Source organism: Chrysemys picta, chromosome 22, assembly GCF_011386835.1.
Source record: "Chrysemys picta bellii isolate R12L10 chromosome 22, ASM1138683v2, whole genome shotgun sequence".
Classification (NCBI taxonomy): Eukaryota; Metazoa; Chordata; order Testudines; family Emydidae; genus Chrysemys; species Chrysemys picta.
In genome coordinates this window covers 5,173,591-5,459,610 of record NC_088812.1, presented here as the reverse complement: position 1 = coordinate 5,459,610, position 286,020 = coordinate 5,173,591, and the positions used below count along the sequence as shown (strand labels likewise).

At 47.4% G+C, this 286,020-nt stretch overlaps 6 protein-coding genes and 3 long non-coding RNA genes across 32 annotated transcripts in view; 5 read left to right on the top strand and 4 right to left on the bottom strand.

Moving 5' to 3' along the window:
- The window catches only part of LOC135977088 (CD209 antigen-like protein C), a 10,351-nt gene extending 2,240 nt beyond the window's left edge, over window positions 1–8,111 (top strand). The window contains exons 4-9 of one of the 2 annotated variants that reach the window (XM_065576136.1): window positions 1,322–1,372; window positions 1,784–1,873; window positions 3,004–3,117; window positions 5,010–5,161; window positions 6,728–6,837; window positions 7,613–8,111. In XM_065576136.1, coding sequence (XP_065432208.1) covers window positions 1,322–1,372; window positions 1,784–1,873; window positions 3,004–3,117; window positions 5,010–5,161; window positions 6,728–6,837; window positions 7,613–7,745 — 650 coding nt within the window. In that variant the 3' untranslated portion in view covers window positions 7,746–8,111. The remainder of the gene's footprint in view (window positions 1–1,321; window positions 1,373–1,783; window positions 1,874–3,003; window positions 3,118–5,009; window positions 5,162–6,727; window positions 6,838–7,612) is intronic. The other variant, XM_065576137.1, reaches the window with a different exon arrangement.
- Window positions 8,112–58,237: 50,126 nt separating this feature from the next.
- LOC101944732 (CD209 antigen-like protein C) lies at window positions 58,238–88,740 on the top strand. Of its 9 annotated transcripts, XM_065576121.1 has the most exons (11): window positions 58,303–58,392; window positions 74,023–74,074; window positions 74,762–74,872; window positions 75,879–75,968; window positions 78,055–78,105; window positions 78,864–78,953; window positions 80,616–80,666; window positions 83,069–83,158; window positions 84,319–84,432; window positions 85,210–85,361; window positions 86,910–88,740. In XM_065576121.1, exons 1-11 carry the CDS (start codon window positions 58,348–58,350, stop codon window positions 87,171–87,173), a joined length of 1,110 nt encoding a protein of 369 aa, XP_065432193.1. In that variant the 5' UTR covers window positions 58,303–58,347; the 3' UTR covers window positions 87,174–88,740. The 9 variants fall into 9 exon arrangements, with proteins under 9 accessions (XP_065432199.1, XP_065432198.1, XP_065432197.1 ...); XM_065576120.1 differs by lacking the exon at window positions 58,303–58,392 and having other exon boundaries at window positions 73,897–74,074; XM_065576123.1 differs by lacking the exons at window positions 58,303–58,392; window positions 74,762–74,872 and having other exon boundaries at window positions 73,902–74,074.
- Window positions 88,741–89,295: 555 nt separating this feature from the next.
- LOC135977090 (uncharacterized) lies at window positions 89,296–120,567 on the bottom strand. Its single transcript, XR_010594444.1, has 3 exons — window positions 120,433–120,567; window positions 108,256–108,400; window positions 89,296–102,772 (listed from the first exon to the last, which is right to left on the bottom strand). It is a non-coding gene; the product is annotated as an uncharacterized LOC135977090 (long non-coding RNA).
- Window positions 108,297–155,916, top strand: LOC101946298 (CD209 antigen-like protein C). 6 transcript variants are annotated; one of them, XM_065576129.1, is made up of 13 exons: window positions 108,297–108,436; window positions 108,752–108,893; window positions 111,498–111,801; window positions 141,938–142,048; window positions 143,054–143,143; window positions 145,234–145,284; window positions 146,043–146,132; window positions 147,795–147,845; window positions 150,248–150,337; window positions 151,498–151,611; window positions 152,389–152,540; window positions 154,089–154,198; window positions 155,416–155,916. In XM_065576129.1, the coding sequence occupies exons 3-13, from the start codon at window positions 111,705–111,707 to the stop codon at window positions 155,546–155,548; spliced, it is 1,089 nt and encodes a 362-aa protein (XP_065432201.1). In that variant the 5' UTR covers window positions 108,297–108,436; window positions 108,752–108,893; window positions 111,498–111,704; the 3' UTR covers window positions 155,549–155,916. The 6 variants fall into 6 exon arrangements, with proteins under 6 accessions (XP_065432201.1, XP_065432205.1, XP_065432203.1 ...); XM_065576133.1 differs by lacking the exons at window positions 141,938–142,048; window positions 143,054–143,143; window positions 145,234–145,284; window positions 146,043–146,132 and adding exons at window positions 113,475–113,585; window positions 114,592–114,681; XM_065576131.1 differs by lacking the exons at window positions 108,297–108,436; window positions 108,752–108,893; window positions 111,498–111,801; ... (2 more) ...; window positions 145,234–145,284; window positions 146,043–146,132 and adding exons at window positions 133,558–133,707; window positions 134,404–134,514; window positions 135,522–135,611; window positions 137,705–137,755; window positions 138,514–138,603.
- A 555-nt stretch (window positions 155,917–156,471) lies between these two features.
- Window positions 156,472–167,310, bottom strand: LOC135977091 (uncharacterized). 2 transcript variants are annotated; one of them, XR_010594445.1, is made up of 2 exons: window positions 165,373–167,310; window positions 156,472–160,180 (listed from the first exon to the last, which is right to left on the bottom strand). It is a non-coding gene; the product is annotated as an uncharacterized LOC135977091 (long non-coding RNA). The 2 variants fall into 2 exon arrangements; XR_010594446.1 differs by lacking the exon at window positions 165,373–167,310 and adding an exon at window positions 163,159–165,366.
- A 175-nt stretch (window positions 167,311–167,485) lies between these two features.
- LOC101942095 (CD209 antigen-like protein C) lies at window positions 167,486–197,663 on the top strand. 8 transcript variants are annotated; one of them, XR_010594443.1, is made up of 16 exons: window positions 167,487–177,664; window positions 179,338–179,448; window positions 180,453–180,542; window positions 183,310–183,360; window positions 184,128–184,217; window positions 185,634–185,684; window positions 186,453–186,542; window positions 187,961–188,011; window positions 188,781–188,870; window positions 190,507–190,557; window positions 191,327–191,416; window positions 193,073–193,168; window positions 194,213–194,364; window positions 195,868–195,977; window positions 196,733–197,271; window positions 197,547–197,663. XR_010594443.1 is itself a non-coding variant. In XM_065576091.1 (16 exons), exons 2-16 carry the CDS (start codon window positions 177,568–177,570, stop codon window positions 196,854–196,856), a joined length of 1,344 nt encoding a protein of 447 aa, XP_065432163.1. In that variant the 5' UTR covers window positions 167,487–174,297; window positions 174,613–177,567; the 3' UTR covers window positions 196,857–197,663. The 8 variants fall into 8 exon arrangements, 7 of the variants coding, with proteins under 7 accessions (XP_065432167.1, XP_065432163.1, XP_065432162.1 ...); XM_065576091.1 differs by having other exon boundaries at window positions 167,487–174,297; window positions 174,613–177,664; window positions 196,733–197,663; XM_065576090.1 differs by having other exon boundaries at window positions 167,487–174,754; window positions 177,361–177,664; window positions 196,733–197,663.
- Window positions 197,664–200,594: 2,931 nt separating this feature from the next.
- LOC135977127 (C-type lectin domain family 17, member A-like) lies at window positions 200,595–223,355 on the top strand. The gene is made up of 10 exons (XM_065576273.1): window positions 200,595–200,779; window positions 205,853–205,903; window positions 206,852–206,989; window positions 207,196–207,246; window positions 208,023–208,148; window positions 209,890–209,952; window positions 210,983–211,072; window positions 211,502–211,671; window positions 212,359–212,468; window positions 221,705–223,355. The coding sequence occupies exons 1-10, from the start codon at window positions 200,704–200,706 to the stop codon at window positions 221,838–221,840; spliced, it is 1,011 nt and encodes a 336-aa protein (XP_065432345.1). The 5' UTR covers window positions 200,595–200,703; the 3' UTR covers window positions 221,841–223,355.
- A 19,074-nt stretch (window positions 223,356–242,429) lies between these two features.
- LOC101942349 (adhesion G protein-coupled receptor E3-like) lies at window positions 242,430–272,601 on the bottom strand. Its single transcript, XM_065576287.1, has 19 exons — window positions 272,463–272,601; window positions 269,856–269,999; window positions 268,678–268,821; window positions 266,528–266,671; window positions 263,878–264,021; window positions 261,281–261,424; window positions 260,159–260,235; window positions 259,713–259,811; window positions 259,010–259,187; window positions 258,393–258,512; window positions 257,561–257,754; window positions 256,481–256,642; window positions 255,557–255,751; window positions 253,286–253,521; window positions 252,612–252,678; window positions 251,586–251,677; window positions 246,744–246,912; window positions 244,418–244,522; window positions 242,430–242,735 (listed from the first exon to the last, which is right to left on the bottom strand). Exons 7-19 carry the CDS (start codon window positions 260,168–260,170, stop codon window positions 242,715–242,717), a joined length of 1,650 nt encoding a protein of 549 aa, XP_065432359.1. The 5' UTR covers window positions 260,171–260,235; window positions 261,281–261,424; window positions 263,878–264,021; window positions 266,528–266,671; window positions 268,678–268,821; window positions 269,856–269,999; window positions 272,463–272,601; the 3' UTR covers window positions 242,430–242,714.
- An 855-nt stretch (window positions 272,602–273,456) lies between these two features.
- Window positions 273,457–282,144, bottom strand: LOC112061008 (uncharacterized). Of its 2 annotated transcripts, none has more exons than XR_002890062.3 (3): window positions 281,789–282,144; window positions 277,461–277,511; window positions 273,457–273,600 (listed from the first exon to the last, which is right to left on the bottom strand). It is a non-coding gene; the product is annotated as an uncharacterized LOC112061008 (long non-coding RNA). The 2 variants fall into 2 exon arrangements; XR_010594480.1 differs by lacking the exon at window positions 273,457–273,600 and adding an exon at window positions 274,862–274,991.
- Between the last annotated feature and the right edge of the window lie 3,876 nt (window positions 282,145–286,020).

The window sequence follows — 286,020 nt, the reverse complement described above, 5'->3', positions numbered from 1 at the left end:
TCCCTACACCTCAAGGGAGGGGAGAGTTGGGCCCACGGGGTCAGTTGCAGGGATGGTGAAGATGATGTAGCTCCTTGGACTTCAGTGGAGCTGAGCAGACATACATCAGCTGGAGATCTGACCACAGCTAAGACAGGACTGTAGATTATTGTGAGGAGTGGGACAACCACAGGAAGTGGAAGCAGCCCTTAGAAGTTGTTGGACAACGTTGTCCTGCTCCTAGGATCACTGATTGTTCAGTGAGATTTTCTTCTGATGAAGTCATGTTTCTACCAGTGTCTCTTAGGCTGAGAGTGTTGTCCTGCTGGGGAAGCCCTGACGTAGATGGAATTGGTCTGTTCCAGGAGTAGGCATGTGCCTGGGACTTCCATAAACAGTCACTGCTTGGGTGAGTGGGAACAGAGACCTGTGTCCCCCAGGAAAGATCCCAGTTTAAAGGAAGTAAGGAAGCAATAATCTGGACGGGGGAGAAGTGTTGTGGTGGGTCCCCAATCATCCAGCAGATGGTCCCTGAAAACCCACCTACAGTTGGAACCATTCTAGAGAGGCAGGGCCAATGGGAACCACCACACTGGGTGTCCCTGATACCCCTGGATTATCTCAAGGCAGTCCTGGGTCTGACCTGTTCTTTCTACCACAGTCCCCCTGCACGGGTCATTGATTTCCTAATTTTCCTTTGGGACACTAACACTGTAACCAGCCTGCACCCACCTGGACAGGATGGGTGTCACTGTGCTGCACGTCACGGGCACTGAGAACATCCCAGTAACAGTGGGTTAGTGCTCAGATCCTGCTGCTCCAAAAAGGGTCTGAGCCCCAGATGAGCAAAGGTTGGCTGCTGTTGTGGCTAAGGCATGGGCTAGAACTCACAAGATCTGGCTTCAGTCCCCAGTTTTGCCACTGACTCCCTGTGTGACCTTGAAAGAGTCACTTCATTCCTTTGTATCTCCGTTTCACTATCTGTGAAATGGGTAACATTTCTTGTCTATTTGTATTGGAACCATCTCTCGTTCTGTGTCTATGCAGTGCCCAGAGCAACAGTGCCCAATCTCAGTTTGGGTTTGTGCAGCACCTGGCACAAAGGGGCCCTAATCTCAGTTGGGGCCTCTAGGCAGCACTGTAATATAAATCATTAAGAGCTATAAGTGAAACCCATTTACATCCTTGCAAACGACTGCGCTTGCTCTATAAATTTCACACACTCCTGGATGAATGGTCCTTACCCAGCACTCCTCAGGGGTGGAGCATGTGAGTGGGGCAGCATGAGGTCCTGTGTTGTTATTTAAAATGGAAAATCCCTCTTCTCTCATCTTCCTTTTAGAGTTGAAGATGTCCAAAGAATTCAACGTGTTTAACAGTCGACTTCTTAATGGTATGTTCTGCTGATGTTTCTCAAGAGGTTGGGCATAAACAGTTCCATTGTACTGCCAACCCCAGCATTCAAAAATCATGAGTGAAGCCCATGAGACTGGCTTAAAAATCATTAATTTTTTAGAAATTCAGTAAATGTTGGGCTTGATTCTGTTCTGGTTTCTGAACCTTTCGGGTCACGCTTGGGTCACGTTATTAAGCTGTTCTCCGCTACCACGAAGGGTAGAAATTATTTTTTTCTAATGAAAGCTGAGATTCTCTCCTAACTGCATAAATCCAGGAGCTGGGGCTGAAGAAACGTATCATGTGTCACAAAACGTGCAATAAAATCGTGGAGGTTGCGCATGGGTGGAGTCTCTCCCTTCGACACGCCCAAGTACAGCAGTTGTTTCCTGCTCCCTGTTGTCTGCAGTGTCCAAGGAGCTGGCTGGGGTTAGGCTGGGGATCAAGGAGATCCAAGCTGATCATGTGAAAGACCCATCACATCTCCAGGACGCCAAACGTGAGAAACATCCTTTTCCTTCCTTTACCTGATCACTGCTACTTCCATGTAGAGGGACTCCTGGGTCTGATCTTCCCGTGTGAAGGGCAAGCTGCAATGGAAGGAGAGAAGGAGGATGAGAAAGGGGAAGTATGAGGATGGAGCAGGTAACCCTGTATGGATAATCCCATTTTAGTTTGGGATCAGCTGTATCCTGCTTCCATGGACCTCCCCAGGTTTTATTCTGAGCCCAGTTCATGCTGCAGCAGAACTTTGCTGTATGGGGTCTGAGATCCAAAGGCACTTATGCATGTGTAACCCACTGGTGAGCACATGTGACAGGTTCCCCACTGTGCTGATCTAGGAGATGATTGGGTAGCTTTGTCTCAAGCTGTAGTATTTCCTGCTTTTAGCCCTGGAGGACCCCAGTTCAATCCCCAAGTTGTTACCCATGATAGCAGCTGTCAGTCTACTCTAGGCTCCCGATTACTGTGTGGGATGATACCTGCTCAGAGCAGTCGTTTTCGACCTGTGGTCCGTAGACCTGTGTGGGTCCGCACACTATGCCTAAGATTTCAATAGGGGTCCACACCACCATTGAAAAGCTCAGGGGGTTGCAAATGAAAACAGGTTGAACATCACTGGCTTTGTGTTTAAGTGCTTTGCTGCATTGTGGTCTCAGTACCCTGTAAATACATTGGAGTGAGGGGCCGGGGGTTGTGGGGGGACTCTGGTTCGCTCAGCGCTGCTGAGAATTCACAGGGCCTGCAGAAGGAATTCGGGAATGCTCAGCCTTTCTGGTATCCGGCCCATCCAGTGCTAACATGAGCCGGATTCTGTGATGCAGAAGTGGAGTGTGGGCTACCTGATCGTGAGCCTGCTGACATAAAAATTCACTCACTGAATCCAACAGTTGGCTTGAAGGAAAATCAATGAGCCCAGGATAGCAGAGGTGCTCAGGTAATACAATGGTGGACTCCAGTATCAGAGCATAGATAGGTCGAAGGCTGTGAATGGGGACAGAGAGTGTGTTTGCGGCTGGATGGACACATAGAAATTTCCAGCTGCTGTGAAGGAAGGTCTGAGCCAGGCCAGAAATATCAACCTGTTGATTCCGGTGGCATTTTTCTACCCCCTGCCTGCCCTGACAGAGATAAGGAACCTAACGCACACTATGTCGAAGGAGCTGGCTGAGGTGAGAAGGGACCATGACAGACTCCAGGAAGTCTTGAGCAGGGTGCAGGACGAGTTACAGAATCTCACAGGTAAATAGTCGCCGGGTAGGGCTGTGACGCCTGTGACAGCGTTATCTGAAAGGCTCAGTGTCAGTAAAAGGGAACAGCACTTTCGACTGTCATGTTCCCAATAGGCCTATGGCCTGCGCAGCTCCCCCTGCACTGAAACTGACCACATCTCCCAGCTGGGAGTCCCCAGTGGCTGTAGAGCCAGCACAGATGTCTCCGATGCCACCCTCCTGTCTGGCCCAATTCTCTCATTGGTTCTATGCCTTGGGCACCGGATTTGGCATCCGGAGACTCAGGGAACCATAAACCATTCCCTGATACCTGCCCTTCACCCAATGAAAATGGACACAGCTGATAATCTTGGCCCTAGTTGGCTAAATACATAAAGAAGACTAACACGGGATGGATACAATACTGTACGGCAGAAGCCACCAGATGGTGCTGTTGTACATCAGCTTGCAAGTTCTCTTTCCAAGCATGTCAGCGGTATTCAGTCTTTGAAGACATGATATGTTGTTGTTTGCAGGCTGTGATATTTTTGGGGGGGCAGCTATTTTTTGTTTATGGGCACCTATTTTCAAGGACTAGTGCACGGAGCGAAAATCAACAAGTTATACTAGGAAAATATTAACTCACTGATTTATTTTTCAATGGGAAACCGACCTACCAGGCCCTGCCATCTGCTACCACATGTCAGAGGAGTGACACTGCCATGTAACTTAGAGTTACCATATTTCAATCCTGCGAAAAGAGGACACTCCACGGGGCTCTGGGCCTGCCCTAACTCCGCCCCTTCCCCGTCCTGGCCCTGCCCTAACTCCGCCCCTTCCCCAACGTCCCCGCCCCAACTCCGCCCCCAGGGTGACCAGAGCAAAAACAAAAAAAACCAACCCCCCTGTTCCCCTCCCCCCCACCATTCCTCCTTCCTCCGCAAGCGCTGGAGGGAGGCCTGGGAGACGCAGGGGAGTGTGTGTCCGGCCTGGCACCAAGCAGGCAGAACTCTGGCGCAGTACCTGGAGGGAGAGTAGGAGGGCAGCCCGCGGGGCCAGGCGGCGGCTGTTCGTTCTCCCCACCTGGGCAGCGGGACTCGGGAGCAGCCGCTGGTGCAGCTCCCACTGCCTCAGGGGGAGGAAGCGGCCAAGCACATGGCGCTCGGCGGCTGCAGCTCTGGCGCCCGGGCCGAACCCTCCGAGCCCGGGCCTGCTGCGGGGACCCAGCGCGCACGCTGAGCCCAGCCCCTGGCCAGTCACGTCTGTGCTGGCTGCCCAGCTGGTGCAATCCCGCGGGTGGCCCCGTTCGTTCCCCGGCAGGACCCGAGCGGGACGGGGGGGGCTGGGGCCTGCTGCCCCCACTCCGGGGCCGCCCGCAGGATTGCACCAGCTGGGTCCCCGCAGCAGGCCCGGGCTCAGGGGTTCACACCCCGGGCGCCAGAGCTGCAGCCGCCAAGCGCCACATGCTTGGCCGCTTCCTCCCGTGGCAGTGGGAGCTGCAGCAGGGCTGTTCCCGAGTCTAGCTGCCCAGGTGGGGAGAAGGAACAGCCACCGCCTGGCCCCGGAAAGTTGGAGCCCGGGGAGGAGGCGGTCCCCTTACCGTGCCTCTCTATTTTCCCAGACATGTCCTGCTTTTTGGAAATTCCTCCCGGACGGGGATTTGAGGACCAAAAAGCCGGACATGTCCGGGAAAATCCGGACGTATGGTAACCCTAATGTAACTTATAAAACCACCCCACAGAGGATGAATATCAAAGTATGAATATTTGTAACAAACTATTTAGCAAGCTTTTCAGGAGGGTGAAATTCATGCTTAAGTCCAAATACTGAATAAATTCTTGAATTCCTTTAACTGCTTGTGAGCAGTGAAACTGCATTTTCATTCTCTAATCCAGGCTTGTCCCATAATTTGACTTCTCACAGAATTCACCTGCATGAAATGTCCACCTGGCTGGCAGCGTTTTGAGAAAAGTTGCTACTTCTTTTCAACATCGACTAAATCCTGGCCGGACGCTAAGCAGTTCTGTATGGATCAAAAATCTGGCCTGGTTATTGTTAACACCAAAGAGGAACAGGTAAGCCAGCCACTCAGATTCCTATTGTGTATCATGCAGAATGGAAGGAATTAAGCTCAAGGGGCCATATTCTGTGCTGTTACACCAGGGTGAATCTGGAGTTTCTCTAGATTTACCCCAGCATAACTGAGATCACAGTCTGGCTCAAGTTCTCCAGGAATTTAGAAATATTTTTGGATGTAGCTTGCTGTTCAAGGGGGATTGAGGGGAACTCGATACTTAGTCATTTGAAAAATGTCGAGTGAGCTCTGTGATAAGAAATCTCAGTGTCAGATGTGGATGGTTTGATGTGAAACAAAATTTCATGCGTGTGTGTGTTGGGGGGGGCAGTTATACTCCCGTGTGAATCCAAATCACGGTTTCATGGGGACCTAAAAATTATATTTGATTGCTACTGACCTGGGCAGAATTTCAGCTGCTGACCCAGAGGTAAAATGCTTTTCACAGGCGCTCACTTCTACACTATGAAAGGCCTTTTGATATCCTAGGGAAGACTCCACTCCAGATTCCTCATCAAGACATTGCAGAAGGAATCCTGCCCTGAGGGAGAATCCACCTTAAGTTTTACATTGAGCCCAGTGCCTGCTGGGAACAGGACTTTGGGAGACTAGTTGGTGCTGGGAGGATGCCCATGTAGTGCAGAGGTGGGCAAGGTACTGCTGTGAATCTGGAGTCACCAGAACCTAAATCTGACTCACGAGCACTACAGCTCATAGCGTGTGTATTTCACTATCCCATCTTCAGTTCTGGATTTAAGGCTCCCACAGTAACCAGGGTGCAGAATGGGACTTAACAGGGACTGTAAGATGATTCCTTGGTCCCCCTGCCTGGAGGAGACCTATGGCCATGAGATTCACAGTCCCCAGAGGCAGACCCTCAGCAGCTGTAGAAGGATTGAAAATTATCTGCAGTCCTCAGGGAACAGCAGCGTAATATTCAGCCTTATTATTATCACTTACCTGTATTGTGGTAGCACCTAGAAGTACCAATCAGAGCCCTGTTGTGCTAGGTGCTGTACACACATCACAAAAGGACAGTTCCTGCCCAAAACAGGCCAATGTTCATCTCCCATTCTGAAGGGGAGAATTGCAGGGCAAAGGGCAGAGATGAGACATTTGAAGTACAGCTGGTCAGAAAATGAGCTTTTTTTTCCCTGTGGAAAATTTCATTTTTGGGGGCAAACATTTATATATTGCAATTATTTGACTGAAAATCGAAACATTTCAATTTGGAAATGCTGCTGTAGTGCCTCATGGGAGCTGTAGTTTGGATGCCTCAGGCCCCCATTCTTTAGAGGTCAGACTACATCTCCCATGATGCACAATGGTCACTCCTCTTGAAGAGAGGAAGCAATGCATCATGGGAGTGCCTGGTGCATCATGGGAATGTAGGGTGGCCAGCCCTCATGTAAAGGGTTGGAAAAACAGAGGGAGGGATGAGAATCTACAGCGACAGACTCTGCTGGCCACAAACACAGGCCCCACAGGCCCCATGAAACCTCCTCACCTCCCTCCTCACCTTCTGCCTGGGATCATGATTGTCTCCTTCACCTGTTTTCCCACATAGACGTTTTTGTCAAACCACATCACTCAGCCCCATGTGTACTGGCTGGGCCTCAGCGACTCAGCGAAGGAAGGAGAGTGGCGCTGGCTGGACGGCAGCCCCCTGTCTGTTAGGCAAGTTCCTCTTTCTTCAGCCTCTTTGGAGAGAGAACTGTCCCTTACACTCAGCTGTTTCTGCTTTATCTCCTGTCCCGCTAAAGAGCCAGACGGAGCATTGATACCAATGCAATTGATAGTAAAGGGGTCTCTGGTCCCCTTTAGTGGCTAAACCACGTAAAGAAGGTTATGAGTCTGCAACTGCCTCCATGCTAATGTCATCCAGGGTCAGCACAGAGCCGGGACTGGACCTGGGATGTTCCTGGGGAGCAGAAAGCTGCTTGACCATGGGGCATTCTGAATGTCCTGCTAAGGAACGGTGCTGGGGAGAACAGCAACATGGCCCAGGGGACAGGGCCATGGAGAAGGAGGCAGCACTCCTGGGTTCTAGTCCCAGCCCCATGAGTGTGCTCTGCTGGCCGACTGTGAGGCACGTCTCTCCCTGCTCTATGCCTCAGTTTCCTCACCTGTAAAATGCACTGAAAACTGATGTCATCCAAGCTGAGAACAGCTCTGGCTTGAGCAGTGGCTGAGCCAGCTTCCCCCTATTCAGTGGCTAGCACCAACCTGCCATGGCCCTGACCTGCAGACACCACCTCAAGGAGTGAGTAGGCAGATCAGTCCATGCCCACCTGGACTCTCTCTGCTAAAACTATCAGACCAGTCAGTGCCCATTGGCATTGGTGATGTGGAGACCTGTCCCCTAGGAGCTGGCTCATTTCATAGCACCTGCAAGGAGGATGTTTTCAAACCAGAGACCTCCAATTTCATGTGGCTTCGGTTTCCTTCTCAGGTTCTGGGGGCCGGGGGAACCCAACAATTCTGGGGCAGACGGGGAACACTGTGGCACCCTGCTCTTTGACAGGAACTGGAACGATGCCATCTGCTCCTTGACTCATTACTGGATCTGCGAACGGCAGTGCTAGATGAGTCCCTGAATCCGCAGCAGTGAAGGGGAGGTGTCACACAGGCTGCCCCACGTGGGACTGCTCCGGAGCTATCGTCTCTCTAAGTCAGTGATTCTCAGTCTGCCGCTTGTGAGCTGCAAGAGGTTTTAATGTGTCTCCTTTGGCTCTTTGCAGCACACGATATTACAACACTGTGATTTAATTATTAACCGATCTAAGTTATTAACCAATCTGGATGCTTTTTCTATGTTATTAACCCATTGAGTTATCAACCTGCACTAAACTACTAACTTATTTGCTGTGAGATTAATATAGATAGATATAAAACTAAATATTTCCCATCACACTGTTTAAATATGAATAGTAATAAAGTAAATGAAACAATGAATTCACCTACTGTGGCTCTTTTGCGTAACAGAGATGGGTAATTTGACTCCTGATTTACTGAGGCCCGAGTATCACTGCTCTACACGCTGGGCGGCTATTGCAGCGAGTGGAGCTGTGGGACAGGATCATGGGAAGCAGAGGTGGAGAAGGTGACTGGCATTGGACCGTCTAATCCATTTCCCTCCTATACTGGGGCCCAGGGCAGGGTTGTTCTTTTCAGGGCTCTAGTATTATTGGTATAGAAGCAATTCAAGAATTCCTTCTCTTCATGTCCTTTGGTTCCATGATTAATTTTGTTCTCAGCCTCTTGATTTTGTGCTGTGCTCATATCTTCCCTCTTTTTACCCTCCCCTTTTGGTGCTGTGCTCATATCTTCCCTCTTTTTACCCTCCCCTTTTGCTATTGGTTTAGCCCTTTAAATGGGCACTAACCTCTTGAGCGCCTCTGAGCGGTGGGGTGTGGTACCACTGTCCTTTTTCTTGCTCTTGGTGCCCCCTGCGGGCTGCTGACTGACCTTGGCTGACCTTCAGTGAGTTGCCCCCCCCAGCCAAGTCAGGAAGTCCAAATGAACCCCTTCCAGGGTATTAAAGAGACCAACAAATAACCAGTCTCCTTGCCCTTGCTAGGGTCTTCAGCCCAGCTCTGGGCCTTTTAAATTCAGCCCTTTTTTTGGGCTCCCAAATATGCCCAATCCCATTCTTGGGGTTTATGCCACTTTATCTGAGTCCGGTAGGGGAACCCAGGCCCGCCCACTACTCTGGGTTCCAACGCAGTGACCCTGTGCACAGCAGCCACACACTGCTCACTTCAATTCTTCACTGCTATATTCCCTGGATCTCTTTCTACTGGGCCCTTTTATCTCCAGCCCTGTCTCAGGGCCAGCGTCCTCAGGTTCTACGCTCTCTGCAATCCCAATGATGTAAGGTTAGCTAAACATAAACTCTGTCTGATTGCCAGGCTCCTTTGGCCAGAGAGGAGCCCCCTTCTGCATTCCTCTGGTCTTAGCCGGGAACAGAACCGCAAAGGCCAGGAACTTAATTTATCTGGGCCAGCAGGTTTCTGACTGGTTGTTGCTTACCTTTCTAGCCCTTGAAGGACCAGGTCTCTGTGGTTTCCAAAATGGCTGCTCCAGAGACTCCTCTCTAGGCAGTCTTCGAGGACTCACCTTTGCTGTTCTTCTCTTCTCAGCCTGCTGTTTTTGGGACTGGGGAGCAGTAGGTTGCAGGAGGGCTACGGGGCCCCCAGCAGGCCAAATATATCCTGTCTCAAACCAGCCCTAGACAGCCTGTCACTGAGGTGGAAGCCATCCACAATATACAGCCCCCTCTCCTCACAGAAGGTGGACCATTGTTCTACAAAACCATAACCCTCCATCACTTACTTAGCCAGCAGTTCACTTCCATAATCTTCTGTTTTCTGTCTTCCTTTACTCGTGGGACAGGAAGGATTTTTTCAAACATGGCTTGGACATTCTTCTTCTTCAGCACACTTCCAAGAGCCCAGAAATCATCAACTATCTGTGCAGTGACATTAATTTTGATATGAACCCTCACCAATGGTTACCTGTCAACTTCCGAAGCCTGTCCAATCTCAGAGTGATATCTGGTGTCTTGGCTCTGCAAGTGCAACTCACTCACTTCTTGTTTTCCTATTCCTTGCAAAACGTTCTTTCAATTCTTTGGAGTATTGAATCTCTAGCAATGATCATCTGTCTTCCTTGGATAGTTGGAGAACTCTGTTCAACCAAGCTTGATTTTCTTACAAGTTGGGCCAAGCTATGGTGGCTACTCACGTTCCTGGAATACCAAACATCAAGGCACTTCTAGGAATGCATGAGCCCACCCTTGCCTGCATTACCTCACCCCTGCCAGCGTGATGTCATCCACATGGTATGTCCAAGGTCACACTGCATGGGGGATGCCATGTTTGAGAGCATCCCACTCCCACTGGCCTGACCTTGGATGTAGCAGGTGTACAAAGTCATATGGGTGGGGCAGAGAAGTGCACTCTCCAAAATGGGGTCTCCCATCTGATACTGGAAAAAACACCCCCAATTTTTACCACTACCGGATGGGAGAGAAGCCACACAAAAAGAAGACTGTCTGGTGTGAAACCACACAAGTGGCCTCCCTACGCCAAACTGCCATTCAAAAATGTTCTGTATATATCTCTCCATTCTCTTACACCTGCTGGATCTTGTGAGGAATCTTCCAAAGTTTCCACATTCACGAACTGGCACATCATGCGTCCATCTTCTATTCAGAAAACAGTGCACACGCTCATGGGCTTTGGCCAGTGAATTCCCCTTTCTCCGATGTTTCCTGGTGGCTGTTCTGTCTGGATTGAGCAGTAGTGAGTTGTTCAAGAGGAGGAGGAGGAGGAAATAATGCAAATGCTGGAGGAGGAAATAATGCAAATGAACAACACATTCCCAGTGATTACAAATATTTCTTTGACTTTCCGTTTGCCGGGAGCCGGTGGAGTGATGCTGGCATTGAGTATTGGGGTGGCATTAATCAGGGGGGGCAATTATATTGTCCTACCAAAAAAGTCTTTGTTCTCTTAACACTATATTGGATCCAGACCTTCCTCATTTGTCATGTGCCAGTGTATTTATGCCTGTATCTGTAAATTTCACTCCATGCATCTGAAGAAGTGAGGTTTTTTACTCACAAAAGCTTGTGCCCAAATAAATAAGTCTTCAAGGTGCCATTGGACTCTTCATTGTTTTTGTGGATACAGACTAACACGGTTACCCCTCTGATACATCCTCATTTGAGTGGCTGCTTGGAGACAAGTATAAAAGAGCTGGCAAAGCTATTCTGAGCAGATGTCATGAAGGTTCAAGGGGGTTAGGTTCATGATCACAAATTATCAGTGTAGAAATACAATTATTCCCTTCCCCATATGTTCTCATAGCCAGTAAAAATCAGAGGCTTGGTCCTCAACTGCTATATATCCATTGAGCTCCATGAAAGTATATGGAGTTACACAGCTTTATACCCGCTACGTTTCTGGCCCTTCATCCTCAAGATATAGACATGTATGTATCCCTTCCCTCCCCCAGCACTGCCCCCAGCCATGCAAAATACACCCTGCAGGACACAGTGAAACTCTCCACCCAAACAAACAAAGACATCTGTGGGGAGTATGACCGAGGCTGGGAGTTGGTTGAAGAAGAAACTGTAGATGAGCCACTGACTAAAGGCTTGTCTATATGGGAAAGTGTTACCACTTATGCCAATGCAGCGATACAACTCTTGTTATCCCCATCTAACCCCACATGTGGACAAACTTATTCTGTTTAACCTAAACCCCTTCCAAATTGACATAAAATAAACTGAACAAAGGTCACTCTTCTGCTGGACTGAGAGAATCCACACGAGGGGGTAACCTAGGATAAGAAAATCAAGTTAAATTCACAGTTTAGTTCATAATGTAGAAAAGGCGGAAGAGTGACCACAAGGGGGCCAGAGCTCCCACTGACATAAAACAGCATCTTTCCATTGAAGTCAATGGGGCCAGATTCCCAGCTGTGAAAATCAGCATCACTCCATTGGGGTCAATACACCCATTTACACCAGCTAAGGATCTGGCCCTATGTAATAACGTTCCACACACTGAAGAATGGAACTGTGCCCAGAACTAGCTCTGGGACTAGGAAGAGGGAAATTAATTAGAATGAGGAAGCTCATCAGAAATTAGCTTCATGTTTACTTTGAGGAAACTCTGTGCAGAGGCGACTGGAACCAAACCATGGAGCCCCACAGGAGGCAAAGCCCAGACACCCAGGCACAGTGAGGCTCCCTGCTTATCCCCAGCTGAGCTTCATAACCTCCGGTCGCCACAGCCCCTGTGCCGTCCATGACTCTTTTGTTTGCCCTCGGACAATCATCCATGCCCCTCACCCCACCCATGTCCCCGGCCTTGTCTGCCCTTGTCCAATAACTCCGCCCCTCCTTCTATGTCCCAGACTAATCTCCCCCTCGTACAGTCATCTGCACCCAGAACCTCACCCATGTCCTCAGTCTTATCTGCCCCTTGTACAATTGCCCCGGGCCTCCTTCCCGGCCCATGTCCCAGCTTTGACTGCAGCTGGTACAGCCACCGCTGTGCCCCCTTCCAGGCAGGCGCCTATGCATGGTACGACCTCCCATAGCCAATCCCACAGGCTCCAACCCTGTGCACACTTCAGTCCCTCTCTGCTGGGCTGTCTCTAGTGAATCTGCTGATCGGCATTTGGCTGTTTGGCTGTTCCCCTTCCCTGACCCCTCCCTGTCTCTCTGTCCATCCTTAGCCTGTGAGTTCCTCAGGGCAACGACTGTCCCTTCTTGCATCTCTGGAAAGCACCTGGCACATTGCAGGCACTGCCACAAACGTGTCACCAAAATGTACACAGCACAGAATTAGTCAGGGGAACTCACTGCCTCTGGATGTCAGTGAGGCTGAGGGTGAAGGGCCTAATTATGATTTCCAAATGGACCCCTCTTACACCTTCCTCTGAAGAGGTGATAGTGGCTACTGTCTGAGATAGGATACCAGGCATGGGTGGTGGGGGAACCAAGGACTTGAGAGGATAGTCCCCATGTTGGCCCACTACTTCTTACTGAGGGCCAGCCCCTCTTTTCCCACCGAAGCCCAGAGGACCCCCTCACGTCTGCCAGCTCTCCTGGCCCCCATCCCCAGGCCGCCGGAGCGCCTTCAGCTCCAGTTCCCCAGCCCCGAAGCACCGGGCGGGTAGGCAGCGCATGATCTCCCGCTCCGGAGCACTGGGTGAGCACCCCTCAACCCCAGAGTGCTGGGCGGCTTGACCCCCAGCACCATGAGTCCCGGAGCTCCAGGCACTGCGGACCCAGATCCAGCCCCCCAGCTCCCCCTCCCAGCACAGGGCGGGCAGCCCCGGCACCTCAAGCAGTGGAGTGCCTGGCACTGTGGCCCCAATGCCCTGGGGCCCCCCAACACTGGGTGGCCCTAGCCACCCCAAGTCCTGGCCACCCTAACCCAAGCTCCTGCCCCACCGGGTCTCAGCTCCCCCGCTGTAAAGCGGGGCTGAAAGCTCTTCCTTAATGCACATAGAGGTCGGAAGCCTAAACAGGTTCAAGTCAGGGAGGCCTAATATATATAATGCACCCTGCTCTTCACCAGCAGATCTCAAAATGCTTCATAAAGGAAGACAATGGCATTATGTCCATTTTATCGATGGGGACACCAATGAACGGTCACCATGCAATGGAGCCAGGACTGAAGCTCACACCTCCTGACCTGAGTCCAACCCTGCTGCCACCAAACCCCACTGTCTTGCCTCCAGCATAACCTTCAAGGTGATTTTTTTTTTAAAATACAATTGGCCTCAGAATTGTTACCTTCCAAAAATCTCATGACTGGGGCCTTACCAAATGTATGGTGTGTTTTGGTCAACTTCACGGTCAGAGGATTTTAAAAAGTGTAAATTTCATGGTTTCAGATATTTAAATCTGAAATTTCACCATGATGAAACCAGAAGGGGATCCTGCAGGATTGCAAGGCTATTGTACGGGGGTTGTGATATTGCCACCATTACTTCTGCACTGCTGCTGGTGGCGGCATTGCCTTCAGAGCTGGGTGGCCAGAGAGTGGCAGCTGCTGGCTGGGAGCCCAACTCTGAAGGCAGCGTTGCCACCAGCATCAGTGCAGAAGTGAGGGTGACATGGTATGGGTGGGGTCATCACTTTTTCGGGGGGGAAGAGCTGGCCTTATGCAGGCGGAGTCCGCCTAGGGTACTGTGGTCAATGGGAGAGGGGGTAGGCATGGTCACCCTCTCTCCCACCCACACTCACATACTCACAGCCAGACAAGGCATCTTAGGCCACTGTGGGTTTTTTTCATATTGTGGTTCACCCTCCATATTGGTCTCTCTCCTACTTGCCCTTTTCCTTAAATCTACCTAGTAACAGGGCCAGTGGTGGGAAATTTAAGGAGGGAAGGGTCATCTGACCCCAGGTAGGCTGCCTAGCAACACTAGGGTATACAAGGGCTCTGAGCCCTACACATGGTGTTTAAAGAAGTGTTTATGCAAGAGCTTTCAACTACATTAAAGGCGACTTTAGGAGCAGTCAATCTAAGGACAATAACTATTGGAGAACTGGAAGACAAGTTGAGAAGCTTTTGAGCTGCAGAGAGAGGCATTCCCAGGCCACTGGCAGAGGAAAAAGATAGCTACTGTGAAGAAAAACAACAACAAGCCTGGTGGACACAAAGGAAGAAGTGGCAGTAATTACGTGCAGAAGCCGGAGGGAACGGATGTTTCCAGTCATGCCAATCCAGTAAGACACCAAGATTTCAACCAAAACTCAACTAAGATCAAAAGCTTCTGCAATCGGAACTCAGCTGAGATGAAGAGTTTTAGGGAAGTGTTATGGAAACGCCTACTGTTATATGAGCGAGGGGATCAAATTGATAGATCACCAATAGAGGAAATTCAGAAAATGGGAATGGATATTTGCGTCGTTGACGATAGTTGTTTTTACAACCAAGGCCAACCTTGTGCTGAATATGCGTCTTTGCAGCTAAGCACTAACACAATACCTCAGGGTACAGTGACACTGTACTTGGCACAAGCAGCAGAAGTGATAGCTGGTTCAGCCACTTTAGATGCAGCTCATTCGGAACTTGACCTACTAGTGTGCTTGGATTTACACTGGGTATTTTCTGCACTTGCTGATTGGGCCAAACGAATCTGATGAGGTTCAACAAGGATATAATGCAGAGTCCTGCACTTAAGAAGGAAGAATCCCATACACCGCTACAGGCTGGGGACTGACCGGCTAAGCAGCAGTTCTGCAGAAAAGGACCTGGGGATTACAGTGGACGAGACGCTGGATATGAGTCAGCAGTGTGCCCTTGTTGCCAAGAAGGCCAACGGCATATTGGGCTGTATTAGTAGGAGATTGCCAGCAGATCGAGGAAAGTGATGATTCCCCTCTATTCGGCACTGGTGAGGCCACACCTGGAGTATTGCTTCCAGTTTTGGCCCCCCCACTACAGAAGGGATGTGGACGAATTGGAGAGAGTCCAGCAGAGGGCAATGAAAATGATTAGGGGGCTGGGGCACATGACTTATGAGGGGAGGCTGAAGGAACTGGGGTTGTTTAGTCTGCAGAAGAGAATAATGAGGGGGGATTTGATAGCTGCTTTCAACTACCTGAAAGGGGGTTCCAAAGAGGATGGATCTAGACTGTTCTCAGTGGTACCAGATGACAGAACAAGGAGCAATGGTCTCAAGTTGCAGTGGGGGAGATTTAGGTTGGATATTAGGAAAAACTATTTCACTAGGAGGGTGGCGAAGCTCTGGAATGGGTTACCTAGGGAGGTGGTGGAATCTCCTTTGTTAGGGGTTTTTAAGGTCAGGCTTGACAAAGCCCTGGCTGGGATGATTTAGTTGGGGATTGGTCCTGCTTTGAGCAGGGGGTTGGACTAGATGACCTCCTGAGGTCCCTTCCAATCCTGATATTCTATGATTCTCATGTTCCCTTTAAGGCAGGGGCTTCAATCTGGAGGTCACACTCACCCTGCCCTTCCCATATTGCCAAAAGGGAGAGGGATTCCCAACATGGAAAATGGAACAGAGGGAAGGCTGAAAACGACCTCAAGGTATTTACCCTGTTGTGAATCCCTCCCCTCCCTTTGTCCAGTCATCTTCTCTTGCAGGGAACCATGCTCAGTGCCTGGAGTCTCTCCCCAAAGGGAATGTTAGGAGCAGTTGATCCCACATTGAGAGATCTAACCAGTGTTGCTCCCCACAGCTTTTTGACGCTCCAACTCTGCCCAAGGGAAGGCCATTGCGATTCTGTATCTCCTGCTGGCGATTTGCATTGCAGTGGCCACAGCTCTCATCGTGGTGAACCGTGGGAAATGTAAGTCTCCTGTTCATTTCTACCTCGGCCTCAGATCTCACCTGCCAAGAGTGAGGCTGCTCTGACTAGTTTTGGGTGGATTTTAGCAGTGGGGCAAAAAATTGGGCTGAGACTGGAGGCTCAGTTGCGACCTTAATTATGGAGCAGTTGCCATTGCTAAGTAACTTTCACTCACCTCTGAGTTAATGTGACCGGATTTTCAAAGGGGTGGGATTTGTCCTTATAATGGGGCGGCTGCCCCACTCCAGAAGAGCAGGGGTTAAAAGCAGACCTTGGAGAGGGCTGTGGCTGGGACCCAGTTAGAAAAGGGATTAAAAGCAGCCACAGCTGTAGCCACACCCAGTCCGGCTACAGCTGGGCCTGATATAAGGGCTGAGGAAGGACCTGGGTCAGTCTCACTCCAACCTTGGAGGGGGAAGGACCTAGCTGCTTGGGAGCACTGGGTACCCTAAGCAGAACAGTGCTGGGAAAGGGCAGGCAGAGCTGGGGAGCTCTGGCCTGGGGAGTCCCCAGGCTGAGGCCTTGCTGAAGGCCAAATGAGGTACTGGGGCTGCAGGGAAACAGCTAGGCCAAGAAAGGCAGCAGGCCCAACCCCTTTGCCAATGATGAGTGGCCATTAAAGACTGCAGTTTGCCCCAGTGAGAGGGAGCTAGATGATGACTGGCAGTAGCCACTGAGGTAAGATGGGCATAGAAGGTTAGGGGTTCCCCTGGGAGGGGAGACCCAGAGTGTGGGGACTGCCGTGGGGCAGAACTCCTAGGTAAGGGGCACCAGAGTCTGGGAGGGACACAGGGCCTGAGGCAGGTGAGACACGGGCCAGCAGGAGGTGCTTCGAGTGCTGGAATTGAGCTAATTCCCCAACGACCAGCAGGAGGCGCCACAGCAGTGAGTGCTCGACTTGCTACAGTCCTTAGCATAACTCCCGCTAGCTTTCCATGGGACTTGTGCTCTTAAATCTCGGAAAACTCCCACCCAAAATCAATAACCGGGCCATGTTTGTGGTGACATTTTCAAGGTTGTGAAATAGTCATACAAAAAAGTGCTTTTTTTCAATGGTGTGCTGGGGCCTGTGCAAAGGGCTGGCTGCGGATCCCACTAGCAGAGAGGGAATGTCTGGGAGTGACCACATTGCGAGGGGAGCACGACACAATGCGCTGCTACAATTGCCTCTTCCACGTTAACACAAGGAGAGCTTGAGCCTGACAAATGCATTTCTTTCCTTTTTAACTTTGCAACCAGCTAACCACACACAAACCAAGGCCGGCTCCCCGCGGCAGCAGGCGGCTTTCTGCTCTGCACAGCAGTCAGAATCCTGCATTGCTCTGCAGACTTCAAGCCATAAAGATTACAGGTACTTTCTTGTCCTGTTTCAGAGTAGAAGCCGTGTTAGTCTGTATCCGCAAAAAGAACAGGAGTACTTGTGGCACCTTAGAGACTAACAAATTTATTAGAGCATAAGCTTTCGTGGACTACAGCCCACTTCTTGCATATGCATCCGAAGAAGTGGGCTGTAGTCCACGAAAGCTTATGCTCTAATAAATTTGTTAGTCTCTAAGGTGCCACAAGTACTCCTGTTCTTTTTTCTTGTCCTGGTCTTTCCCAGAACTGGTGAGAATTTTCCATAATGCTGTTTTGATAGTTCGATTTGTCCACTCAACCAGAACCAAACTCTTCTGATGTTCAGCGATATGAAACTTTTGTTTCGTATTAAACGCCTGGCATAGCCATTTAAGCATTCTCCTATGAAATGCGGACTGTGGTCTGAGTCTATTGTATATGGCAACCTGAACCTAGAGAATGTCTATTTCAGAAGAGTTTTTGCAGTTGTGGCTGCCTGATTATTCTTAGTAGGGTTGTATGGGGAGACTTTGGCAAACCAGTAAAGTGCCTGAAAGCCCTATGGCTTATTGTTAAAAGGCGACCTAGTCAGCAAGCTATAGATTGGCCATTCAGCATTCTCAGCTTGACCCGGGCGGGGGGAGGGGGGAGTTTTGGGTGCCTCAGAAAGGACAGCTTGACCCTGCCTCTTTCCTGATAAGAATTGTGTTGAAGTTGCTTATACATGCATTTTAAAAGAGTAAGATGTGCCCAAGGAATGTCTATTGGGGTCTCAAGGCTGCAAACTCTGGAAAAACCCACACCTAGTTAATCAATAATCAGAAAGAACCTCTTGCTTGATCATTGAAACTGTTTACTTAACAAGGTTTCTTTAAGGAACGTGTCATTCTATTACTAATGTATAAATAAGGGGGGAAAGCTTGAGATAGTTGGACTCGTTTGGGGACTCGTTTGGACTCTCCCTCTGGATACATCTTGCTGTCCCCACCGGAAGACGGAAGATTTGGCCACCGGAAGCCTGCTGCTGTGTCACTCGAAAGCCACACTCAGCTTTGGTAATTATCAAGGGTTGGGGGTGTTTTACCAATCTTGTTGCAGACGTGTGTAAGTGCTTGAGACTAGTAAAGTTTAGCTTTAAGTGAAAGCAGTCTTGTGTTGTCCTGTTTGTGCCAGCCAGCTATCGGTCGGATGGCCGTGTCTCCCCTGATTTACTTCCTGACACCACCTCGCACAGAGTAAACGTTACCAAGAACTTTGGATTGAAAGAACCCCGGGTAACAGGGTAAGCTTCAACCCATTTGGAGAAATAGTCTATGACTACTAAACAGTATTTTTTCCCATAACTGTCATCAGACTTTACCCATGTGGTGCTCTTCTGTCTAATGTTGGTAACAGTCGGCTGTGTGCGTGTGTTCCCTCTATGTGCTGGCCCAGCTCTGCACAGATAGCTGGCACAGCAGACCCCAAGAGAAACCCCAATGACCAGACTCTGATAAGGTACGAAGGCACTCGGCCAGGTTTATTGCCAAACAAAACACAGTCTCTAGCTCCCCAGATCAGATGTCTACAGTTCTGCTAGTACATATTTGCTCCTAGACAATAGACCGGCTCAGTAAGTGGCGGGACATACCACTGCCAGATTCTGAGAGCAGGACCTGCATCATGCTCAGCAAAATCTTGACCATTACTTTAGCTCAGGCCTCATACCAGGCCTCTGATAAAAGGACTTATGTTTCAGGACCTCATCTTACTACAAAGGAGGGAGGGATAGCTCAGTGGTTTGAGCATTGGCCTGCTAAACCCAGGGTTGTGAGTTCAATCCTTGAGGGGGCCACCTAGGGATCTGGGGCAAAATCAGTACTTGGTCCTGCTCATGAAGGCAGGGGGCTGGAGTCAATGACCTTTCAAGGTACCTTCCAGCTCTAGGAGATAGGATATCTCCATTTATTTATTTACATTCCCCCACTTTTGTCTTTTTATGGGGAAGATGTTTACCCATTGTCCCGGAAAATCATAATGCATGGACTAAAGATAACACAGTCTGCTAAACACTGTTATGTGGTTACCTTATTTACCATCCATACACTCATGCCCCATCTGTCCCTTAGTCTGCACATTCCCTCGTACGATTATTTTTAGTCCTTTATGGTGGGCCTGGGAATATTAGTCCCGGGACCTCGACTGAGGTGTGGGGTCTGTGCTTGTGTGTTGTTAACTTCACTGAATGGTATGAGACGGCCTTTGCCGGTATTTGTTAGTCCACACTTGGGGCATTGATAAGGAAAAAAACATATCTAAATTTTATAAATAACATGAATATATGGATATATATAAATGAATATATGTTGTGATTACTATGTGGCTGATAAAGGATGTGATATATGAGGGGGCTTATATGCTGTATATGTTAGAAGTATTTGCTTTAACACCTCACTCCTTAAAATGATTATTCATTTTATTCACAGCAGTATTGACATTTCCATCCCCTTCTTCACTCGGCACTGTAGCTTAGCTTTCTTGGTTTGACATAATATGAAAAAGCACATTCCCATGAGAACAACAATTGTTAGGGCCTGGATTAACATTAGGATTACGCTAAGGCTTCGGACCACTGGATGTAAAGTCACATCCTCCAGACTTGCCCACCAGGGTCTTTCCACTTCTCTTTGTATATTTTCTGTTTCATTCATTTGCTGATGGATCAATTGAGTTATTGGTATTAGAGATTCCTTGGTTCTCGCCACCAAATCATGTATATCCAACTGCAAGTATTCCACTGGGGGGAACAGTTCAATCAGTAAATCTTGTATGTGTTCATGTGGGATGATCGTTTCAGTGACAGTACTGCCTTTGCTTGTTGGCCACAAGGCCTGGGCTCCTAGTTGGATGGTGCTGGTAACAGGTACGCAAAATACAACATCACTTGTAGGGGAAATTTTGCCAGCTATGGAAAAAAATTGTGATAACCTATAGCACAGACCACGTCTTGAATTTGTACTACTTCATTAACAAGTTCTTTTGTCCTAGTCGAGCCCAGCCCTTTCTTCTGTTATTAATATCAAATGTCGTAGCACTCACACAGCCACCATCCATTATGTTTTACGCAATACACTTGATTAATTTCCAAGCCAATTTCAGTTACTAGGCGCACAGTGTGGTAATGCTGTACATACGTCCTGTTTACAAGCGTCCCCACACTATTTGCGTAATATACCTTAACTGGCTCCTGCAACCATCTAGGGACTGCCATCATGAGATATACGCTTTTGCCATCCTTCTGGTCCAATCTTGGAACCCTATCATATTTAGCAAATTGTAGAAAGACAGGTGTAATATGGGTTATGCCTCATTGCTGTATTCATTTCAAGATGTCTGTGGGGTTTAATATCCATGGCCAATTCTGAAGTTGCAACTGCAACAAACTTTGCTTTACTATTTCAATTACTCTATTGCCATAGGCCGTGCAAGCAACTGCCAATGAAACATCATTATTTTTATGCTGTTGATGAGGGACAGAATGATAGTATTCAGGTGGTTAAACCTTGAGCAATCAAATGCATATTATCAATAGTGATTGCATGCTGGTCCAGTAATACACTGCTAATACCGCCTGCTGTTTTAACTGCTTTGCCTATTCCATTCACAACGGTGTTTAATTTTAAATTAAGATTTTCAATATCTCTGGTGTTCCATATGGACATGCCAAGACCAGAGCCTCCCAACACTGTTCCTAGTAAATCCCTCCTTTCTCTATCATGTTGTAGGGCAATTTGGGATCCCTTCCAGAATTGTAATTGCATCTCTATTTCTGAATTAAACCAATCCTTATAGTGTCTGGGGCACTGCCTTGGCATGGTCATACTGGCAAAATCGAGTTTTAGTGGCACGTAGATCCATCCTCCATTTTCTACCATATATTCTGCAGTATGATGCAGGGATAATCCTGAGGTAGGCCATGGTTGTACAGTGGGACACTCCCTCCTTGGGGTAACGTTGGAACGTGGAGGAGTGGAAGGAGGCGAAGTTGAGGCTGTTGTTGGGCAGGCGTCTTCACATACCTGCACATGGTAGATGCATTTACTGACCCTTGGGGTTATAGACCAAGTTCCTGCGTATGTTCCTGTATCTTTCAGCTAAATGTTACTAATGCAAATAGATGCACTCCATCTATCCTGCAAGTCAGTAAACTCCTCCCGGCTTGTCCAATCTCTATGTTTTTACAATTCCATTTAAATAACCAATCACTGTTTCCCTGCTCAAAACCAGTCCAAGGATACTGTATCGGCCTTGAGTTTGTGTGCTTGGACAACACATACCCTCCCCCACCACAACTGTGAAATATTGCTCCACTACTTGATTTGGTGCCACTGGTGCGAGCTCCATTTCCAGAGTGACTCATTTTCTTTCCTTACTTTTTATATGTTCATGTTCACTTCATGTCTTAATGTCAGGAGTGTTAATGGTATCTGGATGAGGAAGTGCAGTAAGAACAATAACTTGATCCCAATTAACAACCATATCAACCTTGCAATAACATGCATACTCTTTCTTGGTGTCTTTACTCAAAGTCAGTTCCTTTCCAATCCGCTGTCAGGCATTATCAACCTCTTGGACAGGAACACATTGAGTCTCACTACCATTTCCAACAGTCCATCCCCAAGCCATCTTAATAGCAAAGGGTGACACCCTGAGAATGTGCTCCATTTGTCGCTTTCCTTCTGTGATAAATGAAGGGGGTGGGGGTGGTAGCTGCCTTTTATGGACACCCAGTCAGCCAGTTAGCTGTAAAATCTCTCTTGGTAGCTGTTCTCTGCTTGCTTTACCTGTAAAGGGTTAAAAAGCCTCCCTGCATAGGTACAAAAAAAAAAAAAAAAAGGAGTGGGCACCTGACCAAAAGAGCCAATGGGAGGGCTCGAACTTTTTAAAATTGCCAAAAAAACTTCCCTTTGTTGTCTGTTGTTCTCTCTGGGCTGCAGGGACATGGAGCAGCAATGTTATAAGCAGGAATGCTGTGTAAGGTTTGAACCAGGGATAAAAAGATATCTTCCATACTGTCATAAACATACAGCTACGGGTAGCACAAAACCCATCCTTTACCTTTAAAGGGTTAAGAAAGCTCAAATAACCTGGTTGGCACCTGACCAAAAGGACCAATGAGGGGAGAAGATACTTTCAAATCTGTGGGGAAAGGTTTTTGTTTTGTCTCTCTTTGTGTGTTCTTTCCAGGTCAGCGAGGAACCAGGGCAGGGAAAATACATCTCCTAAAGCCATATCTGAACTAAACATCTAAGATTACAAATTGTAAGTAACAGGAAGGAAATGTATTAGGTTATTTTTTGTTTTAGCTTGAGAATTTTTCCGAGGTTAAGAGGGACGTTTATTCCTTTTTTTTTTCTTTGGTAACTTTAAAGTTTTGCCTAGAGGGGAATACTCTGTGTTTTGAATCTGATTACCCTGTAAAATTACCTTCCATCCTGATTTTCAGAACTGGATTGTTTTTTAGTGTCCTAAAAACCCAAGGGCTGGTCTGTGCCCACTTTGTTAACCTATTTGGTTGGTATATTATTCTCGAGCCTCCCTAGGAAAAGGGGTGAAGGGGCTTGAGGGGATTTGGGGGGAACAGGAACTCCAAGTGGTTCTTTTACTTGAATCTTTGTCTAACTCACTTGGTGGTGGCAGCTATACCGTTCCAAGGACAAGGAAGAATTTGTACCTTGGGGGAGTTTTTAATCTAAGCTTGTAGAGATAAGCTTACGGGGGCTTTCCTGCGGGTCCCAACATCTGTACCCTAGAGTTCAGAGTGGGGAGGGAACCCTGACACATACCTAGAAGAAATCATTGGGACAGGGAATGTTTAGATAGATGTGATGAGATTTATTTCTTTATTTTGGCTTGTAGATCTCCTCTGTGCTAACCCCAGATGCTTTTGTTTGTTTGTAATCTTTAAGCTGAACCCATAAGAAAGCTATTTTGGGTGCTTAATTTTTGGAATTAAAATCTAGCAAAAGCCTAAGTTCCAGAGGTATTTTCTTCCTTTTTGTTTTTAATTAAATTTACATTTTTTAAGAACAGGATTGAATTTTTGGGGTCCTAAGAGGTTGGCACATATGTTGTTTAATTAACAGGTGGCAACAGCTAATTTATTTTGATTTCTTTCTCAGCTCTTCCCCCGAGGGGTGTGAAAGGGCTTGAGGGTTCCCCACAGGGTGGAATTGCCAAGTGCGCCTTCCTGGGTTCAAGGGTTTTTTTCCCATTTGGGTGGTGGCAGTGTTTACCAAGCCACAGTCAGAGAAAAGCTGTAACCTTGGGAGTGTAATACAAGCCTGGAGTGGCCAGTATTAACTTTTAAAATCCTTGTGGGTGCCCACCTTCTGCACTCGAAGTGCCAGAGTTGGGATTCAGCCTTGACATCTTTAGTTTCACACCCTAATTACAAGACAGTTCTGATAGGGTGCACTTGACTTGCTGCATCCCATACAGTGGAGTTATTAACTGTTTCTGTACAAAGAGTTCTGGTCACTGAATGTGGTTCGTTAATCTTTTTGACATTGACCCTTCCCTTTGCCCTTTGGGCCACTACCAGGATGCCCAACAGGTTCCATATCCAGGTTGGCATCATAACCTATTAAAATATAAACAACACTTGCTTCTCTCTCATGGGTAAATGTGTATAATGTAAGGTTATGGTAGCAGTAGTATTATTAGCAGCAGTAATGTCAAACTGTTAATGTCATGGGAGCTATGACTCCAGTCATTTATGATTTTGCTGGCCTGCTCCATGGAAAAATAATGCCAGAGTTGTTTGATCACTTAGGGGGTTCAGGATCAGGAATATTGTTCCCAAGGAAAAGATAGGTGTAAATCCTTTTTACTCTGTATAAAGCTTATACAGGGTAAATTCATAAATTGTCCACCCTCTATAACACAGAGAGAGAGATGCTCCACTGTTTGTTCCCACAGGTATTAATCTCTTACTCTGGGTTAATTAATAAACAAAAGTGATTTCATTAAATATAAAAAGTAGGATTTAAGTGGTTTCAAGTAATAACAGACAGAAAAAAGTAAGTTACCAAGCAAAATAAAACAAAACACATAAGTCTAAGCCTAATACATTAAGAAACTGAATACAGGTAAATCTCACCCCCAGAGATGTTCCAATAAGCTTCTTTCACAGACTAGACTACTTCCTAGTCTGGGCCCAATCCTTTACCCTAATACAGTTCTCATTAGCTCCATCTCAGGGGGTAACTCCAGGGATTTCTCATGACTGGCAGCCCCCTTTAGTCTGTTCTTCCCCCTTATATATCTTTGGCAGAAGGTGGGAATCCTTTGTGTCTCTCTGGGTTCTCCCCCCCCCCCCCCCACCTTCTAAATGGAAAAGCACCAGGTTAAAGATAGATTTCAGTTCAGGTGACATAATCACATGTCACTGTAAGACTTCATTACTCACTTAATGGCACACACGTATATAGGAAGGCTTACAAGTAAAGAGAGCCATTTACAACCAGTTGTACTGGTTAATGGCAGCCATCAAGATTCCAAACCACCATTAGTGGCCCACACTTTGAATAATTACAATAGGACCTCAGAGTTAAATTTCATATTTCTCGATTCAGATACAAGAAAGATAGATTTATACAAATAGGATGACCACACAGTAGATTATAAGCTTTCTAATAATATCTTACAAGAGACCTTTTGCGCAAAGCATATTTCCATGAAATATATGGAGTGCAACCTCACAGAGGTGTTTGAAGGATTGGACAGAAATTTATTAGCAATTTCTACTAATTTGGTGAACCAAGCAGCCCAGGATGAGGGGTTAACTGTCATGGATGCACTGGAGCACTAGATAGCATGCCAACAAATGATGAAAGGGGGTAGCCAGTTAGAAGGATTGAAACCCAGAGTACCTTTTGTTGAAGCAACAACATTCAAATGAGAGTGTTTATAGATCAGGATACTATGTGCAGTAAGATGAGTCCTTGTATCAGAGGCCTGGTATGATGTCAAAGGCCTGAGCTAAAGTAATGGTCAAGACTTTGCTGATAGAAAACAAAGTTAAGCTATGAGAAAGAGGCAGGCCCTGCTCACAGAATCTGGCATGAAGAGGGCTGATGCTGTGAAAACACACATACCTAAAAGGTACTGGGCACAAATGATGTGCCAGAATGATACCAGAACACTCCAGCACAAGCATATTGCCCCTCAGACAAGAGGAACATGCTGACCCTGTGACGGGTTGAATCACAGAACCCCCCCTTGGGAGATGCCACCTGATGTGCCAAGACTACCTCTGCTCCTGCTTTCCCTGCCAGCTCGGGACCCCAGCAGCCTGTCTTGCTGAGCCAGACATGCCTGTCGGCTCCAACACAGACCCAGGGTCTGAATTACTTGCCCCAAAGCTTCAGACTTAACTGAAAGCAGCTTACAGAAGGGTTCTTGTCTTGAACACTCAGATGCCCAACTCCCAATGGGGTCTAAACCCAAATAAATCCGTTTTACCCTGTATAAAGCTTATACAGGATAAACTGATAATTTTTTCACCCTCTATAACACTGATAGAGAGATATGCACAGCTGTTTGCCCCCCACCCCGTTAGAGAGCTTATTTCTTTACTCTCAGAGAGCTTATTTCTTCACTTTCACACTTCCCTGGTCCTTCTCGCATGAACAGAGCAACAATACCCGAAGTCCGAAGGTGCAAACAATGTGATGTTTATTGGGGTGAACTTTTAGCAAGCTGAAATCCAAGTTTCTTTTTCCTTATTTTCGAATCCCAACTTACTTCCTGTTTGCCCCTAATTTATATAGTAATATTTCTAGCTATACCTTAACCAATCATTCTACTAAAATTGACCTAACCAATCCTAACATATTGTAACATGATTAGGTAACCAATTATATCCCACCACCTTAATTAGTTTACACCCAGCAAAATTAATTATACAGCATTATTAATTATACAGCAAAATTAATTATACAGAAACAATTACAGAACCAGACAGAGACCATGCAAATAAACATACAAAACAATACAGAAGTGAGGATTTTACAACTACATCTATTCAGACATAAGTGTTTTTTAGCTATGTTTATTGATAAGCGAGTTCTTACCAAACAGAAAACTATTAACCTACGTTTTCTTTTATATCTTCTAGGCTCTTTCCTTTTTTTGAAGGTGATAGGAATATTAAAACAGGATTGTTTTTCTAACAGCCCAATAGCACCTTATTTCAATGTGACTAGTTTGGAATGTGAGGATGTGACCGTTCACTTCCCAGTTTATGGCTGGCCTCTGCTGCTTAACCGAAGGCCTTAGCCTAAGAACCAGGCCTCAGACGGTCACAGCAAGAGAAGGCCCTTACACAGACAGACGGTGATTTTAATTCTTTCTTTTATACCTCTATAACTAGCTAAGTGATAAGAATACACCTAAATTCTTAAAGTATAGGCCATTACAGACAGGCCTGAATAGCTATATCCTAATACTTGTCTCCACCAGTCCTTTTAGCTTGTTTTTCTGATTCTAATTGATACGCTGGTAACCTCTTCTCAGCTGAACCTGATTGACCTGTAGTTACCACCCCTCAGTTGATAGGGAGGAGGGCCTTTTAACCCTTTGAGACTGATTTCTTCCCCCGCCCCCTTGCAGCTGTCTGTCCTGAGTTTATCACAAGGGTTAAACCAATAGCAAAAGAGGAAGGTAAAAAGAGGGAAGATATGAGCACAGCACAAAATCAAGAGGTTGAGAACAAAATTAATCATGGAACCAAAGGCCATGAAGAGAAGGAATTCTTGAATTGCCTTTATACCAATGCTAGGAGCCTAGGTAACAAAGGAGGGATTGGAATGGCTCGTTTATTAGCATAAATTGGATCTAGTTGGTATTACTGAAACCAGGTGGGATGATTCCCATGATTGGAATGTTCAAATCAATTGTTATAACCTCTTTAGGAAGGATCTTGAATGCTTGTGGATCAATGTCCTAACAGATATGCACAGACCATCAGATAACAGTAGGGAATAGGATGACCATCTTCTTATGCCCCTATCTGTAATGAGTAGGAAAAAATGTCGCGTGGTCATAGGGGACTTCAGTTTGAGTGACAGATGCTGGAAATCTCATGCTGCCCGTACTAAAACATCCTTGGCATTTCTAAACCCTTTATAGGCAGGCCTGAATATCTATATCCTATCACCCCCAAGTATTAATACATACTCTGGGTTAATTAATAAGTAAAAAGTGATTTTATTAAATACAGAAAGTAGGATTTAAATAGTTCCAAGTAGTAACAGACAGAACAAAGTGAATTACCAAGTAAAATAAAATAAAACATGCAATCTATGTCTAATACACTAAGAAACTGAATACAGATAAAATCTCACCAGTTCCAATAAGCTTCCTTTTACAGACTAGTCTCTTGCAAGTCTGGGTCCAGCAATCACTCACACCCCCTTTACTGCCCTTTGTTTCAGTTTCTTTCAGCTATCCTGGGGGGTGGAGAGGCTATCTCTTTAGCCAGCTGAAGACAAAATGGAGGGGTCTCCCACAGCTTTAAATAGACTTTCTTTTGTGGGTGGAAACCCCCTCCTCTCTCTTATGCATGTCCAGCTCCAAGATGGAGTTCTGGAGTCACCTGGGCAAGTCACGTGTCCATGCATGACTCACGGTTTTTACAGGCAGAAGCCATTGCCCACATGGTATCTTGAATGTCTCCAGGAAGACTTCTTATGTGGATTGGAGCATTCCAAGATGCATAATGCATTGTTCCTTAAGTGCTTCCTAATTGGGCACTTAACTTTGTGAATTCCTTTCTCCAGGAACTGACCAAACGCTCCACTAAGGTTATTTAGAAATCAAGCCAGTACATGGCCAATATTCATAACTTTGAGTACAAAAATGATACCTGCATACAAATAGGATGAATAGATTCAGTAGATCATAACCTTTACATAGATATGTTACATGGCATATGTAGCACAGAACATATTCCAGTTATGTCATATATATTCATAAGCATATTTCCATAAAGCCTTATGGGGGGTGCCGTCACAGATCCATCCTAAAGACAGGATTAAAAGGATAATATGATGGATAGAGTTGGTTTTCTCGAACCAACATGTACAAGGTAATAGGTGGCACCTTGACACATAAAGGGGTTATACCTCAATACGTCAGGAGTGATGTGTAACTTGTTTGTACCTGTGTATAAAAATGGACCTCTGAGGGGTTGTCTTTGTCTGGCGTGGGGGACAGTGGTAAGTCCCGCCACTGATTAAGCCGGTCCATTGTCAGGGAGCACATATGTACTAGCAGAACTGTAGACATGTGATCCGGGGAGCTAGAGACTGTTTCATTTGTCAATAAACCTGGCCGGGTGCCTTCATACCTTATCAGAGTCTATCATTGGGGTTTCTCTTGGGGTCTGCTGTGCCAGCTATCTGCGCAGAGAGGGACAGCACACAGTGGGAACACACACACTCAGCTGACTGTTATCAACATTGGACAGAGCAGAGTATCACACCAGTGACATCTGATGACATTGGTGATCCCAACCGCTGATCTGGTGAGTAAGCGAGCTATCTGCTGTAGGAAATGCGATCTAAAATGACAGAAAACCATGAGCTAAGGAACCCCCTTATACTCTCCCTTCAAATACCCACCGAGTTTGATAACTTGTGGACCCACTGGATTGCCAGAAAAGGGGGTCCATATGAATTTTAAAAAGAAAGTGGGGAAACATGGACTGGCGTATGTAAAGCAATGGTAGAAACAGAATATTTAAAACATAATAAGTAAAAAACCTATGATTTTGCAATTAATGTCTATGGCAGTAAGAAGAGCTTTCGTGGACTACAGCCCACTTCTTCGGATGTGGGCTGTAGTCCAATAAAGCTTATGCTCTAATAAATTTGTTAGTCTCTAAGGTGCCACAAGTACTCCTGTTCTTTTTGCGGATACAGACTAACACGGCTGCTACTCTGAAATATGGCAGTAAGATGGCTTAAACAACACGCCGACATACTGGCCATGCAAGTAATGGAGAAAACCAGGGAAGTAGAAAAGATAACTAAAACCTTGGCGGAGGCAACCCAGGCAGTCGAGCACTGGAAAGCCCAAGCTCTTTTAACAGGGCAAGAGGAGGTCCAGACTCACGATATACTCGAACAGATAAAGGAGGAAAACAAAAAAATTGGAGACAGCTGTGGAAAACCTGCAGAAGAAAAAGGTACCATCCCCTGTTGCTCAACAAGGTTCTAGTGCTTTTACGGTACCTGAAGAATGGGGGCAAAAATGGAAACAGGTGGCCCTGGCTAAATTAAAAGATGGAACATGGGACAACTGGAGTGGATGCTGCACTGGGAACATATGGAATGAAGCATCCGAGTTGGGGATGGGCTTGCAGATTTTCTATTGGACATGGGGGCTGGAATTCCTATAGTAAAAGATTATTTAATGTATATCCAGTTGTGGAGGCTGTACAAATACAGGGCATATCAGGAATTAAGCAAACATATGATGTTAAAACCCTCCCTCTCCAGTTTGTACATAACAACCAGGAGAAGTGTGCTATTGCAGGGAGAGAAAATCTAATTGGGGCAGAAACTATCAAACAATTGGGAATAATCCTGGACATCCTAAATATGTGTATCAGACAACTCTCACTGTAATGGGAGAAACAATTAATGGTAACCTGATCCCAAGGGGACTTGCTACTCAGACGGTAAAAGCAATAAAGCCTGAACAGCCACCTCCTGCTGGGAAGGCTGGTGGGCTGAGATTCAAACCGTCTGGGCAGTGGACTTCCTAGATACGGGGAAAATACAAACCTCCGTTACAATAGAAGGAGACACACCCCCATACATAAAACACTACCCAATACCTCAGGGAGCAAAAGAATCTTTAAGTTCAGTTATAGAAGTATTGGAAAAATGAAAATTAATTAAAGTTGTTCAGTGCCTAACGTGGCACCAATCTTGCCAGTTAAAAAACCTGCCGGAACATGGAGATTAACTATTGACTGTCGGGGGTTAAACAGAACTGCCAAACGGGGAGCACCAGTAGTGACTGCTTACCCAGAACTGTTGGAGGTAGTAACCCCTGACATGAAGTGGGTCTCAGTACTTGATGTGGCAAATGGCTTTTGGAGTTTACCTTTAAACCAAGTGTCTCAATACAGAACATCCTTTGTAGTCCAGGGTATGCAATACTGCTGGAGTATTTGGCCTATAGGGTACTGTGAGGCACCCACAATATTTCATACTGTAGTGAGAAATATGCTAGAGAAGGAGGGACTGTTACAAACGGGAAGGATAGTCCAGTATGTAGATGACATTTTAATAGTCAGTGAAACAGAACAAGAACATGAAGCGTCAATGCAGCAGTTACTGACTTAACCCCTCTAAATCCCAGATTAAACAGAAAGAAGTGCAATATCTTGGAATTTGACTCATTACAGGGGGAAGGTCTGTGGATAAGGACAGGGTGAAGTGTATTATTTGCCTCCCTATGCTGGTAGATACTAAATCTTTGCAATCTTTTTAAGTTAAAGAAGTATGGGTTGGATGAATGGACTATAAAGTGGATAGAAAGCTGGCTAGATTGTCGGGCTCAATGGGTAGTGATCAATGGCTCCATGTCTAGTTGGCAGCCGGTTTCAAGCAGAGTGCCCCAAGGGTCGGTCCTGGGGCCAGTTTTGTTCAATATCTTCATTAATGATCTGGAGGATGGTCTGGACTGCACTCTCAGCAAGTTTTGCAGATGACACTAAACTGGGAGGAGTGGTAGATACGCTGGAGGGTAGGGATAGGATACAGAGGGACCTAGACAAATTATAGGATTGGGCCAAAACTAACCTGATGAGGTTCAACAAGGACAAGTGCAAAGTCCTGCACTTAGGGCGGAAGAATCCCATTTGCTGTTACAGACTAGGGACCGAATGGCTAGGAAGCAGTTCTGCAGAAAAGGACCTAGGGGTCACAGTGGACGTAAAGCTGGATATGAGTCAACAGTGTGCCCTTGTTGCCAAGAAGGCTAACGGCATTTTGGGCTGTTTTAGTAGGGGCATTGCTAGCAGATCGAGGGACGTGATCATTCCCCTCTATTCGACATTGGTGAGGCCTCATCTGGAGTACTGTGTCCAGTTTTGGGCCCCACACTACAAGAAGGATGTGGAAAAATTGGAAAGAGTCCAGCGGAGGGCAACAAAAATAATTAGGGGGCTGGAGCACATGACTTATGAGGAGAGGCAGAGGAAACTGGGATTGTTTAGTCTGCAGAATTGAAGAATGAGGGGGGATTTGATAGCTGCTTTCAACTACCTGAAAGGGGGTTCCAAAGAGGATGGATCTAGACTGTTCTCAGTGGTACCAGATGACAGAACAAGGACTAATGGTCTCAAGTTGCAGTGGGGGAGGTTTAGGTTGGATATTAGGGAAAAAAAATTCACTAGGAGGGTGGTGAAGCACTGGAATGGGTTACCTAGGGAAGTGGTGGAATCTCCTTCCTTAGAGGTCAGGCTTGACAAAGCGCTGGCTGGGATGATTTAGTTGGGAATTGGTCCTGCTTTGAGCAGGGGGTTGGACTAGATGACCTCTTGAGGTCCCTTCCAACCCTGATATTCTATGATTCTATGATGATTCTATGTGTCCCATTGAGAAAGAAGGGAGACCTAATTCTGGTAAAACCAGAAAATGAATAGGTTCTGGTAATCGCTCAGCAGATGCAGTACCTCCTTTTAGGATGGGTACATGGTTCAATTGTGGGAGGCCACCAAAAACAGGAAGAGGCATTAGAAAAACTTAAAAAACTGGGATGATGGCCTGGAATGAAAGAGAATTTAAACCTGCATATTCATAGCTGTTTAATGTGTGCTAAGGAAGACCCTGCTAGAAGAAAAAGACATGGAGAGTTAATGCATCAACTATTAAAAGGCCGCCTCCAACATTTACAGCTTGATTTTGTGGGACCCTTGCCTACTACTTCTAGGGGAAACAGATTTTTGTTGTAATTGTGGATAGTTTTAGCAAATGGGTAGAAGCATTCATTCCCTACTAAAAAGGAAAATAGTGCTGCAGCTGCAAAAAATGTTAATAACTGAAATTTTTCCTAGGTGGGGGCTGCCACACAGCATTGATTCTGACAATGGTCCTGCTTTTATCGGACAGGTATACCGAAGAATAGGGACATGGGCTGGTATTCCCCTACCGTTACACATCTCCTACCACGCTCAAACTGGGGGACAGGTGGCAAGGATGAATAAAGCTTTTACAATTGAACTGTCTAAAGTGTGTAATGAGCTAGGAACAAATTGGGACATGGAACTTCCATGGGTTCTGATGAGGATCAGGAGACATTCAAACCACATGACAGGATTTAGTCCCTATGAAATTCTCTTTGGGAGACCTAAGCCCGGCTGGGAAAACTTGCTGTAGCCCCCAGATTGGGGAACAATTACAGCACTGGCAACTACCACCTGGATGACCAGCTTTAAATATTGGTTGGGCACAGTTCAAGGAGCAGCTGCAGCACAGCAAGCAATGAATCAGGCATTTGATGAAAGCAGTGATATCACACAATGGCGAATTGGAAGCCAGGTTATGGTTAAAATTGAACAAGCGCCAAAGAAAAATTTCCCACAGGAGAGTGATTAGGGCCTTGGCCAATTTTGGATAAATTAGGGCCCTCTCTGTACTTCGTTGAAATAGAGGAACGGCCTCGGTGGAAACATGCCATGCAATTAAAGGAATACAAGGGTTAAACTGCATATTACATGTTTTGTGCTTTTTTACAGAAAAACATACAGGATAAGTGGTTACGGTAATCAGATTGGAAGCCTTCCAAATGAATAATGGAAGTTTTATGAGCTTTAATCTCCAAGCTCCATCAGCGCCCCTATTGTTAATATATATTGCTTGGAATCAATTAAAAAGATTTGAGGTGTCCAGACCTTATCCCTCTAGACAATTGAGTGCAAAAGGACAAATTACTTGGGGTATTGGTAATGTGATCACCATATGGTAGAATGATAAATACACTTCTGTGTGGAAGCTGGACCAAGTAGGGAAACAGCCTTTGTGGATGTTGGGACGAGGAATTTAATGGGTTAATACCACACCAGATTCCTGTTCCTGAACCCCCTAAGTGACCAAACGATTCTGGTGTTATTGAACTGGGATTATTTTCCCATGGAGCAGGCCAGCAAAAAACATAAACGGCTGGAGAGAAGTTAAACCATTTAGGTCCTATGACATTAACAGTTTGACATTACTGATGTTACTAAGGGTACGTCTACAGTACGAAATTAATTCGAACTTATTCTATTCGAATTTTTGGAAGCGATTTTATACATTCGGTGTTGTGTGTCCCCACAGCTCCCAGTGCATGATGGGACAAAAACATTCTCGTGGGTGTTTCTGGGTGTGTGTCGTCACTCGTTCCTCCCTCCGTGAAAGCTATGGCAGACGCCATACTGCCAGCAGACGGTGCAGTACGATGCACCGCCTGTCTCCCTGGTACTATGAATCCACCTCACATGTCCTCTCATCTTTCTATCTAACCATTTCCCACCTTTTTTCTGCTATCATGAACGGAGCACCACAGCTTCCGCCGCAAACTCTGCTCTCCCGCTCTTGCATTGTTTTCAGTCCCGGGCTCCTGTGGAAGCTACAGAAGGCAACAATTCCCCGCCATTTTTCGGCCATCGTGAACTGAGCCGCACAGCTTCCGCCACAAACTTTGCTCTCCTGCTCTTGCATCGCTAGCTAATTTTTCCATGTTGTCGGTCCTGAGCTCCCGTGGAAGCTACAGAAGGCAACAATTCCTGGGGTTCCCTAACTGTGGCGGGGCGATAGGGATATGTGTTCCGTCTATCTTGTCCCCGGCACACTGGGGCGGCCAGCACGTAAACCGCAAGGGGTACTTTTCCATGGTGCTGCAAGCACTGGTGGATCACAAGGGACGTTTCACCGACATCAACGTGGGATGGCCTGGAAAGGTGCATGACACTCGCATCTTCAGGAACTCTGGTTTGTTTGAACAGCTGCAGGAAGGGACTTACTTCCCAGACCAGAAAATAACCGTTGGGGATGTTGAAAGGCCTATAGTTATCCTCGGGGACCCAGCCTACCCCTTAATGCCATGGCTCATGAAGCCATACACAGGCACCCTGGACAGTAGTAAGGAGCAGTTCAACTATAGGCTGAGCAAGTGCAGAATGGTGGTGGAATGTGCTTTTGGACTTTGAAAGTGCACTGGTGCAGTGTACTGACTCAGTTAGATCGCAGCACACCCAATATTCCAATTGTAATTGCTGCTTGTTGTGTGCTCCACAATATCTGTGAGAGTAAGGGGGAGATGTTTATGGTGGGGTGGGAGGTTGAGGCAACTCACCTGGCGGCCAATTTCGCACAGCCGGACAACAGGGTGATTAGAAGAGCGCAGCAGGGTGCACTGTGCATCAGAAAAGCTTTGAAAGCCAGTTTCATGACTGGCCAGGGTACGGTGTGACAGTTGTGTTTTTTTCTCTTAAAGTTACCCGCCCCTATATATATATGAAAAGAAATAAAGTCAAAATTGTTTAAAAAACATTCTTTTTATTATTTGTTGCACAACACATTGAGAGAAATCAGAAGGTAGTCGGGGGGGGGGGGGGGTATTGGTTTAGGGAGGTGGAGGAGAAGGGAAGGACAAGTCCAGAAACCAAATCAAAAGTTCACAGATGCCAGCTTTCTGCTGCTTGGGTGATCCTCTGGGGTTGAGTGGGTGGGTCCCCATAGCCTCCCACCTCATGTTCTTGGGCATCTGAGTGAGGAGGCTATGGAACTTGGGGAAGAGGGAGGGCAATTATACAGGGGCTGCAGTCGCAGTCTGTGGTCTTGCTGCCTTTCCCACTTTAGATCCACCATACAGCAGAGCATGTCAGTTTGCTCCCCCATGAGCTTGACCATAGCATCCTGCCTGCTCTCATCGCGTGAGTCCCTCCACTCTTCATGTTCCTGTAATGCTTTACGGGACTCCGCAATTGTTTGCCTCCACGCATTCAGCTGGGCCCTATCACTGAGGGAGGACTGCATGAGCTTGGCAAACATGTCGTCCCAAGTTTGTTTTTTCCGCCTTCTAATCTGGACCAGCCTGTGGGACGGAGTAGATAGGGGCCGCGTTGAAACATTTGCACCTGCGGGAGGAGAAAAGGGGCGAGTAGTATTTTAAAAGATACATTTCAGAGAACAAAGGGGACACTCCTTCTCAGTGAAACAGGCAAGTCATATGGCACCTTTAAGACTAACAGATGTATTGGAGCATAAGCTTTCGTGGGTGAATGCCCACTTCGTCGGATGCACAGGACATGTTCTGTACAAGTTAGCATTTTGCCTCTTATACTGAAGTGCCTGCCACTTTGGTGTGAGTAAGCCATTACACATGGCCAGGCAACAGAATTCAACTTGCAGGCAGCCTAGGGGCACGCGGGGTTCTGTTTCTTCTACATTCATTTCAATGCTTTCAAACTGCTGGGCCCCCTTTCCCATAGCAAGCAATGCCTGGTGGGTTTGCCATATAAAAGGAAGGCCTGTGGGCTCTCTGGGATGATCGCTTCACACAACACCTCCCGCCCGCACCCACCGCGTGGCTCCGATCAGGCTCTCACTCACCAGAAGTACTTTCTCCAGGGTCATGGTCCGGGAACCTGCCTTGGGAGTGGGGGAGGCTATTGGCTCCAGCGTTAAGAATAGTTCATGGCTAGAGGGGAAAACGGATTCCCCACTTGCCACCTGTGCACTGTCCTCCTCCTCCTCCTCTTCGTCCTCAATGACTTTTCCTCCTCACTCAGTGCAACTCCCCCCTTGCAGGTGTCCATGGACAGTGGTGGGGTAGTGGTGGCGTCTTCCCCCCCCCCCCCCATAATTGCATGCAGCTCACAGTAGAAGCGGAATGTATGGGGCCGTGACCCAGAATGCCTGTTCGCCTCCCTGGCTTTTTGGTATGCTTGCCTGTGCTCCTTTATTTTTGTACGACACTGCTTTGTGTCCCTGGAGTAGCCTCTTTCCGTCATGGCCCTGGAGACTTTAGTGTATGTATTTGCGTTCCTTTTTTTGGAACGTAGTTCTGCCATAACAGATTTGTCTCCCCCAACATGCGATGAGATCCAGTACCTCCCGTTCGGACCATGCTGGAGCTCATCTGCGAATCCGGGACTGCGTGATCTCTTGTGATGGTGGACTCTGCATGGTCGCCTGTGATGGTGGACTGTGCTGATGGTCACCAGTGCTGATGGTGACCAAACAGTTCCCGGGGCTTTTCCTGCCCACCTGGCTAGTGCATCGGAGTTGAGAGTGTTGTCCAGAGCAGTCACAAGGGAGCATTCTGGGATAGCTCCCGGAAGCCAATAACATCGAATTGCGTCCACAATACCTTTAACCCAGGATTGTGATCTCGATTTAAGTGCTACTCCACTTGCCAAGGTGGAGTACAGAAATCGGATTAAAGAGCCCTTTACATCGAAAAAAACGTTTTGGTCATGTGGACGGAATCATTTTCTTTTTCAAATTAACTCAGCTAATTCCGAAATAACCGACTAGTGTAGACCAGGCCTTATACTACTTTGGTGTGAGTATAAGGTGCTACCTTAACCTGACATTATACACATTTACCCGAGAGAGAAGTGAGTGTTGTTTTATATTTGAATAGGTTATGATGCCAACCTGAATATGGAATCTGTTGGGAGTTCTGGTAGTGGCCCAAGGGTCACAGGGATGGGTTGATGTCAAAAAGATCAATGACATGCATTCAGTGATGAGAACTCTTTGGACAGAAACAGTTAATAACTCCACTGTATGGGATACAATAAGTCAAGTGCACCCTATCAGAACTGTTTAGAAATGAGTGTGTGAAACTGAAGAAAAGTAACAAATGGAGTATATCCTCAGGGTGTCACCCTTTGCTATTAAGACGGCTTGGGGATGGATTGTTGGAGACCGTAGTTAGGCTCAATGTGTTCCTATCCAAGAGGTCGATAATGCCCGATGGTGGATCGAAAAGGAACTGACTTTGAGTAAAGAGACACAGGGAGAGTATGCATGTTGTTGGAAGGTTGATACTGTTGTTAATTGGGATCAGGTTATTGTTCTTACTGCACTTCCTCATGCAAATTCCATTAGCACTCCTGACATTAAGATACAAAGTGAACATTAACATATACAAAGTAAGGAAAGAAAACGAGCCACTCCTGAAATGGAGCACATACTAGAGGCACCAAATCAAGTAGTGGAGCACTATTTCACAGGACTGATGGGGGAGGATCTGACTTTGTCCAAGCATACAAACTCGAGGCCGATACAGTATCCTTGGACTGGTTTTGAGCAGGGGACACAGTGATTAGTTACTTAAATGGAATTGTAAAAACATACAGAGATTGGAGAAGCCGGGTGGAGTTTACTGACTTGCGGGATAGATGGAATGCATCTACTCGCAACTCTAATATTCAACTGAAAGATATAGGAACATACGCAGGAACTTGGTCTATATCCCCAAGCATCAGTAAATGCATCTACCATGTGCAGGTATGTGAAGACACCTGCCCAACAACAGCCCCAACTTCGCCTCCTTCCACTCCTCCACGTACCAACGTTACCCCAAGGAGGGAGTGTCCCACTGTACAACCATGGCCTACCTCAGGAATTTTCCTGCATCCTATTGCAGAATATATGGTAGAAAATGGAGGATGGATCTACGTGCCACTAAAACTCGATTTTGCCAGTATGACCATGCCAAGGCAGTGCCCCAGACACTATAAGGATTGGTTTAATTCGGAAATGGAGATGCAATTACGATTTTGGAAGGGATCCCAAATCACCCAACAACATGATAGAGAAAGGAGGGATTTACTAGGAACAGTGTTGGGAGGCTCTGGTCTTGGCATGTCCATATGGAACACCAGAGATATTGAAAATCTTAATTTAAAATTAAACACCGTTGTGAATGGAATAGGCAAAGCAGTTAAAACAGGAGGAGGTATTAGCAGTGTATTACTGGACCAGCATGCAATCACTATTGATAATATGTATTTGATTGCTCAAGGTTTAACCACCTGAATACTATCATTCTGTCCCTCATCAACAGCACAAAAAATAATGATGTTTCATTGGCAGTTGCTTGCACGGCCTATGGCAATAGAGTAATTGAAATAGTAAAGCAAAGTTTGTTGCAGTTGCAACTTCAGAATTGGCCATGGATATTAAACCCCACAGACATCTTGAAACAAATACAGCAATAAGGCATAACCCATATTACACCTGTCTTTCTACAATTTGCTAAATTTGATAGAGTTCCAAGATTGGACCAGAAGGACAGCAAAACTTATATCTCATGATGGCACTCCCTAGATGGTTGCAGGAGCCAGTTAAGGAATATTACGCAAATAGTGTGGGGACGCTTGTAAACAGGACGTATGTACAGCATTACCACACTGTGCGCCTAGTAACTGAAATTGGCTTGGAAATTAATCAAGCTTGTTGCATAAAACATAATGGATGGTGGCTGTGTGAGTGCTACACCACAATTGATATTAATAACACAATAAAAGGCTGGGCTTGACTAGTACAAAAGGAACTGGTTAATGAGGTAGTACAAATTCAAGACGTGGTCTGTGCTAAAGGTTATCACAATTTTTTCCATAGCTGGCAAAATTTCCCCTACAAGTGATGTTGTATTTTGCGTACCTGTTACCAGCATCATCCAACTAGGAGCCCAGGCCTTGTGGCCAACAAGCAAAGGCAGTACTGTCACTGAAACGATCATCCCACGTGAACACTTACAAGACTTACTGAATGAACTGTTTCCCCCAGTGGAACACTTCCAGTTGTATATACATGATTTGGTGGTGAGGACCAAGGAATCCCTAATACCAATAACTCAATTGATCCAGCAGCAAATGAATGAAATAAAAAATGTACAAAGAAAGGTGGAAACACCCTGGTGGGAAATTCCAGAGGATGTGACTTTACATCCAGTCGTCCGAAACCTTAGCATAATCTTAATGGGAATCCAGGCCCTAACAATTGTTGTTCTCATGGGAACGTGCTGTTACATGTAACATCAAACCAAGAAAGCTAAGCTACAGTACTGAGTGAAGAAGGGGATGGAAATGGCAATCAATAATGCTGCGGTAATGAATAATCATTTTAATAAGAAAGGTGTTAAAGCATATACTTCTAACATATACAGCATAGTAGGAGATCTACCTCAAGTGATGGCAAGAATACAGGGGCCCCCTAAATGGTTCTCTGTCATATTTTTGGCAAAAAAATTTTTTTTTTGCTATCCCATTGCATCCCAATTTTGGGGCCTGCTTTGCTTATTTAACAGTATTTATTTAAAAGAATTCCCCAGGGTGTACACTGCGCTCCAGCTATTGCGCACCAACATGTGGTGCAAATGCTGGATCAATTATCCAAAGAGGATCAGGAGAATGTCACCTCATATGTAGATGACATATTAGTGTGGGGGGACACTGATGAGGAGGTGACTGAGTGGACTAAAAAAGTGTTGAGACTCATCCAGGAAACGGGTGTCAAGGCTAATAGAGAGAAAGCCCAACTAGTGCAGAGGAGAGTGAATTATTTGGGGGTGACCCTAGAGGAACAAGGAATTCAGGTAGATCAACAAAAGGTGAAATCATTAATGAATTTACCAAGGCTAGAGGATTCTCATGCATTGAGGGTGATATTAGGAGGGTTTAACGATTTAAGGAAACACATTTGGAATTTTGCCACTATAAGTGGACACTTCTGGCATTTACTAAAAAAGAAAGTAGAATGGGAGTGGGGCCTGAACAAGAAAAAGGTTGATGCAAGCTCCAGCGTTGAAATATCAAGATATAAACAAGCCGTTTGTGATTAAGTTGGCAGCAACCCAACGAAGTCTAGCGGTGATAGATGCAGGAAATAGACAGGAAGTTAATACCGGTAGCATACGAGTCTAGAAGATTAACCCCTACGGAGCAGCAGTTTGGAATCTGTGAAAGAGAATGTTTAGCTGCTGTGTGGGCCATTGAAGCTTTTGCTTTGACTACTTGCACAGCCCCTATTATAATACAAACAACTCACTCTCCCCTGAAGTATATTTTATCAGGGAAAGTGCAGGGGAAAGGAGTATCAAATACCAGGATGGCCCAATGGACCTTGATGTTAACTAGCAGAGATGTTACTTATGAGAATAACAAACAAGCAATGATGTTACCAAATACTCTACTGACGGAAGGAGAGGAGCATGAATGTCCACATCCAGAAACTGAACGGAGGTTAGTTAAAGAAGCACACCCCGTAGATGAAGTGTTAAGCCTCGGAGAAAAAGAGGTTTGGTTTACAGATGGTAGTTCAGACCATGAGAACTCTAAGAAATATACGGGATATGCAGTTGTACAAATTGATGGGGAAACTATTTCTGGTTCTATGAGTATGACTTCAGCTCGGGGAGCAGAGGTCAGAGGTCTTAGTGATCTGCTTACAGAGAAAAATAATGCTGCTGACTGTCTTTATGTCTATATGGATTCAGATTTTGTGGTACAAGGACTGTTATGCTGGATTGGGATTTGGAAAAGAATCCTTGGAAAACAGCTGAGGGGAAAAATTTGGTCCAAAAGGAGGATTGGAAATGTATCTATGAATGGTTGAAAAAACACTCAGGAAAATTGAGAGTAAGACATATTAAAGGTCATCAAAAACAAGACAGGAATGAAAAATATTGGAATGATGAAGCGGAGGTGTTAAGGCTGTATCCCCACTTTGAACTTTAGGGTACAAATGTAGGGGCCTGCATGAAAACTTCTAAGCTTAACTACCAGCTTAGCCCTGGTCCACTGCCACCATTTCCAATGGATTCCCCCCCTGGGAAGCCTTGAAAAACCTTCACCAATTTCCTGGTGAATACAGATCCAAACCCCTTGGATCTAAAACAAGGAGAAATTAACCATTCCCCTCTTTCCTCCCACCAACTCCTGGTAAATACAGATCCAACCCCCTTGGATCTAAAACAAGGAGAAATTAACCATTCCCCTCCTTCCTCCCACCAACTCCTGGTGAATCAAGATCCAAACCCCTTGGATCTTAAAACAAGGAAAAATCAATCAGATTCTTAAAAAGAAGGCTTTTAATTAAAGAAAAAAGTAAAAATCATCTCTGTAAAATCAGTATGGAAATTAACCTTACAGGGTAATCAAACTTAAAGAGCTCAGAGGACTTCCCTCTAGTCTCAGGTTCAAAGTACAGCAAACAAAGATAAACACTCTAGTAAAAGGTACATTTACTAGTTGAGAAAACAAGGGAAAACTAAGACGCCTTGCCTGGCTATTTACTTACAAGTTTGAAATAGGAGAGACTTGTTTAGAAAGATGTGGAGAACCAGGATTGATGTCTGGTCCCTCTCAGTCCCGAGAACGAACACCAAACCCAAAACAAAGAACACAAACAAAAGCCTTTCCCCCCCAAGATTTGAAAGTATCTTGTCCCCTTATTGGTCCTTTAGGTCAGATGCCAGCCAGGTTACCTGAGCTTCTTAACCCTTTAGAGGGAAAAGGATTTTGGAGTCTCTGGCCAGGAGGGATTTTATAGTACTGTACACAGGACAGCTGTTACCCTTCCCTTTATAGTTATGACACGCCCCCCAAATCACAGATAGTGTTGGACGTTCGGTTCCACACTGGCTGTGATTTCTTCCTGGAGTTGTAGGAGAAAACAGAGTTAATAAGACACATGTACCTTTAGACATACTACTGATTATATAAAAACTAACAATATGTTTCATTCCAAGAACAATTGTTAACCATTTAACTCTGGGAAACTTTCCCGGGAGAGTGTATGAGCCACTTTGTTAGAAGCTTCCGAAATGTGTTGTATTTCAAAATTAAAATTTTGGAGAGCTAAACTCCACCGAAAAAGTTTTTTGTTATTTCCCCTGGCGGTATGAAGCCACTGTAGCGCAGCATGGTCTGTTTGTAGTTGGAAACGCCGTACCCAAACATATGGGCGTAGCTTTTCCAGCGCGTACACAATGGCATAACATTCCTTTTCGCTGATTGACCAATGGCTTTCCCTCTCAGACAGTTTCTTACTGAGAAACACGACAGGATGGAATTCTTGATCCGGTCCTTTCTGCATTAAAACTGCTCCCACGCCTCGCTCGGACGCATCTGTGGTTACTTGGAACGGTTTGTCAAAGTCTGGGGCCCTTAGCACAGGGTCAGACATGAGTGTTGCCTTAAGCTAGTTAAAGGCCTTTTGACACTAGAAAGTCTTCTTGTATAAAAGTCCTTGTTCTACAACAAACCGGGATCGGTTAGAAGAGCTGAGAGGCGGTGGAGTGCTCCGCGCCGCCGCCCACGCTTTCTGAAGGCTGTCATCTGCTTCCTGCTCGGCCTGGAACTGTTCCCTTGATGCTGGAGACATCAGTTCCTCCTTGGACTGTGGACTGGGGCTTGGTCCCTTTGGAAGCGATGCAGGTGCTGGGGCTGTTTTCATTGACTGTGATCCACTGTCCGCTGGTGCACTATGTGGTATCTCAGGCTCTGGCTGAGCCTCTTGGGTAGGGTTATCTGCTGCTTCCGCCAGGTCAGGCTCGCTGGTGCCCTCTGGCATTGGAGTTGTAGACGGGTTTGCAAGCGCTGGACTTAGTGCTGGCAATGGTTCTGGTGCTGGTTGCGTTGCCAGTTCCGGTTTTGGGACTGGCTTTGGCTGGGTTTTTGGGATTGGATCCACTACGGCTGTTGCAGTCGTTGGCAGGGGATCCGGTTCCACCACCGTTGTTTGGGTTTCTGGTAACACAGACGGGGCCCTGGTGGACGGCTCAGGAACAGGGATGGGGGTGAAAGCTTGCTTAGCCTGGCTGCGGGTGACTATTCCCACCCTCTTGGCTAGCTTCACATGGTTGGCCAAATCTTCCCCCAGCAGCATGTGAATGGGATAATTGTCATAGACCGCAAAAGTCCACATTCCTGACCAGCCCTTGTACTGGACATGCAACGTGGCTGTAGGCAAAGTTACAGACTGTGACACGAAGGGTTGAATTGTCACTGGAGCCTCCGGGTTGATGAGTTTGGGGTCAACTAGGGATTGGTGGATAGTTGACACTTGTGCCCCAGTGTCCCTCCAAGCGATAACCTTTTTTCCGCCCACTCTCAAGGTTTCCCTTCGCTTCGAGGGTATGAGAGAGGCATCTGGGTTTGGGGATCTTTGGTGTGATTGGGGTGTAATGAACTGTAATCGGTTGGGGTTCTTGGGGCAGTGAGCCTTTATATGTCCCAGTTCATTACATTTAAAACATCGCCCTGCTAAGGTATCACCGGGGCGATGTTGGTTGGTGGAGACTGGTGTGGTGGGGTGAGAAGGCGTCTGGGGTTTCCCTTGGGATGTGGGTGAGGCCTTGGGTTGTCCCCGGTGGTAAGGTTTTGTTTCGGCTTGCCCCTTCTGATATTTGCTCCAACTGCTACTAGTTTTTTTCTTTTCTGCCGCCTCCACCCATTTGGCTCCAATCTCCCCCGCCTCAGTTACAGTTTTGGGCTTCCTATCTAGGATGTACCTTTCTATTTTCTCAGGAACACCCTCTAAAAACTGCTCCATTTTTACTAGGGAAACCAGATCTTCCAGAGATTTAACATTTGCTCCTGATACCCAGGCATCACAATTTTTGTCAATGTGGTAGGCATGCCGGGTAAATGACACATCGGGTTTCCACTTTAGGGCTTTGAACCGCCGACGGGCATGCTCAGGTGTTAGCCCCATTCTGAGTTTGGCCTTGTTTTTAAAAAGTTCATAACTGTTCATGTGTTCCTTAGGCATTTCAGCCGCCACCTCTGCTAAGGGTCCACTGAGCTGCGGCCTCAGCTCTACCATGTACTGGTCTGCAGCGATGCTGTATCCAAGGCAGGCCCTTTCAAAAATTTTTAAGAAGGCCTCAGTATCATCGCCTGCCTTGTAGGTGGGGAATTTTCTGGGATGGGAAGTGGTACCTGGAGGGGGGTTGTTAGGATTGGCTGGTGCATCCTGCTTAGCCTTTGCTACTTCCAGTTCATGCTTCCTTTCTTTTTCTCTCTCCTCCATCTCTTTTTCTTTCAGCTCCATTTCTCTTTTGTGGGCCTCCTTTTTGGCTTTTTCTTTTCTTTTTTTTAGCTCCATCTCTTTTTTGTGGGCCCCCTCTTTGGCTTTCTCTTCTCTGTTTTTCAGCTCTATCTCTTTTTCTTTCAGCTCCATAGCTCTCTTGTGGGCCTCCTCTTTGGCTTTTTTTTGTTTTGTAGTCATTTTTCTGTTTTTTTGTGCTGAGTCACCCCCTCTGCAGTTGACTGAAACTGGGAAGCTCTCAGCTCTGGCTGCTGCTGAGTTAACAGAGACTTTCTAACTAGCTACTCCCGAGGATGTAAAAAGAAAAAAAAAAACAATTCAGCTTGTAAATTCCCTTTACCTTGTCTTTTGTTTGCTCATTTGAACACTTCTCTTAACAAAGGACCTTGTTAAAAAAACTTAACACCTCTGCCTTCAGGCAAGGAGAGATAAGATATGCATCTACTTCCAGCTCGGCTTTCCAAGCAGCTAGAAGGAAAAAAAATCTTACTGGCTTTTGGGTTTAAAATGATCCCATTGCTGCCACCATGTCAAGGCTGTATCCCCACTTTGAACTTTAGGGTACAAATGTAGGGGCCTGCATGAAAACTTCTAAGCTTAACTACCAGCTTAGCCCTGGTCCACTGCCACCATTTCCAATGGATTCCCCCCCTGGGAAGCCTTGAAAAACCTTCACCAGTTCCCTGGTGAATACAGATCCAAACCCCTTGGATCTAAAACAAGGAGAAATTAACCATTCCCCTCCTTCCTCCCACCAACTCCTGGTGAATCAAGATCCAAACCCCTTGGATCTTAAAACAAGGAAAAATCAATCAGGTTCTTAAAAAGAAGGCTTTTAATTAAAGAAAAAGGTAAAAATCATCTCTGTAAATCAGTATGGAAATTAACCTTACAGGGTAATCAAACTTAAAGAGCTCAGAGGACTCCCCTCTAGTCTCAGGTTCAAAGTACAGCAAACAAAGATAAACACTCTAGTAAAAGGTACATTTACAAGTTGAGAAAACAAGGGAAAACTAAGACGCCTTGCCTGGCTATTTACTTACAAGTTTGAAATAGGAGAGACTTGTTTAGAAAGATGTGGAGAACCTGGATTGATGTCTGGTCCCTCTCAGTCCCGAGAGCGAACGCACAACCAAAACAAATGGTACAAAAAATAAGTTTAGTCAAAGAGACCAAAGCCCGTGTCATCATCAGATTCCTCAGATTCTTCTTTCTTTTCTTCCTCTTTCTTCTGCTGAGGAGAAGAAAGAGGAAGAAAAGAAAGAAGAACCAAAACAAAGAACACAAACAAAAGCCTTTCCCCCCCAAGATTTGAAAGTATCTTGTCCCCTTATTGGTCCTTTAGGTCAGATGCCAGCCAGGTTACCTGAGCTTCTTAACCCTTTAGAGGGAAAAGGATTTTGGAGTCTCTGGCCAGGAGGGATTTTATAGTACTGTACACAGGACAGCTGTTACCCTTCCCTTTATAGTTATGACAGGAGGCTTTAGCTAAATTAGCAGCAAAGGAACCTTTGGGAGTTATGGTAGTTACTAGAGCTCAAGCCATAAAAGAGGAGGTTAAACCTGAGGAAAGATGGGGAAACTGGACTATACAAGGTGGATATGTGTTGAGTAAGAAAACAGGAGAGGTAAAGTGGGGACCTGACAAACGTCAAAGAGAAGAGATTATTAACTCTGTGTCACTCTATGGCCCACCAAGGAATAGAGAACACTCTCTTTAAAGTAAAATAAATTGAATATGGCCTAAGGTGCGAAAAGATGTACAAAACGTTGTTAAAAACTTTATAAGGTGTGCAGCAGATGAGAATAGATCACCGAATTCAGGACCCTTGTTGCACCAAAGAATTGTGGGGCCATGGAGTAGACTACAGGTTGATTACATTGATAAACTGCCTAAGACCCAAAGGGGGAATTAGTATTTACTAATGATAGTAGCTTCCTTTTCTGGATGAGTGGAGGCCATTCCCACTAGAAATCATACTGCAGTGACCACTGCCAAAAACTTGTGGGAAGTAGTGTTTAGTAGATATGGAACTCCAAAAGTAATTGATTCAGATAATTTTGTAGGAGAAGTAATTAAAAGTGTATTAAAAGCTTTAGCAATAAAGCAACAACTACATATTCTCTATCATACTAAATCATAAGGGATAGTAGAAAGAAACTGGCAAAGATTGGGACAATACATTGCCAATGGTGTTGGCAGCCATCTGAAGTAGTGATCGATTGGGAACTGGCTACCAGCCTATCAAATTCTCCTTGGAAGTCCTATGAGATTGTGGAGCCTCTTATTGTACCAAGAAGAAGAAGAGGAGGAGGAGGAGGTATCAGTTATCCAACGGATAAGGGAGTTACTGATAGAATTTAAGAAAATGGAATTTAAACTGACTGATATCATTGAAAAAGCAAGAGATTATGTGGATTCTCTTGTGGCTGAGAACAGTAAATTATGGAAAATCGGAGATAGAGTAATGTATTTGAAATTAATATTGAAAAATCATTTAGTGGAGTCTAGATGGGTTGGACCATTTCCCATCATGAATAAAATTTCACCTACTGTAATGCAGATTAACAAGGGAGAAAAGGGAAAGTGGCTCCACACATCACAATTCAAGTTATGCCCTAAAGATTAAATAACATTCTGTTCTTTGTCTTTTAGTTTATTTTAGAGAGGGAAAGGAATGTCCAATTGCACCAGAGATTATTCTGTACGGACCTTGGATTTGGGGTGTGGATACGGTGCTACAACTTTTGTAACTGGCTTATTGCTTATGCTTACTTTGTCTTGCATTTTGTGCTGCTTAGAAGAATTGTGTTGTGTGTGTTATATTTTAGGAAGAAAAAAAATAGTACCGGAGCTCGAGCAAAGATAGACGAGGTTAGTGTAAGAATTAAGAATTATATGGCCGGAAGAATCGGACATTATTCCTATGGAATAATGGCCATGGCTTCAATATGGAGGATCCTCATAATTCTAAAAATGTGGAAATATGTTTTTGGCTTTTATTTTTTTTTAATATTTTGGGGAAATTTAGGGGTACATGGATATACATGTGGGAGCACCTCTAGGATGGAGGTATGGATCAAAGGAAATAATACATTCAACTATTCATGGGACAGAATGGGAAAAACAGGAACAAACAAAACCAGATGTAAACAAAAATCTTTTGAATTAGAATTTGAAATATGGTGGGAAGAGGGCAAAAATGTGACATGGGAATATCTAAAGCCAAAAGATTTCGAAGATCAATGGAGGTATTTGTACAGACTAAGGGGGAAGGTCACCTAATGTTTAGATTTAGTTATGATGAGAACAGTATGAATATGAGTAAGCTGAACTGTACCTTTTGGAGTTTGGGATTTGATGTAGTCAAATGTGATTAACGAACAAAATGTGATTAATGAACAAAAATTGGCTAATACTCATGTGGGATGGAATGAGTCAATGGCTCTTAAATTATGGGCATATGGTGTAATGGCAAATCCTTTCATAATAGTAAGATTGAGTTGCTTTAGGAAAATTAATGGGGCAATATCCAAAAGATGTATCTAAGCTCAGCTGGAAAAAATAAACATTTTGAGCCAAAATGGTCAAATATTAAAATTGGGGAAAGAAGGAGAAGAACTGGCAATTTCTCATTGGTATGATGTTTTTAAAGGATGTTCTCCCACTGTCACAGCTCTCCTAAATTTAATGATCAATGTCAATGTCAAATTATTTGCATTAATGATTTTGTTAATCTTTACTATGCTATGTTTATACTGCCAAATAAGGAACTGACAAGATATTTTGGAGCAAGTGATATATAGAATTGAATTGCTTGTGAAATTGTAAATTATATAATAATTAATGTCATTAATCATGTATCAAGAGGTGGGAATGTTGGGATATATATATACATCTATATATCAATACACCTTGTGATTCATATATCTATGTAATATGTTATAGGTCACTAAGGCCTGGTATGAATGACACGTGCTTGACATGAATGTGTGCACTACAAGTTGACAACCAAAGCAAGAACTTAATGTCAAGAAAAAACAGTTACTCACCTTTGTAACTGTTGTTCTTCGAGATGTGTTGCTCATATCCATTCCAATTAGGTGTGCGCGCGCCACGTGCATGGCCATCAGAAAGTTTTACCCTAGCAACACCCAGCGGGTCAGCTGTGGAGCCCCCTGGAGTGGCGCCTTCATGGCGCTCGATAGATATCCCAGCTGACCCGGTGCCTCCTCAGTTTCTTCTTGCTGGCTACTCCTACAGAGGGGAATGGGGAAGGTTTGGAATGGATATGAGCAACACATCTTGGAGAATAACAGTTACAACGGTGAGTAACCATTTTTTCTTCTTCGAGTGCTTGCTCATAATGATTCCAATTATGTGACTCCCAAGTCTTAACTAGGCGGTGAGGTTGGAGTGAAGTAACATGGACTGCAGTACCACTCTACCAAACGCCGCGTTGTCTCTGGCATGTTGGATGATGGCGTAGTGTGAGGTGAAAGTATGTACCGAGGACCAAGTTGCTGCTCTGCAGCTCTCCTGGATTGGCACTGGGGCCAGAAATGCCACAGATGAGGCCCGGGCCCTCGTGGAGTAGACGGTGAGGGCCGGGGTTGGTACACCGGCCAGCTCATAGCAAGCGTGGATGCAGGACGTGATCCATGAAGAGATCCATTGAGAAGAGACTGGGAGGCCTTTCATCTGGTTCGCCACCACATTGAAAAGCTGGGTCTATTTCCTGAACAGCTTTGTGAGTTCAATGTAGAAGGCAAGGGCCCTACGGACATTCAGGGAGTACAGCTGCTGTTCCTGCGGACCAGCGTGCAGTTTTGGGTAAAAAACTGGAAGGAAAACGTGCTGGGTGGTATGGAAGGCCGACACCACCTTGGGAAGAAAGGCTGGATGAGGTCGAAGCTGCACCTTATCCTTATGGAAGACCGTGTAAGGTGGTTCCGAGGTAAGAGCCCTCAGCTCGGAGACACGCCTTGCCAAAGTGATAGTGATAAGGAAAGCCATCTTCCAGGAGAGATAGAGTAGGGAGCAAGTGGCCAGTGGATTGAACGGGGGCCCCATGAGTCTCGAAAGGACCAGGTTAAGGTCCCACGTGGTGACCAGCTGCCGGACTTGGGAGTAGAGGCAGTCCAAGCCCTTGAGAAACCTACCAAACATGGGATTGGCAAAGACAGAGCAGCCACACATGCCCAGGTGAAAGGCCAAGATGGCCGCAAGGTGAACCCTCACAGAGGACACCACCAGACTTTGCTGCTTCATGTCCAGGACGTACTCCAAAATGAGAGGCACGGGTACCTGGAGAGGGGGTGTGCGGTGCTGGTCGCACCAGCATGAAAACTGCTTCCACTTCAGCATATATGTTGCTTGGGTGGAGCGCTTCCTGCTGCCCATCAGTATCCGTTGTACAGATTCTGAACACCAAAGCTCTGAAGGGTTCATCCACACAGCATCCATGCTGTGAGGTGGAGAGACTGCAGGTCAGGGTGGCAGAGGCGACCATGATCCTGAGTGAGCAGGTCGGGAAGAAGAGGCAATGTGACTGGAGCGTCCACGGACAGTTCCAGCAGTGTGGTTGGTGTACCAATGCTGCCTGGGCCACGCCAGAGCCACCAGAATCACCCACGCCCTGTCCCTGCATACATTGGGCAGGACCTTGTGCACAAGGGAGAACAGGGGGAAAGTGTAAAATAGGTGATCCATCCATGGAAGTAGGAAGCCGTCTGTGAGAGAGCCCTGGCAGCAACCTTGGAAGGAGTAGAACGCTGGGCATTTCCAGTTGCTGTGGGAGGCAAACAGGTTGACTTGGGGAAACCCCCACCTTCGGAAGATAGGGCGGATGACATCCGATCAGGGCAACCACTCGTGGGAGCGGAAGGACATGCTGAGGCAGTCCACCAGCAGGTTCTGGACCCCGGGGAGAAAGGATGCCACCAGGTGAATGGAGTGGGCTATGCAGAATTCTCACAGTCAAATGGCCTCCTGACAGAGGGGAGAGGAGCACCCACCCACCCCCGCTTGTTGATGTAGAACATGGCCATGGTGTTGTCTGTGAGGACCGCCACACAACGACCCTGAAGCCACTCCTAGAAAGCCTGGCAGGTGAGGCGTACTGCCATCAGCTCCCGAACATTGATATGAAGGGAAAGCGTGGATGGCGGCCACAGGCCCTGCATCTGAATGTCTCTGAGGTGAGTGCCCAGTCCCAGGGTTGACGCATCCATGACCAGGGACCAGGAAGGCTGCGGATTGTGAAAGGGGACTCCCTCGCATACCACCCAGGGATCTAGCCACTACCGGTGGGAGACCAGGACCTGCTCTGGGATGGTGACCACCAAGTTCAGGCTGTCTCGGCCTGGGCGATAGACTGAGGCAAGCCAGGCTTGCAACAGACAGAGTCAAAGTCTGGTGTGTCTGGTCACATATGTACAGGAAGCCATGTGGCCTAGAAGACGCAGGCAACTTCTCGCCAATGAGGTTGGGAAGCTCGGGAGGCTCCGGACAAGACTCACGATAGCTTGGAAACAAGTATCCAGCAGGAGGGCTTGGCCTGGATGGAGTCCAGAACTGCCCCAATGAATTCTATTTTCTCTGGGTCAGTTCTAGGGCTGATTTTGCCATATTCAGGAGGAGGCCCAGCCAAAGAAACGTGTCCGTGACCAAGCGGAGGTGGGACTGCACCTGTTCTCTGGTGCGTTCCTAGATTAGCCAGTTGTCAAGGTAAGGGTATACTTGTTTAACCCTTCTCCCCATCAGATTTGGCAGCAACATGGGCTTGGTTCAGTGTCTAAGGGTTCCTTTTCAATAACACAATGCAAAACCAGCTCAAGCCATCACCCAGTGACCTGGGACAATTACATACCACCCCCCTGGATGCCTCTAAGAGGCAATGCTTCCCCTCTCGCAAGCACAGAGTCTGAGTGTAGCAAAAGCCTTTTAATAAAGGAGGGAAACAACGTGGCATTATGTGCAGAAACACCGCAAACAGGATTCATAACACAAACCATGAGCAAAATACCCACCCCCAAGTAAGTCTGGCAGTGTCCTTTTCCCCTCAGGGTCTTAAGTCCAGCAACCCAACCATCACCCCACCCACAGGTTTCGGTCCTTGGTCAGTGCAGCCCCAGGGCGGTTATTGAGTCCAGCAACCCAAAAGTCAACCCTCCCACAGTTTCTGTCCTTGGCCAGTGCAGCTCCAGAGTGCAGAAGTTCATCAGCAGAGTTTACCTCCCAGGCTGAGTGGAAGGGGGGGAAGGTATGATGGCACCTTAAATGCGGCGCTACTCAGGTCAACGGCCGATTGCCACACCTCTCCGTGGGGTTCTGCTGCAGCTTTCACCGCCAGCTGCCCTGCTACCCACACCTCTCCGCCAGCCGTCCTGATAGCCACTCCTCCCTGCCAGCCATCCTTCTAGCAGCTCCTCTCCACTAGCTGTCCTGCTAGCCACTCACCAGTATGTCTTCAGCCTCCACCCCCACTTACACAGCTCTCAATGATTTCAGCTCTTAGTAACTTCAGCTCTTTAGTCATTTCAGCTGTTAGTAGGGGGGCCTCAGTGCTGGCACACTCAGAACCACTAGCCCAAAATAGGTCTAATGCTTAGACGTAGGAATCAGTGATTTCAGCTCTTCAGCACATAACAAGACTCCTAATGGAGTCAAAATTAGCTCTGTTATTACACCGTGGAGAGAGGAGGGGGAAAAGTGGTGTTTAGGGTCCTCAGAAGGGACCCACACTACCAGGTACATATACCTGTCCCCAGCCTCTCTCAATTCACTGGGCTTTGGAACCCATGTCCCTTGCCTAGCGAGTGCTACAAAAGATAGATTTTAAGTGATTATAAGGAATAGCAAACAGATCAAAGCAGATTACCTAGCAAATAAAATAAAAATGCAAACTAAGCTTAATATACTAAAGAAATAGGATATGAGAAGCAACTTCTCACCCTAGTTGTTGTTTTAGGTGGTTTGCAGAAATTCTTGAAGGCAAGCTGCACTTGCTTGCAGCTTAAAAACACAGATATTCCTTTCACAGGCTAGAAATCCCTCTAGCCTGGGTCCAGCCCTTCTCCCCGGTTCAGTCCTTGTTTCTCAGGTGTTTCCAAGAGTCTCCTTTGGGCGGGGAGTCAGTGAAGAACCCTGATGATGTCACTCCCCTGCCTGCTTTTGCATATGGCAGGAACCCTTTGTCTCCAACTTTCGTTCCCACTCCTTTCAGTGGGAAAATACTGGTATCATATGATGAAGTCTGGTACCAGGTGACTTGGTCACATGTCCCCATAGGGACACAGCAGCCATGACTTGGAGGCTGTAGGATCCTCAGAAAGGCTCCCCGGTGGGAGATTAGCATCTTCTAAGACCTCTTGTTCTCCCTAATGGCCCTTCCAAGCCAGCCATCAAGACTGGTTGCATTTTCCCTAGTGGGCATTCCCCAGGTGTAAACAAATTTCCATGTATAGATGTACAGACAATATTCCTAACTTCATATACCAAAATGATGCATACAAATAGGACAATCATATTCACTGAATCATAACATTTTCAATGATATCTTACATAAAATGCATAATTATGCCATAATCATATCATAATAATATTACGACGAAGAATATGGGGCATAATGCCACATGGCAGTTTAGCCTAGAGAGGCCACTTGTCTGAATTCACACCAGAGGGTCCTCTTTTTGGCTGGTTTGTCTCCCATCCGGTAGTGGTAAAAACTGGGGGTGAATTTTCTGGTATCAGATGGGAGACCCCATTTTGGCAAGTGCACTTCTCTGCCCCACCAGTATGACCTTGTACACCTGCTACATCTGAGGTCAGGCCCATGGGAGCGGGACACTCTCGAAAATGGCATCTCCCATGCAGTGTGACCTTGGACCAGGAGTGAAAGTAATATTAAACACTTACCGGTATGGGGGCCCGGTTCCCGCTGAAGGGGCGGGACCTCAGGTGGAAGGGCAGAGCTGGGAGTCAGGCTCCCAAAGCCAGCACATCCGTGCTGCCTAGCCCACACTGCTTGGGGCTCTGGTGGTGATTTAAAAGGGCCCGAGGCTCCGGCTGCTGCTGCAGTAGTGGTGGCGGTGGCCAGGAGCCCTGGGCCCTTTAAAATTCTGGCCCCAGGGCAGCTGCCACATTTTCCCCCCTGTCGGTGGCCCCGGGGGTGGGGGGAAGAGGCAGCACTTTAAGGAGGGTCCTTTGCCACAGCAGCGTTTTCATGTCGACTGTGTACAGTCCAGTACTGGCTTCTTCCCGATACACCATACCGACCTGTACCGGCCTACTTTCACCCCTGCCTTGCACACAGCATGCGGACGAACTCGTGCTGGCAGGGGAAGGGTCATGCAGGCAGGGGTAGACACATGCCATTCCCAGAAGTGCCGTGATGTCTGGTATTCCAGGAATGTGTGAGTTGTGCCCATAGCTCGGCTCAACCTGTAAGTAAATCAAGCTTGGTTGCACAGAGTTCTCCAACTGTCCAAGGAAGACAGATGATCATTGCTGGAGATTCAATACTCAAAAGAATTGAAAGAACATTCTGCAATGGATAGGACGACAACAGGACAGTGCGCTGCCCTCCCAGAGCCAAGACACAAGATATAACTCTAAAACTGGACAGGCTTCAGAAGTCGACAGACTTTGGTGTCCATTCATGATTGTTCATTGCATTTATATCACTGCATTGCCGGATATCTCAGAGATAGTAGATAACGTTTGGGCACTTGCAAGTGTGCTGAAGAAGAAGAATGTCCAAGCCACCTTCAAAGAAATCTTTCCTGTTCCAAGAGTAAAGGAAAAGAGAATCCAGAAGTTTAAGGAAATGAACTGCTGGCTAGGTAAGTGATGGAGGATTTTGGTTTTGTAGAACAATGGTCCACCTTCTGTGGGGAGCGGGTGCTATATTGTTTGGATGGCCTCCACCTCAGTAGAAAGGGGACCACTCTCCTCGAGGAGAGGCTGGCTAGATTTGGTTTTAGATGGGGTATATTTGGCCTGCTGGGGGCCCCATAGTCCTCCTGCAACCCAGTGCCCCCAGCCCCAAGAAACAGTGGGCTGAAAAGAGAAGAGCAGTAAAGGTGAGTCCTCCAAGCTTGCCTAAATAGGAGTCTCTGGAGCAGCCATTTTGGAAAGAACAGAGACCTGGTCCTCCAAGTGCTAGAAGGGGAGCAATAGCCAGTCAGGGACCAGCTGGCCCAGATAAATTAAGTTCCTGGCCTTCGCAGTTCTGTTCCAGGCTAAGACCAGAGGAATGCAGAAGGGGGCTCTTCTCTGGCCAAAGGAGCCTCACAGTCAAACAGAGTTTATGGTTGGCTGACCTTATATATTTGGGATTTCAGAGACTGTAGAACCTGAGGACGCTGGCCCTGAGACAGGGCTGGAGATAAAAGGGCTCAGTAGAAAGAGGTCCAGGGAAAATAGCAGCAAAGAATTGAAGTGAGCAGTGTTTGGCTGCTGTGCATAGGGTCCCTGCATTGGAACCCGGAGTAGTGGGTGGGCCTGGGTTCCCCTACCGGCCACAGGTAAAGTGGCATAAACCCCAAGAATGGGATTGGGCTTATTTGGGAGCCAAAACAAAGGGCTGAATTTAAAAGGCCCAGAGCTTGGCTGAAGACCCTAGCAAGGGCAAAGAGACTAGTTATTTGTTGGACTCTTTAATAACCTGGAAGGAGTTCATTTGGACTTCCTGTGTTGGCTGGAGGGCAAAGCCAATGAAGATCAGCCAAGGTCAGTCAGCAGCCTGCAGGGGGCACTGAGAGCAAGAAAAAGGACAGTGGTACCACATCCCACCGCTCAGAGGTGCTCAAGAGGTTAATGCCCCTTTAAAGGGCTAAACCAATAGCAAAAGGGGGGAGGTAAAAAGAGGGAAGATATGAGCACAGCACAAAATCAAGAGGTTGAGAACAAAATTAATCATGGAACCAAAGGACATGAAGAGAAGGAATTCTTGAATTGCCTTTATACCAATGCTAGGAGCCTAGGTAACAAACGAGGAATTGGAATTGCTCGGTAATTAGCATAAATTGGATCTAGTTGGTATTATTGAAACCTGGTGGGATGATTCCCATGATTGGAATGTTAAAATCAATGGTTCTAACCTCTTTAGGAAGGATCTTGAATGCTTGTGGATTAATGTCCTAACAGATATGCACAAGCTTGGGTATTAGTTGGTGTCTGTACAGATCATCAGATAACAGTGGGGAATAGGATGACCATCTTCTCATGTCCCTATCTGTAATGAGCAGGGAAAAATGCTGTGTGATCATGGGGGACTTCAGTTTGAGTGACACATGCTGGAAGTCTCATGCTGCCGGTAGTAAAACATCCTTGGCATTTCTAAATATCATAGATAGAGCTCCCTGTCTGTGACTTTCCACAACCTCTATGAATTCTGCAGTGGCCAGTGTGGCTGACTACAGGGCCATTCAGGCAGCTGGCTCTGGGTCCAGCTGTTCAGGTGGCCCTGGGAACAGCCAAACTGGCCGCTGCTGGAGGGGCCCCGCAGCCACCACTTGGGTGGCCCCGCAGCCAGCTGCACCAGCCACTTCTAGTTTGGCCTTGAGGCCAGCAGAACTGGCCACTGATTGAGTGACCCCAGGCAGCTGGCCTCGGGGACCACATGAGCAGCAGCCAGTGCGGCTGGCCCGGGGTGCGGCTGGCCCCGGGAACCACCTGAACAGTGGTCCCAGGGGCTGCTGGAGCCGCCGCTGCTTGGTGGGCCCCAGCAGTGATCCTGGGATGGCCCCCTGCCGTTGATGTCCCTGGCCTGCCCCCACCCAGCAGCAGTCCTGGGGGCGGCCAGCGCTGCCAGTTCTCATCAGCCCCCCAGCAGTTAGTGCTGCTGACACTGTCCCGCACCCAAGGAGCAGTTGCCCCAGGGGGGCCCCACCCACCCCTGCCTCCAACCCCTGCCTCCCACCCCAAGATTTAGTCAGGGATATAAGACCAAGAACCAAACTCTGTCCTCGGAGACACACAAGCAACGCCACTGCCTTCAATGGGAGCGGAGTGTGTGCGTGTAACAGCAGAACAGCCACCTAAAGATACTGAGAGGTGATTTGGGAGCCTCTCCAGTGCTGAATAGAGGGGAATAATCACGTCCCTTGATCTGCTGGCAATGCTCCTACTAATGCAGCCCAATATGTCGTTGGCCTTCTTGGCAACGAGGGCACTTTGTTGACTCATATCCAGCTTCTCGTCCACTATAATCCCCAGGTCCTTTTCTGCAGAACTGCTGCTTAGCCAGTTGGTCCCCAGCCTGTAGCGGTGCCTGAGATTCTTTCGTCCTAAGTGCAGGACTCTGCACTTATCCTTGTTGAACCTCATCAGATTTATTTTGACCCAATCCTCTAATTTGTCTAGGTCACTCTGGACCCTATCCCTACCCTCCAGTGTATCGACATCTCCCCCCAGCTTAGTGTCATCTGCGAACTTGCTGAGGGGGCCATCCATCCCATCATCCAGATCATTAATAAAGATGTTGAACAAAACCAGCCCTACGACCGACCCCTAGGGTACTCTGCTTGATACCGGCTGCCAGCTAGACATCGAGCCATTGATCACTACCCATTGAGCCTGACAATCTAGCCAGTTTTCTATCCACCTTATAGTCCATTCATCAAACCCATACTTTTTTAACTTGCTCTCAGGAATACTGTGAGAGACTGTATCAAAAGCTTTGCTAAAGTCAAGATTTCTCACGTCCACTGCTTTGACCATATCCACAGAGCCAGTTATCTCATCATAGAAGGCAGTCAGGTTGGTCAGGCATGCCTTGTCCTTGGTGAATCCATGTTGACTGTTTCTGATCACCTTCCTCTCCTCCGAGTGCTTCAAAATGGTTTCCTTGAGGACCTGCTCCATGATTTTTCCAGGGACTGAGGTGAGACTGACCGGTCTGTAGTTCCCTGGGATCTACTTCTTCCCTTTTTTAAAGATGGCACTATATACTCTCTGGTTTCTTTCAGCTGCACAAGCAGTGCTTATTGAGTGAACACTGCCCCTAAATTCTAAACCAGCTGGTGTGGATGAGCCCCTGGCAGGGTTACAGCTGGTGTAGTGAGCTCCAGTGCCCCTCAGTCACAGGCACATGTTCCCAAAATCCCTGAGAAATCAAGAGGGTGTCCAGATTGGTGTAGAATGTTCCCTTAGTTTTTCAAGTGTTCATTTGCCCTTGTGGGATTAGGATATCCATGCCACAAGCTTCCAGTTCGAAGAGTGATTCTGACTCCAGTTATTGGTGAGAGACTGACATTTTTCTGGCCATGAAGCCTTCTGCTAACCCCACCTGCCATCCTGTCTAGTGTGTCCAGGAATAGTACAGGACCCCATACAGTGAGGTGCCCTCAGAGGCTGCTCTATGTACATGCAATGTAGGCAGCTGTCTACGGTGGCAGACTTCTGGGCAGCTGCCTAAAGTGGCAAATTTAGCCTGGCCGCCCCCCCAGTCATGCAAGACCACAATGCCACTCACTGGAATTTGGCACTGCGGCCCTTTCCTTCACGATGGAGGAGTGACTGGGCCAAATCTGCCACCCTAGGCCTCTGAGGAGGGGGGTAGAACACTGAAGTTTTGCCTTGGGCGGCAGATTGTCTTCAGCAGCCTCTGGGAGAGAAGTGCTGATTTCAACATGCTCTGATAAAAGTCAATGGGAGTTGAGCAATCTCCGAGCCAGGAAGCATAATGACCAGAAACTGGAACCACAGAGATTCTATGATTCTGCACTGATCTGGAGAGGAAATGGGTGGGCCATGTCCATGACCTGGAAATTCTGAGAATCGGAAGTGTGACAACAGGCATCTGTTCCACTGGAAAGGCATGATAACAGCTCTTATCAATATAAACTGCACCTCCAGCAAAAAGCAGAACAGAGACATCTGCAGCCATGCAGCCAGACGGCTCCTACCACAAATGGGAACGCTCAGAGCAGGTGGAACTGACAATGCAGGGAGCTAGCAGCGCACCTGGGAGAGGAGGTAAAGGTGAGCTGGCCTGAGGAAGGGTGGTCTTGTGATTAAGGAGCTGCCCTGGGAGTCAGGAGGCCTGTGTCCGATTCCTGGCTTTGCTAATTTGAGGTTAGTGTCTTGGTTAAGTCTGGATATTCCCACCATCCTCATAAACGCCTTTCTTATCATGGGGCAAACTCATCCGGGGTCACTCCAGTGTCTTCAGTGTTGCTATTCCAGGGATGAAACTGGTCCTGTGAGCCTGCCCATGTCTTCCCTCTAGAGCCTGAGAGGATTCTCATGTTCTCTTTAAGGCAGGGGCTTCTCAATCTGGGCATCACACTCACCCTGCTTTTCCCATACCACCAAAAGGGAGAGGGATTCCCAACATGGAAAATGCAACACTGGGAAGGCTGTGAACTACCTCAAGGTATTTACACTGTGGTGAATCCCTCCCCTCCCTTTGTCCAATTATCTTCTCTTTTAGGGAGCCATGTTCAGTGCCTGGAGTCTCTCCCCAAAAGGAATGTTAGGAGGAGTGTCATAGGTTTCACCCCCACTTTGGACTTTAGAGTACAGATATGGGGACCTGCATGTGAACCACTAAATTGAATTACCAGCTTAGATCTGGTTTTGCTGCCACCACTCCCAAGTACTAACTCCCTTCCCTGGGTAGCCTTGAGCGACTCTTCACCAATTTCCTGGTGAACACCAATCCAAACCCTTGGATCTTAACACAAGGAAAATTTAACCTTCCCCCCTCCCTTCCCCCACCAATTCCTGGTGAGTCCAGATCCAATCCGCTTGGATCTTAACACAAGGAAAAATCAGTCAGGTTTTTAAAAATAAGACTTTTAATTAAAGAAAAGAAAGGTAAAAAAAACCCTCTGGGCAATAGCATACAAGCTGATCGCACAGACAACAGATGCAAAACACAGAGGATATTCCCCTGGGCAAAAACTTAGTTACACAAAAATTACCCAATTTGATTATTCCCTAATGCCCAAGACAAGTTACAAAGAAAATAAACATAAACCTATTTATTCCCTTCACTAATACTCACTACTTGATAAAAGGCTGATTTCTGGAGCTTTCCCACTCCGGTCAAAACTGAAACTTACTCTAAACAAAGGAAACTTCCCTCCTTCCTTTTGAAACATCTTGTCCCTCCATTGGTTCCTCTGGTCAGGTGTCAGCTAGGGTAGGTGAACTTCTTAACCCTTTACAGGTAAAAGAGGCATTAACCCTTAACTATCTGTTTATGACAAGGGGTTGATCCCACATTGAGAGATCTAACCAGTGTTGCTCCCCACAGCTCTTTGCCTCCCTAACTCTGCCCAAGAGAAGGCCATTGCGATCCAGTATCTCCTGCTGGTGATTTGCATTGCAGTGGTCACAGCTCTCATCGTGATGAACCATGGGAAATGTAAGTCTCCTGTTCATTTCTACCTCGGCCCCAGATCTCACCTGCCAAGAGTGAGGCTGCTCTGACTAGTTTTGGGTGGATTTTAACAGTGAGGCACAAAATTGGGCTGAGACTGGAGGCTCAGCTGTGACCTTAATTATGGAGCAGTTGCCATTGCTAGGTAACTTTCACTCACCTCTGAGTTAAGGTGACCGGATTTTCAAAGGGGTGGGATTTCTCCTTAGCATAACTCCCGCTAGCTTTCCATGGGACTTGTGCTCGTAAATCTCAGAAAAATCCCACCCAAAATCAGTAATTGGCCATGTTTGTGGTGACATTTTCAAGGTTGTGAAATATCCATACAAAAATGTCCTTTTTTCAATGGTGTTCTGGGGCCAGTGCAAAGGGCTGGCTGCGGATCCCGCTAGTGGAGAAGAAATGTCTGGGAGTGATAACAATGAAACGGGGCATGGCACAATGCGCTGCCACAATTGCCTCTTCCACATTAACACAAGGAGAGCTTGGGCCTGACAAATACATTCCTTCCCTTTTTAACTTTGCAACCAGCTAACCACACACAAACCGAGACAGGCTCCTCGTGGCAGCAGGCGGCTTTCTGCTCCGCACAGCAGTCAGAGCCCTGCATTGCTCTGGGAAGGCTGAGCCTTTTCACTCTCAGCTTTGCTCTGCCCCTTTGAGCTGTCCAGCCACATTCCACGCCCGGGTGTAGTAATAGCAGCTGCACCGCATAACTTGGGACCACTGGCAGCTCAGTGTAACATAGAGCAGCCCCAACGCAGCTCTACATTGTACCGAGGACCGAGCTGATGTCCAGAATAATGAATCCCTGTGTTGCGCACAGTGTGCCTGTAGCAGAGGATCACAGCTAGCAAGAGGTAATGGATACCAGAAGTCTTGGGTGATAACTGGGAGGAAAGTGCATTCTGTAGCAGCACTGATGTTCCCACATCTATGGATTTCCCCTACTGATAAATTTTACTCTGATATCAAAAGTCTCATGTCTATAGGGTCCCAGGGTCCTGCCGAAGCCCAGGTGGATCGAGATACAAGCAGAAGAGATTCCAAGATAAACCTATCAGATCACCAGGACTATCTAGGTGAGGGTATAAAGGAAATGTTCCTATTCCTTGTTAGGCTTCGCAGATCTCTTTTGGTCCTTACACCTCAAGGGGAGGAAGAGTTGGGACCACGGGGTCAGTTGCAGGGCTGGTGAAGTTGATGTAGCTCCTTGGACTTCATTGGAGCTGAGCAGACATACATCTGCTGGGGATCTGACCACAGCTCAGACAGGACTGTAGATTATTGTGGGGAATGGGACAACCACAGGAGGTGGAAGCAGCTCTTAGAAGTTGTGGGAGAACACTGTCCTCCTCCTAGGATCACTGATAGTCCAATGAGATTTTGTTCAGATGGGGTCACTTTTCTACCAGTGTCTCATTGGCTGAGAGTGTTATCCTGCTGGGGAAGTCTTGGCGTAGATGCAATTGGTCTGTCCTAGGACTAAGCATGTGCCTGGGGCTCCCATAAACAGCCACTGCTTGGGTGAGTGGGAACAGAGACCTGTGTCCTACAGGACAGATCCCAGCTCAAATGAAGTAAGGAAGCAGTAATCTGACAGGGTTAAAAGTGTGGTGGTGGGTCCCCAATCATCCAGCAGATGGTCCTTGCCAACCCTGTAGATATGTGGGATGGAGGGGGGAACTCTGGTTCACTCACTGCTGGTGAGAGATAACAGCCCCATAGTCTGCAGAAGGAATTTGGGAATGCTCAGCCTTTCTGGTATCAGGCCCATCCAGTGCAAACATGAACCAGATTCTGATCTTCGTTATGCTGGTGTCAATGCCGTGACTGTGGACTTAGACCTCCATAGAAAAGCTCTGTGATGCAGAAGTGGAGTGTGGGCTACCTGATTGTGAGTCTACTGAGGTAAAAATACCCTCACTGAATACAACAGTTGGCTTGAAGGAAAATCAATGAGCTCAGGATAGCACAGGTGCTTAGATGAAGCAATGGTGGACTCCAGTATCAGAGCATAGATAGGTCGAAGGCTGTGAATGGGGACAGAGAGTGTGTTTGCAGTTGGATGGACACACAGAAATTTCCAGCTGCTGTAAAGGAAGGTCTAAGCCAGCCCAGAAATATCAACCTGTTGATTCCATTGGCATTTTTCTACCCCCTGCCTGCCCTGACAGAGATAAGGAACCTAACACACACTATGTCGAAGGAGCTGGCTGAGGTGAGAAGGGACCATGACAGACTCCAGCAGGTCTTGAGCAGGGTGCAGGCCGAGTTACAGAACCTCAAAGGTAAGGGGGCACCAGACAGGGCTTGAAACCAGTGACAGAGTTAACCACAAATACCCAGAATCAGTAAAAGCCAACAGGGAACAGGGCATTCATATTCATGTTCCCAATAGGCCTACGGCCTGCGCAGATCCCTCTGCACTGAAACTGACCACATCTCCCCAGCTGGGAGTCCCCAGTGGCTGTAGAGCCACCACAGATATCTCCCATGCCACACTCCTGCCCGACCATGATTCAATCATTGGTTCCATGCCTTGGGCACCAGAGTTGGTGTAGAACCAGCCAGAGACTCAGGGAGCCATAACCCATTCCCTGTTACCTGCTCTCCACCTAATAAAAATGGACACAGCTGATAATTTGGCTAAATACATAAAGAAGCCTAACATGGGATGGATACAATACTGTATAGCAGAAGCCACCAGATGGTGCTGTTGTACATCAGCTTGCAAGTTCTCTTTCCGAACCTGTAGGCAGTATTCAGTCTTTGAAGACATGCTATGTTGGTTTCACACTGATATTTTTTGGGGGAGCTGTTTTAACTAGAAAGGGGGTTTGCTCCCTGCCTCACATTCTCTAATTAGGGTCAGTTCTTGGGGAAGAGTTGTACCCAGGAAACTGGGGCATCAGCATCTGTGCTGAGATCTGAGATTGGCCTGTGTTTTGTTTATAAGCGTCTCTTTTCCAGGACTAGTACACCCAGCGAAAATCAACAAGTTATACTAGGAAAATATTAACTCAGTGATTCATTTTTTCAATGGGAAACCGATCTACCAGGCCCTGCCATCTGCTACCACATGTCAGAGGGGTGACAATGCCATGTAACTTATAAAACCACCCCACAGAGCATGAACGTCAAAGTATGAATATTTTTAACAAACTATTTGGCAAGCTTTTCAGGAGGGTGCAGGGAAATTTGATGGTGAAATTCATGAATAAGTCCAAATACTTAATAAATTCTAGAATTTCTTTAACTGTTTATGAGCACCTGGTGGAGGGAAAAAAATCCAATTTCAGGGAATACACAAATTCAGTGCAAATTATTTGCTTGAACCCAATGAGAATGCCAGAAGTAAATAAGGAGTATGGGGACACAGATGAGTTTTTACACTTCAGTTGGACTGCCTTTTGACTCACTAATGCAGGCTTGTCCCATAATTTTACTTCTCACAGAAGTCATCTGCACAAAATGTCCACCTGGCTGGCAGCATTTTCAGAAAAGTTGCTACTTCTTTTCAACATCGACTAAATCCTGGCAGGATGCTAAGCAGTTCTGTACCAATGAAGGGTCTCACCTGGTTATTGTTAACACCGTAGAGGAACAGGTAAGCCAGCCACTCAGATTCCTATTGTGGATCACGCAGAATGGAAGGGATTAAGCACAAGGGGCCAGAGTCTGTTTTGTTACACCAGGATGAATCTGGAGTTACTCTAGATTTAACCCAGCATAACTAAGATCACAGTCTGGCCCAAGTTCTACAGGAATTTAGCAATATCTTTGGATGTAACTTTCTGTTCAAGAAGAATTGAGCGAACCTGGATACTTAGAGTAATTTGAAAACTGTTGAGTGAGCTTTGTGAACAGAAATCTCAGTGTCAGATGTCGATGATTCGATATGAATCAAATTTCATGTGTGCGAGGGGGGCAGTTTGAATCCCCTGTGAATCCAAATCACAGAGTGCCATGGGGACCTAAAACCAATATTTGATCGCTGCTGACCTGGGCAGAATTTCAGCTGCTGACCTAGAGGTAAAACACTTTTCACAACAGCTCACTGCTAAATTAGGGAAGGCCTTTTGATATTCCGGGGAAGACTCCGCTCCAGATTCCTCATCAGGACATTGCAGAAGGAATCCTGCCCTGAGGCAGAATCCACCTTAAGTTTTAAATTGAGCCCAGTGCCTGCTGGGAACAGGACTTTGGGAGACTAGTTGGTGCTGGAAGGATGCCCATGTAGTGCAGAGGTGGTCAAGGTACTGGTGTGAATCTGGAGTCACCAGAACCAAAATTTGAGTCACGAGCTGTACACCCCATAGTGTGTCCATTTTGCCATCCTGTCCTCGGGCCTGTATTTAAGGTACCCCCAGTAACCAGGGTGCAGAATGGGACTTAAATGGGTCTGGAAGATAATTCCTTGGTCCCTGTTCATGGAAGAGATCTGTGTCCACAGGATTGACAAACCCCAAAGGCAGGCACTCAGCAGCTGTAGGAGGGTTGAAAATTATGTGCAGTCCTCAGGGAACAGCAGTGTAATATTCACCCTTATTATTGTCACTTATCGGTATTGTGAGAGCATGTAGAAGGACCAATCAGAGCCCTGTTTGATCCAGGTGCTGTGCACACGTCACAAAAAGACAGTCCCTGCCCCAAACAGCTTACAGGCCAGTGTTCCCCTCCCATTCTGAAGGGGAGATTTGCAGGGCAAAGGGCAGAGATGAGGCATTTGAAGTACAGCTGGTCAGATAATGAGTTTTTTTTCTCCTTTATTTGGGAAAAAATTTATATACTGCAAATTTTCAACTGAAATCTGAAACATTTCAATTGGGAAATGCTGCTGCAGTGCCTCATGGGAGCTGTAGTTTGGATGCTTCAGGCCCCCATTCTTCAGAGGTCAGTTACCCAGTCAGTCTACATCTCCCATGATGTACAACACTCATTCCTCTTGAAGAGAGGAAGTGATGCATCATGGGAGTACCGGGTGCATCATGGGAAATGTAGGGTGGCAGCCCTCATGTAAAGGGTTGGGAAAATAGAGGGAGGGGTGAAAATTTACAGCGACAGACTCTGCTGGCCACAAACACAGGCCCTATGAAACCCCCTCACTTCCCCCCTCACCTTCTGCCTGGGATCATGATTGTCTCCTTCACCTGTTTTCCCACATAGAGGTTTTTGTCAAACCACATCACTGAACCCCACGTGTACTGGCTCAGCCTCAGCGACTCAGCGAAGGAAGGGGAGTGGCGCTGGGTGGACGGCAGCCCCCTGTCTGTCAGGCAAGTCCCTCTTTCTTCAGCCTCTTTGGAGAGAGAACTGTCCCTTACAATCAGCTGTTTCTGCTTTATCTCCTGTCCTGCTAAAGAGCCAGAGGGAGCATTGATACCAATGCAATTGACACTAGAGGGGTCTCTGGTCCCCTTTAGTAGCTAAACACAGTAAAGAAGGTTATGAGTCTGCTACTGCCTCCATGCTAATGTCATCCAGGGTCAGCACAGAGCCGGGACTGGACCTGGGATGTTCCTGGGGAGCAGAAAGCTGCTTGACCATGGGGCATTCTGAATGTCCTGCTACGGAACGGTGCTGGGGAGAACAGCAACATGGCCCAGGGGACAGGGCCACGGACAAGGAGGCAGCACTCCTGGGTTCTAGTCCCAGCCCCATGAGTGTGCTCTGCTGGCCGACTGTGAGGCATGTCTCTCCCTGCTCTGTGCCTCAGTTTCCTCACCTGTAAAATGCACTGGAAACTGATGTCGTCCAAGCTGAGAACAGCTCTGGCTTGAGCAGTGGCTGGGCCAGCTTCCCCCTATTCAGTGGCTAGCACCAACCTGCCATGGCCCTGACCTGCAGGCACCACCTCAAGGAGTGAGTAGGCAGATCAGTCCATGCCCACCTTGACTCTCTCTGCTAAAACTATCAGACCAGTCAGTGCTCATTGGCGTTGGTGACATGGACACCTGTCCCCTAGGAGCTGGCTCATTTCGCACCACCTGCACCGAGGAGGTTTTCAAACCAGAGACACTGTACGCATGTGGACTCTGTTCTGTTGCTAAGACCCACAGCCGTACTGGGGATGGGATGGGAGATGATTGCCAGCAGGGGCAGCCTGTGGAAGCCAGGAGCAAGTGGAGCATTTGTTGGGGTGCTGGGATACACAGCACCCACCAGTGGGAGTTGCTCTAGGATCACAGCCATTCAAATCATGTATCTGCAGTGCAGGCACAGTCTCTTTGTGCCCTGACTCCCCTCTGTGCTGTGATGAGCAGCCACCCATCCTCTGCCTTCTTCCATCCACCCATCTTTCTCTTACCCACCTGCTGCACCACCTGGCCTGCCAACCCCTGCTGTTTGGATGCTGACATTTAAGGGCAGCTAGAGCTGTGTGAAGCAGCTGGCATCCACCAGGGTCCTTCCATCCAAAGTTATTGGTTCCCCCACCTCCCTTTTAGAACGTCCATACCCACCTCTAATACCATGGGGCTTCGGTTTCCTTCTCAGCTTCTGGGGGCCCGGAGAACCTAATAATGGTGGGCAGCAAGGGGAAGACTGTGGCACCCTGCACTCTGACGGGAAGTGGAACGATGCCATCTGCTCCTTGACTGAGCACTGGATCTGCGAACGGCAGTGCTAGCTGAGTCCCTGAATCCACAGCAGGGACGGGGGGTGTCACACAGCCTGCCCCACGTGGGACTGCTCCGGAGCTTTCATCTCTCTAAATCAGTGATTCTCAGACTGCTGCTCGCGAGATGCAAGAATCTCTTCAATGTGCATGCTGCAGCTCTGCAACACATGCTATTAAAACACTGTGATTTAATTATTAGCAGCTCTAAGTTATTAACCAATCTGGATGCTTTTACTATGTTATTAACGCTTTAAGTTATCAACTTGCACTAAGTTACTAACTTATTTGCTGTGAGAATAATATGTATGGATCTGAAACTAAATATTTCCCATCACACTGTTTCAATATGAATAGTACTATAGTCAATGAAACAAAGACTTCACTCTACTGTGGCGCTTTTGCGTAATGGTGATGGCTAATTTGGCTCCTGAGCCACTGAGGCCCGAGTATCACTGCTCTACACGCTGGGCGGCTATTGCAGCGAGTGGAGCTATGGGACAGGATCATGGAAAGCAGAGGTGGAGAAGGTGACTGGCATTGGACCGTCTAATCCGTTTCCCTCCCATACTGGGGCCCAGGGCGGGGTTGTTCCCCTCAGGGCTCTAGCATTAACTGTGGCTCCCGCCCTTCCCCCAAGACGTTGCAATTCCCCGGCCTGGTAAATCTCATTGCCAGGCTGTTCTTCCTGACACTGGGCCAGAGTCTGATCTCAGGTGCGCTGTTGTAAATGCAGAGGCTGTACTGGCTTCAGGGGAGACACCCCAAACTCACATCGATGTGAGTGAGATCAGAATCGGGGCCATTTGCCCTCAAACGTCCTTTTCTTAATTTCATCCCATTGCTCCTCTCTCTGCCCCCGGGTTTCTCCGCTGAGAGGAAGAATGATCTGATGTGTAAGGCACAGGACTGGGACCTGGGTTCAGTTCCAGCTCTGACACTGACTCCTTCACCTGTCTGGGCCTCAGTTTCCTTCTCTTTAAAATGGAGATAATAACCCTTCCTGTGTCTCTCTTGTCTATTGAGCCTGTGAGCTCTGTGGGGCAGGGACTGTCGCATTGCGTGTCAGCGCCGCACCCGGCACAATGGGGCTGTGATCTCAGCTGGGGCCGATAGCTGCTCCTATCAGCCTGGAGGCCTCCCAGCTCTGGGTGGCCCTAGCCACCCCTAGTCCCGGCCGCCCTAGCCCGAGCCCCCGCCCCAGCCAGCTTCCTGGAAGAGGAGCAGCCTGCCTGGGCTGGGGCCAAGGGGGAAGTGGCAAGCAGGAGGAGCCTCAGGGTGCAGCGTGGGTGGGGCCATGAGGGGCTGTTTGGAGAGGCAAAGTGTTCCCAGCATACAATACGCACCGCCCATGATACCAGGCTAGTTGGGCTAGATAAAAACCAAAACTGTGAATTGCACTAGGAATTCAGAAGAAAGATGGTTATGGTGGTTAGGGCCCAATGGGGGAAACAGGTTCAACTCCCTGCTCTACCAGTCACCCCCTGTGTGACCCACCCCTCTGGATCTCAGCTCCCCAACAGCATAATGGGGCTGAAAGCTCTTCCTTGATGCACATAGCTGTCAGAAGCCTAAACAGGTTCATGTCAGTGAGGTCTAATATATATATTGTGACAGACCCAGACCAGTGGGGTACAGGAGTCTGGTAGAGGGCAAATATACTGGTCACTGGATGAGTAGTTTTCTGTTCCCTGAGTGACGAGAGCAGGGGCTGCACTAGAGTAATCAGGAACCCGCTAGAACCAGTTAAGGCAGGCAGGCTAATTAGGACACCTGGAGCCAATTAAGGAGAAGCTGCTAGAGTCAATTAAGGCAGGCTAATCAGGGCACCTGGGTTTTAAAAGGAGCTCACTTCAGTTTGTGGTGTGAGTGTGAGGAGCTGGGAGCAAGAGGTGCAAGGAGCTGAGAGTGAGAGGGTGTGTTGCTGGAGGACTGAGGAGCACAAGTGCTATCAGACACCAGGAGGAAGGTCCTGTGGTGAGAATAAGGAAGGTGTTGGGAGGAGGCCATGGGGAAGTAGGCCAGGGAGTTGTAGCTGTCAAGCAGCTGTTACAGGAGGCACTATAGACAGCTGCAGTCCACAGGGCCCTGGGCTGGAACCCGGAGTAGGGGGTGGGCCCGGGTTCCCTGCAAACCTCCCAATTGACCTGGACTGTGGGTTCTTTCAGAGGGGAAGGTCTCTGGGCTGTTCCTCAACCCACATGGTGAATCTCTGAGGCAAGAAAATCCGCCAATAAGCGCAGGACCCACCAAGCTAGAGGAGGAACTCTGTCACTAATATATATATAAATAATGTACCCTGCTCTTCATCAGCAGATCTCAAAATGCATTATAAAGGAGGTCAATGTCATTATGTCCATTTTATCAATGCGGACACCAATGCACAGTCAACTTGCAATGGATCCAGGACTGGAACTAAGATCTCCTGACCCTATCCAACCCTGCTGCCACCAGACCCCACAGTCTTACCTCCAGTATAACCTTCAAGGTGATTTAAAAAAAAAAATACAATTGGCCTCAGAATTGTTACTTGCCAAAAAACTCATGTGTGGGGCCTTACCAAATTCACGGTTTGTTTTGGTCCGTTTCATGGTCATAGGATTTTAAAAAGTGTAAATTTCACAGTGTCCGATATTTATTTCAGAATGATCTTTGCCCCCTCCCTGCGGATCTTGAGCAGGACCTTGTGTATGAGAGGGAACGGGGGAAAGGCATAGTGCAGGTGACCTCTCCGGGGTAGCAGGAATGCATCCACGAGTGAGCCTGTGCTGTGACCCTGGAAGGAACAGAACATTGGGCAGTTACTGTTGTGGCGGGTGGTAAACAGGTCGACCTGGGGAAATCCCCACCTCTGGAAAATGAGGTGTAGGACATCCGGCGAGATGGACCACTCATGTGTGCAGAATAACCTTCTGAGGAGGTCCACCAGCGTGTTCTGAACTCCTGATTAAAAAGGATCCTTCCAGGTGAATGGAGTGCGCTATGCAGAACTCCCGCAGATGGAGGTCTTCCTGACATAGGGGAGAGGAAATGGCTCCCCCTTGCTTGTTGATGTAAAACATGGCGGTGGTGTTGTCCTTTAGAACTGCTATGCACTGGTCTTGTAGTCAGGCCTGGAAGTCCTGGCAAGCTAGGTGCACCGTCCTCATCTCCCGCATGTTGATATGCAGGGAGAGCTCGTCCTGCGACCACAGGAGCTGTGTCTGGAGTCCCCACAGATGTGCACCCCATCCCAGGGCCAATGCGTCCGTAACTGGGGACAAGGAAGGTTGAGGGTTGTGGAAGGGGACTCCTTCGCACGCTGCTTGAGGATTGAGCCACCAGTGGAGGGATGTGAGGATCTGCCCTGGCACCGTGACCACTGAATTCAAGCTGTCACGCCCTGGGCGGTAGGCTGAGGCAAGCCAGGCCTACAGAGGTATGAGTCACAACCAGGTGACGTAAGTGCAAGCAGACATGTGGCTGAGGAGACTCAGGCACCCCTTTGCTGTTGTGGTTGGGAATTGCTGGATGCTTTGAATGATGCCCGCGTTGGCTCAGAATCGGGTCCCGGGCAGAAGAGCGCGTGCCTGAACTGAGTCTAACACTGCCCCAATCAATTCTATTATTTGGGTCAGTTCCAAGGTCGACTTCCTCAAATTGAGGAGAGGACCCAGCCGCTCAAACATGCACCTGACAAATGAATTTGGGACTGTGCCTGTGCCCTGGTGCGGTCCCTGAGCAGGCAGTCGTCGAGGTTGGGGTTTACTTGCACCTGTTGTCGGTGGAAAAAGGCAGCCATGACCAATATGCACTTGGTCAACACTCGAGGGGCTGTTGAGAGGCCAAATGGTAGGACAGAGAATTGGTAATGCTTGTGGTTGACCACGAAGCATAGGAAGCGCCTGTGTGCTGGATGAATCGCTATGTGGAAGTATGCGTCCATGTCAAGGGTGGCATACGAGTCTCCCAGATCCAGGGAGGGGATAATAGTGTCCAGGGAGACCATGAGGAACTTCAACTTTACCATGAATTTGTTGAATCCGTGTAGATTTAGAATGGGTCTGAGACCCCCCGCCCTTGGTCTTGGGGATTAGGAAGTATCGGGAGGAGAATCCCTTGCCCCTTAGCTCCTGAGGTACCTCCTCCATCTCTCCCATGGCGAGGAGCTCATGCACCTTCTGGATAAGGAGTTGCTTATGAGAGGGGTCCCTGAAAAGGGATGGGGAAGAGGGGTGGGAGGGAGGGTAGGAGAAGAACTGAAGAGAGTATCCCACTTCCACCATGCAGAAGACCCAGCGGTCTGAAGTTCCTTGGGACCAAGCACGGTAGAAGTGGTACAGGTGATTCAAACAGGACGAGGAAGGATCCGGGAATGAGTCTGATGTGCCATCCGTGGGCGCCCCTTCAAAAAGTCTGCTTGGAACCAGACAAAGGTTTGGTCGGGCCCTGTCCCTATCCGGAAGGGGGGGTTGGAAGGCTTTCTTTTGCCCAGGGCCGGCTCCAGGGTTTTTGCCGCCCCAAGTGGCGGGGGGGGGGGGGGGAAAGCCGCGATCGGCGGCACTTCAGCAGCAGTTCCACTGCGCCGCTTTCTTTAGCGGCACTTCGGCGGCAGGTCCTTCCCTCCGAGAGGGACTGAGGGACCCGCCGCCGAAGAGCCGGACGTCCCGTCCCTTCCCCTTGGCCACCCCAAGCACCTGCTTGCTGCGCTGGTGCCTGGAGCCACCCCTGCTTCTGCTGTTCCTGCCCCTTCTCCTGTAAAATTCCTGCCTCGGCGGAGGAGGGTAGGAGTGCTGCTGTTGAGGCTTGAAATGCTTGTGTTGGGTTGAGGCTTTTATGTTATGCAGCCGAGAGTCAGTCTGCTCCGTGAACAGGCCTGCCCCATCAAAAGGCATTGTCTGTTGAACCTCAGGTGGTAGGCCCGAGGCCTGCAACCATGTGGTGCACCTCCTGGCGATACCACAGGACAAGGGGTACACCACCGAGTCCGCAGCATCCAGTGAGGCCCGGAAAGAGGTCCGTGCCACAGCCTTGCCCTCCTCCACGATAGCTCCAAACTCCTTCCTGGATGCAGTTGGCAGCAGCTACTTGAACCTGAGTTCAGGCGTTGAAGTTATACCAGCTCATAATTCACTGCTGATTGGCAATCCTGAGCTGAAGCCCCCACCTGGAGTACACCTTACACCCGAACAGGTCCCGGCTTTGGCCTTTTTGGACCAAAGCACTGGGGCTTGTTGCCCCTGCCTCTCCTTCTCCTTTACTGCCGCAACCACCAATTAACAAGGCTGTGGGTGCGTAAAGAGGTATTCGTACCCCTTTGATGGCACAAAGTATTTCCTCTCAATGCCCTTGGCAGTGGGAGGGATGGAGGCTGGGGCCTGCCAGATGGTCTTGGCATTGGCCTGTGTAGTTTTGAGGAGGGTCAAAGCCACATTCGAAGGACCCTCTGGGGCCAAAATGTCAACCACCGTGTCCTCTGATTCCACCACCTCCTCGGCCTGCAGACCCATGTTGGATGGCACCCTGCGAAGGAGGTCTTATTGGGCATGGCTGTCTATGGGAGGCGGTCCGGAGACAGACATGCCCGCAACAGCCTCATCCAGGGAGGAGGACGAGGAGGCTAATGGGGGAACAGGGTCCTCCTGTCCCTCCTGTTCATCAGGAATCTCTTGCCCTGTCTCGCTGGCTGGACCAGGCTCAGAATGGCCACTGCATTGGTCCTTTCCACTGCGCAGGCCACAGCCCTGCCCCCACCTCAGAGCGTCCACAGCCTGACCAGTGTCAGCCCCGCTCTGAGTATCTAGATCCCGCATCAGAGTTCGAAGAGTGGGATCAGGATTGCAAGGGCCAGGGCGGTGCTGAGTGGAGCTGATCCAGTGAGCGGCACCAGGCTGGGGAGTGGCGCTGCGAGGCTGGACAGCGGTGCCACGAGGCTGGAGAGTGGTGCCGCGACCCGGAGTGATGCCGGGACCTGGAGTGCTACCGTAATCTGGAGCTGCGTGGAGTTGCGGGGTAGCATTGGGATAGGTGCCGAGTCCAGGACCTGCTGCACGATGTGGATTGACTCGTGGATCGGCTTTGCAATCGGGAGTGCTGGTGCGACCCGGAACGGTGCAGCGAGTCTGACCGGTGCTGCAAGCCCGACTGGTACTGCGAGTCCGAACGGTGCCACAATTGAAGGCAAACCAGCATCACTGGTTTGCCTTCAGACGCTGCCATACAATGTGGTACTGGAGGATTAGCTCGAATAGTGGGTGGTCTCATGGCAATGAGGTCCCTCGGGGCTATAAAGGTGTCCGGGGTGGATGGCAGCTCCACCTCCTCAATGATCTGGGACAGGAAGTCCCACAGCACCGGACTCGATGGTCCCCCTTGTGGGGCCAAAGTCAACGGTGCTGTCTCCGCAGACTTTGGCACTGGGTGCTGCTCACGAGGACATGCCCCATTGGCCAGCTCCAGAGGGGTGGGTCTTTGGGATGGAGAGCTGCTCCTCTCTTGCTTCCAGTGCCGCTTCTGTGCTGGGGAGCGGGAGCAAGTCCCGGGTCAATTTTGCCGGTTTCAGCACTGGGGAGTGGCTGTGCCACGGGTCTCTGCAAAAGTCCATCCACGGTACCACTTCCACCACTGTCACCAGGGCGCTAGTCACCGAAGAACTCGACTCCGGGTTCTGCTTCGCCGGCGGAGGTCTAAGTGCCGCCTCCATAAGGAGCTGCTTAAGGTGAAAGTCTTGCTCCTTTTGGTTCTGAGGGTGAAACCCTTTTCACATCCTGCACCGATCGGCTTGGTGAGCCTCCCCAGACACTTCAGACAAGGGTTGTGGGGGTCGCCCGTGGGCATGGGCTTGGAACAAGACTTGCAGGGTTTGAACCCCTGGGACTTTGTCATGTAAGCCCTCCCAAGAAAAAGCAGTTGGGACAGAAGGTAAACCCCCCAGCCCAACTGCGAAGTACTAAAAAGAACTAAAAATTAAACTAACTAAAACTTACAAAGAAAAAAAGCAAACAAGGCTAGGGAAACTTGATAGAACGTGCTGAGCAAGACACCACAGTTCCAAGGGCTGTCACCGGTGGTAAGAAGGAACTGAGGAGGCACTGGGTCAGCAGGGTCATATTGAGCACCATGAAGGCGCCATTCCAGGGGAAAAACTTTCCAACAAATGTGCACAAACCCTAATTGGAATTGATATGAGCAGTCACTAGAAGAAGAACGCGGAAGTTTTGCCTTGGGCGGCAGATTGTCTCGAGCAGCCTCTGGGAGAGAAGTGCTGATTTCAACATGCTCCGATAAAGTCAATGGGAGTTGCGCAATCTCAGAACCTGGAAGCGCAAGGACCAGAAACTAGAACCACAGAGACGCTATGATTCTGCGCTGACCTGGAGAGGAAATGGTTGGGCCACAGTCCCTGACCCAGCAATTGTAAGAATAGGAAGTGTGACCACAGGCGTCTGTTCCCCTGGAAAGGAATGATGACGGCTCCTATCAATATAAACTGCACCGAAGGCAAGGAGCAGAACAGAGACATGTGCAGCCATGGAGACGGACAGCTCCTACCACAAATGGGACAACTCAGAGCAGGTGGAACTGACAATGCAGGGAGCGAGCAGCGCACCTGGGAGAGGCGGTAAAGGTGAGCTGCCTGAGGAAGGGTGGTATTGTGATTAAAGAACTGCCCTGGGAGTCAGGAGGCCTGTGTCTGATTCCTGGCTTTGCTAATTTGAAGTAGGCTGGTGCCCACAATCAGGAGAGTTTTTCTCTCTCTCTCTCCTAATGAGTGTCTTGGTTAAATCTGGATATTCCCATCATCCACATCAACTACTTTCTTATCATGGGGCAAACTCATCTCTGGGTCACTCCAGTGATTTCAGTGTTGCTATTTGAGGGATGAAACTGGTCCTGTGAGTAGGGTGACGAGACAGCAAGTGTGAAATAGGTGTGGGGTAATAGGAGCCTATGTAAGAGAGAGACCCAAAAATCAGGACTGTCCCTATAAAATCGGGACATATGATGACCCTACCTGTGAGCCTGCCCCTATCTCCCTGCCAGAACCTGAGAGGATTCTCATGCTTCATTTAAGGCAGGAGCTTCTCAATCTAGGTGTCACACTCACCCTGCCCTTCCCATATTGCCAAAAAGGGAGAGGGATTCCCAACATGGAAAATGGAACACAGGGAAGGCTGAGAACTGTGGTGAATCCCTCCCCTCCCTTTGTCCAGTCATCTTCTCTTGTAGGGAACCATGTTCAGTCTCTCCCAAAGGGAATGTTAGGAGGGGTTGATCCCACTTCGAGAGCTGTAACCAGTGTTGCTCCCTGCAGCTCTTTGCCTCTCCAACTCCACCCAAGGGAAGGCCATTGCGATCCTGTATCTCCTGCTGACGATTTGCATTGCAGTGGTCACAGCTCTCATCGTGATGAACCTTGGGAAATGTAAGTCTCCTGTTCATTTCTACCCCGGCCTCAGATCTCACCTGCCAAGAGTGAGGCTGCTCTGACTAGTTTGGGGTGGATTTTAGCAGTGGGGCACAAAATTGGGCTGAGACTGGAGGCTCAGTTGTGACCTTAATTATGGAGCAGTTGCCATTGCTAGGTAACTTTCACTCACCTCTGGGTTAAGGTGACCGGATTTTCAAAGGGCTGGGATTTGTCCTTAGCATAACTCCCGCTAGCTTTCCATGGGACTTGTGCTCGTAAATCTCAGAAAAATCCCACCCAAAATCAATAACCGGCCATGTTTGTGGTGACCTTTTGAAGGTTGTGAAATATTCATACAAACATTTTCTTTTTTTAACGGTGTGCTGGGGCCAGTGCAAAGGGCTGGCTGCGGATCCCACTAGCGGACAGGGAATGTCTGGGAGTGAGACATGCAATGGGGGCATAGCACAGTGCACTGCCACAATTGCCTCTTCCACATTAACACAAGGAGAGCTTGGGCCCGACAAATACATTCCTTCCCTTTTTAACTTTGCAACCAGCTAACCACACACAAACCGAGACAGGCTCCTTGTGGCAGCAGGCGGCTTTCTGCTCCGCACAGCAGTCAGAGCCCTGCATTGCTCTGGGAAGGCTGATCCTTTTCACTCTCAGCTTTGCTCTGCCCCTTTGAGCTGTCCAGCCACATTCCACGCCCGGGTGTAGTAATAGCAGCTGCACCGCACACCCTGGGGCCACTGGCAGCTCAGTGTAACATAGAGCAGCCCCAACGCAGCTCTACATTGTACCAAGGACACAGCTGATGTCCAGAATAATGAATCCCGGTGTTGAGCACAATGTGCCTGTAGTGGAGGATCACAGCTAGCATGAGGTAACGGACACCCAAAGACTTAGGTGGTAACTGGGAGGAAGGTGCATTTTACAGCAGCACTGATGTCCCCACATCTATGGATTTCCCCTGCTCATAAATTTTACTCTGCTATCAAAAGTCTCATGTCTACAGTGTCCCAGGGTCTTGCCGAAGCCCAGCTGGATCGAGATACGATTAGAAGAGATTCCAAGAGAAATCTATCAGATCACCAGGATTATCTAGGTGAGAGGATAAAGCAAATGTTTCTATTCCTCGTCAAACTTGGCAAATCTTTTTTTTCTCTACGTCTCAAGGGTGCGGAGAGTCTGGCCCACAGGGTCAGTTGCACGGCTGGTGGAAATTGATGTAGCTCGTTCGAATTCATTGGAACTGAGCAGACATACATCAGCTGGGGATCTGACCACAGCTCAGACAGGTCTGTAGATTATTGTTGGGAATGGGACAACCAGCTGAGGTGGAAGGAGCTCTTAGAAATTGTGGGATAACCTTCTCCTGCTCCTAGGATCGGTGATTGTCCAATGAGATTTTGTTCTGATGAAGTCACATTTTTACCAGTGTCTCATTGGCTGAGCGAGTTATGCTGCTGGGGAAGCCTTGGCGTAGATGCAATTGGTCTGTCCCAGGAGTAGGCGTGTGCCTGGGGCTCCCAGAAACAGCCACTGCTTGGATGAATGAGGACAGAGACCTGTGTCCTCCAGGACAGACCCAAGCTCAAATGAAGTAAGGAAGCAGTAATCTGGATGGGGGAGAAGTGTGGCGGTGGGTCTCCAATCATCCAGAAGGTGGTCCCTGCCAACCCACCTAGCATTGGGATCATTGTACAGCCTGATGCCCCTGGATTGCTTGAATGCAGTCCTGGGTCTGACCTGTTCTTTCCACCACAGTCTCCCTCCGCGGGTCATTGACTGGATCTCTGTGAATAAACGCTGTTGTTAACTTCCCAATTTCCCTGTGGGACTCTCAACGCTGTAACGAGCCTGCACCCACCTGGACTGCATGGGTATCACTGTGCAGCACATCATGGACAATGAGAACATCACAGTAACAATGAGTTAGTATTCAGACCCTGCTCTCCAAATGGGGTCTGAGCCCCAGCTGAGTAGAGGTTGGCTGCTGTGGTGGCGAAGGCATGGGCTGGACCTCAGGAGATCTGGCTTCAGTTCCCAGTTTTGCTGCTGACTTGAAAGAGTCACTTCATTTCTCTGTGCCTCAGTTTCACTATCTGTGAAATGGGTAACATTTCTTGTCTATTTGTATTGTAAGGTCTTCAGCACAGGTTAAGTGCGTGTCTCTCATTTTTTCCCTGTGCAGTGCCCAGAGCAACAAGGTCTCCATATCAGTTGGGGTCTGTGCAGCACCTGAGGGCCTCAATCTCAGTTGGGGCTTCTAGGCAATAATAATGAAATAATAAGTGAAACCCAATTACAACCTTACCAATTGCTGCCTGTAATGGGGGGACACTCACCTCTTGAGTGACTCCTGCTGCTGCATCTGGTCCTGAAGGACTTCCTCCTGCTCCTGGCGCCCCCTGTAGGTTGTCACCTTCAGTGGCTCAGCCGTCTGGCCAAGTCACACAGCTCAAAATGGATGAACACCTTCTGAAGTAGGAAAGAGTTCAACACACTTTCACCCCTCACTAGATGCTTCAGTCCCATCTCTGGGCCCTTTGAATCCCGCTCTTCTGAACAAGCCTTGTCCCCTTCCGGGGACTTAGACCACTTTGCTAATACAGGTGGGGACACCAGGCCTGCCCACTAGGTCCCAACCCATGGCCCCTATAAACAGCAACTCCGTATGGCCTCCTTTAATTGGTTGTTGCTACATTCGCTGGGCGTCTTCCCACTTGGTCTCTTTATCTCCGTCCGTTAACTTAGGTCTAGAGCTGTGAGCTCCTAGGTTTTGCAAATGCAGTGTGTTGAGCAACTTTGGCAGAACACAGTCCTGTTCCTCACCACTCTGGCCCCAGCCAGGGACTGACCTACAGTCAGCCCCTGCAGCCCTTTTTATCTGAGCCTGCTGGGCTCTGGCTGCTTCTGTGCAGCCTTTCTAGGCAGGCCTGCAGGACCCACCTTCGCTGCTCCTTTTGAGGCCTTAGTGTAGTAGGACCTCGGGGCCTCAAGCAGGGGGCCACAAAGGGCCAGGTACACCCTGTCAACCTGCCATTGCTGCATAATTTTCACACACCTCTGGATGAATGACCATGATCCAGCGCTCCCCGTGGGCAGGCATATGGGAGGGGCAGCCTGAGGGGTTGTGGTGGTGGTGGTGTTTAAAATTGAAACTGCCCATTCTTTCGTCTTCCTTTTAGAGTTGGAGATGTCAAAAGAATTCAGTGCCTTTACCAAACAACTACTTAAAGGTATGTTCTGCTGGTGTTTCTCAAGAGATTGCGGCATAACCGAAGAGTATCGCCAACCCCCCCGATGTTCAAAAATCATGAGTCAAACCCATGAGATTGGCTTAAAAATCATGAGCTTTTTAAAAATATGAAAAATGTTGGGCTCATATTATTCACCTCCTGGTTTCTGAGATGTTAGGGTCTTGGTCAGATCTCATTTTAAAGCTTTTCTCTGCAACCATGAGGGCCATAGACTTACCTTTTCTAAATGAAAGCTGAGATTCTTTCCTAGTGACATGAATCTAGGAACTGGGGCTTGAAGAAACTGATCAAATATTGTGAGAATTGTCAAACAATCATGGGAGTGGGCAACATTCCATGGCCCAGTGCATTGAGGTGGGCATAGGCGCCGACTCCATGGGTGCTCTCGGGCTGGAGTCTCTGGTCTTAAATTTTTTTTGTTTACCAGGCATGATCTAAACCACCGTCTTTGAATTCTATCAAGAGGCCTTTTTGTTTGGACTAATTCAGTCTTTCTGTCTCCCTTTTGCACCTTTCCCCCTCAATATTTGTTGTTACTGTGATATTTGATGAACTTTCAATCATTTTCACAGTTGAGCTCACAAGGAGGGTAAATTTGTAGACCCAGTTATCGCAATGGGTCTTGAGTGGTGTCTGGGAGGAAAATACACATTCCAGCAGCACTGATGTCCTCAAAGATTTGGGTTTTCCCCTGCTGATAAATTTTACTCTGCTATCAAGAGGTCTCATGTCTACAGTGTCCCAGGGTCTTGCTGAAGTCCAGCTGGATCGAGATACGTCCAGAAGAGATTCCAAGAGAAATCTGTCAGCTCTCCAGGACTATCTGGGTGAGAGGATAAAGGAAACATTTCTCTCCCTTTGATCTGGCACATCTTTTGGGGTTGTTACGCCTCAAGGAGAGGAGAGTCAGTCCCACGGGGTCAGACTCTTGGCGGGTGGAAATCACTTCAGTGGAGCGGAACCAACTTACATTAACTGGGGATGTGACCCACAGCTCATATAAGACCGAAGATGATTGTGGGGAGTGGGACAACCACAGGCGGTATAAGCAGCTCTTAGCGCTGGTTTACATTGAAAGCTCACAATCTGCACAGCTACGTCTCTAAGGGGTGTGATTTTTTTTTTTTTACACCGCTGACAGATGTAGCTATGCTGACCTAACCCGTGCCGTAGACAGTGCTAGGTTGATGGAAGAATTCTTCCATCGACCTAGCTACTGGCTCTTGGGAGAGTGGAGAACCCCTCCTGTCGTTGTGAGTGTCTACACTGAAGCACGGCTGCTGTAGCATTTTAGGTGTCAACATACCCTTGGAAGTTGTTGCATAACAACTGCTCTGATCTTAGGATCACTGAATATCCAATGAGACTTTGTTCTGATGAGGTCATGCTTCTACCTTGTGTCTCATTGGCTGAGAGTATTACACCTGGGGAAGCCATGAGCATGAGTGGAATTGGTCTGTACCAGGAGTACGCACATGCCTCTGGCCCCCATAAAGACAACTACTGCTTGGGTGAGTGGGAACTGAGACCCGTCTCCTCCAGGACACTCCCCTGACCATCTGAAAAAAAGAAGCAGGAATATGGGCAAGGGGAGGCCCCAGCCCACCCAGAAAAGTGTGGTTGTGAGTCCCCAAACACCCAGCAAATGACTCCTGCCAGCCCACCTACCCTTAGGATCATTGCACAAGGGAAGGGCCAATGGGAGCCATCATGCTGGGGTGTGCCTGATGCCCTTGGATTGCCTTCATGTATTCCTGGGTCTGACCAGTTTTTTACACCACAGTTTGCCTGTGTGGGTCATTAACTGATTCTGTCTTAATAAACACTGGTGTGAATTTGCTAATTTGCCCCTGGGACTCCAAACGCTGTAATGAGCCTGCACCCACCTGGACTGCATGGGTGTCTCTGTGCAGCACGTCCTGGGCACCGAGAACAATCACAGTAACAGTGGGTTAGTGCTCAGACCCTGCTGCTCCAAAAGGAGGTCTGAGACCCAGCTCAGTACAGGTTGTCTGCTATTGTGGCTAAAGCATGGGCTGGAACTCACAAGATCTGGCTTCAGGTCCCAGTTTTGCTGCTGACTCCGTGTGTGGCCTTGGAAGAGTCACTTCATTTCTCTGTGCTTCAGTTTCACTATCTGTGAAATGGGTAATGTTTCTTGTCTATTTGTATTGTAACCGTCTCTTTTTCTGTGTCTACACAGTGCTCAGAGCAATGGTACCCAATCTCAGTTCCGTTTGTGCATCACCTGGCACATAGGGGCCATAATCTTAGTTGGGGCCTCTAGGAAGCACTGTAATATAAATCATTAATAGCTAGAATAGCTACATCCTTGCCAACGACTGCCCTTGCTCCATAAATTTCACACACTCCTGGATGAATGGTCCTTATCCAGTGCTCCTCAGGGGTGGAACGTGTGGGTGGGGCAGCATGAGGTTCTGTGTTGTTGTTTTAAATGGAAACTCCACATTCTCTCATCTTTCTTTTAGAGTTGAAGATGTCCAAAGAATTCAACGTGTTTAACAGTCGACTTCTTAATGGTATGTTCTGCTGATGTTCCTCAAGAGGTTGGGCATAAACAGTTCCCTTGTGTTGCCAACCCCAGCATTCAAAAATCATGAGTCAAGACCATGAGAGTGGCTTAAAACTCATAAGAACATAAAAACATAAGAAAGGCCGTACTGGGTCAGACCAAAGGTCCATCCAGCCCAGTATCCTGTCTACTGACAGTGGACAATGCCAGGTGCCCCAGAGGGAGTGAACTTAACAGGTAATGATCAAGTGATCTCTCTCCTGCCATCCATCTCCACACTCTGACAAACAGAGGCTAGGGACATCATTCCTTACCCATCCTGGCTAATAGCCATGAATGGACTTAACCTCCATGAATTTGCCTAGTTTTCTTTTAAACCCTGTTTGAGTCCTAGGCTTCACAACCTCCTCAGGCAAGGAGTTCCACAGGTTAACTATGCGCTGTGTGAAGAAGAACTTCCTTTTATTTATTTAAAACTTGCTGCCAATTAATTTCATTTGGTGGCCCCTAGTTCTTGTATTATTGGAACAAGTAAATAACTTTTCCTTATTTACTTTCTCTACACCACTCATGATTTTAGATACCTCTATCATATCCCCCTTAGTCTCCTCTTTTCCAACCTGAAAAGTCCTAGCCTCTTTAATCTCTCCTCATATGGGACCCGTTCCAAATCCCTAATCATTTTAGTTGCCCTTTTCTGAACTTTTTCTAATGCCAGTATATCTGTTTTGAGATGAGGAGACCACGTCTGTATGCAGTATTCAAGATGTGGGCATACAATGGATCCCTTTTTTTAATGATTCCTAACATCCAGTTTGCTTTTTTGACTGCCACTGCACACTGCGTGGACATCTTCAGAGAACTATCCAGGATGATTCCAAGATTTCTTTCCTGATTAGTTGTAGCTAAATTAGCCCCCAACATATTGTATGTATAGTTGGTGTTGTTTTTCCAGTGTGCATAACTTTACATTTATCCACATTAAATTTCATTTGTTATTTTGTTGCCCAATCACTTAGTTTTTTTTAGATCTTTTTGAAGTTCTTCACAGTCTGCTTTGGTCTTAACTATCTTGAGCAGTTTAGTATCATCTGCAGACTTTGCCACCTCACTGTTTACTGCTTTCTCCAGATCATTTATGAATAAGTTGAATAGGATTGGTCCTAGGACTGACCCTTGGGGAACACCACTAGTTACCCCTCTCCATTCTGAAAATGTACCATTTATTCCTGCCCTGTGTTCCCTGTCTTTTAACCAGTTCTCAATCCATGAGAGGATCTTCCCTCTTATCCCATGACAACTTAAGTTACGTAAGAGCCTTTGGTGAGGGACCTTGTCAAAGGCTTTCTGGAAATCTAAGTACACTATGTCCACTGGATCCCCCTTTGTCCACATATTTGTTGACCCCTTCAAAGAACTCTAATAGATTAGTAAGACAAGATTTCCCTTTACAGAAACCATGTTAACTTGTTGGGCAAAAGTTATGTTCTTCCATGTGTTTGACAATTTTATTCTTTATTATTGTTTCAACTAATTTGCCCGGTACTGAGGTTAGACTTACCAGTCTGTAATTGCTGGGATCACCTCTACAGCCACTTTTTAAATATTGGTGTTACATTAGCTATCTTCCAGTCATTGCGTATAGAAGCCGATTTAAAGGACAGGTTACAAACCATAGTTAATAGTTCTGCAATTTCACATTTGAGTTCTTTCAGAACTCTTGGGTGAATGCCATCTGGTCCTGGTGACTTGTTACTGTTAAATTTATCAATTAATTCCAAAACCTGCTCGTGTGACACTTCAATCTGTGACAATTCCTCAGATTTGTCACCTACAAGGGACAGCTCAGGTTTGGGAATCTCCCTAACATCCTCATCCTTGAAGACTGAAGCAAAGAATCCATTTAGTTTCTCCGCAATGACTTTATCGTCTTTAAGTGCTCCTTTTGTATCTCGATCATCAAGGGGCCCCACTGGTTGTTTAGCAGGCTTCCTGCTTCTGATGTACTTAAAAAACATTTTGTTATTACCTTTGGAGTTTTTGGCTAGCTGTTCTTCAAACTCATTTTTGGCTTTTCTTATTACATTTTTACACTTCATTTGGCAGATTTTTAAAAATATAATAAATGTTGGGCTTGATTTATTTGTGTTCTTATTTCTGAGCCTTTAGGGTCATGCTTGGGTCACATTATTAAACTGTTCTCTGCTCCCACGAAGGGTAGAAATTAATAATTTTTTAATGAAAGCTGAGCCTCTCTCCTAACTGCATAAATCCAGGAGCTGAGGCTTGAAGAAACATATCAAATGTCACAAGACGTGCAATAAAATCATGGGGGTTGCCCACGGGTGGGGTCTCTCCCTTTGAGGCGCCCATGTACAGCAGTTCTTTTCTGTCCCCTGTTGTCTGCAGTGTCCAAGGAGCTGGCTGGGGTTAGGCTGGGGATCGAGGAGATCCAAGCAGATCACGTGAAAGACCCATCACATCTCCAGGATGCCATAGGTGAGAAACATTCTTTTCCTTCCTTTACCTGATCACTGCTACTTCCTTGTACAGGGACTCCCAGGTCTGATCTTCCCCTGAGGAGGGCAAGCTGAAATGGAAGGCGAGAAGGAGGATAAGAAAGGGGAAGTATGGAGCAGGGAGCCCTACATGGATAATCCCGTTTTAGTTTGGGATCCGCTCCATCCTGCTCCCATGGGCCTCCCCAGGTTTTATCCTGAGCCCAGTTCATGCTGCAGGAGATCTCAGACCCTGATCCAGCAAAGGCACTTAGGCATGTGTAACCCATTGGTGAGCAGTGTGACAGGTAACGCCTCTGTGCTGCTCTCGGAGATGGTTCAACAGCTTTCTCTCATGCTGAAGTAGTTCTTGCTGTTAGCCCTGGAGGGCCCCAGTTCAATCCCCAAGTTGTTACCCACGATAGCAGCTGTCAAACAACTCTATGCTCCTGATGACTGTGTGGGATGACACGTGCTCAGAGCAGTGGACCCGGGTGGGGTACACCGATGATATCTAAAATTTCCAAAGGGGTCTGCACCTCCATTCTAAAGTTCAGGAGTCTGCAAATGAAAACAGCTTTGTGTATAGGCGCATTGCTGAATCGTGGTCTCAGTACCCGGTAGATACATGGGAGTGGGGGCCGGGTATAGGGGGTGGTTGGGTGGGGGCTCTAGTCCACTCAGCGCTGCTGAGAGCTCTTAGCTTCAATGGCCTGCAGAAGGAATTTGGGAATGCTCAGCCTTTCTGGTATGAGGCCCATCCAATGCAAACATGAGCTGGATTCTCATCTTCGTTCTGCTGGTGTCAGTGCCGTGACTGTGGAATTAGACCTCCATAGAAGAGCCCCGTGATGCAGAACTGGAGTGTGGGCTATGTGATTGTGAGCCTATTGAAGTAAAAATTCCCTCACTGAATTAAACAGTTGGCTTGAAGGAAAATCAACGAACCAAGGCTAGCAGAGGTGCTTAGGTAATACAATAGTCAACTCCAGTATCCGAGAATGGATAGGTCGAAGGCTGTGAATGCAGACAGAGAGTGTGTTTGCGAATGGATGGACACATAGAAATTTCCAGCTGCTGTGAAGGAAAGTCTGAGCCAGGCCAGAAATATCAACCTGTTGATTCCGTTGGCATTTTTCTACCCCCTGCCTGCCCTGACAGAGATAAGGAACCTAACGCACAGTATGTCGAAGGAGCTGGCTGAGGTGAGAAGGGACCGTGACAGACTCCAGGAGGTCTTGAGCAGGGTGCAGGCCGAATTACAGAACCTCAAAGGTAAAGAGGCACCGGGCAGGGCTGTGACGCCTGTGACAGCATTAACCTCAAAAGCCTAGAGTCAGTGAAAGCCAACAGGGAACAACACATTCGACTGCCATGATCCCAATAGGCCTATGGCCTGTGCAGCTCCCTCTGCACTTAAACTGACCACATCTCTCCAGCTGGGAGTCCCCAGTGGCTGTAGAGCCACCACAGATGTCTCCAATGCCACCCTCCTGTCTGGCCCCAATTCTCTCATTGGTTCTATGCCTTGGGCACCAGAGTTGGTGTAGAACCAGCCAGAGACTCAGGGACCCATAGGCCATTCCCTAATAGCTGCCCCCCATCTAATGGAAACAGACCCAGCTGATAATCTTGGCCCTAGTTGGCTAAATACATAATGAAGCCTAACATGAGATGGATACAATACTGTATAGCAGAAGCCACCAGATGGTGCTGTGGTACATCAGCTTGCAAATTCTCTTTCTAAGCATGTCAGCCGTATTGAAGACATGCTATGTCGTTCTTTGCAGGCTGTGAAATTTTTTGGGGGGGGAGCTGTGGCAACTCCACAGAGGATGAATATAAATCTATGAATGAATATTAAATGGATGAATATTTGCAACAATCTATTTAGCAAACTTTTCAGGAGGGTGCGGGGAAATTTCTTCGTGAAATTTATTAATAAGTCCAAATACTGAATAAAGGCTAGAATTTCTTTAACTGCTTGGGAGCACTTGGACTGCATTTTCACTCTCTAATCCAGGCTTGTCCCAAAATTTTGACTTCTCACAGAATTCACCTGCATGATATGTCCACCCGGCTGGCAGCGTTTTGAGAAAAGTTGCTACTTCTTTTCAACATCAGCTAAATCCTGGCAGGATGCTAAGCAGTTCTGTACCAATGAAGGGTCTGGCCTGGTTATCGTTAACACCGAAGAGGAACAGGTAAGCCAGCCACTCAGATTCCTATTGTGTATCATGCAGAATGGAGGAATTAAGCTCAAGGGGCCAGATTCTGTGCTGTTACACCAGGGTGAATCTGGAGTTACTCTAGAGTTACCCCAGCGAACCTAAGATCACAGTCTGTCCCAAGTTCTCTGGGAATTTAGCAATATCTTTGGGTGTAGCTTGCTGTTCAAGGGACATTGAGGGGACCTGGATACTTACAGTCATTTGAAAAATGTTGCGTGAGCTTTGTGAACAGAAATCTCAGAGTCAGATGTGGATGGTTTGATGGGAATCAAAATTCATGTGTGTGTTGGGGGCGGTTCTAATCCCGTGTGAATCCAAATCACAGAGTTTCATGGGGATCCTAAAAATTATATTTGATTGCTACTGACCTAGGCAGGATTTCAGCTGCTGACCCAGAGGTAAAATGCTTTCCACAGGAGGTCACTTCTACACTAGGAAAGGCCTTCTGATATCCTGTGGAAGACCCCACTCCTGATTCCTCTTTGGGACTTTGCAGAAGGAATCCTGCCCTGAGGGAGACTCCACTTTAAGTTTTACATTGAGCCCGGTGCCTGCTGGGAACAGGACTTTGGGAGACTAGTTGGTGCTGGGAGGATGCCCATGTAGTGCAGAGGTGGGCAAGGTACTGGTGTGAATCTGGAGTCACCAGAACCTAAATCTGACTCACGTGCACTACAGCTCATAGCGTGTGTATTTCGCTATCCCGTCTTCAGTTCTGGATTTAAGGCTCCCCCAGTAACCAGGGTGCAGAATGGGACTTAACAGGGACTGTAAGATGATTCCTTGGTCCCCCTGCCTGGAGGAGACCTATGGCCATGGATTTCACAGTCCCCAGAGGCAGACCTTCAGCAGCTGTAGAAGGATTGAAAATTATCTGCAGCCCTCAGGGAACAGCCGTGTAATATTCAGCCTTATTATTATCACTTATTTGCACTGTGGTAGCACGTAGAAGTACCAATCAGAGCCCTGTTTTATCTAGGTGCTGTACACACGTTACAAAAAGAAAGTCCCTGCCCCAAACAGGCCAGTGTTCACTCCTATTCTAAAGGGGAAATTTGCAGGACAAAGGGCAGAGATGAAATACCAGTGGTCAGAAAATGACTTTTTTTTTTTCCTGTGGAAAATTTCATTTTGGGGGGCAAACATTTATATATTGCAATTATTGGATTGAAAATCGAAACATTTCAATTTGGAAATGCTGCTGCAGTGCCTCATGGGAGCTGTAGTTTGGATGCCTCAGGCCCCCATTCTTTAGAGGTCAGACTACATCTCCCATGATGCACAATGGTCACTCCTCTTGAAGAGAGAAAGTGAAGCATCCAATGGAATGCCTGGTGCATCTTGGGAAATGTAGGGTGGCCAGACTTAATGTCAAGGTTTGGAAAAACAGGGGGAGGAGTGACAATGTACAGCGACAGACTCTGCTGGCCACAAAACACGGGCCCCATGAAACCCCCTCATCTCCCCCCTTAACTTCTGCTTGGGATCACGATTGTCTCCTTCACCTGTTTTCCCACATAGACGTTTTTGTCAAACCACATCACTCATCCCCATGTGTACTGGCTGGGCCTCAGCGACTCAGCGAAGGAAGGGGAGTGGCGCTGGCTGGACGGCAGCCCCCTGTCTGTCAGGCAAGTCCCTCTTTGTTTGGCCTCTTTGGAGAGAGAACTGTCCCTTACAATCAGCTGTTTCTGCTTTATCTGCTGTCCTGCTAAAGAGCCAGATGGAGCATTGATACCAATGCAATTGATACTAGAGGGGTCTCTGATCCCCTTTATTTGTTAAGCCACGTAAAGAAGGTTATGAGTCTGCTACTGCCTCCATGCTAATGTCATCCAGGGTCAGCACAGAGCCGGGGCAGATCCTGGGATGTTCCTGGGGAGCAGAAAGCTGCTTGACCATGGGGCATTCTGAATGTCCTGCTAAGGAACGGGGCTGGGGAGAACAGCAACATGGCCCTGTCCACTGGGCAAGGAGGCAGCACTCCTGGGTTGTAGTCCCATGAGTGTGCTCTGCTGGCCGACTGTGAGGCACATCTCTTCCTGCTCTGTGCCTCAGTTTCCTCACCTGTAAAATGCACTGGAAACTGATGTCGTCCAAACTGAGAACAGCTCTGGCTTGAGCAGTGGCTGGGCCAGCTTCCCCCTATTCAGTGGCTAGCACCAACCTGCCATGGTCCTGACCTCTAGTTACTACCTCAAGGAGTGAGTAGGCAGATCAGTCCATGCCCACCTTGACTCTCTCTGCTAAAACTATCAGACCAGTCACATCACCGCCGCCAACGGGCACTGGAGACCTGTCCCCTAGGAGCTGGCTCATTTCACACCACCTGCATGGAGGAAGTTTTCGAACCAGAGACACTGTACTCATGTGGACTCTGTTCTGTTACTAAGACCCACAGCCGCACTGGGAATGTGATGGGAGATGATTGCCAGCAGGGGCAGCCTATGGAAGCCAGGAGCAAGTGGAGCATTTGCAGGGGTGCTGGGATACACAGCACCCACCAGTGGGAGTTGCTCTAAGAGCACAGCCATTCAAACCATGTTTCTGCAGTGCAGGCACAGTCAAGCATAGGTCTCTTTGTGCCCTGACTGCCCTCTGTGCTGTGATGAGCAGCCACCCATCCTCTGCCTTCTTCCATCCACCCATCTTCCTCTTACCCACCTACTGCACCACCTGGCCTGCCAACCCCTGCTGTTTGGATGGTGACATTGAAAGGCAGCTAGAGCTGTGTGAAGCAGCTGGCATCCACCAGGGTCCTTCCATCCAAAGTTATTGGTTCCCCCACCTCCCTTTTAGAACGTCCATACCCACCTCTAATTCCAAGGGGCTTCGGTTTGTTTTTCAGGTTCTGGGGACCCGGAGAACCCAACGATGTTGGGCAGCAAGGGGAGGACTGTGGCAGCCTCCGCTTTGACGGGAAGTGGAACGATGCCATCTGCTCCGTGACGGAGCACTGGATCTGTGAACGGCAGTGCTAGCTGAGTCCCTGAATCCACAACAGGGACGGGGGTGGGGGGGGGGTGTCACACAGCCTGCCCCTCGTGGGACAGCTTAGCAGCTCATCTGTCTAAATCAGTGATTCTCAGACTGCCACTCGCGACCTGCAAGAAGCTCTTCAATGTGTCTCCTGCAGTTCTTTGCAGCACGCGCTATTAAAACACTGTGATTTAATTATTAGCAGATCTAAGTTATTAACCAATCTGGATGCTTTTACTATGTTATTAACCCATTGAGTTATCAACTTGCACTAAGCTACTAACTTATTTGTTGTGAGAATACTATATATAGATATGAAACTAAATATTTCCCATCACACTGTTTCAATATGAATAGTACTATAGTCAATGAATTCACCTACTGTGGTTTTTTTGCGTAACGGTGATGGCTAATTTGACTCCTGAGCCACCGAGGTCCGAGTATCACTGCTCTACACGCTGGGCGGCTATTGCAGCCAGTGGAGCTATGGGACAGGATCATGGAAAGCAGAGGTGGAGAAGCTGACTGGCATTGGACCGTCTGATCCATACTGGAGTTTTCTGGTACCATCCTGGCACATCTTTACATCACTTGTGCCCAGTACCTTTTAGGTATGCGTGTTTGTACAGCATCAGCCCACTTCATGCCAGATTCTGTGAGCTGTTCCTGTCTCTGGCTCACAGCTTAACTTTGTTTTATATCAGCAAAGTCTTGACCATTATTTTACCTCAGGCCTTAGGCCTCGTACCAGGCCTCTGCTACAAGGACTTATGTTTCAGGACCTCATCTTATTACCTTCCCCCAGTTTTTGTCTTTTTATGGGGAGGATGTTTACCCATCATCCCGGGAAATCATAATGCATGGACTAAAGATAACCTAGTGGTCTAAACATTATTATGTGTGTTGGAGAAAAACTGAGTTCTCACTCTTTTGTTTAGGTACAGCAAGTCAGATGCTTTATTAACGCTCACAATTGTGCAGAGGAGAGAGCTAAGCAGATCTCTCTCTGGTAACTAATTACAGCAAGCATTTATACCTTTCATTCACAGAAATAGTGAGGGACAGCTGCATTTTGTCTCCTTGATATCTCATTTCTAAATTGTTTTGACTCTTGCCAACATACAATATTTTCTATACCTTATCTACACAAGGTCTTCTACACCTTATCTATACATACCAGGTCATAATGACTTCTTACACAGTTCTTTCTCACCCGCCTTACACGGTCCTCGCTTCTATAAATCTCGGGTTATCAGGGTTATCAGGGTTACAGTTAGTCTGACTCTTGCTAACGAAGCCTGACTCTTGCTAACGAACTGTCATGCATTGCAGTTCCCTTCTGTCAGTTCTTTTCTCTGCTTCCACAACCCCCCCTTTTGTACTACTAGTACAACAAACATTCTCAAATCTCTATTTGCATTAAGTCCTGGACTTCAGACTCTACATCAGATGCTTCAATCTTAGGGGTTCTGATTGGATGTAATGACAATGCATGATTAGCATGAACATGAAAGGTATTACTATTATTACGTCTCTTACAACAACAATAACATAATCCTAAGCTAACTAATAGCAATACAAGCAATAACATTCCCATAGCAATACTATGATGGGGTTGTTGTATAGTCGTAGTCATATAACACAATACATCATACTTAGTACATAAAGTGGATACTCTATAAGCTGTCTGAAAGGCATACTTTTCAACTTGATATATATTTTGAAGCATGTGAATTTGCCCTTGTACTTCAGAGATTTCCTGAATCTCTGGTAACAATGAAAACAAATTCTGAAATCTATCAGGTACTAAACTAGTCCAATTAAAGGGTATCTGGAACCTAAGGGCTACTTGGAAAACTCTATCTGCAGGCCAGTAAATGATATGATTGCCTGCAGTGGTAGTGAGATTAAAATGTATGTCTTGCGATATGGTGTCAATAACATACTTTTTCAAGCTAATGATAGCTGTGTGTAAGTGTCCTGTCAGGGTAGTTCCTTGTCCCCTACCCTCCCAGCAAACGTAGTCATAAACAGTGACAACTTCTCCTGGCTTCAGTTTACGTATACACTGAAGCTGTGGGGGTTGTAACGGCCAAAATGTCCATTGACTCCCTAACCCCATCCAAATGTCAGATGTAATCCCAGGAGCACTGACTAAAAATCGATTGGGCATACCAGGTGGTCTAATTTCCCAGATGTCTCGGTGAATTACCCAATCCCACATGCATCCTCCCCATGGACCCGGCAGGATACGGTATGTGGGAGCCCACACCCCCTGAACCGGTCCATATGCTTGGAAGGAGCACTGAGAGCGTCCACACTTCCACCCAGAAAGTTTCCAAGTATGTCTCCATGGCCACAGATCAGATGGTACTCCTGACGTGTCTGTAAGGGCAGTGGGCCAAGCCTGATGCTCTAGATCATTCCGAATGGCCATTAGCTGGTCATTCAGGAAATCCTGAATTTCTGAACATGCTAGATCCCACTGCAATGCCTTCCCAGCCTCAGTGATATTCAATACCATCTCCGTCAGCAACTTCTGGGTCATAGAACTAAGGGTGGAAATAACATGTAACTCACCAACTCCAGCCTGTACCTGGGTTAGTTGTGCTCCAGAAACAAGGCCAATGGCCTTCTCTAGTTGGCCCAATTTCTCATCATGTTCCTGGTTCTTAAAAATATTCCAAACTGCTGCTGCACTATTGGCCCCATCCCACAGGGATCCGGTCAAGTCTCTCTTCTTTCTAGAGGAAATAACCCAGGCCCTCTGTTGTGCTAATCTAATGGCAGCCCCCTGTGAGCAGTTTGGGTATGTAGAGGTAATCTGGAAACTGGAGAAGGGCAAAGAAAATTTAGCCGTCCCTAGTGTAGTGTTAATCACAGTCCACCAATATCCTACTACATCTCTCTTTGGTGTAGTACTATACCACATCTGTTGGTCAAATACCTTTATGTATTTCCGGGAGGCATTAACATTAATGGTATAAGAGGGAGTGTATTGCAATAAGGTACAAGTCACATTATTAGTCACCGGAATAATTTCTATGCAGGTAAAATTTCCAGTGGCAGAACAAACTCTTTGGGTATTTGTTTGATTATTCACTAGTTGGGTGACCAAATAACAATAAGGGCCTTTCTTATTTAACACAGTATAAATTCCAGGAACAACCATCATATCTACTTCACTATAGAACCCATCAATTGCAGTTATTAATTCTTGGGGTTCACTAGTAGTGATATCATGTACTTTTATTTCTACTGATCCATTTGTTTTCCATTCAATTGTTTGCTCATATACATTATCCTGAACTTTAAAGAATAATTTCTCTGAACAAAATTTCAGTAAATCACTGAGATGTGAAAGCCTTGGCCAATGAGTTTCATTGGAATGTATAGTACTATTTGTATCTGGATAAGTTACAGTGGTGGTGGCAAGGGTCAAGGGACTAGTGGTGGGTGTAGTCTTTGTAGTGGCAAGGCGTTTTTGATATTCATCATCTGAAAGCCAATTAGGGAGGGCAGTGCATCCTGAAGGTACCTATACATAAGCACAAAGCCCTGATCCTGGAAAAAATCCACCCCACCACTGGACCCCGCATTCCCAGGAACGGTCCCCACAGTTCCCTCCTTGCCAATAAACAATGTTCCGTTTCTTCCACCAGGGCCAGTTCTTAATGTCTTTTGTAGTCAGGAATTTCTGGACTTTGGTGGTTTCAGCAGAGCGAGTGTTTCTTCTTTTCTTCTTCAAAAGCAGTTGTGATTCACCATAGTGCAGGGGAGAGGTTACTAGCACTTCACCCTGTACTGGTACGATTCCTGTAAAAGAATTCAAAGGCATTGTAGATCCGTCAGTGGACAAGGGAGAGGTTACTAACACTTCACCTTGTCCTCCTTCCCTGCTGTCCAGGAGGCACAGCAGAGCTAGCAGGAGAAATAGGCTGATCATCAGCTGAAGAATCCTCTCCAGGTGGAGGGGTCTTTTTGCAGTGCGAAGCATGGGTCCAGGTGGGCAGTCCTTGGCCCTTCACAGCGGTGTTGGTGGTTAACAGGACTTGGAAAGGGCCCTTCCAGCGTGGAGCCAGGGCAGTCTTTCGCTGATGGACCTTTATGTAGACCCAGTCTCCTGGTTCCAGTGAGTGGCAGGGCTGCATAGGATCCTTGGGTAGTGCGTCTTTCACCTGTGTATAAAAAGACTTAACACATTTCATTAGTGCCTGACAATACTTAAGCCTTGTGTCATCCATTAAATGAATGTCCATCTGAGCTAGGGTCAGTGGGGGCGCAGTTGGTAGTCACATCGGGCACCCTGTCAAAATCTCATGAGGGCTGAGTCCAGTCTTTCGATTGGGAGTGGCTCTCATACTCATTAGTGCCAGCGGAAGGGCGTCGGGCCACTTTAAGTTTGTTTCAGCACAAATCTTGGCCAGTTTATTTTCCAGAATTCCATTCTGGCGTTCCACTGCCCTGGCAGACTGCGGACGGTGGGGGCAGGGAAGGTTGTGTTGGATCTACAAAGCTGCACATAACTCCTTTACAATCTGTCCAGTAAAATGAGTTCCACGGTCACTGTTGAGACTCACAGGGATGCCAAATCAGGGTACAAAATCTTTAAGCAGAAGTTTCACAACAGTCCTGGCATCTGCTTTCCTGCAAGGAAAAGCTTCAACCCAATTTGAAAATACATCCACTAAAACCAATACATATTCATCACCACAACATTTAGACAGTTGAATAAAATCAATCTGAATATTTACAAAAGGTCCCCAAGGGGGAGAGGGGGCTCCCTGCCTAACTTGAACAGCTTTCCCAATGTTATGCTGCTGACAAATCACACCTTGTTGACAGTAGTGATGTGCAATGACTGGGAAACCGAACGCACACCAATCTCGGTTCACCGCAGCAACCATCCCCCCTTTGCTCACGTGAGCCATTCCGTGGTATACACAAGCAAGATAGGGCATTAGCATCTTCGGGGCAACCAGGCGACCAGCTGGGGCACGCCAAAGATGGTCAGGGTGTAGAATACAGCCATTAGCACTCCAAAAACGGTTCTCAGCTGCTGGTGCCGCTTCCTGGATCTTGGCCAGATCCTCAAGGGAGGCTAGTGGAGGCTGCTCAATCAAAGCACAAGTATATTCACCCTGAGGTGCAGAAAGGGCCGCGGCTTTGGCTGCAGAGTCTGCCAAAGCATTTCCACGGGTAACTTCATCATGAGGGGTCTGGTGAGCTGTGCCTTTAACAACAGCGATAGCTTTGGGCAATGCAAGGGCATCTAAAAGAGCAGAGACATACAGACTGTTCTTAATAGGAGAACCAGTGGATGTAAGGAAACCTCTATGCTTCCAGAGCAAACCACAATCATGTCCCACTCCAAAAGCATAACGAGAGTCTGTATAAATTGTAACTGCTTGATCCTGAGCTAGAATGCAGGCTCGAGTTAAAGCCACAAGTTCGGCCACTTGAGCAGAAAACACAGAAGGAAGAAAAGCACTTTCAATAACAGCATAGGCAGAACACACAGCATAACCAGCCACCAATTGACCCTTAGAATCTCGCAAGCACGAACCATCCACAAAGTAAATAAGATCAGGATTTTGCAAAGGCACATCTAGCAAATCATCTCTTGGACGGGAGAGAACCGATGTCACAGACACACAGTCATGTGGGTCTCCGTCCTCTGGCCCAGGCAACAAGGAGGCAGGATTTAGAACAGGGCAACGAGCCAAAGTAATATGAGATGAAGACAACAAGACAAGCTCATATTTTGTAAGACGAGACGTGGATAGATGCTGTGTCTTAGATTTTAACAAGAGAGCAGCCACAGCATGAGGAACAGCAACAATCAAAGGAGATCCTAAGACAATAGATTCAGATACCTGAACAGCAAGGGCCGCTGCAGCCACAGCACGCAGGCAAGGGGGAAATCCAGCTGCCACAGCGTCTAGGGCAGTACTGTAATAAGCAATGGGACGGTGTTTGTCTCCGTGCTTTTGCGTTAATACAGCCAAAGCAAACCCGTTACGCTCATGACAGACAAGAGTGAAGGGTTTAGCATAATCAGGAAGTCCCAGGGCCGGTTCACTGGACAGACTTTGCTTAATAGCAACAAAAGCTCGTTCAGTCTCTGGAGACCAAGGAAGAGGCTCAGGGGTACCTGACTTAGTCAGCTCCTGTAAGGGTTTAATCATTGTTGCATAGCCTAAAATCCACTGTCAGCAGTACCCAGTCATGGCAAGAAAAGTACGCATTTGAGAAACAGTACCAGGCCTAGGCATATTAAGAATAGCTGAAATCCGAGAATCTGATAAATGACAAGTGCCAGGGGAAATATCATGACCAAGGTAATGAACCCTGGGCTGACACAGCTGTAGTTTTTCCTGGGATGCCATGTGACCCTTAGCAGCTAAAGCAGTCAAAAGAATCAAAGTATCAGCTTTACAAGATTCAAAAGAAAGGGATGCCAGCAAGAGATCATCCCCATACTGTATAAGCACTGATTTACCTGGAAAAACCACATCGTCCAGATCCTTCTTCAGAATCTGGGAAAACAAGGATGGGGACTCAGTAGACCCTTGGGGTAACCGGGTCCAGGTGTACTGGCGTCCTTTATAGGTAAAGGCAAACAGATATGGACTCTCAGGGTGTATGGGGATAGAAAAGAAAGCTGAACAAAGATCCACAACAGTAAAGTGAGTAGCTGAAGGTGGAATACAAGAAAGAATTGTAGCTGGATTTGGAACCACGGGGAAAGAAAGTAAAACAACAGCATTAATCGCGCGGAGATCTTGAACAAACCGATAGGTGTTCTTTCCTGGTTTCTTTACAGGAAAGATAGGAGTATTACAAGAACTGGTGGTGGCAACACTAATACCCTGCTGTAATAAAGACTCCATTACTGGGGCTATCCCTTCCTCTGCCTCAGGACGCAGAGGGTATTGGGGAACCCTTGGCAAAGCTTTAGAAGGATCAACAAAAATCTTAACCGGTTCGGCTGTCCGAATCTGTCCCACTTCATCGGCGTGCGGAGACCAGAGATGAGGAGGAACTTGTGATAACAAATGCACAAGGTCAGGGCTACGAGTTGTTGGTAATTTAGCTGGCTCCTCTATGTGGAGTGTAGCCAACACTAGATTGGTATTCTCATCAGGAACCTGTAAGAATACGCCATCTGGTGTGCAATAGATAGTACAACCTAATTTACACAAAAGATCCCTTCCCAGCAGATTCACAGGAGAGGAGGGGCTGAGCAAGAAGGCATGCTTGTTAGCCAGGGGCCCTAGTGAAACCGCAAGGGGTTTTGTGACAGGATGCGAAACAGGTTGATTTGAAAGGCCCGCGGCATTTACAGACAAAGTTGTCAAAGGAACAGAGGGAAACTCCACGGATCTTAAAGCAGATCTACTAGCTCCAGTATCCACAAGACAAGTAACAGATTGTCCTGCAATTTCACAATTTACATAGGGACCTTCTTGATTAATGGGAATTAAAGGATTCATGATGCAGTTACGTTCCCTCAGGCTGTCCTAGTAAGAGGTAGTTTGTGGGGTAAAAGTAGACGCTTCAGGATTTGGGAAAGGAGGTGGAGGGTTCTGAGATAATCGGGCTGGGCACGCATTTTTCCAGTATCCCTCTTGGCCACAAATGTAGCATGCAGTGTACCTGGACTGGGCAGGATCCGAGGGACCTTTCCCTCTTCCTCGCCCACGACCTCGTCCTCGTCCTCCTTTCATTCCCCCACGGCCCTGGTTTTGATAAGTTTTTAACTGCAAGGCCAAACGTTTTGTTTCAGTATTCTCTTTCTTCTGCTCTAGGCAAGCTGCACAATGATTGGCGACTGTCACCAGTTCAGAAAGGGGTTTCGTTTGCCAGCCAATACAGATAGTTCTTAACTGCTGCTGAATCTTTGGTAAGAGTCCCTGAACGAAAGCAGCCCCTACTGCCTCTCTGGCATTTTCAGCTGGCTGAGTGATTCCCGAATATTGTTCAAAAACCTTAGTGAGTCTATCCAGATAATCAGCAGGGGACTCTCCTTTATTCTGTTTACAGTAGGTAATCTTTGTCCAATCTGTCTTCTTAGGGCAGACTTCCGTAATAGAATTTAAGAGACGGTCCCTAGCCTCTCTTAAATCACGGTCAATTCCAGGGTCGGCCCCTGGCCAAGCTGCCTGTCTGGTAAGCTGTTGTCGAACTTCGGCTGGCATAACCATCCGCAAGAGTTGATTAATGTCTGCCCAAGATGGATTATAACACTGAACCACCATCCGGAGCTCGTCTCTAAATTTTTCTGGCTCCTCCCTAACATTAGGAAATTCCTTCACCAAGGTTCTCAGCTCTCCTGGTGACCACGGGGCATGCACTGTAACCAACTGTCCTGCAGTCCTGGGCAGTTCTCTTAAAGGATCCTGGAGTGTCTGGGCTAGGCTTCTAGTAAAGTAAAGGGTAGCCTCCTCGGAAGGACCAGAGTCAGGGGAGCTACTGGGAAGATCAGAATCACCCCTTTGTGGTGAAGAGGAGGATTCTCTCCTAGGAGAAGAAAGAACAATGTGTGCAGCTGATACGTGCGGTGGTGAAGCTGGCACTGCTGGGTGAGATTCGTTAGCAGACCCGGGCAGTGCAGGGGGAGGAGGCAGCCCGGGCTGCTGCTGCTGAACGTTACTGAAGAAATCTACAATGTCCTCAGCAGTTTCCTCCTCACTCTCAGCCCTAACTAATTGGGGATAAAGGGGAGCAGAAGGAATTGCTCGAGGGGGAAGAGGATACAGAGGAGCAGAAGGAATCACTCTAGGGGGAAGACAGCCGGATGCCTTACATTTAAGCTGTAAATGTTGTACTTGGGCTTTTAATTTTTCCTGGGAGTCCTTTAGACTCCGCACCCGAGACTCGTGGAGTCTCTTTGTTGCTTCCTCCCACCAACAGACAAATTGCTCCCACTGCGTATCAGAGGCTTTTGGGGAAGCCAGGGTTTCTCTGAGATATTTAAGTTTATCTAAATCGAAGGTACCTTCTAGTGGGCATTGTTTAGATGGATTTGCACGCGTGTAAAGATTCCAATGATCTAAATACCTGCAGGTTGTCGGACCATAATGTACGTACATGAAATAAGCTGGGGTACCCTTAGGGGGTGAAAGGGATTGCTTAGACTGTCCCCCACCCATTTTCCAATCACACACTCAAAGGGGGAAGGATGCCCTGTCCGCGCTAGCGGCTTATAAACTAAGGATCTCCCTACAGGGTATTCACACAGGAGAGACTAACGAGGATAGCCATGACCCTCGTACACCTCCCTTCAGCAAAGAGCGTCGGCTAATCTCAGAGAGACAGCGCCGCTTACTCTGTTGCATCCAGTGAGATGATCAGACTGTCAGTGGCTCACACAGAGAGGAAAAGGGGAGGGAAGATGGGTTCACACACTCCTAGACCCAGGTAGCCTCCTCGCCGGACGATGCCAGGCCGAGTCAACCTACCGTGGGTTGGATCCCCTAAAAGATCCTCTAGTTACCGGGCTTGCGTTAGAGTAGTTCTGGTCACGAGCCAAAAGACTTCGCAGAGTACTCTGGGCGTCTTCCGGTAACACTCAATTCACACTGTGCACACACACACACACCACACACACACCAAGGCCTTATTCCATGTACTATTCCCAAGTACCTCGATGCATCACTCGAGGCGGTAACAACCCCTCAACACCGGTGCATACCTATGCACCTCGCATATGCATACAGGGGGCGGCAAACAATTCCCCTACTACGCCGCTCTGCATCTGACCTTGCTGCACAGTCAATAAGTTTGGATGGCGTGAGCCCAACAGGGGCAGACGGCCCCACGGACAGTCCTCCTCCGACACCCCAATAGAGATTTCAAAAGGTCTCTTACCTCTATTGTGGCGCCATGGGGTTCGAAGGGGAACGATCCGTAGCAGCTGCCAGTGCCTCAGTGGGCGTTGCCATCCCGGATGAGCCCCCAAATTGTCGGAGAAAAACTGAGTTCTCACTCTTTTGTTTAGGTACAGCAAGTCAGATGCTTTATTAACTCTCACAATTGTGCAGAGGAGAAAGCTAAGCAGATCTCTCTCTGGTAACTAATTACAGCAAGCATTTATACCTTTCATTCACAGAAATAGTGAGGGACAGCTGCATTTTGTCTCCTTGATATCTCATTTCTCAATTGTTTTGACTCTTGCCAATATACAATATTTTCTATACCTTATCTACACAAGGTCTTCTACACCTTATCTATACATACCAGGTCATAATGACTTATTACCCAGTTCTTTCTCACCCGCCTTACACAGTCCTCGCTTCTATAAATCTCGCGTTATCAGGGTTACAGTTAGCCCGACTCTTGCTAACGAAGCCTGACTCTTGCTAACGAACTGTCATGCATTGCAGTTCCCTTCTGTCAGTTCTTTTCTCTGCTTCCACATGTGGTTGCTTTATTTTACCATCCATACACTCATTCCCCATCTGTCCCTTAGTCTGCACATTCCCTCGTATGACTGATAGACAAATTTTATTATCCAATTATTTTTAGTCCCTTATGGTGGGCCTGGAAATGTTAGTGCCGGGACCTCGACTGAGTTGTGGGGTCTGTGCTTGTGCCTTTGCCGGTATTTGTTAGTCCACACTTGGGGCTTTGATGAGAAAAAAAAATCTAAATTTTATAAATAACATGAATGTATGGATATACATAAATGAATATATGTTGTGATTACTATGTGGCTGATAAATGATCAGATGTGATATATGAGGGGGCTTATATGCTGTATATGTTAGAAGTATTTGCTTTAACACCTCACTCCTTAAAATGATTATTCATTACCACAGCAGTATTGATTGACATTTCCATCCCCTTCTTCACTTCTTCTAACCCTGGCTTGAAAAAATCCTACATCCGAAGAAGTGGGCTGTAGCCCACGAAATTTGTTAGTCTCTAAGGTGCCACAAGTACTCCTGTTCTTTTTGCGAAAACCTAAAGTATACCCTGTTATTTCTCTAAAGCCCTTTTATTCCTGAGAAATCAAGGTTCTCCAGTTTACAGCCCAGGAGAGAGAGGATCCTGAGTGGCCTGAAGTCTACTATGAAGGAAAAAGCAACGGTGGCATAGAAGAAGTGAGCCTTTCCATCACCCTTGGGCATAAGCAGTAACAGCAAATCCAGGAGCTGTGCATCACCTTTGTGACAATGTTTTCAGCCAACCCAGGAGGGACAGAACGGGTATACCACACCATTGACACAAGTGATGCTCGCCCAATTAGAGCCCAACCCTACCAGATAGCTCCTCCATCCAAAACCGGAATAGAAAGGGAGATCAAGGACATATTACAGATGGGTGTAATCCTCCCCTCTGAGAGTCCACGGGCCTCTCCAGTGGTTCTGGTTCCCAACCAGACAGGGAAATCCACTTTTGTGTGGACTACCATAAGCTAAATGCTGTAACTCACCCAGAGAACTATCCAATGCCACACACAGATGAGCTATTGGAAAAACTGGGATGTGCCCAGTTCATCTCCACCTTAGACTTAACTAAGAGGTACTGGCAAGTACCGCTAGATGACCCCGCCAAGGAAAGGTCAGCCTTCATCACCCATGTAGGGTTGTATGAATTTAATGTGCTGCCTTTCGGACTGCAAAATGCACCCGCCACCTTCCAGAGACTGGTAGGTAACCTTCTGGCTGTATTTGGGGAATTTGCAGTCACCTACCTAGACGATGTGGCTATATTCTCAGATTCTCGGGCAGAACAGCTGGAACATCTCCGATCTGTTTTCCAGTGCATAAGGGAGGCAGGATTAACCATTAAGGCCAAAAAGTGTCAAATAGGCCTAAACAGGGGAACATACCTTGGACACCAGGTGGGTGAAGGTACTATCAACCCCCTACAGGCTAAGGTAAATGCTATCCAAAATTGGCCTGTACCTAAGTCTAAGAAGCATGTCCAATCCTTCTTGGGCTTCGTGGTTATTACCGATGATTTGTACCACACTACAGCCAAATCGCCACCCCGCTGAAAGACTTAACAAGGAAAAATCAGCCAAGTGCAGTTCAGTGGGCTGAGAAGTGTCAGAAAGCCTTTATCCAGCTTTAGGTGACCCTTACGTCTGACCCTGTACTGAGGGCCCCAGACTCCAACCAACCGTTCATCGTAACCACAGATGCGTCTGAGCGTGGTGTGGGAGCAGTTTTAATGCAGGAAGAACCAAATCAACAATTCCATCCTGTCTCAGCAAAAAACTTTCTGAGAGGGAAAGCCCCTGGTCAGTCTCAGAAAAAGAATGTTATGCCATTGTGTACGCTCTGGAGAGGCTACGCCCATACATTTGGGGACGGCGGTTCCACCTGCAGACTGACCATGCTGCGCTGAAGTGGCTTCACACAGTCAGAGACTAACAAAAAACGTCTTCGGTGGAGTTTAGCTCTTCAAGACTTTGATTTTTGAAATACAACACATTTCAGGAGCCTCTAACAAAGTGGCTAATGCACTCTTCTGGGAAGGTGTCCCAGAATCAGCTGGGTAAAAATGTCCCTACATTCTAACAGGTTTCAGAGGGGTAGCCATGTTAGTCTGTATCAGCAAAAACAACGAGGAGTCCTTGTGGCACCTTAGAGACTAACACATTTATTTGGGCATAAGCTTTTGTGGGCTAAAACCCACTTCATCAGATGCATGGAGTGGAAAATACAGTAGAAAGGTATAAATACACAGCATATGAAAAGATGGGAGCTGCCTTACCAAGTTGGGGGTCAGTGCTAAGGAGGCAATTCAATTGGAAGTGGGCTATTCTCAACAGTTAACAAGAAGGGAGAAAAAAATCACTTTTGTAGTGCTAATGAGTTCAATGTGGGCCACTTCATACAGTTGACAAGAAGGTGTAAGAATCAGCAGGGGAAAATTAGTTTTTGTAGTGACCCATCCACTCCCAGTCTTTATTCAGGCCTAATTTGATGGTGTCCAGTTTCCAAATTAATTCCAGTTCTGTAGTTTCTCGGTAGAGTCTGTTTTGAAGGTTTGTTTTTGGTTTTTTTTTTTTGAAGAATTGCCACTTTTAAGTCTGTTATTCAGTGTCCAGGGAGATTGAAGTGTTCTCCTACTGGTTTTTGAATGTTATAATTCCTGGTGTCAGATTTGTGTGCATTTATTCTTTTGCGTAGAGACTGTCCGGTTTGGCCAATGTACATGGCAGTGGGGCATTTCTAGCACATGATGGCATATATCACATTGGTAGATGTGCAGGTGAATGAGCCCCTGATGGTGTAGCTGATGTGACTAGGTCCGCATAGATATGTGGACAGAGTTGGCACTGGGGTTTGTTGCAGGGTTTGGTTCCTGAGTTAGTGTTGTGTTATGTAGTTGCTGGTGAGTATTTGCTTCAGGTTGGAGGGCTGTCTGTAAGCGAGGACTGGCCTGTCTCCCAAGGTCTGTGAGAGTGAGGGATCGTCCTTCAGGAGAGGTTGTAGATCCCTGATGATGCACTGGAGAGGTTTTAGTTGGGGGCTGTAGTTGACAGCTAGTGGTGTTCTGTTACTTTGTTTGTTGGGCCTGTCCTGTAGTAGGTGACTTCTGGCTCTATCAATCTGTTTCTTCACTTCACTTCAGCAGGTGGGTATTGTAGTTTTAAGAATGCTTGATAGAGATCCTGTAGGTGTTTGTCTCTGTCTGAGGGATTGGAGCAAATGCGGTTGTATCTTAGAGCTTGGCTATAGACAATGGATTGTGTGATGTGGTCTGGATGAAAGCTGGAGGCATGTAGGTAAGTATAGTGGTCAGTAGGTTTCCGGTATAGGGTGGTGTTTATGTGACCATCGCTTATTTGCACTGTAGGGTCTAGGAAGTGGATCTCTTGTGTGGACTGCTCCAGGCTGAGGTTGATGGTGGCGTGGAAATTGTTGAAATCCTGGTGGAATTCTTCAAGGACCTCCTTCCCATGGGTCCAGATGATGAACATGTCATCAATGTAGTGCAAGTAGAGTAGGGGTGTTAGGGGATGAGAGCTGAGGAAGTGTTGTTCTAAGTCAACCATAAAAATGTTGGCATACTGTGGGGCCATGCAGATACCCATAGCAGTCCCGCTGACTTGAAGGTATAAATTGTTCCCAAATCTGAAATAGTTGTGGGTGAGGACAAAGTCACAAAGTTCAGCCACCAGGTTTGCCATGACATTATCGGGGATACTGTTCCTGACGGCTTGTAGTCCATCTTTGTGTGGAATGTTGGTGTAGAGAGCTTCTACATCCATAGTGGCTAGGATGGTGTTTTCTGGGAGACTACCAATGGATTGTAGTTTCCTCAGGAAATCAGTGGTGTCTCGAAGATAGCTAGAAGTGCTGGTAGCATAGAGCCTGAGGAGAGAGTCTACATAGCGAGACAATCCTGCTGTCAGGGTGCCTATGTTCTAAATCATTGTAGACCTTGAAACATAAAAAGAACCATTTAGTTCTACTTGTAATTATTAGTGAAATTAGAGGTGCATGTATCTTATTAGCTCTGTTTCCTAAATCTCCAGGAAGAAATTCCAGCAGGTGTGGACCCAACCTGAACCAGGCTGGCCAGCACCATCTGTGATTTGGGGAGTGGGTGATAAATGAGGGGGGGGGGAAGAACCCTTTTATGGACACCCAGCCGGCCAGTTAGCTGTAAAATCCCTCTTGGTAACTGTTCTCTGCTTGCTTTACCTGTAAAGGGTTAAAAAGCCTCCTTGCATAGGTACAAAAAAAAGGAGGGGGGAGGGGAGTGGGCACCTGAACTTTTTAAAATTGGTAAAAAAAACCTTCCCTTTGTTGTCTGTTGTTCTCTCTGTGCTGCAGGGACATGGACCAGAAATGCTATACACAGGAATGCTGTGTAAGGCTTGAACCAGGTATGAAAAATTATCTTCCATACCTAGAAGGAATCATTGGGACCCTGAGTGTTTAGATAGATGCGATGAGGTTTATTTCTTTATTTTGGCTTGTGGATCTCCTCTGTGCTAATCCCAGAAGCTTTTGTTTGCTTGTATCCTTTAAACTGCACCCCAAGAAAGCTATTTTGGGTGCTTAGTTTTTTGGAATTGCTCTTTTAAAATCTAGCAAAAGCCTAAGTTCCAGATGTATTTTCCTCCTTTTTGTTTTGAATAAAACATACCTTTTTGAAGAACAGGACTGGATTTTTGGTGTCCTAAGAGGTTTGTGCATATATCGTTTAATTAACTGGTGATAACAGATTTCCTTTGTTTTAGTTCTCAGCTCTTCCCTGGAGGGGGAGTGAAAGGGCTTGAGGGTACCCACAGGGAGGAATTCCAAAGTGCTCTTCCTGGGTTCAAGGGTTTGGGTGTTTTGTTTTGTTTTGTTTTTTGTTGTTGTTTTTGCCTCTGGGTGGTGGCAGAGTTTACCAAGCCAAGTTCAGAGAAAAGCTGTAACCTTGGGGGTATAATACAAGCCCAAAGTGGCCAGTATTAATTTTTAAAATCCTTGCGGGCCCCCACCTTCTTCACTCGAAGTGCCAGAGTGGGGATTCAGCCTTGACACCTTCAGATGCATACGAAGAAGTGGGCTGTAGTCCATGAAAGCTTATGCTCTAATAAATTTGTTAGTCTCTAAGGTGCCACAAGTCCTCATTTCTTTGTTGTTCTATCATTGTAGTCCCCATTTCCCTTTGTTTGTCTGTATAATCTGTCTGGTTCTGTGATTGTTTCTGTCTGCTGTATAATTAATTTTGTTGGGTGCAAACCAATTAAGGTGGTGGGATATAATTGGTTAAATAACCATGTTAGAATGTGTTAGGATTGGTTAGTTAAATTTCAGTAAAATGATTGGTTACAAGCGAGAGAGAGTCCGGTAGAACCTTATAGACTAACAGACGTATTGGAGCATAAGCTTTCGTGGGTGAATACCCACTTCATCAGATGCATCTGACCATGGATGAGGTGCCACGGAACTCTTTCTCACTTTTTACAGATCCAGACTAACACGGCTACCCCTCTGATGATTGGTTAAGGTATAGCGAAGCAGTTTTACTAGATAGTCTGCAGTCAATCAGGAAGATAAGGGGGGAATTAGAATAATGTTTTCCTAAGGGGGGGTTTGGGAACAGGGACACAGGCAAGGCTCTGTGGTGTCAGAGCTGGGAAGGGGGACACTGAGGAAGGAAATTGGAATCATTGCTTGATGGAAGTTCACCCCAATAAACATTGAATTGTTTGCACCTTCGGACTTTGGGTATTGCTGCTCTCTGTTCACACGAGGAGGACCAGAGAAGTGAGAGTGAAGGAATAAGCCCTCTAACAATGGGCTTTTATTTTAACCATCTGGATCCTCTGATACTGCCCTGCCAATTTCTCTATTTGCTGCCATAAGGTCTTGTTTTTAATGTCAGATCGGTCAGTTCCCGTAAAACCTACACTATTCCACCATGATAGGTAGGTGGTGGTTTCCTTGTAAACATAATCTGAATCAGTTCCTATTATTAGCTCTGTTTGCTTGTTCTTCATTCTAGCTAAAACTTCCAAGACTGCTGACACTTCTGCAGATGGTGTTCCTCCTTTGATCAATTTGTACTGGAAGAAGTTAACTCTTTGCAGGTTTCCAGTGAAGCAAATCCCTGCAAAGCCAGTGAGGCATCTTCCTTTGGTGTAAAATGAGCTACTGTCCACAAACCAAATGGTTCTTCCAATCACCTGTTCAACTGGGGTTGTTTTAAAGACAGGGTGTGCTTTGGATTCCCGTTGGGGTTCATAAACATGTTCTGGACCGCTTATAGTCAATCCCCATACAGATATTTCAGATTCTTTCAATGGGACTAATTGAACATTCTCGGACGTGAGAGCAAAGACCCTATGAATGGCCTTACCTACTCTCATATGTCCTTTAGATAGATTTTCCTGACTGAGTAATTTCCCCAGTTTGACTATTTACAATCACCTTGCTTGCGCCGATAATTGCCTGAGCTTTTTGTAGTGTCCAGTCAGCAGCGAGAGCAGTTTGTTCACAAATTCCCAGTTTGCTTTCTGGACCTGTCAATGCTCTGCTATAATAAGCAATGGGTCTCTCCCCAGCACCAGTATCCTGTGTAAGTGCACTAACAATACAGACATTCTTCACACTAGGGTACAATACAAAGGGGAATTCGTCGTTAACGGCGGCCAAAGTAGGTGCCTCCATTAACCCTTTTTCAGGCTTTCCCATGCATTAGTTGCCTCTTCTGTCCAGGTCCACTGTGGTCTTTTCAGTACCTCATACAGGGGACCTGTCTGCTCTGCATACCCAACCATAAATTTTCTGCAGAAGTTAGAGAGCCCCCAAAAAGATTGCAAAGATTTAGTACCGGCATAGGGAGGTTAACAATACACTTCACCCTGTCCTTATCCACAGACCTTCCCCCTGTACTGAGTCAAATTCCAAGATATTGGACTTTTCTTTCTGTTTAATCAGGGATTTAGAGGGGTTACGTTTCAAGCCGTACGCTTGGCAGCAAGTCAATAACTGCCACATTAACGCTTCATGTTCCTGTTCTGTTTCACTGACTATTAAAATGTCATCTACATACTGGACTATCCTTCCCGTTTGTAACAGTCCCTCCTTCTCTAGCGTATTTCTCACTACAGTATGAAATATTGTGGGTGTTTCACAGTACCCCATAGGCAAAACACCCCAGCAGTATTGCATACCTTGGAATACAAAGGATGTTCTGTATTGAGACTCTGGGTTTAAAAGTAAACTCCAAAAGCCGTTTCCCACGTCAACTACTGAGAACCACTTCATGTCAGGGGTTACTACCTCCAACAGGTCTGGGTAAGCAGCCACTACTGGTGCTCCCCGTTTGGCAGTTCTGTTCAACCCCCGACAGTCAATTGTTAATCTCCATGTTCCAGCAGGATTTTTAACTGGCAAGATTGGTGCCACGTTAGGCACTGAACACCTTGGAATTAATTCTCGTATTTCCAATTCTTCTATAACTCGCCTTAAAGATTCTTTTGCTCCCTGAGGTATTGGGTAGTGTTTTATGTATGGGGGTGTGTCTCCTTCTATTGTAACAGAGCTTTGTATTTTTCCCATATCTAGGGAGTCCACTGCCCAGACGGTTTGAATCTCAGCCCATCAGCTTTCCCAGCCTTCCAGCACAGGAGGTGCCTGTTTAGGCTTTATCGCTTTTACCATCTGAGTGGAAAGCCCCGTGAGGATCAGATTAACGTCATTTGTTTCTCCCATTACAGTGAGAGTTGTCTGATACACGTATTTGGGACATCCAGGATTATTCCCAATCATTTGATAGTTTCTGCCCCAATTAGATTTTCTCTCCCTGCAATAGCACACTTCTCCTGAATGGTATGTACACCAAAATGGTATGTTTGCTTAGTTCCTGATATGCCCTGTAGTTGTATGGATTCCACAACTGGATATACATTAAATACATCTTTTATTATAGGAATTCCAGCCCCTATGTCCAATAGAAAAGCCCGTCCCTGACTCGGATATTTAAGTGGGGGCATCCCCAGACATCTATTGTCATGGGTTGCTGGAAAATGCATTCCGAGTTGCGGGGAAGGCTGTCCTATGCTACTGAATTACTAGCAATCGGATCATTCAATCCAGACACCAAAACAGTCACTTTAGCCACCTTCCTCACTGCCTTTTCTTCCTCCTTTTGAGACTCCTTGCCAATCATACATGCCTGTAGCTGCGCCCACAGCGTCTCATTCTCTCCTTTAAGGTCTACGTTCTCCTGTTTCAGAGCTCCAGGAGACACCCATTCACTCTCTTTATTTACTCCTCTACCTCTGTTCATTCCACGATCTCTCCAACCCTGGCCACTGGGAGAGTATCCAGGACTCTGTTTTCCACTGTCCTAACTGTGTTCGCAGCTCATTGACAGGAGTTCCTTCCTGCTGTTTAACCGCAGTCTCCACTTTTTCATAGATTCATAGATTCATAGATTCATAGACTTTAAGGTCAGAAGGGACCATTATGATCATCTGGTCTGACCCCCTGCACGCTGCAGGCCATAAAACCGTCCCCGCCCCTTCCCTGGACTCTGCTGCTGAAGTCCCCAATCCTGTTATTAGTGACCTCAATCGGCAGAGACCCTCCTGTTAGAGATCCCTGCCCCATGCTGCGGAGGAAGGCGAAAAACCTCCAGAGGCTCAGCCAATCTGCCCTGGAGGAAAATTCCTTCCCGACCCCAAATATGGCGATCAGTAAGACCCCGAGCATATAGGCAAGAGTCTCCATCCTGACCTCTTTTAGCCATTATGCTATTTACCTACCATTGCTTGGTTTTCCTTGACAACTATGTTTTACCATTAAACCATTCCCTCCATAAACTTATCTAACTTAATCTTAAAGCCAGACAAGTCCCTCGCCCCCACCGTTTCCCTCGGAAGGCCGTTCCAATATTTCACCCCTCTAACGGTCAGAAACCTTCATCTAATTTCAAGCCTGAACTTCCCCACGGCCAGTTTATATCCATTCGTTCTCGTATCCACGTTAGTACTAAGCTGGAATAATTCATCTCCCTCCCTTGTATTAATCCCTCTAATATATTTAAAGATAGCAATCATATCCCCCCTCAGCCTTCGCTTTGTCAGACTAAACAACCCAAGCTCCTCTAGTCTCCTTTCATACGACAGGTTTTCCATTCCTCTGATCATCCTAGTGGCCCTTCTCTGCACCCGTTCCAGTTTGAGTTCATCTTTTTTAAACATGGGAGACCAGAACTGCACACAGTACTCCAAATGAGGTCTCACCAGCGCCTTGTACAACGGAAGCAGGACCTCCATTCATTCCAAGGTACGTCTCTGCCTCCATTCTCACACCAAGCATTCATCCATTCTATCACCCCAGAAGGCAGTGCCTTCAAAACAAGTTGTTTTCTGTCATGTTAGATCACGATTCCTCCAGCTGACAGCTCGCTTACTCACCAGATCAGCAGTCGGGGTCACCAATGTCGTCAGATGTCACCAGTGTGGTGCTCTGTCCTGTTCAATGTTAATAACAGTTGGCTGCGTGCATGTGTTCCCACTGCGTGCTTCCACGTCTCTGCGCAGATCGCTGACATAGCAGACCCTGAAAGAAACCCCAATAACCACAGACTCCAATAAGGTATGAAGGCACCCGACCAGGTTTATTGTCAAATGAAGGATAGTAATAGTTTCCCACAGACCCTACAGGATGTACTACGAATATGTGCCCCCTGACAATGGACCATCTCAGACAGTGGCGGGATTGTCCACTGCCCCAGACAAAGACAACTCTTCAGGGGTACTTTTATACACAGGTACAAACAAATTACACATCACTCCTGACGTATTGAAGTACAACCCCTCTATGTGTCCAGGTGCCGCCTATTACCTTGTACATGTTGGTATGAGCAAAACAACTCGATCCATCATATTATTCTTTTAACCCTGTTTTTAGGATGGGTCAGCACGTTCCTGTTATCTGCCAAAATTCCCTCTGAGTCAAATCAACTGCCATCAAAGAATCAGCCGTGACATGTCTGGCGACCTCCACCCTGGGATTAGTTACCAGTTGTATTTCTCCAGTCAAGAATCTCAATGTTAGTCTCCTTAATAAGTAATCCGTGGCTGAATCTCCAGGCTTCATGTAATCTGCATAGGATAAAACATTCATGGGTCTTTGACCTTTATCTTTCCCTAACAGCATAATAAATCGTGCTATCAGTTGGTGTGCTTCTGGCTGCCTGTCCAAAACATTTTCACTCGATCTACTGACTGTCTAATCTCCCAGTGGTAGCTGCCCTGATTAACCTATAAGATTCACTCATATTTAAATTCTCTCTTCCTCCTAACTTTGCCCACTGTACTAGCCATGGAGCTAAATTTTTCATATTCAATGGGCCTAATGACTTTACCATCAACTATAAATGTGATGAATTTACAGGAATTATTTGTGTCTGCTCTTACTGTATCTCCCCCACTAACTCCTTAATGGTTGACCTCCATTCTATCACTGCTACACACTTTTCTGGCTTAGGTTCTCCAGGCCAGTTTCTTATTTCTTCCCTTAACTTAATATAAAGCCCTCTTGAGGTTGGTCAAATTCCCTTTTCTCTTAACCCCCTCGCAGATCCTCTCCATACCAAATATTTAAATCCAAACACAAATACACATCTCTTTCTTTTTGATACACATCCACAACTTGTAGCTCCTGTATTTTCACTTGCTTTTTCTGTCCTGCTCTAATTTTCTGGCACCAACTGTGAGAAATGCTTGTGATCTCCTCTTCCTTTCCATTGGTGAAATCTCGAATTCACTGTTTCATTCCTATCACTTGATGATCTAATTTATTTTTATCTGCTTTAATCTTTTTCCAATCCATCATTCTTTTCTCCAGTTCCCTATTTTCTTTCCCTATTTGTTCTAACGGAGTTTGCATTATCTGCGCCTGCCTCACTTCCCGCTCCAAATTTTCCTGCCAAGTTTTAAAATTCTCTTGTAATGTATCTGATGAAGTGGGCTGTAGCCCACGAAAGCGTACTCCTGTTCTTTTTGCGGATACAGACTAACACGGCTGCTACTTTGAAACTTGTAATGTTTGTAAATCTGCACAGATTTCCCCCTTACATAAAATTGCCTTTTACAGCTTGCCAAAACAACAATACTACGGCTGTTTGCTTTTTACTGGCATTCGGCTTGTATGTTTGTACATCTTTCTCAAACATGTTTTCTAAGGTATCAAATGTTACATCCGGTTCCACTGCACCTTGCATTCAAGGGCATGTCCCAAATGCAATAATCTCCTTCTCTAAGAAAGAAGGGGCTTTAACTTTCGTCTACTGGGGTTCCTCTTCCACCCCTTTTCTTCTCTTCTTAAAAAAGTATTTTAAACGTTATTACACTGACACCATGGGGGATCTCCCACACGTTTTCCCCTCAGCAATTTCACAAATAAGGAGTCACCCTTATTAGTCTTAAATAAGGACTCCCTCAACACTGTAAGACCCCGTCTCCAAATCCAGCACTCCTTAATATCTCTCCTCCCTCCGCATTCTCCACCACTTGTTAGACCCGCAGTAGAGGTCTCCCTACGGGATGGGGAGCAAGGAGATACTGGACACAGTGTTGGTATATAATACTCTAAATGGTCTTTATTGATAACAAAACAAACCTTACTCCCTCCACATTCACACCCCAAACATACTATACCAGAGTCCAAAGGTCATAAGGGGATAGAGACTAGGATGGAGAATATCTTATTGCCCTTATATAAATCCATGGTACGCCCACATCTTGAATACTGAGTACAGATGTGGTCTCCTCATCTCAAAAAAGATATACTGGCATTAGAAAAGGTTCAGCGAAGGGCAACTAAATGATTAGGAGTTTGGAATGGGTCCCATATGAGGAGAGATTAAAGAGGCTAGGACTTTTCAGCTTGGAAAAGCGGAGACTAAAGGTGGGATATGATAGAGGTATATAAAATCATGAGTGATGTGAAGAAAGTGAATAAGGAAAAATTATTTACTTGTTCCCATAATATAAGAACTAGGGGCCACCAAATGAAATTAATGGACAGCAGGTTTAAAACAAATAAAAGGAAGTTCTTCTTCACACAGCGCACAGTCAACTTGTGGAACTTCTTTCCTGAGGAGGTTGTGAAGGCTAGGACTATAACAGGGTTTAAAAGAGAACTGGATAAATTCATGGAGGTTAAGTCCATTAATGGCTATTAGCCAGGACGGGTAAGGAATGGTGTCCCTAGCCTCTGTTTGTCAGAGGGTGGAGATGGATGGCAGGAGAGAGATCACTTGATCATTACCTGTTAGGTTCACTCCCTCTGGGGCACCTGGCATTGGCCACTGTCGGTAGACAGGATACTGGCTGGATGGACCTTTGGTCTGACCCAGTATGGCCGTTCTTATGTTCTTATGTTCAGAATGGTCCCAATTGCCAGTGTAGGTTCCTTCCATCAGGCCTTCTCACCGCACAATTCCAAAGAAACAACCTTGGGCGGGCTGCCATGAGCCAAGGCCATGAGCCAAGGAATGCCATTTCCCGAAATTCTTACACAATTTTATCTCAGTCCAGCTGGAATTGTTTCCTTTTCTGATGATTTTCTGTATTTTTCTTGGATTGTAAAATTGTTTTTGCAAAAAGAGTTCTAAGAGTCCTTGACCTTAACTCCATGCTTCGGTATTCAGACCAGGCTTCAATGATCTACATCCCAACATCTCTATGACTCTGCACTGACCTGGAGAGGAAATGGTTGGGCCATGATTCCTGACCTGGCAATTGTGAGAATGGGAAGTGTGGTCATAGGCGGCCATTTCTCTGGAAAGGCATGATGAAGGCTCCTATCGATATAAACTGCACCGACAGCAAGGCGTAGAACAGAGACATCAGCAGCCATGCACCCAGACAGCTCCTACCACAAATGGGAAAGCTCAAAGCAGATGGAACTGGCAGTGCAGGGAGTGAGCAGCACACCTGGGAGAGCCGGTAAAGGTGAGCTGGTCTGAGGAAGGGTGGTCTTGTGATTAAGGAGCTGCCCTGGCAGTCAGGAGTCTTGGGTCCCATTCCTGGCTTTGCTAATTTGAGGTTGGCCAGTGCCAACAATCAGAATAGTTTCTCTCTCTCTCCCAATCAGTGTATTGCTTAAATCTGGATATTCCCATCATCCACATAAACTCCTTTCTTATCATGGGGCAAACTCATCCCTGGGTCACTCCAGTGTCTTCAGTGTTGCTATTTCAGGGAGGGAACTGGTCCTGTGAGCCTGCCCATGTCTTCCCGCGACAGCCTGAGAGGATTCTCATATTCCCTTTAAGGCAGGGGCTTGTCAATCTGGGGGTCACACTCACCCTGCCCTCCCCATATTGCCAAAAGGGAGAGGGATTCCCAACATGGAAAATGGAACACAGGGAAGACCGAGAAATACCCTCAAGGTATTTACCCTGTGGTGAATCCCTCCCCTCCCTTTGTCCAGTCAACTTCTCTTGTGGGGAACCATGTTCAGTGCTGGGAGTCTCTCCCCAAAGGGAATGTTGTGGGGGTTGATCCTGCTGTGATGTTATTGACATGAACTGTGACTGTATAGACCATTGTTGCAACCAAGGTCATATAGTGGCACCAAACCTTGTACAAAGGAGGTTAAGTAAGGTGTCCTTGAAAAGGTTATGATTTGCTGGTTATGATTATGCTATCTGTATGCACGTATCGTTTTTCTATTTGACGTTATAAGTATTGGCTCTATACTGTCTGTATTTCAAACTTGGACTATGCTTCTGGGTGACACCCCAGACAGTGGGGCATCAGCATTGCCTAGCCTGCTTAATGGCCCATAAAGGACCATCAGCCATACAACTGACCCATTGAGAGAAGGCAGATACACCTTGTAACTCAGCAAGGCATGCAGGGACATACCTCGGGACAGAACTCTAAGGCTTTCAAGCCATGGCTGGGCAGCTTGTATTTGAGAAAAACTAAGAACAAGTCACATGGCAGATGATATAAAAGGCCCTGGAAACTCCTCCATTTTCTCTTCAATCCTGCTTCTTACCTCTGGAGGAACTTTGTTTCACTGAAGCTCCGAACATAGGACTGAATGACCCATCCCAGCTGTGGATGTACTCCAAGGATTTGATTTGAGCCTCCAGTTTAATCCATCATTGCTACAAGCCTGAACCAATAACGTTGCCATTACCTAATATAATTGATTTCATTTAACCAAGTCTAGCTCCCATCTATATTTTTTTCTTTTTATGAATAAACCTTTAGATTCTAGATTCTAAAGAATTGGCAACAGCATGATTTGTGGTTAAGATCTGACCTGTATACTGACCTAGGTCTGGGGCTTGGTCCTTTGGGATTGGGAGAACCTTTTTTCTTTTGCTGGGGTATTGATTTCGTCCTCATAATGAATGGCACTGGTGCTGATACTGGGAAACTGGAGTGTCTAAGGGAATTATTGTATGATCTATGGTAGCCAGTGGGGTGAGACCGAAGTCCTCTCTGTTTGGCAGGTTTGGTGTGCCTTAGAGATGGAGAACCACCAGCCTGGGGCAATGACTGCCCTGCTCTAAGCAACTTGTCCTGAAATGATACTTTCAGTTGTGTCCCACCAGAGTCAGCATTGTTACACCCACATTGAGATATCTAACCAGCATTGCTCCCCACAGCTCTTTGTCACTCCAACTGCACCCAAGGGAAGGCCATTCTGATCCTGTATCTCCTGCTGGGGATTTGCATTGCAGTGGCCACAGCTCTCATCGTGGTGAAACTTGGGAAATGTAAGTCTCCTGTTCGTTTCTACCTCGGCCTCAGATCTCACCTGCCAAGAGTGAGGCTGCTCTGACTAGTTTGGGGTGGATTTTAGCAGTGGGGCACAAAATTGGGCTGAGACTGGAGGCTCAGCTGTGACCTTAATTATGGAGCAGTTGCCATTGCTAGGTAACGTTCACTCACCTGTGAGTTAAGGTGACCGGATTTTCAAAGGGGAGGAATTTGTCTTTAGCATGTGGCCTGCTAGCTTTCCAGGGGACTTGTGCTCGTAAACCTCAGAGAAATATGAACCACAATCATTAACTAGGCCATGTTTGTGGTGACATTTTGAAGGTTGTGAAATATTCATACAAAAATGTTTTTTCAAGGGTGTTCTCGGGCCAGTGCAAAGGGCTGGCTGCGGATCCCGCTAGTGGAGAAGAAATGTCTGGGAGTGAGAACAATGCAATGGGGGCAAAGCACAATGCGCTGCCACAATTACCTCTTCCACATTAACACAAGGAGAGCTTGGGCCCGACAAATACATTCCTTTCCTATTTAACTTTGCAACCAGCTAACCACACACAAACCGAGACAGGCTCCTTGTGGCAGCAGGCGGCTTTCTGCTCCGCACAGCAGTCAGAGCCCTGCATTGCTCTGGGAAGGCTGAACCTTTTCACTCTCAGCTTTGCTCTGCCCCTTTGAGCTGTCCAGCCACATTCCACGCCCGGGTGTAGTAATAGCACCTGCACCGCATATCTTGGGGCCACTGGCAGCTCAGTGTAACATAGAGCAGCCCCAACGCAGCTCTACATTGTACCAAGGACACAGCTGATGTCCAAAATAATGAATCCCGGTGTTGAGCACAGTGCACCTGTAGCGGAGGATCACAGCTAGCATGAGGGAATGGACATAAGAAGTCTAGTGTAATAACAGGGAGGAAATCATGTTTTACAGCAGCAGGGATGTCCCCAAAGTTATGGGTTTCCCCTGCTGATAAATTTTACTCTGCCATCAAAAGTCTCATGTCTACAGTTTCCCAGGGTCTTGCTGAAGCCCAGCTGGATCGAGATACTATAAGAAGAGATGCCCAGAGAAATCTGTCACTTCACCAGGACTATCTAGGTGAGAGGATAAAGGAAATGTTTCTAGTCCTTGTCGGTCTTCAAGAATCTTTTCTGGTCCTTACACCTCAAGGGAGGAGAGAGTGGGGCCCATGGAGTCAGGTGCAGGGCTGGTGAAGTTGATGTAGCTCCTTGGACTTCAGTGGAGCTGATCAGACGTACATCAGCTGGGGATCTGACCCCAGCTCAGACAGGACTCCAGATTATTGTGGGGTGTGGGAGAAACATAGGAGGTGGAAGCAGCTCTTAAAAGTTGTTGGATAACATTGTCCTGCTCCTAGGATCACTGATTATCCAATGAAATTTTGTTGTGATGAGGTCACGTTTCTATCAGTGTCTCATTGGCTGAGAGTTTTATCCTGCTGGGGAAGCCATGGGCATGAGTAGAATTTGTCTGTACAGGGAGTAGGCACATGCCTGTGGCCCCCATAAAGACAATTCCTGCTTGGATGAATAGGAACTGAGACCCATCCTCTCCAGGAAATTCCCTTGACCATCTGAAGAAACGAAGCAGGAATATGGGCGGGGGGGGGGCGGGGGGGGGGGCAGCCCTCCCAGAAGAGTGTGGTGGTGTGTCCCCAAACACCCAGCTAATGGCCTCTGACAACCTACCTAAGGTTGGTAGCAGGGCCAATAGGAGCCCTCATGCTGAGGTGTGCCTAATGCCCCTGGAATGTCTTAATGCAGTCCTGGGTCTGACCTGTTTTTTCCACCACAGTTCCCCTGAGTGGGTCATTGACTGGATCTCTCTTAATAAAGACTGGTGTTAATTTGCTAATTTGCCCCTGGGACTCTAATGAGCCTGGACCCATCTGGACTGCATGGTTGTCTTTGTGCAGCATGTCCTGGGCACTCAGAACTTCACAGTAACAGTGGGTTAGTACTCAAATCCTGCTACTCCAAAACAGGGTCTGAGCCCCAGCTGAGTAGAGGTTGGCTGCTGTTGGGGCTAAGGCATGGGCTGGAACTCACAAGATCTGACTTCAGTGCCCAGTTTTGCCACTGACTCCATGTGTGACCTTTAACGAGTCACTTCATTTCTCTGTGCCTCAGTTTCACTATCTGTGAATTGGGTAACATTGCTTGTCTATTTGTATTGTAACCGTCTCTCACTCTGTGTCTATGCAGTGCCAGAGCAAGGGTACCCAATCTGCGTTTGTACAGCACCTTGCACAAAGGGGCCCTAAGCTCTGGTGGGTCTTGTAGGTGGCACTCTGATATAAATAATAATAGCGATAAGTGAAACCTTTCTGGTATCAGGCCCATCCAGTGCAAACATGAGCTGGAGTCTGATCTCGGTTCTGCTGGTGTCAGTGCTGTGACTATGGATTTAGATCTACGTAGAAAAGCCCTGTGATGCAGAAGTGGAGTGTGGGCTACGTCATTGTGAGCCTACTGAGGTAAAAATTCCCTCACTGAATACAACAGTTGGCTTGAAGGAAAATCAATGAGGTGCTTAGATAATATAATGGTGGACTCCAGTATCAGAGCATAGATAGGTCGAAGGCTGTAAATGCAGACGGAGAGTGTGTTTGCGGATGAATGGACACATAGAAATTTCCAGCTGCTGTGAAGGAAGGTCTGAGACAGCCTAGAAATATCAACCTGTTGATTCCAGTGGCATTTTTCTACCCCCTGCCTGCCCTGACAGAGATAAAGTCGAAGGAGCTGGATGAGGTGAAAAGGAACCATGACAGACTCCAGGAGGTCTTGAGCAGGGTGCAGGAGGAGTTACGGAACCTCACAGGTAAAGAGGCACCGGGCAGGGCTGTGACCCCTGTGACAGCATTAACTTCAAATGCTCAGAGTCAATGAAAGGCAACAGGGAACAACACATTTGTCTGTCCTATTCCCAATAGTCCTATAGCCTGTGTAGCTCCCCCTGTACTGAAACTGACCACATCTCTCCAGCTGGCTGTAGCGCCGGCACAGATGTCTCCTTTGCCACTCTCCTGTCTGGCCCCGATTCTCTCATTGGTTCTATGCCTTGGGCACCAGAGTTGGTGTAGAGCCAGCGAGAGATTCGGGGACCCATAGGCCATTCCCTGATACCTGCCTTCCACCCAATGGAAACAGACACAGCTGATAATCTTGGCCCTAGTTGGCTAAATATATAATGAAGCCTAACATGAGATGGATACAATACTGTATAGCAGAAGCCACCAGATGGTGCTGTTGTACATCAGCTTGCAAGTTCTCTTTCCAAGCATGTCAGCGGTATTCAGTCTTTGAAGACATGCTACGTCGTTATTTGCAGGCTGTGATATTTTTGGAGGGGAGCTGTTGCAACTAGCAAGGGAGTTTGCTCCCTGCCTGACACACTCTAACTAGAGTCAGTTCTTGGGGCACAGTTGTGCCCAGGAAACTGGGCATCAGTGTCTGGGCTGAGATCACAGACTGGCCTGCTTTTAGTTTATGGGCACCCCGTTTTCAGGACTAGTGCACAGAGCGAAAATCAACAAGTTATACTAGGAAAATATTAACTCACTGATTTATTTTTCAATGGGAAAGCAACCTACCAGGCCCTGCCATCTGCTACCAATGTCAGAGGGGTGACACTGCCATGTAACTTATAAAACCACTCCACAGAGGATGAATACAAATGTATGAATATTTGCAACAAAGTATTTGGCAAACTTTTCAGGAGGGTGCGGGGAAATTTCTTTGTGAAATTTATTAATAAGTCCCAATACTGAATAAATGCTAGAATTTCTTTAACTGCTTGTGAGCACTTGGACTGCATTTTCACTCTCTAATCCAGGCTTGTCCAATAATTTTGACTTCTCACAGAATTCACCTCCATAAAATGTCCACCTTGCTGGCAGCAGTTTCAGAAAAGTTGCTACTTCTTTTCAACATCGACTAAATCCTGGCAGGATGCTAAGCAGTTCTGTACCGATCAAGGGTCTCACCTGGTTATCGTTAACACCGAAGAGGAACAGGTAAGCCAGCCACTCAGATTCCTATTGTGTATCATGCAGAATGGAGGAATTAAGCTTAAGGGGCCAGATTCTGTGCTGTTCCACCAGGGTGAATCTGGAGTTTCTCTAGATTTACCCCGGCATAACTGAGATCACAGTCTGGCCCAAGTTCTCCAGGAATTTAGCAATATCTTTGGGTGTAACTTTCTGTTCAAGGGACATTGAGGGGACTTGGATACTTACAGTCATTTGAAAAATGTTGTGTGAGCTTTGTGAACAGAAATCTCTGTGTCAAATGTGGATGGTTTGATGTGAATCAAAATTCATGTGTGTGTTGAGGGCAGTTCTAATCCCGTGTGAATCCAAATCACAGAGTTTCATGGGGACCTAAAAATAAATTTGATTGTTTCTGACCTGGGCAGGATTTCAGCTGCTGACCCAGAGGTAAAATGCTTTTCACAGCAGTTCACTACTACACTAGGAAAGGCCTTTTGATATCCTGTTGAAGACCCTATTCCAGATTCCTCATCAAGACATTGGAGAAGGAATCCTGCCCTGAGGGAGAATCCACCTTAAGTTTTAAATTGAGCCCGGTGCCTGCTGGGAACAGGACTTTGGGAGACTAGTTGGTGCTGGGAGGGTGCCCATGTAGTGCAGAGGTGGGCAAGATAATGGTGTGAATCTGACTCACGAGCAGCACAGCTCATAGCGTGTGTATTTCGCTATCCCGTCTTCAGTTCTGGATTTAAGGCTCCTCCAGTAACCAGGGTGCAGAATGGGACTTAACAGGGACTGTAAGATGATTCCTTGGTCCCCCTGCATGGAGGAGACCTATGGCCATGGATTTCACAGTCTCCAGAGGCAGACCCTCAGCAGCTGTAGAAGGATTGAAAATGATCTGCAGTCCTCAGGCAACAGCAGCATAATATTCAGCCTTATTATTATCACTTATCTGTGTTGTGGTAGCACCTAGAAGTACCAATCGGGGCCTTGTTGTGCTAGGTGCTGTACATACGTCACAAAATGCAGGCCAGCATTCACCTCCCAATCTAAAGGGGAAATTTTCAGGGCTAAGGGCAGAGATGAAGCATTTGAAGTACAGCTGATCAGAAAATGATCTTTTCTTTTCCTGTGGAAAATTTCATTTCATTTTTGGGGCAAACATTTCTACATTGCAATTTTTTGACTGAAAATCGAAACATTTCAGTTTGGAAATGCTGCTGCAGTGCCTCATGGGAGCTGTAGTTTGGATGCCTCAGGCCCCCATTCTTTAGAGGTCAGACTACATCTCCCAATGGCCATTCCTCTTGAAGAGAGGAAGTGATGCATCATGGGAGTGCCTGGTGCATCATGGGAATGTAGGGTGGCAGCCCTAATGTAAAGGGCTGGGAAAACAGAGGGAGGGGTGAGAATCTACAGCGACAGACTCTGCTGGCCACAAACACGGGTCCCATGAAACCCCCTCACCTCCCCCCTCACCTTCTGCTTGGGATCATGATTATCTCCTTCACCTGTTTTCCCACATAGACGTTTTTGTCAAACCAAACCATTGAGTCCCACGAGTACTGGCTGGGCCTCAGCGACACAGTGAAGAAAGGGGAGTGGCACTGGGTGGACGGAAGCCTCCTGTCTTTCAGGCAAGTTGCTGTTTGTTTGGCCTCTTTGGAGAGAGAACTGTCCCTTACAATCAGCTGTTTCTGCTTTATCTGCTGTCCTGCTAAAGAGCCAGATGGAACATTCATACCAATGCAATTAATACTAGAGGGGTCTCTGGTCCCCTTTATTGGCTAAAGCATGTAAAGAAGGTTATGAGTCTGCTACTGCCTCCATGCTAATGTTATCCAGGGTCAGCACAGAGCAGGGACAGGACCTGGGATGTTCCTGGGGAGCAGAAAGCTGCTTGACCATGGGGCATTCTGAATGTCCTGCTAAGGAACGGGGCTGGGGAGAACAGCAACATGGCCCAGGGGACAGGGCCATGGAGAAGGAGGCAACACTCCTGGGTTCTAGTCCCAGCCCCATGAGTGTGCTCTGCTGGCCGACTGTGAGGCACGTCTCTCCCTGCTCTGTGCCTCAGTTTCCTCACCCGTACAATGCACTGGAAACTGATGTCATCCAAGCTGAGAACAGCTCTGGCTTGAGCAGTGGCTGAGCCAGCTTCCCCCTATTCAGTGGCTAGCACCAACCTGCCATGGCCCTGACCTGCAGGCACCCCCTCAAGGAGTGAGTAGGAGATCAGTCCATGCCCACCTGGACTCTCTCTGCTAAAACTATCAGACCAGTCAGTGTTCGTTGGCGGCAGTGACGTGGAGACCTGTCTCCTAGGAGCTGGCTCATTTCACACCACCTGCATGGAGGAGGTTTTCAAACCAGAGACACTGTACACATGTGGACTCTGTTCTGTTACTAAGACCCACAGCCGCACTGGGGATGGGATGGGAGATGATTGCCAGCAGGGGCAGCCTGTGGAAGCCAGGAGCAAGTGGAGCATTTGCTGGGGTGCTGGGATACACAGCACCCACCAGTGGGAGTTGCTCTAGGAGCACAGCCATTCAAACCATGTTTCTGCAGTGCAGGCACAGTCAAGCATAGGTCTCTTTGTGCCCTGACTGCCCTCTGTGCTGTGATGAGCAGCCACCCATCCTCTGCCTTCTTCCATCCACCCATCTTCCTCTTACCCACCTACTGCACCACCTGGCCTGCCAACCCCTGCTGTTTGGATGGTGACATTGAAAGGCAGCTAGAGCTGTGTGAAGCAGCTGGCATCCACCAGGGTCCTTCCATCCAAAGTTATTGGTTCCCCACCTCCCTTTTAGAACGTCCATACCCACCTCTAATTCCAAGGGGCTTCGGTTTCCTTCTCAGTTTCTGGGCGGCCGGAGAACCTAATTATGGTGGGGAGCAAGGGGAAGACTGTGTCCATCTGCGCTTCGACAGGAAGTGGAACGATGCCACCTGCTCCAGGACTAAGCACTGGATCTGCGAACTGCGGTGCTAGCTGAGTCCCTGAATCCACAGCAGGGAGGGGAGGTGTCACACAGCCTGCCCCACGTGGGACTGCTCCGGAGCTATCGTCTCTCTAAGTCAGTGATTCTCAAACTGCCGCTCGTGAGCTGCAAGAGACTCTTTAATGTCTCCCCTGCAGCTCTTTGCAGCACATGCTATTAAAACACTGTGATTTAATTATTAGCAGCTCTAAGTTATTAACCAATCTGGATGCTTTTACTATGTTATTAACCCTTTCAGTTATCAACTTGCACTAAGCTACTAACTTACTTGCTGTGCGAATAATATGTATGGATCTGAAACTAAATATTTCCCATCACACTGTTTCAATATGAATAGTACTATAGTAAATGAAACAATGAATTCACCTACTGTGGTTTTTTTGCGTAACGGTGATGGCTAATTTGGCTCCTGAGCCACTGAGGTCCGAGTATCACTGCTCTACACGCTGGGCGGCTATTGCAGCGAGTGGAACTGTGGGACAGGATCATGGAAAGCAGAGGTGGAGAAGGTGACTGGCATTGGACCGTCTAATCCATTTCCCTCCCATACTGGGGCCCAGGGCGGGGTTGTTCCCCTCAGGGCTCTAGCATTAACTGTGGCTCCCGCCCTTCCCCCAAGAGGTTGCAATTCCCCGGCCTGGTAGATCTCATTGCCAGGCTGTTCTTCCTGACACTGGGCCAGAGTCTGATCTCAGGTGCGCTGCTGTAAATGCAGAGGTTGTACTGGCTTCAGGGGACTCACCCCGAACTCACATCGATGTGAGTGAGATCAGAATCGGGGCCATTCGCCCTCAAACGTCCTTTTCTTAATTTCATCCCATTGCTCCTCACTCTGCCCCCGGGTGTCTGCGCTGAGAGGAAGGATGATCTGATGTGTAAGGCACAGGGCTGGCCCCTGGGTTCAGTTCCAGCTCTGCCACTGACTCCTTCACCTGTCTGGGCCTCAGTTTCCTTCTCTTTAAAATGGAGATAATAACCCTTCCTGTGTCTCTCTTGTCTATTGAGCCTGTGAGCTGTGTGGGGCAGGGACTGTCGCATTGCGTGTCAGCGCCGCACCCGGCACAATGGGGCTGTGATCTCAGCTGAGGCCTCTATCTGGTCCTACAAGTGCTCCCAAGTCACCTATTTGCATCTTTAGGGGGCTCTTCTGTCATTAGACACATGCACTCGGCTCCCATTGAAGGCAGTGGAGTTGCTTGTGTCTAGAAGTGCAGAGTTTGGTTCTTTATCTTATACCCCTGATTGAATTTTGAGGGGGGAGTAGGGGAGGGGGGCACCCCGGGAGCCGCTGCTCCTCGGGTGGGATGCCAGGGCCATCTGCACCGTTGGCAGGGGGCTGCTGAGCAACGGCTGCTTTGGCCGCCCCCGGGACTGCTACTGGGGGGCAGGAGGGTGGCAGGCTGCGGCTGGGAGGGGGCGGAGCCAGCAGCACCAGCTGCAGGGGCAGCATGAGATTTCTGGCATGTGTCACTCAAACTGAATTCCCCCGTGATCACGCAGCGTTTTTCCCTACTCATTGCAGAGAGGTGCATGAGTAGACGGGCACCCTGTTCCCTCCTGTAATCAGATGGTCGGTAGCAAACACCAACTAATACCCCAGCTTGTGCTTTATCTGTTAGGACATGGATCCACAAGCATTCAAGATCATTTTCTTTCAAGTTATCAGTGACTTGGAAACAGGTAATGGAATGTTTGCCATAGAATGCAACTCCCCTACTGCTCGTGCCCCCTTGATCCTTCCTAAAGAGCTTAGAACCATTGCTTTGAACATTCCAATCATGGGAATCATCCCACCAGGTTTCAGTAATACCAACTAGATCCAATTTATGCTAATAAACGAGCCATTCCAATTCCTTGTTTGTAACCTACGCTCCTAGCATTGATATAGGGCAATTCAAGAATTCCTTTTCTTCATGGCCTTTGGTTCCATGATTAATTTTGTTCTCAGCCTCTTGATTTTATGCTATGCTCATATCTTCCCTTTTTTTACCCTCCCTTTTTGCTATTGGTTTAGCCCTTTAAAGGGACACTAACCTCTTGAGCGCCTCTGAGCAGTGGGGTGTGGTACCACTGTCCTTTTTCTTGCTCTTGTGCCCCCTGCAGGGTGCTGACCGACCTTGGCTGACATTCAGTGGTATTAAAGAGTCCAACAAATAACCAGTCTCTTTGCCCTTGCTAGGGTCTTCAGCCAAGCTCTGGGCCTTTTAAATTCAGCCCTTTGTTTCGGCTCCCAAATAACCCCAATCCCATTCTTGGCCTTTCTGCCACTTTATCTGTGGCCGGTAGGGAAACCTGGGCCCGCCCACTTCTCCGGGTTCCAATGCAGGGACCCTATGTACAGCAGCCACACACTGCTCACTTCAGTTCTTCACTGCTATTCTCCCTGGATCTCTTCCTACTGGGCCCTATTAACTCTGGCCTTGTCTCAGGGCCAGCGTCCCAGGTTCTACTCTCTCTGCATTCCCAATTATGTAAGGTTAGCTAACCATAAACTCTGTTTGATTGTCTGGCTCCGTTGGCCAGAGAGGAGCCCTCTTCTGCACTCCTCTGCTCTCAGCCTGGACCTGAACTACTAAGGGTAGAAACTCCTTTTATCTGGGCCAGCTGGTACCTGACTGGCTGTTGCTCACCTTTCTAGCCCTTGGAGGAGCAGGTCTCTGTGGTTTCCAAAAAGTCTGCTCCAGAGACTCCTATCTAGGCAAGCTTGGAGGACTCATCTTCTCTGCTCTTCTCCTCTAAGCCCTCTGTTTCTTCGGACTGGATGGCAGTAGGTTGCAGGAGGGCTACGGGGCCCCCAGTAGGCCCAATATACCCCATCTCAAACCAACTCTAGACAGCCCCGAGAAGAGTGGTCCCCCATCTAGTGAGGTGGAGGCTATCCACACTAAAAAACCCCTTCTCCTCACAAAAGGTGGACCACTGTTCTACAACACCACAGCCCTCCATCACATCCTTAGCCACCAGTTCACGTCCATAATCTTCTGCATTCTGTCTTCCTTTACTTGTGGGACAGGAAGAATTTTTTCGAACATGGCTTGGACATTCTTCTTCATCAGCACTCTTCCAAGTGCCCAGAAGTCATCTACTGTCTGTGAGATATCCCGTGGTGCAGTGACATTAATGCCAATATGAACCATCACCAATGGTTGCCTGTCGACTTCCAAAGCCTATCCAATCGTAGAGTGATACCTTGTGTCTTGGCTCTTGGCGGGCAGTGCACTGTCCTTTTAGCCTCTTATCCCTTGCAGAATGTTCTTTCAATTCTTTGGAGTATTGAATCTCCAGCAATGATCATCTGTCTTCCTTGGACAGTTGGAGAACTCTGTGCAACGAAGCTTCATTTTCTTACAGGTTGGGCCAAGCTACGGCGTCTACTAACACGTTCTTGGAATACCAGACTTCCCTGCACTTCTCGGAATGGCATATGCGCACTACTGCCTTCATTACCTTCCCCTGCCAGCTTGACTTCGTCCGCATGGTATGTTCAAGAACACACTGCGTGGGAGATGCCTTTTTTGAGAGCGTCCCACTCCCACTGGCTTGATCTTGAGTGTAGCAGGTGTACAACATCATACTGGTTGGGCAGAAAAGTGCACGCTCCAAAGTGGGGTCTCCTGTCTGATACAGGAAAAACCGCCCCCAGTTTTTACCACTACTGGATGGGAGACAAACCACACAAAAAGAGGACCATCTGGTGTGAAACCAGAGACGTGGTCTCCATACGCCAAACTGCCATTCAAAAATATTCTGTATATCTCTCCATTCTCTTGGACCTGCTGGATCTTGTGAGGTATCTTCCAAGATTTCCACATTCACCACCTGGCACATCATGTGTCCATCTTCTATTCAGAAAACAGTGCACACCCTCATGGGCTTTAGCTGTATAAAGTCAATTTTTGCCCAGTGAATTCCCCTTTTTCAGGTGTTTCCTGTTGGCTGTTCCATCTGGATTGTGTTGAGCAGTAGTGAGTTGTTCAAGAGGTGCCGGAGGAGGAAATATGGCAAATGAACAACACATTCCCAGGGGCTACACACATTTCTTTGACTTTCAGTTTGCCGGGAGCCGGTGGAGTGATGCTGGCATTGAGTATGGGGGTGGCATTAATCAGGGGGGCAATTATATTGTGCTGCCAAAAAAATCTTTGTTCTCCTAACACTATATTGGATCCAGACCTTCCTCATTTGTCATGTGCCAGAATATTTATGCCTGTAGCTGTAATTTTCACTCCATGCATCTGAGGAAGTGGGTTTTTTTTTTACCCATGAAAACGGTTTTTGTGGTTACAGACTAACCAGGATACCCCTCTGATACGTCCTCATTTGAGTGGCTGCTTGGAGACAGTAAAAGATCCATCAGAGCTATTCTGAGCAGATGTCATGAAGGTTCAAGGGGGTTAGGTTCATGATCACAAATTATCAGTGTAGAAATACAATTATTCCCTTCCCCATATATTCTGATGGCCAGTAAAAATCAGGAGCTTGGTCCTCAGCTGCTATATATCCATTGAGCTCCATGAAAGTATATGGAGTTACATTGCTTTATACCAGGAAAGTTTCTGGCCCTTCATCCTCAAGATATACAGACGTGTAAGTATCCCTCCCCTCCCCTGGCACTGACCCCAGACCTGCAAAGCACCCCCTGCAGGACACAGCGGAACACTCCACCCAAACAAAGACATCTGTGGGGAGCATGACCGAGGCTGGGAGTTGGTTGAAGAAGTAACTGTAGATGAGCCACTGACTAAGGGCTTCTCTATATGGGAAAGTGTTACCACTTATGCCAATGCAGCGATACAGGTCTTGTCATCCCCATCTAACCCCACATGAGGACAAACTTATTCTGTTTAACCTAAACCCCTTCCAAAGTGACATAAAATAAACTGAATAAAGGTCACTCTTCTGCTGGACTAAGTATCCATAGGAGGGGTTAACCTAGGATAACAAAGTCAATTTAAATTCACAGTTTAAATTCATACCAGTATAATGAAGAAAAGGCCTAAGAATGACCACAAGGGGGTCAGAGCTCCCACTGATGTAAAATAGCACTGTTCTATTGGAGTCAATGGAGCCAGATCCCCAGCTGTGAAAATCAGCGTCACTCCATTAGGGTCAATACACCCATTTACACCAGCTAAGGATCTGGCCCTATGTAATAACGTTCCACACACTGAAGAATGGAACTGTGCCCAGAACTAGCTCTGGGACTAGGAAGAGGGAAATTAACTAGAATGAGGAAGCTCATCAGAAATGACCCTAATGTTTAAATGGAGGAAACTCTGTGCAGAGGCGGCTGGAACCAAACCATGGAGCCCCACAGGAGGCAAAGCCCAGACACCCAGGCACAGGGAAGCTCCCTGCTTATCCCCGGCTGAGCGTCATAACCCCCGGTTGCCACAGCCCCTGCGCCGTCCATGCTCCTGGTTTTGTTTGCCCTGGTACAGTCATCCGTGCCCCTCACCCCACCCATGTCCCCAGCCTTGTCTGCCCTTGTCCAATAACTCCGCCCCTCCTTCTATGTCCCAGCCTAATCTCCCCCTCGTACAGTTTTCTGCAATCCCCACCCCACCCATGTCCTCAGTCTTACCTGCCCCTTGTACAATTGCCCCAGGCCTCCTGCTCGGCCCATGTCCCAGCTTTGTCTGCACCTGGTACAGCCACATATGTGCCACGCTCCAGGCAGGCACCTATGCATGGTACGACCTCCCAGTGCCAATCCCACAGGCTCCAACCCTGTGCACACTTCAGTCCCTCTCTGCTGGGCTGTCTCTAGTGAATCTTGCTGATTCACATTTGGCTGTTTGGCTGTTCCTCTTTCCTGGCCACTGTCTGTCCATCCTTAGTCTGTGAGTTCCTCAGGGCAAAGACCGTCCCTTCTTGCATCTCTTGAAAGCACCTGGCACATTGCCGGCACTGCCACAAACATGTCTCCAAAATGTACACAGCACAGAATTAGACAGGGGAACTCAGTGCCGCAGGATGTCAGTGAGTCCAAGGGTGAAGGGCCTGATTATCATTTCCAAACAGGGCCCTCCTTACACCTTCCTCTGAAGTGGTGATAGTGGCCACTGTCTGAGGAGAGATACCAGGCATGGGCCGTGCAGGAATAACAGGCTTGGGGAGGATCACCACCGGCTGGCCCACTCCTTCTGCCCAAGAGCCAGCCCCTCCCGCCCCACTTCCCTTGCCGAAGCTCAGAGGGCCCCCTCACGGCTACCAGCTCACCCCGCCCCCAGCCCCGGGCCGCCCAAGAGCCTTCAGCCGCAGAGTTCTGGGTGGATGGCTTGTGTCCCTCAGCTCCAGAGCACTGGGTTCGTAGTGTGTATTCCCCAGCAAAGGAGCACCAGGTGGGCAGGTGGCGCATGACCTCCAGCCCCGGAGCGCTGGGCGGCGTGACTGCCAGCGCCGTGAGTCCCGGAGCTCCAGGCATTGCGGACCCAGCCCCAGCACCTCCAGCTCCCCCTCCCAGCACAGGGCGGGCAGCCCCAGCGCCTCTAGGAGTGGAGTGCTGGGCATTGTGGCCCCAACGCCTGGAGGCCTCCCAACTCTGGGTGGCCCTAGCCACCCCTAGTCCCGGCCGCCCTAGCCCGAGCCCCTGCCCCAGCAAGCTTCCTGGAAGAGGGGCACCCTGCCTGGGCTGGGGCCAAGGGGGAAGTGGCAAGCAGGAGGGGGCCTCAGGGTGCAGCGTGGGTGGGGCCATGAGGCTGTTTGGAGAGGCAAAGTGTTCCCAGCATACAATACGCACCGCCCATGATACCAGGCTAGTTGGGCTCCCTGCTCTTGATCTAATCTGGCGATTTCCATGTGCCAATAGATAAAAACCAAGACCGTGAATTGCACTAGGAATTCAGAAGAAAGATGGTTATGGTGGTTAGGGCCCAATGGGGGAAACAGGTTCAACTCCCTGCTCTACCAGTGACCCCCTGTGTGACCCACCCCTCTGGATCTCAGCTCCCCAACAGCATAATGGGGCTGAAAGCGCTTCCTTGATGCACATAGGGGTCAGAAGCCTAAACAGGTTCAAGTCAGTGAGGTCTAAAATATATATATATTGTGACAGACCCAGACCAGTGGGGTACAGGAGTCTGGTAGAGGGCAAATATACTGGTCACTGGATGAGTAGTTTTCTGTTCCCTGAGTGACCAGAGCAGGGGCTGCACTAGAGTAATCAGGAACCTGCTAGAACCAGTTAAGGCAGGCAGGCTAATTAGGACACCTGGAGCCAATTAAGAAGAAGCTGCTAGAATCAATTAAGGCAGGCTAATCAGGGCACCTGGGTTTTAAAAGGAGCTCACTTCAGTTTGTGGTGTGAGTGTGAGGAGCTGGGAGCAAGAGGTGCAAGGAGCTGAGAGTAAGAGGGTGTGCTGCTGGAGGACTGAGGAGCACAAGCGTTATCAGACACCAGGAGGAAGGTCCTGTGGTGAGAATAAGGAAGGTGTTTGGAGGAGGCCATGGGGAAGTAGGCCAGGGAGTTGTAGCTGTCAAGCAGCTGTTACAGGAGGCACTATAGACAGCTACAGTCCACAGGGCCCTGGGCTGGAACCCGGAGTAGAGGGCGGGCCTGGGTTCCCTGCAAACCTCCCAATTGACCTGGACTGTGGGTTCTTCCAGAGGGGAAAGTCTCTGGGCTGTTCCCCAACCCACATGGTGAATCTCTGAGGCAAGAAAATCTGCCAATAAGTGCAGGACCCACCAAGCTAGAGGAGGAACTCTGTCACTAATATATATATAAATAATGTACCCTGCTCTTCATCAGCAGATCTCAAAATGCATTATAAAGGAGGTCAATGTCATTATGTCCATTTTATCAATGCGGACACCAATGCACAGTGAACCTGCAATGGATCCAGGACTGGAACTAAGATCTCCTGACCCTATCCAACCCTGCTGCCACCAGACCCCACAGTCTTACCTCCAGTATAACCTTCAAGGTGATTTAAAAAAAAAAAATACAATTGGCCTCAGAATTGTTACTTGCCAAAAAACTCATGTGTGGGGCCTCACCAAATTCACGGTTTGTTTTGGTCCGTTTCATGGTCATAGGATTTTAAAAAGTGTAAATTTCACAGTGTCCGATATTTATTTCAGAATGATCTTTGCCCCCTCCCTGCGGATCTTGAGCAGGACCTTGTGTATGAGAGGGAACGGGGGAAAGGCATAGTGCAGGTGACCTCTCCGGGGTAGCAGGAATGCATCCACGAGTGAGCCTGTGCTGTGACCCTGGAAGGAACAGAACATTGGGCAGTTACTGTTGTGGGGGTGGTAAACAGGTCGACCTGGGGAAATCCCCACCTCTGGAAAATGAGGTGTAGGACATCCGGCGAGATGGACCACTCATGTGTGCAGAATAACCTTCTGAGGAGGTCCACCAGCGTGTTCTGAACTCCTGATTAAAAAGGATCCTTCCAGGTGAATGGAGTGCGCTATGCAGAACTCCCGCAGATGGAGGTCTTCCCGACATAGGGGAGAGGAAATGGCTCCCCCTTGCTTGTTGATGTAAAACATGGCGGTGGTGTTGTCCTTTAGAACTGCTATGCACTGGTCTTGTAGTCAGGCCTGGAAGTCCTGGCAAGCTAGGTGCACCGTCCTCAGCTCCCTCATGTTGATATGCAGGGAGAGCTCGTCCTGCGACCACAGGAGCTGTGTCTGGAGTCCCCACAGATGTGCACCCCATCCCAGGGCCAATGCGTCCGTAACTGGGGACAAGGAAGGTTGAGGGTTGTGGAAGGGGACTCCTTCGCACGCTGCTTGAGGATTGAGCCACCAGTGGAGGGATGTGAGGATCTGCCCTGGCACCATGGCCACTGAATTCAAGCTGTCACGCCCTGGGCGGTAGGCTGAGGCAAGCCAGGCCTACAGAGGTATGAGTCACAACCAGGTGACATAAGTGCAAGCAGACACGTGGCTGAGGAGACTCAGGCACCCCTTTGCTGTTGTGGTTGGGAATTGCTGGAGGCTTTGAATGATGCCCGCGTTGGCTCAGAATCGGGTCCCGGGCAGAAGAGCACGTGCCTGAACTGAGTCTAACACTGCCCCAATCAATTCTATTATTTGGGTCAGTTCCAAGGTCGACTTCCTCAAATTGAGGAGAGGACCCAGCCGCTCAAACATGCACCTGACAAATGAATTTGGGACTGTGCCTGTGCCCTGGTGCGGTCCCTGAGCCGGCAGTCGTCTAGGTTGGGGTTTACTTGCACCTGTTGTCGGTGGAAAAAGGCAGCCATGACCAATATGCTCTTGGTGAACACTCGCGGGGCTGTTGAGAGGCCAAATGGTAGGACAGAGAATTGGTAATGCTTGTGGTTGACCACGAAGTATAGGAAGCGCCTGTGTGCTGGATGAATCGCTATGTGGAAGTACGCGTCCTTCATGTCAAGGGTGGCATCCCAGTCTCCCAGATCCAGGGAGGGGATAATAGTGCCCAGGGAGACCATGAGGAACTTCAACTTTACCATGAGTTTGTTGAATCCATGTAGATTTAGAATGGGTCTGAGACCCCCCGCCCTTGGTCTTGGGGATTAGGAAGTATCGGGAGGAGAATCCCTTGCCCCTTAGCTCCTGAGGTACCTCCTCCACTGCTCCCATGGCAAGGAGCTCATGCACCTTCTGGATAAGGAGTTGCTTATGAGAGGGGTCCCTGAAAAGGGATGGGGAAGAGGGGTGGGAGGGAGGGTAGGAGAAGAACTGAAGAGAGTATCCCACTTCCACCATGCAGAAGACCCAGCGGTCTGAAGTTACTTGGGACCAAGCACGGTAGGAGTGGTACAGGTGATTCAAACAGGACGAGGAAGGATCCGGGAATGAGTCTGATGTGCCATCCGTGGGCGCCCCTTCAAAAAGTCTGCTTGGAACCAGACAAAGGTTTGGTCGGGCCCTGTCCCTATCCGGAAGGGGGGGTTGGAAGGTTTTCTTTTGCCCAGGGCCGGCTCCAGGGTTTTTGCCGCCCCAAGTGGCGGGGAAAAAAAAGCCGCGATCGGCGGCATTTCAGCAGCAGCTCCACTGCGCCGCTTTCTTCTTTGGCGGCACTTCGGCGGCAGGTCCTTCCCTCCGAGAGGGACTGAGGGACCCGCCGCCGAAGAGCCGGACGTCCCGTCCCTTCCCCTTGGCCATCCCTGCTTCTGCCGTTCCTGCCCCTTCTCCTGTAAAATTCCTGCCTCGGCGGAGGAGGGTAGGAGTGCTGCTGTTGAGGCTTGAAATGCTTGTGTTGGGTGGCTGGGGTGTGCATACCCAAAGATTTCATAGCACTTGAGGCTTTTATGTTATGCAGCCGAGAGTCAGTCTGCTCCGTGAACAGGCCTGCCCCATCAAAAGGCATTGTCTGTTGAACCTCAGGTGGTAGGCCCGAGGCCTGCAACCATGTGGTGCACCTCCTGGCGATACCACAGGACAAGGTGTACACCACCGAGTCCGCAGCATCCAGTGAGGCCCGGAAAGAGGTCCGTGCCACAGCCTTGCCCTCCTCCACTATAGCTCCCAACTCCTTCCTGGATGCAGTTGGCAGCAGCTACTTGAACCTGAGTTCAGGTGTTGAAGTTATACCAGCTCACAATTCACTGCTGATTGGCAATCCTGAGCTGAAGCCCCCTCCTGGAGTACACCTTACACCCGAACAGGTCCAGGCTTTGGCCTTTTTGGACCAAAGCACTGGGGCTTGTTGCCCCTGCCTCTCCTTCTCCTTTACTGCCACAACCACCAATTAACAAGGCTGTGGGTGCGTAAAGAGGTATTCGTACCCCTTTGATGGCACAAAGTATTTCCTCTCAATGCCCTTGGCAGTGGGAGGGATGGAGGCTGGGGCCTGCCAGATGGTCTTGGCATTGGCCTGTGTAGCTTTGAGGAGGGTCAAAGCCACATTCGAAGGACCCTCTGGGGCCAAAATGTCAACCACCGTGTCCTCTGACTCCACCATCTCCTCGGCCTGCAGACCCCCATGTTGGATGGCACCCTGTGAAGGAGGTCTTATTGGGCATGGCTGTCTATGGGAGGCGGTCCGGAGATGGACGTGCCCGCAACAGCCTCATCCAGGGAGGAGGACGAGGAGGCTAATGCGGGAACAGGGTCCTCCTGTCCCTCCTGCTCATCAGGAATCTATTGCCCTGTCTCGCTGGCTGGACCAGGCTCAGAATGGCCACTGCATTGGTCCTTTCCACTGCGCAGGCCACAGCCCTGCCCCCACCTCAGAGCGTCCACAGCCTGACCAGTGTCAGCCCCGCTCTGAGTATCTAGATCCCACATCAGAGTTCGAAGAGAGGGATCAGGATTGCAAGGGCCAGGGCGGTGCTGAGTGGAGCTGATAGGGTGAGCGGCACCACGCTGGGGAGTGGTGCTGTGAGGCTGGACAGCGGTGCCACGAGGCTGGAGAGTGGTGCCGCGACCCAGAGTGATGCCGGGACCTGGAGTGCTACCGTAATCTGGAGCTGCGTGGAGTTGCGGGGTAGCATTGGGATAGGTGCCGAGTCCAGGACCTGCTGCATGATGTGGATTGACTCGTGGATCGGCTTTGCAATCGGGAGTGCTGGTGCGACCTGGAGCGGTGCAGCGAGTCTGACCAGTGCTGCGAGCCCGACTGGTACTGCGAGTCCGACCAGTGCCACAATTGAGAGCGGCACAGGGACTCCGAGCAGTGCCACGATTCTATCAAGCAGTGCTGAGAGTTGGAGCATCGCTGGTTTGCCTTCAGACGCTGCCATACGATGTGGTACTGGAGGCTTAGCTCGAATAGTGGGTGGTCTCATGGCAATGAGGTCCCTCGGGGCTATAAAGGTGTCCGGGGTGGATGGCAGCTCCACCTCCTCAATGATCTGGGACAGGAAGTCCCACAGCACTGGACTCGATGGTCCCCCTTGTGGGGCCAAAGTCAACGGTGCTGTCTCCGCAGACTTTGGCACTGGGAGCTGCTCACGAGGACATGCCCCATTGGCCAGCTCCAGAGGGGTGGGCCTTTGGGATGGAGAGCTGCTCCTCTCTTGCTTCCAGTGCCGCTTCTGTGCTGGGGAGCGGGAGCAGTCCCGGGTCAATTTTGCTGGTTTCAGCACTGGGGAGTGGCTGTGCCACGGGTCTCTGCAAAAGTCCCTCCACGGTGCCACTTCCACCACTGTCACCAGGGCGCTAGTCACCGAAGAACTCGACTCCGGGTTCTGCTATGCCGGCGGAGGCTGAGGTCTAAGTGCCACCTCCATAAGGAGCTGCTTAAGGTGAAAGTCTTGCTCCTTTTGGTTCTGAGGGTGAAACCCTTTTCAAATCCTGCACCGATCGGCTTGGTGAGCCTCCCCCAGACACTTCAGACAAGGGTTGTGGGGGTCGCCCGTTGGCATGGGCTTGGAACAAGACTTGCAGGGTTTGAACCCCTGGGACTTTGTCATGTAAGCCCTCCCAAGAAAAAGCAGTTGGGACAGAAGGTAAATCCCCCAGCCCAACTGCTAAGTACTAATACGAACTAAAAATTAAACTAACTAAAACCTATCAAGAACAAAAAGCAAACAAGGCTAGGGAAACGTGATAGAACGTGCTGAGCAAGACACCACAGTTCCAAGGGCTGTCACCGGTGGTAAGAAGGAACTGAGGAGGGTCAGCAGGGTCATATATTGAGCACCATGAAGGCGCCATTCCAGGGGAAAAACTTTCCAACAAATGTGCACAAACCCTAATTGGAATTGATATGAGCAGTCACTTGAAGAACAACACGGAAGTTTTGCCTTGGGCGGCAGATTGTCTCGAGCAGCCTCTGGGAGAGAAGTGCTGATTTCAACATGCTCCGATAAAGTCAATGGGAGTTGCGCAATCTCAGAACCTGGAAGCGCAAGGACCAGAAACTAGAACCACAGAGACGTTATGATTCTGCGCTGATCTGGAGAGGAAATGGTTGGGCCACAGTTCCTGACCTGGCAATTGTGAGAATGGGAAGTGTGACCACAGGCGTCTGTTCCCCTGGAAAGGAATGATGACGGCTCCTATCAATATAAACTGCACCGAAGGCAAGGAGCAGAACAGAGACATGTGCAGCCATGGAGACGGACAGCTCCTACCACAAATGGGACAACTCAGAGCAGGTGGAACTGACAATTCAGGGAGCGAGCAGCGCACCTGGGAGAGGCGGTAAAGATGAGCTGCCTGAGGAAGGGTGATATTGTGATTAAAGAGCTGCTCTGGGAGTCAGGAGCCCTGTGTCTGATTCCTGGCTTTGCTAATTTGAAGTAGGCTGGTGCCCACAATCAGGAGAGTTTTTCTCTCTCTCTCCTAATGAGTGTCTTGGTTAAATCTGGATATTCCCATCATCCACATCAACTACTTTCTTATCATGGGGCAAACTCATCTCTGGGTCACTCCAGTGATTTCAGTGTTGCTATTTGAGGGATGAAACTGGTCCTGTGAGTAGGGTGACGAGACAGCAAGTGTGAAATATCAGGACAGAGGTGTGGGGTAATAGGAGCCTATATAAGAGAGAGACCCAACAATCAGGACTGTCTCTATAAAATCGGGACATCTGATGACCCTACCTGTGAGCCTGCCCCTATCTCCCTGCTAGAACCTGAGAGGATTCTCATGCTCCCTTTAAGGCAGGAGCTTCTCAAACTGGGTGTCACACTCACCCTGCCCTTCCCATATTGCCAAAAAGGGAGAGGGATTCCCAACATGGAAAATGGAACACAGAGAAGGCTGAGAACTGTGGTGAATCCCTCCCCTCCCTTTGTCCAGTCATCTTCTCTTGTAGGGAACCATGTTCAGTCTCTCCCCAAAGGGAATGTTAGGTGGGGTTGATCCCACTTCGAGAGCTCTAACCAGTGTTGCTCCCTGCAGCTCTTTGCCTCTCCAACTCCACCCAAGGGAAGGCCATTGCCATCCTGTATGTCCTGCTGGCGATTTGCATTGCAGTGGCCACAGCTCTCATCGTGATGAACCTTGGGAAATGTAAGTCTCCTGTTCATTTCTACCCCGGCCTCAGATCTCACCTGCCAAGAGTGAGGCTGCTCTGACTAGTTTGGGGTGGATTTTAGCAGTGGGGCACAAAATTGGACTGAGACTGGAGGCTCAGTTACGGCCTTAATTATGGAGCAGTTGCCATTGCTAGGTAACTTTCACTCACCTCTGGGTTAAGGTGACCGGATTTTCAAAGGGGAGGGATTTGTCTTTTGCATAACTCCCGCTAGCTTTCCATGGGACTTGTGCTCGTAAATCTCAGAAAAATCCCACCCCAAATCAATAACCGGCCATGTTTGTGGTGACATTTTGAAGGTTGTGAAATATTCATACAAACATTTTCTTTTTTTAACGGTGTGCTGGGGCCAGTGCAAAGGACTGGCTGCGGATCTCACTAGCAGACAGGGAATGTCTGGGAGTGAGAACAATGCAATGTGGGCATGGCACAGTGCGCTGCACAATTGCCTCTTCCACATTAACACAAGGAGAGCTTGGGCCCGACAAATACATTCCTTCCCTTTTTAACTTTGCAACCAGCTAACCACACACAAACCGAGACAGGCTCCTTGTGGCAGCAGGCGGCTTTCTGCTCCGCACAGCAGTCAGAGCCCTGCATTGCTCTGGGAAGGCTGAACCTTTTCACTCTCAGCTTTGCTCTGCCCCTTTGAGCTGTCCAGCCACATTCCACGCCCGGGTGTAGTAATAGCAGCTGCACCGCATATCTTGGGGCCACTGACAGCTCAGTGTAACATAGAGCAGCCCCAACGCAGCTCTACATTGTACCAAGGACACAGCTGATGTCCAGAATAATGAATCCCGGTGTTGAGCACAATGTGCCTGTAGTGGAGGATCACAGCTAGCATGAGGTAACGGACACCCAAAGACTTAGGTGGTAACTGGGAGGAAAGTGCATTTTACAGCAGCACTGATGTCCCCACAGATATGGGTTTCCCCTGCTCATAAATTTTACTCTGCTATCAAAAGTCTCATGTCTACAGTGTCCCAGGGTCTTGCCGAAGCCCAGGTGGATCGAGATACGATTAGAAGAGATTCCAAGAGAAATCTATCAGATCACCAGGATTATCTAGGTGAGAGGATAAAGCAAATGTTTCTATTCGTCGTCGGACTTGGCAAATCTTTTTTTTCTCTACGTCTCAAGGGTGCGGAGAGTCTGGCCCACAGGGTCAGTTGCACGGCTGGTGGAAATTGATGTAGCTCGTTCGAATTCATTGGAACTGAGCAGACATACATCAGCTGGGGATCTGACCACAGCTCAGACAGGTCTGTAGATTGTTGTTGGGAATGGGACAACCAGCTGAGGTGGAAGGAGCTCTTAGAAATTGTGGGATAACATTCTCCTGCTCCTAGGATCGCTGATTGTCCAGTGAGATTTTGTTCTGATGAAGTCACATTTTTACCAGTGTCTCATTGGCTGAGCGAGTTATGGTGCTGGGGAAGCCTTGGCGTAGATGCAATTGGTCTGTCCCAGGAGTAGGCATGTGCCTGGGGCTCCCAGAAACAGCCACTGCTTGGATGAATGAGGACAGAGACCTGTGTCCTCCAGGACAGACCCAAACTCAAATGAAGTAAGGAAGCAGTAATCTGGATGGGGGAGAAGTGTGGCGGTGGATCTCCAATCATCCAGGAGCTGGTCCCTGCCAACCCACCTAGCATTGGGATCATTGTACAGCCTGATGCCCCTGGATTGCTTCAATGCAGTCCTGGGTCTGACCTGTTCTTTCCACCACAGTCTCCCTCCGCGGGTCATTGACTGGATCTCTCTGAATAAACGCTGTTGTTAACTTCCCAATTTCCCTGTGGGACTCTCAACACTGTAACAAGCCTGCACCCACCTGGACTGCATGGGTATCACTGTGCAGCACATCATGGACAATGAGAACATCACAGTAACAGTGAGTTAGTATTCAGACCCTGCTCTCCAAATGGGGTCTGAGCCCCAGCTGAGTAGAGGTTGGCTGCTGTGGTGGTGAAGGCATGGGCTGGACCTCAGGAGATCTGGCTTCAGTTCCCAGTTTTGCTGCTGACTTGAAAGAGTCACTTCATTTCTCTGTGCCTCAGTTTCACCATCTGTGAAATGGGTAACATTTCTTGTCTATTTGTATTGTAAGGTCTTCAGCACAGGTTAAGTGCGTGTCTCTCATTTTTTCCCTGTGCAGTGCCCAGAGCAACAAGGTCTCCATATCAGTTGGGGTCTGTGCAGCACCTGAGGGCCTCAATCTCAGTTGGGGCTTCTGGGCAATAATAATGAAATAATAATAAGTGAAACCCAATTACAACCTTACCAACTGCTGCCTGTAATGGGGGGACACTCACCTCTTGAGTGACTCCTGCTGCTGCATCTGGTACTGAAGGACTTCCTCCTGCTCCTGGCGCCCCCTGTAGGTTGTCACCTTCAGTGGCTCAGCCGTCTGGCCAAGTCACACAGCCCAAAACGGATGAACACCTTCTGAAGTAGGAAAGAGTTCAACACACTTTCACCCCTCACTAGATACTTCAGTCCCATCTCTGGGCCCTTTGAATCCCGCTCTTCTGAACAAGCCTTGTCCCCTTCCGGGGGCTTAGACCACTTTGCTAATGCAGGTGGGGACACCAGGCCTGCCCACTAGGTCCCAACCCATGGCCCCTATAAACAGCAACTTCGTATGGCCTCCTTTAATTGGTTGTTGCTACATTCGCTGGGCCTCTTCCCACCTGGTCTCTTTATCTCCGTCCGTTAACTTAGGTCTAGAGCTGTGAGCTCCTAGGTTTTGCAAATGCAGCGTGTTGAGCAACTTTGGCAGAACACAGTCCTGTTCCTCACCACTCTGGCCCCAGCCAGGGACTGACCTACAGTCAGCCCCTGCAGCCCTTTTTATCTGAGCCTGATGGGCTCTGATTGGCTGCTTCTGTGCAGCCTTTCTAGGCAGGCCTGCAGGACCCACCTTCGCTGCTCCTTTTGAGGCCGTAGTGTAGTAGGACCTCGGGGCCTCAAGCAGGGGGCCACAAAGGGCCAGGTACACCCTGTCAACCTGCCATTGCTGCATAATTTTCACACACCTCTGGATGAATGACCATGATCCAGCGCTCCCCGTGGGCAGGCATATGGGAGGGGCAGCCTGAGGGGTTGTGGTGGTGGTGGTGTTTAAAATTGAAACTGCCCATTCTTTCGTCTTCCTTTTAGAGTTGGAGATGTCAAAAGAATTCAGTGCCTTTACCAAACAACTACTTAAAGGTATGTTCTGCTGGTGTTTCTCAAGAGATTGCGGCATAACCGAAGAGTATCGCCAACCCCCCCAATGTTCAAAAATCATGAGTCAAGCCCATGAGATTGGCTTAAAAATCATGAGCTTTTTAAAAATATGAAAAATGTTGGGCTCATGTTATTCATCTCCTGGTTTCTGAGATGTTAGGGTCTTGGTCAGATCTCATTTTAAAGCTTTTCTCTGCAACCATGAGGGCCATAGACTTACCTTTTCTAAATGAAAGCTGAGATTCTTTCCTAGTGACATGAATCTAGGAACTGGGGCTTGAAGAAACTGATCAAATATTGTGAGAATTGTCAAACAATCATGGGAGTTGGCAACATTCCATGGCCCAGTGCATTGAGGTGGGCATAGGCGCCGACTCCATGGGTGCTCTCGGGCTGGAGTCTCTGGTCTTAAATTTTTTTTGTTTACCAGGCATGATCTAAACCACAGTCTTTGAATTCTATCAAGAGGCCTTTTTGTTTGGACTAATTCAGTCTTTCTGTCTCCCTTTTGCACCTTTCCCCCTCAATATTTGTTGTTACTGTGATATTTGATGAACTTTCAATCATTTTCACAGTTGAGCTCACAAAGAGGGTAAATTTGTAGACCCAGTTATCGCAATGGGTCTTGAATGGTGTCTGGGAGGAAAATGCACATTCCAGCAGCACTGATGTTATCAAAGATTTGGGTTTTCCCCTGCTGATAAATTTTACTCTGCTATCAAGAGGTCTCATGTCTACAGTGCCCCAGGGTCTTGCTGAAGTCCAGCTGGATCGAGATACATCCAGAAGAGATTCCAAGAGAAATCTGTCAGCTCTCCAGGACTATCTGGGTGAGAGGATAAAGGAAACATTTCTCTCCCTTTGATCCGGCACATCTTTTGGGGTTGTTACGCCTCAAGGAGAGGAAAGTCAGTCCCACGGGATCAGACTCTTGGCGGGTGGAAATCACTTCAGTGGAGCGGAACCAACTTACATTAACTGGGGATGTGACCCACAGCTCACATAGGACCAAAGATGATTGTGGGGAGTGGGACAACCACAGGCGGTATAAGCAGCTCTTAGCACTGGTCTACATTGAAAGCTCACAATCTGCACAGCTACGTCTCTAAGGGGTGTGATTTTTTTTACACCGCTGACAGATGTAGCTATGCTGACCTAACCCGTGCCGTAGACAGTGCTAGGTTGACGGAAGAATTCTTCCATCGACCTAGCTACTGGCTCTTGGGAGAGTGGAGAACCCCTCCTGTCGTTGTGAGTGTCTACACTGAAGCACGGCTGCTGTAGCATTTTAGGTGTCAACATACCCTTGGAAGTTGTTGCATAACAACTGCTCTGATCTTAGGATCACTGAATATCCAATGAGACTTTGTTCTGATGAGGTCATGCTTCTACCTTGTGTCTCATTGGTTGAGAGTATTACACCTGGGGAAGCCATGAGCATGAGTGGAATTGGTCTGTACCAGGAGTAGGCACATGCCTGGGGCCCCATAAAGACAACTACTGCTTGGGTGAGTGGGAACTGAGACCCGTCTCCTCCAGGACACTCCCCTGACCATCTGAAAAAAAGAAGCAGGAATATGGGCAGGGGGAGGCCCCAGCCCACCCAGAAAAGTGTGGTTGTGAGTCCCCAAACACCCAGCAAATGACTCCTGCCAGCCCACCTACCCTTAGGATCATTGCACAAGGGAAGGGCCAATGGGAGCCATCATGCTGGGGTGTGCCTGATGCCCTTGGATTGCCTTCATGTATTCCTGGGTCTGACCAGCATGAGGTTCTGTGTTGTTGTTTTAAATGGAAACTCCACATTCTCTCATCTTTCTTTTAGAGTAGAAGATGTCCAAAGAATTCAACGTGTTTGACAGTCGACTTCTTAATGGTATGTTCTGCTGATGTTCCTCAAGAGGTTGGGCATAAACAGTTCCCTTGTGTTGCCAACCCCAGCATTCAAAAATCATGAGTCAAGACCATGAGAGTGGCTTAAAACTCATAAGAACATAAAAACATAAGAAAGGCCATACTGGGTCAGACCAAAGGTCCATCCAGCCCAGTATCTTGTCCACTGACAGTGGCCAATGCCAGGTGCCCCAGAGGGAGTGAACTTAACAGGTAATGATCAAGTGATCTCTCTCCTGCCATCCATCTCCACCCTCTGACAAACAGAGGCTAGGGACACCATTCCCTATCCATCCTGGCTAATAGCCATTAATGGACTTAACCTCCATGAATTTGTCTAGTTTTATTTTAAACCCTGTTTGAGACCTAGGCTTCACAACCTCCTCAGGCAAGGAGTTCCACAGGTTAACTATGCGCTGTGTGAAGAAGAACTTCCTTTTATTTATTTAAAACTTGCTGCCAATTAATTTCATTTGGTGGCCCCTAGTTCTTGTATTATTGGAACAAGTAAATAACTTTTCCTTATTTACTTTCTCTACACCACTCATGATTTTAGATACCTCTATCATATCCCCCTTAGTCTCCTCTTTTCCAAGCTGAAGAGTCCTAGCCTCTTTAATCTCTCCTCATATGGGACCTGTTCCAAATCCCTAATCATTTTAGTTGCCCTTTTCTGAACTTTTTCTAATGCCAGTATATCTGTTTTGAGATGAGGAGACCACGTCTGTATGCAGTATTCAAGATGTGGGCATACAATTTATCCCTTTTTTAATGATTCCTAACATCCAGTTTGCTTTTTTGACTGCCGCTGCACACTGCGTGGACATCTTCAGAAAACTATCCAGGATGATTCCAAGATTTCTTTCCTGATTAGTTGTAGCTAAATTAGCCTCCAACATATTGTTGGAACTAAAACCTAACTAAAACCTATCAAGAACAAAAAGCAAACGAGGCTAAGGAAACGTGATAGAACGTGCTGAGCAAGACACCACAGTTCCAAGGACTGTCACCGGTGGTAAGAAGGAACTGAGGAGGCACTGGGTCAGCAGGGTCATATTGAGCACCATGAAGGCGCCATTCCAGGGGGAAAACTTTCCAACAAATGTGCACAAACCCTAATTGGAATTGATATGAGCAGTCACTTGAAGAAGAACACGGAAGTTTTGCCTTGGGCGGCAGATTGTCTCGAGCAGCCGCTGGGAGAGAAGTGCTGATTTCAACATGCTCTGATAAAGTCAATGGGAGTTGCGCAATCTCAGAACCTGGAAGCGCAAGGACCAGAAACTAGAACCACAGAGACGCTATGATTCTGCGCTGACCTGGAGAGGAAATGGTTGGGCCACAGTTCCTGACCCGGCAATTGTGAGAATGGGAAGTGTGACCACAGGCGTCTGTTCCCCTGGAAAGGAATGATGACGGCTCCTATCAATATAAACTGCACCGAAGGCAAGGAGCAGAACAGAGACATGTGCAGCCATGGAGACGGACAGCTCCTACCACAAATGGGACAGCTCAGAGCAGGTGGAACTGACAATTCAGGGAGCGAGCAACGCACCTGGGAGAGGCGGTAAAGGTGAGCTGCCTGAGGAAGGGTGATATTGTGATTAAAGAGCTGCCCTGGGAGTCAGGAGCCCTGTGTCTGATTCCTGGCTTTGCTAATTTGAAGTAGGCTGGTGCCCACAATCAGGAGAGTTTTTCTCTCTCTCTCTCCTAATGAGTGTCTTGGTTAAATCTGGATATTCCCATCATCCACATCAACTACTTTCTTATCATGGGGCAAACTCATCTCTGGGTCACTCCAGTGATTTCAGTGTTGCTATTTGAGGGATGAAACTGGTCCTGTGAGTAGGGTGACGAGACAGCAAGTGTGAAATATCAGGACAGAGGTGTGGGGTAATAGGAGCCTATATAAGAGAGAGACCCAAAAATCAGGACTGTCTCTATAAAATCGGGACATCTGATGACCCTACCTGTGAGCCTGCCCCTATCTCCCTGCCAGAACCTGAGAGGATTCTCATGCTCCCTTTAAGGCAGGAGCTTCTCAAACTGGGTGTCACACTCACCCTGCCCTTCCCATATTGCCAAAAAGGGAGAGGGATTCCCAACATGGAAAATGGAACACAGAGAAGGCTGAGAACTGTGGTGAATCCCTCCCCTCCCTTTGTCCAGTCATCTTCTCTTGTAGGGAACCATGTTCAGTCTCTCCCCAAAGGGAATGTTAGGAGGGGTTGATCCCACTTCGAGAGCTCTAACCAGTGTTGCTCCCCACAGCTCTTTGTCACTCCAACTCCACCCAAGGGAAGGCCATTGCGATCCTGTATCTCCTGCTGGCGATTTGCATTGCAGTGGCCACAGCTCTCATCGTGGTGAAACTTGGGAAATGTAAGTCTCCTGTTCGTTTCTACCTCGGCCTCACATCTCACCTGCCAAGAGTGAGGCTGCTCTGACTAGTTTGGGGTGGATTTTAGCAGTGGGGCACAAAATTGGGCTGAGACTGGAGGCTCAGCTGTGACCTTAATTATGGAGCAGTTGCCATTGCTAGGTAACGTTCACTCACCTCTGGGTTAAGGTGACCGGATTTTCAAAGGGCTGGGATTTGTCCTTAGCATAACTCCCGCTAGCTTTCCAGGGGACTTGTGCTCGTAAATCTCAGAAAAATCCCACCCCAAATCAATAACCGGCCATGTTTGTGGTGACCTTTTGAAGGTTGTGAAATATTCATACAAACATTTTCTTTTTTTAACGGTGTGCTGGGGCCAGTGCAAAGGGCTGGCTGCGGATCTCACTAGCAGACAGGGAATGTCTGGGAGTGAGACATGCAATGTGGGCATGGCACAGTGCACTGCCACAATTGCCTCTTCCACATTAACACAAGGAGAGCTTGGGCCCGACAAATGCATTCCTTTCCTTTTAACTTTGCAACCAGCTAACCACACACAAACCGAGACAGGCTCCTCGTGGCAGCAGGCGGCTTTCTGCTCCGCACAGCAGTCAGAGCCCTGCATTGCTCTGGGAAGGCTGAACCTTTTCACTCTCAGCTTTGCTCTGCCCCTTTGAGCTGTCCAGCCACATTCCACGCCCGGGTGTAGTAATAGCAGCTGTACCGCACATCTTGGGGCCACTGACAGCTCAGTGTAACATAGAGCAGCCCCAATGCAGCTCTACATTGTACCAAGGACACAGCTGATGTCCAGAATAATGAATCCCGGTGTTGAGCACAATGTGCCTGTAGCGGAGGATCACAGCTAGCACGAGGTAACGGACACCCAAAGACTTAGGTGGTAACTGGGAGGAAGGTGCATTTTACAGCAGCACTGATGTCCCCACATCTATGGATTTCCCCTGCTCATAAATTTTACTCTGCTATCAAAAGTCTCATGTCTACAGTGTCCCAGGGTCTTGCCGAAGCCCAGGTGGATCGAGATACGATTAGAAGAGATTCCAAGAGAAATCTATCAGATCACCAGGATTATCTAGGTGAGAGGATAAAGCAAATGTTTCTATTCCTCGTCGAACTTGGCAAATCTTTTTTTTCTCTACGTCTCAAGGGTGCGGAGAGTCTGGCCCACAGGGTCAGTTGCACGGCTGGTGGAAATTGATGTAGCTCGTTCGAATTCATTGGAACTGAGCAGACATACATCAGCTGGGGATCTGACCACAGCTCAGACAGGTCTGTAGATTGTTGTTGGGAATGGGACAACCAGCCGAGGTGGAAGGAGCTCTTAGAAATTGTGGGATAACATTCTCCTGCTCCTAGGATCGCTGATTGTCCAATGAGATTTTGTTCTGATGAAGTCACATTTTTACCAGTGTCTCATTGGCTGAGCGAGTTATGCTGCTGGGGAAGCCTTGGCGTAGATGCAATTGGTCTGTCCCAGGAGTAGGCGTGTGCCTGGGGCTCCCAGAAACAGCCACTGCTTGGATGAATGAGGACAGAGACCTGTGTCCTCCAGGACAGACCCAAGCTCAAATGAAGTAAGGAAGCAGTAATCTGGATGGGGGAGAAGTGTGGCGGTGGGTCTCCAATCATCCAGGAGATGGTCCCTGCCAACCCACCTAGCATTGGGATCATTGTACAGCCTGATGCCCCTGGATTGCTTCAATGCAGTCCTGGGTCTGACCTGTTCTTTCCACCACAGTCTCCCTCCGCGGGTCATTGACTGGATCTCTGTGAATAAATGCTGTTGTTAACTTCCCAATTTCCCTGTGGGACTCTCAACACTGTAACGAGCCTGCACCCACCTGGACTGCATGGGTATCTCTGTGCAGCACATCATGGACAATGAGAACATCACAGTAACAATGAGTTAGTATTCAGACCCTGCTCTCCAAATGGGGTCTGAGCCCCAGCTGAGTAGAGGTTGGCTGCTGTTGTTGGGAAGGCATGGGCTGGACCTCAGGAGATCTGGCTTCAGTTCCCAGTTTTGCTGCTGACTTGAAAGAGTCACTTCATTTCTCTGTGCCTCAGTTTCACTATCTGTGAAATGGGTAACATTTCTTGTCTATTTGTATTGTAAGGTCTTCAGCACAGGTTAAGTGTGTGTCTCTCATTTTGTCACTGTGCAGTGCCCAGAGCAACAAGGTCTCCATATCAGTTGGGGTCTGTGCAGCACCTGAGGGCCTCAATCTCAGTTGGGGCTTCTAGGCAATAATAATGAAATAATAAGTGAAACCCAATTACAACCTTACCAATTGCTGCCTGTAATGGGGGGACACTCACCTCTTGAGTGACTCCTGCTGCTGCATCTGGTACTGAAGGACTTCCTCCTGCTCCTGGCGCCCCCTGTAGGTTGTCACCTTCAGTGGCTCAGCCGTCTGGCCAAGTCACACAGCCCAAAATGGATGAACACCTTCTGAAGTAGGAAAGAGTTCAACACACTTTCACCCCTCACTAGATGCTTCAGTCCCATCTCTGGGCCCTTTGAATCCCGCTCTTCTGAACAAGCCTTGTCCCCTTCCGGGGGCTTAGACCACTTTGCTAATGCAGGTGGGGACACCAGGCCTGCCCACTAGGTCCCAACCCATGGCCCCTATAAACAGCAACTCCGTATGGCCTCCTTTAATTGGTTGTTGCTACATTCGCTGGGCCTCTTCCCACCTGGTCTCTTTATCTCCGTCCGTTAACTTAGGTCTAGAGCTGTGAGCTCCTAGGTTTTGCAAATGCAGTGTGTTGAGCAACTTTGGCAGAACACAGTCCTGTTCCTCACCACTCTGGCCCCAGCCAGGGACTGACCTACAGTCAGCCCCTGCAGCCCTTTTTATCTGAGCCTGCTGGGCTCTGATTGGCTGCTTCTGTGCAGCCTTTCTAGGCAGGCCTGCAGGACCCACCTTCGCTGCTCCTTTTGAGGCCTTAGTGTAGTAGGACCTCGGGGCCTCAAGCAGGGGGCCACAAAGGGCCAGGTACACCCTGTCAACCTGCCATTGCTGCATAATTTTCACACACCTCTGGATGAATGACCATGATCCAGCGCTCCCCGTGGGCAGGCATATGGGAGGGGCAGCCTGAGGGGTTGTGGTGGTGGTGGTGTTTAAAATTGAAACTGCCCATTCTTTCGTCTTCCTTTTAGAGTTGGAGATGTCAAAAGAATTCAGTGCCTTTACCAAACAACTACTTAAAGGTATGTTCTGCTGGTGTTTCTCAAGAGATTGCGGCATAACCGAAGAGTATCGCCAACCCCCCCGATGTTCAAAAATCATGAGTCAAACCCATGAGATTGGCTTAAAAATCATGAGCTTTTTAAAAATATGAAAAATGTTGGGCTCATATTATTCACCTCCTGGTTTCTGAGATGTTAGGGTCTTGGTCAGATCTCATTTTAAAGCTTTTCTCTGCAACCATGAGGGCCATAGACTTACCTTTTCTAAATGAAAGCTGAGATTCTTTCGTAGTGATATGAATCTAGGAACTGGGGCTTGAAGAAACTGATCAAATATTGTGAGAATTGTCAAACAATCATGGGAGTGGGCAACATTCCATGGCCCAGTGCATTGAGGTGGGCATAGGCGCCGACTCCATGGGTGCTCTCGGGCTGGAGTCTCTGGTCTTAAATTTTTTTTGTTTACCAGGCATGATCTAAACCACCGTCTTTGAATTCTATCAAGAGGCCTTTTTGTTTGGACTAATTCAGTCTTTCTGTCTCCCTTTTGCACCTTTCCCCCTCAATATTTGTTGTTACTGTGATATTTGATGAACTTTCAATCATTTTCACAGTTGAGCTCACAAGGAGGGTAAATTTGTAGACCCAGTTATCGCAATGGGTCTTGAGTGGTGTCTGGGAGGAAAATACACATTCCAGCAGCACTGATGTCCTCAAAGATTTGGGTTTTCCCCTGCTGATAAATTTTACTCTGCTATCAAGAGGTCTCATGTCTACAGTGTCCCAGGGTCTTGCTGAAGTCCAGCTGGATCGAGATACGTCCAGAAGAGATTCCAAGAGAAATCTGTCAGCTCTCCAGGACTATCTGGGTGAGAGGATAAAGGAAACATTTCTCTCCCTTTGATCTGGCACATCTTTTGGGGTTGTTACGCCTCAAGGAGAGGAGAGTCAGTCCCACGGGGTCAGACTCTTGGCGGGTGGAAATCACTTCAGTGGAGCGGAACCAACTTACATTAACTGGGGATGTGACCCACAGCTCATATAGGACCGAAGATGATTGTGGGGAGTGGGACAACCACAGGCGGTATAAGCAGCTCTTAGCGCTGGTTTACATTGAAAGCTAACAATCTGCACAGCTACGTCTCTAAGGGGTGTGATTTTTTTTTTTTTACACCGCTGACAGATGTAGCTATGCTGACCTAACCCGTGCCGTAGACAGTGCTAGGTTGATGGAAGAATTCTTCCATCGACCTAGCTACTGGCTCTTGGGAGAGTGGAGAACCCCTCCTGTCGTTGTGAGTGTCTACACTGAAGCACGGCTGCTGTAGCATTTTAGGTGTCAACATACCCTTGGAAGTTGTTGCATAACAACTGCTCTGATCTTAGGATCACTGAATATCCAATGAGACTTTGTTCTGATGAGGTCATGCTTCTACCTTGTGTCTCATTGGCTGAGAGTATTACACCGGGGGAAGCTACGAGCATGAGTGGAATTGGTCTGTACCAGGAGTACGCACATGCCTCTGGCCCCCATAAAGACAACTACTGCTTGGGTGAGTGGGAACTGAGACCCGTCTCCTCCAGGATACTCCCCTGACCATCTGAAAAAAAGAAGCAGGAATATGGGCAAGGGGAGGCCCCAGCCCACCCAGAAAAGTGTGGTTGTGAGTCCCCAAACACCCAGCAAATGACTCCTGCCAGCCCACCTACCCTTAGGATCATTGCACAAGGGAAGGGCCAATGGGAGCCATCATGCTGGGGTGTGCCTGATGCCCTTGGATTGCCTTCATGTATTCCTGGGTCTGACCAGTTTTTTACACCACAGTTTGCCTGTGTGGGTCATTAACTGATTCTGTCTTAATAAACACTGGTGTGAATTTGCTAATTTGCCCCTGGGACTCCAAACGCTGTAATGAGCCTGCACCCACCTGGACTGCATGGGTGTCTCTGTGCAGCACGTCCTGGGCACCGAGAACAATCACAGTAACAGTGGGTTAGTGCTCAGACCCTGCTGCTCCAAAAGGAGGTCTGAGACCCAGCTCAGTACAGGTTGTCTGCTATTGTGGCTAAAGCATGGGCTGGAACTCACAAGATCTGGCTTCAGGTCCCAGTTTTGCTGCTGACTCCGTGTGTGGCCTTGGAAGAGTCACTTCATTTCTCTGTGCTTCAGTTCCACTATCTGTGAAATGGGTAATGTTTCTTGTCTATTTGTATTGTAACCGTCTCTTTTTCTGTGTCTACACAGTGCTCAGAGCAATGGTACCCAATCTCAGTTCCGTTTGTGCATCACCTGGCACATAGGGGCCATAATCTTAGTTGGGGCCTCTAGGAAGCACTGTAATATAAATCATTAATAGCTAGAATAGCTACATCCTTGCCAACGACTGCCCTTGCTCCATAAATTTCACACACTCCTGGATGAATGGTCCTTATCCAGTGCTCCTCAGGGGTGGAACGTGTGGGTGGGGCAGCATGAGGTTCTGTGTTGTTGTTTTAAATGGAAACTCCACATTCTCTCATCTTTCTTTTAGAGTTGAAGATGTCCAAAGAATTCAACGTGTTTAACAGTCGACTTCTTAATGGTATGTTCTGCTGATGTTCCTCAAGAGGTTGGGCATAAACAGTTCCCTTGTGTTGCCAACCCCAGCATTCAAAAATCATGAGTCAAGACCATGAGAGTGGCTTAAAACTCATAAGAACATAAAAACATAAGAAAGGCCGTACTGGGTCAGACCAAAGGTCCATCCAGCCCAGTATCCTGTCTACTGACAGTGGACAATGCCAGGTGCCCCAGAGGGAGTGAACTTAACAGGTAATGATCAAGTGATCTCTCTCCTGCCATCCATCTCCACACTCTGACAAACAGAGGCTAGGGACATCATTCCTTACCCATCCTGGCTAATAGCCATGAATGGACTTAACCTCCATGAATTTGCCTAGTTTTCTTTTAAACCCTGTTTGAGTCCTAGGCTTCACAACCTCCTCAGGCAAGGAGTTCCACAGGTTAACTATGCGCTGTGTGAAGAAGAACTTCCTTTTATTTATTTAAAACTTGCTGCCAATTAATTTCATTTGGTGGCCCCTAGTTCTTGTATTATTGGAACAAGTAAATAACTTTTCCTTATTTACTTTCTCTACACCACTCATGATTTTAGATACCTCTATCATATCCCCCTTAGTCTCCTCTTTTCCAACCTGAAAAGTCCTAGCCTCTTTAATCTCTCCTCATATGGGACCCGTTCCAAATCCCTAATCATTTTAGTTGCCCTTTTCTGAACTTTTTCTAATGCCAGTATATCTGTTTTGAGATGAGGAGACCACGTCTGTATGCAGTATTCAAGATGTGGGCATACAATGGATCCCTTTTTTTAATGATTCCTAACATCCAGTTTGCTTTTTTGACTGCCACTGCACACTGCGTGGACATCTTCAGAGAACTATCCAGGATGATTCCAAGATTTCTTTCCTGATTAGTTGTAGCTAAATTAGCCCCCAACATATTGTATGTATAGTTGGTGTTGTTTTTCCAGTGTGCATAACTTTACATTTATCCACATTAAATTTCATTTGTTATTTTGTTGCCCAATCACTTAGGTTTTTTTAGATCTTTTTGAAGTTCTTCACAGTCTGCTTTGGTCTTAACTATCTTGAGCAGTTTAGTATCATCTGCAGACTTTGCCACCTCACTGTTTACTGCTTTCTCCAGATCATTTATGAATAAGTTGAATAGGATTGGTCCTAGGACTGACCCTTGGGGAACACCACTAGTTACCCCTCTCCATTCTGAAAATGTACCATTTATTCCTGCCCTGTGTTCCCTGTCTTTTAACCAGTTCTCAATCCATGAGAGGATCTTCCCTCTTATCCCATGACAACTTAAGTTACGTAAGAGCCTTTGGTGAGGGACCTTGTCAAAGGCTTTCTGGAAATCTAAGTACACTATGTCCACTGGATCCCCCTTTGTCCACATATTTGTTGACCCCTTCAAAGAACTCTAATAGATTAGTAAGACAAGATTTCCCTTTACAGAAACCATGTTAACTTGTTGGGCAAAAGTTATGTTCTTCCATGTGTTTGACAATTTTATTCTTTATTATTGTTTCAACTAATTTGCCCGGTACTGAGGTTAGACTTACCAGTCTGTAATTGCTGGGATCACCTCTACAGCCACTTTTTAAATATTGGTGTTACATTAGCTATCTTCCAGTCATTGCGTATAGAAGCCGATTTAAAGGACAGGTTACAAACCATAGTTAATAGTTCTGCAATTTCACATTTGAGTTCTTTCAGAACTCTTGGGTGAATGCCATCTGGTCCTGGTGACTTGTTACTGTTAAATTTATCAATTAATTCCAAAACCTGCTCGTGTGACACTTCAATCTGTGACAATTCCTCAGATTTGTCACCTACAAGGGACAGCTCAGGTTTGGGAATCTCCCTAACATCCTCATCCTTGAAGACTGAAGCAAAGAATCCATTTAGTTTCTCCGCAATGACTTTATCGTCTTTAAGTGCTCCTTTTGTATCTCGATCATCAAGGGGCCCCACTGGTTGTTTAGCAGGCTTCCTGCTTCTGATGTACTTAAAAAACATTTTGTTATTACCTTTGGAGTTTTTGGCTAGCTGTTCTTCAAACTCATTTTTGGCTTTTCTTATTACATTTTTACACTTCATTTGGCAGATTTTTAAAAATATAATAAATGTTGGGCTTGATTTATTTGTGTTCTTATTTCTGAGCCTTTAGGGTCATGCTTGGGTCACATTATTAAACTGTTCTCTGCTCCCACGAAGGGTAGAAATTAATAATTTTTTAATGAAAGCTGAGCCTCTCTCCTAACTGCATAAATCCAGGAGCTGAGGCTTGAAGAAACATATCAAATGTCACAAGACGTGCAATAAAATCATGGGGGTTGCCCACGGGTGGGGTCTCTCCCTTTGAGGCGCCCATGTACAGCAGTTCTTTTCTGTCCCCTGTTGTCTGCAGTGTCCAAGGAGCTGGCTGGGGTTAGGCTGGGGATCGAGGAGATCCAAGCAGATCACGTGAAAGACCCATCACATCTCCAGGATGCCATAGGTGAGAAACATTCTTTTCCTTCCTTTACCTGATCACTGCTACTTCCTTGTACAGGGACTCCCAGGTCTGATCTTCCCCTGAGGAGGGCAAGCTGAAATGGAAGGCGAGAAGGAGGATAAGAAAGGGGAAGTATGGAGCAGGGAGCCCTACATGGATAATCCCGTTTTAGTTTGGGATCCGCTCCATCCTGCTCCCATGGGCCTCCCCAGGTTTTATCCTGAGCCCAGTTCATGCTGCAGGAGATCTCAGACCCTGATCCAGCAAAGGCACTTAGGCATGTGTAACCCATTGGTGAGCAGTGTGACAGGTAACGCCTCTGTGCTGCTCTCGGAGATGGTTCAACAGCTTTCTCTCATGCTGAAGTAGTTCTTGCTGTTAGCCCTGGAGGGCCCCAGTTCAATCCCCAAGTTGTTACCCACGATAGCAGCTGTCAAACAACTCTATGCTCCTGATGACTGTGTGGGATGACACGTGCTCAGAGCAGTGCACCCGGGTGGGGTACACCGATGATATCTAAAATTTCCAAAGGGGTCTGCACCTCCATTCTAAAGTTCAGGAGTCTGCAAATGAAAACAGCTTTGTGTATAGGCGCATTGCTGAATCGTGGTCTCAGTACCCGGTAGATACATGGGAGTGGGGGCCGGGTATAGGGGGTGGTTGGGTGGGGGCTCTAGTCCACTCAGCGCTGCTGAGAGCTCTTAGCTTCAATGGCCTGCAGAAGGAATTTGGGAATGCTCAGCCTTTCTGGTATGAGGCCCATCCAATGCAAACATGAGCTGGATTCTCATCTTCGTTCTGCTGGTGTCAGTGCCGTGACTGTGGAATTAGACCTCCATAGAAGAGCCCCGTGATGCAGAACTGGAGTGTGGGCTATGTGATTGTGAGCCTATTGAAGTAAAAATTCCCTCACTGAATTAAACAGTTGGCTTGAAGGAAAATCAACGAACCAAGGCTAGCAGAGGTGCTTAGGTAATACAATAGTCAACTCCAGTATCCGAGAATGGATAGGTCGAAGGCTGTGAATGCAGACAGAGAGTGTGTTTGCGAATGGATGGACACATAGAAATTTCCAGCTGCTGTGAAGGAAAGTCTGAGCCAGGCCAGAAATATCAACCTGTTGATTCCGTTGGCATTTTTCTACCCCCTGCCTGCCCTGACAGAGATAAGGAACCTAACGCACAGTATGTCGAAGGAGCTGGCTGAGGTGAGAAGGGACCGTGACAGACTCCAGGAGGTCTTGAGCAGGGTGCAGGCCGAATTACAGAACCTCAAAGGTAAAGAGGCACCGGGCAGGGCTGTGACGCCTGTGACAGCATTAACCTCAAAAGCCTAGAGTCAGTGAAAGCCAACAGGGAACAACACATTCGACTGCCATGATCCCAATAGGCCTATGGCCTGTGCAGCTCCCTCTGCACTTAAACTGACCACATCTCCCCAGCTGGGAGTCCCCAGTGGCTGTAGAGCCACCACAGATGTCTCCAATGCCACCCTCCTGTCTGGCCCCAATTCTCTCATTGGTTCTATGCCTTGGGCACCAGAGTTGGTGTAGAACCAGCCAGAGACTCAGGGACCCATAGGCCATTCCCTAATAGCTGCCCCCCATCTAATGGAAACAGACCCAGCTGATAATCTTGGCCCTAGTTGGCTAAATACATAATGAAGCCTAACATGAGATGGATACAATACTGTATAGCAGAAGCCACCAGATGGTGCTGTGGTACATCAGCTTGCAAATTCTCTTTCTAAGCATGTCAGCCGTATTGAAGACATGCTATGTCGTTCTTTGCAGGCTGTGAAATTTTTTGGGGGGGGAGCTGTGGCAACTCCACAGAGGATGAATATAAATCTATGAATGAATATTAAATGGATGAATATTTGCAACAATCTATTTAGCAAACTTTTCAGGAGGGTGCGGGGAAATTTCTTCGTGAAATTTATTAATAAGTCCAAATACTGAATAAAGGCTAGAATTTCTTTAACTGCTTGGGAGCACTTGGACTGCATTTTCACTCTCTAATCCAGGCTTGTCCCAAAATTTTGACTTCTCACAGAATTCACCTGCATGATATGTCCACCTGGCTGGCAGCGTTTTGAGAAAAGTTGCTACTTCTTTTCAACATCAGCTAAATCCTGGCAGGATGCTAAGCAGTTCTGTACCAATGAAGGGTCTGGCCTGGTTATCGTTAACACCGAAGAGGAACAGGTAAGCCAGCCACTCAGATTCCTATTGTGTATCATGCAGAATGGAGGAATTAAGCTCAAGGGGCCAGATTCTGTGCTGTTACACCAGGGTGAATCTGGAGTTACTCTAGAGTTACCCCAGCGAACCTAAGATCACAGTCTGTCCCAAGTTCTCTGGGAATTTAGCAATATCTTTGGGTGTAGCTTGCTGTTCAAGGGACATTGAGGGGACCTGGATACTTACAGTCATTTGAAAAATGTTGCGTGAGCTTTGTGAACAGAAATCTCAGAGTCAGATGTGGATGGTTTGATGGGAATCAAAATTCATGTGTGTGTTGGGGGCGGTTCTAATCCCGTGTGAATCCAAATCACAGAGTTTCATGGGGATCCTAAAAATTATATTTGATTGCTACTGACCTAGGCAGGATTTCAGCTGCTGACCCAGAGGTAAAATGCTTTCCACAGGAGGTCACTTCTACACTAGGAAAGGCCTTCTGATATCCTGTGGAAGACCCCACTCCTGATTCCTCTTTGGGACTTTGCAGAAGGAATCCTGCCCTGAGGGAGACTCCACTTTAAGTTTTACATTGAGCCCGGTGCCTGCTGGGAACAGGACTTTGGGAGACTAGTTGGTGCTGGGAGGATGCCCATGTAGTGCAGAGGTGGGCAAGGTACTGGTGTGAATCTGGAGTCACCAGAACCTAAATCTGACTCACGTGCACTACAGCTCATAGCGTGTGTATTTCGCTATCCCGTCTTCAGTTCTGGATTTAAGGCTCCCCCAGTAACCAGGGTGCAGAATGGGACTTAACAGGGACTGTAAGATGATTCCTTGGTCCCCCTGCCTGGAGGAGACCTATGGCCATGGATTTCACAGTCCCCAGAGGCAGACCTTCAGCAGCTGTAGAAGGATTGAAAATTATCTGCAGCCCTCAGGGAACAGCCGTGTAATATTCAGCCTTATTATTATCACTTATTTGCACTGTGGTAGCACGTAGAAGTACCAATCAGAGCCCTGTTTTATCTAGGTGCTGTACACACGTTACAAAAAGAAAGTCCCTGCCCCAAACAGGCCAGTGTTCACTCCTATTCTAAAGGGGAAATTTGCAGGACAAAGGGCAGAGATGAAATACCAGTGGTCAGAAAATGACTTTTTTTTTTTCCTGTGGAAAATTTCATTTTGGGGGGCAAACATTTATATATTGCAATTATTGGATTGAAAATCGAAACATTTCAATTTGGAAATGCTGCTGCAGTGCCTCATGGGAGCTGTAGTTTGGATGCCTCAGGCCCCCATTCTTTAGAGGTCAGACTACATCTCCCATGATGCACAATGGTCACTCCTCTTGAAGAGAGAAAGTGAAGCATCCAATGGAATGCCTGGTGCATCTTGGGAAATGTAGGGTGGCCAGACTTAATGTCAAGGTTTGGAAAAACAGGGGGAGGAGTGACAATGTACAGCGACAGACTCTGCTGGCCACAAAACACGGGCCCCATGAAACCCCCTCATCTCCCCCCTTAACTTCTGCTTGGGATCACGATTGTCTCCTTCACCTGTTTTCCCACATAGACGTTTTTGTCAAACCACATCACTCATCCCCATGTGTACTGGCTGGGCCTCAGCGACTCAGCGAAGGAAGGGGAGTGGCGCTGGCTGGACGGCAGCCCCCTGTCTGTCAGGCAAGTCCCTCTTTGTTTGGCCTCTTTGGAGAGAGAACTGTCCCTTACAATCAGCTGTTTCTGCTTTATCTGCTGTCCTGCTAAAGAGCCAGATGGAGCATTGATACCAATGCAATTGATACTAGAGGGGTCTCTGATCCCCTTTATTTGTTAAGCCACGTAAAGAAGGTTATGAGTCTGCTACTGCCTCCATGCTAATGTCATCCAGGGTCAGCACAGAGCCGGGGCAGATCCTGGGATGTTCCTGGGGAGCAGAAAGCTGCTTGACCATGGGGCATTCTGAATGTCCTGCTAAGGAACGGGGCTGGGGAGAACAGCAACATGGCCCTGTCCACTGGGCAAGGAGGCAGCACTCCTGGGTTGTAGTCCCATGAGTGTGCTCTGCTGGCCGACTGTGAGGCACATCTCTTCCTGCTCTGTGCCTCAGTTTCCTCACCTGTAAAATGCACTGGAAACTGATGTCGTCCAAACTGAGAACAGCTCTGGCTTGAGCAGTGGCTGGGCCAGCTTCCCCCTATTCAGTGGCTAGCACCAACCTGCCATGGTCCTGACCTCTAGTTACTACCTCAAGGAGTGAGTAGGCAGATCAGTCCATGCCCACCTTGACTCTCTCTGCTAAAACTATCAGACCAGTCACATCACCGCCGCCAACGGGCACTGGAGACCTGTCCCCTAGGAGCTGGCTCATTTCACACCACCTGCATGGAGGAAGTTTTCGAACCAGAGACACTGTACTCATGTGGACTCTGTTCTGTTACTAAGACCCACAGCCGCACTGGGAATGTGATGGGAGATGATTGCCAGCAGGGGCAGCCTATGGAAGCCAGGAGCAAGTGGAGCATTTGCAGGGGTGCTGGGATACACAGCACCCACCAGTGGGAGTTGCTCTAAGAGCACAGCCATTCAAACCATGTTTCTGCAGTGCAGGCACAGTCAAGCATAGGTCTCTTTGTGCCCTGACTGCCCTCTGTGCTGTGATGAGCAGCCACCCATCCTCTGCCTTCTTCCATCCACCCATCTTCCTCTTACCCACCTACTGCACCACCTGGCCTGCCAACCCCTGCTGTTTGGATGGTGACATTGAAAGGCAGCTAGAGCTGTGTGAAGCAGCTGGCATCCACCAGGGTCCTTCCATCCAAAGTTATTGGTTCCCCCACCTCCCTTTTAGAACGTCCATACCCACCTCTAATTCCAAGGGGCTTCGGTTTGTTTTTCAGGTTCTGGGGGCCCGGAGAACCCAACGATGTTGGGCAGCAAGGGGAGGACTGTGGCAGCCTCCGCTTTGACGGGAAGTGGAACGATGCCATCTGCTCCGTGACGGAGCACTGGATCTGTGAACGGCAGTGCTAGCTGAGTCCCTGAATCCACAACAGGGACGGGGGGGGGGGGGTGTCACACAGCCTGCCCCTCGTGGGACAGCTTAGCAGCTCATCTGTCTAAATCAGTGATTCTCAGACTGCCACTCGCGACCTGCAAGAAGCTCTTCAATGTGTCTCCTGCAGTTCTTTGCAGCACGCGCTATTAAAACACTGTGATTTAATTATTAGCAGATCTAAGTTATTAACCAATCTGGATGCTTTTACTATGTTATTAACCCATTGAGTTATCAACTTGCACTAAGCTACTAACTTATTTGTTGTGAGAATACTATATATAGATATGAAACTAAATATTTCCCATCACACTGTTTCAATATGAATAGTACTATAGTCAATGAATTCACCTACTGTGGTTTTTTTGCGTAACGGTGATGGCTAATTTGACTCCTGAGCCACCGAGGTCCGAGTATCACTGCTCTACACGCTGGGCGGCTATTGCAGCCAGTGGAGCTATGGGACAGGATCATGGAAAGCAGAGGTGGAGAAGCTGACTGGCATTGGACCGTCTGATCCATACTGGAGTTTTCTGGTACCATCCTGGCACATCTTTACATCACTTGTGCCCAGTACCTTTTAGGTATGCGTGTTTTTACAGCATCAGCCCACTTCATGCCAGATTCTGTGAGCTGTTCCTGTCTCTGGCTCACAGCTTAACTTTGTTTTATATCAGCAAAGTCTTGACCATTATTTTAGCTCAGGCCTTAGGCCTCGTACCAGGCCTCTGATACAAGGACTTATGTTTCAGGACCTCATCATGTTACCTTCCCCCAGTTTTTGTCTTTTTATGGGGAGGATGTTTACCCATCATCCCAGGAAATCATAATGCATGGACTAAAGATAACCTAGTGGTCTAAACATTATTATGTGTGTCGGAGAAAAACTGAGTTCTCACTCTTTTGTTTAGGTACAGCAAGTCAGATGCTTTATTAACTCTCACAATTGTGCAGAGGAGGGAGCTAAGCAGATCTCTCTCTGGTAACTAATTACAGCAAGCATTTATACCTTTCATTCACAGAAATAGTGAGGGACAGCTGCATTTTGCCTCCTTGATATCTCATTTCTAAATTGTTTTGACTCTTGCCAACATACAATGTTTTCTATACCTTATCTACACAAGGTCTTCTACACCTTATCTATACATACCAGGTCATAATGACTTATTACACAGTTCTTTCTCACCCGCCTTACACAGTCCTCGCTTCTATAAATCTCGCGTTATCAGGGTTATCAGGGTTACAGTTAGCCTGACTCTTGCTAACGAAGCCTGACTCTTGCTAACGAACTGTCATGCATTGCAGTTCCCTTCCGTCAGTTCTTTTCTCTGCTTCCACAACCCCCCCTTTTGTACTACTAGTACAACAAACATTCTCAAATCTCTATTTGCATTAAGTCCTGGACTTCAGATTCTACATCAGATGCTTCAATCTTAGGGGTTCTGATTGGATGTAATGACAATGCATGATTAGCATGAACATGAAAGGTATTACTATTATTACGTCTCTTACAATAACATAATCCTAAGCTAACTAATAGCAATACAAGTAATAACATTCCCATAGCAATACTATGATGGGGTTGTTGTATAGTCGTAGTCATAAAACACAATACATCATACTTAGTACATAAAGTGGATACTCTATAAGCTGTCTGAAAGGCATACTTTTCAACTGGATATATATTTTGAAGCATGTGAATTTGCCCTTGTACTTCAGAGATTTCCTGAATCTCTGGTAACAATGAAAACAAATTCTGAAATCTACCAGGTACTAAACTAGTCCAATTAAAGGGTATCTGGAACCTAAGGGCTACTTGGAAAACTCTATCTGCAGGCCAGTAAATGATATGATTGCCTGCAGTGGTAGTGAGATTAAAATGTATGTCTTGCGATATGGTGTCATTAACATACACACAGCTATCATTAGCTTGAAAAAGTAAGTGTCCTGTCAGGGTAGTTCCTTGTCCCCTACCCTCCCAGCAAACGTAGTCATAAACAGTGACAACTTCTCCTGGCTTCAGTTTACTGAAGCTGTGGGGGTTCTAATGGCCAAAATGTCCATAGGCTACCTAACCCCATCCAAATGTCAGGTGTAATCCTAGGAGCACTGACTAAAAATCGATTGGGCATACCAGGTGGTCTAATTTCCCAGATGTCTCGGTGAATTACCCAATCCCACATGCATCCTCCCCATGGACCCGGCAGGATACGGTATGTGGGAGCCCACACCCCCTGAACCGGTCCATATGCTTGGAAGGAGCACTGAGAACGTCCACACTTCCACCCAGAAAGTTTCCAAGTATGTCTCCATGGCCACGGATCAGATGGTACTGACGTGTCTGTAAGGGCAGTGGGCCAAGCCTGATGCTCTAGATCATTCCGAATGGCCATTAGCTGGTCATTCAGGAAATCCTGAATCTTCTGAGCATGCTAGATCCCACTGCAATGCCTTCCCAGCCTCAGTGATATTCAATACCATCTCTGTCAGCAACTTCTGGGTCATAGAACTAAGGGTGGAAATAACATGTAACTCACCAACTCCAGCCTGTACCTGGGTTAGTTGTGCTCCAGAAACAAGGCCAATGGCCTTCTCTAGTTGGCCCAATTTCTCATCATGTTCCTGGTTCTTAAAAATATTCCAAACTGCTGCTGCACTATTGGCCCCATCCCACAGGGATCCGGTCAAGTCTCTCTTCTTTCTAGAGGAAATAACCCAGGCCCTCTGTTGTGCTAATCTAATGGCAGGCCCCTGTGAGCAGTTCGGGTATGTAGAGGTAATCTGGAAACTGGAGAAGGGCAATGAAAATTTAACCGTCCCTAGTGTAGTGTTAATCACAGTCCACCGATATCCTACTACATCTCTCTTTGGTGTAGTACTATACCACATCTGTTGGTCAAATACCTTTATGTATTTCTGGGAGGCATTAACATTAATGGTATAAGAGGGGGTGTATTGCAATAAGGTACAAGTCACATTATTAGTCACCGGAATAAGTTCTATGCAGGTAAAATTTCCAGTGGCAGAACAAACTCTTTGGGTATTTGTTTGATTATTCACTAGTTGGGTGACCAAATAACAATAAGGGCCTTTCTTATTTAACACAGTACAAATTCCAGGAACAGCCATCATATCTACTTCACTATAGAACCCATCAATTGCAGTTATTAATTCTTGGGGTTCACTAGTAGTGATATCATGTACTTTTATTTCTACTGATCCATTTGTTTTCCATTCAATTGTTTGCTCATATACATTATCCTGAACTTTAAAGAATAATTTCTCTGAACAAAATTTCAGTAAATCACTGAGATGTGAAAGCCTTGGCCAATGAGTTTCATTGGAATGTATAGTACTGTTTGTATCTGGATAAGTTACAGTGGTGGTGGCAAGGGTCAAGGGACTAGTGGTGGGTGTAGTTTTTGTAGTGGCAAGGCGTTTTTGATATTCATCATCTGAAAGCCAATTAGGGAGGGCAGTGCATCCTGAAGGTACCTGTCCATAAGCACAAAGCCCTGATCCTGGAAAAAATCCACCCCACCACTGGACCCCGCATTCCCAGGAACGGTCCCCACAGTTCCCTCCTTGCCAATAAACAATGCTCCGTTTCTTTCACCAGGGCCAGTTCTTAATGTCTTTTGTAGTCAGGAATTTCTGGACTTTGGTGGTTTCAGCAGAGCGAGTGTTTCTTCTTTTCTTCAAAAGCAGTTGTGATTCACCATAGTGCAGGGGAGAGGTTACTAGCACTTCACCCTGTACTGGTGCGATTCCTGTAAAAGAATTCAAAGGCGTTGTAGATCTGTCAGTGGACAAGGGAGAGGTTACTAGCACTTCACCTTGTCCTCCTTCCCTGCTGTCCAGGAGGCACAGCAGAGCTAGCAGGAGAAATAGGCTTATCATCAGTCGGAGAGTCCTCCCAAGGTGGAGGGGTCTTTTTGCAGTGAGAAGCATGGGTCCAGGCAGGCAGTCCTTGGCACTTCACAACGGTGTTGGTGGTTAACAGGACTTGGAAAGGGCCCTTCCAGCGTGGAGCCAGGGCAGTCTTTCACTGATGGACCTTTATGTAGACCCAGTCTCCTGGTTCCAGTGAGTGGCAGGGCTGCACAGGATCCTTGGGTAGTGCGTCTTTCACCTGTATAAAAAGACTTAACACATTTCATTAGTGCCTGACAATACTTAAGCCTTGTGTCATCCATTAAATGAATGTCCATCTGAGCTAGGGTCAGTGGGGGCGCAGTTGGTAGTCGCATCGGGCGCCCTGTCAAAATCTCAGAGGGCTGAGTCCAGTCTTTCGATTGGGAGTGGCTCTCATACTCATTAGTGCCAGCGGAAGGGCGTCGGGCCACTTCAAGTTTGTTTCAGCACAATCTTGGCCAGTTTATTTTTCAGAATTCCATTCTGGCGTTCCACTGCCCTGGCAGACTGCGGACGGTGGGGGCAGGGAAGGTTGTGTTGGATCTACAAAGCTGCACATAACTCCTTTACAATCTGTCCAGTCAAATGAGTTCCACGGTCACTGTTGAGACTCACAGGGATGCCAAATCGCGGTACAAAATCTTGAAGCAGAAGTTTCACAACAGTCCTGGCATCTGCTTTCCTGCAGGGAAAAGCTTCAACCCAATTTGAAAATACATCCACTAAAACCAATACATATTCATAGCCACAACATTTAGACAGTTGAATAAAATCAATCTGAATATTTACAAAAGATCCCCAAGGGGGAGGGGGAGCTGCCTGCCTAACTTGAACAGCTTTACCAATGTTGTGCTGCTGACAAATCACACCTGGTTGACAGTAGTGATGTGCAATGACTGGGAACCCGAACGCACACCAATCTCGGTTCACCGCAGCAACCATCGCCCCTTTGCTCACGTGAGCCATTCCGTGGTATACACGAGCAAGATAGGGCATTAGCATCTTCGGGGCAACCAGGTGACCAGCTGGGGCACGCCAAAGATGGTCAGGGTGTAGAATCCAGCCATTAGCACTCCAAAAACGGTTCTCAGCTGCTGGTGCTGCTTCCTGGATCTTGGCCAGATCCTCAAGGGAGGCTAGTGGAGGCTGCTCAATCAAAGCACATGTATATTCACCCTGAGGTGCAGAAAGGGCCGCGGCTTTGGCTGCAGAGTCTGCCAAAGCATTTCCACGGGTAACTTCATCATGAGGGGTCTGGTGAGCTGTGCCTTTAACAACAGCGATAGCTTTGGGCAATACAAGGGCATCTAAAAGAGCAGAGACATACAGACTGTTCTTAATAGGAGAACCAGTGGATGTAAGGAAACCTCTATACTTCCAGAGCAACCCATAATCATGTACCACTCCAAAAGCATAACGAGAGTCTGTATAGATTGTAACTGCTTGATCCTGAGCTAGAATGCAGGCTCGAGTTAAAGCCACAAGTTCGGCCACTTGAGCAGAAAACACAGAAGGAAGAAAAGCAGAGCACACAGCATAACCAGCAACCAATTGACCCTTAGAATCTCGCAAGCACGAACCATCCACAAAGTAAATAAGATCAGGATTTTGCAAAGGCACATCTAGCAAATCATCTCTTGGATGGGAGAGAACCGATGTCACAGACACACAGTCATGTGGGTCTCAGTCTTCTGGCCCAGGCAACAAGGAGGCAGGATTTAGAACAGGGCAACGAGCCAAAGTAATATGAGACGAAGACAACAAGACAAGCTCGTATTTTGTAAGACGAGAAGTGGATAAATGCTGTGTCTTAGATTTTAACAAGAGAGCAGCCACAGCGTGAGGGACAGCAACAATCAAAGGAGATCCTAAGACAATAGATTCAGATACTTGAACAGCAAGGGCCGCTGCAGCCACAGCTCACAGGCAAGGGGGAAATCCAGCTGCCACAGCGTCTAGGGCAGTACTGTAATAAGCAATGGGACGGTGTTTATCTCCGTGCTTTTGCGTTAATACAGCCAAAGCAAACCCATTACGCTCATGACAGAAAAGAGTGAAGGGTTTAGCATAATCAGGAAGTCCCAGGGCCGGTGCACTGGACAGACTTTGCTTAATAGCAACAAAAGCTCGTTCAGCTTCTGGAGACCAGGGAAGAGGCTCAGGGGTACCTGACTTAGTCAGCTCCTGTAAAGGTTTAATCATTGTTGCATAGCCTAAAATCCACTGTCTGCAGTACCCAGTCATGCCAAGAAAAGTACGCATTTGAGAAACAGTACCAGGCCTAGGCATATTAAGAATAGCTGAAATCCGAGAATCTGATAAAGGACGAGTGCCAGGGGAAATATCATGACCAAGGTAATGAACCCTGGGCTGACACAGCTGTAGTTTTTCCTGGGATGCCTTGTGACCCTTAGCAGCTAAAGCAGTCAAGAGACTCAAAGTATCAGCTTTACAAGATTCAAAAGAAAGGGATGCCAGCAAGAGATCATCCCCATACTGTATAAGCACTGATTTACCTGGAAAAACCACATCGTCCAGATCCTTCTTCAGGATCTTGGAAAACAAGGATGGGGACTCAGTAGACCCTTGGGGTAACCGAGTCCAGGTGTACTGGCGTCCTTTATAGGTAAAGGCAAACAGATACGGACTCTCAGGGTGAATGGGGATAGAAAAGAAAGCTGAACAAAGGTCCACAACAGTAAAGTGGGTGGCTGAAGGGGGAATACAAGACAGAATTGTAGCTGGATTTGGAACCACAGGAAAATAAGGCAAAACAACAGCATTAATCGCGCAGAGATCTTGAACAAACCGATAGGTGTTCTTTCCTGGCTTCTTTACAGGACAGATAGGAGTATTACAAGAACTGGTGGTGGCAACACTAATACCCTGCTGTAATAAAGACTCCATTACTGGGGCTATCCCTTCCTCTGCCTCAGGACGCAGAGGGTATTGGGGAACCCTTGGCAAAGCTTTAGAAGGATCAACAAAAATCTTAACCGGTTCGGCGGTCAGAATCTGTCCCACTTCATTGGCATGCGGAGACCAGAGATGAGGAGGAACTTGTGATAACAAATGCACAAGGTCAGGGCTACGAGTTGTTGGTAATTTAGCTGGCTTCTCTATGTGGAGTGTAGCCAACACTAGATTGGTATTCTCATTAGGAACCTGTAAGAATACGCCATCTGGTGTGCAATAGATAGTACAACCTAATTTACACAAAAGATCCCTTCCCAGCAGATTCACAGGAGAGGAGGGGCTGAGCAAGAATGCATGCTTGTTAGCCAGGGGCCCTAGTGAAACCGCAAGGGGTTTTGTGACAGGATGCGAAACAGGTTGATTTGAAATGCCAACGGCATTTACAGACAAAGTTGTCAAAGGAACAGAGGGAAACTCCGCGGATCTTAAAGCAGATCTACTAGCTCCAGTATCCACAAGACAAGTAACAGATTGTCCTGCAATTTCACAATTTACATAGGGACCTTCTTGATTAATGGGAATTAAAGGATTCATGATGCAGTTACGTTCCCTCAGGCTGTCCTAGTAAGAGGTAGTTTGTGGGGTAAAAGTAGACGCTTCAGGATTTGGGAAAGGAGGTGGAGGGTTCTGAGATAATCGGGCTGGGCACGCATTTTTCCAGTATCCCTCTTGGCCACAAATGTAGCATGCAGTGTACCTGGACTGGGCAGGATCCGGGAGACCTTTCCCTCTTCCTCGCCCACGACCTCGTCCTCGTCCTCCTTTCATTCCCCCACGGCCCTGGTTTTGATAAGTTTTTAACTGCAAGGCCAAACGTTTTGTTTCAGTATTCTCTTTCTTCTGCTCTAGGCAAGCTGCACAATGATTGGCGACTGTCACCAGTTCAGAAAGGGGTTTCGTTTGCCAGCCAATACAGATAGTTCTTAACTGCTGCTGAACCTTTGGTAAGAGTCCCTGAACGAAAGCAGCCCCTACGGCCTCTCTGGCATTTTCAGCTGGCTGAGTGATTCCCGAATATTGTTCAAAAACCTTAGTGAGTCTATCCAGATAATCAGCAGAGGACTCTCCTTTATTCTGTTTACAGTAGGTAATCTTTGTCCAATCTGTCTTCTTAGGGCAGACTTCCGTCACAGCATTTATGAGACGTTCCCTAGCCTCTCTTAAATCACGGTCAATTCCAGGGTCGGCCCCTGGCCAGGCTGCCTGTCTGGTAAGCCGTTGTCGAACTTCGGCTGGCATAACCATCCGCAAGAGTTGATTAATGTCTGCCCAAGATGGATTATAACACTGAACCACCGTCCGGAGCTCGTCTCTAAATTTTTCTGGCTCCTCCCTAACATTAGGAAATTCCTTCACCAAGGTTCTCAGCTCTCCTTGTGACCACGGGGCATGCACTGTAACCAACTGTCCTGCAGTCCCGGGCAGTTCTCTTAAAGGATCCTGGAGTGTCTGGGCTAGGCTTCTAGTAAAGTAAAGGGTAGCCTCCTCAGAAGGACCAGAGTCGGGGGAGCTACTGGGAAGATCCGAATCACCCCTTTGTGGTGAAGAGGAGGATTCTCTCCTAGGAGAAGAAAGAACAATGTGTGCAGCTGATACATGCGGTGGTGAAGCTGGCACTGCCGGGCGAGGTTCGTTAGCAGACTCAGGCAGTGCAGGGGGAGGAGGCGGCCCGGGCTGCTGCTGCTGAACGTTACTGAAGAAATCTACAATTTCCTCAGCAGTTTCCTCCTCACTCTCAGCCCTAACTAATTGGGGATAAAGGGGAGCAGAAGGAATTGCTCGAGGGGGAAGAGGATACAGAGGAGCAGAAGGAATCACTCTAGGGGGAAGACAGCCGGATGCCTTACATTTAAGCTGTAAATGTTGTACTTGGGCTTTTAATTTTTCCTGGGAGTCCTTTAGACTCCGCACCCGAGACTCGTGGAGTCTCTTTGTTGCTTCCTCCCACCAACAGACAAATTGCTCCCACTGCGTTTCAGAGGCTTTTGGGGAAGCCAGGGTTTCTCTGAGGTATTTAAGTTTATCTAAATCGAAGGTACCTTCTAGTGGGCATTGTTTAGATGGATTTGCACGCGTGTAAAGATTCCAATGATCTAAATACCTGCAGGTTGTCGGACCATAATGTACGTACATGAAATAAGCTGGGGTACCCTTAGGGGGTGAAAGGGATTGCTTAGACTGTCCCCCACCCATTTTCCAATCACACACTCAAAGGGGGAAGGATGCCCTGTCCGCACTAGCGGCTTATAAACTAAGGATCTCCCTACAGGGTATTCACACAGGAGAGACTAACGAGGATAGCCATGACCCTCCTACACCTCCCTTCAGCAAAGAGCGTCGGCTAATCTCAGAGAGACGGCGCCGCTTACTCTGTTGCATCCAGTGAGATGATCAGACTGTCAGTGGCTCACACGGAGAGGAAAAGGGGAGGGAAGATGGGTTCACACACTCCTAGACCCAGGTAGCCTCCTCGCTGGACGATGCCAGGCCGAGTCAACCTACCATGGGTCGGATCCCCTAAAAGATCCTCTAGTTACCGGGCTTGCGTTAGAGTAGTTCTGGTCACGAGCCAAAAGACTTCGCAGAGTACTCTGGGCGTCTTCCGGTAACACTCAATTCACACTGTGCACACACACACACACCACACACACACCAAGGCCTTATTCCATGTACTATTCCCAAGTACCTCGATGCATCACTCGAGTCGGTAACAACCCCTCAACACCGGTGCATACCTATGCACCTCGCATATGCATACAGGGGGCGGCAAACAATTCCCCTACTACGCCGCTCTGCATCTGACCTTGCTGCACAGTCAATAAGTTTGGATGGCGTGAGCCCAACAGGGGCAGACGGCCCCACGGACAGTCCTCCTCCGACACCCCAATAGAGATTTCAAAAGGTCTCTTACCTCTATTGTGGCGCCATGGGGTTCGAAGGGGAACGATCCATAGCAGCTGCCGGTGCCTCAGTGGGCGTTGCCATCCCGGATGAGCCCCCAAATTGTCGGAGAAAAACTGAATTCTCACTCTTTTGTTTAGGTACAGCAAGTCAGATGCTTTATTAACTCTCACAATTGTGCAGAGGAGAAAGCTAAGCAGATCTCTCTCTGGTAACTAATTACAGCAAGCATTTATACCTTTCATTCACAGAAATAGTGAGGGACAGCTGCATTTTGTCTCCTTGATATCTCATTTCTAAATTGTTTTGACTCTTGCCAATATACAATATTTTCTATACCTTATCTACACAAGGTCTTCTACACCTTATCTATACATACCAGGTCATAATGACTTATTACACAGTTCTTTCTCACCCGCCTTACATGGTCCTCGCTTCTATAAATCTCGCGTTATCAGGGTTACAGTTAGCCTGACTCTTGCTAACGAAGCCTGACTCTTGCTAACGAACTGTCATGCATTGCAGTTCCCTTCTGTCAGTTCTTTTCTCTGCTTCCACATGTGGTTGCTTTATTTTACCATCCATACACTCATGCCCTATCTGTCCCTTAGTCTGCACATTCCCTCGTATGACTGATAGACAAATTTTATTATCCAATTATTTTTAGTCCCTTATGGTGGGCCTGGAAATGTTAGTGCCGGGACCTCGACTGAGTTGTGGGGTCTGTGCTTGTGCCTTTGCCGGTATTTGTTAGTCCACACTTGGGGCTTTGATGAGAAAAAAAAATCTAAATTTTATAAATAACATGAATATATGGATATACATAAATGAATATATGTTGTGATTACTATGTGGCTGATAAATGATCAGATGTGATATATGAGGGGGCTTATATGCTGTATATGTTAGAAGTATTTGCTTTAACACCTCACTCCTTAAAATGATTATTCATTACCACAGCAGTATTGATTGACATTTCCATCCCCTTCTTCACTTCTTCTAACCCTGGCTTGAAAAAATCCTACATCCGAAGAAGTGGGCTGTAGCCCACGAAATTTGTTAGTCTCTAAGGTGCCACAAGTACTCCTGTTCTTTTTGCGAAAACCTAAAGTATACCCTGTTATTTCTCTAAAGCCCTTTTATTCCCGAGAAATCAAGGTTCTCCATTTTACAGCCCAGGAGAGAGAGGATCCTGAGTGGCCTGAAGTCTACTATGAAGGAAAAAGCAACGGTGGCATAGAAGAAGTGAGCCTTTCCATCACCCTTGGGCATAAGTAGTAACAGCAAATCCAGGAGCTGTGCATCACCTTTGTGACAATGTTTTCAGCCAACCCAGGAGGGACAGAACGGATATACCACACCATTGACACAAGTGATGCTCGCCCAATTAGAGCCCAACCCTACCAGATAGCTCCTCCATCCAAAACCGGAATAGAAAGGGAGATCAAGGACATATTACCGATGGGTGTAATCCTCCCCTCTGAGAGTCCACGGGCCTCTTCAGTGGTTCTGGTTCCCAACCAGACAGGGAAATCCACTTTTGTGTGGACTACCATAAGCTAAATGCTGTAACTCACCCAGAGAACTATCCAATGCCACACACAGATGAGCTATTGGAAAAACTGGGATGTGCCCAGTTCATCTCCACCTTAGACTTAACTAAGAGGTACTGGCAAGTACCGCTAGATGACCCCGCCAAGGAAAGGTCAGCCTTCATCACCCATGTAGGGTTGTATGAATTTAATGTGCTGCCTTTCGGACTGCAAAATGCACCCGCCACCTTCCAGAGACTGGTAGGTAACCTTCTGGCTGTATTTGGGGAATTTGCAGTCACCTACCTAGATGATGTGGCTATATTCTCAGATTCTCGGGCAGAACACCTGGAACACCTCCGATCTGTCTTCCAGTGCATAAGGGAGGCAGGATTAACCATTAAGGCCAAAAAGTGTCACATAGGCCTAAACCGGGTAATGTACCTTAGACACCAGGTGGGTGAAGGTAGTACCAACCCCGTACAGGCTAAGGTAAATGCTATCCAAAATTGGCCTGTCCCTAAGTCTAAGAAGCATGTCCAATCCTTGTTGGGCTTTGCGGTTATTACCGATGATTTGTACCACACTACAGCCAAATCGCCACCCCGCTGAAAGACTTAACAAGGAAAAATCAGCCAAGTGCAGTTCAGTGGGCTGAGAAGTGTCAGAAAGCCTTTATCCAGCTTTAGGTGACCCTTACGTCTGACCCTGTACTGAGGGCCCCAGACTCCAACCAACCGTTCATCGTAACCACAGATGCGTCTGAGCGTGGTGTGGGAGCAGTTTTAATGCAGGAAGAACCAAATCAACAATTCCATCCTGTCTCAGCAAAAAACTTTCTGAGAGGGAAAGCCCCTGGTCAGTCTCAGAAAAAGAATGTTATGCCATTGTGTACACTCTGGAGAGGCTACGCCCATACATTTGGGGACGGCGGTTCCACCTGCAGACTGACCATGCTGCGCTGAAGTGGCTTCAGACAGTCAGAGACTAACAAAAAACGTCTTCGGTGGAGTTTAGCTCTTCAAGACTTTGATTTTTGAAATACAACACATTTCAGGAGCCTCTAACAAAGTGGCTAATGCACTCTCCTGGGAAGGTGTCCCAGAATCAGCTGGGTAAAAATGTCCCTACATTCTAACAGGTTTCAGAGGGGTAGCCATGTTAGTCTGTATCAGCAAAAACAATGAGGAGTCCTTGTGGCACCTTAGAGACTAACACATTTATTTGGGCATAAGCTTTTGTGGGCTAAAACCCACTTCATCAGATGCATGGAGTGGAAAATACAGTAGAAAGGTATAAATACACAGCATATGAAAAGATGGGAGCTGCCTTACCAAGTTGGGGGTCAGTGCAAACGAGGCAATTCAATTGGAAGTGGGCTATTCTCAACAGTTAACAAAAAGGGAGGAAAAAATCACATTTGTAGTGCTAATGAATTCAATGTTGCCCATTTCATACAGTTGACAAGAAGGTGTAAGTATCAACAGGGGAAAATTAGTTTTTTGTAGTGACCCATCCACTCTCAGTCTTTATTCAGACCTAATTTGATGGTGTCCAGTTTCCAAATTAATTCCAGTTCTGTAGTTTCTCGGTAGTCTGTTTTGAAGTTTTTTGGTTGAAGAATTGCCACTTTTAAGTCGGTTATTGAGTGTCCAGGGAGATTGAAGTGTTCTCCTACTGGTTTTTGAATGTTATAATTCCTGGTGTCAGATTTGTGTGCATTTATTCTTTTGCGTAGAGACTGTCCGGTTTGGCCAATGTACATGGCAGTGGGGCATTGCTAGCACATGATGGCATATATCACATTGGTAGATGTGCAGGTGAATGAGCCCCTGATGTTGTAGCTGATGTGACTAGGTCCGCATAGATATGTGGACAGAGTTGGCACTGGGGTTTGTTGCAGGGTTTGGTTCCTGAGTTAGTGTTGTGTTATGTAGTTGCTGGTGAGTATTTGCTTCAGGTTGGAGGGCTGTCTGTAAGCGAGGACTGGCCTGTCTCCCAAGGTCTGTGAGAGTGAGGGATCGTCCTTCAGGAGAGGTTGTAGATCCTTGATGATGCACTGGAGAGGTTTTAGTTGGGGGCTGTAGTTGACAGCTAGTGGTGTTCTGTTACTTTGTTTGTTGGGCCTGTCCTGTAGTAGGTGACTTCTGGCTCTATCAATCTGTTTCTTCACTTCACTTCAGCAGGTGGGTATTGTAGTTTTAAGAATGCTTGATAGAGATCCTGTAGGTGTTTGTCTCTGTCTGAGGGATTGGAGCAAATGCGGTTGTATCTTAGAGCTTGGCTATAGACAATGGATTGTGTGATGTGGTCTGGATGAAAGCTGGAGGCATGTAGGTAAGTATAGTGGTCAGTAGGTTTCCGGTATAGGGTGGTGTTTATGTGACCATCGCTTATTTGCACTGTAGTGTCTAGGAAGTGGATCTCTTGTGTGGACTGCTCCAGGCTGAGGTTGATGGTGGCGTGGAAATTGTTGAAATCCTGGTGGAATTCTTCAAGGACCTCCTTCCCATGGGTCCAGATGATGAACATGTCATCAATGTAGTGCAAGTAGAGTAGGGGTGTTAGGGGATGAGAGCTGAGGAAGTGTTGTTCTAAGTCAACCATAAAAATGTTGGCATACTGTGGGGCCATGCAGATACCCATAGCAGTCCCGCTGACTTGAAGGTATAAATTGTTCCCAAATCTGAAATAGTTGTGGGTGAGGACAAAGTCACAAAGTTCATCCACCAGGTTGGCCATGACATTATCGGGGATACTGTTCCTGACGGCTTGTAGTCCATCTTTGTGTGGAATGTTGGTGTAGAGAGCTTCTACATCTATAGTGGCTAGGATGGTGTTTTCTGGGAGACTACCAATGGATTGTAGTTTCCTCAGGAAATCAGTGGTGTCTCGAAGATAGCTAGAAGTGCTGGTAGCATAGGGCCTGAGGAGAGAGTCTACATAGCGAGACAATCCTGCTGTCAGGGTGCCTATGTTCTAAATCATTGTAGACCTTGAAACATAAAAAGAACCATTTAGTTCTACTTGTAATTATTAGTGAAATTAGAAGTGCATGTATCTTATTAGCTCTGTTTCCTAAATCTCCAGGAAGAAATCCCAGCAGGTGTGGACCCAACCTGAACCAGGCTGGCCAGCACCATCTGTGATTTGGGGAGTGGGTGATAAATGAGGGGGGGGGGAAGAACCCTTTTATGGACACCCAGCCGGCCAGTTAGCTGTAAAATCCCTCTTGGTAACTGTTCTCTGCTTGCTTTACCTGTAAAGGGTTAAAAAGCCTCCTTGCATAGGTACAAAAAAAAGGAGGGGGGAGGGGAGGGGGCACCTGAACTTTTTAAAATTGGTAAAAAAAACCTTCCCTTTGTTGTCTGTTGTTCTCTCTGTGCTGCAGGGACATGGAGCAGCAACGCTATACACAGGAATGCTGTGTAAGGCTTGAACCAGATATGAAAAATTATCTTCCATACCTAGAAGGAATCATTGGGACCCTGAGTGTTTAGATAGATGCGATGAGGTTTATTTCTTTATTTTGGCTTGTGGATCTCCTCTGTGCTAATCCCAGAAGCTTTTGTTTGCTTGTATCCTTTAAGCTGCACCCCAAGAAAGCTATTTTGGGTGCTTAGTTTTTTGGAATTGCTCTTTTAAAATCTAGCAAAAGCCTAAGTTCCAGATGTATTTTCTTCCTTTTTGTTTTGAATAAAACGTACCTTTTTGAAGAACAGGACTGGATTTTTGGTGTCCTAAGAGGTTTGTGCATATATCGTTTAATTAACTGGTGATAACAGATTTCCTTTGTTTTCCTTCTCAGCTCTTCCCTGGAGGGGGAGTGAAAGGGCTTGAGGGTACCCACAGGGAGGAATTCCAAAGTGCTCTTCCTGGGTTCAAGGGTTTGGGTGTTTTGTTTTGTTTTGTTTTTTGTTGTTGTTTTTGCCTCTGGGTGGTGGCAGAGTTTACCAAGCCAAGTTCAGAGAAAAGCTGTAACCTTGGGGGTATAATACAAGCCCGAAGTGGCCAGTATTAATTTTTAAAATCCTTGCGGGCCCCCACCTTCTGCACTCAAAGTGCCAGAGTGGGGATTCAGCCTTGACACCTTCAGATGCATACGAAGAAGTGGGCTGTAGTCCACGAAAGCTTATGCTCTAATAAATTTGTTAGTCTCTAAGGTGCCACAAGTCCTCATTTCTTTGTTGTTCTATCATTGTAGTCCCCATTTCCCTTTGTTTGTCTGTATAATCTGTCTGGTTCTGTGATTGTTTCTGTTTGCTGTATAATTAATTTTGTTGGGTGCAAACCAATTAAGGTGGTGGGATATAATTGGTTAAATAACCATGTTAGAATGTGTTAGGATTGGTTAGTTAAATTTCAGTAAAATGATTGGTTACAAGCGAGAGAGAGTCCGGTAGAACCTTATAGACTAACAGACGTATTGGAGCATAAGCTTTCGTGGGTGAATACCCACTTCATCAGATGCATCTGGCCATGGATGAGGTGCCACGGGACTCTTTCTCGCTTTTTACAGATCCAGACTAACACGGCTACCCCTCTGATGATTGGTTAAGGTATAACGAAGCAGTTTTACTAGATAGTCTGCAGTCAATCAGGAAGATAAGGGGGGAATTAGAATAATGTTTTCCTAAGGGGGGGGTTGGGAACAGGGACACAGGCAAGGCTCTGTGGTGTCAGAGCTGGGAAGGGGGACACTGAGGAAGGAAATTGGAATCATTGCTTGATGGAAGTTCACCCCAATAAACATTGAATTGTTTGCACCTTTGGACTTTGGGTATTGCTGCTCTCTGTTCACGCGAGGAGGACCAGAGAAGTGAGAGTGAAGGAATAAGCCCTCTAACAATGGGCTTTTATTTTAACCATCTGGATCCTCTGATACTGCCCTGCCAATTTCTCTATTTGCTGCCATAAGGTCTTGTTTTTAATGTCAGATCTGTCAGTTCCCATAAAACCTACACTATTCCACCATGATAGGTAGGTGGTGGTTTCCTTGTAAACATAATCTGAATCAGTTCCTATTATTAGCTCTGTTTGCTTGTTCTTCATTCTAGCTAAAACTTCCAAGACTGATGACACTTCTGCAGATGGTGTTCCTCCTTTGATCAATTTGTACTGGATGAAGTTAACTATTTGCAGGTTTCCAGTGAAGCAAATCCCTGCAAAGCCAGTGACGCATCTTCCTTTGGTGTAAAATGAGCTACTGTCCACAAACCAAATGGTTCTTCCAATCACCTGTTCAACTGGGGTTGTTTTAAAGACAGGGTGTGCTTTGGATTCCCGTTGGGGTTCATAAACATGTTCTGGACCGCTTATAGTCAATCCCCATACAGATATTTCAGATTCTTTCAATGGGACTAATTGAACATTCTCGGACGTGAGAGCAAAGACCCTTTGAACGGCCTTATCTACTCTCATATGTCCTTTAGACAGATTTTCCTGACTGAGTAATTTTCCCAGCGGATGGTGACTCTTTACAATCACCTTGCTTGCTCCAATAATTGCCTGAGCTTTTTGTAGTGTCCAGTCAGCAGCGAGAGCAGTTTGCTCACAAATTCCCAGTTTGCTTTCTGGACCTGTCAATGCTCTGCTATAATAAGCAATGGGTCTCTCCCCAGCACCAGTATCCTGTGTAAGCACACTAACAATACAGACATTCTTCACACTAGGGAAATTCGTCGTTAGGGGCGGCCAAAGTAGGTGCCTCCATTAACCCTTTTTTCAGGCTTTCCCATGTATTAGTTGCCTCTTCTGTCGAGGTCCACTGTGGTCTTTTCAGTACCTCATACAGGGGACCTGTCTGCTCTGCATACCCAACCATAAATTTTCTGCAGAAGTTAGAGCCCCCAAACAGATTGCAAAGATTTAGTATCTACCGGCATAGGGAGGTTAACAATACACTTCACTCTGTCCTTATCCACAGACCTTCCCCCTGTACTGAGTCGAATTCCAAGATATTGGACTTTTCTTTCTGTTTAATCAGGGATTTAGAGGGGTTAAGTTTCAAGCCGTGCACTTAGCAGCAAGTCAGTAACTGCCACATTAACGCTTCATGTTCCTGTTCTGTTTCACTGACTATTAAAATGTCATCTACATACTGGACTATCCTTCCCGTTTGTAACAGTCCCTCCTTCTCTAGCGTATTTCTCACTACAGTATGAAATATTGTGGGTGTTTCACAGTACCCCATAGGCAAAACACCCCAGCAGTATTGCATACCTTGGAATACAAAGGATGTTCTGTATTGAGACTCTGGGTTTAAAAGTAAACTCCAAAAGCCGTTTCCCACGTCAACTACCGAGAACCACTTCATGTCAGGGGTTACTACCTCCAACAGGTCTGGGTAAGCAGCCACTACTGGTGCTCCCCGTTTGGCAGTTCTGTTTAACCCCCGACAGTCAATAGTTAATCTCCATGTTCCAGCAGGTTTTTTAACTGGCAAGATTGGTGCCACGTTAGGCACTGAACACCTTGGAATTAATTCTCGTATTTCCAATTCTTCTATAACTCGCCTTAAAGATTCTTTTGCTCCCTGAGGTACTGGGTAGTGTTTTGTGTATGGGGGTGTGTCTCCTTCTATTGTAACAGAGCTTTGTATTTTTCCCATATCTAGGGAGTCCACTGCCCAGACGGTTTGAATCTCAGCCCATCAGCTTTCCCAGCCTTCCAGCACAGGAGGTGCCTGTTTAGGCTTTATCGCTTTTACCATCTGAGTGGAAAGCCCCGTGAGGATCAGATTAACGTCATTTGTTTCTCCCATTACAGTGAGAGTTGTCTGATACACGTATTTGGGACATCCAGGATTATTCCCAATCATTTGATAGTTTCTGCCCCAATGAGATTTTCTCTCCCTGCAATAGCACACTTCTCCTGAATGGTATGTACACCAAAATGGTATGTTTGCTTAGTTCCTGATATGCCCTGTAGTTGTATGGATTCCACAACTGGATATACATTAAATACATCTTTTATTATAGGAATTCCAGCCCCCATGTCCAATAGAAAAGCCCGTCCCTGACTCGGATATTTAAGTGGGGGCATCCCCAGACATCTATTGTCATGGGTTGCTGGAAAATGCATTCCGAGTTGCGGGGAAGGCTGTCCTATGCTACTGAATTACTAGCAATCGGATCATTCAATCCAGACACCAAAACAGTCACTTTAGCCATCTTCCTCACTGCCTTTTCTTCCTCCTTTTGAGACTCCTTGCCAATCATACATGCCTGTAGCTGCGCCCACAGCGTCTCATTCTCTCCTTTAAGGTCTACGTTCTCCTGTTTCAGAGCTCCAGGAGACACCCATTCACTCTCTTTATTTACTCCTCTACCTCTGTTCATTCCACGATCTCTCCAACCCTGGCCACCCTGAAAGAAACCCCAATAACCACAGACTCCAATAAGGTATGAAGGCACCCGACCAGGTTTATTGTCAAATGAAGGATAGTAATAGTTTCCCACAGACCCTACAGGATGTACTACGAATATGTGCCCCCTGACAATGGACCATCTCAGACAGTGGCGGGATTGTCCTCTGCCCCAGACAAAGACAACTCTTCAGGGGTACTTTTATACACAGGTACAAACAAATCACACATCACTCCTGACGTATTGAAGTACAACCCCTCTATGTGTCCAGGTGCCGCCTATTACCTTGTACATGTTGGTATGAGCAAAACAACTCGATCCATCATATTATTCTTTTAACCCTGTTTTTAGGATGGGTCAGCACGTTCCTGTTATCTGCCAAAATTCCCTCTGAGTCAAATCAACTGCCATCAAAGAATCAGCCGTGACATGTCTGGCGACCTCCACCCTGGGATTAGTTACCAGTTGTATTTCTCCAGTCAAGAATCTCAATGTTAGTCTCCTTAATAAGTAATCCGTGGCTGAATCTCCAGGCTTCATGTAATCTGCATAGGATAAAACATTCATGGGTCTTTGACCTTTATCTTTCCCTAACAGCATAATAAATCGTGCTATCAGTTGGTGTGCTTCTGGCTGCCTGTCCAAAACATTTTCACTCGATCTACTGACTGTCTAATCTCCCAGTGGTAGCTGCCCTGATTAACCTATAAGATTCACTCATATTTAAATTCTCTCTTCCTCCTAACTTTGCCCACTGTACTAGCCATGGAGCTAAATTTTTCATATTCAATGGGCCTAATGACTTTACCATCAACTATAAATCTGATGAATTTACAGGAATTATTTGTGTCTGCTCTTACTGTATCTCCCCCACTAAATCCTTAATGGTTGACCTCCATTCTATCACTGCTACACACTTTTCTGGCTTAGGTTCTCCAGGCCAGTTTCTTATTTCTTCCCTTAACTTAATATAAAGCCCCTCTTGAGGTTGGTCAAATTCCCTTTTCTCTTAACCCCCTCGCAGATCCTCTCCATACCAAATATTTAAATCCAAACACAAATACACATCTCTTTCTTTTTGACACACATCCGCAACTTGTAGCTCCTGTATTTTCACTTGCTTTTTCTGTCCTGCTCTAATTTTCTGGCACCAACTGTGAGAAATGCTTGTGATCTCCTCTTCCTTTCCATTGGTGAAATCTCGAATTCACTGTTTCATTCCTATCACTTGATGATCTAATTTATTTTTATCTGCTTTAATCTTTTTCCAATCCATCATTCTTTTCTCCAGTTCCCTATTTTCTTTCCCTATTTGTTCTAACGGAGTTTGCATTATCTGCGCCTGCCTCACTTCCCGCTCCAAATTTTCCTGCCAAGGTTTAAAATTCTCTTGTAATGTATCTGATGAAGTGGGCTGTAGCCCATGAAAGCGTACTCCTGTTCTTTTTGCGGATACAGACTAACAGGGCTGCTACTTTGAAACTTGTAATGTTTGTAAATCTGCACAGATTTCCCCCTTACATAAAATTGCCTTTTACAGCTTGCCAAAACAACAATACTACGGCTGTTTGCTTTTTACTGGCATTCGGCTTGTATGTTTGTACATCTTTCTCAAACATGTTTTCTAAGGTATCAAATGTTATATCCGGTTCCACTGCACCTTGCATTCAAGGGCATGTCCCAAATGCAATAATCTCCTTCTCTAAGAAAGAAGGGGCTTAAACTTTCGTCTACTGGGGTTCCTCTTCCACCCCTTTTCTTCTCTTCTTAAAAAAGTATTTTAAACGTTATTACACTGACACCATGAGGGATCTCCCACACGTTTTCCCCTCAGCAATTTCACAAATAAGGAGTCACCCTTATTAGTCTTAAATAAGGACTCTCCCAACACTGTAAGACCCCGTCTCCAAATCTGGCACTCCTTAATATCTCTCCTCCCTCCGCATTCTCCACCACTTGTTAGACCCGCAATAGAGGTCTCCCTACGGGATGGGGAGCAAGGAGATATTGGACACAGTGTTGGTATATAATACTCTAAATGGTCTTTATTGATAACAAAACAAACCTTATTCCCTCCACATTCACACCCCAAACATACTATACCAGAGTCCAAAGGTCATAAGGGGATAGAGACTAGGACGGAGAATATCTTATTGCCCTTATATAAATCCATGGTACGCCCACATCTTGAATACTGAGTACAGATGTGGTCTCCTCATCTCAAAAAAGATATACTGGCATTAGAAAAGGTTCAGCGAAGGGCAACTAAATGATTAGGAGTTTGGAATGGGTCCCATATGAGGAGAGATTAAAGAGGCTAGGACTTTTCAGCTTGGAAAAGCGGAGACTAAAGGTGGGATATGATAGAGGTATATAAAATCATGAGTGGTGTGAAGAAAGTGAATAAGGAAAAATTATTTACTTGTTCCCATAATATAAGAACTAGGGGCCACCAAATGAAATTAATGGACAGCAGGTTTAAAACAAATAAAAGGAAGTTCTTCTTCACACAGCGCACAGTCAACTTGTGGAACTTCTTTCCTGAGGAGGTTGTGAAGGCTAGGACTATAACAGGGTTTAAAAGAGAACTGGATAAATTCATGGAGGTTAAGTCCATTAATGGCTATTAGCCAGGACGGGTAAGGAATGGTGTCCCTAGCCTCTGTTTGTCAGAGGGTGGAGATGGATGGCAGGAGAGAGATCACTTGATCATTACCTGTTAGGTTCACTCCCTCTGGGGCACCTGGCATTGGCCACTGTCGGTAGACAGGATACTGGGCTGGATGGGCCTTTGGTCTGACCCAGTATGGCCGTTCTTATGTTCTTATGTTCAGAATGGTCCCAATTGCCAGTGTAGGTTCCTTCCATCAGGCCTTCTCACCGCACAATTCCAAAGAAACAACCTTGGGCGGGCTGCCATGAGCCAAGGCCATGAGCCAAGAAATGCCATTTCCCGAAATTCTTACACAATTTTATCTCAGTCCAGCTGGAATTGTTTCCTTTTCTGATGATTTTCTGTATTTTTCTTGGATTGTAAAATTGTTTTTGCAAAAAGAGTTCTAAGAATCCTTGACCTTAACTCCATGCTTCGGTATTCAGACCAGGCTTCAATGATCTACATCCCAACATCTCTATGACTCTGCACTGACCTGGAGAGGAAATGGCTGGGCCATGATTCCTGACCTGGCAATTGTGAGAATGGGAAGTGTGGTCATAGGCGGCCATTTCTCTGGAAAGGCATGATGAAGGCTCCTATCGATATAAACTGCACCGACAGCAAGGCGTAGAACAGAGACATCAGCAGCCATGCACCCGGACAGCTACTACCACAAATGGGAAAGCTCAAAGCAGATGGAACTGGCAGTGCAGGGAGTGAGCAGCACACCTGGGAGAGCCGGTAAAGGTGAGCTGGTCTGAGGAAGGGTGGTCTTGTGATTAAGGAGCTGCCCTGGCAGTCAGGAGTCTTGGGTCCGATTCCTGGCTTTGCTAATTTGAGGTTGGCCAGTGCCAACAATCAGCATAGTTTCTCTCTCTCTCCCAATCAGTGTATTGCTTAAATATGGATATTCCCATCATCCACATAAACTCCTTTCTTATCATGGGGCAAACTCATCCCTGGGTCACTCCAGTGTCTTCAGTGTTGCTATTTCAGGGAGGGAACTGGTCCTGTGAGCCTGCCCATGTCTTCCCGCTACAGCCTGAGAGGATTCTCATGTTCCCTTTAAGGCAGGGGCTTGTCAATCTGGGGGTCACACTCACCCTGCCCTCCCCATATTGCCAAAAGGGAGAGGGATTCCCAACATGGAAAATGGAACACAGGGAAGACCGAGAAATACCTCAAGGTATTTACCCTGTGGTGAATCCCTCCCCTCCCTTTGTCCAGTCAACTTCTCTTGTGGGGAACCATGTTCAGTGCTGGGAGTCTCTCCCCAAAGGGAATGTTGTGGGGGTTGATCCTGCTGTGACGTTATTGACATGAACTGTGACTGTATAGACCATTGTTGCAACCAAGGTCATATAGTGGCACCAAACCTTGTACAAAGGAGGTTAAGTAAGGTGTCCTTGAAAAGGTTATGATTTGCTGGTTATGATTATGCTATCTGTATGCACGTATCGTTTTTCTATTTGACGTTATAAGTATTGGCTCTATACTGTCTGTATTTCAAACTTGGACTATGCTTCTGGGTGACACCCCAGACAGTGGGGCATCAGCATTGCCTAGCCTGCTTAATGGCCCATAAAGGACCATCAGCCATACAACTGACCCATTGAGAGAAGGCAGATACACCTTGTAACTCAGCAAGGCATGCAGGGACATACCTCGGGACAGAACTCTAAGGCTTTCAAGCCATGGCTGGGCAGCTTGTATTTGAGAAAAACTAAGAACAAGTCACATGGCAGATGATATAAAAGGCCCTGGAAACTCCTCCATTTTCTCTTCAATCCTGCTTCTTACCTCTGGAGGAACTTTGTTTCACTGAAGCTCCGAACATAGGACTGAATGACCCATCCCAGCTGTGGATGTACTCCAGGGATTTGATTTGAGCCTCCAGTTTAATCCATCATTGCTACAAGCCTGAACCAATAACGTTGCCATTACTGTATATAATTGATTTCATTTAACCAAGTCTAGCTCCCATCTATATTTTTTTCTTTTTATGAATAAACCTTTAGATTCTAGATTCTAAAGAATTGGCAACAGCATGATTTGTGGTAAAGATCTGACCTGTATACTGACCTGGGTCTGGGACTTGGTCCTTTGGGATTGGGAGAACCTTTTTTCTTTTGCTGGGGTATTGATTTCGTCCTCATAATGAATGGCACTGGTGCTGATACTGGGAAACTGGAGTGTCAAAGGGAATTGCTTGTATGATCTATGGTAGCCAGTGGGGTGAGACCGAAGTCCTCTCTGTTTGGCAGGTTTGGTGTGCCTTAGAGATGGAGAACCACCAGCCTGGGGCAATGACTGCCCTGATCTAAGCAACTTGTCCTGAAATGATACTTTCAGTTGTGTCCCACCAGAGTCAGCATTGTTACACCCACATTGAGATATCTAACCAGCATTGCTCCCCACAGCTCTTTGTCACTCCAACTCCACCCAAGGGAAGGCCATTGAAATCCTGTATCTCCTGCTGGCGATTTGCATTGCAGTGGCCACAGCTCTCATCGTGGTGAAACTTGGGAAATGTAAGTCTCCTGTTCGTTTCTACCTCAGCCTCAGATCTCACCTGCCAAGAGTGAGGCTGCTCTGACTAGTTTGGGGTGGATTTTAGCAGTGGGGCACAAAATTGGGCAGAGACTGGAGGCTCAGCTGTGACCTTAATTATGGAGCTGTTGCCATTGCTAGGTAACTTTCACTCACCTGTGAGTTAAGGTGACCGGATTTTCAAAGGGGAGGAATTTGTCTTTAGCATGTGGCCTGCTAGCTTTCCAGGGGACTTGTGCTCGTAAACCTCAGAAAAATATGAACCAAAATCATTAACTAGGCCATGTTTGTGGTGACATTTTGAAGGTTGTGAAATATTCATACAAAAATGTTTTTTCAAGGGTGTTCTTGGGCCAGTGCAAAGGGTTGGCTGCGGATCCCGCTAGTGGAGAAGAAATGTTTGGGAGTGAGAACAATGAAACGGGGCATAGCACAATGCGCTGCCACAATTGCCTCTTCCACATTAACACAAGGAGAGCTTGGGCCCGACAAATACATTCCTTCCCTTTTTAACTTTGCAACCAGCTAACCACACACAAACCGAGACAGGCTCCTCGTGGCAGCAGGCGGCTTTCTGCTCCGCACAGCAGTCAGAGCCCTGCATTGCTCTGGGAAGGCTGAACCTTTTCACTCTCAGCTTTGCTCTGCCCCTTTGAGCTGTCCAGCCACATTCCACGCCCGGGTGTAGTAAAGCAGCTGCACCGCATCTCTTGGGGCCACTGGCAGGTCAGTGTAACATAGAGCAGCCCCAACGCAGCTCTACATTGTACCGAGGACCGAGCTGCTGTCCAGAATAATGAATCCCGGTGTTAAGCACAGTGCACCTGTAGTGGAGGATCACAACTAGCATGAAGTAATGGACATCAGAAGTCTTGGGTAGTACCTGGGAGGAAAGTGCATTTTACAGCACCACAGATATCCCCACAGATATGGGTTTCCCCTGATGATAAATTTTACTCTGCTATCAAAAGTCTCATGTCTACAGTGTCCCAGGGTCTTGCCAAAGCCCAGCTGGATCGAAATACTATAAGAAGAGATGCCAAGAGAAATCTGTCAAATCACAAGAACTATCTAGGTGAGAGGATAAAGGACATGTTTCTATTCCTTGTTTGACTTCGCGGATCTTTTCTGGTCCTTACACCTCAAGGGAGGGGAGAGTTGGGCCCACGGGGTCAGGTGCAGGGCTGGTGAAGTTGATGTAGCTCCTTGGACTTCAGTGGAGCTGAGCAGACACACATCAGCTGGGGATGTGACCACGGCTCAGACAGGACTCTAGATCAGGGGTGGGCAAACTACAGCCTGTGGGATTGCCCCCCATGGTGCCTCAGGCAACGCACCACTCTCAGAAGCGGCCCGGCACATGGGGCCCAGGGGGAGGCAGGGCAGATGGCTCCATGTGCTGCCTAAACCTCCAGGCACCGCCCCCTGCAGCTCCCATTGGCCAGGAATGGGGAACCGCAGCCAATGGGAGCGTCGGGCAATGTACCTGGAGGTGTGGCAAGGGCAGCATGCGGAGCCCTCTGCTCCCCCTCCCCCAGGGGCCACGCAGAGACGTGGTGAGCGGCATGGCGTGGGGCCAGGCCAGACGTGCAAAGAGCCTGCCTTGGCACCAGTGTGCGCCACTGCCACCCCGGAGCCCAAACCCCTCCTGCACCCTGCTCCCCAACACCCTGCCCTGAGCCCCATGTCTGCACGTTGCAGCCCTCCTGCACCCCAACCCCCTGCCCTGATCCCCCCACCACACCCCGCACTCCTCCTGCACCCCAACCCCCTGCCCTGATCCCCGTGCTGCACCTTGCAACCCAACTCCCTGCCCTGAGCTCCCTATTGCACCCCGCACCCCAACTCCCTGCCCTGAGCCCCCTGCTGCACCCCTCCTGCACCGCAACTCACTGCTCTGAGCCCCCTGTCACACCGTGCACCCCTCCTGAACCCTAACCTCCTGCCCAGAGGCCCCGCTGTACCCCGCACTCCCATGAACCCCAACTCCCTGCCCTGAGCCCCGTCACACCACGCACCCCTCCTGCACTGCAACTCACTGCTCTGAGCCCCCTGTCACACCGTGCACCCCTCCTGCACCCCAACTCCCTGCCCTAAGCTCCCTATTGCACCTTGCACCCCAACTCCCTGCCCTGAGCCCCCTGCTGCACCCCTCCTGCACCGCAACTCACTGCTCTGAGCCCCCTGTCACACCGTGCACCCCTCCTGAACCCTAACCTCCTGCCCTGAGGCCACGCTGTGCCCCGCACTCCCATGAACCCCAACTCCCTGCCCTGAGCCCCGTCACACCACGCACCCCTCCTGCACCCCAACTCCCTGCCCTGAGCCCCGTCACACCACGCACCCCTCCTGCACCCCAACTCCCTGCACTGAGCCCCCTGTCACACCACGCAACCCTCCTGAACCCTAACCCCACTGTACCCTGCATGCCCATGCACCCCAACTCCCTGAGCTGAGCCCCCGTCGCACCTGCATACCTCCTGCACCCCAACCACATGCCCTGAGCTCCCTCCTGCCGTCCGCATGCCTCCTCCACCCCAACCCCCTTCCCTGAGCCTCCTCATACACTCTGCACCACTCCTCTACCCCAATCCCTTCCCCTGAGCCCCTCCCTGCACACTGCACCCCCTCCCACATCCCACACTGCCCATCATACCCCAATCCCCTGCCCCGGCCCTCCATATAATTTCTCCACCCAGATGTGGCCCTCGGCCAAAAAACTTTGCCCAACCCTGCTCTAGATTATTGTGGGGTGTGCGACAACCTCAGGAAGGGGAAGCAGCTCTTAGAAGTTGTTGGATAACATTGTCCTGTTCCTATCCAATGAAATTTTGTTTTGATGGGGTCACGTTTCTACCAGTGTCTCATTGGCTGAGAGGGTTATCCTGATAGGGAAGCCATGGGCATGAGAGGAATTGGTCTGTACCAGGAGTAGGCACATGCCTGGGGCCCCAACCCTCCCAGAAGAGTGTGGTGGTGTGTCCCCAAAAACCCAGCAAATGGCCCCTACCAACCTACCTATAGTTGGGATCATTGCACAGGGGCAGGGCCAATGGGAGCCATCATGCTGGGGTGTGCGTGATGCCCCTGGATTGTCTTAATGCAGCCCTCGGTCTGACCTGTTTTTTCCATCACAGTTCCCCTGAGTGGGTCATTGACTGGATCTCTCTTAAGAAACACTGGTGTTAATTTACTAATTTACCCCTGGGATTCTTAACGCTATAATGAGCCTGCACCCACCTGGACTGCATGGGTGTCTCTATGCTGCACGTCCTGGCCCCTGAGAACATCCCAGTAACAGTGGGTTAGTAAACAGATCCTGCTACTCCAAAAGGGGGTCTGAGCCCCAGCTGAGCAGAGGTTGGCTGCTGTTGTGCCTAAGGCATGGGCTGGAACTCACAAGATCTGGCTTTAGTTCCCAGTTTTGCCGCTGACTCCATGTGTGACCTTGAAAGAGTCACTTCATTTCTCTGTGCCTCAGTTTCACTATCTGTGAAATGGGTAACATTGCTTGTCTATTTGTATTGTAACCATCTCTCGCTCCATGTCCTTGCAGTGCCAGAGCAAGGGTACCCAATCTCAGTTCGGGTTTGTGCAGCACCTGGCACAAAGGGGCCCTAATCTCAGGTGGGGCTGGTAGGCAGCACTGTAATATAAATAAGTAATGGCTATAAGTGAAATCTATTTGCATCCTGGAAAACGACTGCGCTTGCTCCATAAATTTCACACACTCCTGGATGAATGGTCCTTATCCAGCGCTCCTCAGGGGTGGAGCATGTGGGTGGGGCACCATGTGTTGTTATTTCAAATGGAAACTCCCCATTCTCTCATCTTCCTTTTAGAGTTAAAGATGTCCAAAGAATTCAACATGTTTAACAGTCGACTTCTTAATGGTATGTTCTGCTGATGTTTCTCAAGAGGTTGGGCATGAACAGTTCCCTTGTCACAAGACGTGCACTAAAATCATGGGGGTTGCCCATGGGTGGGGTCTCTCCCTTTGAGGCGCCCATGTACCTCAGTTCTTTTCTACCCCCTGTTATTTGCAGTGTCCAAGGAGCTGGCTGGCAGGAAATGTCTGGGAGTGAGAACAATGAAACGGGGCATAGCACAATGTGCTGCCACAATTACCTCTTCCACATTAGCACAAGGAGAGCTTGGGCCCGACAAATACATTCCTTTCCTATTTAACTTTGCAACCAGCTAACCACACACAAACCGAGACAGGCTCCTAGTGGAAGCAGGCGGCTTTCTGCTCCGCACAGCAGTCAGAGCCCTGCATTGCTCTGGGAAGGCTGAACCTTTTCACTCTCAGCTTTGCTCTGCCCCTTTGAGCTGTCCAGCCACATTCCACGCCCGGGTGTAGTAATAGCAGCTGCACCGCACATCTTGGGGCCACTGGCAGCTCAGTGTAACATAGAGCAGCCCCAACGCAGCTCTACATTGTACCAAGGACACAGCTGATGTCCAGAATAATGAATCCCGGTGTTGACCACAGTGCACCTGTAGCGGAGGATCACAGCTAGCATTAGGTAATGGACATAAGAAGTCTAGGGTAATAACAGGGAGGAAATCATGTTTTACAGCAGCAGGGATGTCCCCAAAGTTATGGGTTTCCCTGCTGATAAATTTTACTCTGCCATCAAAAGTCTCATGTCTACAGTGTCCCAGGGTCTTGCTGAAGCCCAGCTGGATCGAGATGCTATCAGAAGAGATGCCCAGAGAAATCTGTCACTTCACCAGGACTATCTAGGTGAGAGGATAAAGGAAATGTTTCTAGTCCTTGTCTGTCTTCAAGGATCTTTTCTGGTCCTTACAGCTCAAGGAAGGAGAGAGTGGGGCCAACGGGGTCAGGTGCAGGGCTGGTGAACTTGATGTAGCTCCTTGGACTTCACTGGAGCTGATCAGACATACATCAGCTGGGGATCTGACCCCAGCTCAGACAGGACTCTAGATTATTGTGGGGTGTGGGAGAAACATAGGAGGTGGAAGCAGCTCTTAAAACTTGTTGAATAACATTGTCCTGCTCCTAGGATCACTGATTGTCCAATGAAATTTTGTTGTGATGAGGTCACGTTTCTACCAGTGTCTCATTGGCTGAGAGTGTTATCCTGCTGGGGAAGCCATGGGCATGAGTAGAATTGGTCTGTACAGGGAGTAGGCACATGCCTGGGGACCCCATAAAGACAATTCCTGCTTGGATGAATAGGAACTGAGACCCATCCTCTCCAGGAAATTCCCTTGACCATCTGAAGAAACGAAGCAGGAATATGGGCGGGAGAGGGGGAGCAGCCCTCCCAGAAGAGTGTGGTGGTGTGTCCCCAAACACCCAGCTAATGGCCTCTGCCAACTTACCTACAGTTAGTATTATTGCACAGGAGCAGGGCCAATAGGAGCCCTCATGCTGAGGTGTGCCTGATGCCCCTGGAATGTCTTAATGCAGTCCTGGATCTGACCTGTTTTTTCCACCACAGTTCCCCTGAGTGGGTCATTGACTGGATCTCTCTTAATAAAGACTGGTGTTAATTTGCTAGTTTGCCCCTGCGACTCTAATGACCCTGAACCCATCTGGAATGCATGACTGTCTTTGTGCAGCATGTCCTGGGCACTCAGAACTTCACAGTAACAGGGGGTTAGTACTCAAATCCTGCTACTCCAAAGGGGGTCTAAGCAACAGCTGAGTAGAGGTTGGCTGCTCTTGTGCCTAAGGCATGGGCTGGAACTCACAAGATCTGGCTTTAGTTCCCAGTTTTGCCGCTGACTCCATGTGTGACCTTTAAAGAGTCACATCATTTCTCTGTGCCTCAGTTTCACTATCTGTGAAATGGGTAACATTTCTTGTCTCTTTGTATTGTAACCATTTCTCGCTCTGTGTCCTTGCAGTGCCAGAGCAAGGGTACCCAATCTCAGTTCGGGTTTGTGCAGCACCTGGCACAAAGGGGCCCTAATCTCAGGTGGGGCTGGTAGGCAGCACTGTAATATAAATAAGTAATAGCTATAAGTGAAATCTATTTGCATCCTGGAAAACAACTGCGCTTGCTCCATAAATTTCACACACTCCTGGATGAATGGTCCTTATCCAGCGCTCCTCAGGGGTGGAGCATGTGGGTGGGGCACCATGTGTTGTTATTTCAAATGGAAACTCCCCATTCTCTCATCTTCCTTTTAGAGTTAAAGATGTCCAAAGAATTCAACGTGTTTAACAGTCGACTTCTTAATGGTACGTTCTGCTGATGTTTCTCAAGAGGTTGGGCATAAACAGTTCCCTTGTCACAAGACGTGCACTAAAATCATGGGGGGTTGCCCATGGGTGGGGTCTCTCCCTTTGAGGCACCCATGTACCTCAGTTCTTTTCTGCCCCCTGTTGTTTCCAGTGTCCAAGGAGCTGGCTGGCAGGAAATGTCTGGGAGTGAGAACAATGAAACGGGGCATAGCACAATGCGCTGCCACAATTGCCTCTTCCACATAACACAAGGAGAGCTTGGGCTCGACAAATACATTCCTTTCCTATTTAACTTTGCAACCAGCTAACCACACACAAACCGAAACAGGCTCCTCGTGGCAGCAGGCGGCTTTGTGCTCTAGACAGCAGTCAGAGCCCTGCATTGCTCTGGGAAGGCTGAACCTTTTCACTCTCAGCTTTGCTCTGCCCCTTTGAGCTGTCCAGCCACATTCCACGCCCGGGTGTAGTAATAGCAGCTGCACCGCATCTCTTGGGGCCACTGGCAGCTCAGTGTAACATAGAGCAGCCCCAACGCAGCTCTACATTGTACCAAGGACACAGCTGATGTCCAGAATAATGAATCCCGGTGTTGAGCACAGTGCACCTGTAGCGGAGGATCACAGCTAGCACGAGGTAATGGACATAGGAAGTCTAGGGTAATAACAGGGAGGAAATCATGTTTTACAGCAGCAGGGATGTCCCCAAAGTTATGGGTTTCCCCTGCTGATAAATTTTACTCTGCTATCAAAAGTCTCATGTCTACAGTGTCCCGGGGTCTTGCCGAAGCCCAGCTGGATCGAGATGCTATCAGAAGAGATGCCCAGAGAAATCTATCAGATCACAAGGACTATCTAGGTGAGAGGATAAAGGAAATGTTTCTATCCCTTGTCGGTCTTCAAGGATCGTTTCTGGTCCTTACAGCTCAAGGGAGGAGAGAGTGGGGCCCACGGGGTCAGGTGCAGGGCTGGTGAACTTGATGTAGCTCCTTGGACTTCACTGGAGCTGATCAGACATACATCAGCTGGGGATCTGACCCCAGCTCAGACAGGACTGTAGATTATTGTGGGGTGTGGGAGAAACATAGGAGGTGGAAGCAGCTCTTAAAAGTTGTTGGATAACATTGTCCTGCTCCTAGGATCACTGATTATCCAATGAAATTTTGTTGTGATGAGGTCACGTTTCTACCAGTGTCTCATTGGCTGAGAGTTTTATCCTGCTGGGGAAGCCATGGGCATGAGTAGAACTGGTCTGTACAGGGAGTAGGCACATGCCTGGGGCCCCCATAAAGACAATTCCTGCTTGGATGAATAGGAACTGAGACCCATCCTCTCCAGGAAATTCCCTTGACCATCTGAAGAAACGAAGCAGGAATATGGGCGGGGTGGGGGGGGCAGCTCTCCCAGAAGAGTGTGGTGGTGTGTCCCCAAACACCCAGCTAATGGCCTCTGCCAACTTACCTACAGTTGGTATTATTGCACAGGGGTAGGGCCAATAGGAGCCCTCATGCTGAGGTGTCCCTGATTGCCCCTGGAATGTCTTAATGCAGTCCTGGATCTGACCTGTTTTTTCCACCACAGTTCCCCTGAGTGGGTCATTGACTGGATCTCTCTTAATAAAGACTGGTGTTAATTTGCTAATTTGCCCCTGGGACTCTAATGACCCTGAACCCATCTGGAATGCATGACTGTCTTTGTGCAGCATGTCCTGGGCACTCAGAACTTCACAGTAACAGTGGGTTAGTACTCAAATCCTGCTACTCCAAAACAGGGTCTGAGCCCCAGCTGAGCAGAGGTTGGCTGCTCTTGTGCCTAAGGCATGGGCTGGAACTCACAAGATCTGGCTTTAGTTCCCAGTTTTGCCGCTGACTCCATGTGTGACCTTTAAAGAGTCACATCATTTCTCTGTGCCTCAGTTTCACTATCTGTGAAATGGGTAACATTGCTTGTCTATTTGTATTGTAACCATTTCTCGCTCTGTGTCCTTGCAGTGCCAGAGCAAGGGTACCCAATCTCAGTTCGGGTTTGTGCAGCACCTGGCACAAAGGGGCCCTAATCTCAGGTGGGGCAGGTAGGCAGCACTGTAATATAAATAAGTAATAGCTATAAGTGAAATCTATTTGCATCCTGGAAAACAACTGCGCTTGCTCCATAAATTTCACACACTCCTGGATGAATGGTCCTTATCCAGCGCTCCTCAGGGGTGGAGCAGGTGGGTGGGGCACCATGTGTTGTTATTTCAAATGGAAACTCCCCATTCTCTCATCTTCCTTTTAGAGTTAAAGATGTCCAAAGAATTCAACGTGTTTAACAGTCGACTTCTTAATGGTATGTTCTGCTGATGTTTCTCAAGAGGTTGGGCATCAACTGTTCCCTTGTCACAAGACGTGCACTAAAATCATGGGGGTTGCCCATGGGTGGGGTCTCTCCCTTTGACACGCCCATGTACCTCAGTTCTTTTCTGCCCCCTGTTATTTGCAGTGTCCAAGGAGCTGGCTGGCAGGAAATGTCTGGGAGTGAGAACAATGCAATGGGGGCAAAGCACAATGTGCTGCCACAATTACCCCTTCCACATTAACACAAGGAGAGCTTGGGCCCGACAAATACATTCCTTTCCTCTTTAACTTTGCAACCAGCTAACCACACACAAACCGAGACAGGCTCCTCGTGGAAGCAGGCGGCTTTCTGCTCCGCACAGCAGTCAGAGCCCTGCATTGCTCTGGGAAGGCTGAACCTTTTCACTCTCAGCTTTGCTCTGCCCCTTTGAGCTGTCCAGCCACATTCCACGCCCGGGTGTAGTAATAGCAGCTGCACCGCATATCTTGGGGCCACTGGCAGCTCAGTGTAACATAGAGCAGCCCCAACGCAGCTCTACATTGTACCAAGGACACAGCTGATGTCCAGAATAATGAATCCCGGTGTTGACCACAGTGCACCTGTAGCGGAGGATCACAGCTAGCATGAGGTAATGGACATAAGAAGTCTAGGGTAATAACAGGGAGGAAATCATGTTTTACAGCAGCAGGGATGTCCCCAAAGTTATGGGTTTCCCCTGCTGATAAATTTTACTCTGCTATCAAAAGTCTCATGTCTACAGTGTCCCAGGGTCTTGCCGAAGCCCAGCTGGATCGAGATACGATTAGAAGAGATGTCAAGAGAAATCTATCAGATCACAAGGACTATCTAGGTGAGAGGATAAAGGAAATGTTTCTATCCCTTGTCGGTCTTCAAGGATCGTTTCTGGTCCTTACAGCTCAAGGGAGGAGAGAGTGGGGCCCACGGGGTCAGGTGCAGGGCTGGTGAACTTGATGTAGCTCCTTGGACTTCACTGGAGCTGATCAGACATACATCAGCTGGGGATCTGACCCCAGCTCAGACAGGACTGTAGATTATTGTGGGGTGTGGGAGAAACATAGGAGGTGGAAGCAGCTCTTAAAAGTTGTTGGATAACATTGTCCTGCTCCTAGGATCACTGATTGTCCAATGAAATTTTGTTTTGATGAGGTCACGTTTCTACCAGTGTCTCATTGGCTGAGAGTGTTATCCTGCTGGGGAAGCCATGGGCATGAGCGGAATTGGTCTGTAGAGGGAGTAGGCGCATGCCTGGGGCCCCCATAAAAACACTCCTCCTTGGGTGAGTGGGAACTGAGACCCGTCTCCTTCAGGAAATTCCCTTGACCATCTGAAGAAAGGAAGCAGGAATATGGGCCGCGGGGGCAGCCCTCACAGAAGAGTGTGGTGGTGTGTCCCCAAACACCCAGCAAATGACCCCTCCCAACCTACCTACAGTTGGTATTGTTGCACAGGGGTAGGAGCAATAGGAGCCCTCATGCTGAGGTGTCCCTGATGCCCCTGGATTGTCTTAATGCAGTCCTGGATCTGACCTGTTTTTTCCACCACAGTTCCCCTGAGTGGGTCATTGACTGGATCTCTCTTAATAAAGACTGGTGTTAATTTGCTAATTTGCCCCTGGGACTCTAATGAGCCTGAACCCATCTGGACTGCATGGTTGACTTTGTGCAGCATGTCCTGGGCACTCAGAACTTCACAGTAACAGTGGGTTAGTACTCAAATCCTGCTACTCCAAAACAGGGTCTGAGCCCCAGCTGAGCAGAGGTTGGCTGCTGTTGTGCCTAAGGCATGGGCTGGAACTCACAAGATCTGGCTTTAGTTCCCAGTTTTGCCGCTGACTCCATGTGTGACCTTGAAAGAGTCACTTCATTTCTCTGTGCCTCATTTTCACTATCTGTGAAATGGGTAACATTTCTTGTCTATTTGTATTCTAACCATTTCTCGCTCCGTGTCCTTGCAGTGCCAGAGCAAGGGTACCCAATCTCAATTCGGGTTTGCGCAGCACATGGCTCAAAGGGGCCCTAATCTCAGCTGGGGCTGGTAGGCAGCACTGTAATATAAAAAGAAGAAGAGGAGTACTTGTGGCACCTTAGAGACTAACAAATTTATTAGAGCATAAGCTTTCGTGGACTACAGCCCACTTCTTCAGATCCGAAGAAGTGGGCTGTAGTCCACAAAAGCTTATACTCTAATAAATTTGTTAGTCTCTAAGGTGCCACAAGTACTCCTCTTCTTCTTTTTGCGGATATAGACTAACACGCCTGCTACTCTGAAACTGTAATATAAATAAGTAATGGCTATAAGTGAAATCTATTTGCATCCTGGAAAACAACTGCGCTTGCTCCATAAATTTCACACACTCCTGGATGAATGGTCCTTATCCAGCGCTCCTCAGGGGTGGAGCATGTGGGTGGGGCACCATGTGTTGTTATTTCAAATGGAAACTCCGCATTCTCTCATCTTCCTTTTAGAGTTAAAGATGTCCAAAGAATTCAACGTATTTAACAGTCGACTTCTTAATGGTAGGTTCTGCTGATGTTTCTCAAGAGGTTGGGCATCAACTGTTCCCTTGTCACAAGACGTGCACTAAAATCATGGGGGTTGCCCATGGGTGGGGTCTCTCCCTTTGAGGCGCCCATGTACCTCAGTTCTTTTCCGCCCCCTGTTATTTGCAGTGTCCAAGGAGCTGGCTGGCAGGAAATGTCTGGGAGTGAGAACAATGCAATGGGGGCATAGCACAATGCGCTGCCACAATCACCTCTTCCACATTAACACAAGGAGAGCTTGGGCCCGACAAATACATTCCTTTCCTATTTAACTTTGCAACCAGCTAACCACACACAAACCGAGACAGGCTCCTCGTGGCAGCAGGCGGCTTTCTGCTCCGCACAGCAGTCAGAGCCCTGCATTGCTCTGGGAAGGCTGATCCTTTTCACTCTCAGCTTTGCTCTGCCCCTTTGAGCTGTCCAGCCACATTCCACGCCCGGGTGTAGTAATAGCAGCTGCACCGCATCTCTTCGGGCCACTGGCAGCTCAGTGTAACATAGAGCAGCCCCAACGCAGCTCTACATTGTACCAAGGACAGAGCTGCTGTCCAGAATAATGAATCCCGGTGTTGACCACAGTGCACCTGTAGTGGAGGATCACAGCTAGCATGAGGTAATGGACATAAGAAGTCTAGGGTAATAACAGGGAGGAAATCATGTTTTACAGCAGCAGGGATGTCCCCAAAGTTATGGGTTTCCCCTGCTGATAAATTTTACTCTGCCATCAAAAGTCTCATGTCTACAGTTTCCCAGGGTCTTGCTGAAGCCCAGCTGGATCGAGATGCTATCAGAAGAGATGCCCAGAGAAATCTGTCACTTCAGCAGGACTATCTAGGTGAGAGGATAAAGGAAATGTTTCTAGTCCTTGTCGGTCTTCAAGGATCTTTTCTGGTCCTTACACCTCAAGGGAGGAGAGAGTGAGGCCCACGGGGTCAGGTGCAGGGCTGGTGAAGTTGTTGTAGCTTCTTGGACTTCAGTGGAGCTGATCAGACATACATCAGCTGGGGATCTGACCCCAGCTCAGACAGGACTGTAGATTATTGTGGGGTGTGGGAGAAACATAGGAGGTGGAAGCAGCTCTTAAAAGTTGTTGAATAACATTGTCCTGCTCCTAGGATCACTGATTATCCAATGAAATTTTGTTGTGATGAGGTCACGTTTCTACCAGTGTCTCATTGGCTGAGAGTTTTATCCTGCTGGGGAAGCCTTGGGCATGAGTGGAATTGGTCTGTACAGGGAGTAGGCACATGCCTGGGGCCCCCATAAAGACAATTCCTGCTTGGATGAATAGGAACTGAGACCCATCCTCTCCAGGAAATTCCCTTGACCATCTGAAGAAACGAAGCAGGAATATGGGCGGGGCGGGGGGGTGCAGCCCTCCCAGAAGAGTGTGGTGGTGTGTCCCCAAACACCCAGCTAATGGCCTCTGACAACTTATCTACAGTTGGTATTATTGCACAGGAGCAGGGCCAATAGGAGCCCTCATGCTGAGGTGTCCCTGATGCCCCTGGATTGTCTTAATGCAGTCCTGGATCTGACCTGTTTTTTCCACCACAGTTCCCCTGAGTGGGTCATTGACTGGATCTCTCTTAATAAAGACTGGTGTTAATTTCCTAATTTGCCCCTGTGACTCTAATGAGCCTGAACCCATCTGGACTGCATGGTTGTCTTTGTGCAGCATGTCCTGGGCACTCAGAACTTCACAGTAACAGTGGGTTAGTACTCAAATCCTGCTACTCCAAAACAGGGTCTGAGCCCCAGCTGAGTAGAGATTGGCTGCTCTTGTGCCTAAGGCATGGGCTGGAACTCACAAGATCTGACTTCAGTGCCCAGTTTTGCCACTCACTCCATGTGTGACCTTTAACGAGTCACTTCATTTCTCTGTGCCTCAGTTTCACTATCTGTGAATTGGGTAACATTGCTTGTCTATTTGTATTGTAACCGTCTCTCACTCTGTGTCTATGCAGTGCCAGAGCAAGGGTACCCAATCTGCGTTTGTACAGCACCTTGCACAAAGGGGCCCTAAGCTCTGGTGGGGCTCGTAGGTGGCACTCTGATATAAATAAGTAATAGCTATAAGTGAAACCTTTCTGGTATCAGGCCCATCCCGTGCAAACATGAGCTGGAGTCTGATCTCGGTTCTGCTGGTGTCAGTGCCGTGACTATGGATTTAGATCTACGTAGAAAAGCCCTGTGATGCAGAAGTGGAGTGTGGGCTACGTCATTGTGAGCCTACTGAGGTAAAAATTCCCTCACTGAATACAACAGTTGGCTTGAAGGAAAATCAATGAGGTGCTTAGATAATATAATGGTGGACTCCAGTATCAGAGCATAGATAGGTCGAAGGCTGTAAATGCAGACGGAGAGTGTGTTTGCGGATGAATGGACGCATAGAAATTTCCAGCTGCTGTGAAGGAAGGTCTGAGACAGCCTAGAAATATCAACCTGTTGATTTCAGTGGCATTTTTCTACCCCCTGCCTGCCCTGACAGAGATAAAGTCGAAGGAGCTGGATGAGGTGAAAAGGAACCATGACAGACTCCAGGAGGTCTTGAGCAGGGTGCAGGAGGAGTTACGGAACCTCACAGGTAAAGAGGCACCGGGCAGGGCTGTGGCCCCTGTGACAGCATTAACTTCAAATGCTCAGAGTCAATGAAAGGCAACAGGGAACAGCACATTTGTCTGTCCTTTTCCCAATAGTCCTATAGCCTGTGTAGCTCCCCCTGCACTGAAACTGACCACATCTCTCCAGCTGGCTGTAGCGCCGGCACAGATGTCTCCTTTGCCACTCTCCTGTCTGGCCCCGATTCTCTCATTGGTTCTATGCCTTGGGCACCAGAGTTGGTGTAGAGCCAGCGAGAGATTCGGGGACCCATAGGCCATTCCCTGATACCTGCCCTCCACCCAATGGAAACAGACACAGCTGATAATCTTGGCCCTAGTTGGCTAAATACATAATGAAGCCTAACATGAGAGGGATACAATACTGTATGGCAGAAGCCACCAGATGGTGCTGTTGTACATCAGCTTGCAAGTTCTCTTTCCAAGCATGTCAGCTGTATTCAGTCTTTGAAGACATGCTATGTCGTTATTTGCAGGCTGTGATATTTTTGGAGGGGAGCTGTTGCAACTAGCAAGGGAGTTTGCTCCCTGCCTGACACACTCTAACTAGAGTCAGTTCTTGGGGCACAGTTGTACCCAGGAAACTGGGCATGAGTGTCTGGGCTGAGATCACAGACTGGCCTGCTTTTTGTTTATGGGCACCCCGTTTTCAGGACTAGTGCACAGAGCGAAAATCAACAAGTTATACTAGGAAAATATTAACTCGCTGATTTATTTTTCAATGGGAAAGCGACCTACCAGGGCCTGCCATCTGCTACCACATGTCAGAGGGGTGACACTGCCATGTAACTTATAAAACCACTCCATAGAGGATGAATACAAATGTATGAATATTTGCAACAAACTATTTGGCAAACTTTTCAGGAGGGTGCGGGGAAATTTCTTCGTGAAATTTATTAATAAGTCCAAATACTGAATAAATGCTAGAATTTCTTTAACTGCTTGTGAGCACTTGGACTGCATTTTCACTCTCTAATCCAGGCTTGTCCAATAATTTTGACTTCTCACAGAATTCACCTCCATAAAATGTCCACCTGGCTGGCAGCAGTTTCAGAAAAGTTGCTACTTCTTTTCAACATCAGATAAATCCTGGGAGGATGCTAAGCAGTTCTGTACCGATCACGGGTCTCACCTGGTTATTGTTAACACCGAAGAGGAACAGGTAAGCCAGCCACTCAGATTCCTATTGTGTATCATGCAGAATGGAAGGAATTAAGCTCAAGGGGCCAAATTCTCTGCTGTTACACCAGGGTGAATCTGGAGTTTCTCTAGATTTACCCCAGCGAACCTAAGATCACAGTCTGTCCCAAGTTCTTGGGAATTTAGCAATATCTTTGGGTGTAGCTTGCTGCTCAAGGGACATTGAGGGGACCTGGATACTTACAGTCATTTGAAAAATGTTGCGTGAGCTTTGTGAACAGAAATCTCTGTGTCAAATGTGGATGGTTTGATGTGAATCAAAATTCATGTGTGTGTTGGGGGCAGTTCTAATCCCGTGTGAATCCAAATCACAGAGTTTCATGGGGACCTAAAAATAACATTTGATTGCTTCTGACCTGGGCAGGATTTCAGCTGCTGACCCAGAGGTAAAATGCTTTTCACAGCAGTTCACTACTACACTAGGAAAGGCCTTTTGATATCCTGTTGAAGACCCTATTCCAGATTCCTCATCAAGACATTGGAGAAGGAATCCTGCCCTGAGGGAGAATCCACCTTAAGTTTTAAATTGAGCCCGGTGCCTGCTGGGAACAGGACTTTGGAAGACTAGTTGGTGCTGGGAGGGTGCCCATGTAGTGCAGAGGTGGGCAAGATACTGGTGTGAATCTGACTCACGAGCAGCACAGCTCATAGCATGTGTATTTCGCTATCCCGTCTTCAGTTCTGGATTTAAGGCTCCTCCAGTAACCAGGGTGCAGAATGGGACTTAACGGGGACTGTAAGATGATTCCTTGGTCCCCCTGCCTGGAGGAGACCTATGGCCATGATATTCACAGTCCCCAGAGGCAGACCCTCAGCAGCTGTAGAAGGATTGAAAATGATCTGCAGTCCTCAGGCAACAGCAGCATAATATTCAGCCTTATTATTATCACTTATCTGTATTGTGGTAGCTCCTAGAAGTACCAATCGGGGCCCTGTTGTGCTAGGTGCTGTACATACGTCACAAAAAGCAGGCCAGCATTCACCTCCCATTCTAAAGGGGAAATTTTCAGGGCTAAGGGCAGAGATGATGCATTTGAAGTACAGCTGATCAGAAAATGACTTTTTTTTTTCCTGTGGAAAATTTCATTTTTGGGGCAAACATTTCTACATTGCAATTTTTTGACTGAAAATCGAAACATTTCAGTTTGGAAATGCTGCTGCAATGCCTCATGGGAGCTGTAGTTTGGATGCCTCAGGCCCCCATTCTTTAGAGGTCAGACTACATCTCCCAATGGCCATTCCTCTTGAAGAGAGGAAGTGATGCATCATGGGAGTGCCTGGTGCATCATGGGAATGTAGGGTGGCCAGCACCAATGTAAAGGGCTGGGAAAACAGAGGGAGGGGTGAGAATCTACAGCGACAGACTCTGCTGGCCACAAACACGGGTCCCATGAAACCCCCTCACCTCCCCCCTCACCTTCTGCTTGGGATCATGATTGTCTCCTTCACCTATTTTCCCACATAGACGTTTTTGTCAAACCAAAGCACTAACTCCCACGTGTACTGGCTGGGCCTCAGGGACTCAATGAAGAAAGGGGCGTGGCGCTGGGTGGACGGCAGCCTCCTGTCTCTCAGGCAAGTCCCTCTTTGTTCAGTTTCTTTGGAGAGAGAACTGTCCCTTACAATCAGCTGTTTCTGCTTTATCTCCTGTCCCGCTAAAGAGCCAGATGGAGCACTGATAGGGGTCTCTGGTCCACTTTAGTGGCTAAAGCATGTAAAGAAGGTTATGAGTCTGCTACTGCCTCCATGCTAATGTCATCCAGGGTCAGCACAGAGCAGGGACTGGACGTGGGATGTTCCTGGGGAGCAGAAAGCTGCTTGACCATGGGGCATTCTGAATGTCCTGCTAAGGAACGGTGCTGGGGAGAACAGCAACATGGCCCAGGGGACAGGGCCATGGACAAGGAGGCAGCACTCCTGGGTTCTAGTCCCAGCCCCATGAGTGTGCTCTGCTGGCCGACTGAGAGGCACGTCTCTTCCTGCTCTGTGCCTCAGTTTCCTCACCTGTAAAATGCACTGAAAATTGATGTCGTCCAAGCTGAGAACAGCTCTGGCTTGAGCAGTGGCTGGGCCAGCTTCCCCCTCTTCAGTGGCTAGCCCCAACCTGCCATGGCCCTGACCTCCAGACACCACCTCAAGGAGTGAGTAGGCAGATCAGTCCATGCCCACCTGGACTCTCTCTGCTAAAACTATCAGACCAGTCAGTGCCCGTTGGCGGCAGTGACGTGGAGACGTGTCCCCTAGGAGCTGGCTCATTTCACACCACCTGGTTGGATTAGGTTTTCAAATCAGAGACCTCTAATTTCACGTGGCTTCGGTTTCCTTCTCAGTTTCTGGGGGCCCGGGGAACCCAACAATGCTGCTGAAGAGTGTGGCACCCTGCACTCTGACGGGAAGTGGAACGATTCCACCTGCTCTTCGACTGAGCACTGGATCTGCGAACGGCAGTGCTAGCTGAGTCCCTGAATCCACAGCAGGGAGGGGAGGTGTCACACAGGCTGCCCCACGTGGGACTGCTCCGGAGCTTTCATCTCTGTAAATCAGTGATTCTCAGACTGCCGCTCGTGAGCTGCAAGAGGCTCTTTAATGTGTCTTCTTTGGCTTTTTTCAGCACACGATATTACAACACTTTGATTTAATTATTAGCAGCTCTAAGTTATTAACCAATCTGGATGCTTTTACTATGTTATTAACCCATTAAGTTATCAGCCTGCACTAAGCTACTAACTTATTTGCTGTGAGAATAAGAGAGATAGATATAAAACTAAATATTTCCCATCACACTGTTTAAATATGACTAGTACTATAGTAAATGAAACAATGAATTCACCTACTGTGGCGCTTTTGCGTAATGGTGATGGCTAATTTGGCTCCTGAGGTCTGTCTGGCCTCCCCTCCATTTTCCCAGCCAGGGAGTGGGGAGTATTGACCTGGGAAGGTTGTAGGGGAGTTTTACTGGGGCTGTCTGCATTGGGGATGGGAGACTTTCCTTGAGGGAAGATACCTGAGCATGTAACATGAGAACCCAGGTGGGGGGTTGAAGATCACGTGACCTCCTGGCCCGGGGAAAGAGACAAAGGGAGAGGAGGGGCTGGAGAGTTGCAGTTTGGAGCTGGCTGTGAAAATGGAGGGGAGGCCAGACAGACCTCCTGACCTCCCCTAGCCCCCAAGATGGACCTGACTGAGAGGGGTCCTGTTGTCTGTACCTGCAAGACCTGTCTGGGACTGTGTTCCTGTCATCTAAATAAACCTTCTGTTTTACTGGCTGGCTGAGAGTCATGGTGAATTGCAGGAAGCCGGGGGTGCAGGGCCTTGTGTCCCGCAAACTGTGTGACAGCAGGATAAACATATTAATTAAACAACTGCTTGTTGGAGAGGTGATTTTCTAGCTGGTGCTGGGACGCAGCCCAATCTGCTGTAAATCAGATTCGGCATCACTGCTTTATAGTCCATAGGGCCAAATCCATAGCTGGTGTAATATAACTGGCATTCTGGGGCCACATCTCCAGCTGATTTAAATCAGCATTGCTCCTTGGAGTCACGCAGCCATATCCCCCGCTGGTGTGTATTTACATAGTTCCATTGTCTTCAAATAGCTCTATGCTGATTTCCACCAGCTGAAGATGTGGCCCAGAAAAGTGGTCATCTCTCTCTCTCTCTCTGTCTTTGATATCTGGGGAGTTTCTGTTCCGGGTGTTTTCTTTTTTAAATACCAGAGAGTTTGTTACAAACATTTTGCAGGCGTATGCAAATTCACAGATCACCTCTACTGGAGCATGGCAGCCTGTGTGGGTTTCTCTTTTAGTGGACGGTACAGGAGTGGGTTTACCACATTTACCAGGGGCATGCGAGTGAAAGTGTGCGACACCATGTGAATCAGTGTGAGAATGTATGTGCACACGCATGTGTATGTGCATCTGTGTATGTTTGTACATTGACACCAGCTAAGGAGCTCGCCTATTTAATTTAATGGACTTATTCATGATTTACACCCATATATACAAGATCAGAATGAACCCCGCTCTGTGTGTTATTCCTGGATATCACGTTAAGGCTAGGAGCAGCAGAAGTTTGGAGTTCAGGTAGTGCTAAGTAAAGATCTCCAGAGTAGATTCTGATCTTAGTTACACTGGTATAAATCCAGAGTCACACCTTGGCACTCAGTGGAGTGACACCAGATTTCCACCCGGGGAAGAGTGCAGAGCCTGGCCCTTTGGCTGAACACTTCAGTGTATGTATGTTGTGGAGTTTAGGCCATGAGCTCCTGGGAGGAAGGATGGTGAAGATGGGAAAATATCTTTGCTCCATCGAGCAGGAACATGTAATATGATTCAGCAAGTCAAGGGTTAAAGGATTACTTTAGGAGCTCTATCTATAGCAGGTGAAAAGTCATTGCAAGCAACCCTTGTTTGGATGCCCTGGGCTCATGATCCCTCAAGGCATCCCTAGGTGCTTCCAAGGTTTGGGTGACCTAGCTGCCTGTAAAGCCTGGGACACGGTCATTAGCTCAGGTTTGTCTGGACAGGTACTGGTTTCTTCCCTCAAGAATTGCAGTTGCCCTGGCTTCCACCCCCACTAGTGACCTCCATCCCACAATTCAGTGCTTTGTGTTAAGAAATTCCCACAAGCCCCTTCACCCAGGAACTACTGGACAGGTGAGTCCCAGAATGCACTGGAACAACCATGTCTGCAAGGGGTGGATGGACCTGGTGAGAAACACAAACACATATACTGTAATGATCATAATAGGACCCTCACATCAGAGCTCACAACTAGTATGGGAAGTGTCCTTCTTACCCTAACCCATGACGCCTTCCTGTGTGGGCAGGACAGGGCCAGTTATAGGTGATGAGGATCACTGGGACTTAACAAATGTGGTACATTATTAGCAGGTGCAGATATATCCTCTTCTAGTCCCTTCTTCACAGCACTGTGGTTTGCTGCATCAATGACCATCTTATTTATAAAATAAATAAATAGATGCTTAAAAATAAAAGTGTTGCCAGCCTATACCTCCAGCCCTACATCTGCTACTGGGCTACACACTGCTCCGGCGATCTGACGGGCATTATGGGATCGGTATCCCACAATGCACTTGGGGTGAAACTGATCTCTCTGCAGAAGGCTAGCCCAAGGCTTAGGGCATAAGGAGGATGTACGTGGTGCCTTGGCCGGGGGAGTGATGTGTATTGATGCCCACTTGCCAACAGCCTAGCTCATAGCTGAGGTACACTTATCTGTGGCAGGGGCCTGCACTGGCACTGATCCCTGCTACAGGACTGAGGTATCGATTGAGTTGTAGGATAAAAGTCTAGCCACCTATGCAAAGCCAGGGAAGGACTGTGTGTTTCCTCCACCAACCACCCAGAGCCAGGGCGTGTGGACATCGGTGCAGCTAGGACAGAGGTCTTCCTATGGACTCTAGGAGAAGCTGCAGTGGGGCTGGCCGCTAGTAGAGACAGGATATTGGGCTAAATGAACCACGGGTCCAACCCAGTATGGTGACTCCTATGCTCTAGAGCGTAGCTCTCAACCTTTCCAGGCATAGAACGGTTGTTTTGCATACCCCCCAAGTTTCACCTCACTTCAAAAGCACTTGCTTACAAAATCAGGCATAAAAATACAAGCGTCCCAGCACACTACTACTGAAAAATGGCTGACTTTCTCCTTGTTACCATGTAATTATAAAATAAATCAATTGGACTATAAATACTGTACTTACATTTCAGTGTAGAGCATATAGAGCAGTATAAATAAGTCAGTGTCTGTATGAAATTTTAGTTTGTACCGACTTTGCTAGTGCTTTTAATGCATCCTGTGGTAAAACTAGGCAAATACCCAGATGAGTTGATGTACCCCTTGGAAGACCTGTGCGTACCCCCAGAGGTACGCATACCCCTGATTGAGAACCACTGCTCTTCAAAGTGTGGGCAGTAGACCCATGCAGTTCACAGACCAGGTGGCCACCTCACCACCACGCCTCCAGCCGCCCCACGGCCATGCACCCCGCGGCGGGGTTGTGGCGTAGCTACACTCCATGGCACACAACATGGTCTCCCCTTTTACCTGGCTCAGTGTGCACAACTGAGCTCTGCTGCATTTCATGCTATTTGCATAACCTTATTTATCCGAGCCCCAGCAGAGAGAGGAACTGAAACTGAGGGAGTAACACAACTTGCCCTGAGCGAGATACGGAGCGCAAGGGAGTGCTTCAAGCAGAACTGGCTCTGGGGTTGGGGTGGGGTGGGGTTGGTTGATTCAGCAGCAACCCACCTAAGCCCCTGGTCCCCAGCAATAAGGAATGTCTCAGCAAGAGCTCTATGGGAATTGGCTGTGCCCTCCACCGTCACCAGGGAAGAGACTGGTGAGACAAACAGGTAAAGACAAAGTGGTTGGAAACAGTTGGCACCATCTGTAGCCAGGCTTAGAAGGGGCAGATGTATGTTGTGTTGCGGTTGTGTGACGTGTGCAGCCATGTGCATTGTGGGGTGTGGGCAAGAAGCATATACCTACAGACGTGTGTGCTTTGTGTGTGTGTGTACATGTGTAAGCCCCATTTAATGTGGATTATGTGGAGGGTGCATATGCAGTTGAATGTACTGTGCTTTGTGTGCAGGACTGTGCGCCTACACATGTGCTGGTGTGTGAGCGAGTTTTGTGTCTGTGTGTGTACATGGGTGTGTAGTACATCCATCTTTCTGTGTGCGGGGCTGTGTGCGTTCTGTGTGTGTATGCAGAGGTGTGTGCCATTTGTATGGGAAGAGGATTGTGTGTGTGTAAGTATGTGCAAATGTATATGCTGTATAGTGTGTGGTCATTTTGTGTGTGTGTGTGTGTGTGTGTGTGTGTGTGTGTGTGTGTGTGTGTGTAGCATAAAAGAGTGCAGATATGTGTGCTCTTTGTGGTGCATATTTGTTCAGAAGGGAGAGGGGTAAGATGGGATAAGGTCAGTCAACCATAAACACAATACATCTCCCACTCAAATCTAGTGGTAGCTGGGGAACCCCACTGTGGTTCTCACTTGCATCAGTTTAGATCTTTGTGGAAGAAAATGACTTGGAAAATAATTGAGGAACCATAACCGACTGTGGGCTGAATTCTGCTCTCACTCAAATGCAGGCAATGGGCTGTTGGTGTTAGCAGGCCTAGTTCCTCTGGAGCTAGTAGAATTGAACTGCTTGCATCCCGGTGGAATTTAATGGGGCTGGATGTGGCCAGATCCCAAGCTGGTGTAAATTGTCATCACTCCATTGACTTCAGCACAGGACGCGGATTTACACCAACTGGGGATCTGGACCTTTGTCACTAAGGGCATGTCTACATCAGGAGATATTTTAATTTGAGGTTTACATTTGGGAAAAGTGCAGAACATCAACCGTTACAAAGTTAACTTCTTCCAGTGAATTGGCAAGTAATTAACTCCAGGTCATAAACTCTATGGTAGACAAGACCTGAAGGTAGAAATAATATTAAAATGTCACCGGGATCAGATATGTCATGTCCAAGACTCTAGGACAGATCCGAGAGGCCTTCAAACCCATACAGATCCTGGCTGTGCTGTAAGATTGAACTGTGTTTTAACAGTTTCTGGGAAGAGCATAACTGTAACCCCTGACCTGGCTGGATTTGTAGCAGGGATGGGATGTAGGAGGCTCAAGGGAGAGCAAAATCTCCCCAACCACGTCCAGACATACGACTTCCATGCCCAAGGCAAAATGCTTCTGAAGAGCAAATTTGTTTCCCTTTTGGAATACGCTTCGCATCAGATATTTTCTAGGGCTGTCAAGCAATTAAAAAATTTAATTGCGATTAATCGCGCGATTGATCGCACTGTTGAACAATAATAGAATACCATTTATTTAAATATTTGTGGATGTTTTCTGTTTTCTATTTTCTATTTTCAAATATATTGATTTCAATTACAACAAAGAATACGAAGTGTAGAGTGCTCACTTTATATTTATTTTTGATTACTGTAAAAAACAAAAAAAATAGTATTTTTCAATTCACCTCATACAAGTCCTGTAGTGCATTCTCTTTATCATGAAAGTTGAACTTACAAATGAGGAATTATGTACAAAAAAATAACTGCATTCAAAAATAAAACCATGTAAAACCAAGTCTGCTCAGTCCTATCTCAGTCAATCGCTCAGCAAATAAGTTTGGTTACCATTCGCAGGAGATAATGCTGCCCGCTTTGTTTACAATGTCACCTGAAAGTGAGAACAGGCATTTGCATGGCACTATTGTAGCTGGTGTTGCAAGATATTTACATGCCAGATGTGCTAAAGATTCATATGTCCCTTCATCTTCAACCACCATTCCATAGAACACACGTCCATGCTGATGATGGGTTCTGCTCGATAACGATCCAAAGCAGAGCGGATTGATGCAGGTTCATTTTCATCATCTGAGTCAGATGCCACCAGTAGAAGGTTGATTTTCTTTTTTGGTGATTTGGATTCTGCAGTTTCCACATCTGAGTGTTGCTCTTTTAAGACTTCTGAATACATGCTCCACACCTCGTCTCTCTCAGATTTTGGACAGCACTTCAGATTCTTAAATCTTGGGTCGAGTGCTCTAGCTATTTTTAGAAATCTCACATTGGTACCTTCTTTGTGTTTTGTCAAATCTGCTGTGAAAGTGTGAAAATGAACATGTGCTGGGTCATCATCTGAGACTGCTATAATATGAATATATGGCAGAATGCGGGTAAAACAGAACAGGAGACATACAATTCTCCTCCAAGGAGTTCAGTCACAAATCTAATTAACGCATTATTTTTTTAATGAGCATCATCAGCATGGAAGCATGTCCTCTGGAATGGTGGCCCGAAGCATCAAGGGACATACGAATGTTTAGCATATCTGGCACGTAAATACCTTGCAATGCCGGCTACAAAAGTGCCATGTGAACACGTGTTCTCACTTTCAGGTGACATTGTAAATAAGAAGCAGGCAGAAGTATCTCCTATTAATGCAAACAAACTTGTTTGTCTTAACGATTGGTTGAACAAGAAATAGGACTGAGTGGACTTTTAGGCACTAAAGTTTTACATTGTTTTGTTTTTAGTGCCGTTATGTAACAAAAAAAATACATATGTAAGTTACACTTTCACAAGAAAGAGATTGCACTACAGTACTTGTATGAGGTGAACTGAAAGATAGTATTCTTTTGTTTATCATTTTACAGTGCAAATATTTGTAATAAAAATAATAATATAAAGTGAGAACTGTACACTTTGTATTCTGTGTTGTAACAGAAATCAATATATTTGAAAATGTAGAAAAACATCCAAAATGTTTAATACATTTCAATTGGCAGTCTATTGTTTAACAGTGTGATTAATCGCGATTAATTTTTTTAATCATGATTAATTTTTTTGAGTTAATCGCATGAGTTTGCTGCGATTAATTGACAGCCCTAGTAGTTTCAGAGGGCAGTTATCATGGAAACCTTCCTGCTACACAACCTTCAGTCCACCAGCCTCTACGGGAGATGGCACTAGCTGAATTCCGTGCTTTGCCACCATTGGATAATTAGGGCCAGATCCCCAGTTAGTGTTATTCTAGACTTGTCTGCCCTAGAAATGTTTGTTGCTTTAACTATATACTGGTATTGCTAAAGCGGAAAACCCCAGGTAGCATGAATGCAGTTATACCAGCATAAAAGTCTTTATCCTATATTGGTATAAGGCACCTTCCAACCAGTATACATGCACCTACACTGAGGCTTATACCAGAATTTGGGTAAAAAAAAAAACACGCCCTCAACCAATAGTTATACTGGTCACAGGTTTCAGAGTGGTAGCCGCGTTAGTCTGTATCAGCAAAAACAACGAGGAGCACTTGTGGCACCGTAGAGACTAACAAATTTATTTGGGCATAAGCTTTCATGTGCTAAAACCCACTTCATCAGATGCATGGAGTGGAAAATACAGTAGCAAGTATATATACCACAGTACATGAAAAGATGGGAGTTGCCTTCCCAAGTGTGGGGTCAGTGGTAATGAGACAATTCAATTAACAGTAGAATACCAAGGGAGGAAAAATCACTTCTGTGGTATAATGAGGGTGGCCCATTTCGAACAGTTGACAAGAAGGTGTGAGTAATAGTAGGGAGAAATTAGTATGGGGAAATTGGTTTTTGTAATGACCCATCCACTCCCAGTCTTTATTCAGGCCTAATTTGATGGTGTCCAGTCTGCAAATTAATTCCAGTTCTGCAGTTTCTCACTGGAGTCTATTTTTGAAATTTTTTTTGTTGAAGAATTGCCACTTTTAAGTCTGTTATTGTGTGACCAGGGAAACTAAAGTGTTCTCCTACTGGTTTTTGAATGTTATAATTCCTGATGTCAGATTTGTGTGCATTTATTCTTTTTCATAGAGACTGTCCGGTTTGCCCAATGTACATGGCAGAGGGGCATTGCTGGCACATGATGGCATATATTACATTGGTAGATGTGCAGGTGAATGAGCTCCTGATGGTGTGGCTGATGTGGTTAGGTCCTATGATGGTGTCCTTTGAATAGATATGCGGACAGAGTTGGCACCAGGGTTTGTTGCAGGGTTTGGTTCCTGGGTTAGTGTTTTTGTTGTGTGGTGTGTAGTTGCTGGTGAGTATTTGCTTCAGGTTGGGGGGCTGTCTGTAAGCGAGGACTGGCGTGTCTCCCAAGGTCTGTGAGAGTGAGGGATCATCCTTCAGGATAGGTTGTAGATCCTTGACGATGCGCTGGAGAGGTTTTAGTGTAGGGCGGTAGGTGACGGCTAGTGGCGTTCTGTGACTTTCTTTGTCAGGCCTGTCTCATAGTAGGTGACTTCTGGGTACCCTTCTGGCTCTATCAATCTGTTTCTTCATTTCACCAGGTGGGTATTGTAGTTTTAAGCATGCTTGATAGAGATCCTGTACTGGTATAACTCTTCTAGTGTAGACCAGCCCTCGGTGTTGCTCTCTTGGAGTCAATGAGCCAGACTCCAGTTGAAGAAAATCAGCTTTACACCTGCTGTGAATCTGGCCCATAGATTGTAACAGACTTTTTCTTTGATGAGTTTCACCTCTTTTTTTCCCCTGTTGGTGAACGGTCTCAATTTCTGTCCTAATTATGTGTTATCCAAAATGATTTGCTGAGCAACTCCTCCGCTAGTAAGACCATTCGCCATATTTTGAAATCCAAGGACACATGGCATCACTTCCGTTCCCTGACTGGATAACTGTATCTCCATGGATCAGGTTTCTAGTAGCAAAGGTTCACGCTTACAGGTTCAAAGCTCTCTTACCAATGCTGCTTTAATTGGATGTTGCCAAAGAGCAGCTGCAGTGAAGATGATTTGGTTTCACCAGCTTGAGGGCTGCCTCTCAGATTGTGGTGTCAGGATCAGATCCTGCAGGGGTATCCCCTAGAGAATTCTCACTTTCTCCAAACACATACCCTTTTCCTTCCTTGTTTGCAGGGATCTACTTATTAGCAGGAGGACCAGCACATGCAAGTCACTTCAGATCTGGTGAGTCCATATTATTTCCTCCTCATGTTCCTTGGATCAGGCTTTCTGCATCTGGGCCAGAGCAGAGTCCTGGGCCACAGCATGGTGCAAAGCGAACCTCGATGAGATGCCAGTGTAGAGATAACTCTACTCCCAGCTTTGCTGGTGATTTATATGCAACCTTGGACCTCTTCTCTCTTTGTGCCTCCGTTTCCTCATCTGTGAAACGGGTGTAACAACTTCAAACCCACCTTCAAACAGGTGCTTTGAGATCTGTGCATAAAGGGACCGATTCTCCTGTCCCACACGCCAGTTTTATTATTTGTATTACGATAGCACCTCAAAGCCCCACCTGCAATCAGGGCCCCATTGTGCTGGGTGTTGCACAGCCACATCATCAGAGACCATCCCTGCCCTGAAGAGTTGACAGTCTAAATTTACAAGACAGGCAAATGTGACGGGACAGCGGCAGGAAGTGATTTGCTCAAGGTCACATGGTGGGTCAGAAGCAGAGCAACAAACAGTACCCAGGGTTCCTGAGTGTTAGACTAGTGTCCTAACCACTAGGCCACCGTGGCTTTCGGCTTTGCTCCGTAAACTAAACCTACTGGACCAGCCAACATCTCCTCACTTCAGCACTTTCTACAGATTTTCTCCATTATAAGGGAGAAGAGAATGGGGCTCCAAAAGAAATGAATAATATAATCATCATCCTTCTAGTAGTGAAGAGGGCAGTTGGTGAAATCTCACTGCAGGTGTTCTGTAATTCCAAAGCGACTAAGAGCTCTATGCCCAGGATGTGGAATCCCCTATGAATGTTCTCAGATGCAAAGGATTTGCTCTCATCAAAGTATATTAGCTCATTGGGCCAGATCCTCAGTTGATGTCATTTGAAGCGATGCCCATTTATACTGTCTGAGGATTTGGCCCGGATTACTGTACTGGGGTTAATTCTTCTCATCTATTTAGGCTCACCTGATAGTTTTTCCAATGAGGAGGATTATGACGATGTGTCCCTGTCCGAGACGGGAGATCACATGCAAAGGAGGCTACCAGCTTATCAAGACAATACAGATGTAGCAAGTCAGAGAAGCAAGGAAAGCAAAGGTAGAACCTACATCTCCTCCTGTTTGCTCCCTGGCCTGAACCGATCCCTGGTGAAGTCAGTGGGGATTCACCAGAGATGGGTTGGGGCCCACGACTGCATGTGGAGTTACACTCCCAGCAGCGGCGTGGCCTGGAGAAACCTGCATATTTGATCGTGGGCGAATTGACGCTTCCTCCAATGCCTGCACTTTCCTTCCTGTTTGCAGGGGTTTACGTGCTAGCCGGGAAGCCAGCATCTTCAAGTCTCCCAAGGACAGGTTAGTTGGAGTTCCTGCAGTCTCCTGTCCCTTGGACTCTACTCCCTGTGTTGCTCTGGGTAATTGGATTCATATGGGCTACGGAGCAGCCATCAGATGGGAATGACTTTTGGTTGCTATAGACCTGGAATCAATCGATCTGTCTAAAGGTTTTATCCTGCCACCTATAACTGACCGCCTTCCACATAAAGTTAATAGTATTAGCAGAGTCCCTAGTGGACTTCATGGAGTCTCTACCACTTCTCCCTTTTGGTTTGGATTGGGACTGATGCCCTAGAGATTAAAGTCCTCATATCCATTTTCCCTGACACCCCACAGCCAACCCCATGCCTGGGGACAGATTGGAGCCAATGCCTGAGAGGTGAAAGGTCCTGTGTTCCCTTCCCCAACCTCTGTCTTCTGATCTAACCATTAGACTCCACTCACCTCTCAGAGCTGGGGAGAGAACCCAGGAGTCCAGATGCCCAGCCCTAACCATCAGGCACCACTCTCCTCTCAGAGATGGGGAAAGAATGCAGGAGTCCTGAATTCCGGGCCACACCCGGATGTGACCACTAGACCACACTGCTTCCCATTACTCATTTAAAAGAGCGAGCCAGTATCATTGTTTTCAGTGCAAGCCAACATGATTCTGAAAAGTTTAAATAACCACAAAGTCTTCCTTTAACATCAAGAGCCTGGGTGAAACCCTGTCCTGGGGTAAATGATTCCGGGATCCGTCCTGCTAGGAAATGCTGAAAGCACAGGGAGGTACTAACCAGCGCTGCTCTCCACAGCTGACCCCATTCCTGACGCCAATCAAGGAATAGGCTACAGACCGAAGTCCATTGTGACACTGTATCTCCTGATGGGCATTTGTTTTGCAATGTGGGCAGTTCTCCTCTCACTGGCAGTGGTGAAATGTAAGTCTCAGCACAAGTTAGTATGGACACCTACATTGGGGGGGGGGGGGTGAGGGAGGGGCCTACTGATGTTATTCTCTTCTCTGAATTAATATATTTGTGCTAGGATAGGCATGTGACAGGGGCAGAAGTGGGGAGACAGCATCACAGATAAGCAATTAACAGAAAAAAATTTATTGTTATCGCCTGCTCTCACACACACACACACACACACACACACACACCAAAACACCATCGACACACCCTGATCTCACAGTGGTGCCAAAGCATCCCCAACCCACACTGATCTATTATCCTAGTGCCAAAGCATGCACACACATGCGTGCGAACACACACACACACACTGATTTCAGTGCCATTCATGCCAAAGAGCCCCCAGTACACACACTAATCTCAGTAGCACTGGTGCAACAGCACTATACTCTGTGTCTCGGATCTGTTACACTAGCGTAAATCCAGAGTAACTCCAGCAAAGTCAACAAGGAGTCTGGTGGCACCTGAAAGACTAACAGATTTATTTGGGCATAAGCTTTCGTGGGTAAAAACCTCACTTCTTCGGATGCATAGAGTGAAAGTTACAGATGCAGCGAAGTCACAACACTGTAAGCCTCATTTGATGTTGTCCTGAGTCCTGACCTGACCTGGTATTACTTCACACCCGCCTTGCACGGATGTAAATAACTGCACAAGGTTCAGGGCAACAGGGGCTCAAGCTCTACCCATACTAGCAACACTACTTTACCACTGAATGTTAAATGGGCTCGTGCTATTATTGAACATGGAGAATGGGGATGGGGGAGTGCGACCAGCAACTCCAGACAAATCCCTGCTCCAGTGATTCACCCATCAGGTCCTCTCCAAGAGAAAAGTGAGTGCCGTATCCTCCTTCCCCCTCTTCCCCCCCCCCCCCCCAAGTGTTCTTATAATTATTTATTATTATTACTTGTATTACAGTAGCTCCTAGAGAACCTGACCAAGATCAGGGCCCCATTGTGCTAGGCACTGTACAGGAATATAGAGAAAGGCAGTCCTTGCCCTTTCAATCTAAATGGATGAGGGTACATGTACACAGTAAAAAAAACCCAGAACCTATGGCAGCGGTCTCAGACCAGGATCAGTTGACTTGGGCTTGTGGGGCTAAATATAGCAGTGCAGATGTTTGGGCTTGGGCAGGAGCTGGGCTCCAGGACCCTCCCTGGTTTCACAGGGCAGGGTCCGGACTGATCCTGAATGTCTACATTGCTAGTTTTAGCCCTGCAGTGTGAGACCCGTGAGCCTAGCCAGTTCACCTGGGCTCTGAGACTGGCTACCACGGGTCTTTTTTTTTTGCTCTGTAGACACACCCTAAGAAAGACAAAGGGTGGGAGGGACTCCTGTCAATGCAGTCAAGTCCCATCCCAGCAATCCCACACTTAGGGATCAGATACTGCTCTTGGTTACAGTGGTGTAAATCCGGAGTAACTCCACTGGGTCAGATACTCAGCTGTGTAAATCAACGTAGTAGCCCCACTGACTTAAAGGCATAAGCCAACCTCTCATTATTGGGTGGTAGGAGGAAACTTCCCCTGGAGTCAGGTTACCACCAGTGCACCTTCCCCCAAAGCAGTGAGCGGAGGCTGCTGTTGGAGACAGGATACTAGACTAGATGAGATTCCTGATAGGATCCAGTGTGGTCATTTCTAGCTAGGTGAGGATCTGGCCTATTTATTTTAGCATGAATATTCTTTTGTTTCCTTTTTAGACATGGAGATGTCAGAGGAGTTAAAAGTTTTAAACTATAACCACTCGGAGAGGCTAATGAACGGTAGGTTCGGGGACTCTAGCTAACACATCGTAGGTTCTTCTGGTTCAAAGTGGAAAGTGCTGGGTTTGAATTCGGGGTGGGTGGGTCAATTTGGCCATGCTAATCCTTTCAGGAATCCCTGGCCCATCTCTAGCACCACCCACTGAAGCATCTCAAAGCTTTTTGTAAATAATGAAAACAGCGAAACGATCTGATTCTCCTTTCATTTATATCAAGAAAAGAACCATTGACTTCGATAGAGTTACTTCTGATGTACACCAGAATTCCACCTTTGGACCTGATTCAGCTCTCACATCAGTTTATATTAGTGTAGCACCACTGACGCCAATGGAATTAGTGCAGGTGCCCACTGGTTTAAGTGAGATCAGGATCAGACCCGCTGAGCTTAATGGAGTTACTCCTGATTTACACTGGATAGTATGAGAGGAGAATCAGATGGAGAAACTGAAGCTGCAAGAGGCGAAGGATTTGGTTATGGTCACACAAAGAGACTGGGCACTTAGAAGATCCTCAGCTGATGTAAATCAATAAATGCCAATTGACATCCATTGAGGCTTATTGTTATCCCTTATCTGTATTGTGGTACCACCTGGTGGCCCCATCCCTACTGTGCCAGGCGCTGTGCAAACATATAAAAAAAATCACGGTCCCTGCCCCAAACAGCTTACACTCAAAGGCAAGAAAAATCAGATGAAAACAACAAATAAATGGTAGGCGCACACGATCACAATGAAGGAATTAAGGATCTGGCCCATCACGAGGCAGTCACGAGGAAGTCTGCCTCTCATGGAGCTGAAACTGAATTTCAATTATTACTTGCATTACACCAAAGTCAGGGGTCCGTTGTGCTAGGCACTGTACAGGCACATGAAATAAAACCGCCCTTGCCTGCAGAATCTAAAGAGAGAGGGAAAAGAGACTTGCCCAGACTAACAGACAGAGGGGGGAATAGAACTGAGATCCCTAGCACAGCACCTCATCTGCTAGACCATGCTGCCTACTGATTCATCTGATGCTTTGCACTTTTCAGTGGTGCAGGACCTGGCTGATGCACGAATAGAGCGAAAGAAAATCCAGACCAACATGAACAAGAGCTATAAGGAATTGCTGGATTTGACAGGTACATCAGGCATATTTTCATCACGGGTATTTTCTCATGGTCTGTTCATGGTACCGGTGAAAACTATGTTGATTGTTATCAATTTTACCCCAAGAAGCATCAAACGGGCTGGTGAATGAAAGCCCGTTTCTGCTCGTGTATAAATCCAGAGTAACTCAACAGAAGACTACTGAGTCACTTTGAGTTTATGGCCGTGTGAATAAGAGCAAGATTTGGAGAAAGAAAGAGTCGAAGGCAGGCAGAATCCAAAGAAAAAAGGATTTACGGGTCAAAATGGTTCATGGGAACAAATTGGAAGACAGTGAAATGGCTGGAAAACATATGACACGCTCCCAGTGAGCCACCTCACTAAATAAGCAAAAAGTTGCTTTCTGCATAAGCCTTTGTTTCCAATGGTAAAGCAGAGCTGTCCTGAATTCTCCCTTACAGCATCCATCTGCAATGCGTTCCCAGAGCCTATTCAATGTGCAGCCGGCTGGAAGAAGTTTGGGAAAACATGCTATTACTTTTCAAATACGACTACAGACTGGATGGGTGCGAAGCAGTTCTGCACTGATCAAAAGGCTTACCTGGTTATCGTTAACAATGACAACGAACAGGTAAGCTATCCCCGCTGTTTGCTGTAGTATGCCATTCACAATGGAAAGAGTGAGGCCTAAAGATTCTGCGTTCAGCTCCATCCATGTCAATCCAGAGGAACTCCAGTAAATTCAGAGGTATTTCACAAGTTTGCACTGCCTCATCTTCCTCTCTGACTGATGTAACTTGACTGGCTGCAATTAAGTTACACTGACGGGAGAAGAGAATCAAGCTTGGGGTAGGAGTTTGTGACTTTCGTCACAAATGTGATTTGAGATTTGACCAGATCCTGAGATTTGGAAATCAGCATAGCTCTACTGAAGGCGATGGAGCTCTGTCAATTTTTGAGAATCTGGCCCTTTTGACTTCAGTAGAACTACACCAGCTGAGGATGTAGCCCTGAAAGCCCATCTGTGCTTCTTTTAGAGCACTGGGGAAGAGGCTGTGGTGGGAGGACGTTTGTCAGAGACATGCACCCTGCCCGACTGGGAACTCCCAAACTCATCTCCCCTAAGGCAGTGAAAACACATTCAGAAGGCCGTGACTTTTGATCGCTAGACAGCTGGCTGACTTACAAGTGAAAGGCTGTTGAGATACCATGCCGATGGATGCACTGGAATTGTACAGACTGACCCCTCCGTTTCACCTTGCCAGTCCCCAGAGCCATCATGCTGGCCTTCTTCATTTTAAATTCTTTTCCATTCTAGGCTTTCTTGAAAGACTGTAATAAACAGAAAAGGACATACTGGCTGGGACTGAGTGATGCAGAGGAGGAAGGGAAGTGGCAGTGGATAGACAATAGCCCGTATTCTGTCAGGTAAGCCCCTTCTCACGCAAATCCTTTAATCAGAAAGTTAGTCCCAATCCTCGGGAGTTTTGAAACCATTGATATGTCTGTTTTGTCTCTTATCTCATGAAAGGGGACTGAGTAGGATAGGCTCAGAACAGGCACTGACCCTGGGAAGCAGGGATGCAAAACTGGGGCTGGAATCTTAGCATGGGAGGACTGTTTTACATGAATTTAGTGCCAATAAAAAGTATCCCCGAGACTGACGTCCTTTGTTTATCTGCAGAGAAGGTACAGCCCATGCAGCAGCCAAGAAAGCCCCGCTTCTGCCCCGGCTGTTCCTTGCCAATATGCCTCTCCTCTGCCCTGGAGGGACTCCTCTGGTGTGAGAGGGGAGTTCAGTCTCCATGGCCTATTCCATCCTTGGCCTCTCTGCCCCGATGGCCAACACATTTTTGTGAGTGAGTGAGTTTCTCACAACATCCTGCCAGTCCCAATGTTGGTACACAGGGCGGAAACCAGTCTCTTCCATACTTATGGTCTTGAGATAGCCTATTCTGCCCTCCTTGCTAAGGGTTCTTCTTCAGGTTTTTCTTGGGTGTCCTTGATTCTTCACACCAGTCAGTTTCTACTTGGCAGCTTCATGTGGGAATCTATGTGTTGGCATTCAGAGTACAAGCCCCACTTATGTCCAGCAATTCCTTCTGATTCTGATGGAAATGAGCTGTGAGTTGTTGATTTCTCAAATATCTTCATTGGTGATGAAGTTTTTTTTTCAATCAACTCCCAGAATCTTTCGTAGGCACTAAATTTCCAAAGTTGTCCAGTTTTCCATCTAAGATTTTAGTAAATCTCCAGGTCTTGCAGCAGTATGTTAGCACCGAGATTACATTTCAATGGAAAATTCTCAGGTTTTGTTCTAGTACTATATCTCTTTGATTTCTATATGTTGCTGAGTTTAGTAAGTGCGGTGTATGGCTTTACTATCCTTGATGTCACTTCCTTCTTGAGGCCTCTGTTAGCTAACTTTCTTGACATTTTTGCATTCTACTGTGACGTTACTGCTTGACATCTGGGTTTCAAGGATGTTTGTTTTAGCATAATTAATTCTGAGCTCCACTTGGCGTGCTATTTTTGCCAAATTCTCTGTCTTTGTTTTTAACTTTCCGGGGATATTGCTCAGTAACACAATATAATCAGCCAAGTCTAGGTCTTCTAGGCATTTTGCCATCTACCCATGCTATATCAGCGTTTGTGTTGCTAATACACGTCTTTCTTCATTATACAGTCTATTGCAGTGCCAAACAATGGTGGAGATAAAATTCAACCCTATTTCATGCGGTCCACACTGAACCAGTCTGCGGTCTGGTTGTTCACCCTTACAGAGCACTTTGCATGGCTTTGATGTTGCTTATGACTTTAACTGGGATTTTGTAGGCTTGAAGAATATTCCACAATGTATATCTGTGCAGGCAGGCAAATGCCTTTTGAAAAAAGAAGGAAAAAAAATCAATAAAATGGATGAAAGGTGGAGTTTGCTATAAAGGTTCTAAATGTGAATATCTGATCTACATAGGAACTTTTGGGCTTGAATCCAACTGCTTCTTCTCTAAGCTTTGCATCCACTACCTCTTTCATTCTGTGTAGTATCACACGGCAGAAGGCTTTCCCTACAACAGAGAAATGTAACTCCCCTCCAGCTGTTACAGTCAGGAAGATCGCTCTTTTTGGGTATTCTGACAATGATTCCATGATTCCACTGGTCAAAAGGAAACCCCCTTTTCCCCAAATGTCATTGAACATCTGTCAATTTTGGTAGTATCAAATACTTTCAGCATCTCTGCTATAATTTGGTCATCTCCCACCACTGTTACTTTTCAGATTTTTGACTTCAGCCTGTACTTCTGACGTCTTTATTGGATTGTTGTTAATGTTTCATCAAACATGGCGCTGAAATGGGCCTGGGTCTATTGACGACTTCTTTGAAATGCTCTGCTCATCTGTTTTATCGGTTCTACTTCAGTTGTAAGCCTTTTTCTGTCTGCTTTTTATTGGCCCATGTCTGGTTTTGAAATTTTCACACATGTTTTTAGTCACTTGGTAAAAAGCTCCATGGTTTCCTAACATAGCAGCAACAACAGCAACTTCAACTTCAGCCGCTAGGTCTTCAACATATCTTTCCTTTTGTTCCGTCATACTGTTTTTTCTGCTTTCTTATACTCCTCTTTTGGCTTTTGCCAATAGTTTATTGGTCTTAACATTCAGTTCTTTCCTTGATGAGATACCACATCTCTTGGCTTATCCAATCTGGCACATATGATGTTTTGGTTAATCAGTTCCCAGCCAGTGAGTGATTTTTCAGCAGAATCTGTCAAAATGAGAGCTACTCCCCCAAGTGTTGTTGTCACTATGACCTGAGTAAATGAGATGTTTCTTCTCTGGCTTGAAACGCTTCTTATCCGCACCTATCAACCTGCTCTCACTGATGCTCAAGATTTCAAGTCTATTGTTGTCCCTCTGTCTCATGACCTGCAAGATCTTTGATGTTTGAAACATTGTTCTCATATTCCAATGACCAATTCTGAAGGCCAGCATCAAACTTGTGGGGTCCTGGCTTCCACCAGGAGCCTTCTTGCAGCATGAGGGGGCAGCAGTGTTCATTTCTACTGAAATGTTGAGATATTTTTACTAGGCACAGTTGCCAACTTTCTCGTGATAAATAAGCACCCCGACTTTCACAAGTCAATCCCATTTCAAAACAAGGCCAAAACAAGCCAATCCCTAAGAACTAGGGCTGTCGAGCACTCAAAACAATTAATCACTCAATTAATCACACTGTTAAACAATAATAGAATACCATTTATTTAAATATTTTTGGATGTTTTCTACATTTTCAAATATATTGATTTCAATTAGAACACAGAATACAAAGTGTACAGTGCTCATTTTATATTTACTTTTTATTACAACCTAATACAAGTACTGTAGTGCAGTCTCTTTATAATGAAAGTTGAACTTACAAATGTAGAATTATGTACAAAAAATAACTGCATTCAAAAATAAAACCATGTAAAACTTTAGACCTACAAGTCTCACTTTCAGGTGACATTGTAAATAAGAAGCAGTCAGCAGTATCTCTTGTAAATGTAAACATACTTGTTTGTCATAGCAATTGCCAGCAAGTTAACAAAGTATGGGCTGGATGAATGGACCATAAGGTGGACAGAAAGCTGGCTAGATCGCCGGGCTCAACAGGTAGTGATCAACGGCCCCATGTCTAGTTGGCAGCCGGTTTCAAGCGGAGTGCCCCAAAGGTCGGTCCTGGGGCCGATTTTGTTCAATATCTTCATTAATGATCTGGAGGATGGCGTGGACTGCACTCTCAGCAAGTTTGCGGATGACACTAAACTGGGAGGAGTGGTAGATACGCTGGAGGGTAGGGATAGGATACAGAGGGACCTAGACAAATTAGAGGATTGGGCCAAAAGATACCTGATGAGGTTCAACAAGGACAAGTGCAGAGTCCTGCACTTAGGACGGAAGAATCCCATTCACTGTTAAGACTACGGACAAAATGGCTAGGAAGCAGTTCTGCAGAAAAGGACCTAGGGGTTACAGTGGACGAGAAGTTGGATATGAGTCAACAGTGTGCCCTTGTTGCCAAGAAGGCTAACGGCCTTTTGGGCTGTATAAGTAGGGGCATTGCCAGCAGATCGAGGGACGTGATCATTCCCCTCTATTTGACATTGGTGAGGCCTCATCTGGAGTACTGTGTCCAGTTTTGGGCCCCACACTACAAGAAGGATGTGGAAAAATTGGAAAGAGTCCAGCGGAGGGCAAGAAAAATGATTAGGGGGCTGCAGCACATGACTTATGAGGAGAGGCTGAGGGAACTGGGATTGTTTAGTCTGCAGAAGAGAAGAATGAGGGGGGATTTGATAGTTGCTTTCAACTACCTGAAAGGGGGTTCCAAAGAGGATGAATCTAGACTGTTCTCAGTGGTACCTGATGACAAAAAAAGGAGTAATGGTCTCAAGTGGCAGTGGGGGAGGTTTAGGTTGGATATTAGGAAAAACTGTTTCACTAGGAGGGTGGTGAAGCACTGGAATGGGTTACCTAGGGAGGCAGTGGAATCTCCTTCCTTAGAGGTTTTTAAGGTCAGGCTTGACAAAGCCCTGGCTGGGATGATTTAGTTGGGAATTGGTCCTGCTTTGAGCAGGGGGTTGAACTAGATGACCTCCTGAGATCCCTTCCAACCCTGATATTCTACGATTCTATGAATTGGCTGAACTAGAAGTAAGACTGAGTGGACTTGTAGGCTCTACAATTTTACATTGTTTTGCTTTTGAGTGCAGTTATGTAACAAAAAAACCCTGCATTTGTAAGTTACACATTCACGATAAAGAGATTGCACAATTGTACTTGTATGAGGTGAATTGAAAAATAGTTTTTCTTTTGTTTATCATTTTTACAGTGCAAATATTTGTAATCAAACATAATAATATAAAGTGAGCACTGTACACTTTGTATTCTGTGTTGTAATAGAAATTAATATATTTGAAAATGTAGAAAAACATCCTAAATATTTAATAAATTTCAATTGGTATTCTATTGTTTAACAGTGCAATTAATCACAATTAATTTTTTTAATTGCAGTTAATTTTTTTGAGTTAATCACGTGAGTTTACTGCGATTAATCAACTGCCCTACTAAGAACCCCAACATTCTATGCGACTAGATCCCGCCAGCGTGCAGTCTGGGACTGTGGTGGGCCCACTGTGCACCCCTGACTCTCTCCCCCACTTGTTCCTGCTTGCCCCTTGCCCCTGCTTGCCAGGAGCCGATCAAAAAAAAAAAAAAAAAAGAACAAGCAACAAGCTAAAAGCCAAAAACTAGCCAACAAGCAACTCACAAGCCAATTAAGCCAAAAACAAGACCAATTTCTGTGTTTTTTTCGTGGGTTTGGCATGTCTGACCAGCAACCCCAGCGTGCAGGAAGTGGGGTTCCATTATGGTGGCTTGTTGTTATTCTTCTCCATTGTTGTATGGACTTGTCCCTCTGGCAAATGAATTGACACTAAGGGACAAATTGTGACTTAGCATAAGTGGGTGCATCTCTGTGGATTTGCACCTGCTTTCACCAGACCAGACTTTAATCCTAGGGATTCATTTCACATAGACCACCAAAGAGCCATCAGATGGGGACATCTCCTGGTTGTTTAGTCAACTGGTCTGGACTGACCCAGTAATTTAGAACTGGAACTCTCCAGTGTTCAGAGCAATCCAATCTCCCCTGCCTTGGAAGATCTCTTGCTGGAGAGTTGCCACTCTTGCCAGGGTTTGAGTTGTTCTACAGAACCTTCCCCACCTACAGCTTCTTCCCAGTGCCCTCCCAGTGCCCCTCCTTGTGGTACAGGAAAGCCCTGCAAGCACACTTCCCTCAGTTCCCTCTACAGGGATTCAGAAATAAATCACTCTCCTCCAGAATCTTTAAACAATATTCCCCTTTTCCTGGGGTCTAATTTATTTATTATATACACATAGGTCTTCTGATTTCAGTTGTAACGGATAAAGACTGATAAAACACCACGATCCAAAAAGAAAAAAAAATCCCTGTTTATCGGAATAAACACTGGAAAATATTACTTGTATCTAAGGGCTTGTCTGCACAGAGCAGTAATTGGGATTATGGGAGTTGGGATGGCCTACTAATGTGTTGTGCATTAATTGGTCTGTGTAGACCCTACTGGTATGGACTAAAGGTTCCCAAGTGCGCTTTAACGTAGCGCTGTTTGAAACAATACTATGTTAAAGTGTGCCTAGGGAATATTACAAATAGATGGCTTAGAGTATATACACATGACTAATTACAGTACATATGAAGAGAAAGCCCCGAAAATCCCCAATGTTTGTAACTCAAATATTGCTAAAAATAAATCCCCCAAATTGAAATTAATAAACCTCACAAACTAGAAGCCTTATTAATACAGCTTCACCCAAAATAGCTCAATGTTTGGTCCAGCGTCTTTCCAGCCCTCCTTCTTGGGATGGGGGATTTCAGTCCTGGCCTCCCTGGCCCATAGAGTCTCACCTCAGAGTCAGGGGTTTTCCTAGGTCTCTTTCTTGGGGCCAAGCTGTCAAGCTTCTCCCACAGCTTCCCTTATGGGGCTGTGTTTATTACCTCAGGCCCACTGTGGCTTTCAACCTGCTTCTCCTCCAGCTGGTCCTTTTTCACATTAGTCCGTTTGCTCTCTGGACTGGGAGAGCTTAGCTGACATCAACCTTCCACTTCCTGCAGTGTCTCCCTGTTTTGAGGGAGGAGGCCGATTATATCCGGACCTCTTTCCCAGCGCTGGTTCTGCTTGGTTAGGAGAGGGTGAAGCCTTGCCTCACCATCTCTACAAGACTTCTGGTCCTGGACTCTTAAAAGAATAGCACAGGTTTTCACCAATCACAGACTCTTCCCTGGGACCAATTCTCCTTTCCCCATAGCTGCCTTTGTCGTTTTTCAAGAACCTGGGGTACTAAACCTTAAAAGGATGACACCACAGGATAGGGATGGGATGACCCCTAGGCCCTACTACCCCGACACTGCAGGGAAACCATTGACCTTTGATATGCCTGGCATTAATTCCCCTCTTGCTAACACCAGTGCAACTCCAGAAAGCCAGATTCCCAGCTCATGTAAACTGGCATTGCTCCATTTACATGTCCACTTACATCAGATGAGGACCAGAATGTACAGATGACGCGACTTACTGGTGTAAGAGGAGAATCAGGTCTGTAGCGTTATCAGTACCAGATTTACCCTGGCGCTGGGCCCACGTTCCAAAGGGCCCTGGCCCGGCCCACTCTTCTCCGCCCCCCCCTCCACCTCTTCCCCTGAGTATGGTGCGTTCCCACCCCTCCCCGCGCTTCTCCTGCCGCTGAACAGCTGTTCATTCACGTGAGGGAGGGGGAGGAGCAGAGTCAAAGCCTGCTCACTGCTCGGGGGAGGAGGCGGAGAAGCGGCGGGGGCGGGGCCTTGGGGAAGGGGGTGGAATCAGGGCACACCCCCCCAAGCCCCCTGCCGTGAGCCGCTCAGGACAGGGGGCTGGAAACCCCCCCACGACTCCAGCCCACACTCCCAGCCCCCTGCCCTGACTCCTGCACCCCCACGACCCCAGACCTGTCTCCTGCATCCCTCACAAATACCACACACACCCAGTCCTGACTCCTGCACCCCTCACACATACCCAGCCCCACCCTGAGCACCAAATGGAAGCTGCCCCAGGTAAGCGCGCCACACCCCAACCTCCTGCCCCAACTCTGGGCTCCCTTCCTCACCCTAGCTCCTGGCCAGACCCTGCACCCCAACCCCCAGCCTGCTCCTGCACCCTAAATCCCTACCAGACCCTGCATCTCCAGCCCTGTGCTCAGTGCACCCCCACCCTCAGCTCAGTGCAGAGAGAGACGAAGAGAATGGGCTAGAACCAGGGAGAAAGTAGGCACCCGCTCTATGTGGGCAGGGGTGGGGAGGATCCTGTTTAGCCCCTCCCCAGCCCTGTTGTGTTTGCAGTTTACCCCCAGCCCCTCCCTTGCTACAGGGACCAACCCTAGCTCCTGCCCTGCTGTGCTTTTGTCCCCGGCCCCTGCCTTGCTCCAGTCAGCAGGGACTAATCCTTCCCCCATGTCCCACTGTGCTCATCTTGCCCCTGGCCCCTGCCTCACTCCAGCTGGGGACCAATCCTTCCCCCCACCCTGCCTCACTGTCAGGGTGGATAAAAATCAATGACTTTTTAAAAAAAAAATAAAAAAATCGGATTTTTTTTATTTAAATTGGCTTTTTGAGGGAAAAAAACTATTATATCTCATCATGGAATAGGGATTATAAATTCTAATTCTATAGTATGAGACAAGATATTCATGCAAAGTTTTGTAAATGAGTTCTAATAGTTCATGGATTAGGGGCCCAATCTTATGGGTTCCACAGGCTTCTTACAGAGTATTTAGGTTAGTCTTTCTATCTACCCAATGGGACTCAGTGCTCAGTCTAGAAGATACCATCTTAGATGCTTAGTTTTGCAGTTCTCAAACTGTGGATTTGTGTCTCCAGAGGTAACATGCTTGTTCACAGCAAAAAATGTTTTAAAATAAATAAATAAGATATAGTGGTGAGAAATAACAGACCCCAACTCTATTGCCCCTCTGCAAATTTGTGTACACAGAGTCAATCCCTTACCTCTCTTTAAATGTGAAAAGTTTCAAAAAGTTCAATGAATAGAAGATTGTTGGGGGCGGAATAGATCTGGACAAGGAGAAGAAGTCTGGAGATAAACGTGAGAAGCGAGGGACATATGCTTTTTTGTTAAAATATTATGTTTGCTGTTGAAAAAAAAAATCCAGAATACTTAACGTTGTTGTTTTAGTTAAATAAACAATTTAAATGTCTGTGCGGTGATGTTCTCCTCCTAAAATAGCCTGGCACGAAAATCCTCCAACTATTAATGATTAACCTGTTGAATTGGAGATAGTTCACCTCGCAATGCCTTCATAAATATCTTCTTCAATTATCTTTGGTAAATGAAATAACCAAACAATCATTCATTTTCTGATATAGCTGTAAAACTCATCTGAAAAGTTTTCAGAATAAATCACTGTTTAAAAATGCATAGTGTGTACCTTCTAAAAATGAAACCTACATCTATCTCTGAGTTGTGACGAATATGTATTAAGGTTATAACAACAAACAAGAATGCACTTTTATGTAGAAAACCATGATTAAATCGAGTCTTCCTGACTAGTGATTTAAATCGTGATTTAAATCAAATCCACCCTGCCCACTGTGCTCTTGCCCCTGGCCCCTTCATTCCCCAGGGGGAGCCCACAAATATGTTTGGCGCCGGGCTCACAAAAAGTTAATCCAGCCCGGGTTACCTTCTCAGAGTAAACTTTTGGTCTCCATTACACTGGAGTAAATCTGTAATCTCTCCATTAACGTCAATTTGGTTTACTCTTACACTGTTACCAGAATATGACCCATTGATTTAATCTTAAAAACTCGATGAATTTGTAGATATCTGTCTCATCAGTGGAAGAACTGTATTTAATAAAGGGGGCTGAGATCTACAAAATCCCTCCTTAGCGGCTACAGTTACTGGCACTGCCCTGAGAGGCGCCCATTTGTCTTAATGGGTTTTAACTCTGGAACCTGAACGTGACCTTTTAAATGTCAACACAGTTTAACTACATCAGCAGACTCTATGTGGCTTTGTTTTTCTTGGCAGCTTTTGGAACTTGGGGGAACCAGACATCCAGGGTGAGGAGGAAGACTGTGTCTACATGAGGTCTACTGGGACATGGGGCGATTCCAAGTGCTCCCAGCCCAATTACTGGATTTGTGAAAAGACATGGATCTGCTGACCCACTTTTCAAACATGCTGTCATTATGGGATTGAGCACAAGTCCTACTGCTCCTCCTGCACCTGCTCAGTGGCTGACAAGAACTCACTCCAGTTCCCCAATAGCTGAACTGAAGATGACATTTCTCCTGATTGTTAATAGTGCTCTCCTGCGTGCTAGTTAGGGCTGTAGGTTCAGGGGTCCAAGTGGTCCCAAAAAAGTGGCAGTATTATACCTCAGCCCTGCTCACTTCCTCAAGCTTTACCCATAAAACACAAAGCAGCTACACACTTCAGCTAAAATTATCAATAGTTGAAATGTAACTGTGCTGACATGTAAATGGCCACCATTAGGCTTCAGAATCAACACCCACTTAAAACAAATGAGGAAAGTTCATGCCTCTCAGAGCTATGAGGCCCAATTCTTTACTTGCATCTGTTTTAAACCCATGTAACAACTAATTTCAATGTAGTTACCTGTGTATCAGTAGTGTCTACTTAACTCTCAGAAATTATGGCTTCTATAGACTAATTCTTATACTTCAAATCCACTCCTCAAAAATATGATAGTGTTGACAAGACTCCTTAAAGGGATGCAGCCACTTCACTCATACCATATATTTAGGCTTGGCAGAATTAGGTTGTTTTTATATATACAATTTTGAAACATAAATAGTATCAATGTTTATTTAAGTATTTAAAAAAAATTATCAATGTAAATTTTCACAGTTGTAGAAAATTATGGGCAGGTCAGACAATATTTATTTTATGACAGTAGATAAATTAAACTAGTGGAGACATCCTATCTCCTAGAACTGGAAGGGACCTTGAAAGGTCATTGAGTCTAGCCCCCTGCCTTCACTAGCAGGACCAAGTACTGATTTTGCCCCTGACCCCTAAGTGGCCTCCTCAAGGATTGAGCTCACAACCCTGGGTTTAGCAAGCCAATACTCAAACCACTGAGCTATCCCTCCCCCTATTTTGAATGTAGACATTCAAAGAGTTAAAACATTATCACCATTAAAAACACAAATTGTCAATGTCACATGTCAGAATATACAAAGTAGATATCCTTAAATCAAACTCTAATATATGCTCAAGCCGTATTTTCTTACTTTATCTAGCTGTAAATTCTGATTATTAGCAATGAAATTTTTTTTGGCGGTTTATTTGTGTACTGTGAAATTGACATTTACCAACATTGAGTGATAAACATCGAATCCCTCCAAGCTTACATATATTCCTCCTTCACTTTCTATCACTCCATGCAAGTTGCATCTCTCCCTGCCTTAAGCCATGTCCTTTCATTCATTTGTGGAATAATAATTATGTGATTCTGTAGCTAGGGTCAAGTTGAGTTTTGCCCTTTAAAACAGGGATTCTGCTTTATTGTTATGTAGAAAGAACATAGCATATTTTCCTCAAACGTGCAGAAATTGTAACTGAGCACAGAATGGATTTTCTGAGGGTTTACACGTAAATCTGTTGACTAGTTTGGGTTATAATCAATTAAACTTGTGTCCTTTTAAGAAGTGCAGTGCACATTGCCAGACTTTTTTTTGTACTGAATGACAAAATCATCTGTTGCGACAAACTATCTGTTTAAAGATTGACCTAAGTGCTCTAAAATTGACGTTTGTTGGATTTCTTTAAATTTGGGGTGCCTCGGGAGGATGCAGGGTAGGATTAGTGATGCAAATTTGGAGTCATTCGAGCCAGGGATTCCAGAGATATAAGCCTGGAAAAAATAGCTATTTTTAAAAAACGGTTTCTAGGTGGGTGGCTTTTTTTGCAGAGAGCTAGAGCTCAAACTATTGATGGGATGCAGGTAAAAATGGTCTCAATCTATTGAGTTTTACCCAAGGTAGTGTGTTGTATTCACTAAATCTTTGGCACCCTTAAGACTAACAGAAGTATTGGGAGCATAAGCTTTCGTGGGTAAGAACCTCACTTCTTCACTTGCATCTGAAGAAGTGAGGTTCTTACCCACGAAAGCTTATGCGCCCAATACTTCTGTTAGTCTTAAGGGTGCCACAGGACCCTCTGTTGCTTTTTACAGATTCAGACTAACACGGCTACCCCTCTGATACTAAATCTTTGGGGGACCCAAACTGAGAACAGTATTTAAGAAAATGTACATTTTTACACTGTATGTGCACCAATACAAAAAAAACAGCTGGACAGTTTCCATGCCAGTTTTTTATATGCTTTAATCCTCGACTCTTATAAGAGCTCTAAAATCTGCATAGTGAATTGGATTGCTTTGAAATCTGGTGTGCCTCATGGTGGCATAGGGTAGAGTTAGGGATCCAAATTTGAGGTCATTTGGCCAAGGAGCTCCTGAGTTACAGGTCCCCTCCAAAAAAATGGTTTCCTTCTTTAGCCTTCTGCTGTTAATCTGAGGGTACATCTACACTACAGGGGGGAGTCGATTTAAGATACGCAAATTCAGCTACGTGAATAGCGTAGCTGAATTCGACGTATCGCAGCCGACTTACCCCGTTGTGAGGACGGCGGCAAAATCGACTTCTGCAGCTTTTTGTCGGCTGCGCTTACTCCCACCTCCGCTGGTGGAGTTAGAGCGCCGATTTGGGGATCGATTGTCGCGTCCCGACGGGACGCGATAAATCGATCCCCGAGAGGTCGATTTCTACCCGCCGATTCAGGCGGGTAGTGTAGACCTAGCCTGAGAAGTATTAATGACTGGATGAATCTCAGGCTTGGTCTACACTACAGAGTTAGGTCAATGTAAGGCAGCTTACATCGACCTAATGCTGTGAATGTCTACACTACAATTTTGCTCCTGCTGATTTAAGTCACCCACTACACCGACTTAATAACTCCATCTCCACAACAGGCATAGCACTTAGGTTGATAGAGACACTGTATAGACACAGTATAGACACCGCATTGCTTACATCAGACTGTTCCGGCTGACCCCGGGGCTCATGGCTGGCAGTGCCCCACAATGCCCCACACAGACAGTTAAATCAATGCAAGTGCTCCTGGTGAGAACATTCACTGCCGACAGAAGGAATTAGTGTGGACACGCAAAACTGATTTAATGGCTGTGGTGTGTAGGTGTAACTTAAGTGGACTTAACTTTGTAGTGTACACTTGCCCTTAGACCCCTTGATGGTGGTGAACTCAGCCTGCAATTACCATATCTAAGGGTAACCCCCAACCTAAGACAAAAGGAGTTTGGAACAGAGTGGTTGGAGGTGCTACAATTTGTGACTCATAGGTGCCAGATTTATTTTGGTGGAAATATAATCAAACTGTTTGGAGGGGGAAAAATCAGACCTGTGAATGCTTCTTGAGATGGGAGGGGTATTAGGGAGGGGAAGGAATAGAGCTAGAGGGGTTTGGGGCTGGAGCAAGGAAGATTCTGGGGAGGTGGATAAATAACGGATGGATGGTAAGTGTGGTGAAAGAGTTTGGGGGCTCAGGTGAGGGAGGCATGGCACCCCCCACCTCTGCCAAACCATTCCAACCCACCAGCACCCCAACCACCATGCAGCCCCAGCTCTGCCAGTGCACCTCAACCCCACTTCACATAAGCCACCCTCCACCCCAACATGCCTGTACCCCACAGCTCTGCCAGTGCACCTCAACACCTTGGAATCCCCAGCTCTGCCAGTGCACCCCAACCACCTTGCACCCCAACATGTCCTGCCAGTTCACCCCAAATCTCTGCATGCAAACACCCCAACTCTTCCAGTGCATCCCCAAATCCCTGCAATTCTAGCTTTGCCAGTGCACCCCAACCCTCTTGCACCCTCCAGCTCTGCCAGTGGTCGAGTGGACCCCATCTTCCCTGCACCCTCAGCTCTGCCACCGCATCCCAACCAACTTATACCCAAATCTTCCTGCACCCCAATACTATTCCACTGTAATATAGGTTATAGGAGAGGGCAAGTAATGGTAATATGAGCATTTGTATACCAGGGAGTGAAGAGTTTAGGGAGATGCTTTCCCTGCTTGCAGTGGGGAGGCCTAGGCATACTAGGGAGAAGGGGCCCGTTTGGCGGGGGAGTGCATTGAATGGGTCAGGGGCATGGCTGGGGAGGTGTGCCAGAACAGGGCCTGTGGGATACAGCTGATGTGCGTGGTAGGGAGGAGGTAGGAATGGCTGGCTCTATATGCTAATTGTGGGACCATAAATGTATAATTGCCCAAATGACTACTAACTTCTAGCAACACCACATCTTTTCTTGTTCCAAAAAACAGGAAATTCAACAGCAAAAGCCTGTTAGCGCAGAGTTAAGGTTGCTTGGCAGTATGTTGTCCGCTTGCAGAACACTGTTGTGAACAAAACCCAAACTTCTGAAAACCAGGAAGTGCAGAGTTAAGGTTGCCCATGCAACCTTAACTCTGCCCTCTTCCAGCAATGCCCAAATGCAAACCGTTAACACACATACTTGACTCTGCCAACCCACAGTTGCTGAGATCTACAAGCTTTTCACCTCCTTTTACAACCCAGTCACTCTCACCCGCAGGATTCCATCGAACACTTTTAAAGCCCCCCCCCCCCCAAAAGACTTGCCAATGGCATGTTCCCACTACATTTTTTGAGCAATGCCTCAATATGAACTCAGCACATACTCCCACTAGCCCTTGGCACTATTAGATCCAGGAGTGTTCAAGACCCTGGCATACTCCCTCACACTTTGCCAACACCCCAGAAAGAATACCACACATTATAATTTAAGAACTACTTCACAGACTTTTACAATAACTCCCTTCTACTTACTCATAGGATAGCATCTCACTTTCACTTCACCACCATTAAAGCATTGCAATCCCCTCAAATCCTGTCTCCCTGATGACAGTATTGCTTATAATAAAATCCCTCTGTCCTGCTATTGACAATCCTACACAGAAATGATGCATACTGCAATCTGAAGGTACGCACACACCACTTCTCATCGATCTCCTCATATCACAGTCACAGCTCTGTCACACGCCTCAAAGGAATCCACAGATCTCGGAAATACACCTCTACCAGGCAGGGCTAACTACTGCCTCCGCCATTCAGTAAAGCTACACCTGACACTGACCACACTCACTTCATCTGGAGCACATGTAGGTAATAAAAGCTTAGACGGCTCTCATATCCCAGCTCGCTACTGACAATACCTCTTGCAATAAAGCCCCCGGGCTCTGCTAACTGCATAACATATACAATTCTGCACAGAGATGATGCATACTGGATCCTGAAAGTACACATGCAGCACTTCCCTTTGCTCACACACTTCGGAGGATGCAAAACATAGATCATATCACAGTCACAGCTCTGTCACATACCTCAAAGTAATCCACATGTCCTCATATCACAGGCTTACCTTTACTCAGCAGGCCCAACTACTGCCTCCACCGTTTAGTGCAGGTACACCTAACACACTGACTGCACCTGGACTCTGTCCAAATAATTCCCATTGGCCATTGCCAGCTCCTGGGAAACAGAGGGAAGGGGGTGTGGGCAACCATATTTGTTGTTTTGTTTTTGTCCTTTAACAGTGTTCAATGGAATTCTGGGGGTGAGAGTGAATGGGCTGCAAAAGGTGATGAAGGGCTTGTACATTTCTGTGGGGCTGGCACAGTAAAGGTAAGTGTGTTAACAGCGTGTATTGAGGCAATGTTGAAAGAGGGCAGAGTTCAAGTTTCATGGGCAACCTTAACTCTGCATTTCCTGGTTTTCAGAAGTTTGACTTTTGCTCAACTCAGCGTTCTGCAAGGCAACGACGTATCACCAAGCGACCTGAACTCTGCGTTTAGGTAGGTTTTTTGGGTCACTGAATACATATAGACGTACAAGAAGAAAGAAAAAAGAGAAGCCCCAGGCAGGGCAGGGGCTATTGCAGAGGGTCTAGGGGATTACGACGCGCAGTGAATGTGTCTTGGCCTGAGCATTATGCTCCGGTTCAGCTCAAACTATCCCGCTCAGGCCACTGCGATGGCCATTTCTACGTTGACTGTTGGCAGCCGGCTTGGGAGAACTCCAGATATTCTACGCACAGGTTCTTGAAATCTGCCTCCTGGCTTTTGTGCTCACTTGGCCACTTCTCAATCCAAGTGTCTTTGCCAATGACATAGGAGATACTGGAAGGGACAAGGAGAAGATGTGTGCCTTTGATTCCGGGCTTCACTCACTACTCACTGATCTGCCAGCCGTCTGTTGAGTTCTTCAAGGATGGCCAGGCCTGCTCTCTTTGTAGGATCCCAAAGGCCACACCTGCCTTGTACAGAATCAGAACAGATTGCATCCGGTATCATCTTTAATTTAGGGACATGGCCCATGGAGACTACAAGTCCCAGCAAGCAATGATCCACATTCAACTAGTCAGATTAGGATGGACCATTGCTCAGATGTCCTGCCCCTATTCTCCTCTCACTCACTGACTGGTCAGTTCTAATCAGACACCTAAATACAACCTTGGTTTCCACAGGATCAGCCAAGGCTGTCCCACTGAACTGGTGGCACCTTCCCATTCTAAGCTTATTTATATATTTACCCCCAAAAGAAATATATTTCCACCTGTTCAAGTGAAGTTATTTATCCAAATTCAGGCCAATGCTATTCAGAAATGGCTCTGGGCCAATAACCCTCGAAGCGAACTGAAAACAGTGACCTTTAACTATTGTTGTCCTGGTTAAGGTGAAATGATTCACAAACTACAACTTCCTGCCACAGCATTCTCCCCATCAACATGCAGAGATTCAAGGCCCAGGTCAAGGGGCTACTTACTTGGCTCTCAGGGCCCACAAATTACTTCTGAGACCCCAGATTAAATAGTCATTAAGCTCCAGTTTCAGAACCTCACGACATTTTGCATAGCTGATCAACACACGTGTTTTTCCTTCTGGATTTTCATCAGTTCCTGGGGAAAAAAGAAAAAGATGCCGCACATCAGAAGTTGGAGAGGGGGATATTGAGTGCAGGGAAAAGAGATAACAGGAAAAGGAAAAAGGGGAATCCCAGATGTTCTCCTGCAGCTTCAATACAGAGACCTAGAGCCAAATTTAATCCTAGAATAAGCAAGTGAACCTCTTATTGAAGCCAATCACTATAATTCAACACTCAGATTAACTCGCCTCCCAGTCATGATAATCACGGAAGTGGCACAAGAACTTACTTTGCCCCCTGTTCACTTTGCCTTTATCATGGTTGATAGAAGTCAATTTTTAGGAACATCGGCTCATCCTCATCCATACCAGCTTGGGGCAACATCAGAGCTGGCATCTTGGCTCCGGCAGTGGCCATTACTGGAAAATTACACTTGGCAGAATTCTTTTTTTTTTTTTTTTTTTAGTTATTTTGACAGATAATATTTTTTATTTGTAAGCATTTTTTCTCTTTTTATCCATTTAAATTTTCACAGTGATAGGAAATTATGGGCAGGTCAGATAATGGGGGAGGTATCTGACAATAATTATTTAATTAGAAAAAAGAAGAACAGGAGTACTTGTGGCACCTTAGAGACTAACATCCGAAGAAGTGGGCTGTAGTCCACGAAAGCTTATGCTCTAATAAATTTGTTAGTCTCTAAGGTGCCACAAGTACTCCTGTTCTTCTTTTTGCGGATACAGACTAACACGGCTGTTACTCTGAAACCTATTTAATTAGAGTAGATGTTGAGATTCAAAAAAAGTTAAAGCATTATAACAGTTAAAAAACAAATTGTCAGCATCACACATTATCATTTACGAAGCAGAGATCCTTAAATCAAACTCTAAGAAGTTCTCCCGCAACATTTTTCTTACTTTGCCTATCTGTAAATTTTGATTATTGTCGACAGAAATATTTGTCCATTGGTTTGTGTGTGTGTATGGTGAAATCAGTGTGACATTTACTGATAAAAATGAGGAAGTTACTCACCTTGTGCAGGAACGATGGTTCTTCAAGATGTGTGTCCCTATGGGTGCTCTATGGTGGGTGTATGTGCGCCCCTGTGCCTCTAATCAGAGATTTTTGGTAGCAGTGTCTGTTGAGCCCACGCATGTGCCCTCCCTCCCTCGTGGTCTACCTTTAGGCTATTTAGCACTGCACGGGCGAACCGCCCTCACTTCCTTCTCTACTGCAGAGTGCTATAGAAAACTCCAAAGTAGGGTGGAAGGCGAGTTGTGGAGCACCCATAGGGACACACATCTCGAAGAACCATCATTACTGCACAAGGTGAGTAACTTCCTCTTCTTCGAGTAGTGTCCCTATGGGTGCTCCACAATAAGTGACTCCCAAGCAGTACCCACCACTGGAGGCTGGGACTTCGGAGTGGAGTCTTTTACTACAGAGCGTACTGTGGAGTCGAAGATGGTGTCAGCAGCCAAATCTTCAGTGATCACATAATGTTCTGCGAAAGTACAGGCAGAGGCCCAAGTCGTTGCTCTATAGATTGCTGCGATTGGGGTATCCCTACGGAATGTGATTGAGGTAGAAACTGACCTCGTGGCATGTGTAAGGACGCTGAACAGAAACAAGTTGCACCCTTAATAAGTGATTAATGCAACTAGAAACCCATTTGGATAATCTTCGAGCAGATATCACAGAGCTTTTGGATCTTTCTGTGGACAAAAGGAAGAGTTTAGGGGATTTCCTGAAGTCCTTCGTCCTGTCCAAATAGAATGCTAATGTCCTTCTAATATCTAGCATATGCACAATTGTCTCCCAGTGGTCACAATCTGGTTTTGGGAAAAAACAGGAGATGGATCTGTTGATTCATAAGGAAAGTGAAGAGAAAGTAGGGAGAAACTTGGGCTATGGCCTTAGTTACTTTGTCTTTAATAAAAAAAAAGGCCGTGAATGGTGGGTGTGCCATCAGGGCCGCTATTTCTCCTATGTGCCTAGCTGAGGTGATGGCAATTAGAAATGCTGTCTTCATGGACAGGTGTAAGAGAGAACAAGTTGCCCTGGACTCAGAGGGAGGTCTAGTCAAAGCCCTGAGAACTAGGTTAAAGTCCCAGGGGCTGGAGCGGGTGGTGTCACATGTGGGAAGAGATTCCCAATGCCCTTAAAGAATCTACGCATTAGTGGGTGAGCAAACACGGAGTGGGAGGCCGTTTTCACGCGAGATGTACCTTAAGGGAGCTGAGTCAGAGTTTAAAATGTGGTGCAAAATCAGAAATATGAAAGATGAAGTTGGGTCTGTGGGTTTGGAATGACACAAACCTGGAGTCGTTTCCATTTTGTAGGGAAGTACGTCGAGTGGTCAACTTTTGGTTGTGTTGCAACACGTCTTTCAGCTTATCAGAGCATTCTTCCTCTAAGCCTTGGAACTAAGAAAGAGCTAAGCCTGGAGGTGGAGGACCCGCGGGTTGGGGTGAAGGGTCAGGCCATTGTTTTGAGAGAGCGGGTGAGGAATGGGCTGAAGAGAAACAGGAGGGCCTATTGCCATCTGTGTCAGGTAAGGGAGCCAGACTTGTCATGGTCAAGAGGGTCAATCAGAATAACTTGCTTTGTCTTGTTGAATTTTCAACAGAATCTTGAATAGAGTAGGAAACTGGGAAAAGATATACAAGTGGGCCCTGTCCCATGGGAAGATGAGGACAACCGCCAATGAATGTTTCCCCAGGTTGGCCCTGGAGCAGTAACAAGGACCTTTCTTGTTCCGTTAAGTAGTGAAGAGACCCATAGCCAGGGTTCCCCAAAGGGCAGATATATCTTGAAGCACCTCTGAGTTGAGTACACACTCATTGTCATGACAAAATTACAACTGAGACTGTCATCTGTCACATTCTGTATCCCTGGTAGATAGACAGCTGAGATGAGCACATTGTGATGGGTGCATCAATTCCAATGTTTGAGTGCTGGCTTGTAAAGGGAGGGAAATCTGGCAGCCCCCTGGTGATTTATATAAAACATACAGGTCATAGTAAATCCATCATGACTTTTGTGAGTTGTTTTTGATGAAAAGCAGAAAGTATGCACAAGCATTCCTGACAGCCCTCAGCCCCAAAAGAGTAATATGGAAGGTCATTTCTGTGGAAAGCCATTTGTCCTGAACCTTGTGACTGTGTAGGTGAGCTCCCCAGAGTATTAGGGAGACATGTGTCCCAGGGTGGTGAATGTGGGTAGCGAGAGGAATGCTCTTGCTTGTACTGCATCAAGGTTGGTGATGATAAAGTCCAGTCACTGTACCAGGGTTAATATGCTGCTACAGTGAAGAGAACCTTGGAGAATACCCTGTGTGGAGCAGTCTTTACTGATAATGATCCTGCCAAAACGGTAAGCAGTAGGAAATCTCCTGTATGATGGTTGTTTTGAGATACAGAAATAGGCACCTTGTAGGTTCAGAGCTAGAAATCAATCTCCTTGCTCTAGAGCTGGTCTTAACTGCTGTGAAGTAGGGCAAGGTGACTTCTGAGTGGTGTGACAGGTATATAGATGGCAGCTGATGTTGGAAGGTATCATTGTCCAGCTCATCAAAAGTGCTTATAAGAGGCAGTTTGAGAGGTCAAAAACTGGGCTGCAGACTGTTCCCTGGTCCTCTTACACTGTGGCTCATAACAGCACTGAGATGGTGGGTATTGAGAAGATTGTGACCTGTGGTGTGGTTGAGAGGTATATCCTCTCTTCTGTCCCACCGTCTAGATTCCTAAAGAGTGTAACATGGTCTGAGAATCCTTCAGGATGTGGAGAGAAAAATCTATCTTCTCCGCAAAGAGTTTGGCCCTTTAAACTGGAAGTCTGTAGCTCTTTGGGCAATCTAGAGAGGTGTAGCCAAAAAGAAACCCCACAACCCGCCTCAGTACCATGGTCATGGAGACTGGGCAGGCATCTGTAACAGCTACATCCAGTGCTGTCTCTAGGACCAGTCTGGCTATTAACTGATCATCTCTAAGAATGGTCTGAATCTGTTCTTTTTGTGTCTCCAGTAATGTTCCAGAAACAAATTGGATTTCCCATAATTAATAAAATTGTATTTGGTCATGACGGTTTGGTAATTCATGACTATAAACAGTAACATCGATGAATACATCATCTTGCCAAGCCTGATCGTGTGGAGTTGACTTGGCATTCGGTTGCTAGCTTCATGCCTTAACCACATCCACTGTGATGGAGTTGGGTTGTGGATGTTGAAAACAAAGTCTGCCTCTTTGGGTAGAGATGTAGGGTTTTTGTTGTTGCTGTTGTTTTTGTTTTTTTACACTCTGTTGCTGGTTGGTGCGATGGAGGCTGGTGTCTGCCAGATGACTTTGGTAGGATCTAGAATTGCCTCATTAATTGGGAGGGCAATTCTAGATGACAAGGTGGTGTGCAGAATTTCCACCAACTTGTGATGTGTATCTCCCATCTCCTATAGGGGAATCTACAGCTTGTCTGCCACCCCCTTGTTAAGATCCAGAAATTTCTTAAAATCTTCCCCTAGTGATGAGGGGTGGGCAGCACAGCCTCATCTGGGAGAGATGAGGAGAAGGGTGCTGGAGGGGTGGCTTCTTCTGTGGGTACTTTTTCCTGTTCTGAAAAAGCTTCCTCGTGCCCCGGCTCAGGTGCTCTGGACAGCCAGGCTGTAGCAAACCATCTGGTGGACTCTCCCTGAGAGACACTGGGGACAGTCACGAGATGTATGTGTACGTCGCCCAAGAATTACAATATGGCCTTGCGGGGGAGAGGGAGGGAGGTGGGCATGGGCGATGGGCTTACCTCAGGGGGCCCGCACCGTGATTGTAGGTTGGCTTGATGGAATTGGAGAGGACCCTTGTAGTGTGTGGTGGGCCACAATGAGGGTCCAGGGAAATGATCTCCTCCTGGCCAGTGTCAGACTCATCAGTGGGTAAGGGTGGTGCTGACTGGGGTATTGGCAGTATACAGCCCAGTGCCAAGAGCGATTCTGGATGCCGGGATGTGCTTGATATTGGGGTCCTGGTACCAAGTAATGGGGATTGCGGTTCTTCCCCAACCATCAGGTCTCCAGGGTACCAGAGCTCATGCAGTACCATGGGTTCATTTGGTACCACCGAGAAGTGTCCGAGGTACGTTGTCAGTACCGATAGTTGGGTAGAGCACTCCCTAAATGAGAATTTTCTTGTGTCCAGTACAGAAAGTTTGTTGATGCCTCTATTTTAGAGATGGTACGGTAATTGTCTTTCTCTGGGTACTGAGGCCACAGGTCTCCAGAGTGTAAGCAGAGTCAGAATGAGCTCTCTCCTGCCATCTGGTGGTGAGCTGTGGAAAGGGACTTCAGGGGCTGATCTCATTTGCATGGACACACCCACCCTGCCTAGCACGATGGGACAGCTGGTACCAAATGGTCACTTTGGCTGCTGTGGGATCCCCAGTCTCTTTGTTATCAGGGCAGGAGTAATAAAGGGTTGTTATCCTGGTTATGAGCAACAAAGAGTCCTGTGGCACCTTAAAGACTAACAGACGTATTGGAGCATAAGCTTTCGTGGGTGAATACCCACTTCGTCAGATGCATGTAATGGAAATTTCCAGCGGCAGGTATAAATATGCAGGCAAGAATACTGGCACTGATATATTTATACCTGCCCCTGGAAATTTCCATTACATGTGTCTGACGAAGTGGGCATTCACCCACGAAAGCTTATGCTCCAATACATCTGTTAGTCTTTAAGATGCCACAGGACTCTTTGTTGCTTTTTACAGATCCAGACTAACACGGCTACCCCTCTGATACTATCCTGGTTATGTGACTCAAGGACAGTAGAACTATACTTGACATTTTATGACGGAGGGACTTGCCCTCAACTAAGTAGCACTCAGTAGGCAATAGCTAATTTCGACTCCACTAGGAATCTTGTTACATGCTGCAGAGCTGAAATCACTGATACCTAGGTCTAAGCATTAGATCTACTTCAGGCTAATGGTGCACAGCACTGAGGCTCCCCTACTACCAGCTAAAATCAGTAAAGAAAGAGCTGAGATCACTGAGAGCTGTGTTAAGTAGTGAGGGGGCTGAAGACAAGTTGGTGAGCAGCTAGCAGAGAGGAGTGGATAGTGGAGCAGCTGGCAGAGAGGCACCGCCGGCGGTGAAGACTGCAGCAGAACCCCACGGAGAGGCGTGGCAATCGGCTGTCAACCTGAGCAGCAGAGCATGTAAGATGTCCCCCGTACCTCCCCCCATTTCCACCCAGGCTGGGAGGTAGACTCTGCAGAGGAACTTCTGCACTCTGGGGGCTGCACTGACCAATGTCAGAAACTGTGGGTGGGGTGACTGTTGGGTTGCTGGACTTAAGACCCTGAGGGGAAAAGGACACTGTCAAACTTACTTGGGGTGGGTCTTTTGCTCATGGTTTGTGTTATGATCCTGTTTGTGGTGTTTCCCCAACATAATGCAGCATTGTTTCCCTCCTTTATTAAAAGGCTTTTGCTACACTTAGACTCTGTGCTTGCGAGAGGGGAAGTATTGCCTCTTAGAGGCGCCCAGGAGGGTGGGGTGTAATTGACCCAGGTCATTGGGTGGGGGCTTGAGCCGGTTTTGCGTTATGTTATTGAAATGGAACCCCTAGATACTGAACCCGGCCCTTGTTGCTACCAACTCTGACGGGCAGAAGGGTTACAAGAGTACCACAGCACATGTGTTACCCTAGGCTCAAGTGGTACCACAGAGGAGTGTCTGTAGTATGTTGTCAGTATCGATGGCTGGGAAGGTGCAGAACACTTCCTAGATGGGAGTTTTGTTGCACCTGGTACCAAAGGGTTTCTCTTTGATGCTCTTTTAGACCTGGTACAATAATTGTCCCCTCTTCTTAGGGGGTGGTACCATTGCCTCAGAGCCCTACTGCAGAAGCCCCTGGCTTCTCCATGGGGACGGTGCTGCAGAGCAGAGCTCAGAGCAGGGTCCACTTCTGGGTGATGTGCTTCGGAGTTTCTGGTGTCGTCCTACCGAGGTGGCTACTCTGGGGAGCCCAACTGGCTGGCCAGCTACTTGAAGCCCTTTTTACAAGCCTTTCCGGGGGGAGTCTGCTGCGCTTCTTCACGACTCAACCCCTTTTGAAGTGAAGGCTCCGGGGATGATCCAGGGTCAGCACTGGAGTCCCCTGCAGACTGAAGTGTTTTCTCCAGGGGGAGGAGTTTTAACTTCAGCTCCCAGCTCCTGTGAGGCTGTCACAGGCCCAAGGACTCCCTCCCTCGGGGGTCCCATGGGAAGGCAGATCAGCGTTGTATGTTGCTATCGTGGTTGTAAGCATTGTCAGGCATTTTGGGGGGAGGGAAGGGAAGGTCAAAGATGTGAATGTGGAATGGAAGATTCCTTTACAGGTAGCAAGAGGCCAAGAGGGGGAAAAAGGAAGAGAGCAGAGAACGGGTTAACTCAACACTATAGTTAGCTAGCTCAATCCGATGATAAGACGCTACGCTGACCCCAGTCCCGGGTCACGGAAATCTGCAGCGGCGTTTATCTCTCACTCAGCCACAGACAGCTATGAGAAAAGAAAAAGTACACTGAACCAGGGCTGCAGAGATGGAAAACACAGGTGAGACTATGGGGTGGGGGTGGGGGGCGAAGCAGAGCTGTGCATCCCTGAAGCAAGTGTGTGAGAAGGCCACAGAAAGCCAGTTTGGACTGGTACAAAGAGCACCAGGAACAGAGGGCCCTGCATGAAAACACCCCCAAAAGAACCCAGGACTTAAAAACCCTCCCAAGAGCCAAAGCAAGTCGGAGATTACAGCGGACCCAGGACAGAACTCCCGTCCACCCTACCCCCTCTTCTTCTTACGTTACACCCAAGCGTGGCCAGCCATGGGTAGAGCGTGTGAGAGTATGAAAGTGGATTAGGGCTTGGGGCATTAATGCTTTCTTCCTTCCTCTGAGTGACATGGGGAGCACCCATCACTCTCCGCTATTATTTTATTAATAAAGCTTTAAAATTTAAACCCGTGGTGTGTTTATCATCCCCTCCCAAAACGATCCTGTGGCCTCAGCTTGGTCACCTCGTGCCTCAGTAGATTGGAAACTGAAATCTGTCACAAGGCCATTTTCATTGTGGCAGGTAAAGCACTTCCGTGAGGCTCACCCAGGCACAGGGAGAGTGTCTGGCCATTACAGGAACTGACTCCTGGCAGAGAGGCACCTCTTGGAGCAGAGAGAGCCAGGCCTACCCCTGGGCAGGGGCTTGTCATCCTCTGGCAGTGAGCAATGCAGAAGAACGTCTTCTTTACTTTCTTTTTTTAACTGAAAAAAAAAAAAAAATTATGAGTCTACTAGATGCCGGGGGGGGGGAGGGGGAGGAGCAATGCCCCCAGACGGGGCAGGAAACTGAAGTTCTTTTCCTTTCTCTCTCTCTCTTTTTTTTTTTAACCCAAAGGAATAAAATAAAATAAAGAAACTTACCTTTTTTAAAAATGAAAACTGAGATAAAGAAGAACAATTGAGAGGACACCTGCCTGCCAGCTACTCCATTGTGCCGCTCCATGCTTTTGGAAATGGAGGTGTAAGATCATGGTTTGTAACAGCCTGAAGACTTGAGGTTCAGGGCGCAACATCTTCTCTCCCCCATTACCCACCCTCCCCCAGCTTTGGGAATCCCTCCAGGGATGGTGAGCTCCTTCCCCACCCAGCATTGTTCACCTCCTCCCAGGACTGCCAGTTTCCCACCCAGCATGTCTCACCTCACCCAGCACTGCAGGCTTCTTACTGCTCAGCCCCACCCAGGACAGTGTCTCCCCCACCACCCGTAGTGCTCCTGTCCAGAGTGTATCCCACCCCCCAATGCGCTTCCCCTCAGCACAGCTGCCCCCCTACTCAGGACTGCCTGACCCCTCAGCACTGCCCCCCCATTTGGGACCATGTGTCCCCTCAGCACTGCTCCCCCCTCAACTCAGAATCGCCTGAACTCTGAGCATTGTCCCCCACACCCCGACTCAGGGCCACCTGACCCCTCAGCACTGCTCCCCTGCAACTCAGGACCACCTGACACCTCATCACTGCTCCCCCCCCCCCGCACTCGGGACTGTGTGCCCCTCAGCATAGCTCCCCCCCCTAATCGGGACCATGTGCCCCCTCAGTACTGCTTCCCTCCCCTCGGGACTGTGTGCCCCTCAGCATAGCTCCCCCCCCTAATCGGGACCATGTGCCCCCTCAGTACTGCTTCCCTCCCCTCGGGACTGTGTGCCCCTCAGCATGGCTCCCCCCTCATTCGGGACTGTGAGACCCCCCTCAGGATGGCTTCCCCCCCATCACACTCAGAACCGTATGCTTCCCCTCTAGCTCCATTCCTACACCCCCCTTAGCACTGTTTCTGCCCCCTCAGGCCTGTGGCCCTGCCCTCCCTCCCCCCCCAGCACTGCTTCCAGGAACATGGACTCCCCCCACCACATCACAGTGGCACCAGAGCCACTATACCCGCTTAGTTCAGCCAGGTGCTTCAAGCCGTCCCTCTACTCGACGCCCCATAGGCTGAGACCACTTGTTCGTCTCCTGCTCTCTGCCAATCAGGGTCTCCGCACAGCTTGCCAAGGTGGATCCACTTCAAAGTTCCATGCCTGGGGGGGGCGGGAGGGGAGCTGTAAAGATGCCCTGGAAAGCGGCAGGGTTTATAGCTCCTGCCACTACACAACTTCCCTTCAGCTTCCTCTTTGTCCATGTGGGACGTGCCCACCTGGCCCCCACTTCATTTTAAAAGAGATGGGCTCTGGGAGCCAGTACCTCCGGGCTTCCAATTCCCCCAGGGTGAGGATGCAAGGCCCACGTCCCCCATCACCTCAGCAACATGCCTTCCCATACCCGACATCCCGCAGGCTGCAACCCCAGCCCATCTCCGTCCCACTCTTTTCCAGTCATAATCCTTCCTATGATTAGTGGCCAGGGCTCAATAGAGTGAAGGAGTGGGGAAAGCACCTCATTCTTATCAATCCCATTGGCTAATCTTCCTGCCGTTCCCATACCAGTCAATTAAGGTTTATCAAGAAGCTAATTTGTCCTTGGCTCCAAAATCTAGATTTATCTTGCAGTTCCTCCCACCTCCCCACCTGGTGTCCCAGCTGGCACTCAGGCCCCATGCAGCTTCACACACTTTATCTCGATCAAACTTCTCCTCCCCTCCCCAGCTAGAGGTGCAGTGACAGGCCAAATAGATTCCAAGGCCAGAAGGGTCCATTGTCATCATCTAGTCTGACCTCCTGAATAACACAGGCAAGGGAATTGCTCTGAATTGATTTCTGTTGGCACTAGGGCAGATCTTTCAGAAAAACATCCTGTCTTAATTTAAAAATTGTCATTGATGAAGAATCCACTAGAACCCTTGGTAAATTGTTTCAATGGTTAATTACTCTCACCATTAAAAATCTATGCCTTATTTCCAGTCTGAATTTGTCTAGCCTCAGCTGTCAGCCATTGGATTATTATATACCTTTTTACTAGAATAAAGAGCCCTGACAGCCAACTCAAATATCATGAGGATTACTGAAAATCTTGTTCATCATATAAAAAGTCCTACCAATCCCAAAGAATTGGACACATGACCCCCCCCCCAGGTCAATGAATATCTCAGATCTTACCCAAACACATGCTTACAGCCAATTCTTATTAACTAAACTAAGATTTATTGAAAAATAAAAGAGAGAGTAAAAGATCATTATACATACAAGTACAAATTGAGTTCTTAGGTCAGTTCACAGTAGAGATAGTGAGCTTCAGAGTTGCAAAAAGTTCTTTCAGAATTAGTTCCATAAATTATAGTCCAATGTCCAATACCCGCGTGACCCAGTCTGGAGCTGGGGACCTCAGTTGAAACTCAAACCTCCCTTGATGAAGCTTAAGCAGATCTGAGATAATAGGATCAGGTCTCAAGAGTCCTTTTTATAGCTCTCTAGCAGCCTCTTGACAGCAGGTGAATAATAGGGGAAGCATTGTGGCTTTAGAAGTTACCTCCTATTTCCTAAGCATCACTGGTAATTAGCTACATGGATTAGCATAAGGCAACTGTCCATCTCCCGCCACTTACAGGGAGTTTATTACATACTTCAAACAGGAATGAAGACAATGATATTACCACATTCACAGTTCATCTAAATGTTAATACTCCCTTTTGGTCTTTGAATCAATAGAGCATAGTGACAGACAGGAAACATCTAATCCTCCACAGCTTTCCTCTACTACAACCCACCCCTGCTCCCACTACAATTCCCACATAGCACCCCCTTAATACTCCCATGGAATTTCCCTCACACTCTACACCATTCCCCCTGAATTGTATTAATTTACATGGACTATATAGGCCAAAGCTGTTAACGTAACCCACTCACTGTCCAACATGAAATAGTTTTAAACCAGGTTTGGTATCCAGAGACTTCAGCCTGCTTAGTACCAATGGCAAACACACCATTAAAAATCCTTCTTAACATTTTATTAGAGATACAGGAAAAAGGAAAAACATTTAAAGCGTCTGAAATGAAAAGTATTCCATAAAGTTAGCATTTGAACAGTATCCCTTGTTCCCTTTCTTTGGAGAGCGTTCTTAAGTCCTTGTTTGACAGTCTCTTAGCTGGTATCAAAGATGGTTCTTTTGGGGGAAAAGAGAAGAAGACCCAGCTTGCACTAACGCTACAAGTCTATGTAAGTTACGCTACTTAAGCTATGTCAGTTACATCACTGAAGTCGACTTAATGTGGTGTCTTCACCGCGCTGTGTCGAAGGGAGAGCATCTCCCACTGACGTGGCTTCCACCTCTCGTTGAGGTGGATGAATTAAGTCGATGGGAGAGCTCTCTCACTTTGACTTATCGCACCTTCACCAGACCCACTAAATCAACGCCACTGCATCGATCGCAGCAGTGCCAAATTTGCGAGTAGTGTAGACAAGGCCTTCCTTGAGATGGGCTGGAGCAGTTGTTTAAGTCCAATCCTGTTTCCTAAGGAGACAAACACACACAAAAAGGGAGAGAAAAGAACAGCGAAGATGGAAAATGCTGCTTCTGTCTCTGGGGTTAATTCTCACTCGCAATGTCACTGCTGGAAAAACAGGCACAGCGCATGGTCTGATCAGCCACTCCAAGACCTGGCAAACTTGTAGTGCCATCAGGCTGTTTAGGGCATTGAATTTAGCTGCCTCTTTCTGGTCACAGGTTTACAGCATGTTGCAAAATATACAAGCTTGGCCAGCTAAACCAGACACCTTTTAGCCAGAAGGCAAAAGAGGAGAGAGAGATACAAGAAAGAGAAGAAATAAGGCCAAGGAAATGGAAACATGGAGGGGTGGAAGGGAGAGTCTCACATCTCAGCTGGTGTCAGGGATTCAGCTGGTGGAAGTAGTGACATCGTCCAGGTCCCTCTCTCTAACCCGATCTGGTCAGGAATCTCAGGATTAAGACGAAGAAGGCCTGGGGTCCCAGATGCCAGTGTGGGCAACAGCAACGATGGTGAAGCTCGCTTCAGGAGCCAAATTTTTCTCCCCAAACTCTTTCTTTAAGGGCCCCAAAAGGGGACGATGGGTGGAACAGCCCATCCCCTCGTTCCTTTGGCCACCAAATAGGCTTAATTTCCAACACACCCGTTTTAGTTCATCAATTTCCTGTCTCACGCTCGGTTAAGATCATTCTTGGTAAACAAGGCACAGTCCTGGAGTTACAATAGGAGGTCGTTTTGTTTGGACTAATTCAGGCTGTCACCCTTTCTCAACTCTGTTGTCACAGGCTATTGTGAAACTTTATGAACTTTCCTTCTCTTTTCACGCTGAACGCACAATAAGAGTACATTCGTAGGCCCAATTTTCACCACACCGCACACACCACCCCCTCCTACAACATCACATATTTCCCCCTCCCCATGGAACCCTACCCACACAAACAGTTCCTCCACCATATCCCGCATCTGCTACACCCCTTTATAGCCCTATGACGGATTGGGTCACAGAGACTCCCTTGAGACTGCCACCTGATGTGCTCAGACTACCTCTGAGCCCATTTTTCCTGACAGCTTGGGACTTCAGTACCCTGTCTTGTTGCGCCAGACATGCTAGCCTGCTACAAACACAGACCCAGGTCTGAACCACGTCCCCCACAAGCTGCAGATTTAACTGAAAACAGCTTAAGAAGTGCTCCAGTGTCCAGCACCCAGACACCCAGTTCCCAATGGGGTCCAAACCCCAAATAAATCCATTTTACTCTGTATAAAGCTTATACAGGGTACACTCATAAATTGTTCGCCCTCTATAACACTGATAGAGAGATATGCGCAGCTGTTTTCTCCCCAAGGAATTAATCACTAACTCTGGGTCAATTAATAGAAAAGCCTGGATTTTGACTCTCTAACGCAGGCTTGTTTCTGTATTTTGCACCCCCGCAGAGTTCGTCTGCACAAATGTCCATCCAGCTGGCAGTAATTTGAGAAAAGACATGGCCTCGTTACAACACTGGCTAACTCCTCGGCAGATGCTAAGCAGTTCCATATTGATCGAGGGTCTCGCCTGGCTATTAATGCTGAACAGGAACAGGTACGCCAATCTCACAGTTTTCGACTGCAAATCAAGAACAATAGAAAGAAAGAAGCACAAGAGACCAGATTCTGTTTGCAGCTATCGTGGTGTGAATCCGGAGTAACACCACTGACTAATTCTGGATTTGTATCAGTCGAAACTGAGATGAGAAGCTGGCCCAAGTTCTCCCAGGCTGGGAAATGCCAAGCCTTTGGGTTTGTGGGAAAGACAGCAAAATGAAATCTTTTTCCACCTTTTATTAACTGGATAGATTTTCCAATTCTTTGGTGCTCTGCTCCCAATCCCACTCCCACTGAAGTCAATGGGAAAACTCCAAAGTGCTAAAATAGTTAAACACATGAAACACAGCCTTCCCCTCCCCCATACAAGGATAAGCCATAGAGAAGCAGCTATCCGAGGATATTGGAGATAAGCAGCTTCCTCTTCTTTGTAAAAAAGGGACGTCTGGTGCTGGGAATGGAGCTGGGCTTTATTTTCTCCCACATGCAGTAGTAGTCTCCACTTTTTCAGGAGGACTTTTCCCATTCCTGCAAAGAAAGCAAAGATGTGATGACACGGTCAAGGCCACCTGAGTGTTTAATGTTGAAAAGGGGGACTCTCTCGCAAAGGCAGTAGACAAAGTTCCTGGATTCTTTCCCTCTGGGGTGAAGGAACCAGGAGAAATTCCTTGCAGTGCTGTCTCCGCACTGGGGCCAGTCCATCTGCACTAATGAAGATTCAGTCCCAGTCTTGCTCAGAAAACAATCCTGATCTTATGTCCAAATAAATGTGTTAGTCTCTAAGGTGCCACAAGTACACCTCATAGTTTTTGCGGATACAGACTAACACGGCTACCACTCTGAAACCAATCCTGATCCAGTAATTTTAGGTTATGATATTTCGAAAGCCAATGTCTGCCCAGCCTATGCTGAGAGATCCACAGAGCTCAAAAGAGAACCCAAGGAAGGAAATATGGAGGGAGGTTGCTATTTAAAATGATTTCTCTGCTGGTCAGAACAGTAACCATGGGCATATGGGATTCCCCCAGGCCTGGATGTGAGAAATACCCAGTAGCTAACATTCCCAATGCTGTTCTCAGCTGGACTACAACAAGGCACCAGGGGACAAAGCAAGCTATATACTATAATGATAGGCCCACTAGAAAAGCATCATTGGAAAAAGTAGAAAGATATTTATTAGTAGATAGATCTAGATATTTAAGGAGAGACAGTGTTGCCTAGTGAATAGGGCACTGGCCTGGGACTCGAGACCTGGGCTCGTTCAATTCCCCTCTCTGCAACCGGTTTGGTGGGTGACCACCAACGAGTGCCCCTCCATGTGCCTCAGTTTCCCTTATGTAAAATGGGAATAATTACACTGACCAACTTTGAGATCTACAGATAAAAGCACTATAAGAGAGAGGGGAATTATTGTTATAATTATTCTGATTTATACAAAATAAAAGAGCATCTATTCTATTCTCAAGGTGCCTTAAACAATCACTAACTACAATCCAGTAGTATAAACCCAGCAGCCTAAAGATAACCAGACGGAAGGAAAATTAAAAATAACCCAGTTTTTCCACAGAACCAGCTTTGATCCCTCAGTCCTGCCAACCCCCTCTCATATACAGCCAATAGATACAGAAGACACAGCAGGCATCTGTTTATTATCACTAGAGTAGATGGAGATAGATATCGAGTAAGTAGATATTATTGGTTTCAGAGTAGCAGCCGTGTTAGTCTGTATCCGCAAAAAGAACAGGAGTACTTGTGGCACCTTAGAGACTAACAAATTTATTAGAGCATAAGCTTTCGTGGACTACAGCCCACTTCTTCGGATGCATACCCTGTTCTGGGCTATCTTGATTATCACTTCAAAAGTTTTTTTTCTCTTACTTAATTGGCCTCTCAGAGTTGGTAAGACAACTCCCACCTGTTCATGCTCTCTGTATGTGTGTATATATATCTCCTCAATATTTATTCCACTCTATATGCATCCGAAGAAGTGGGCTGTAGTCCACGAAAGCTTATGCTCTAATAAATTTGTTAGTCTCTAAGGTGCCACAAGTACTCCTGTTCTTTTAGTAGATATTATTGGGTTGGCCTATAACAATTTTGGCCATTCAATACAGTAGATAGCTACATAAAAGTGAGGCTGGTAAAACTAGACCCTGTTTGATGGATGTGTCCCCAAGGCCGGTATTGGAGAAGAGATCAGCACCACTTACAGTTCCAATGGTCGTGGGGACAGCTGACATAGATACCCCGGAAGTCTGAGACTTGGTTCTGGTTTTTTCAATCCTTCTGATCCATCTCTTGTACTCCTCTCTCACCTAGAAAAATATGGAATAGGCTCATTGGCTCATGTAACCAATGCCCCATGAGAAGCTCGGACAGTTTTACACCACTCGGTCCTAAATCTGAACAGAGCAAAAGAACTGAAATTTCTGTGACCATCTTCCCTGCTGCAAATTCCAACATGTAAAGGGAAGGGAGATGAGCGGCCCTCCATCCCCTAGTTGCAATGAGCCATATTCTGACTTCAGTCACACTCAGGCAACATCACTGACTTCATCAGGTTGCAAAGTCTGGGTAGAAATTTAGCCTAGGAAATTAAAGTTGATGAGCTCCCACCGAACTACATGTTAATGGGCTTGCTGCAGGATTAACCTGGGGAATTTCTATGACCTTCGTTACACAGGTTAGGCCAGGTCTACACCACCACTTATGGTCAACAACATTTATGTCACTCAGGGGTGTGGAAAAACACACGCCTGAGTGACATAATTTCACTGGTATAAATGGCAGTGTGCACAACACTCTGTCGGTGGGAGAGCTTCTCTCACCAACATAACTAAAAGAAGCTGACAAGAAGTGGAAGCTTGGACAAATGACCAGGGAGGAGTATATAAATATTGCTCAGGCATGCAGGAGGGAAATCAGGAAGACCAAATTACAACTGGAGTTGCAGCTAGCAAGGGATGTTAAGAGTAACAAGAAGGGTTTCTACAGGTATGTTAGCAACAAGAAGAAGGTCAGGGAAAGTGTGGGCCCCTTACTGAATGGGGGAGGCAACCTAGTGACAGAGGATGTGGAAAAAGCTAATGCACTCAATTTTTTCTTTGCCTCTGTCTTCACGAACAAGGTCAGTTCCCAGACTACTGCACAGAGGGACCTAGACAAATTAGAGGATTGGGGCAAAAGAAATCTGATGAGGTTCAACAAGAACAAGTGCAGAGTCCTGCACTTAGGACGGAAGAATCCCATGCACTGCTACAGACTAGGGACCGAGCGGCTAGGCAGCAGTTCTGCAGAAAAGGACCTAGGGGTTACAGTGGACGAGAAGCTGGATATGAGTCAAAAGTTTGCCCTTGTTCCCAAGTAGGCAGCTAACAGCATTTTGGGCTGAGTAGGCGCATTGCCAGCAGATCGAGGGATGTGATCATTCCACTCTCTTCAGCATTGGTGAGGCCTCATCTGGAGTACTGTGTCCAGTTTTGGGCCCCACACTACAAGAAGGATGTGGAAAAATTGGAAAGAGTCCAGCGGAGGGCCACAAAAGTGATTAGGGGGCTGGAGCACATGACTTATGAGGAGAGGCTGAGGGAACTGGGATTGTTTAGTCTGCAGAAGAGAAGAATGAGGGGGGATTTGATAGCTGCTTTCAACTACGTGAAAGGGGGATTCCAAAGACGATGGATCTAGACTGTTCTCACTGGTACCAGATGACAGAACAAGGAGTAATGGTCTCAAGTTGTAGTGAGGAAGGTTTAGGTTGGATAAGAGGAAAAAACTTTTTCACTAGGAGGGTGGTGAAGCACTGGAATGGGTTACCTAGGGAGGTGGTGGAATCTCCTTCCTTAGAGGTTTTTAAGGTCAGGCTTGACAAAGCCCTGGCTGGGATGATTTAGTTGGGGACTGGTCCTGCTTTGAGCAGAGGCTTGGACTAGATGACCTCCTGAGATCCCTTCCAACCCTGATATTCTATGATCCTATGAACTACTGCCGCTTGTTGGGGGTGGTTTAATTACGTTGACAGGAGAGCTCTCACCCATCAGCATATAGGGGCTACAGGAGAGATCTTATAACAGCGCAACTGCATAGGTACAGCTGTGCCACTCTAAGGTCTCTAGTGTAGATGTAACCCTTGCCTGCTAGGTGTGGTGCTCTGCCCCCTCTAGTGGCAGCTAGTTCGGCTAGAGATTAATGAGTCTGCTACAGCCTTAACTAAGAGCATGTGGCTTTTAGCCCATGCAGTAGAGACTCATGCATTTAGCTCCCGAGGTCCCAGGTTTGATCCCACCCACCAGGGGCTGTCTGTGTTATATAGACATGGTCCCTCCTGGCCTTAAAAAAATCTGTGACTCTATGAAAACAGCACAATATAAGGTGCAGGAGAAAAGAGATTGGGGAGAAAGGCTGAATCTCAAAATAGAGGAAGGAGCAACAGGCACGGAAGACGTGAAAAGAGTGAAACCAAGACAAAGGTGAACAAAGAAGCTCTGCTGGCTGGACGTTAATGGAGCTGAACAGGTAACAGGGCATTGGCTTTACCTGCTGATTGAGGAGACAGTGCACCAGGAAGATGAAGGCTCCCTGCAGGCTGTTGACGATGGTGAATAAATATGCAAGAACCGTTCCTGCTGGGCCGACTTGGAGGAGACCAAGGCTCCATGTGCAGCCCAGAATGAAGAGCTGGGCGATGGCTTTAAAGGTCAGTAATCTGGAGTAAAGCAGATGGAGAGAGCCCATTACAACCCTATGCAGAGAGACCAAGTCAGTGGGCTCTGTGCAGGATGGTTTACACCCTCCAAGTAGCAACTATGCAAAATTCCCCTAGGGACCACTGGTGGGTAATGCTTCTAGATAGAGATTCTGCAAACAGGCCCTATTCCAACCAGGTTAGAATGGCTTCTACCATAGGGTTACCATATCTAATAAAGAAAAAAAGAGGACCCTCCACGGGCCCTGGCCCCGCCCATTTCCCCCCCAGCCCCGCCCCAACTCCACCCCTTCCCCGCCCTAACTCCGCCCCCTCCTCCCTCCCACTCCCAGCCACGTGGAAAGGGCTGCCCGAGCGCTACCGGCTTCACGGTTTGCCGGGCAGCCCCCAGACCCTGCACCCCTGGCCGGCGCTTGCCCAGTGCAGCTGGAGCCCGGGAGGGGAAGCGCCCAGCTGGGGGCGCAGGGTCTGGAGGCTGCCCGGCACACCGTGAAGCCGGTAGCGCTTGGGCTTCAGGCAGCCCCCTTGCCTCCGGACCCTGCGCCCCCGGCCGGGCACTTCCCCTCCCGGGCTCCGGCGGCGCAGGGTCCGGAGGTATGGGGGCTGCCCAAACCCCGTAGCGCTCGGCTCTTAAACAGAGCTGAAGAGTTGGGGAGGAGCAGAGCCGCCGCGGCTGGAGGCTCTGCTCCTCCCCTGACTCTTCGGCTCTGTTTAAGAGCCGAGCTGCCCCAGCGCTACCGGCTTCGGGCAGCCCGCATGCCTCCGGACCCTGCGCCGCCGGAGCCCGGGAGGGGAAGTGCCCGGCCAGCGGCTGGGGTCCGGAGGCAAGGGGGCTGCCTGAAGCCCATAGCGCTCGGGCAGCTCGGCTCTTAAACAGAGCCGAAGAGTCGGGGAGGAGCAGAGCCGCCATTTTCCCGGACATGTTCAGCTTTTTGGCAATTCCCCCCCGGACGGGGGTTTGAGTGCCGAAAAGCCGGACATGTCCGGGAAAAAGAGGACGTATGGTAACCCTATTCTACCATCCCCTTCACTCTCTATGGGCCTGCTCCAAAGCACAGAGAGACACTGCCATTGACTTCAATGAGTTTGGATCAGGCCCTAGTTTGCCACCCCTTCTGCATCTTGTTCATTTCCTGATTTTGCTGCAAGCAGGCTCGGGCCATCAGTACCACACATCTGGGGCAGTTGTCATTTCAATGCGCTGGGCCAGTGAAGGATTTACCTGTTCTCTAATTCCAGGTAGGTATTTCTCCCCCCTTTTTATTCCTGGTACTTGAAGTGCATCTTACAACCTTGAAGCTATTTACCTTCAGAACCACTCTGAGAGGTAGGATGGTGCCCTTATCCCCATTTTCCAGATGGAGAACCAAGGCATAGTGAGATTAAGTAATTTGCCCAACATCACATAGGAAGGCTGTGTTGGATCAGGGAGTTGAACCCAGGTCTCCCACATCCCAGACCAGCACCCTAAGCACCGAATCATCCTTTCTTTCCCATTCTGATTGATTTGGAAACCGCTCTAATAGAGCCCTTGAAGGAGAACACTACATTCGCTAGAAACCATGGCTTGCCATTAAAGATTTGGTCCATTAGTCCTTACACCACACTCACGATATGGAATAGGTCGCTAAATGATTGAAGGGATTGTTGCGTGCCCATTGCTGTAGCATGTCAGAGTACAATGCAGACTGGCAGAACCAGATACTAAAGTCAGCTGACAGCAAAAGCGACCTTTTGCCATACCAGGCAGATTCAGCCTTTGTGTAACTTCCTTGGTTTCAGCAGAGTTACAGATTTTACCTAAGATTAATTCACGTATAGATATTTGCATAGCACCCGGCATTGTAACATCTGACTTAAACCTGTGTTCTGTTCCGAGCTCTGCCACTGGCCTGTGGTGTAACACTGACCACGTCCATTTTCCTCTGTTTCCCCTCACATCCGTTTTGTAGCGCAGGCAGTGAGTATATACCCGTGCAGTAATAATAGTTACATAGGAAGAATAACGGGCAAAGGGCTAGGGAATGAGTAGCAAAAACACAAAATACCTGTTGACCAACACCTATAAAATAGCTTAAGCAGCTAGCATAAATGCAAGGCCTTACAGCCTAAGTAGAAGTAGTTGCTCAATACGTTAGCATAAGTCAGTAAACTAACAATAATCATAAGTCACAAAATGGCAAAAGGCTTTTTGTTTCTTCTTTTGTAATAATCACTTGTGTTGCAAACTGTTGATGGGTAACTGCAAAAAGACAAAAACCAGTTTCAAGTATTTTTAAAGGAGGACATCAGTAAATGCCTAACTGCAGGTAACCACAGTAATCCAATTAACGTATGTTACTGAGTTTAGCCAAGTTAATAGACTAACCTATAGAATAAGAACACCCCAACAATATAGGTAAAAACCTTAAAATATGGTTTAAAAAAAAGCTATTCATATATATGCATAAAATATACAAAGGCCTATTGGGGCGGCTCTATGTTTTTTGCCGCCCCAAGCACGGCAGTCAGGCAGCCTTCAGCGGCACGCCTGCGGGAGGTCCGCTGGTAACGCGGATTCGGCGGCATGTCTACAGGAGGTCCACCTGTCCTGTGGATTCGGCATACCCACCGCCGAATTGCCGCTGAAGCTGCGGGACCGGCGGACCTCCCGCAGGCATGCCGTCAAAGGCTGCCTGACTGCCACCCTCAGAGTGACCGGCAGGCCGCCCCCCGTGGCTTGCCACCCCAGGCACGCGCTTGGGGCGCTGGTGCCTGGAGCCGCCCTTGAGGCCTATAAAACATCTAATCTCAGGAACAACCGTTAAAATTCTTCATCGGCATGCCAAAGAGAAACCAAAATCTGTCTCAATCCTTAAATCTCTCCCCCAAAATAAAGTAGTATATACAAGTAATGGGGCTGGTCGCTCTCACACTGTTATACTATCTCACCGATTTAAATTGCTTTACTTAAACTAGTCATTGTGATAATAAAACGTTGACAGTTACAGAAGGTCTTCGCTAAGATCAAGTGTTTTCATTGCTGTGTCCACCCTCCTCAAATTAGGTCTTTTCTCACCATTGTCAGTTACAAATCCCAGCGACCATGGCCACATGTCCAGCTCTTCCAGAAAACACGGATTTAGCAATTAAGTACTGTGACAGGGTCAGGCCGGATGGATACAGGAGAGTGTTCGAAGGCAGATATATTAGTCCCAGATTAAGTAGATCCCTTTTCCCTGGGTAAGGAAACAGGGGCAGTTCCAGAACAAGCAGGAACTTGTTGGAACCAATTAAGGCAGGCAGGCTAATTAGGACACCTGGAGCCAATTAAGAAAAAACTGCTAAAATCAATTAGGACAGGCTGGCTAATCAGGGCACCTGAGTTAAAAAGGACCTCACTTCAGTTTGTAGCGTGCATGCGAGGAGCTGGGAGCAAGAGGCACTAGGAGCTGAGAGTGGGAAGGCGTATTGCTAGAGGATTGAGGAGTACAAGCATTATCAGACACCAGGAAAAAGGTCCTGTGGTGAGGAAAAGAAGGTGTTGGGAGGAGGCCATGGGGAAGTAGCCCAGGGAGTTGTAACTGTCGCGCAGCTGTACCAGGAGGCATTCTAGACAGCTGCAATCCACAGGGCCCTGGGCTGGACCCCGGAGTAGAGGGCGGGCCTGGGTTCCCCCCAAACCTCCCAACTCCTGATCAGACACAGGAGGAACTGACCTGGACTGTGGCTTCTACCAGAAGGGAAGGTCTCTGGGCTGTTTCCTGACCCACAGGGTGAATCTGTGAGGCGAGCAAATCCACCAATAAGCGCAGGACCCACCAAGGTAGAGGAGGAACTTTGTCACAATACCAAGAAATCACTGTGCAGTTTTCCTCATGCTGTCTCAGTTGTGCATAGCAAAAAGCATCAAACTAGTGTCCTTCCTGGAGGAGAGAATCCTGCACTGAATGAGGAAAATGGGACTGGATGATCTAACACATCTTGTCCATTCCTGATATCTATAACTTTCTGCTTGACTGAAAGGGCTAAGAGTTCTTACACTAGCCAAAAGAGAAGATGCAGGAGGAGCGAACAGAAAACTCTGTACAAGGCAGTCTTGATTATCCATACTTCAGTTATGCAGAACAAGGATTCCCCCAATTTGTTAATTACATTGAAACTTCCCTTGATTTTAGAGGAAGGATGATGTAGTGGTTAGTGCCCTAATCTAGTACTTGGGAGACCCAGGGTCAATTCTATGCTCTGCCACAGATTTTGTGTGTGACCTTGAGCAGGTCACTTAGCCTCTATGTGCCTCAATTCCCCATCTGTATAATGGGGATAAGAGCCCTGTCCTGCCTCACAGGGGTGTTGGAGGATCGATGCATTCAAGATCGTGAAGCGCTCTGAGATCTGTGGGTGAAAAGTGCTACATAAAAGCCAGCATACAAAATCGGGGCCCAGTCCCATGAGATGCTCAGCACCTCCTAAAAGGTGCTGCGTACCCTCATCTCTGACCTAAGTCAATAGGCACTGACGGTTCTCAGCTGCTTGCAGGACCAGGTATTCAGTGTTCTGTTCTCCATGACTTTCTGATACCAAGTCTGTATCACGCTGGTATTTCCTCAGTTTAATTGAGCCAAGAGCACCTGTAGCAACCCCCCCTGCAGAAGACTAACTGGACCTCTAAGGCAGGTTTAGTGCTTTCCTACCTTGTGTTTTTGAGGGTGGAGACATCTGTATTCAGGGAGGAGATTTTGTCTCTCAGGAGCCAGAGGGTTGTGATAAAAAATGCTAAATTCATCTGTGGAAACAACACAACAACTCGAGTGGATCAGACCCCAGGTCCATCTAGTCCAGTATTCTGCCTCTGACCGTGGCCAGTACCAAGTGCTTCAGAGGCATGGATAATCTACCCCCTGTATTAGTTCTCCTCTTGGTCTTTGGTAGCTACAGCTTGATTTAAATCCTGAAGCCTGGGGTTTAATATCCCTCCCAGAACTTTTGTTAGCCCTGATTAGAACAACTCTGGATATTATTCTTGCTACCCATATAAATGCCCAATTTCTTTTGGAATCTTGTTAAAATTCTTCATGTATTCACAATGCCTAGCACAATGGTACTTTGACCCCAGATGGGAGCCCCCAGCTGCGACTGACATCTGAATCCTTCCTGCACCACAAGACATCACTTAAGGCACAGATAAGGCTCCACCATCCCTCTCTGTTCTGAGCTGCTCTGTCTGTCCTCTGTGTTACATTCCATAAACTTTCCCTCTCCATGTATTGTTGGATCATGGAAGAATTCTTTCAGCTGCCCTCTTGTCCATGTTCTTCCGGCTGTCCAGTTTCACACCTGACATAGCCGAAGGTCTGTTTCATTCGTAACACCTAGCCCAGATATTTCCGTCTTCTCTTCTGGATAACTTTGAAGCTAAGGAGGTGCTGAACTCTGACAAATCCCAGCATTTGGTATAAATTCGTTCCACTCCATCGGAAACAAATTGTGTGTGATTTATTATTTATGAATTTACTGTAATACAAATAAAGAAGGTGACATTGTTACCTTGTCACTTTCCAGAGAGTAAATCCACGGTAGCTAGGCCACAACTCACTCCTTAAGCAAACGTCCCAATGTCTGACTCATCTCACTATCAAAGTCCTTTCCCTGCGACATACACATAATTCATCCTTTCCCATTATCCGTTGAAGAGAGGAGAAGAAAAGGAATATACCCACCACAATAATAAGGCAGACCGGTCCAAGGAAACTCCAGACAAAGCCTCCCTCTATTGTGAGCCAGCAGCTAAAAGGCAAGAAGAAAAAAGGGTAACAAATTATCCCTGGCATTAAAATGAAGTGAATTCTCTCCTTTTGGTTGTCAGAATTGGTATCTGGGTGGGGTGGGAGATGCAGGGTGAAAGCTGCCTACTTCCCTTTATGAGAGTCTCATGGATGTAGCTTGCAGAAATTAGTCTTTTAAGAACATAACAATGGCCATACTGGGTTAGACCAAAGGTCCATCTAGCCCAGTATCCTGTCTTCTGACAGTGACCAATGCCAGGTGTCCCAGAGGGAATAAACAGAACAGGGAATCAACAATTGATCCATCCTCTATGGCCCATTGCCAACTTCTGGCAAACAGAGGCTAGGGACACCATCCCTGCCCATCCTGGCTAACAGCCATTGATGGACCTATCCTCCATGAATGTATCTAGTTCTTTTTTGAACCCTGTTATAGTCTTAGCCTTCACAATATCCTCTGGAAAGGAGTTCCACAGGTTGACTGTGCGTTGTGTGAAACATGTGAAGAAACGGGGATTATAGAATATATTGTTTCTCTGTAATTCAGCCAATGAGTTGAGTGGGCAATGAGATATCTGTTCTCCCTCTGGGATGGGCTCTGCACGTACTGTTTGGAAGTTCCGTAGCCTTTGTGATTCACCGCTGCAGAAATAGCCACCACCAGGGCTGGGAAGCCGTAGCCGAACGGGTACATGAATCTCTTCTTGAACCGGCCGGCGCTGGTGTAATTCACGACCTTCAGGTTCCTGACGGTGAGGAAGAGGTGCAGCCCCTCCAGGAACATCCAGGTGAAACAGGCCAAGAAGAGGTAGTGTAGGAGGCCAGCAATGACAGCACATGCCACCTGGAGGAGACAAAGAGCTGAGGGACTCTGAACATCTATCTTTCCGAGATAGGGGAAGCGTTAGTTATTTGATGTGTCCTTTCCAAGCTGGGGAGAAAATGGCAACAAGGCCTGTGAAATATTTAACAAACCCCTAGGACATCTGGGACTACACACTGCATACTGTGGCCATTCAACTTCATCACAGCACGAGGGGTAGAACTCAGATCCTCCTGGTCCAAAAGCACTAGCTTCTACCTCATAAACTAAAAGAGAATCTCCATTAGTGGGCAACAATATAGGGCTTATGACACGTATTGAGACAGGCTGCTCTGAGTTCAGGTACCAACCCTGCAACCGACTTCACGTGTGACCTTGGGAAAGTCAATTAATCTCCCTGTGCCTCACATCCCCATCTGTAAAATGGGGATAATGGAATTCTGTCCCCCACCCATTGTCTCATCTGCTTAGACCATAAGCTCTTCAGGGTAGCAGTTGTCTCTTGCTCTATGTGCAGTGCCCAAAAAAAGGAGCTCTGATTTCAGTTGGGTCTCATTGGCTACTATAATGCAAATAAACGACTATAATAGTTGAGGCAGTTCTGACCCCATCCAATAGAGGGCAGCGCTGTTTCACTCACACCAGATACTAGGTCACAATATTATTATTTTTTCTTGCAAGAACTCAGGGTGAAGAGTAAACCAAGAAAACACACAGACTGAAACAGATGCATTGTCCTCAGTCTCTGAGCCAGCTCATATTGACAGTTATATGTATTCCACATGTAGGCCAAGTACATTTTTTAACCTTGGGAAAGCTGCATCGGCGCAAATGCGCATTTTCAGCTGTTTGTGGTTGTGAAGTTGATACCCTAAGTCGCTCAGTCCAGGGTTCCTCCTATGACTGGGGAGCTGAGGCCAAGGAATGGGTTACCTAGGGAGGTGATGGAATCTCCTTCCTTAGAGGGTTTTAAGGCCCGACTTGACAAAGCCCTGGCTGGGATGATTTAGTTGGGAATTGATCCTGCTTTGAGCAGGGGGTTGGACTAGATGACCTCCTGAGGTCCCTTCCAACCCTGATATTCTGTGATTCTATGATAATTAAACTCTGGAGCCTGATTCTGATTTTACTGATGCTGGTGTAAATCTGGGGAACCTCCACTGAGGCCAGTGGTGTCAAAGCAGTGTGAGCAAGTTCAGAATCCAGACCACTGAATTTATTCTGGGCAACGTGATCCCAGGCATGTGAAGGGGCCCAAGGGCAAAACCAACCCACCTTGGTTATCAGTGCATCACACAGGTCGCAGCTTGCAGTCTGTATGCACTGCATGCATGCTCCTTGTATTCCTCCATCCATCCCTCCCCCCACAAGCTCTCTGTGCCGTCCTCCCATTCTCCTCTTCCTCAAGGACCCCCTGCAAGTCCCCACATGCCTGGACTCATGCCAGGAGAGATGACAGTGGTGGGGTGGGGGTTGGTGGGAACATACCATTGTCCTGCATTCATCATCCCTTGGTAGGGTCTCTCTGTGGTCCCCCATGCTTCCTCTTCCACCCTTTCCAGGGCTGTGTCCCTCCCCCCTCCCAATGTCTTCTCTCCACATGCCATTGTCCCTTATTCACTGTCCCCCCATCCTCCCCTTGTAGGTCTCTGTCGCCCCACCCCCCGCTTGCTTCCTCTTCCCCCCATGTCAAGGGCTCCATATGTGCCCCATTCCCCCTCATTATTTCACTACAGGAGCACTTAGGGGCCCCATACAAGTTCAAGGACCCGTCGTGCTCAGCGCTGTACAAACACCCAGTAAAAGTGTGTCTACACTGCAGCTGGGAGCATGCGCCCCCAGGCAGCAGCCCAGGCTAGCCACCCAAGTACAATCACATCTGAGGCCGCACTGCTATTTTGAGTGCGTTAGCTCACGTGGAGCTAGCGTGTGTCTGTCTGTCCACTCTGGGAGCCACCCGCCGCCCCAGCTGCAGTGGAAACCTATCTTTGAAGAACTTACGATCTAAATAGACAGGATAGATGAGGGGGGGGTGGATTTTGGCTGATTTCTCTACCTTATTGGTGACGCTGTCCATTGCGGTGAGGAAGAGCAGGTCGGCCAGGAAGAGGCAGAGGCAGAGCTGCAGGTGGAGGGAGGTGCTGACGTTGCGGATGGAGCGGCACAGGAGGAAGGTGAGGATGGCGAGGAAGAGGCACAGCAGGGAGAGGGTCAGTCCCACGTAGGTGATGATGGTCAGTGGGTAACTCTCCTGCAAAAAGAAAAATTAAAGGAAGTGTAAAGTTTGGAAATCACGCTGGAGAAACAGGGGTTTTGAAATAACCGGATAATTTCCCAGGGCAATCAGATCTCTAGCTCCGTTGTTGGAGAACATGGAGGACCCATCTCCTCCCTGCCCCTTTAAATAAAACTAAAACTAAAATAAATAAATTAATAGAGATATCCTATCTCCTAGAACACACCTTGAAAAGTCACTGAGTCCAACCCCCTGCCTTCACCAGCAGGACCAAGTACTGATTTTGCCACAGATCCCTAAGTGGCCCTCTCAAGGATTGAACTCACAAGCCTGGGTTTAACAGGCCAATGCTCAAACCACTGAGCTATCCCTCCCCCCTTTAAATAGATAACTCAGAGGAGCAACACGTGTGTTGAGTTTGGAGCCCCGAGATGATCTCTGGATCTCATAATGACTGTAAACTAATTGGAACAAATACCCGGCTGACTCATGCCTCGTGCCACCTGTCTGGCATCTAACATGCTGACCAAGTGCACATGATCATGACTTTCCTACTGGCTGGCTCCAGCCATTTTAACTATATTGACAGCCAAAGGCATTACTCCTTTTGCGTAAGTGGTGGACGCCTGCGTTTTGGGTGTCGAAGGGCTCGGGTTTGTTCTTGCAAACAGCCGCGGCGTCTGTGCGAATGCAACCCTAGTTTGTTACACATGGACCATGAGCTTAAGCCGACGGCTGAAATACCTTGATAGCATGTGAAGCCATCAGGATGGCAAAGCTGGACAGGTGAGTACAGGTGCAGGTGGTGTGAGTGCTGTTCGCACGGAGAAGAGTGCAGCCCTCAGTAGACCAGGTGCCAGTGAGCTTCCAGAAAACACAGATAATCTTGTCTTCCATTTCCTTTCTCTGGAAACAGACATTGCAGCACCAGCGTCAGCCTCCTCCTTTATGGAGCTAAGGGCTAGTTTAGCCCAAACAAAACCAAAGAGGAGCTAGAGCTTGTCAGACAGAGCACTGGGTTGGGACTCAGGGGACTGGGATTGTATTCCTAGCTCTGATGTGCAATCTCATGAGAAGTCTCTGTGCCTCTGTTTCCCTCCTACCCTTTGTCTCTCTTCTTTGGGACGGGGCCCATGTGTTTGTGCAGTGCTTGGTACAATCAGACTCTGATCTCAGTGTGCCTCTACGTGCACTATAATAATGGATATAGGTTTCACACCAGTATAAGTCCATTGATCTGGATTGGGGTAAACGAGAGCAGAGTCAGGCATCCAAGCCGATGCCCCACTGGTACAAGGTATTGGGGTTTACAAGTTCACCTGGGAATTTCAATGATTTTTGAAGGCTTTAGGGTGGGTATTGGGGAACCCTTAGCATTCAGCCATTATCAATTTTAAGTTGAATTGCCTCCTCATTTAAACTTGATGTGGTGGAGAAGGAAGAGCCAGTGGAAAGATTCAAATTATAGGGCATCTGTGGTACTGATGGGCAAGGAAGATCATTTTAGCAGGACTGAAGGGAGGCATTATGGGTACTGGGGGCCCAGAGAGGAGGCTGCAGTAGAAAGGTGGAAGGTGACCAGAACCATGGCGAGGGCAGAGAGGAAAAGCCAGATTTTTGGGGAAGAAGAAGCATCAAGATTTGAACTCATCTTGGGGGTAGGGAAGGCGCCAGAAGGAGTTGAAGATGACCTTCGTTAGTGAGGCCAACTGGAAGAGGATGGCAGTGTTGACAACAGAAGCACAGAGAGAGGACAGTTGGGAAAAGCTCCTGGCCAAGAGGGGTCCCTCTTCCATTTCAAGCAGAGACATGATTGCCAATCACCTGTTTATGCTCCAGGGTGAAGTAGAAAGGTTTGGGGAGAGGTCCGGGTTTCCCAATGGTCCCACTCACTACCTTGGAATTCAGCGTAATGTTAACCAGGTTGTCTTCCCCTGTCAGGTTTTGCTGGTCGATAAAGTTGTTGTTCAGGATGGACTCGAGAGTGGCATACGAGATGAAGGCAACGACTCCGGAGCCTGCAGGAGCAAAGATGCAAGAGGTGACACCAGAACAGCCTGTGTCCTGTGTCACACCGCAAGGAGCTGGAAGAGCTCTTGGCTGGGGGGCGCAGCCGAACCAGCGATGAGAAGGACACAGGTACGGAGAGATGGAACGGCTTCCCCACGTTCGTGCAGAGTGTCAGTGGGAAAATTGGGACTAGACCCCAGGACTCCTTACTCCCTGCACTGGCCAACGAATAACACTTCCTCCTAGGGGCCCATCTGCCGCTAGTACTGGATAATCCACCCCCGTCCTGCTCTGTCTGAAGCCTCCAGCCCTGACGTGCCCTCTGCACAAGGGAAGCCCCAATACCTCTAGGCTTGGCAGTTCATAGCCCCGGCATTTCCGGGTTTCCTGCGTCATTTATGAAAGTAAAAATGTTGCTCGAGTCCTGGCACCTAATTACTTGACTCCCGACCCCACTTTCATTACAGATTAAGCACTGCACAGAGGGTCGGTGTAAAGCAACCCAAGACCCCCTGGGGAGTCTGTCAGGGCTGCTCTAAGTTCCCTCTGCAGCCCTGGAAGATCTGGCCTCAGAGCTGGAGCTGTGGAATGGGTTGGAGAGGTTGGATTCCTTCCGTTGCCTGTCCAGACAACTCCCGGATGGTACCTGCTTCGCTGGCGCCAACCACTGTCATGCAGTCAATGCTCATCAACTCGTTTTCAGCGTTCAGTTCGATCATCTTCCCTGCCCGACTGCAGTTATCCGTAACCCGCAGGGCTGCGATGGCTGGGGGCGGAAGGACAAGTTCTTCACTGCACGGCTTTGAAAACTACCCTCCATTTAGCACAGAGCCTGATTCTCCTCCCACTCCCGTGGCGGCAGGGAGCAAGGCTGCGGTAAAACCAGCAGAGCCGAGAGAAGAATTAGGAGCCCGGATTGTCTTTATGTCCTTTGTGCCTTGCACCTAACACAATGGGGCCCTGCTCCATCATGACTGCGGCTCATAGGCACTACCACAATCCTGCTACTAGCCGAGATCAGAGCCCCATAGTGCTGGGCACCATAGGCAAATGCAGCAAGAGACCGCTCCTGCCCCAAACTGCAGAAAGGGGTCGTGTCCCCATTTACATGGAAAACATAAGCGCCAAGCGAGCAAGCAGGCAGGAATGGCACTCAACGCTCTTATGCTTTAGCCCAGCACCCTAGCCCCGAGGCCACCCTTCATCGCCGAGAGCAGCTAGGGTGGCAATCAGAGCTGTGCGGAGGTTTTTCCTTTTTCTTACTCATCGTCTCGGCTGTGATAGTCTGCGGCTCGTTCTCGGAACCGTTCCAAGCAGCTTCCAAGGCGGCCAGTTCTGCACGCTGCACAAAGGCAGTGGCTGCCCACGCGACCTCCTCCTTGCTCCCAGTAGACTGCTGGGCAGTGGCATGGAAAAGCGAATCGAGAGAAGTGAAGACTTCCTGGGGTTTAAAAAGAAGATGCCCAGGGTAAATCAGGGGCTGTCAAACAGTGGTCCACCGGTTAACGGAGAGATGGTCCCATGGATCCACCACTTTTCCTCCCCATTCACCATCATGGAACATCCCAGGACAGCTACAACTGCTTACATGGATGGGTGATTTTCGGCAGGCTTTTAGGGTTCCCTCCTCCTCCACGTGCTTCTTATAGTCTGGCCCTCCACTCCACATGGTTCCCATACTCCCCAGTTACTGGATCCCAACAAGATACTGCCTCGTTCCCTTTGCCCCAAGATATTCATCACCCACTCTTGGCTGGCAGCTGAAATTCCACTCGCTGTTGGCTCCAGTCTACTCTTCTAGAGTAGAGGCAACTAAACCTTGTTTTCAGCTGCTTTTAAAGACTCCCCCCAAGGTTCATCTTTGGAAGGAAGTATCTGGAGACCGGTTGCAGCAGCTGGGGACGGAAGAGGAGGGACTTTGCCTTGGAGGGCATGGACTGGCAAATACAGGTACACAGCCTCTGACCTTCGGAGGTACTGACTGGTTTCCATTGCCACATGCAGATTCCAGGGTCTTTGAGGTCTGATTCAGGATGGTGCAAAATCTATTGCTTTTTTGGTTTCCCTGTAGGGGAATCATGGAAAAAGGAGTTAATGTTATAACATACCTATCCATGTCCATCCAACTGTTGTGGCCCTCTTAACCCACTGTATCTTTCAATCCGTCCGCTATATCTAGCTCTGGCTATTTCTCTATCCACCCATCTTCTCCATCTCCACCCTTCTCTAGGTACCAGCTCTAGTCCTTCCATCCTCCCTGTTCATCCATAATACCCAACACAGAAGCAGCACGCACGCTCTCTGAATGCACTACACAAACTCTACACACACACCCCTCAAATCCATTCTCTCCCTTTTTCCCTCCTGCCCTGCACCCGAAGATGACCCAATTGGGAATCACTCGACACATACGTGCTGCATCATGTTGCCGCACTGGCTTTTGAAATCATCTCCTTGCAGAATCCTGGGCTGGCAGCGGAAGAGATTTTCTAGGGAAGGAAGGAGGGAGCCAACATTGCAGCCTCTCTTATAAAGATCATATCTCTTTGTGAGGGGATCAAAACATCATTATACTTCTGGGCAGAGAAATGAGCCCCAGCAAAGTCCAGTCGACAGCAGAGCTGATGCTAAAGCTAAAGGGATTGGTTTAAGGAGCCCAAAGGTCATGGTGTGAGTGTTCTGGCAAGGGCAAGATTTCCTGCTGAGACACTCATCCACGCCTAGGGAGACATGCAGAACTGACGGAACCAAACCTGGCCAGATGCTGGGTGGGGACTCAGAAGCGCTGGAATCTTGGCTCCCATTCCAGGCCCTGGAGAGGAGTGTCCACTAGTGGGCACAGACTCATCTGCATAATCGTTCATGCACAAGCTTGCCTCCTTCAGCCTTATCCCCCCCACACACAACTTGTCCCTGTCCCACTGCAGTTTCTTCCCATCCCTGGCTCTTGTCCCACTCCCAATCAGAACACCTCACATGTCTCATTCCAGTCCCAGTCTCCTTTCCCAGCCAGTCCCAGTTCCCCTGCATCCTGGCTCCTCATTCCATTTGTCTCCCTCCTCCCCTCTTAGTTTCTAGCCGTGCCCACTGCCAGCCCCCCAACATTCCCCAGTCCCACTGAGTCCCAGTCCCAATGTCCCTCCCCAGATACTTAGTCCAATCTCACTGTTGTTCCCCCAGACAAGCCCCTTGACCCAGTCTCTTTATCCGGGCCAGTCCCATTTTCCCCCTGCACCCTGTTGCCTGGACAGATCCATCTCCCCACCCTACTTCCACACACTGGTTTCCAGGCCCAGTTCCATCCCACCACTCGCACCTGCTTGGCTACCCTCTATTGTTAGCATGCGAGCTCGATGGAAGTGTAGACGTACCCTTAATCACTGCAGCATGCTCACCAGTCAGTAGAGTGCACTGCTCCATAACTTTTCTGGCAAGTGCAAGAGCTGGTCCCAATGTCATTACAGCAACCTACATTACAGTCGCCCCATTACAGAGTTCCCACTCACTTACCAGTGCTCTGGAGCTGATACTCACCGACACATTTCACTGTTGGATCAGTGAAGTTTTGCTCCCCAGAACTAGATGCAAACCCGCGATTGCAGGTGCAGTGGTAGCCTCCAGGAATGTTTTCACAGGTTGCAGAAGCAGGACAAGTAGACAAATTCTGACACCTGTCAACTGTGAAAGGAAGAAGGAACCATGTCATTGAAAGAGAGCAATCGATAACACTTTGCACCTTTTCTTTGACTTCTTCAATGTGGTTCACTTTCATTCATTAACCTTGTTAACAATGCAGCGAGGGAGAAAATGTGGACCTAACAGAGCAGGTGGACGAGGTGGGAGGACCAAGGCAGCTGGCCTCTCTTCTCGAGACATCAGGGAAAGGATCACGAAAAGGCCTCCATCCCTCTCCTGTGAAGCCAGGGAAACAGGAGGACACATGAAGGGTAGCTGTGACACCCTGTAGCCCATATTCACCACTTTATATGGCTATGATCTATTTTGTACAAACTATGCCCTATGAGGTAGCATTTTGAAACTCATAATGTGATGAATATGATTATTTTCTGAAATGTGTGTAACAAACACTGCATGTGAACTTAGGAGATTGTGCTGTATGATTATTACTGAAATGTGTTGTAATTCCTCAGTAGCCCTCATAAGCCAGTTCCTCAGAGACAGGAACACACTGGCATGCCAGCAACAGGCTACAGAGTCATCCCCTGGTTAATGGGAGATTCACCAACTGGGGAGTTCTGAACAGGAAATGTACAAATCAGCTGAAAGACAGTTTGGCGCTCACATACTGCCTCCCCACAGGACCCAGCAAGGGTATTTCCAGCACACAAGAATTGGGGTATAAGACGTACCCACCTCTCCTGTCTACCTTATCTCCCTCTGCTTATTACATCAGTGAATCTTTGAAAAACACTGAACTGAGGGGAGTGGTCCCAGAATGAAAGGAAATCCAGCCTGTGAACTGAGAACTGCCTGCAGCGTCTGGTGCGGTGAGAAGGATGTTGGCTTCAAATCTTATTAAGCTTGGTAATGTTTTGGAATTAGCTTGAGGTTTTCTCTTTTTATTTCTTTTGTAACCAATTCTGACTTTTGTACCTTTCATCTCTTATTAATAAACGTGTTTTATTGTTTTAACTAAACCAGTGTGTTTGGGAAACCTCTACTTGAGATAACAAAGGCTGGGGCAGAAACATTACCCGTTGTTGGAATGTCGGACTATCTATCCTCTTATAATGTCAAGGCTCTACTGAGCAGTATCAGATGCACATTTCGGGGGAGCCCAGGCTGGGAGTGGGGATATGTGGGTGTCGCGCTGTATCTGTCCATGGATGGCTGGGACAGCATTCATATAAACATCTGGGAGTGATTTTGCAGACTAGTATCTGTGCATGAGCAGGCCAGGACTGGCTGGTCTGGCAGTAAAGGAGCATAAAAGGAACCCCAGGTTGGGGGGTTAAGGGGACACAGCAGTTCAGGTTGCACCCTGGGGAATTTCACAGTAAGATTGAAGGTTGGGAGTTGGGGGTAGGGAGGTTCTGATCCTGTGGACAGGCTACAGGGAGTTTTAGTCCAGAAAGAGACTAATCCCCTGCTAGGGTCGCCATTTTGTCTTATAAGCCATGTCCACCACCAGCAGCAGCAAGAAATAATTTTGAAGGGTTCTGGTTACGTTGCTGTCAGTAAAGATCTTGATTCCAGAGCTCAATGCATGGTCATCGTTGCAAGCATAAAGTAACTCCAAAGGTCATGGTGTGAGTGGCCTGGCAAGGGCAAGATTTCCTGCTGAGACACTCATCCACGCCTAGGGAGTCATGCAGAACTGACGGAACCATGCCTGGCCAAGCGCTGGGTGGGGGCTCAGAAGAGCTGGAATCTTGGCTCCCATTCCAGGCTCTGGAGGGGAGTGTCCACTAGTGGGCACAGACTCGTCTGCGTGCTCATACCCAAGCTTGACTCCTTCAGACTTATCCCCACACAATCACAACTTGTCCCTGTCCCAGTGCAATTTCTTCCCATCCCTGGCTCTTGTCCCCTTCCCAATCGGAATGCATCAGGTGTCTCATTCCAGTAACAGTCTCCTTTCCCAGCCAGTCCCAGTTCCCCTGCATCCTGGCTCCTCATTCCATTTGTCTCTCTCCTCACCTCTTAGTTTCCAGCTTTGCCCACTGCCAGCCCCCCAACATTCCCCAGTCCCACTGAGTCCCAGTCCCAGTGTTCCTCCCCAGATACTTAGTCCAATCTCACTGTTGTTCCCCCAGACCAGCCCCTTGACCCAGTCTCTTTATCCGGGCTAGTCCCATTTTCCCCCTGCACCCTGTTGCCTGGACAGATCCATCTTCCCACCCTACTTCCACACACTGGTTTCCAGGCCCAGTTCCATCCCACCACTCGCACCTGCTTGGCTACCCTCTATTGTTAGCATGCTAGCTCGATGGAAGTGTAGACGTACCCTTAATCACTGCAGCATGCTCACCTGTCAGTAGAGTGCACTGCTCCATAACTTTTCTGGCAAGTGCAAGAGCTGGTCCCAATGTCATTACAGCAACCTACATTACAGTCAACCCATTACAGAGTTCCCACTCACTTGCCAGTGCTCTGGAGCTGATACTCACCGACACATTTCACTGTTGGATCAGTGAAGTGTTGCTCCCCAGAACTAGATGCAAACCCATGATTGCAGGTGCAGTGGTAGCCTCCGGGAATGTTTTCACAGGTTGCAGAAGCAGGACAAGTAGACAAATTCTGACACCTGTCAACTGTGAAAGGAAGAAGGAACCATGTCATTGAAAGAGAGCAATCGATAACACTTTGCACCTTTGCTTTGACTTCTTCAATGTGGTTCACTTTCATTCGTTAACCTTGTTAACAATGCAGCGAGGGAGAAAATGTGGACCTAACAGAGCAGGTGGACGAGGTGGGAGGACCAAGGCAGCTGGCCTCTCTTCTCGAGACATCAGGGAAAGGATCACGAAAAGGCCTCCATCCCTCTCCTGTGAATCCAGGGAAACAGGAGGACTTGGGAAGGGTACCTGTGACACCCTGTAGCCCATATTCACCACTTCTATATGGCTATGATCTATTTTGTACAAACTATGCCCTATGAGATAGCATTTTGAAACTCATAATGTGATGAATATGATTATTTTCTGAAATGTGTGTAAGAAACACTGCATGTGAACTTATGAGATTGTGCTGTATGATTATTACTGAAATATGTTGTAATTCCTCGGTAGTCCTCATAAGCCAGTTCCTCAGAGACAGGAAGAGACTGGCATGCCAGCAACAGGCTACAGAGTCATCCCCTGGTTAATGGGAGATTCACCAACTGGGGAGTTCTCAACAGGAAATGTACAAATCAGCTGAAAGACAGTTTGGCGCTCACATACTGCCTCCCCACAGCACCCAGCAAGGGCATTTCCAGCACCCAAGGATTGGGGTATAAGACGGGGGACAAACATGCCTGTACCCACCTCTCCTGTCTACCTTATCTCCCTCTGCTTATTACATCAGTGAATCTTTGAAAAACACTGAACTGAGGGGAGTGGTCCCAGAATGGAAGGAAATCCAGCCTGTGAACTGAGAACTGCCTGCAGCGTCTGGTGTGGTGAGAAGGATGTTGGCTTCAAATCTTATTAAGCTTGGTAATGTTTTGGAATTAGCTTGAGGTTTTCTCTTTTTATTTCTTTTGTAACCAATTCTGACTTTTGTACCTTTCATCTCTCATTAATAAACGTGTTTTATTGTTTTAACTAAACCAGTGTGTTTGGGAAACCTCGACTTGAGATAACAAAGGCTGGGGCATAAACATTACCCGTTGTTGGAATGTCGGACTATCTATCCTCTTATAATGTCCAGGGTCTACTGAGCAGTATCAGATGCACATTTTGGGGGAGCCCAGGCTGGGAGTGGGGATATGTGGGTGTCGCGCTGTATCTATTCATGGATGGCTGGGACAGCATTCATATAAACATCTGGGAGTGATTTTGCAGACTAGTATCTGTGCATGAGCAGGCCAGGACTGGCTGGTCTGGCAGAAAAGGAGCATAAAAGGAACCCCAGTTTAGGAGGTTAAGGGGACACAGAAGTTCAGGTTGCATCCTGGGGAATTTCACAGTAAGATTGAAGGATGGGAGTTGGGGGTAGGGAGGTTCTGATCCTGTGGACAGGCTACAGTGAGTTTTAGTCCAGAAAGAGATTAATCCCCTGCTAGGGTCACCATTTTGTCTTATAAGCCATGTCCACCACCAGCAGCAGCAAGAAATAATTTTGAAGGGTTCTGGTTACGTTGCTGTCAGTAAAGATCTTGACTCCAGAGCTCAATGCATGGCCATCGTTGCAAGAATAAAGTAACTCCAAAGGTCATGGTGTGAGTGGCCTGGCAAGGGCAAGATTTCCTGCTGAGACACTCGTCCACGCCTAGGGAGTCATGCAGAACTGACGGAACCAAACCTGGCCAGATGCTGGGTGGGGACTCAGAAGAGCTGGAATCTTGGCTCCCATTCCAGGCTCTGGAGGGGAGTGTCCACTAGTGGGCACAGACTCGTCTGTGTGCTCATACCCAAACTTGACTCCTTCACCCTTATCCCCACACACTCACAACTTGTCCCTGTCCCAGAGCAGTTTTTTCCAATCCCTGGCTCTTGTCCCACCCCCAATCAGAATGCCTCACGTGTCTCATTCCAGTCCCAGTCTCCTTTCCCAGCCAGTCCCAGTCTACCCCTGCACCAAATCCTCCCCTCCCAGTCCTGGTCTCCTTACCCAGCCAGTCCCAGTTCCCCTGCATCCCTGTTCCTCATTCAATTTGTCTCTCTCCTCCCCTCTTAGTTTCCAGCTGTGCCCACTCCCAGCCCCCCAACATTCCCCAGTCCCACTGAGTCCCAGTCCCAATGTCCCTCCAAGGTACTTAGTCCAATCTCACTGTTGTTCCCCCAGACCAGCTCCTTGACCCAGTCTCTTTATCTGGCCAGTCCCATCTTCCCCCTGTTGCCTGGAGAGATCTGTCTCCCCACCCTACTTCCACAAACACATTTCCAGGCCAAGTTCCATCCTACCACTGCCACCTGCTTGACTACCCTCTATCGTTAGCATGCTACCTCGATGGAAGTGTAGACGTACCCTTAATCACTGCAGCATGCTCACCAGTCAGTAGAGTACACTGCTCCATAACTTTTCTGGCAAGTGCAAGAGCTGGTCCAATGGCATTAGAGCAACCTACATTACACTCAACACATTACAGAATTCCGCTCCGGAGCCGATACTCACCGATGCATTTCACTGTTGGATCAGTGAAGTGTTCCTCCCCAGAACTAGATGCAAACCCGTGATTGCAAGTGCAGCGGTAGGACCCAGAAACATTTTCACAGGTTGCAAAAGCAGGACAAGTAGACGAATTCTGACACCTGTCAACTGTGAAAGGAAGAAGGAACCATGTCATTGAAAGAGAGCAATCAATAACACTTTGCACATTTTCTTTCACTTCTTCAATGTGGTTCACTTTCATTCGTTAACCTTGTTAACAATGCAGCGAGGGAGAAAATGTGGACCTAACAGAGCAGGTGGACGAGGTGGGAGGACCAAGGCAGCTGGCCTATCTTCTTGAGACATCAGGGAAAGAATCAAGAAAAGGCCTCCATCCCTCTCCTGTGAAGCCAGGGAAACAGGAGGACATATTCACCACTTCTATATGGCTATGATCTATTTTGTACAAAATATGCCCTATGAGGTAGCATTTTGAAACTCATAATGTGATGAATATTATTATCTTCTGAAATGTGTGTAACAAACACTGCATGTGAAATTATGAAATTTTGCTGTAGGATTATTACTGAAATATGTTGTAATTCCTCGGTACTCCTCATAAGCCAGTTCCTCAGAGACAGGAACACACTGGCATGCCAGCAACAGGCTACAGAGTCATCCCCTGGTTAATGGGAGATTCACCAACTGGGGAGTTCTCAACAGGAAATGTACAAATCAGCTGAAAGACAGTTTGGCGCTCACATACTGCCCCCCCACAGGACCCAGCAAGGGGATTTCCAGCACCCAAGAATTGGGGTATAAGACGGGGGACAAACATGCCTGTACCCACCTCTCCTGTCTACCTTATCTCCCTCTGCTTATTACATCAGTGAATCTTTGAAAAACACTGAACTAAGGGGAGTGGTCCCAGAATGAAAGGAAATCCTGCCTGTGAACTGAGAACTGCCTGCAGCGTCTGGTGTGGTGAGAAGGATGTTGGCTTCAAATCTTATTAAGCTTGGTAATGTTTTGGAATTAGCTTCAGGTTTTATCTTTTTATTTCTTTTGTAACCAATTCTGACTTTTGTACCTTTCATCTCTCATTTATAAACGTGTTTTATTGTTTTATCTAAACCAGTGTGTTTGGGAAACCTCTACTTGAGATAACAAAGGCTGGGGCAGAAACATTACCCGTTGTGGAATGTCGGACTATCTATGATCTTATAATGCAAGGAGTTATTGACCAGTGTAAGAAGCACATTTCTGGGGAGCCAAGGCTGCGAGCGGGGATATGTGGATGTCGCGGTGTGTCTATCCATGGATGGCTGGGACAGCATTCACGTAAACATCTAAAGCATATAAACGAGCGTAAAAGGAAAACCAAGTTAGGAGGTTAAGGGGACACAGCAGATCAGGTTGCACCCTGGGGAATTTCACAGTAAGACTGAAGGATGGGAGTTGGAGGTAGGGAGGTATGCCCTGTGAGGTATCATTGGGAAACTCATAATCTGATGAATATTATTATCTTCTGAAATGTGTGTAACAAACACTGCATGTTAAATCATGAGATTTTGCTGTAGGATTATTACTGAACTATGTCGTAATTCCTCGTTAGCCCTCATAAGCCAGTTCCTCAGAGACAAGAACACACTGGCATGTCAGCAACATGCTAAAGAGTCATCCCCTGGTTAACCAGAGACTCACCAACTGAGAAGTTCTCAACAGGAAATGTACAAATCAGGTGAAAGACAATTTGGTGCTCACATACTGCCTGCCCACAGCACCCAGAAAGTGTATTTCTATTAGAAAATGATTGGGTTGTAAGAAGGGGGACAAAAATGCCTGTACCCACTCTCCTGTCTATCTTATCTCTCTTTTTATAACATCAATAAATCCTTGAAAAACATTAAACTAAGAGGAGTCGTTGAATGAATGAAAGAAATCCAGCCGGTGAACTGAGAACTGCCTGCAGCGTCTGGTGTGGTGAGAAGGATGTTGCCTTCAAATCTTATTTAGCTCGCTAATGTTTAGGAATTAACTTGAAGTTTTATCTTTTTATTTCTTTTGTAACCAATTCTACCTTTTCTGCCTTACCACTAAAAATCTCTCACTCTCTGATTAATAAACGTGTTTTATTGTTTTATCTAAACCAGTGCTCTGGAGCTGATACTCACCGACACATTTCACTGTTGGATCAGTGAAGTGTTGCTCCTCAGAAGTAGCTGCAAACCCGCGTTTGCATGTGCAGTGGTAGCCCCCAGAAACATTTTCACAGGTTGCAAAAGCAGGACAAGTAGACGAATTCTGACACCTGTCAACTGTGAAAGGAAGAAAGAACCATGTCATTGAAAGAGAGCAGCGGATAACCCTTTGCACCTTTTGATTGACTTCTTCAATGTGGTTCACTTTCATTCATTAACCTTGTTAACAATACAGCGAGTGAGAAAGTGTGGACCTAATAGGTGGCTGAGGTGGGAGGACCATGGCAGCTGGCCTCTCTTCTCGAAATATCAGGGAAAGGATCAAGAAAAGCCCTCCATCGCTCTCCCCTGAAGCCAGGAAAACAGGAGGATGTGGGAAGGGTAGCTGTGACACCCTGTAGCCATATTCACCACTTCTATATGGCTATGATCTATTTTGTACAAACTATGCCCTGTGAGGTAGCATTTTGAAACTCATAATGTGAGGAATATTATTATCCTGTTGAAATGCGTGTAACAAACACTGCATGTGAAATTATGAGATTGTGCTGTATGATTATTACTGAAATATGTTATAATTCCTCGGTACGCCTCATAAGCCAGTTCCTCAGAGACAGGAACACACTGGCATGCCAGCAACAGGCTACAGAGTCATCCCCTGGTTAATGGGAGATTCACCAACTGGGGAGTTCTCAACAGGAAATGTACAAATCAGCTGAAAGACAGTTTGGCGCTCACATACTGCCCCCCCACAGGACCCAGCAAGGGCATTTCCAGCACCCAAGGATTGGGGTATAAGACGGGGGACAAACATGCCTGTACCCACCTCTCCTGTCTACCTTATCTCCCTCTGCTTATTACATCAATGAATCCTTGGAAAACACTGAACTAAGGGGAGTGGTCCCAGAATGAAAGGAAATCCTGCCTGTGAACTGAGAACTGCCTGCAGCGTCTGGTGCGGTGAGAAGGATGTTGGCTTCAAATCTTATTAAACTTGGTAATGTTTAGGAATTAGCTTGAGATTTTATCTTTTTCTTTCTTTTGTAACCAATTCTACCTTTTGTGCCTTACCACTAAAAATCTCTCACTCTCTGATTAATAAACGTGTTTTATTGTTTTATCTAAACCACTGCTCTGGAGCTGATACTCACCGACACATTTCACTGTTGGATCAGTGAAGTTTTGCTCCCCAGAACTAGCTGCAAACCCATGATTGCAGGTGCAGCGGTAGCTCCCAGAAACATTTTCACAGGTTGCAAAAGCAGGACAAGTAGATGCATTCTGACACCTGTCAACTGTGAAAGGAAGAAAGAACTATGTCATTGAAAGAGAGCAGCGGATAATCCTTTGCACCTTTTGATTGACTTCTTCAATGTGGTTCACTTTCATTCATTAACTTTGTTAACAATGCAGTGAGTGAGAAAGTGTGGACCTAACAGGTGGCTGAGGTGGGAGGACCAAGGCAGCTGGCCTCTCTTCTCGAAATATCAGGCAAAGGATCAAGAAAAGGCCTCCATCCCTCTCCCCTGAAGCCAGGGAAACAGGAGGACGTGGGAAGCGTAGCTGTGACACCCTGTAGCCCATATTCACCACTTTTATATGCCTATGATCTATTTTGCACAAAGTATGCCCTGTGAGGTATCATTTGGAAACTCATAATCTGCTGACTATTATTATCTTCTGAAATGTGTTTAACAAACACTGAATGTGAAATTATGAGATTGTGCTGTATGATTATTACTGAGATATGTTGTAACTATTGTGTAGTAATCATAAGCCAGTTCCTCAGAGACAAGAACACACTGGCATGCCAGCAACATGCTAAAGAGTCATCCCCTGGTTAACCAGAGACTCACCAACTGAGAAGTTCTCAACAAGAAATGTACAAATCAGCTGAAAGACAGTTTGGTGCTCACATACTGCCTCCCCACAGGACCCAGCAAGGTTATTTCCAGCACCCAAGGATTGGAGTGTAAGAAGGGGGGCAAAAATACCTGTACCCACCTCTCCGGTCTACCTTATCTTTCTCTGCTTTTAACATCAATGAATCCTTAAAAAACAGTGAATTAAGGGGAGTGGTCCCAGAATGAAAGGAAATCCAGCCTATAAACTGAGAACTGCCTGCAGCGTCTGGTGTGGTGAGAAGGATGTTGGCTTCAAATCTTATTAAGCTTGGTAATATTTTGGAATTAGCTTGAGGTTTTCTCTTTTTATTTCTTTAGTAACCAATTCTGACTTTTGTACCTTTCATCTCTCATTAATAAACGTGTTTTATTGTTTTATCTAAACCAGTGTGTTTGGGAAACCTCTACTTGAGATAACAAAGGCTGGGGCAGAAACATTACCCGTTGTTGGAATGTCGGACTATCTATCCTCTTATAATGTCAAGGCTCTACTGAGCAGTATCAGATGCACATTTCGGGGGAGTCCAGGCTGGGAGTGGGGATATGTGGGTGTCGCGCTGTATCTATCCATGCATGGCTGGGACAGCATTCATATAAACATCTGGGAGTGATTTTGCAGACTAGTATCTGTGCATGAGCAGGCCAGGACTGGCTGGTCTGACAGAAAAGGAGCATAAAAGGAACCCCAGATTGGGGGGTTAAGGGGACACAGCAGTTCAGGTTGCACCCTGGGGAATTTGACAGTAAGATTGAAGGTTGGGAGTTGGGGGTAGGGAGGTTCTGATCCTGTGGACAGGCTACAGTGAGTTTTAGTCCAGAAACAGACTAATCCCCCGCTAGGGTCACCATTTTGTCTTAAAATCCATGTCCACCACCAGCAGCAGCAAGAAATAATTTGAAGGGTTCTAGTTACGTTGCTGTCAGTAAAGATCTTGACTCCAGAGCTCAATGCATGGCCATCGTTGCAAGCATAAAGTAACTCCAAAGGTCATGGTGTGAGTGGCCTGGCAAGGGCAAGATTTCCTGCTGAGACACTCATCCACGCCTAGGGAGTCATGCAGAACTGACGGAACCAAACCTGGCCAGATGCTGGGTGGGGACTCAGAAGCGCTGGAATCTTGGCTCCCATTCCAGGCTCTGGAGAAGAGTGTCCACTAGTGGGCAAAGACTCGTCTGTGTGCTCATACTCAAGCTTGACTCCTTCAGACTTATCCCCACACACTCACAACTTGTCCCTGTCCCAGAGCAGTTTCTTCCCATCCCTGGCTCTTGTCCCACTCCCAATCAGAACGCCTCACGTGTCTCATTCCAGTCCCAGTCTCCTTTCCCAGCCAGTCCCAGTCCCCAGCATCTCGGCTCCTCATTCCATTTGTCTCTCTCCTCACCTCTTAGTTTCCAGCTGTGCCCACTGGCAGCCCCCCAACATTCCCCAGTCCCACTCAGTCCCAGTCCCAGTGTCCCTCCCCAGATACTTAGTCCAATCTCACTGCTGTTCCCCCAGAGCAGCTCCTTGACCCAGTCTCTTTATCTGGCCAGTCCCATCTTCTCCCTGCACCCTGTTGCCTGGACAGATCCATCTCCCCACCCTACTTCCACACACTGGTTTCCAGGCCCAGTTCCATCCTACCACTCGCACCTGCTTGGCTACCCTCTATTGTTAGCATGCTAGCTCGATGGAAGTGTAGACATACCCTTAATCACTGCAGCATGCTCACCTGTCAGTAGAGTGCACTACTCCATAACTTTTCTGGCAAGTGCAAGAGCTGGTCCCAATGGCATTACAGCAACCTCCATTACAGTCGACCCATTACAGAGCTCCCACTCACTTACCAGTGCTCTGGAGCTGATACTCACCGACACATTTCACTGTTGGATCAGTGAAGTGTTCCTCCCCAGAACTAGATGCAAACCCGCGATTGCAGGTGCAGTGGTAGCCTCCGGGGACGTTTTTACAGGTTGCAGAAGCAGGACAAGTAGACAGATTCCGACACCTGTCAACTGTGAAAGGAAGAAGGAACCATGACATTGAAAGAGAGCAGAGGATAACCCTTTGCACCTTTTGTTTGACTTCCTCAGTACGGTTTAGCTTAATTCATTAACCTTGACCATGGTCATACCCTTGACTCTTCTGCATGCTCATACCCAAACTTGGCTCCTTCAGCCTTATTCCCCCCACACAGAACTTGTCTCTGTCCCAGCGCAGTTTCTTCCCATCCCTAGCTCTTGTCCCCTTCCCAATCAGAACGCCTCAGGTGTCTCATTCCAGTCCTGGTCTCCTTTCCCAGCCAGTTCCAGTCACCCACTGCACCAAATCCTCCCCTCCCAGTCTCCTTTCCCAGCCAGTCCCAGTTCCCCTGCATCCCAGCTCCTCATTCCATTTGTCTCTCTCTTCCCCTCTTAATTTCCCATTGTGCCCACTGCCTCCCTGCCCCCCAACATTCCCCAATCCCACTGAGTCCCAGTCCCAGTGTCCCTCCCAGATAGTCCAATCTCTCTGTTGTTCCCCCAGACCTGCTCCTTAACCCAGTCTCTTTATCCGGCCGGTCCTATCTTCCCCCTGCAACCTGTTGCCTGGACAGATCCGTCTCCCTGCCCTACTTTCACACATTAGTTTCCAGGCCCAGTTCCATCCTACCTCTTGCACCTCTATTGTTAGCATGCTGGCTCGATAGAAGTGTAGACGTACCCTTAATCACTGCAGCATGCTCACCGGTCAGTAGAGTGCACTGATCCATAATTTTCCTGGCAAGTGCAAGAACTGATCCCAATGGCATTACAGCAACCTCCATGACTCTCGCCCATTACAGAGTTCCCACTCACTTAGCTGGTCTCCAGAGCTAATACTCACGGATGCACTTCACTGTTGGATCAGTGAAGTTTTGCTCCCCAGAAGTAGATGCAAACCCGCGTTTGCAGGTGCAGTGGTAGCCCCCAGGAACATTTTTACATTTTGCAAACGCAGGACAAGTAGTCGAATCCTGACATCTGTCGACTGTGAAAGCAAGAACGAACTATGTCATTGAAAGAGAGCAACGGATAACCATTTGCACCTTCTGTTTGACTTCTTCTATGTGGTTCACTTTCATTTATTAACCTTATTAACAATGCAGCAAGGGAGAAAGCGTGGACCTACCAGAGCAGGTGGCAGAGGTGGGAGGACCAAGGCAGCTGGCCTTTCTTCTCAGGGAAAGGATCAAGAAAAGACCTCCATCCCTCTCCCCTGAAGCCAGGGAAACAGGAGGACGTGGGAAGCGTAGCTGTGACACCCTGTAGCCCATATTCACCACTTTTATATGCCTATGGTCTATTTTGTGCAAAGTATTCCCTCTGAGGTATCATTTGGAAACTCGTAATCTGATGAATATTATCTTCTGAAATGTGTTTAACAAACACTACATGTGAAATTATGAGATTTTTCTGTAGGATTATTATTATTATCCCTGTCCCAGAGCAGTTTCTTCCCATCCCTAGCTCTTGTAGGGAGGTTCTGATCCTGTGGACAGGCTACAGTGAGTTTTAGTCCAGAAACAGACTAATCCCCTGCTAGGGTCACCATTTTGTCTTAAAATCCATGTCCACCACCAGCAGCAGCAAGAAATAATTTTGAAGGTTCTGGTTACGTTCCTGTCCATAAAGATCTTGACTCCAGAGCTCAATGCATGGCCATCGTTACAAGCATAAAGTAACTACAAAGGTCATGGTGTGAGTGGCCTGGCAAGGGCAAGATTTCCTGCTGAGACACTCATCCACGCCTAGGGAGTCATGCAGAACTGACGGAACCAAACCTGGCCAGATGCTGGGTGGGGACTCAGAAGAGCTGGAATCTTGGCTCCCATTCCAGTCCCTGGAGGGGAGTGTCCACTAGTGGGCACAGACTCATCTGTGTGCTCATACCCAAGCTTGACTCCTTCAGCCTTATCCCCACACACTCTTATCTTCCCCCTGTTGCCTGGAGAGATCTGTCTCCCCACCCTACTGCCACACACACATTTCCAGGCCAAGTTCCATCCTACCACTGCCACCTGCTTGACTACCCTCTATTGTTAGCATGCTAGCTCGATGGAAGTGTAGACGTACCCTTAATCATTGCAGCATGCTCACCGGTCAGTAGAGTGCACTGATCCATAACTCTTCTGGCAAATGCAAGAACTGGTCCAATGGCATTAGAGCAACCTACATTACACTCAACACATTACAGAGTTCCCTCTCACTGTGTTGGGCTCCGGAGTCGATACTCACCGATGCATTTCACTGTTGAATCAGTGAAGTGTTCCTCCCCAGAACTAGATGCAAACCCGTGATTGCAGGTGCAGTGGTAGCCCCCAGGAACATTTTCACATTTTGCAAACGCAGGACAAGTACTCGAATCCTGACATCTGTTGACTGTGAAAGCAAGAAGGAACTATGACATTGAAAGAGAGCAACGGATAACCGTTTGCACCTTCTGTTTGACTTCTTCTATGTGGTTCACTTTCATTTATTAACCTTATTAACAATGCAGCAAGGGAGAAAGTGTGGACCTACCAGAGCAGGTGGCAGAGGTGGGAGGACCAAGGCAGCTGGCCTCTCTTCTCAAGACATCAGGGAAAGGATCAAGAAAAGGCCTCCATCCCTGTCCCCTGAAGCCAGGGAAACAGGAGGACGTGGGAAGCGTAGCTGTGACACCCTGTAGCCCATATGCACCACTTTTATATGCCTATGGTCTATTTTGTGCAAAGTATGCCCTGTGAGGTATCATTTGGAAACTCGTAATCTGATGAATATTATTATCTTCTGAAATGTGTTTAACAAACACTATATGTGAAATTATGAGATTTTCCTGTAGGATTATTACTGAAATATTTTGTAATTCCTGTGTAGTATTCATAAGCCAGTTCCTCAGAGACAAGAACACACTGGCAAGCCAGCCACATGTTAAACAATCATCCCCTGGTTAACCAGAGATTCACCAACTGAGAAGTTCTCAACAGGAAATGTACAAATCAGCTGAAAGACAGTTTGGCGCTCACATACTGCCTGCCCACAGGACCCAGCAAGGGTATTTCCAGCACACAAGGATTGGCATGTAAAGATGGGACAATAATGCCTGTAATCCCCTCCCTTGTCTACCTTATCTCTCTCTGCTTATAACATCAATGAGTCCTTGAAAAACACTGAACTAAGGGGAGTGGTCCCAGAATGAAAGGAAATCCAGCCTGTGAACTGAGATCCACCTGCAGCATCTGGTGTGGTGTGAAGCATGTTGGCTTCAAATCTTATTTAGCTTGGTAATGTTTTGGAATTAGCTTGAGGTTTTCTCTTTTTATTTCTTTTGTAACCAATTTCTGACTTTTGAGCCTTACTATTTAAAATCTCTTTCTCTCTCTCTCTCATTAATAAACATGTTTTATTGTTTTATTTAAACCATTTAATTTCATTGAAGTATTTGGGAGATAACTTGTTGAGATAACAAAGGCTGGTGCATAAATATTACCCTTTGTTGGACAGTCGAACTCTCTATGGGCTTATACTGTCCAAGGGTCTACTGAGCAGTATAAGATACACATTTCTGGGGATCCAAGTGTGACGGCGCCCCCGCATAAGGCTTTATGGAAATATGCTTATGAATATATATGACATAACTGGAATATGTTCTGTGCTACATATGCCATGTAACATATCTATGTAAAGGTTATGATCTACTGAATCGATTAATCGTATTTGTATGCAGGTATCATTTTTATATTTGAAGTTATGAATATTGGCCATGTCCTGGCTTGATTTCTAAATAACCTTAGTAGAGCATTTGGTCAGTTCCTGGTGAAAGAAATTTGTAAAGTTAAGTGCCCTATGAAGAAGCACTTAAGGAACAATGCATCTTGGAATGCTCCAATCCACATAAGAAGTCTTCCTGGAGACATTCAATATACCATGTGGGCAATGGCTTCGGCCTGTAAACACCGTGAGTCAGGCATGGACATGTGACTTGCCCAGGTGATTCCAGAACTCCATCTTGGAGCTGGACTTTGCATAGGAAAGAGAAGGGGGTCGCCACCCACAAAAGAAAGTCTATTTAAGCCCATGGGAGACCCCTCCATTTTGTCTTCAGCTGGCTAAAGAGAGCCTCTCCACTCCAAGGATACCTGAAAGGAACTGGAACAAACGACAGTAACTACAGGGGGTGTGAGTGATTGCTGGACTGAGACTAGCAGGAGACTTGTCTGTAAAAGGAAGCTTACTGGAACTGGTGAGATCTTATATGTATTCAGTTTCTTACTGTATTAGACATAGTACTTCTGCTACCTTGCATGTTTTATTTTATTTTACTTGGTAATTCACTTTGTTCTGTCAGTTACTACTTGGAACCACTGAAATCCTACTTTCTGTATTTAATAAAATTACTTTTTACTTATTAATTAACCCAGAGTATGTATTAATACCTGGGGGGCGGGGCAAACAGCTATCCATATCTCTCTATCAGTGATATAGAGGGTGAAAAAATTATGAATTTACTCTGTATAAGCTTTATACAGGGTAACATGGATTTATTTGGGTTTGGACCCTATTGGGAGTTGGGCATCTAAGTGTTCAAGACAAGAACCCTTCTGTAAGCTGCTTTCAGTTAAGTCTGCAGCTTTGGGGTAAGTAATTCAGACCCTGGGTCTGTGTTGGAGCAGACTGGCATGTCTGGCTCAGCGAGACGGGGTGCTGGGGTTCCGAGTTGACAGGGAAAGCAGGGGCAGAGGTAGTCTTGGCACATGAGGTGGCAGCTCCCGGGGGGGTTCTGTGATCTAACCCGTCACACCAAGCTGGAAGGACACTCCAGGGTTCGGATCTGGAGTATTTTATCCATGTTTCTAGGCATCAACTTACCATTGCTGGTGAAACATTGAGTCCCCTTGAAGCAGACGAGCCAGCAAAAGCCTGAAAAAGAAGAAACAGGGGCTGCTCTTACTGCACTGGGTTTTAGCGCTGTTACCCTGTAGGAGGCTGTGTGGCCTAGTGGATAGAGCAGCAGGCTGGGAGATCAGGGTGTTAATCCTGGCTCAATCACTGACCTGCCAGTTGACCTTGGACAAGACCTTACCCCCTCAGTTTCCCCTGGGTCCTTCTTTTCTATTTAAACTGTAAGGTGAGCATTGTGTCCATACAGCGCCTAGCACAGAAAGGCCCTGATACCGGTGGAGACCTCCAAGCACATCTGGAATGTAGTCTATAGATAATAAAAGCAATTTGGGGGGATTTTCAGAGGGCCAAACTCTCCGCTTTGGGAGGATGGGGACCTGTAAAACAATAGGGTTGGAAGGATTCAATTTTTATTGTTAGATGTTGGTAATCATCAATTTTGCCATACACAGGGAAACCCATGAAAAAATATTTCCATCAATAGCAATTGAAATTGACCGATAGGAAAAATGAGAAAATTGCTGCTTCAGAACCTATCACGGTTTGATTTAAAGATATTTACGTTATATATTGTGACTTGATATTGACAATTTGTATTTTAACAATTACAAGGTCTACTGTCATTAAACGAATATTGGCTGACTTCCCCCATGGCCTGACCCCCTCCATAGTTTCCCACAACCAAGAAAATTTTAATTGGAAAAAAAAATCAAGTCATGCTTAGCCTGCAAACCAGTGTGGCTCTATTGACGTTAGCAGAGCTAGAGCGACTGATGAGCTGGCCTCAGTCGTTAAACCGAAAAGGAGTTTTGTCTGTGTGAGGACACTCAAGGTTTGTCTTGTTCCCACACCAACACTGTAAGAGAGTGACTCACTTCTCCTATCACCCAATGTCCCCACTGCACATTTATCAGATCAGCTCAGAACACAGTTTGAAAGCCACTTCCTTGTAACCTGCTGCCGCAGTCCTGCTGTGAATCAACTGACCCTCTGCTACCTTCATTGACAGCTGAGCCTCAGAAACGTGCTTTGGATGCCACCATCAGAAACCGAACTCCTCAGCAAAAACCCCTCTGGAGCTGGGAACGCAGGAGGAAATCTCAGAAGTTTATTTCTGTTCCCTGCACTGCAGCAGCCCCGGAGAATGGCTACATGATACTTCCTCTCCACACTCAGCTGGAACTAAGAACTGCCGAGGCACATGGTGATGATTTAAAAACAAAGGGACCAAACCTTTCGGGATCAAAAATATTTTCAGCTTATGTTACCCCCAACGGATTCAGCAGTTTACAATAGAACAACAGGAATGCCAGGCACAGGAGAAGCAGAGGTGCTCACAACCCTTGGCAGTGGGCTTTTCCCAACTCTCACCGCTTTGGGTTTGCCCTCCAGCACTTTGCAGCCCATTCCATGAGGTACTTTCCCTTGTGGATGCGAGATGGCTGGGCGTTAGAGGAAGGAGGATCTGGAACAGTTTCCCAATAGGACTAGTGGTGGGAAATAACCCGACTAGTCTGAAGATGGAATTCGCCCCATTCATATAATTCTGGTCTATGATGGGACCATGCACAACAGCAGGTGCCTGGATTCAGTGACCCAGACGGTCCCATGTCCTAAGGAAGTTTTACTGACTAAATCCTCCAATTGTTATATGGCTTCTCTGTGTTGCATCATGAGTGAGGACAGCGATTCTCAAACTTGCCAGACCACTGCAGCCCTTTCAGGCGTCTGATTTGTGGTGCGTACCCCCAAGTTCACCTCGCTTAAAAACGACTTGCTAACAAAATCAGACATAAAAATACAAAAGTGTCGTAGCAGTGCACGCTGTTACTGACAAATCGCTGACTTTCTCATTGTAATGATATCATTATAAAATAAATCAACTGGAATATAAATACTGTACTTACATTAGGGGATAGTACCTAGAGCAGTATAAACAAGTCATTGTCCATAGGAAATTTTAGTTTGTACTGACTTCGTTAGTGCTTTTTATCTCGCCAGCTGTAAAACTAGGCAAATATCGAAATGAGTTGATGTACCCCCTGGGAAACCTGTGTGTATCCACAGGGACAAGACTCTCCAAGCACGCACACAGCTCAGCCTGTTTGTGTTCCTCTCATCCTGTCCTCCCGCCCCACCACTTCTCTTTACCCTCCTTCTCTGTAGCTAAGGCCCCGATCCTGCGATGATCACCATATGAGGAGATCCATAGGCCTGTTAAAGTCAAACGGACTCCATAGGGGGCTCCTTGCAGAATCGGGGCCAAAAAGAGCATAATCCCTTCGGGGCGGGAATTGTCTTTTGCTATTAGCTTTACAGCACCTAGTACAATGGGGCTCTGATCTGCCAGGAGCAACTGTAATCAGTAACGTATTGATTCACAAGCCATAACGAAGAATTCATAATCAACACGGAACAATAAATAGCAAAGCATTCAGTATGATAGGCAGCACATGGACTCGCTTATTAGACAATAATGACACATAATAAATGTACACCAGGCGTAGCCACCAGCATCTTCACAGATTTAGAGGCCAGAAGAGATCACTGATCATCTAGTCTTACCTCCTGCATAACATGGGCCAGAGAGCTTCCCTGAATTAATTTCTGCTTCAACTCCAACAGCTGTGGCCGAGCTATAACCCCGTTTAGAAAAACATCCAGCGATGGAGAATCCACCACAACCCTTGGCAAGTTGTTCCAATGGTTAAAGACCCTGACTGTTAAAAAAAAAACTGGACATTTGTCTTCAACTTCCAGCCATTGGGTTTTCTTAAGCCTTTGTCAGCTAGATTGAAGAGCCCTCTATTATCAACTTGCTGTTCCCCAGGAAGGTGTTGCTAGACTGTGATCAGGTCACCCCTTAACCTGCTCTTTGATAAGCTACTGGAGTCTCTCACTGTACGGGACATTTTCCAGTCCTCTAACCATTCTCATAGCTCTTCTCTGAACCGTTTCCTTTTATCGACATCCTCCTTGAACTGTGGGCACCAGGACTGAAGACAGGATTCCAGCTGCTGTTGCACCAGGACCAGATACAGAGGTAAAATAATCTCTCTGCTCCTACTCCATATCCCCCTGTTTATACATCAAAGGATCACGTCAGCCCCAGTTGACTATAGGACTGCCCTGGGAGCTTGTGTTCAGCTCATTATCCACCAAGACTTCAAGTCTTCTTCAGAGTCACTGCTTCCCAGGAGAGAGTCCCCCACCTGTAAATACATCCTAGACCTAACATTTGACCATACTGTGGCACAGAGTGTTTGATTTAATCTAGCTCACCTAAGGATCCAGCTCGCTCTGTATCAGTAATCTGTCCTCTTCATTATTTACTGCTCCCCCACTCTGTGCGTCTTCTACAAACCGCTGAACATGAGCTCCCAGTGTGACACTGTGGCCGAAAGAGCTAATGCAATCCAGGGCTGCATGAACAGGGGAATCTCGAGTAGGAGCAGAGAGGTTATTTTACCTGGGTACCTGGCATTGGTGAATTACTCCTAGAATTCTGTGTCCAGTCCCTGTGCCCACAGTTCAAAAAGGGTGGTAATAAATGGGAGAGGGGTCAAAAAGAGCCAGGAGAATTAGAGCATTGGGGCACATGTGTAGGTGAAATATTCAAAGAGCTCGATCTATTTAGCTTAAGGAAGAGAAAGTTAAGGGTGACTTGATTACCGTTTACAAGCATGTACACAAATATTTAATATTGGGCTTTATAATCTAGCAGAGAAAGGTGTAACATAATCCAATGGCTGGAAGTTGAAACTAAACAAATTTAGCCTGGAAAGATACCGTACATTTTGACAGTGAAGGTAATTAACCATTAGAACAATTTACCAAGGGTTATGGTAGATTTCCCATCCCTGACGATTTTAAAATCAAGATTGGATGTTTCAGATTGGATGTGTTTCTAAAAGATCGGCCCTAGGAATTATTTTGGGGGTAGTTCTCTGGTCTATGTAGACAGGAGGTCAGACTAGATGCTCACACTAGTCCTGTCTGGTCTCGGAATTGGTGGTTTATTAACTTTATCAATGATGATTTTTATGTTTTCTTCCAGGTCATTGATAAAACGAGTGTTCATTTCAAGAGGCACAGATCTGGGCTGAATGCCCATCAGCGAAGGGCCCTACACAGATCCCAACACAATTATTACGGCAGCAGCCGGTCATGGACCCTCGCGCTAGGAGCTGTACAAACAAACAAAGAGAGGTTTCCTGCTCCAGGGAGCTTAAGCTAAGGTTCTTTTTTGCCAAGCCCCCATTGGAAGAAAATAACCCAATTCCTTTCAAACTTACCCAGAAGGTGGGAGATGAGCTGCTTCATGGTGGCCACTGCCTTCTGCAACCAGGCAAGAAAACCGCAGCTACTTTATCCTGGTGTGATCTTTCTCAGAAGTTTGCTGAATGACAGTTTTTACTGGGGCTTTTTATCACAGTGCCTTATCTCAGCTGTGTCTCTCTTCGGACGGATAGACCTCCCATGCCCACGATGGCCTCTAAGCATCTAGCTAACATTTGTTATGAGGGTAAACCTACCTCCAGTGGTGCTGGAATTAGGGGTGCTGCCACGCCCCTCAGGTTGAAGCACTAATAACAAACACCAAATACATGGTTTCCACCAGCAGCACCCCCCTCCCACTATCAAAATTGTTCCAACTCCCTTGACTATCTCCCAGCAATCTACAGGAAGGAAAGTAGCAGGGGAAACTGTGCTCCTTGCCTTTCAGGAACTGAAACTGGCTAATAATAATAGTGGGATTTGAAGGCTTTAAATAACCTCATGGATGGTTCCTGGGAACCACATGTGACATTCTACAGCTTGGGGGAGCGTCCTGTAACCCCTATAGTCCTCATTTTTATATAATCGTGATCTGATATAGAAAGCAGGCCTTGTAAGATATGAGGGTAAAGGTTATGATCTGCTGAAAGTCATTTCTCTATCCATATATGTATAGCATTACTGCACATGAAGTTATGAGAATTGTGTTGTATGGTTGTCACTAAAACATGCTGTAAGTTAAAAAAAATCAACCAGATATTCGCTCCCCAGAGTCAACAGCAAGGAAAGTAACCAACACCCAGGCAGGGTGTCAAACAGCCCATCAACAGCCAAAGTTGGTGTTGGTCCTGCATTGAGCAGGGGGTTTGACTAGATGACCTCCTGAGGTCTCTTCCAACCCTGATATTCTATGATTCTATGAACAGCCATTGTCCAGCAAGGGAGCCACAATGCAATGACTCACCTGCATGAGGCCACACCAGGGGAACTGCTCAACCTTGCTTGGAGACTCAGCAATAGGGTTACCATACGTCCGGATTTTCCCGGCCATGTCCAGCTTTTTGGTCCTCAAATCCCCGTCCTGGGGGAATTGCCAAAAAGCCAAACATGTCCGGGAAAATGCCGGCATCCCTGCCCCAGTCCCCTGCTTACCTGAGCGACTCTGGCAGGCTGCGATCCATAGGCGGATTCTCCGCGGCGGCAGCTGCTGCTCCCCCCAGACACCTCAGCTCTGTGTATCTGAAGAGCCGAGCTGCCCGAGCGCTACCGGCTTCACGGTTTGCCGGGCAGCCCCCAGACCTCCAGATCCTGCGCCCCGGCCAGGCGCTTCCCCTCCCAGGCTCTGGCTGCACTGGGGAAGCGCCCGGCCGGGGGCGCAGGGTCTGGAGGTCTGGGGGCTGCCCGGCAAGCCGTGAAGCCAGTAGCGCTCGGGCAGCTGTTTTGCATGGCTCGGAGGGAGGAGGAGGAAGGCGGGGCGCTCAAGGGAGGGGGCGGGGTTGGGGCGGGGTTGGGGCAGGGAAGGGGCGGGGTTGGGGCGGGGACTTTGGGGAAGGGGCGGGGCCAGGGCCCCCTGGAGTGTCCTCTTTTTTAAAACCTTAAATATGGTAACCCTACTCAGCAATGCCCCCTAGACATGTCTGGACTTGTGCTCCCCAAGCACATGGGACGGAGGGTATAAAACGGAACCCAGTGGTCACATGTTGGGCCTTTCTCCCTCACCCACCTATCTGTGTACAATGAACTGCAATATCCAACAGGGTGAGAAAAACTGTTCAATCTAGATGTTGCCCAGTCTAATAGGGTCAAGAGTTCAGACTGTGGGCGTATATTTTGTTTTGGTAACTAACTCTGACCTTTTTGCCTAGCACTTTTGCCTTTCCTGCTGGAGTAGGAAGTTGTTCTGGGGCTCGGGGCTGACTATACACCTTATAGAAAGGGAAACACAGACTCTGTGCCCCATCTCGATTTCATGCCATCCCTTTAGGCCACTCTAGCAGAATAAAGCGGGCAGAAATGGCCACCCTTTGTAAACGTCCCATGGGCAGGGGGCCTCGCTAGCTGGAGTACGGGTCCTGCATCCCCCTGCTCCCGGAGTAGAGGGCAAATCAGGGGCATGACCAGAGTCCTCTGCACTACATCTCTTCCCTGCTCCCCAGGAGGCTATAGGTTGCAGAGTAAGTTAGAATAGCCTTGAGGCTGCTCTAATTTACACCAAGGGCTGGGCAGAGCCCTGAATGACCCCAGAATAGAGGGAACACAACATTTCTTCTAACTTAGCTGCTGCAGGGTCTCTCCCTACGAGGCCTCCTCTGCTATGGAATGACTCTCACTTCTGGATATGTCTGAAGTAGAGGTCATGGGGCCCAACTGGGCCAGCCGGACAGGGCTCTAGCACCTGACTGACAGCGTTCCTGGCACTGCCCTAGGCACTGTGGTCGCAGCACTATGCCTCAGAGGACCTGAGGTAACGCATCACAGCTGATCTCATGCTCTGCTGCTAGGGGACAGCCGTGGAGACCAAGAACCCTGGCGGGGAGAGCAATGGGGAGTTGTCGGGGAGAAGAGAAGAGGCCACATACTATGAATCCCCATCCACCCAGCACTGTGAGGGTTAACACAGCATGCAGCACCAATCTCTCTGCTTTATCCCTGCAGTTGTCTGCTGCCTTATCTCCCTGCCAGAGCTCAGTTCCCCTCCTTGGTTTCTTGCAGCAGCCTCTTGACATCGCCCTGGTGCAGGATGGTGACACTTCTTGTGAAAGAAACTTCCCCTTTGAAGCCACAAGCCGGGGTGCCAAGAGCTGCCCTGCAGGCCCATGGCCCAGAACCAAGAAACACCCGGGGGCCCCTCGTGGGGGCTAAGGGTGTACGTACATTGCAACCAGGAGGTGTGACCGCTGCACTTCTAGACATGTCTGAGCCGACGGTCGAGTCGTACCGGAACGCTCCGGCACTTCCCTGGCATCTTGCGATACTTCCAGTACTTGCATTCCAGCGTGGCTCAAGCGCTGCATCACCCCCTGATCTGAGCTGGCTGGGGCGTCACGGGGCCAGGAATGAAAGTTTGCATGTGAGTGAACAGAAGGAGCCGGGCCAGGCAGTGGGGGGCCAGGCAAGGCTGGGAACAGAGTGAGGGGGGAAGATACCCAGAGGCTGGGATTGGGAAGGGAGGGGGAGCCAAGCTCTGGGGGGTTAAAGCCAGGCATGGGAGTTCAGGGAGTGCTGGGTGGGGGGGAGGAACCGGGCTGGGGATTGCTGGGGGGAGCCGGGATGGGAAGGGAAAGCAGCAGGGGGGGTTTCTTTGTCTGGCTCAGTGAGGAAGCAAGGAACGCACTGGGGCCTCCTGGGGAGCAGACTGGTGGCCCCGGGGGAGAACAGCTGTTCCGAGCATCCCCACACTGCACCTGCCCCCTCCCCTCCTCTGCCCACATGCCATGTCCCACTCCCTGCAATCTCTCTCCTAGTCGCCTCTTCACGCCGCCTCCCTCTTCTCTGAAGTTTAAGCCCAGACCCACAGGATCCCCTTTGGACCGTCACCTTTTCCTCTCCTCCCTTCCCCAGCAGGGATCAGCAGCAGACGTGGGCTGGGAGGAGGGAGAGGCACACACACAACCAGGCTGGGGAGGAGGGAAAGTTAAAGGAAAATAAAAGCAGGTGGCATTTGCTTTTCCTGCCCATTCACAATATTCCAGTGTCAATATGGAGGAAACTAAACCAATGGGAGGAGGGGGACGTACCTGGAGCAGGAAAGCAGCAATCAGGCTGCAGAATGCAAGGGAGGGAGCGACCTCTTAGCTGGGGAGGAAGATGGACTCACACTTGACAAGGCCGGAGTAGCTGGAAACTTTTATTTAGGGGAAAGGGACGTGTTTTTTTTTTCTTGTGGCTCCAAGTATCTCCAGGGCTGTCTCTCAAGCTGGCAGCAGGTTGAACCAGGGAGAGTTCTAAACAGTGCAGAGTTGAGTGGGATTTTAAAGGTCCCTTCAAGAATGCAGCACCTTCTTCCTCCCCTGTGGGAAAGACCTTTGAAAACAGCCTGAAATAATCCAAAACATGAGCCGCTGTTCACATGAGACTTGGCTGCTTATAGCTCCAGCCCCACACTTGAAGCACTGTTGAAACTGCGTGCTGAGTTATCCCCAGTACAATCCCCACTGAGCCCTGTGTGGCAACCGGGTGTATAAATCGGGGCAGAAAAAAGCCCGGTGCCGGACTACAATTCCTTTTCTGATTAAACTGCACCTCCCAA

Excerpts from the sequence above, each read along its gene's own strand:
- LOC135977127 (XM_065576273.1), top strand. The coding sequence starts at position 200,704 with ATGTCTCAGCAAGAGCTCTATGGGAATTGGCTGTGCCCTCCACCGTCA. Across the intron at positions 200,780-205,852 it reads GAGACTGGTGAGACAAACAG|GGATCTACTTATTAGCAGGA; the intron begins GTAAAGACAAAG and ends CCTTGTTTGCAG. Across the intron at positions 205,904-206,851 it reads TGCAAGTCACTTCAGATCTG|GCTCACCTGATAGTTTTTCC; the intron begins GTGAGTCCATAT and ends TCATCTATTTAG.
- LOC101946298 (XM_065576129.1), top strand. The coding sequence starts at position 111,705 with ATGCACCCAGACAGCTCCTACCACAAATGGGAAAGCTCAAAGCAGATG. Across the intron at positions 143,144-145,233 it reads AGATCACCAGGATTATCTAG|AGTTGGAGATGTCAAAAGAA; the intron begins GTGAGAGGATAA and ends TCTTCCTTTTAG. Across the intron at positions 147,846-150,247 it reads TAACAGTCGACTTCTTAATG|TGTCCAAGGAGCTGGCTGGG; the intron begins GTATGTTCTGCT and ends TGTTGTCTGCAG.
- LOC101944732 (XM_065576121.1), top strand. The coding sequence starts at position 58,348 with ATGCAGCCAGACGGCTCCTACCACAAATGGGAACGCTCAGAGCAG. Across the intron at positions 74,873-75,878 it reads CGTGATGAACCTTGGGAAAT|TGTCCCAGGGTCTTGCCGAA; the intron begins GTAAGTCTCCTG and ends TCATGTCTACAG. Across the intron at positions 85,362-86,909 it reads TTAACACCGAAGAGGAACAG|ACGTTTTTGTCAAACCACAT; the intron begins GTAAGCCAGCCA and ends TTTCCCACATAG.
- LOC101942095 (XM_065576091.1), top strand. The coding sequence starts at position 177,568 with ATGCACCCGGACAGCTACTACCACAAATGGGAAAGCTCAAAGCAGATG. Across the intron at positions 193,169-194,212 it reads GGAGTTACGGAACCTCACAG|AATTCACCTCCATAAAATGT; the intron begins GTAAAGAGGCAC and ends GACTTCTCACAG. Across the intron at positions 194,365-195,867 it reads TTAACACCGAAGAGGAACAG|ACGTTTTTGTCAAACCAAAG; the intron begins GTAAGCCAGCCA and ends TTTCCCACATAG.
- LOC101942349 (XM_065576287.1), bottom strand. Across the intron at positions 246,913-251,585 it reads TCCACCCTCAAAAACACAAG|ATTACTGACCTTTAAAGCCA; the intron begins GTAGGAAAGCAC and ends GCTTTACTCCAG. Across the intron at positions 242,736-244,417 it reads TCCCCACGACCATTGGAACT|GAATGGGAAAAGTCCTCCTG; the intron begins GTAAGTGGTGCT and ends CTTTCTTTGCAG.